The sequence below is a fragment of the Capra hircus genome, chromosome 3, assembly GCF_001704415.2.
Source record: "Capra hircus breed San Clemente chromosome 3, ASM170441v1, whole genome shotgun sequence".
NCBI classification, from domain to species: Eukaryota; Metazoa; Chordata; class Mammalia; order Artiodactyla; family Bovidae; genus Capra; species Capra hircus.
Window position 1 is genome coordinate 79,013,509 of NC_030810.1, and position 288,358 is coordinate 79,301,866.

The following is a 288,358-nucleotide window of genomic DNA, read 5'->3' on the forward strand; positions in this document are numbered from 1 at the left end:
GCAGTCTATGTGGTTGCAAAGTGTTGGATCTGAACAACAACAAATAGTTTAGGGATGTAACTTGGTACTGAACTACAGATTTATCAGCAGGTTTCTTGTAGCTCTGTTCTGAGAACATGTTTATATTCATCATATTGCTTTATATCTATAACTACGAGTGATGTTTTAAGATGGTTATTTTTATGAAAGTACTAGGAACGCATGACAAGGTACAAATTTATGTTCTTTTTATATTATTTTCAAGTCATGTTCAATAATAATAATTTATACTTGTAAAACTTATATGGCAATCAGTGAATTGAGCTTCAAAGAGGATATGTCTTCTGTCAGTTAGCTTGATATTTTGGAGACAAAGCAGACTGCAGACATGATTAAATTCTTCTAAACCTGATGAAGAGGGATATCACATAATTTTTAGGTGTGATTCAGAAAAAATCAGCCTGGTAAAGTCAGTTTGCAGAGGATTTCCTTCTGATTGGTTATGTGGTAAACACTTTCCTGTTCTTTGTTCAAGAGATTGCCATCAATGGAGTTCATCATTTATAGTTAATAACTAAAAGTTTGGTGAAGTTGGTTTTTCCTCCACAAGCTAATGTTTTCATTGTGTTTTTTCTGGTAGAAGTTCAATAATTCAACAGGGCACATGTTATTAAGCTCAGGACCTTTTCTGAAGAGTCACTGATTATGATAAACTATCAGCTAAGAGATTTATGCTGATCTTACTCAATTTTAGAAACAACTCATTCCATGATCTAGATTTTAGTGTGGATACAGCCCACTAAGCTGAATGATATGCAGTGCCTCTGAGCCTTTACAGAAATGATTGTTTGTAGCTATGAGAAGTCAGAGATTAAGGCTTTGTGTCGTCCTACAGTATCTAAGTTTTAATTACTGTTCCTTGTATATTGTGCTAGGTAGACCACTTTATAGTAGCTTTTCTCATGGTCCACTTATCATGTGATGATGGAGAGGAAAAATATGCTTTATCTATAAACTGACATTATTTTATATTGTCGTATAAGAACTCAGATTGTACATTAGTAAAGTACACAATCATACCTACCTTGTCAAGTTAGCAAGATGCCATTTTTAAAATTTTATTTATTTTTAATTGAAGGATAATTGCTTTACAGTATTATGTTGGTTTCTACCAAAAGGGTGCCATTTTTTATTCTTTTTTAAAGTGCACATATTTCTAGAAGGCTTGGCTTTTAGAAATTATGCAGTGTTGATGGTTTTTCGTATTTGTTCTAACTTGAAGGGATACTTTTAATTTTGCTGACAGTTGCATTCAGATTTAGCTTTTTCAGAAAAAAATTGATAATCCTGAGTGCTAAGGAGACCAGATAGGGTTTTTAAAAAACATATTTAAGTAGAATAAACCTAAGGAATTATCACATGTAAAATTTACCTTAGTAGAAAAGCAACTGGTTTCATTTGTTGATGAACATAAGTGCAATTTTATATTTATGCTTTTAAAATAATTCTTCTGTTTGAAAGATTTGTACTTTTGATGGTACTTTCAGATCTGAAGACTATTTTCTTGATAGTACTAAAAATCAATTTTATGAAAATAAGATTTCATCAGAGAAAATACTATGAATTATAAAGATGAAATATATAAATATGGTGATAGGAACCACAGATAGAGATTTTGAGTTCGTGATAAATCTTATCACAACCTTATCACTATATGAAATGTTACATATGGACACTTATTATTTTCTTTTTCTTTCTCTAACACACTGTCATTTTCTGAATGCATAGATATAAGTGCATGTGTAAGTAGCAAGTATTATGATTCAAGTACCACAAAAACAAATGTCACACAAACACAGTCAGACCATGATCATATTATTATTTAAATGACATAGAAGTTTGTTAATGATCTGGTTAATTCAGAAAAATGCCAGTTATACAGTTCACTTAGAATTAAAACTTTCTGAGCTTGGATTTCTTTACCGATTGAATAACAAGTATGATTTTAAAATAGTCAATGTTTCCCTCATAAATTTTATTTGTTGGACATTTAAAAAAAAAACAGTGATTAGAGTAAGTTCTTATTTATTTCAGGCACAAACTGATAATTTATTAAGAAAACACTTTTAAACTGTGTTTAATGCGAATCACACTTTTAAACCTATATTACCCCCATTGTAGTGACAGTAGTAAAATCTGTGCTTGCTCTAGCAGCACACACACTATAACTGGATATGGTGATGAACTCTGCCATAGGAAACAATAAAGTGCTTAACAAGCCGTACATCTCACAAAAAAGCTGTGAACATCCAGATTTTGAATTTACATGATATCATATTACATTATTTCTTTGAAAGTAATGGAGACCCAGATATCCACCAGAGGCCATCTACTAAAAATTCATTCATTCCTGAAATTGACTTTCTTCATACAAACTCTTGATGTACAAAATATTGGCTTAATATTTTTGTAGTGTGTGTACAATGACAAGTGAGTCCCCTAAATTTTCTAACTCTCAAAAGCAGAGGAGAACATATGTAAATGTTTCAAAGAGAAGACAGCATTGCAAAAGAACACAGAATGGTCATTAAATCATGCTAACATATTTTTTGTAGGTTAAAAAAAAGAAATTGTTAAATTTCAACAATTTCAAGATTGAGTTTTTCATCCTAAAATTTTGATGGTAGGATATTTGAGAATGATATTTTACTTGTGACATTTGAAATGAATTACTCTTGAGAATTATTTCTTTATACAATACCTTATCTGATTTATTATATCTTTACAAAGGAAATGATGATATTATGTATATGTGAAACTAAACATTTACAACAATTTAAGTTATATATTGTTTATTATAGAATATACTTTTTAAATCGTAAAACCAACCCACACTGGTTTCCATAAAACTGCCTTAAGTGTGTAGAAAGTACATCCAAACACAGTGACATGTTTCATATATATTGATTATGTTTTTGGTGTTATTAACATAAGATATTATTAAAGCTCTGTTTTTTTGATTACACCACTTCTGCACACAATGAATCAGGGCAACAAGGGGTTGTCTTCCCATCTTGTGTTCTGAATCGATTATTTAAACATTTAGACCACTTGGGCAACTCCCGTTTTCCCACAGTTTTCTTTTGTACAAATCTTGCCAACAGCTCTTCAGAATTTATAAGTCCAGATGACATTACAAAAATTTAATTTTAAGAGTTTTCATATGTGCTTCATGTACTTTTAGAATCCTTACATAAGGAGTTAATTATTGCCAGTTGTATGTAAAATTTAAGTTAAAACATTAATATACTTAATTATATAAGAACAAAATTTGAATGTGTAAGAAATGAGTAGAGTCAAGTCCAGTTGTGACCAAGCTGCATCTTTGCAAGCAACTATATGGGTTGCTTCCAGTGGCGTGAACAGAGTAGCTCATCTTTACTGAATCAGTTTTAGGATTCCATGTCAGTGATCCAATAAACTTGGGGTAAAACAAAGAATCTATGTAAGAGATCTGGCTTGATTTTCTTTTTAGGTTATAATGCTTATGTAAAGGAGTAGGTTGAGAAGATACTTCTTTCTTGACCACTCTTGAAAAGTGACCCATAATGATTACTGAGATTAAACTTCAGTGTATTTTATAAAAAGTATTACTTACTTTCACAGAAGTGAAGAGATACAATTGCACAATGGTGGTTACAATGGTAGAAATACGTATTGCCAATAAAGTGTTAGCAAGAGATTTAAAAATGAATGTACAGCACCGCATCAGAGAATCGTATAACAGCAAAATGATTAATATTATTTTCTCATATAAATAAGATCTTTAAATCTGTTTTAGAAATAAATGAGGGGAAAGTGTTTTTCCCCTAATTCCTACCAAAATATTTTCTGATGTGGAGCAAAACACAGTAAAAAATGACAGATTAAAAAAAAAAAAGACATTCATGCATTTAAGCCACCATTAATCTCTGACTCTAATATAAGGCAGATCATTAATCTTTTGTAAAAGTATGACTTTAGCCACTTAAGCTCTTTTAGTGCTTTTCATGACAAGGACATGATAGGCCTTGTAAATAAAGAAGTTAAGATGTGTTTCAAACAGGTTAATTTATACAAGTTCAGATGTTTTTTGAAACACCAACTTTATAATAAAAAATGCTTTGGAGAAATGATGAAAGTTATAATAAAGAGAAAACAGAAGGGGTCCTATAGAGTTGATCACAAATGACACTGTTTAGATTGATGACAACAAATTACATTTGCTTATGTGTCATCCTCAGTCTTAATGATGTGGAAAAGGGTGACATTGAATAGGACCTGGTGACCATTGTTCCAGGCATAAAGAGCTCTATCTCTTGCATTGTAGTCAAGCATGGATATGTGAAAGTATTGGTTATGAAAGGGAATGTCCATGTACTCATATGTGGAGGTTTTGGTGGAATAGGAATAATATACCTTGGCTCCAGTTAAGTGGGAATTGGTGACATACAGTGTCCCACAGATCATGAAGGATTCCCCTGCACTTCTCTTGGGATAGCCAGTGTTCCAGCTCTTCATCACCTCCAGTGTATCTTGGTTAAGTTGGCTGATGACAATATTGCCTGCATTCTGGTTAGTTGCATACACAGCCCACAGCCCGATTTCATCAGCCATTAAGTCGATGTCAGAGAACCCACCCCATGTGTAAGGGTAAACGTTGTGGAAACCAGCATATTCCAGGCTTCGTTGGGCAAGCACTCTCCCCATATCAAAGCTGTATTTGATGATGATGTTACTCTGATACTTGTTAAAGTAGAGTGAGCCATTGTAGACAACATGGTTAGTTCCTGCCCATTTGAAAGGGAGGTTGTATGTTCTTGATTCAGCCCCGCTGACAAAGTCAGCAATTGATTTGTACTCACGGACAATTTTATTGTTGGTATAACTGTCCATGTACCAAACCTGGAAAAAAGGGGGAAAATGGAATAATTAAATTATATATGTTTTTGAGAATTCCAAAATAAAGACACTAAGAATCAGGACATATTGTTATTGTCATTCTCAGGCTCTGGAACGTTGTCTTTCCACTTACCTGCTTTAGTGTGATAGTACTGCAGACTTTGACAAAAAACAGTGGCATGGCCTACATAGAAAGGAACAATGTACTGCCTTGAAATTGATTTGCTTTTTTTGTCCTTTCTTTTTTAGTTGTTTTAAAATTTTTTGATCATTTGATGCTTATCACTAAGTGAACCATACGTCAATGCAAAACACATCACTTTGTTCATTTACCAGATCAACTTGATTAGTGATAATTGCAAAAATCATCACATTTGGAAAATGTATTTGTTCCACTCCTTGCTCTGAAAAATATATGGTCTAATTTTGTACATTCAACTTATTTTCCCTTTATGGACACCACAGAACTTTCAAGTAATAATTGCTCATTGGATCAGCCTATAGGTACAACCACCTTTTAATGAAATAATTTTACTAATTAAGCTACTAAAGTTCATTGGATATAATTTGTTTGGATATAACTCTTGAGAATCCTAATGTATACTGAGTTCAGTGATAGAACATTAATAGAGCCACAGTATGTTTCTAACATATTGATTTTCATAATACGGATATTGCCAAATACCCTTAAATTTTCAGCAATGTTTTCTTTAAAATTACCCTTAGATTCTAGGAATATATGGCTTATTTAGTGAACTGGTTAACTCTTGAGATTTTTACTTATTCAGTGTTTTTTTTTTTTTTTTTTTCCACTAAGGAGCAAATTATAGAAGGAGTATATGGAGAATTTTGTCCACTTATAATTAGCCTTTTAAAAGCATAAAACAGGTTTAAAACCAATAAAAAGTAGGCTCACTATACTGATAAATTATAGGATAGAACATTTTACTAAAGTAAGTTTGACATATATCTGTAGATAAGTTAATATTATCAAACTGAAAATATTTGCAAACAGTAAGTATAGTACTTTTCAAGTAGCAATTGATGTCCTTGAAAACGAGTGAATAGTCCAGTAGACATAAAATTTAATAAAACATAATTCTAAGAGAAGGTATTTGAGGAAGCAACATACTCTGTTATTTTTCTCAGATGCTAAAGGATCTGTCATCCAAGCGCCAAATCGGGTTCCAGATGTCTTGACTGTAATTGGGCCTGTGATTTTCATCAGTTTGCCACAGGCTGAAAATAGAGTAATATAAACATGTTGGGTGAAAATGGCCAATGATTCCAACACACATATTTACACCAACAGCAAAGAAACGAATCCTAAAACAAAACAAAGAGAATTAATATCACTTATTCTAAATAAATGATCATTCATGTTGGGTGCTAGGATTTAACCATAATTTGAATCACAAGTAGTGGCTTTTCAGTGCTATAAATCCAAAGTGTGGAGTTTTAAAATGAGAAATTATTTCTATAATCTGGACAGAAATAAACGAAGAAAGTCATTTTACCAATTCAGCTGCTGTTTGTAAGTAGTCAGAAAAGTTAAAAACTATCCATGGACCTGTTTACCTGATCTTCAGCTCAGCTTCCCCTCACCTGACCCTCTCTCTTCATGCTTTTAGACTTTGGACTACCTTTATCAGCCAGAAAGAATTCTATAAGCTGACTTTCAGTTTCTACTGGTAAATGAGCAGCTCCTGTGAAAGTTGTTTTTATAGAATGTAATAATAACACTGTAATCACAGTCTGCCTGAATGAGGTAAAGTTTTGAAGGGTAAAATGCCTTTAGGTCTGGTAGAGCAGCCCTAAGCTTTAGTACAAGGGAAAAAAATCCCTCAAAAGTCAAGCCCTCAGACCCTGTCATCCCATGCCATGAAAGATACAGAGTATCAACTGATATAATAAATGATAAAAATTAATGACTTTGCTGAAAAATTATACTTTTTATCACTCTAGTTATAAATAAAATCTTAGGAAGAGCTTAGGCATCATAAGTGCTAAAGTCTAAATGAAAAAGGAACCCAGGCATTTTGTGAATTTTTTTTTTAACAGCAAAATTTAAAAGTAATTTATCATACACATTCTGAGTGTCTATCAATGTTGACTTTGGTCTAAACAAAGAAATATTTCCTATTATTTACACCACTTTTTCCTTTCTGTTCTTTTTTCCACTTAAAAAAATTGTTCTATATGGCCCATGCTGTTTATTCACCTCTACCTGTCTTTAGAATTGATAAAATTCTCCTTAGTACCTGTTGGTTCCTGTGTGTTTGGAAAGAAAAGAACATTTCCCCAAAGCAAATAAAGGGCAAAACTAATTGTAGCTTAGGGCTTATCTTGACTAATTTTTCTCTATGTATGTTAATCATAAGAATAATTTGTAATTGACAGAATAGTAAGGATGCAGCCAGAAAGATGATAAATGATAACATTATATTTTATTCTATTACTTCATTGATAACTACACAGTAAGTAATCTCCAGCTTTTTATAAAGTCTAAGCTGAAGATATTTCTTCTTTTTTTTTTTTTTGAGAAAACTAGATGTGATAGCATCGTTGTACATTTTATATGTGAGTTACTTTATAATTTCCCAAGACTGGATAAACTGAGCCAATCAGAAGTTGAGTGGCATTATTTATACTGAATAGCAAGATGGTTGGTTAAACCTATTAGCATGAACAGTATGTGAGTAAAACGTATCAGTTTGAACTAGAAAAAGGTAAATATATCCTGGGTTGTGCTTAGTCATGTCTGACTCTTTGCAACCCCATGGACTTTAGCCAGCCAGGGTCCTCTGTCCATGACATTTTCCAGTCAAGAATACTAGAGAGGGTTGTCATCTTCTACTCCAGGGGGTCTTCCTGACCAAGGGAATGGACTCAGGTCTCCTGCATTGCAGGTAGATTCTTTACCATGGCACCATGTGGGAAGCCCCAAAGGTATCCTGAAAGAGTACAAGTTGAATGTATTCTCTGAATGCACTCAATAACTGAAAGCTATGTAATCTTTAATGGTGGCTTACATAAATATTTGTAAATGCACAGATGATAAAAGTGCATGAAAATTTAAAGTATATGTACATTGAGATAGATAGAAAGACATCCCTTTTACTAAGAAAACACCACAAAGTAAAATATGTGGCTTCCTCCTTAGGTGTGAACAATAAATTATTTCTTTGAACAAAATAAAAATACCAAATGTAGGTGAAATATGAAAAGTAACTGACATAGATAATAGTGCTTTTATTGCCTTTATTTTGCAAGGTCTCATCAAAATGATGGTAAAGAAGTAAAAGTGGGGGCGGGGGTCAAAACAAAGAGAATGGTACAAAAGTGGTGAGAGGAGAAGAAATTTTTAACAAATTTCTAGAAGGCAGAAAGTGATGGAGAATGGTAATTAATTAAAGGTGTAGGATTAAATGAGATGCAATCATGTCTATGCAAAGAAGATAAGAGCTGAGGATGGAGCTGCTCTGCTTTGAAGAGAAGTAAGGGACTCCGCCTCTAAGAACACTGAAAATGGCAGTGCAGGAAGACCCTGAACTCGCCTTCTTCCATGGATACAGCAAATCCGCAACTACATGTGGAATAGTTCCAATGGAGGAGTATTCCCTTGGAAAGGGATCTGAAAGCTGAATGAACAGAGCCTCCGCAGCAAAGGGTAAGAGGACAGCATTGAGATGGGTAGAAGAGGCGGAGGTGGGCCTCTTGACAAGAGAAAAACAAAGCACCAGATTAAAAAGTTCATGGACCATAGGTGAAGAGGATCCACTTCCTGATCTTTCAGCATCTTCTGGAGATGTGTAAAGCAATTGGGATACTACCTGTGGACTGAGACACTGGTGGGAGCAATTTTGCAATCTCAGGCCACCTTGCTGAGGCCAGTACTGGTGGTTGCCATTTTGAAATTCTTCCTCTAACCTGTTAGTGCCAGTGGGTGCAGAGGAGGTGACTATTGCTGTTCATTCTAGCCATACACATACAATATTGAATTATAATTTAAAACATTAATATAGTTGCAAAAACTTAAAAATGGACATTAAAAAAGCAAAAGTCACATTTATATACTGCTTATTAAAAAATCATTCCCAGATTTTTATTTGCCTGCTTCCTTGCAGGTCTAAGAGGTAGCTGGAAATTGAAGATGCAAATAGTCTCCAGAATTGGAAGCTGTGAATCCTCTGCATTTTAATTTGATTTAAGGGCTGTAAACACTAGATTGAAATTATGTTCTCTAAACTTCTTGCCCTGTTTTACAATTAATAATGCAATCTCTCTCTCTACAGTTTTTTTTTATCTTAAAAAGGTAAAATCCATATTATGAATTTTAACATTCATCAGTCACTTCATATAGGTGTTAAGATAAGCTAGTAAGCAATAACATTGGTTAATACATTTGCAGGAGCTGTACTAAAAGGTACTGATCATGTGATTCCACTAGAATTGTTTTTTGTTTCAGAATAGTAAGTGATTATGACCTTGGAAGAATATGCAGCTATTGAATATCTATTCTCTATAGAAGGAATAATTAGATTAAAATGTCTTTAAAAATATCTTTCAAAGGTGAATAACATTATATGATCTTAAAAAGAACAAACAAAGAATCTCAGATGCCAGTTTAAATTAGTTCTGGAGATAGACCAATATAATATACCAAATATGAAATATAAATATAAAATAATGTTTACCCCCACAAACTTTATACCCAGAGGAAATGACCAAATGGTAACACAATCAGTAATAAATTATGATGATGTCAGACTGTTTTGATACTGAAAGCAAATAGAGATTTTGAAGTTACAAATTTTAATATAACATTTTAGATGGACAGACCATAAAGTGAAACCTCGAACTGGGGTTTTTAACCTGTCTTCTCAGCAAAATTGACCTGGTTGCTGTAGGTGGCCTCCAGTGCCTGGAGACTGAAATATAGCTTGGACAAAGCAAGAAGATGCCAAGCTCATATTTCCTTCAGCCATATGCATACTTTAGGTGTTAAGTTGTTTTCCGGGCTTAATGCTTTTTGGGACTAGGATACTCACTATGAATCTTATGAATCAGCATTTCTAGAAACTGATAACACTTCGGTGGTTTGGGGTATCTTGGCTTCTGAAGCATTTGGCTCTACCCCAGCGTTGTATCTATATGGCAAAGAGATACTGCTAAGCCTTATATTGTTTAGACCAGGAATTAAGAAAGAAATTACACCAGAGGTTAAAAGCTTCTAAACCTCAACTAAAAATGACTTTGCTTTCCCCTTGCAGCAGTAGGATTTTTCTCTGAAATATGATAGAGGGTGAAATAAAGAGTTATGATTGAAATGTGAAATAAGTTTTTTTAAACAACCATTTGCTGAGAATTTACTATGTACCAGGACTGTGCTAGATACTGAGGGTATAAGGTGAACAGGAAGACAAAATAGGTTCATAGGTTCTAGCTTCTCAAAATATGATTGTTTACATGCTATCCTTTCTGTTCCTCTTCTTTTCCTTTTTTGAATTCCACTGGCAAGGAAAGTTAAGTAGAATTTATCAGACCAAAACTATTTGGAGAAAAAAAGATGTAGCATTGAGTGCACTAAATATCTGTTGATGATAAATAAAATTTATAGAAATTCAGCCCTGGGTACTGAACTATATAATAATACTTCTTTCATTAACACAGGCTTCTTAGATACTAGAAATTTATCTCATTTTAAGCCACATTGACCTGTACTCTTCTTCAGAACATACCCATGAATATGGTCAAACATAGAAACAAGCAGATTCAACTAATCTCCCATGTTTTGTTCTCTGTAAAAAATGAAGGTGAGAGTCTTGAAAGGATAAGTTTAATGGAGTTATATTTCTTATTACGTCTAACAACACTTGATAAGGGTAGTGGTCTTATCTGTGTGAAAGTAACATATCTATTATCTAGTAAATCAATATAAATTTACAAACATTTGACTCTGGGAGATTTCAGTCAATAGGTTTATCAGTTAGATGAAAAGCATTTTCAAAATATGCCTGTGAAACTGTGTTAGCTCTGGTTTCAAATAAAAATGTTTCGTATCTAATCTGGCCAGGGAAGATCCTATGAACCCTTAAGAACTTTGTGTTTTGTGTACTTTGATTTTTCTCTGTATATCTTTCTGGTACCATTGTCTTTGTCTTTCTGGTACCATTTGGAATTTGAGCTCAGCCCACCACAAGTTTTAATCCCAAAGTGACAGCCTTTCAGTAAACCAGTTTTTGTAGTATTAATGTAAAAAGTACACTTGAAGTGAAGAATTTACTTTTGTTTTGTTGAACAAAGCTAGTGGAGGTGATAGAATTCCAGTTGAGCTATTCCAAATCCTAAAAGATAATGCTGTGAAAGTGTTGCACTCATATGCCAGCAAATCTGGAAAATTCAGCAGTGGCCACAGGACTGGAAAAGGTGTTTTCATCCCAGATTCAAAGAAAGGCAATCATAAAGAATGCTCAAACAACCATAAAATTGCACTCCTCTCACAGGCTAGCAAAGTAATGCTCAAAATTCTCCAAGCCAGGCTTCAACAGTATGTGAACCATGAACTTCCAGAATTTCAAGCTGGATTTAGAAAAAGCAGAGGAACCAGAGAGTTCCAGATGCCAAAGCCTTAAAGCTGTGGAAAATTCTTCAAGAGATGGGAATACCAGAGCTCCTTACTGCCTCCTGATAAATCTGTATGCAAGTCAAGAAGCAACAGTTAGAACTAGACATGAAACAACAGACTGGTTCCAAATTGGGAAAAGAATATGTCAAGTCTATATATTGTCACCCTGCTTATTTGACTTATATGGAGAGTACATCATGCGAAATGCTGGGCTGGATAAATCACAAGCTGGAATCAAGATTGCCTTGCGGGAGAAATATCAATAACCTCAGATATGCAGATGACACCATACTTATTGCAGAAAGTGAAGAAGAACTAAAGAGCCTCTTGAAAGTGAAAGAGGAGAGTGAAAAATTTGGCTTAAAACTCAACATTCGGAAAACTAAGATCATGGCATCTTGTCCCATTGCTCCATGGCAAATAGATGAGGAAACAGTGACAGACTTTATTTGGGGGGGCTCAAAAATTACCGCAGATGGTGACTGCATCCATGGAATTAAAAAACACTCCTTGAAAGAAAAATTAAGACCAACTTAGACAGCATATCAAAAGCAGAGACATTGCTTTGCCAACAAAGGTCAGTCTAGTCAAGGCTATGGTTTTTCCAGTAGTCATGTATGGATGTGAGAGTTGAACTATAAAGAAAGATGAGCATTTAAGAATTGATGCTTTTGAAATGTGGTATTGAGGAAGACTCTTGAAAGTCCCTTGGACTACAAGGGGATCCAACCAGTCCATCCTAAAGGAAATCAGTCCTAAATATTTATTGGAAGGACTGATGCTGAAGCTGAAACTCCAATACTTTGGCCACCTGATACGAAGAACTGACTCACTGGAAAACACCCTGATGCTGGGAAGGATTGAAGGCCGGAGGACAAGGGAATGACAGAGGATAAGATGGTTGGATGGCATCACCTTCACGATAGACATGAGTTTGAGTAAGCTCTGGGAACTGGTGATGGACAGGGAAGCCTGGCATGCTGTCATTCATGGGGTCACAAAGAGCTGGACCTGAATGAGCCACTGAACTGAGTTGAGAATGATGAGAAAGACAGTGATGAGAAAGACATAACCGCTCTGTTCTGGTGAAGCTTACATTTTGATGGGAAGAGTGAGAAAATAAATGAAAAATAAGCAACCTAGCCAATAGATCAGATAAGAATAAATTCAGTGTATATTTAAGTAGAGTAATTTGATAAAGAGGGACTGGGGAACTGCTTTAGATGGGTGGGTAGGGAATACCTTTCAAAGAAGGTGATGTTTAATTTGGGATCTAATTGACAAGGAGGAAGCTATGGATCCTTGAAGAGAGATATGTTTAGACTGTGAATCAACTAGAGGAAGGCAGGATTCTAAAGTAATTGGAAGCATGGTTTAAGAAATATGCCTGGATTTGAATCCTGATTTTATTACTCACTCCCTGGGGGTCTTGAACAGTTGGTAACTTCTCAGTGTCTGGTGGGTAACAGCAGTAACAATACCTAACTCAAACAGTTATTGGGAGAATTATATAAAAATATATGCCAAGTGTTTTGATTAGTGTTTGATATACAGTTAATTAATAAATATTAGCCATTATTATAGTTCAATAAATCTTAGCTATTATTATTGTCCATGCAAAGGAACTGAATTTGAATATGCTTGAGAGTTAAAAGGAAAACTGAATTAAAAATGAAAAAGGCCAGTGTATCTGGAGAAAACTTGAAAAGTAGATGGTGAGGTTGTAGTAGTGAATAGAATAAAGCTTTGCAAAATCACAGTACATATTTGAATTTTATTCTAGGTGTAATGGAAAGCTATCAGAGGATTTTAACAAAATGAGAAAGTGACAAAATGTGAGTTGTATTTAAAAAAGATCACTCTAGCTATATGTAGAAAATTAATTGTAGAGGAGATATAGGCAAACATTGAAAGTTATCACATTGGGCAGATGAGAGATAATGAAAGTGGTAATGAAGACTGGATGAAGCACAAGCTGGAACCAAGATTGTTGGGAGAAATATCAATAACTTCAGATATGCAGATGACACAACTCTTATGGCAGAAAGTGAAGAACTAAAGAGCCTCTTGATGAAAGTGAAAGAGGAGAGTGAAAAAGTTGGCTTAAAACTTAACACTCAGAAAACTAAGATCATGGCATCTGGTCCCATCACTTCATGGCAAATAGATGGGGAAACAGTGGAAACAGTGACAGACTTTGTTTTGGGGCTCTAAAATGACTGCAGATGGTGACTGCAGCCATGAAATCAAAAGATGCTTACTCCTTGGAAGAAAAGTTATGGCCAGCCTAGACACTTTATTAAAAAGCAGAAACATTACTTTGCCAACAAAGTAATGTCTAGTCAAAGCTGTTTTTTCCAGTAGTCATGTATGAATGTGAGAGTTGAAATATAAAGAAAGCTGAGCATGGAAGAATTGCTGCTGTTGAACTGTGGTGTTGGAGAAGACTCTCGAGAGTCCCTTGGACAGCAAGGAGATCCAACCAGTTCATCCTAAAGGAAATCAGTCCTGAATATTCATTGCAAGGACTGATGATGAAGCTGAAACTCCAATATTTGGGCCACCTGATGCGAGGAACTGACTTATTGGAAAAGACCCTAATTCTGGGAAAGCTTGAAGGCGGGAGGAGAAGGGATGACAGAGGACAAAATGGTTGGATGACATCACTGACTCAATGGACATGAGTTTCAATAAACTGTGGATGTTGGTGATGGACAGGGAGGCCTGGTGTGCTCTAATCCATCAGGTCACAAGGAGTCAGACATGACTGAGCAACTGAACTGAATGAAGATGGAGAAAAGTAGATATATTTGGGTTATAAATATTTTTTTCTTTCTTGGATAAAGTCAGTGGGACCAGGCTTTGGATTAGATGTTAGAGTATGAAGTAGAAAGAGAAAGAAAATCTTAAATTGAAAAATAATTGAGATATTGACTTGTTCAGATGTTCAGATTATAGGGTCATTTACTCAGATTAAATGCTCAGGAACGAATGGGTTTAGAAACAAAACTCAAGAATACTGTATGAATTATTTTACGTTGCTTCATGACTATTATCCTTACCAGTAGAGAGGCAGAGATGACAGTATACAAATCTAGATAGCGGACACCCTTCTGAGACAATGTTCAGAGTCTTCAGCACATTGATGTTAGTGGAAGCCAGAGCCTTGACGAGAGGGCACACACAAAGAAGAGGAAAGCATATAGAACAGAATTCTGGGACATCACAGTATTTATAGCACCCAGTAAAGGAGCTGAATAAGAAGCTATGAATGCAATAGGGAAAATAGTGTAGTATTAAGAAATCCTAAAGAAGAACATGTTTTAGGAAGGATGAATTACTGACCTCATGGGAATACAGAGATTGTTCAGAAATAATCAAAGAAATGATCATGGAATTTGGCAGCAAGAAGTCATTCATGATTAAAAGAATCAGGTGAAGAGAATGTTGAGATCAGAAGCTGAGTTAGAGTTGGTTTTGAAAAGACTAAACTAAAGCAGGAGCTATAAAAGATTATTTTAACTAAGAAGCAGAGAAAAGAGGGTGGAGAAATATGAGGTTGTGGGAAAATTTAGTTACTCTAACATCTTGTGCTGATGTTACTCTTGTTGCTTAATAAAGATTTGTTTGCCTTTATAAATAATCTAGTAGAGAGGGAGAAACTGATAATACAAATGGAAAAAATGAATTTCATAAGCAGATGATAGATGGTGATTGCAGCCATGAAATTAAAAGACGCTTACTCCTTGGAAGGAAAGTTATGACCAATCTAGACAGCATATTAAAAAGCAGAGACATTACTTTGCCAGCAAAGGTCCATCTAGTCAAGACTGTGGTTTTTCCAGTGGTCATGTATGGATGTGTGAATTGGACTATAAAGAAAGCTGAGTGCAGAAGAATTGATGCTTTTGAACTGTGGTGTTGGAGAAGACTCTTGAGAGTCCCTTGGATAGTATGGCGATTCAACCAGTTCATCCTAAGGGAGATCAGTCCTGGGTGTTCATTGGAAGGACTGATGTTGAAGCTGACATTCCAGTACTTTGGCCACCTGATGCGAAGAGCTGACTCATTTGAAAAGACCCTGATGCTGGGAAAGATTGCGAGCAGGAGGAGAAGGGGACGACAGGGGATAAGATAGCTGGGTGGCATTACCAACTCAATGGATATGGGTTTGGGTGGACTCTGGGAGTCGGTGATGGACAGGGAGGCCTGTCATGCTGCGGTTCGTGGGGTCGCAAAGAGTCGGACATGACTGAGCGACTAAACTGAACACTGAACTATCTTTTTATGGTTTTGTTTTTGTTTGTCTCTCTGTTTTTACTTCCACAGTTTCTCAGGAAATGTTCTTTGTGCAGTGTATTTCATCCAGGTTAGAATCGTGAGGTGAGTGATAGGAGATCGGTTTCTGAGTCATAATATTAAATCATCATATAATATTGGATTATGTACTTATTCTCTAGGATGGAGTTTTCTCATCTCTGAGATGTAAGTTCTGAAGCTTAACATTTTGTTACTCTAAGGGGACATGTAATGGATAGAAGCTTATTTTAGAAATAGTTATTAGATTCCTAAGCCAAAGTTCATCTTGTCAAGTGAAATTAATAACTTAGAATTATAGGAATGTATAAAAACTGGCCACTTTTTTAGTTATAATTTGTGGTAGTATTAAGTAAACACAGGTATTCTCATTCTGACTGAGCACAGAAGTTACAAAGTAAAATAAGAAAAAAAAAGTCATTTCTGTTTCTTGATTCCCTCAAACTGGCTTTTGCTCAAATAAACATTATTTTTCCTACTTTTCTCTCACTTCCTAAGAGAACAAAGGAAGCCAGACAGAAAGGATAATTTCCCCAAATGCCTGAAAGATAAATGTTCCTGCAAAAATGATTGGCATAGAAGGAAGTTACAAGTCTTGCTTCATTGATTCTCTCCTGCTGTGCTCTTCTGTTTGCTGTGGGACACACGAAAATATTAACATTTTATACTGTTCTACATATGCATGGTTGTATGTTCAGAAAATATACTGAATGGGCAGTTGAAAAGAGTAACCATTTTAATACTCTGAGGATTTTGAGACATTAATTTTTTTATGATCAGTTGCAATCTATATTTATCAGTAAGTAGTTCAGGAAAAGATATCATTTGGGATTCCACAGGAAGATCAGTTGTTTGGATCAATGAAGCGTAAAAACCATCTGTCTTTTTGTTTATTTCTTTAATATATAATTGTACTTTGTAATATCCTGGACTAGTAGCTCAGGCTTTGAATCCTAAGGCCATCACCATATAAATAAATGAAGTGGCAAATATGTTTATGACTGAATGTTATTTCTTTTTACTTAAGGCTGTTGGAGAACTCATGTAGGAAGAAGTAGATATGATTTGATCTTTGAAGTCTGTTTATTAAAGCTGCTTAGGTTTGTCTCCATCATATATTGGATAGTAAAATCTGTTTATATTTATATTATTTAACCTTTTATTTACATGTCTAATCTCACCAACTGTGCTGCTGAAGGAAAGTTGGGGGATAAGAATGGACATATAAATGCTATATTGCATGGCTTAGAATGAGTTTTCAGTGGGTGTCTGGTAAATGGGATCAAGAATAACATGTCTCTAAATACCTCCACTATCCAAAATTAACAGAATTTTACTCTTAAATTATTTTAAAAACTGCCTGAACTTTTTCTGAGCTAAAACTTATATTATGCATGCATCTTTAAGGAGAAACCGATTTAATATCCAAACTAAATGGAGTAGAATTGTATCCTGAAAACCAGTAATTTGGAAATTCACACTTGCCTCTGAAAAACACAGGTTTTATATTATTAAAAGGCTTATAATTTAGTTGCAATCTAGAAAAATGTAGGACATAGAAAAGAAAAATAATAAAAAATTTATGGTAGAACAAAATATATAAAGTACTCCCAAAATGTCCTAAAATCACTAGGACCTCAGGGTTCCAGAATAATGAATTATAAAGTTCATGGACACTAGAGAAGTAGCATTTTATATTGTAATTTTAAATTTTAGGAAGAATCAGTTCAGTTCAGTCACTCATTCAAGTCTGACTCTTTGCAACCCCATGGACTGCAGCATGCCAGGCTTCCCTATCCATCACCAATTCCCAGAGTTTACTCAAACTCATGTCCTTTGAGTCCTTGATGCCATCCAACAATCTCATCCTCTGCCGTCCCCATCTCCTCCCACCTTCAAATTTCCCAGCATCAGAGTCTCTTCCAGTGAGTCAGTTCTTTGCATCAGGTAGCCCAACTATTGGAGTTTCAGCTTCAGCATCTGTCCTTCCAATGAATATTCAGGACTGATTTCCTTTAGGATTGATGGTTGGATCTCCTTGCAGTCCAAAGGACTCTTAAAAGTCTTCTCCAAAACCACAGTTCAAAAGCATCATTTCTTCAGCACTCAGCTTTCTTTGTAGTCCAACTCTCACATCCATACATGACTACTGGAAAAACTGTAGCTTTGACTAGACAGACCTTTGTTGACAAAGTAATGTCTTTGTTTTTTAATATACTGTCTAGGTTGGTCAGCTTTTCTTCCAAGGAGGAAACGTCTTTTAATTTTATGGCTGCAGTTACCATCTGCAGTAATTTTGGAGCCCCCCACCACCACCAAAGTAAAATCTCTCACTGTTTCCATTGTTTCCCTGTCTATTTGCCATGAAGTGATGGGACCAGATGCCATGATCTTAGTTTCTGAATGTTGAGTTTTAAGCCAAGTTTTTCACTCTTCTCTTTCACTTAGGAAGAATAGGACTTAGGAAGTGCTATTCTTCACAGTGAAAAGTGCTATTCTTCACTTGGGAAGAATAGGACTCCTTAATAAATGTGAAAGTGAAATCACTCAGTCGTGTCTTACTCTTTGCGACCCCATGGGCTGTAGCCTATCAGGAACCTCCATCCATTGGATTTTCCAGGCAAGAGTACTGGAGTGGATCACCATTTCCTTCTCCAGGGAATCTTCCCAACCCAGGGCTCAAACCAGGATCTCCCACATTGTAGGCAGATGCTTTACTGTCTGAGCCACCAGAGAAGTTCTCAATTTAATTTGAGGAGGTATTCTTATAAATTTATTCCATTAAATCTCCAACTTAAATCTCAGGCACAGTTTGACTTTTCTGTTAATTCTTCCTTTCACTGAGGATTTTTACTATCTTTTGCTTTAAGTGGTAACTAGAGCCAAATACCAGGTATTCTGAATGAAATACTGCATTGCTCTTAAGAGAACAGGTTGAAAAAAAAACCAAGACTAAAAAAAAGGTTGTGTTTTTGTTGTCTTTTTTCCCCCCAAAATAGTATTTTATAGTTGACGTACACTGATTTATTTCTTGAAAGCAACATAAAGCTTTTTATTTTAAAAATAGTATTTGCTCTCAGAGCCTTTATAGACACTAATTTTTACCTATTATGTTTCAGATATTTTATCATACTGTATATAGATTCAACTGAAACAAGACACAGATGATTCCTGACTTCTCAGTGCAGGGATAACTCCATAAGGTAGTCGAGATTAAAGAAAAGCAAATGGGCATTTTGTGTAAAATATCTGAAGTGCCATGGGCAAGAGGGGTGGGGGCATGTGGGAGACTATGCTAAGGGAATTCATCCATGTTAAGGAGCAACCAGAGAAGTCTCCATAGAAAAGTTGGTATCTGGTCTAAAATTAAAAAGCAAGCTTCAAATTTAAATAAGTAAGATGGAGAGGAAATTCAGAGTCCAGGAGGTGAAGAAGCATGCAAGATTGAGAAATTGAAAAGATTAGAATGACTAATGCTTAGAGTGAGTACATGATGAGAATTGGAGAGAAAATGCAGAGTGAGACAGAATCCATGTCATTGAAACACACCATGAACAGCTATTTAGATTTAATTTTAAAGGAAAATCACTTAAACATGGTGTGATAGAATTAGATTTGCATTTCAAAAAGAGTATAAATATGTATTTGTGGTGGAGCAGGAATGACTTCAGGTAAGGGGAGTGCTTCGGAGGTCTTTGTAATATTCCATCTGAGTGGTGATGAATGGTGTTCTGGATTAGGGTGGTGGAAGTGTGGATGCAAAGAGGTGGTTTTGAGAAATCCGTGAGGGAGAGGTAAAGATGTGGTAATTGTGTGCAAGTGAAGTGAAGGGAAGAATAAAAAATGACTCTGACTTCATTCTACAGCAATTGGGTTCTATTTACTGGGTTAAATGTACTGTGATATCCTGAGCATTTCTCTGTTACTAAAGTGAAAGTGAAAGTTGCTCATTTGTGTCCAACTCTTTGCAACCCCATAGACTATACAGTCCATGGAATTCTCCAGGCCAGAATATGGGCTTGGGTAGCCTTTTCATTCTGCAGGGGATCTTCCCAACCCAGGGATCAAACCCAGGTCTCCTGCAATGCAGATTCTTTACCAGCTGAGCCACAAGGGAAGCCCATTGTGGCTCTTTTATTATGTACCCAACAAAAGATACCATGTGTGAGAAAGAAATCTCCATCTTTGAACACAGAAGGATTTGGGATTAGAGTTGCTGCCTCCAACATGTACTTTTGGCAAATTTAAGCTGAGTATCTGTTCCATAAATTGCTAGTAATAATACCCGACCCACAGTTCTTGCAGCAGTTATGACTAACATACATAAAAAAGCTGGCAGTGTGTCTGTCAAGCAGTAGGCTCTCAGCATTGCTGCAGTTGTCTGCCTATGTGTTTATTCCCCATGATAATGCAAGCTTCTTGGCAGTAGAAGGACACTGCCTGCTACTCACCTTTGTATCCCAAATACCTGGTTAAGTGCCAGTACACACTGAAGATTAATAAACATTTATTGAATGTACAAATAAGATTATTGTCACAAAGACAATTTGGTTTTTCTTTTACAACTAATTTGGTGTAAACATGATAAAGATTGTAACCGAAGTTGAATTTACTTACAATTTCAAGTTTCTAACGCTATTACTTCTATTAAACATCAAGGCTCAGAACTGTTCCTGTAATAGAAGGGTGTATCTTGTACTTCACTAGATGGAACCAAACCATTGCCCTAAAATAGAACTAACATAAGGAAGTGGGAGGGGAGTGTAAAGGGCTGGAAAGTCAGAAAGCCTGATTATAATCTACATTAGATTTCTATTGGTGATCTCAGGGGTTGTGCAAGAGCATTAACTGTGCTTTTCCAGTTAGATTCTCACAGGCATATAATTATAGTTTGCAGGCCTTGGAATGTGATATGATTTAATTAAGCACAGGGGACTTTATTGAGTCCCTCACAGGAGAATATTAAGTACTTAGGAAACAGCATTACTGGACCTTATTCAGGCCACTAGGGTGCATTGCTGTTGAAGCTTTTTTTTTTTTCTTCTAATTTTTATTTTCTCTAAAACTTTAATTCCCTAGAAGAAATAAGCTGAATGGTGCCCTAGTGGTCTCAGTGACTTATGATTCCTCCTCACGACCTCACTAAGTTAAACTTTGCAGGCAATGATACGTTTGTTTTTTAGTTTCTTAAAATTCATGTGACATACACTGATATTTTCCCTAAAAACAATCAACTGCAAAGGTGAGTGGAAATGTATTCCTCATAGTTTCAGTTTTATTTTCTTTCACCAGTCCATTTTTACACTCTATTAATTGCCTGTTGTGTGTTAAGGCTTTTGTGAAGAACAAAGATGTCACTGATGGATAAGCCTTCTTGCTCCTGTTACTATATTGCTGATATCATAATTATTCAGTATCCCACTCTACATCTGAGCACCATAGTAGCTGGATTTTAGACCTTTTTGGAACACCAAACTCCTGATATGTTTGTTTTTTCCCCTCTACATTTACTGTGAATGATCCTAATTTTATTTAACATCTATTTTCTGAGTCTGTATGTTTTAATATTTTGATATTCAGGCACTTCTTTATGAGATACTGCTGGGTAGGCAGCTTAAAGTTTTCACAGAGATAAGTTGGTCCAATCTGTACAAATTTTCAGGGATTACACAAAATAAGTAAAGTGTTACTCAAATTATAACTTAGTGTTACACAAAGTTTTATATATATATATATATTTGTATTTTCTGATGTAAATATATGTACCTAACCAAGTGCTTCCATTGAAATTGGAGTAATTCTTTTTCTAATGAAAACATATGAAGACTTTTTTAGGAACCAGTGTGACTCTCACAGTGTCAGGGCTGTCTCTCTCTACCTGGAAATGTTTTCTGTATTGTAATTAAGCCAATAGCAAACCTCTTTGCTCATAGAGTCTCAGTAAATGGTTTTGATGAATTGGCATAAACATGACGTGATGGTGAAAAGTACCCAAATGTCCTAAACCATTCTTGGGACAAAAGGGAACGCATGTAAGAATTAAAGATTTTAAAATTTAAAAAAAATAAAAAATTAAAAAATAAAAAATAAAAAATAAAAAATAAAAAATAAAATAAAGTGAGACTAGAAAAAAAAAAATAAATGAGTTAGAATCATTGGTTGTGGCATTGGCCTCTTTGTTAAGTGAATGGGGATCTGAGGGCTACCGATAATCTAAACTGAAGTACTTGTGATGTGAGAACTATTTTCAGTATTTTGTAAGGTCATATCAATTAATCAAAGAGCATTCATCTTATTAAATAAAAAAGTAAATACTAATGTTACTGCTATTTGATATCTATATTTGCTGGGCTGGATGAAGCACAAGCTGGAATCAAGATTGCTGGGGGAAATATCAATAACCTCAGATATGCAGATGACACCACTCTTATGGCAGAAAGTGAAGAAGAACTAAAGAGCCTCTTGATGAAAGTGAAAGAGGAGAGAGAAAAAGTTGGCTTAAAGCTCAACATTCAGAAAACAAAGATCATGGCATTCAGTCCCATCACTTCATGGCAAATAGATGGGGAAACAGTGGAAACAGTGTCAGACTTCATTTTTTGGGGCTCCAAAATGACTGCAGATGGTGACTGCAGCCATGAAATTAAAAGATGCTTCTTCCTTGGAAGAAAAGTTATGACCAACCTGGACAGCATATTGAAAAGCAGAGACATTACTTTGCCAACAAAGGTCCATCTAGTCAAGGCTATGGTTTTTCCAGTAGTCATGTATGGATGTGAGAGTTGGACTGCAAAGAAAGCTGAGTGCTGAAGAATTGATGCTTTTGGACTGTGGTGTTGGAGAAGACTCTTGAGAGTCCCTTGGACTGCAAGGAGATCCAATCATTCCATCCTAAAGGAAATCAGTCCTGAATATTCATTGGAAGGACTGATGCTGAAGCTCAAACTCCAATACTTTGGCCACCTGATGTGAAGAGCTGACTCATTTGAAAAGACCTTCATGCTGGGAAAAAACTGAAGGCAGGGGGAGGAGGGGATGACAGAGGATGAGATGGTTGGATGGCATTACTGACTCAATGGACATGAGTTTGAGTAAACTCAGGGAGTGGATGATGGACAGAGAGGCCTGGCATGCTGCAGTCCTTGGGGTCGCAGAGTTGGATACGACTGAGTGACTGAACTGAACTGATAATATATTGGTTGCTAGATTGTATAGTTTTGATTAGGTAAAATAAAAATAGAATAGCATGTTTTCATGTTTTTTTACTTGTTTTTCATTACCTAGATACAGTTTTGGTTCAACAAACTTTTTGTTGTAGTTACCAAAAACATGTTAACTAATTAATACAATTTATTTGACACATTCTTTTAAACTTGTGGTCCATGGTGGAAAATTAGTTAAAATGAATCTTTGACATATATTGCTGATCACAGTCCTGAGGCCTAAGGACACCATAGAGACATTATCCATGTTTCAGTAAGGAGAAATATGTTGAATTTGTGTCTGCATAGATTAACCCTTTTTGTCCCAAATATAATTTTTAATATTGGGGGTGATTCTGTGTCAGAAGTTATATGTGGATTAGAAAAAACAAACAGGGTTGAGAAAGAGCTGAGAGGAGTGTAGAATTACCTAACTGTAGCAGAAATTTTTTCCAGCTCAGTAAACTCAGAGTATATGTCAGAAGTAAGTAAGTAAGTGTTAGTCACTCAGTCATGCCAGACTCTTTGTGACCCCATGGGATGCAGCCCACCAGGCTCCTCTGTCCATGAGATTTTCCAGGCAAGGATACTGGAGTGGGTTGCCATTTCCTTCTCCAGGGATCTTCCCAACCCAGGGATCGAACCCAGGTCTCCTGCACTACAAGCAGGTTCTTTATCGAGTGAGCTACAAGGGAAGCCGTATATGTCAGAAGTAAAGTTCACTTCTAAAGTATAGCAAATCCCAAGAGTTTGCTGTGTTAATCCTTCAAAAACATAACTTGGCACACTCCAAGGTGATGACTAGGTGTAGAGTGTTTCTGTTGCTTGTCTTTTTTTTTTTTTTTTGCAGAATCCATTTGTGCTAAGTAGGTGCCTGGACTTAGCATACAAAACCAGTGGCTTGGGTTTATTGTAAAATGGTAGGAATGACAGAGTGAATTGAAATACAAGGTCTTTAATGGTTCACCAACAACAAATGGACCTCTTCCACATCAAACTGAAGCCCTACATAGACCAGTCCTATGTACCGTCATTTACAGAAAATCTTTACCCAGATGTTTTATGGGCTAAATAAATATGCATTTGGATACTTCTTTGAACCACTAAAGTAACTTAGATATTGAGAGCCCTCAAAGAATTCTTCATTTGGGATTTTTTTCTTGTTTGGTGCAGACATTGTTTAGCAAGCTATGAAATCAATCTGTACATAGAACTAAAAGTATTTCTTGATTAAAAAAAGATTAAAATATAACAGCAGAATTTATGTCAGTAATGTTTACCTATTTTCCATTAGCAGTAAACCCCACAGTTTGAATTATAAAAGCAAACCATATAAAGGAGTTTTTAAGTGTTGTATTAAATGACTTTTCCCGTGCTTAGTCTTAGTCAGTCCTGTCCATCTTGACACAAATATGTGGCTGAAGGAGATAATTTTTTTTGTAAGTAAAAGAGATTGTTCTGTTAGTTTTTGAAATACCTAATATTTACTCTGTTGAAAGTTTAGAAATAGTTATATGACTGCTTATAGAATTAATTTATTCAGCAAATTTTACTAATTTAATATGGTTTTTAGGCATTGAGAGATACAGTATTTAGAGTGAATTTCATAAACACTGTACTTATTCTTGTGGAACAAGACTCTAACAAAAGAGTTCTTCAGTTACACACAAAATGATAATGAAACATGGCAAGTCCAATCATTGATGAGACATCGAGATTTGAGAGCACCTAGCAGGGATGCAGAGGGTGCAGGGAGAGGGCTGTGAAGATTCTGGTGAGGCATAACATTTAAATTGAGACCTGCAATATGAATAAGACTTTGGCACATGTGGCAAGTGAAAGTGTATTTACTGATAAAGAAAAGATAAAGAGAGTGTTTCAGGAAAAGGGACAAACCAAGCCCCAATAATGGTCCTATGGTTAGAGTGTAGACCACAGGTGAAACTGGGACATAGTGTGTAAGAGGAGAAAAGACAGGACCTAAAATGAGGATACGGGCTTCCCAGGTGGTACTAGTGGTAAAGAACTCACTTGCCGGTGCAAGAGGTGTAAGAATCATGGGTTCAATCCATAGGTCAGGAAGATTCCCTGGAGAAGGAAATGGCAGCCCACTCCAGTATTCTTGCCTGGGAAATCCCATGGACAGAGGAGCCTGGCGGGCTGCAGTCCATGGGGTCACAAAGAGTTGGACACGACTGAGATGACTTAGCAGCAGCAGGAGCAATGAGGATGTAGGGAGGACCACACATGAAGGCCATCTTAAGCCTCATGCCCTAGGAGTGACTGTATCCTAAAGCATAAGGGATGCATAGGAGATTTTAAATAGAGGAAAATAATTTCAGATGTATATTTAAAAAAATCTGTTTGGCAATAATGTGGACAGTGGGTGGAAAAGAATAAGTAGTGGAATCTACTCGAGTCGTGACCTTAGGTGAAAAAGTATGGCCCTTGCATGATGAGAAATAAGGAACTGAGGGTTACTGCACATGTGTTTACCCTTAGGGGTTTATGTTACTGCCTTCTGATTAATTTTGTTGGAGTCTCTTGGAAATCCCGAGGTGATTGCTGTAGGGCATCCCATGTGGTTATTCCCCGCTTTATTTTGAGACTGTGATTACTGAATGCAACATTTTGCAGTTCAGCTGTTTTTATCATTTGGATTGCATCTGTAAAATAAGTAGTCTTTAAAATGTTCTTGTAAGTCATCCAAATTTTAAGTATTTACATTGATTCTCTGAATGTTTCTTTACTAGAAATTCATTTTTTCAAATTCTTCAGTCCTCTTTCCAGCTTATTTCATATTCTAGAAAAGTTTTTCTTTTCCTTGAGAGAACACTTTCTATGGTTACTGAGCACCCCCCTTCCAAATCCTATCATGTCACATCAACAACTAAAATATTATTTCTAAATGGACTTACAACCCCTCCCTATTCAATTCATGGACCATTATTTATTTCATATAAGTTACAAACTAGCCTCCTGATGACTTCAATTGAGTAACTAGCTTAAGCATGCCACAGAAAAGTTTGTAAACTCAGACCAGGTTGAACCACACATTTTAGTAGTTAAGAATCCGAGTCCATGACACAAGTCGAATGCTTGGCCCCTTGTAGAGCAGTGAATATGCATTTGAGTAGGTGCCTCCTTTTTATCTCTTGAGTGGATCAGAGCATCTGATAGCCGCTCTGCATGGTAGAGGAATGGTCATCGTTTCCTTTAGCATTGCTATTTCACATTTCTTCTCAGGGCCATATCCTTTTCCCCAGTCTCTGTCTTCCTCCACTACCAGAAATGGCTTCCCTCTTCCCTTGGCCAAGCAGTGATTGATCATCACCTATCCTCTGTCTGAAATAAAACTTATTTTCATAGTGTAGCCAATAGAATTGCTGTGTCTGTCAGATCTCTTTATTTCAAGTGATCAAACAGTCACAGGGTGCTCTGGAAGTCAGGCAGCCGTTAATCAGAAAGACCAGGAATGCTTAAGCCTTTAAGGAACACTTGCTTTACACTTAGAAAGCAGGCACTATTTTCCCTAAAATTAGGAGTTCATGACTATTTGCAAAATGCAAGAGAGCAGTTTTCATTGAAACTACTTAAAAACACAAGCTGGACAAATGGAATTGCTCTACTCACTTAGCTTCTTCATGCAGTCACGAAGTCTGGTTTCCAAGCTGAGCACCCTTTGATGTAGCTCCTCATAGTCATAGGCACCGATCTCCTCCTGAATTCCCGTGAGGACAGCAGACAGATTCCGGATTTCCTCCTTGAATTGGGTGATTAACTTGGCATCTGTTTTGTACTGTTCTAGCACAGGAATCAAAGGCAGGAGCTCGTCCATCTTTTCTTTCAGCTCCTGTGAAAAGCAGCCAGTTGTTTCTGAGAATCACTTAACCAGATCAAGCAGCTACATTCTTCTTCATGATGCTACAAGAAGATTATTAAAAAAGATTCACAATGCCTTATTGATTTTTTATTGAAATTGGGTATTTCAGCAGCATGTAAGTGGCCACATGATCATTAGTAGTAAATCCACTTATCTCATGATTCAGTACAAGAACATCTCTTTAAATGGTTACATGATTTTCTATGCAACAAACTGATCCTTATCATAATGACAGAACTTCCTATGGTAGCAGTTAGTGGTTTATGTAAAATATTGCTTTCTGGTGACTTTTTATAAAGTGAACAATGCATTATTTAGTCAGGAAATATCAGTAAGGCCCATCTTCTAAATATGATTATAAATAGATCAAGTATGCTGTTTAGCCAAGTCTATTTAGCCATTAACTAATTATCAATAATAGAAGGGTATTTATAGAAAGTTTTGGATCCTGGAAGAGCTTTACACTAACAGAAGTTTTCCAATTCTGGGCTTGTTCCACTCTTCCCTTCTACTCCTCCCTCTTTTTAATATCCTTCTTAGCACAGCATCATTAGGAATGTAAGTTTATCAAGTATAAAAGATCATGCAAAGCATTGCAAAGCTCAAAGAAATGTATGTTGCTGTTTGCTGTTTTGAATTATTTCTTATACTCTGATTCATTTGCCTTAGCACAGGTAATTTAGAGCTCTTTATGTAGGGCAGAGTTGCTTACCAGTGTAGTGAATTAACTCTTTCAAGGACTAAGGTGGTCATGATTTATGTAATAAATGAGCATAGAGGTTTTTGAAATGGAAACACTGATTTTTGTCTAGAGAACAAGAAGTATACTTTGCCAGAGCAGTTTTCCCTCACTCTTATTTTAGGAATGAGCAAGGCCTCCAGTTTCACTTTCAGTTTCTGGACGTGTCACCATCTTTTCCTTTCCTTTAAGTTGATGGTGGTACCCAGTGGAAATATTCCATGAGTTTGATCCAGTTGTGAATTTATTACAAATTTTCTCATTTGTGGAAGAGCTGTTACTGCTATGATCATTTGAGAATAATCCATAGGTGTTGTCAGAAACCATGCTGTATGCTAACTAATTTAAGGAGCTGAAAATTGCATTTTACAATTACGTTTAGAAGATGATATTACTGTCAATGTGTTAAAATAACAAGAGCTCCCATTGCCACCCTGATTTATGGACTTGTGTATCTTGGGGGAAATTTCCATGTGTTCTGCAAGATTGGAATTCTCAGCATTTACCTGTATGTCCATGTTGAGTGGGAGGGGGCAGAGAGTCTTAATGATGAGAAACATTGATAAATATCACACTCAAAAGGCAGAGTTGCAGAGCTTTGCTCATTTTAGTGTCTCATTTTGAAATAAACTTCTTAGTTTGAGCATTTTGTGCTATCCCTAAAGGAAGACACAATTGCTTCATTAGAATTTTAATGAGAAGAGTTCTGATAGTACCATTTGCTGCACATTATAACAACTGTTACAGTGATGAGTTTTACATTCTACTTATGGGTATATTGAAAAGAGAGCAATTCAGATGACATTTTTGGTGGCATTTTATTTCCCCTAAGCTGAAATCTATATATAGATATGGGTAAAAGTGTTGGTCACTCGCCCATGTCTGACTCTTATGACCCCTTGGACTGTAGCCTGTCAGTCTTCTTGTCCATGGAATTCTCCAGGCAAGAATACTGGGGTGGGTTGCTATTCCCTTCTCCAGGGGATCTTTCTGACCCAGGGATCAAATCTATGTCTCCTGCATTACAGGCAGATTTTTACCATCTGAGTTACCAGTTTATATGTATATGAACTTTGGAATCTTTTCAAAAATTTATAATTCAATTATTGGCAGTCAGTTCTAACTCAGAGCAATTGTCAGAGAGCAATAGAAAGTCTAACTAATGTATATATCAAATACTTAAAATATTAAAGTAGAGGAACACAGATCTGTGTGCTTAATAATCCTTTCTAGAATTTCACATTCTACTACATTGCTCTTGTAGCAAAGAGTATAGCTAGACTATCTTACCCTACCAAGATCTCTTCATAGAAGAATGACAGTCTCAACTATGATGTCTGAGACAAGTTTTTTTTTGTTTTTAATCATAAAGGATATGGAAGATACAACCTACTTAAATTTTTTGGCAAATTGAAGATGGTGTACTAGAGGAGGATTTTCTTCCAATGTAAACATATTAAATGGTAAACTTACTTTTGGAATGTGCCGTTTCTTCTCAAATATGGCGGCTCAGCGGCTAGAGCAAAATCTGACTCATGGTAGGACTTGGTGAATAAACACATTCAACAAGTATATATTGAGCATTAATTATTATTATTATATTTAATTCAGAGAACTATGGTTTACATGGAGAGGCAATGTAGCATTGGTTTAAAGAGGTTTAACTTGGGAGTTGGACTTTGTAGTTCTGATACATATTAGATACACGATCCTAAATGAGTTGCATAATTTCTTTGTACATGAGTTTCTTCATCTGGATGATGGGAATAAACATAGTGTCTACCTTACAGGATTGTTGTGAGGACTAAAGTAGTTAATATATAATATATTTATAGTTATTGAAACTATATGTTGAATACATGTAGTTCTTCAGAAAAAATGATGCTATTATCATTATTGCTACATGGATTTTGACACACAAGTTTGGTATATACATGGATTACATGGATTAGGAAAATCAAAATCATTATGTCCTATGATGCTGCCTGAAAATTAAGTTTTCTTATTGGCAGCTTGTTTGCGGCTAGACACGCTTATAGAATAGGCAGTTTTCTCTCTTTTATTTTTTCTCTCAGCCTTGTATCTTTTTGTTTCTTTGTCTCCTCTCTTCTCCCAAAAGTTCCCATAGATGCACATACGTCATCATGTGTCACCGACTCTGCCAGCCCTGGTCCCACAAGCAGTTCTTTGGCATGAGTTCTATATCTAACTTTGAATGATTTTCACTTTGAGCCAGAAACTCCGAGCTCCTCTCCTTCCATCCCTCTTCCTTTCTGGGAATGCTCCCTAGGCACTGTAAGTGCTGGCTTGTCATTCCCTACTTAGTTGATGGCTACAGCATCAGGCTCACTGTATGCTGTATACCCTAATCTTGAATACTGAAAACTGACATAGAAAATCTTTTGGTTTTCTTGATCTCCTGTGTGATTTAATATTTCCTGGGGAAGAACGTGAGCACTAGTCCAAAACCATTTTCTTGATTATTGGTAAATCTTTCCCTGAAAAGATTTTTGATAACCCTTCCCATGAAGGTGTCTAAACAAAATTAATAACTCCTCCCTTTGTGCTGTTAAGTAATGTTTATGCCTCTTTTTACTGTCAGTTTGACCAGTTTGTTAGGTTTCTTTCACAGAAGAGAGTTTATGCATTATATACCCAGCAGAGGGCCCAACACTGTTTTATACACACTATGTGCTCAATAAATATGGGTTAAAATTAATTTTTCATGCATTGGAGAGGGAAATGGCACCCCACCCCACTCCAGTGTTCTTGCCTGGAGAATCCCAGGGACAGGGGAGCCTGGTAGGCTGCCATCTACGGGGTTGCACAGAGTCAGACATGACTGGAGTGACAGCAGCAGCAGAATTAATTTATTTACTTATCAACCTTATATTCTTCTGTATTTACCATTTCTCCATAAATTCTCTATCCTTCTAAGGTTGCTTATTCTCTCATTCACAGTAATCTTTCGATTTATTTTTATCTTCTAGGCCTTGCTCTTGGAGAAGGAAATGGTAACCCACTCCAGTGTTCTTACCTGGAGAATCCCAGGGACGGGGAAGCCTAGTGGGCTGCCGTCTATGGGGTCACACAGAGTTGGACATGACTGAAGCGACGCAGCAGCAGCAGCAGCAGCAGCAGGCCTTTCTCTAATTTCTTATAATTTCTTAACCTTCTGGCTTTGCTTGCTTCTCTCTTTAACCTCAAGATTCATCACATTAGCCCCTTCTCTCATCAGTACCCTGAAGTTTCTTACCCTCTTGTCCTTATTTTGTATATTTCTGATAAAACTTTGAAACTGGCTCTCTATTCAGGCTCCTGAGCAGCAATGAAGGAAATGACAAAACAATGATAATTTCTGCCTTATGAAACTGTGTCATGCAGAGACCCTATTTTGTGTCCCTATCTCCCTGCCAATCACAATTATGTGTGAAAAGCACTACTGATGTTTGGCCAAGAACTTGAATTTAGGCCCATTCCCTCAGCCTTAGCAGTGAATCTTACTTCCTAATTGGCAGGAAAAGCATAGGCTATTATGTCTGTAAAGTCTTAGTATGTTTTATAAACTATGTCCTGTGCCTTTGTCTGGCAGATTGTGACTTCTTCATAGAAGATCAAATGGCATTATCATGGTCAGATTTTATTTCAATCTATGACAGTGTCATAAGTGTCCACATAGTGTGCTCAAAAGCACCATTTCTCCATTTTCAGTGTTTCTAGATAGTCAACAAATGGCTTAAAAATGGAAAAAAAAACCCTTTATTTACATCAAATAGTGAAACCAACCCTCTTTTATGTGCTGTTAATAATGGTGGTATTATTGCTTCTTTAATAATTTATATTCCCTATATTTCTCTTCATTTTAGCAAAGCATAAAATCATCAGGAAGTCTTTGACAAATTTAGTTATTAATTTTCCTAGATTTCCCATTGGCATGCACATTGAAATGCCTTTAAATCTATCCACAGTCTCCACCTAGCTCAACGAGGGTGAGGCTGTTTTCATAGCAAGTTTTCTATGCATTCCAACCAGCTAATGGTCAGTTTCAGTGGAGAGATGATTGACGTTCCATTGAGTCTTGAACCTTACGTATATGGGCCAATGCACAGTTATTTCTAGCTGAGTGTCATGGTGGCTGTCCATTGTACTCAGTGTCTTATTTGCATTAATAAGACAGCTGAAGTCACACCTACTTGAAAATGCTTGGTCATTAGTGTCTTCCGGTCATCTTCAATCTGCCGAAACTTGGCCTTCAGCCCTTTCATTTGCGTTTCCATTTTTAGGACGTATTGGAAATCTCTTTGAGTTCTCAAGTTTAAGACTTCAATAGATTGGGACATATTCTGAACCTGTTAAACAAGAACACTGGCTGTACATTATTGTCTATACTACTGAGGTATATGCAAAAAAAAAATCAGTTTTTTCCACTAATAAAACTGGCAGTGCCAAATCCATAATTACATTCCCACAGGACATACTTTCAGAAGGGCAATTCTTCATAAGAAACATTCCAATAATGTAGCAAAAGAAAATTACAGCTAGGCAGGAAATAATAAAACGAACATTCTAGCATTAGAAATGACTAAATATAAATAAGAATTTGATATATCATAATAATAAATTAAAATAATAGAATATTCATTTCCAGAGCTTAGTAAGCTTATGATGGCTCAATCTGTTAAACGTTAAGATAAGTTGTTTCTATCAGTACTAACTCTGACATCCTCAAAGTCTGGGATGCTGAGCAATTTTGGGGGAAGTGAAGTGTCCAACAGATCTAGAATGCAAGTATTCCAGTATAGTTACTTCAGGCTGCATGTGATGTACTCCCAGGGGTGAGGCTGAATTGAGCAAGATGAATGGTTGTAGGGCTGGGACGCCTCCTAACTTGGAGAGGGTACTGTTGAAGAGACCTGGAAATCCCTTTGCTGTTCACCTGTAACTGTCACAACATTATAAATTCACTATTCTCCAATACAAAATGAAAAATTTTAAATGATGTGCATCAAGGTATGGAAGGATTAGAATACATATTAGGTGGTTGATATTACTTTCCTGGTGGGTGGTGAGATGTGGGTAAGAAGGGAAGTAACAAAATATTGCAGAAAGATGTCCCTGGTAATTATTATGTATAAATCCATCTGCATAGAATTATATTTTTGCTTACATAAATGAATACATGAAAGCATGGTCAAAAATGGTGGGATTTCAGGTGAGTTTTGCTTCATTTGGGCTTCCCTGGTAGCTCATCTGCTTAAGAATCTGTCTGCAATTCGGGAGACGCTGGGTTCAATCCCTGGCTTGGGAAGATCCTTTGGAGAAGGGAACAGCTACCCACTCCAGTATTCTGGCCTGGAGAATTCCATGGACTGTGTAGTTCATGCAGTCACAGAGTCAGACACACCTGAGCGACTTTCACTTGCTTCATTTAATATATTTTTATCTGTTATTCTATATGCTTTAAAATAAACATGTATTATTTATGTAACATGTAAAAACTTATTTTCATTGTAAAACTTGTGAGTTACAAATAAGAAAGGGATGATTTGTTCAGAGACAAATTTCTGTCATCAGGTAAAGTCACAGAGCTTAGTGGACCAGCTAGCTTTAAAGAGCCCATTGTCAATATATCCCTCAGATCTAGAATATTCAGAAAAGACAGTGAATTATTCTGCCTTGGCTTGCCTCAGTTCCTCCACTATTTTTCCCCCAGAGGTCTTATTTTTCTGTTTCTCTTTCTGCTGTCTTAATGGATAGTCCTGTTCTTTACAAAACTTGTCTTTCAGGACATACTACAATCTCACTTATATTAACCTAATTGTGTAATGTGTGTGAATCGGAAGCACAAAAATGGCTGTCCTTCTGTAAATTCCTTGAGGTTAGATGCTGTGCCTTATTCATACCTCTTACTCCCAAGACCTTACACAGAACCAGGTATGGAATAATTGCTCAATGAATATCTTTTGGGTAAAATTATCTTATTTTTATCTATTGGGTAAAATTACCACAGACTTGTCTAACTCCATGAAACTATGAGCCATGCCATGTAGGACCACCCAAGACAGGTGGGTCATGGTGGAGAGTTCTGACAAAATGTGGTGCACTAGACAAGGGAACGGCAAACCTCTTCAGTATTCTTGCCTTGAGAACACCATCAACAGTTTGAAAATGCAAAAAAGATAGGACACTGAAAGATGAAATCCATAGGTCATTAGGAGCCCAATATGCTACTGGAGATCAGAGGAGAAACAACTCCAGAGAATGAAGAGATGGAGCCAAAGCAAAAATAGCACCCAGTTGTGGATGTGACTGGTGATGGAAGTAAGATCTGATGCTGTAAAGAGCAATATTGCATAGGAACATGGAATGTTAGGTCCATGAATCAGGACAAATTTGAAGTGGTCAAACAGGAGATGGCAAGAGTGAACATTGACATTTTAGGAATCAGAGAACTAAAATGGACTGGAATGTGTGAATTAACTCAGATGACCATTATGTCTACTACTATAAGCAAGAATCCCTTAGAAGAAATGGAGTAGCCATCATAGTCAACAAAAGAGTCTGAAATGCAGTACTTGGATGCAATCTCAAAAATGACAGAATGATCTCTGTTCATTTCCAAGGCAAACCATTCAGTATCACAGTAATCCAAGTCTATGCCCCAACCAGTAATGCTGAAGAAGCTGAGGTTGAATGGTTCTATGAAGACCTACAAGACCTACTAGAACTAACACCCAAAAAAGATGTCCTTTTCATTATAGGGGCCTGGAATGCAAAAGTAGGAAGTCAAGAAACACCTGGAGTAACAGGCAAATTTGGCCTTGGAGTACACAATGAAGCAGGGCAAAGGCTAATAGAGCTTTGCCAAGAGAGAGCACTGGTCATAGCAAACACCCTCTTCCAACAACACAAGAGAAGACTCTACACATGGACATCACCAGATGGTCAACACCGAAATCAGATTGATTATATTCTTTACAGCTTTTCAGTCAGCAAAAACAACACAGGGAGCTGACTGTGGCTCACATCATGAACTCCTTATTGCCAAATTCAGACTTACATTGGAGAAAGTAGGGAAAACCACTAGACTATTTAGGTATGACCTAAATCAAATCCCTAATAATTATACAGTGGAAGTGAGAAATAGATTTAGGGGACTAGAACTGATAGAGTGCCTGATGAACTATGGACAGAGGTTTGTGACATTGTACAGGAGACAGGGAGCAAGACCATCCCAGGAAAAAGAAATGCAAAAAAGCAAAATGGCTGTCTGAGGAGGCCTTGCAAATAGCTGTGAAAGAGAAGTAAAAAGCAAAGGATAAAAGGAATGATATACCCATCTGAATGCAGAGTTCCAAAGAATAGCAAGGAGAGATAAGAAAGCCTTCCTCAGTGATCAGTGCAAAGAAATAGAGGAAAACAATTGAATGGAGAAGACTAGAGATCTCTTCAAGAAAATTAGAGATACCAAAGGAACATTTCATGCTAAGATGGCCTCAATAAAGGACAAAAATGGTGTGGAACTAAGAGAAGCAGGAGATATTAAGAAGAAGTGGCAAGAATACGCAGAAGAGCTGTACAAAACAGATCTTCACGACCCAGATAATCATGATGATGTGATCACTCACCTATAGCCAGACATCCTGGAATGTGAAGTTAACTGGGTCTTAGAAGCATCACTACAAACAAAGGTAGTAAAGGTGATGGAATTCCATTTGAGCTCTTTCAAATCCTAAAAGATGATGCTGTGAAAGTGCTGCATTCAATATGCCAGCAAATATGGAAAACTCAGCAGTGGCCACAGAACTGGAAAAAGTCAGTTTTCATCCCAATCCCAAAGGCAATGCCAATGAATGCTCAAACTACTGCACAATTGCACTCATCTCACATGCTAATAAAGTAATGCTCAAAATTCTCAAAGCCAGGCTTCAGCAATACGTGAACCATGAACTTCCAGATGTTCAAGCTGGTTTTAAAAAGGCAGAGGAACCAGAGATCAAATTGCCAACATCCACTTAATCATCAAAAAAGCAAGAGAGTTCCAAAAAAAAAAACATCTATGTCTGCTTTGTTGACTATGCCAAAGCCTTTGACTATGTGGCTCACCACAAACTGTGGAAAATTCTGAAAGAGATGGGAATACCAGACCACCTGATTTTCCTTTTGAAAACCCATATGCAGGTCAGGAAGCAATGGTTAGAACTGGATATGGAACAACAGACTGGTTCCAAATAGGAAAAGGAGTATGTCAAGGATGTATATTGTCACCCTGCTTATTTAACTTATATACAGAGTACATCATGAGAAACTCTGGGCTTGAAGAAGCACAAGCTGGAATCAAGATTGCCGGGAGAAATATTAATAATCTCAGATATGCAGACGACACCACCCTTATGGCAGAAAGTGAAGGAACTTAAAAGCCTCTTGATAAAAGTGAAAGAGGAGAGTGAAAAAGTTGGCTTAAAGCTCAACATTCAGAAAACAAAGATCATGGCATCTGGTCCCATCATTTCATGACAAATAGATGGAGAAACAGTGGAAATAGTGGCAGACTTTATTTTTGGGGGGCTCCAAAATGACTGCAGATGGTGGTTGCAGCCATGAAATTAAAAGATGCTTCCTCCTTGGAAGAAAAGTTATGGCCAACCTAGACAGCATATTAAAAAGCAGAGTCATTACTTTGCCAACAAAGGTCCATCTAGTCAAGGCTATGGCTTTTCCAGTAGTCATGTATGGATGTGAGTTGGACTGTGAAGAAGGCTGAGCACTGAATAATTGATGCTTTTGAACTGTGGTGTTGGAGAAGACTCTTGAGAGTCCCTTGGACTGCAAGGAGATCCAACCAGTCCATTCTGAAGGAGATCAGCCCTGGGATTTCTTTGGAGGGAATGATGCTAAGGCTGAAACTCCAGTACTTTGGCCACATCATGCAAAGAGTTGACTCATTGGAAAAGACTCTGATGCTGGGAGGGATTGGGGGCAGGAGGAGAAGGGGACGACAGAGGATGAGATGGCTGGATGGTTCCACTGACTCGATGGATGTGAGTCTGAGTAGACTCGGAGATGGTGATGGACAGGGAGGCCTGGCATGCTGCGATTCATGGGGTCACAAAGAGTCGGACATGACTGAATGACTGAACTGAACTGAACTGGACTGCAAGGAGATCTAGCCAGTCTATCCTAAAGGAGATCAGTCCTGGGTGTTCATTGGAAGGACTAATGTTGAAGCTGAAACTCTAATACTTTGGCCACCTCATGTGAAGAGGTGACTCATTTGAAATGTCCCTGATGCTGGAAAAGATTGAAGGTGGGATGAGAAGGAGACTTAGACCATGTGTTGGTTGGATGGCATCACTGACTCAATGAGACGAGTTTGAGTAAACTCTGGGTGTTGGTGATGGAGAGGGAATCCTGGCATGCTGCTGTCCATGGTGTCACAAAGTTGGACACGACTGAGCAACTGAACTGAACTGAAAATTGTCTTTGGCTTTCAGTAGCAGTAAAAGGTAACAAGTTAATATTTTAAGAAAAGTGTCTTTCTCCTGTCAGTGGTTAGGCTATAGTATTACATGGCTCTGAAATATTTCTTAATTTACTATCATTCCTACAATCAGAAAGCTTTGTTTAAAAAAATCTTTGATTCAGCACAAGGCAACATTACTGAGGCAACATTGAAAGCCTGGTGACTGCATCTTAGATAAATGCAGTGCTTTCAAAATAATTTTCATCTCTCTTATGGTTAAGCATGAAAGAAGAAAAGCCATTTCTGTTACAGAAACACGCTACACATTTAAATGCGGTATTTGTCTATGAAGACAGTCATCATTAGCATGGCCAATATTCTCCTAAGATTTCTGTGTACTTTGGCAGAGTCCATAGAGTTAAGGAAGATCCCCTGGAGAAGGGCATGGCAACCCACTCCAGTATTCCTTTCTGGAGAATCCCTGTGGACAGAGAAGTCTGGTGGGCTATAGACCATGGGGCGGGAAAGAGTTGGACCTGACTGAGTAAGCACGCACAGCACATAGAGTTATAAATTGATAGCCAAGTAAGATATTCTGGATAGTTAAAACACCCTCTCTTTTATTTTGCCTCTAAGTTACCCTATGAAGTTAATTTTCAACTTTATTTGTGTTATGGGAAAATGTACTGAGGGAATTTTTGCTGAGGCTTAATTGTGACCTTCAATATTGAATAATCATGTATAATTATAAGAGCTATCTTTGGGGTGTGACAAGAGATGGAATAGTCTAGTTGGGAAGGATGGTTCTGGGCTGCCTTTTGCTTTTCCTGATGGCTGTACCTCAGACTGTTTACTTTCCCACTGGTCATGGAGACCCACTGAGAATCAGTTTCTTGCTGAGACTCGAGACTGGACCCCCAGCATTACACTTGTGGAAAGGAGACTTCCTCCTCTGTTAGTCTGCTTATCACTGACGTACTGCCATTCAGATGCCTACTCATGTCTCTCTCCACAGTGTGGCAAGCTTATTGTCCCCTTTCATTCATAGATTTTTTTAAATTCTTTTTTTATCCTCTTAATTAGGATAAATGAAATGTCTGAGTCCTTTCTAAACTTAAACACAAATTAACTTAGATTTTCACCCCTATTTATAATTAGCGTCCAACTCTTTGCAGACCCCATGTAGCTGGCCAGGCTCCTCTGTACATGGAATTCTCCAGGCAAGAATACTAGAATGGGTTGCCATTTCCTTCTCCAGGGGATTTTCCTGATCCAGGAATCAAAGCTGGGTCTTCTGCTTTGCAGGCAGATTCTTTACTGTCTGAGCCACCAGAGAGGCCATGATTAGTGCAGAGCTACTTAAAAAATTAATAATAAAGCCCTACAGTTCAATATGCTTGGATAGTGTTGGGGTTAACACAGCTAAACAGGGATTTCACCACTGTAGGTCTCCATGGAACCTTTAGTATTGAACTCTGTGATGGAAATCTTCAAGAGTGATGTATCATGTACTGTTGTTTAAAATTATTTTATTGGAAGGATGTCACCAGCGTCCTGTTCCAAAAATCACATTTTAGGCAATATTGACCTAGACAATGGAAGTATGTACAGAGAAGCTAAATAGCTGACAGACAAACTCTTTTTAGGTAAAAGATTTTAGCTGGGACACACTAAGGCCTGATGTATTGTAAAACCAATTGTAATTTTTCTAATATTTAGAAGTATAAATGTACTTGTTTAAAATATTTTACAGAGCTTGTATTAAATAATTGTGGGTACCACCGGTGGCATTTTGAATGACACTGGCGTGGTGTTAGAAAATGCAAAGTTGATCTGGTATGGATTTACAGTCTACTGATTGACCGACAATGATAAGGTTTTTAGCCTCAAAAAGCACCATTTTCCTTTTATGTAAACTTAGAAGGACATCTGTCTGCTATGAAATTGGAATGGAGCAGATACAAATATAATAGATGGGAACTATTGTTATTAATATTATTCTTATTATGAGTGTTCCCTTATATGATTAAATCAATCCTTTGGTTAATAGTGAAATGGGCTGCTTAATGGTCATGCTTCTATTTGCTGTCTGGTACCTTGGATATTTGTAAACCTATGAAGTCAGCAGGAGCTTCCCTGGTGGCTCAGATAGTAAAGAATTTGCCTGCAATGCGGGAGACCCAGTTTTGATCCCTGGGATGGGAAGATCCCCTGGAGAAAGAAATGGCAACACTCTAGTATTCTTGCCTCGAGAATCCCACGGACAGAGGAACCTGGCAGGCTATAGTCCTTGGGATCGCAAAGTGTCACAGAGAACTGATTGAGCCTCTGACCCTTTCACGTTTTCAGAGAAGTCAGCAAGGGACTGGCTCAGTCTAAACAGAGAATGCTGATTTCAGATACGCTTTCTTTGGGTCAATGCAGCAAACCAGTGCTATTTATATTCTTCAGATCACTGTGTATAGTGCATACAATTTACTATTCTTCTGTTGCCATAAAAATACCAAATGGTGAATTTGATAAACCTAGCTTGGGGTGACCTTGATACTGTTAATGAATTTTGTCTTTTGTCATTTAGGTATTGGTGAATTTTTTAAAATGTCATTTTCTACAATTTCTTTAAAAGTAAACAAATTGCCTATTGAATGGTGTGGTCATATACATTTCAGTGATTGCTTTCAATCAGTTACCTTTAGTTGTACTCGTCTTGCCTCATTCGTCCTTCACAAATTTTAGGTTTTCTCATAGCTCTGGAATACATTTCACTCTGGACACGTAGAGAGTATTATCTACTTCCTGACTTTCCCAGTTTATTTGAATTTTTCAACTTATTTTTTGATGAAATGTCTATTTTTAGATGCGTGTATGCAATAATATACTTAAAATAGTAATACAAATAAGACAATCATGTCTAAGAAAAATTTTCTCAACAAACATGTAGAAAGAAGATATTTTTTGTGTGTAGAAAAGAGGATTGGAGTAGAAAGTAATCTGAGAAGAAATACAAACTAATAGAAAAGCAAAATTGGATTTAAAATATTAAATCTTTTTACCAGCGTAATTAATTTCCTTAGTAACCAAACAATACTAAACTATATGTTTCAAATTTTTTCAGATATATAAAGAAAATCTAGATTGGAAAATAATACACAAGAATAACCATATGTCATGATTTCTAACAGTTGATAGCTGGAGTCATTAACTTGAATGACAATTAAATTTGCTCTTGTCTGGGAGAAAGATTTTAAAGGAACAGGGAAGACTGGATCTTGTTTAAAAAGAGTCTTAAGAAAAGAGACCAAATAGATGATGATAACTCCGAGGATAAGGGCATCAGAAAGACTAATCTCTGTATGAAAATGAAAAAAACTTAAAATCTTAGGGCATCAAAACACTTTCAAATAGTGTACACTGAGGAAAGTTATTTTATTTATGTGGCAGTGGAAGAGAGTTACTGCAGCTTAAATTCCATAAAATAGGAATGTCTGTATTAACAGATTCAGTGCTTTCATTTTTCTAGTTTCTCTATTTTCTGTTAAATCTTCCTATTTTGTGCCGTAATTGTGTAGATGATCATGGAAATGATATTACACAGAGTGAATTGTTGAGCATGATATCCTCTGAAAACACATACTACCTAATTTATCTTATTATCCCCGAGGGTATTTAAAATTCAAATATGTTGTCATCCTTCCATGAGTCTGGCCACTCCAGCTGTCCAACTATATTCAGGGACTGACACTGTGAAAGTCTGAATGAGAAAAATTGAAAGAACCATTCATTGTTTTTTTTTTTTGTCCCTAAACTAAACATAAATAACCTTTCATGAGATGACTTTTATCTGTGAAAGAGAATAAATCAAGGGCATTCTGCATTTGATTGTTATGGATCCAGCTTAAGTAAATTATATGGAGAGAATGCTCTTGAATGAAATTGAAGAACTTAATGTTCAAAGGAATGACTTAAAGGATGATGATAAATACTTAGAATTATTCATTATCTGTCCAGATAGCTTGCATATTGTATGCCATTATTTTTACTTCCTTGCAAGGTTGCTAATGAGATCCAAAAGTATGAGCTCAAAGAGTTTAGTGTGATCTTGAGAGTTGAGGCTAAATTTCTGACATAGAAATAAGGCTTCGTACTATTATTTTTCTTAAGGGGAGATCAAATGGATGTTTAGAAATATGGTGGAAATTATATTAGAGCAAGATTGCAAACAGTAAAAGTCATAAATAGAACAGTAGAGCAGGAATCTTGGGGTACTGCTTTCAAGGGGGGAAAAATTGGAAGACTCCTCCTTACGCTAACCTGCTTTCCCATATTTCCTTTATAAATAATGGTAGATTTCAGTAAGAATATTCACAGGGGACAGAGGACACCTACCTTTTCCAGCAGCTGGCGAAGCTGTCTGCTTTTGGCATCCCGGGAACACAGGTTTTGTTCTGGAGCAACCACTGTGCAAATGCATCGTCCATCAGGATCCTGTGCTGAGCTATATACCTGCCACCCTTCTTTGGGACTAATCTGAGTCTGAGGAAACCAACAGCAAACATACAAAACACACAGAGAGTTAAAGAGAGCATGAGTTTGTAAAATCTTAAGCAAAGTATCTTTTTATTTTTAGTTTTTCTCTAAGTAGTTTTCTCTTAAATAGTTTTTCTCTAAAGTTAAAAACGAGATTGAACAATTCAAGTAGGCAGCACATGTTCATTCACTTACAACTTCCTTTTCAATGGACAGAAGGAGACTCTACCTTTTTCTTTTGGTTCCATATTATTGATTTTGATTGTGTATCATTGATTATTTATCCTACACCACTCCCTAATGATTTCTGTCATATTTGGACATTTTGATGCAACTTTAGAAGTATCTGCTAAATACTTAGTCACATATCACCAGTCTTTCTGCATAAGATCTGTTAGTTTGTCTTTTTCAACACAAATGGTAATTGGTAGTATATATATATATTTTCTGATTACTGTTCAAGTGTTCTGAAGCAAAATTCTCTCCCAGAGAGCTTCCTATGTATTGAAGGGTCAATTATTAATAAAGCTAGAAAGGTATCACATGAAAATATAGGGTAAAAGTAATTAGACCAACATTGTTTCACAAAGGATATAGAGTTTCAGAGGAGTTAAAGACAGTATTTTGGCAGAGGCCAAATTACTCTGGCAATATTGATCTTCCCAGATCACTTTTATGCACTTATTACCTGCCTCCCTAGAAGCTTATCTCAAAATGATGTTTCTGTTCTACTGCAGTCTGCCTCCTATTTATGTTTCTAGTTTACCCCCTGTATCTTCCTATAAGAAACTTCTTTCCATCCAATTGGTCTTGGTGTGTCCTGAAAGCATGCTCACCTAGATTCACACCTTTGTATATTACTCATTTTGTTCTCCTATTTGAAATACCTCCCTAATAAACCTTCAGTTATTCAGCCCTTATGGTTTCCCCTTGGGTTTCCCTGGTGGCTCAGCTGGTAAAGAATCCGCCTGCAATGCAGGAGACCTGGGTTCGATCCCTAGTTTGGGAAGATCCTCTGGAGAAGGAATGGCTGCACGCACTAGTATTCTTGCCTGGAAAATTCTATGGACTGTCTAGTCCATGGGGTGGCAAAGAGTCGGACATGACTGAGCAACTTTCAGTTTCACTTTATGGTTTCCCTGGTGGCTTAGTGGTAAAGAATCCACCTGCAGTGCAAGAGACGTGGGAGACATGGGTTCAGTCCCTCGATCAGGAATATCCTCTGGAGGAGGAAATAGCAATCCACTCCAGTATTCTTGCCAGGAAAATCCCATGGACAGAGGACCCTGGCAGGCTATAGTTCTTGGGGTCTCAAAGAGTTGGACATAACTAAGCAGCTGAGACTGAGACATGGTTTCAGCCTCTTCTGAAGGATTGTCTGAACTATTCACTAGGCAGTTAATATGCATTGTCTAGTAGTAGTATCTATCTTTCTTATGTCTTGTTTAAATAATTAGTCTATATCCAACTATGGGATATATTGGCTATTTCCTGTCTGCTATATTAATTACATTCTATTAAGTACAAAAATAAGTAACTCATTTTTGCCTAGTTATTTTTCAGAAGAGCTGTGCTTTGAGCATAGATTCAGCATTATACAATCAGAAATTGTAGTTGCCTTGAGGCAGTGCTCAAAGAGGCACTCTTTCATTCCTCCAATTGCTGAGGGTATCAGTGGCTTGACCCTCAACTGAGTTCTCTTTGGGGTTTGCTGAGGCTGAGGAATGCTGCCTGCTCAAGGTTAGACCCTATTCCAAGGGACAGCTCATATGCATTGACTTGTTAATGGAAGGATACAATCAAGGATGCCAAGAATCAGGAATAATAGTTATTCCCATTTCACAGAAGAGAAAGTTAGTTAACCTGCCTAAAAAAGTGCAGCTTATATGTCATAGAGTTTTGTATGAAGCAAGAGTGGTACTGTTCAATAGACTGAGAGCCACATGGATAATTTTAAATTTTCTAGTGGGCAGGGTTAAAAAAATAAAAGGGTATAAGTGAAATTAATTTAATAATATATTTTATTTAACCTGATATATATAAGTATTATCGTTTCAACATGTATAATCAATATAAAAATTATTCATGAGATATTTTACATTGTTTTTCCTCCTTTTTTGTACACTGCTTGAAACTGAACGTGCGTTTTACTCTCATGGCATACCTCAATTTGGCCTAGCCACATTCCAGTAGCCACAGTGGCTCCCTTATTAGACTGTATAGACATATTGTCTTGCTGTTAATTCCCATGTTATGGCCATATTAATATGATGCTGAGCATCTAGATAATTATTCTTAAAGGTCAATCATATGGATACTGAAAAAACTACATAACAAATGTTACATAGACAGACTATCCACTTTGCATCTGAGTTTCTTTTTCCTGTGAAAATACTAGATAAATTGGTGGGGCTCTTTCTAGCTAAGCTCTGACTAACTTCTGCAACTGGGATTTGAAATTCTCCAGCTTTTCTTTGCCTTCTCCTCTATGTTTTCCAGGCAATCCACATAAAAGGAGGTATTTCTTAAATGATCAGGAGAAAAGAGAGATGCATTTTGTCTATAAAAGAAGGTATTTACAGACTCAGGCTGAAGGGACTAGAATAAGGGAGGATGAAAGAAGGACTGAGGTGGGGTTAGAAACAAGGAGGTACATGGTGACCAGCAGAGAGCTATTTTGCATAATGCTTGGTGTAATTGCGCTGGTGTGTTTGCCTAAATGTATACTGAAGCATTTTACTTGGTAGGAAGCAGATTCTTACACGAACTCAGCCAGGCTGAACTCTCTACACAGAGCTGCTGTGGAATCTACTGTCTTGGAATTTGCAGAACAGATATACTCTCCCATTCTCTCCCAGGCCACAGCTCATCACATACCATCAACCAACACACAGATTTTTTTTTTTTTTTCCCCAAGAGGTTTAGAGATAATCACTACAGAGTGCTTAAAGTCATTCCAACACCAATCATGCAGAGGCTATAAATTTTAAACTTATGAAACTCAGATGTCATAGTCCTTGTCCTTGGTCTGTAATAGAAAGCAACTGATACCAAACCTACCTTTTAATCTCCTTTTTCAGATAATTCATAGAAGTATCCTGTGCTGCCATTTATTTCTGGGGTGTTGGATTCATTACCACTTCTTTTTTTTTTTTTTTTCCATTCCCCTTACTCCTTCTTTCTAGCATTTATGCTTGACTACTGATTAAGATAGAAAAAATGTACTTAGAATTATATATGACTAGAATAGATAGGATCTTAAAGATAATCTTTTTTTAATTAAAGAAGAAAAATGCAAAGAGGTTTTCTACAGAATGGGGATAGGTAAAGCTTAGCAGAGTACTTTTAATGATATAATTAAAGGTTTAAGCTGAGTGACTGTATGGAACAAATATATCTTGACATAGGTCCTATAGTTTCAATTAAGCTGCTCTTGACATTGGACACAAATCTCAAATGTGTCAGAAAACTAAGGCTTCTCACTAGAATGTGTTTAGCTTTTGTATAAAGGAGAAGGGGCCACACAATTATAATACTAAAATATCTTTAACAGCAGTGCAAATACTGATTATTAAACCTGGCAGCATTAATATTGATGTTTGCTTGCCAGGTATTTGGCTAACTAGTGAGGGCTTATCACATCTGGGCAAGGTGTCAGTTGCTCTCTGGAATGAGGGAAGCAGAAAAGGTGAGTAGAATTTGATGTTCATTTATCATCCTTCCTGAAGTGTCAGCTTAATAAGAATAGACTCTGGTCTTGTTTGTACGTTCAATTGTCTTCTTCTAAGTATTATTGAAAGAATCCTGGCCTTATCTATACAGATTTAGTTTGAATGATCTCAACTTTGGCAGCTTACCTCTTTGGCAAGAAAAGGTAACTCAAAAGAGAAAAAAGCTAGTATAAAAGATGAGGGCTTGACAGTTGTGTGGGTTTGATAGAGATTTCTGTGTCAGGTTTAGCGATGAATGAAGGAAGTTTTGTGAGTAGCTCTAGTGTTCTCATTTGTGGCACCCATATTGGCATTGAAAAGAGGGTAAAAATAAAACCAACTAAGACCTCAGGTAGAAAGTTACATTTAGATGGGTTTTAGATACCAATGAGAAAAGACCTGCTCGCATTTTAACTTAAAAAAAAAAAATGATTCCTCAAGTGTCAACATGAAACTCATGTAATAGTAATAGCAAACATTTATGGAGCTCCTAGTCTTCAGTTGGCAGTTCACATGCATTACTGCCTTTGAATATCACAGTAACTCTATGGACCAAATGGTATCATTCTGCCCATTTTATAGGTGGGGAAACTGTGAATTTGAGACAGTAAGAAACTTGCTCAAGGTCATGATGGTGGTAAACAGCAGAGCTTGGATTTGCATGCTTGCACAGTCTGGTATCAGAGTTTGAAAGTTTAACCACCACACTGCACCACCAGTTGCCTGAAATTCCCTTTCTTGTATGGTGAAGATGATCCTGATAGCATTTTCTGAACTCCCAATGAGCTGACTGCTTGGACCTCGAGGGTGCAGAGGTTTATTACTACCCAAAGCATTGCTATGCACAGTGATTACTGAGGCAGTTCTCTTTGAACCTTTTGTGTTAATTAGAAGAACTAAATGAACTATTTAGCAGTTTTTAATATTACAAAACTCATGAAATATTTAAGAATGCTCTAAAGAGGAGAATTAAAATGATAATTTTAACAATTGGATTTCAAGTTGGGGTTTTTTGTTTATAATTTAGTTACAAACCTATGCTTTATAAATATAAAGCTATTACTGCATGAGAAGCTCTCAGAACTTCAAGGGCTTTGTAACAGAAAAGAAAGTAAAAATATTGTATATTTCAGCATATTTTTCTTTTTATAAGATCCCTTCTCTTGTACTTGTTTCACTTCTTTTGAACCACTTATCCTTAGGAATAGGCATCATCTTATATATGAGGAAACTGAAATTCAAAGAACTTAAGCAATTTTTTTTCCAAGTCACCCATTAAGTAAGTGGCATATATGGGACTTATACCAGTTTTTCTCCAGTTTCCAGCCCAGAGCTATTTATGTTTATGCCCTGCAGATAAGTGCCTTTGTCCATTCACCAATAGCTGAAAAAGCTGTCTGTAGAGGATATGTACCCAGGCAGGTGGAGGGTATTATCCAAATTGTGGAAACAGGCAGCAATTGGAACTCTACAGGAGTGGTTAGCAGTAGTCTTGACAGGACACAAGTGTAGGGTCAGGTGAAGGCACAGAATTCTGATCCTTTGAAGAGGATAGAATCAACTAGTTGCACATTGCTAGGTCTTATGTTTTATGCTGAGTGCCTGGCCATTTCTTTAAAGTACAGATGGAGGCAAAATGAATAAGGGCTTTAGCTACTAAAAGTGGTGTACAGGCAGGGGAAAATAAAGTAGGAAAAAATCTGTTTACTAAAACCTGTTTGATTTACAGTAGGAGATACCTGATGCATTAGAGGAGATACCTGATGAAAACTTCTTATAAATTTTCTGTCTGGGATACCTTTGGTTTCGGATAATGAAATGTGGTTTAGCATGCTAATGGCTTTAGTTGTGGGGAGCAAAGCAATGTGAGGACAGAAATTACAGAGATGCTGACAGACCATGCTAAAAGAAGCTGTGTTATGGAGGATGTGTTAATAAAGATGTCACTGCATTGCAGTTCTCTTCCCATTTCTTATGAGACTAGTCGGAACTGAAATAAGAAATGTATGTTCTTCACTGAAGACAACCTTAGAGCTCTAGAAAAAACAATCATAAATACAGAACAAACAGTTAAAAGACTGAAGGCATCATCAAAGTTAGGTTGGTTGGTCATTTCTGCTCCTATTCTGGAAATCACAATGACAGAGTTGGGAAAGACTTAGAAGTCGTACCTGGAACTGTCTTTCCACTCAGTGGCACTTCTGTGTATTCTGGTTGTGTTTCCACTTAAATTCTACATGATAGGAATTTGTTTTTCATAGGCAGCCGATTTCATTGGTGGAAACCTGAAGGACTGGATCTCTTTGTAATTTTCCTCTTTGGCCCTACTTCTTTAAGTACTTAAACAGGAATAAATCTACTCTCTTACCCACTTCATAATACTACTCTACAAAGGCAATTATCACGTTCTCTGTGTCTTTCAAGATTTACCATTCTGTTCTCTCATCCATCTCCTTAATGTGTTTAGTTGGTCTTTCACAAAATGGACATTGCCTAAGGATTTGGGGGAGTAAAATAGTGATACAAAACAGAGAAGTCAGATATTTTCGTCCAGAACTGAAAATAAAATTGGTGAGTTAAGAAAGTTGGAAAGCTTTGAGAGTTTGCGTTAGGTAGTCTACTCATTTTCCAGAACTTAAAAGTGACTGACTCACTGAAGTAGTTATTTGTGAGGAGAAGCTATTTGAAGATATAGCAAAACAAATCACTTATGCCCAAGGTCCCCTCGAGGCCTCTTCCTACCACAGCAGTGGGGCTGACTGAGAACAGCTGGTGTGAGCCGAATGTCCTGCGCTTATCTAATTGCTCTTTACCAGGTTCTTCCTGGTGTGGAATCCACAGCATGGGGGATTTCTCAGAAGCTCAGCCTCAGGGGGAAGTTACTCTGCATCAGAGAGATGTGCCAGAGGGAGCCTGAGCTTTTTCAGAGCCAAGGCTTTGCCTTTGCAGACAACAGCTCCTCCAAAGGCTGGAACAATTAGAAGGAAAAGAAAACAGGGTCAAAGAGAAGGATAAAGGCATGTTTCAAGATTCTAAGAGAAATAGAGAGCTTTTTCCCCTAATAAGGAGCTGTGTTTAACTTACTAACAAAAATATCTTGGAAATTTAAAAACCTGTTTAAGCTTTTGAGCAAGCAAATGTATACTACCTTTTTCAGAGGTACATGCCATAAGAAGGCTTAATTGCCTTTAATGATTAAAAGTCTTTGTATCTTATTTTTGTTTATTAAGGTCTTTTGAAACTACCATTTTAAAGAAAGACCATATCCATATTTGTGTAAATCTGCATTTTTTGCCATCTGTGCATCCCACAGACTCTCATAAAACAAATTTTAAGACCTACACTATTTATTTGAGCTGGTATCATCAACTCAATGGATAAGAGTTTGAGCAAACTCCAGGTAATAGAGAAGGACAAGGAAGCCAGGTGTGCTGGGATCATGGGGTCACACAGAACTGGACATGACTGAGTAACTGAACATCATTTATTTATTTATTCATTCATTCATTTTGGGGGATGTTTCAGGCTTATACCATTTGTACCACCTAAAGTGAATATAGATAGAGTTTGAGAAGGGCTGGACATCATAGCTCTGCTTGCTAGAAAGGGAATTGTCTACTGGGTAGAGAGAATCTCATGTGGCACCAGGGTCCAGGAGGAATAGGGTGAGCAAAGGTGTGTGAGATGACTTCCCTGGCCAGGACTGTAGTCAGGTGGCTTGCTTCCACCCTTGGCTCTGTCATTAACCAGAGATGGGAACTCTTTTTAGTTATGTACACATTTAGACTGCAAGTCAGTCTTCCCACTTGCAGAATAAGGAGGTTGGATTAGATCAGTCATATTTCCAGCTAAGCTCCTGAGAGTTTTAAGGTTCCCGTGGAGGTATTTTGATCAGGGAAGGGGGTTGATTATGTGGGGAGGGAACAGATGGTAGAGGCCCAGTAAGGCCTCCCCTCCCCATCATTTATTTTTTGACCCATAACCTGTTTTATGTATTAGATTTCTACTTCAAGATTCATTCAACAAATATTTATTCCGCATGTATTACATAAGCTTCAATTAAAAAAAAAAAAAAAAAGAGGCACCGCTGCCAAAAGTAGTGCAAAAATAACTGGCCTGGATAGTTTCTAAGATCTTTTCCAGTGTTAACATTTAATGATCTTAATCTAGGAAATGTATATTCATTCGTTTTTCACCATAGGAATCCTAAGATATGAGCAATTATCTTATGTAGTTAAGATGGAGAAAGTACTTCTGTAAAGTTTGACATTTCTGTGAAACCTGCACATAGAAACATACACACTCATTGGCATACACTTTTGCAGCCCGATTTCTCCATTCTAGTGAATACTATGGGGAAGGCAATGGCACCCCACTCCAGTACTCTTGCCTGGCAAATCCCATGGACGGAGGACCCTGGTAGGCTACAGTCCCTGGGGTTGCTAGAAGTCGGACACAACTGAGGGACTTCACTTTCACTTTTCACTTTTATGCATTGGAGGAGGAAATGGCAACCCACTCCAGTGTTCTTGCCTGGAGAATCCCAGGGACAGGGGAGCCTGGTGGGCTGCTGTCTCTGGAGTCGCACAGAGTCGGACACGACTGAAGTAAGTGACTTAGCAGCAGCGGCAGCAGTGAATACCATAGTGTAAACTTCTCTGAATTCTAGTTTGTTTTTTGTCACTCAAAGCAACATTCAGTTGTGTCAGAACATTTGTAGGCCGTACCAATATTTTATATTTTTCAACCAAGATTGCTAATCAGAAAGTAAAGGAATGAATTTACTTTAAACTCAAAAAAGAGTAAGAAATCCTAAAAGAATCATTTATGATTTTGGAAAGTTGATTCTCCTCCATCAACAACAAATAGAAGATAACCAAACCAATATCTATAGATGCAAAAGATATATATATCAGAACCAAGGTACCATGTTTGAAATATAATTTATTCATGAATTGCTTAAATGGTTCATTTCCTGAAAGAGTTAATTCAAAAACTAAGTAGTTAGAAATCACCAGGTACTTGAACATTTAAGATACTTGGTTCGGTAAATACTAAATAGTTTACATTTCTTTGTTTTGTCATTGCTGATTGTTGCCACATCAATAAGCTTGTGTTATATGCTTTCTTCATACCTACGAATAATCCCTTTTACATCCTTCCTGCCACACACATCATACAGGGAAGGAGGGCATTCTCAATCATGGAAACACTGAGGTGGCAGCAGTGACTGGAGGGAGGTTAAAATGTGAAAGCAGGTCACAATGTGCCTCACATGTGCTCTCTGGTGCCCTGAGCACTGGGTGTAGCTGGCAAGTTATGCAATTAGTTAGCATCTAGTCTACTCAGTTAATTATACATTGATTGATGGAGTAATTAGTAGTAGTAACTGAAAACAGGTCTTGAAGGCGAATTGTTTTTTTTTTTTAAGTATCTAACTTCTGTTGGAGCAGTCCAATGATAAAACCAGATTTAAAAAAAGTAAAGGACTCCAGGACTCCAAATACTAATGCTTTCTGTAATTTTTATTTGCTAACACAGAAATTGTTTTTCTAGGATATTCCTTCTATTTTAATTTGTAACCCTCTATTTGACAAAATAATTTTTATTTGAAACATTTTAGGGTATTGCTAACTAAATCATGTTTCATAAACTATGAGAAAAGACATTTGTTATAATGTGGGAAGGGTTAAAAAATATTAATGAGAAAAAACTATAGGAGTACAGGAGCTAAACTTGTGACAGGAGCAATCTTTATGAAACAATACAGGGAGATGATTTTATCAAGTAAGTTTTCTGTTGTTCATGATTGTTAGCTCAAAAAAAAAAAGGTGTTTTTGGTCAGGCTTTAAATTGTTGAGCTTTTTTAAATTATTATTCATTTATATTTAATAGAGATTGGTTTCTCCGACTGAATACATTTCAAACAGTCACAGGAATTGAATTCTGAAGAAGAGCCTGCTGTAGTAAAACTGGATTAGCTAGAATATACTCTGTAGCATACTCTGTAGGACAAATTATGAGGATTTTACATATGTTAAAAGAAGTGAAATCATAAGAAACAAAACATACTTTAAGAAGAAAGAATCCTTTAAAACCTCAGAATAATATAAACTAAAGCTTTTCATTAAGAATTTAATGAATCTAGTATTTCCTGTCACAGTTAATTTCTCAGGCAGTTCATTTATTCTTTGATGTAACTTTAAAGTGTTCATAAAAGAATAGCCATGAATATAGTTACCACATAAATACTGTATCGTTGAAGTAGACCTATGAATAGAGAAGCAAAATCTCAGCCTTTGCAGTTTATTAAAAAAAAAAAAAAAAAAGCCCACTGTTTTAATGCACTTACTTCCCAAGACAGCCAAACCCACCGGAGTAACTTACTAAGGTATCTGGCGTTGATAGCCTCGTGGTGTTCAGTCCTACCAAGGATGGGAGAGTTTGGGACATCCAGTTTGAGATCATTGCCATGGTACTAAGCACAGCGCCAAGCTTCAGCAGTGAAAGGCTCATTGCTGTGGAGCTAATGAGTTTTCATAGTGACTGATTAAGATCCTGGTGCTGGGCTGGCAGCGGGAGGCGTGACTGCAGCAGCCACATCCACGGCATGAAAAGAGATCAACTTCCCCAGCTCTAATCACGCGGGAAAGCTCACAGAACCTCTTTCCCCCACCCTTTCGGGAAGTGCCCTGTTCTTCCTTTTCCTCCTTTACTGCATACTTTGCTGGATCATCAGACAAAATATTCTTGATGGGGCTTGGTTGGTAATTTTTAGATCATAGGGATAAACGGAGGAGGAAACTTGAGCTTTTCCTGCTCCACTGTAGTCAGTTACCACGAAGAGTTCCCTCACTGCCTCTGGGATTTCTGTTGGGATAATCAGCTGTTCCTTATTCTTCATAAAAACAACAACAACAAAAAACCCCTGTTAATTGAGGTCTGTCACAGCACACGTTTCAGACTTCAAACTTATTGTCTACAGATTTCTCTGAGCATGGAAAAAATGGTTTTAGACAAAACATGAAAATAAAATCTGCAAAGAATATCCAAGATCATTAGATACTGTGTAAGAAATTGTTATTTTTTTAATATAGCCTAAAATTAGCACTGATGCTTCTTAAAAAAATTGTCAGAGGTTAATAGCTACTGCCTATGGAGGACATTGCCCTAGGCATATTACATGTGAATAGACAGAAAAGGCAGCCTTGGAAAAAAGCTTCCGATAATGAAATTTCATAGGTTCCTAGTTTTGCTTTCATGAATGAATGCTTAGCAGCTTCACAGGCACACAGCAAACTCAGTTAAATCTATTTTCACCTTGTGCAGAATGGCAGACTAATACTGGAAGTCTATATCATGAAAGAACATTAAAAAAGCACAGGACTTGGCTGCAGAGAATCTTAGGGTCTAATTCCTTGTTCTCTTTAGTTAGTTGAGTGACTGACCAGTAAATTAAAACTCCTTAGCTTCACTTTGTTTTCCTTCAATGTGTAGAGGTTGGATTCTCTGCTCTCCAAGGCCTCTTCTAGCTTTAAAATCCAATGATCTGTTTATTAGAGTTATGTTGGTAAATGTGTGTACTGAATTTGGGCTTATGGGTAATTTTAATATATTCTTTTTACAAATACTACAAAATTGCCCACATCCAAATCTCAGGTCCCAGATGGTATAAATCAGAGGCCCCTGTCTTATATAATATATGTGATTTAAAACAAAAATGCAGAGAGAAGACATGAAGAGAAATATGGCTAAACGAAAATTAAATGAAAAGGAATCTTATAAAAAAGAAAAAAATATGTTTTGATTCCTTAGGAGAATTCTGGAATTATTTATATCTTGAAAAACATATATATTTTCTTCAACAGTTTGGCAGAAGAAATAAAGAAAATATCTTTAATAAAATTGAAATATATATATATATTTATAGAGGTGTGTGCTTTTATCCTTAAAAACAGCTTTAAACTGGGGTGAGTACTGAGACTCCTCAAATCTTTCTTACATATATTACCTTGAAATCCAGGCTACTTTTTTCCCTCAGAATATATCCAGATGATTTCAGCTGGCCCTTATTGTTTAACCACAGTGCCCATAAAACCAAATACTTTTTAGTTTTGTCTTTTTCAAAAATTGCATCATATGGTAAATTTAATGTAAAAGCACAATAGTTTATATATTAAACATAATATTAAATAACAGAGCATTCATGCAAAAGACCATGAAATTTTACATTATTATTACAATATGGCAGTAACAAAACATAAAGTAGATTCACAAATCTAATTCTTCGAAAAATTAGCTGGTAATAAAAAGAGAAGAGTGTCTTTTCAAGAGCTTAATTTACAAAATTGAAAACTAATATACATGCAATTACTGGATAATTTAAGATGCAACATGTCAGATGATAATTATACTTATTAATGAAATATCAGTCAACAAAATAATAGCATCCTTAGAAGACTAATAGCATGAATGTCAGGGTAAATTGGTACTCTTATTTGCAAATTAAAGAGAAATGAAGAAAAATACAATATAATTGGAAGCCTCCTTATAATTTCTCAGAAATGCAAATACTTGCACTGAAGAACTAAAAGAAAACAATAGTGAAACTTTATGATTTGATAATGTTTATAAACAACATAATGTGTTTTCAGAAAAACAGATTTAAAAGGCATGCACTGAAAGAAAAAAAGCTTAAATTATGATAATTCTTAGTTATGGAAAATAAAAATACTATGATTTCTTAAGGTTAAACAGTGCATTTCTCTCATAATCTATTAAATTGATTATAATTTCCATTTTATATGCTGAGTTCTTGTTTGTAGATGGGGGGAGCTGATTTTTCTATATAGATGTAGCAGCCTGTGTTCAGGACTAGAAACCCAGTGGTTACAGAAGTTCTGTTAATACAAGCATGGTGTGAATGTTGATGGGGGAAGTAGCAAGAAATGAGACTGGAAATACTGCTGCTGCTGCTAAGTTGCTTCAGTCGTGTCCGACTGTGCTACCCCATAGACGGTAGCCCACCAGGCTCCCCCGTCCCTGGGGTTCTCCAGGCAAGAACACTGGAGTGGGTTGCCATTTCCTTCTCCAATGCATGAAAGTGAGAAGTGAAAGTGAAGTCGCTCAGTCATGTCTGACTCTTAGCGACCTCATGGACTGCAGCCTACCAGGCTCCTCTGCCCATGGGATTTTCCAGGCAAGAGTACTGGAGTGGGGTGCCATTGCCTTCTCCACTGGAAATACTAGCAATTACCAACTCCCAGGGCTTCAGGGTCAACCAAAGATGTTTGGACATTATCTTGGATGTAATTTAGCAGTCTCAAGTAGGGCTGTGAAGTCATTAGTTTTGTGTCTGAGTCTCTTACATTGGCATTTTTATGATTTGGGATAGGCAGATGGGCTTGTAGAAACAACAAAGCATATCAGAGATAAGAGCATCACTTTAAGGACATATTCTCATAATTTGGGCAGGAAGTGATGTCCTAGAATACTGTCAGTGGAGTTCAAAAGGATGGATTTCATAAAGAATTGGGGTGAAATTAATAGCACTTAGTGATTAAATAGATGTGAGAAGTCTAGGAAAGGAAGTTGCTTGCAGGAATTTCCAGGTTTGGGAATATTGGTGGTGAATGTTGCTCATCAAGGTAGTAATACGAGTAGAAGTATGACTTTAGGGAGACAGTAGATTTTATTGTTACACACTGAATATTAGTTGCTTGTGGTAGAGAGAGTTCCTGGATGGTGAGGTACCCACATACCGCAACTCTTCAGAAAAGAGTTACATTTCATTAGACCATGCAAACTTAATGACCTAGTAATATAATAATGTGTCCTACTTAGATAACAAAAATGGTTAATTTTGAAATAACTTTTGGACTCAGAGGGAGAGGGAGAGGGTGGGATGATTTGGGAGAATGACATTCTAACATGTATACTATCATGTAAGAATTGAATCGCCAGTCTATGTCTGATGCAGGATACAGCATGCTTGGAGCTGGTGCATGGGGATGACCCAGAGAGATGTTGTGGGGAGGGAGGTGGGAGGGGGGCTCATGTTTGGGAACGCATGTAAGAATTAAAGATTTTAAAATTTAAAAAAAATAAATAAATAAAACATTTTAAATCTTAAAAAAAAAAAGAAATATAGTGTTAAAACTACTAACAATTTTATTTAGACTTTAATTCAGACAATCTCTAGATTTAATTACATATACATAATTTCCTATATACTTTTCTTTAAAAATAGCAAAGTAAACCGTACGTTCCTGATCCTGTTTTCTCGTCATTTATTTCCCCTATTACTCACTATCTATCCCTTTGCAGCATATTTTCTTGAGAGTTGTCTGTATTCACTATTTTCAATTTATCTTTCCCTAGTGAACAAAAACTTTGACTAATGGCAAGTGTTTGTTCATACTTCTCTGCTCCACTTGATACTACTTTTATCAAGGCTGTGGATAATACCGCATTGCCAGATCCAGCAGTCAGTTCTTAGTTCTCAACTTTCTTGACCTATGAACAGCATTCGTCAGACTGTTACTTTCTCCATCTTGAAATATTTTTTTATTATTAGATTTTAATTGCCGTATAATGTTGTTAGTTTCTGCTATACAACAAATCAGCTGTAAGTGTACGTACATCCCTCCGTTGAGCCTCCCTCCCACCCTCTCACCGCATCCCACCACTTGAAGGGCGCCACATTCACCTAGTCTTCCTTCTACTTTCTGACAGCTCTTTCTCAGTCACTTTTGTTGATGCTTCTTCATCTATATGCTAATGACTCCCAAATTCATTTCTTCCTCACAAACCTCTCCTATCAATTCAGACCTGTATATCCAATTATCTGCTTGACATCTCCACTTGGATGGTTAATAGACATCTTAAATTGAACATGTTAAAAAAAAATGATCTTCTGATATGCCTTCCTGCTCTCTAGTGAACAAAACAAAAGAAATAAACCAAACAATTATATACATGCGATCATTCCTAAATTCTTATTTATTTCAGTTCCATAGTTGAAAAGTTAGATTTCAACCTTAACTTTTAATTTTATTTTTCACGTCTAATCAGTTTCATCAGCAAATCTTTTCATCTCTACTTTCAAAATGTACCCAACATTCACCATTTCACATCATACCCACTGCTACCAGGCTGCTCCAAGTCATCATCACCTTTTCATCTCGTTTGTTACAAGAGACACAAGTTATTGACCTTGTACCACTTCAGTCCTTTTGTAATCCCCTAATCAAAGTGATCCTGTTAAGTTATAAGTCAGATTATGTTATTCTTCTGTTTAAGTTATTTACTAGATTCCTATTTCACCCGGGTTAAAACAAAAATGTTTAGCATGATCCGTAAGGGTCTGCATAATCTGCTTTCTCTTACTTCTCTAATCTTATTTCTTATAACCCTTCCCTTCATTCTCTTCCATGGAGTCACTCTCATTCTTCAGGGATGCAAGGTAATTTTCTACCTCAGGACTTTTGGAATTGCTCTTTGGCGGAATTCCAGTTTCTCAAATGTCTTCTCACTTCCTTTCTGTTTTAATTCAAAGATCACTTTCTTATAAGATCTTTGCTGACTATGCTGTCTCAAATTGCTACACTTTTCATCTAATCATTTCATGTTATCCTTTGCTGATTTGCACTTTTTTTTCCCATAGAATTTACCACAGGTTAAGATCCTATATAATTATTCATCTTGTTTTTTACTTGGTTTCTCCCCTAGAAATAAAGCTTCAGGAAAGCAGGAATGTTGCCTATTTTGTTCACTGGGGTATTCTCTATGCCTAGGAGAGTGCCTAGTATATGGCAGTACATGCCTAGTAAATGTGTGCACAAATTAATATACTACTGTTTTGTCCTTGAACTTCCCTCATGTTAGAAGGAGACCCTTTCAAATGCAAAAATTGAAATAGAGCACCTCTCTATTTTTTGCAAAATAAGCCAGAGTAATATTATTGCATTTTGCATGTGTGTGTTTGTCTGTGGAGAAGGCAATGGCACCCCACTCCAGTACTCTTGCCTGGAAAATCCCATGGACGGAAGAGCCTGGTAGGCTGCAGTCCATGGGGTCGCTAAGAGGTGGACACAACTGAGACTTCACTTCCACTTTTCACTTTCATGCATCGGAGAAGGAAATGGCAACCCACTCCAGTGTTTTTGCCTGGAGAACCCCAGGGACGGGGCAGCCTGGTGGGCTGCCATCTCTGGGGTCGCACAGAGTCGGACACGACTGAAGCGACTTAGCAGCAGCAGCAGCAGCAGCAGCAGTGTTTGTCTGTACATAATGAATGTATACCTGAGCATAAAGATAGTTTATACTTAAAAGTTAAGAATGCTTTTTCCTTCCAAAATTGAGATTTAGAATGCAAGCACTTCTGGTGTAAGCTAAGAAGTACTGTCTCAAACTCATATTCTGACTTCTGATAAACCTCAAGTCACTGGAACCATAAATAAATATGAATGCAGTCTTCTTTTCCTTTTGCCTTTGGCTAATGAAGTTTGTCTCTGATAACATAGGGGGAGATGGAAGAGACTATAGGCTATGGAAAGGATAGGTTTAAATAAAATGAATTGGAGAAGATGGAGATCTGAGTGTCCATTCACTTGACTTCCTTTCCTTTGTCCCTTGGCAATCAATTAGGGACCACTTGTGGCTCCAGGAATTCAGTACTTTGCCATTCTTGCCTTGAGGTTTCAGTGTTGTCTTAAAAGTGTTCACTGAGAAAGAATGAATTGAGTGAAAAACATTAGCAAAGTTCTCTAAAGGAGGGATTTCTGTCTTCTCATCTTTGCCTTCATCTGTGAAGCTGACTGATGCTGTATAAGCCCGGGGGATCCTCTGTTGGCAGCTGTTGTTGCTACTTCAAAGGAGAAAAAAATGGATGTGTGGGGGAGGAATATATTCAGGGCAAACATGGTTTTTTTCCTCTGACTTTCTACTCAAAATTGAAGAAGTGAGAAAATATAAATCCAGGATTGAGCTAGAGGGAAGGATGATGCAAAGTGGTGCAAAGAGAGCCCCTCAGACTATAAGGTAAAATACTTAAATTTTGCATCATCTTCCTCATTGCCTTGCTCCAGGTTCTTCTACTGGGAAATTAAGAAATTAAACTGAATTTCCTATATAGTCCATTCCATGATATAGTGCCATATTTAAGACCTCAGGTTTGATCTTTGCAGTCACACAGGCCCTTCCTTATTTTCTGCTTTGATGCTACTAGACTAGATGGCTAGCTGTATGACTGCCCAGACCCTGTGTATAAATTGGGGATAACAAGAGAATCTGATTCCTTAGGAATTTGTGGGGATGAAATAATCACCTACATATATAACCCTTATCACAAGACCTGGAAAACAAGGGGTTCGCAATCAGTATTTGTCATCATTATTCTAGTGCAAAAGGTGTTTATCTTTTCACCACATTTATAGAAGAAAGATTAGAGACATAAATTGTTAGCAACGAGGAAGTGAAGATCACCAAACTTTGTATAAATTACCCATAAAAAGGTTTAGATTTAAGAGTTTTAAAAGTGAAAAATATTCTTGATTCTAATATGATTGATTCAAAGGGAATGACTGCTCACAATATCCTAGAAAGGATTTAAAACATATACATCCCATAGGCTAGCTTTGAGGAGCTTCTTATTTAAGCCTGTCTGCCTGGCACTGTTCTTAGAACTTCATTTGTATGAATTCATTTAACTCTCACACAACCTCTATGAGGTTGGTATTGTTACTATAACCAGTTTGTAGATGAGGAACTGAGATACTGAAAGGTTAAGTAAGCTAGCTGAGGTCACACAGCTAATTAAGGGCAAGTGTAGTATTTGAACCCCAGCTGTCATGTTCTAAGTATGCTCTTAAGTGTTATGCACACACACATGCATATACAATAACAGTATTAAAGCAACTACTTATTTCAAACTTTATCTTTTTTAAATAATTGGGATTATTTGGGGAAAGCATTGCAGTGAAGTCACTGCATGATCTCAGTAAATGAATACTTAAAGCTGAACATAAAAATGAAAAGTAACATGTCTTCACTTATTGAGTTCATCTTTGAATGTGACAGAGCAAGGCTGTCATCAGGGAGACACTGACTCTCAGGTAAGTGTTCACTCCCTGCTTCATTTTCTTTAGAATCTATTTTCAGATTTTTCTATTTTCAGCTTATGAGGGCAAACTGAAGTGTCAGATTATTGCCAAAAACTTTTTTGGAAGAAATTGTTTAGGAAGAGAAATCCCAAAAGAGGTTGGAAAATTGCCTGGTAATCAGAAAGAAGACTATTCCAGTGGTAACATGAAAGAATAAAATAGAAGCTTGAGATGTGCAATTTTCTAAAAGCTTGTTGTATGTTGTTTCTTAAAGCATGTCTCCCTCTTGACATTTGAAACATTTAGTTGGAACTAAAATTCTGGTAGTAGTAAATAACACTGAACCTCAGAGTATAAGAGAAGATTACATTTGTAGACTGCTTTTTAGCAAATTCACAGAAACAGCAGGAGCTCTTGGAGAGTTAGTTTATACGTAGCAGCATCAGCTACTTATTTGTCAGCATTGTCCCCTCCTCAGTATGTGTAGTCAAGGTTGTTCTGTAATTTTTCAAGAAAGATCCAGCAGACAAACATAGTTAAACGTAAATGTCTAAAGATCTGAACTTGAAACATCAGGCAAGCTTTGTCACTGAAAGTGCAGGAGTTATGAAGTTCTATGAAAGGCGGTCAGAAAAACAGTTAAGGCCAGGTCATTAAAATAACCATCACATAAATGGTGCTGCACAAACTCATCACCTCATTCCCTTGTCCTTTTTTGTTTCAACACATTTAAGAACTACTGGCCTTATAAAAAACAGTTTTAGGAGGACATAAGTAGTTAGACTTAGAAATAGCTCCCTTTGTGAATACTCATCTAAAAGGGGTCCAGTGACATATGTATGAACTTGATAATGGATAAGAAAAGGAAAACAGTGTTGATAGAAGTTGTCTCTTGTTATTGAAATCAAATACTTTTTCCTGCTTCTTAATATTTTTTTTGTTCTCACTGTATTTCCCAGATTATTTATGTATTATTTTTTGGTAATAAATTATTGATAATGAATTTCTGATAATAAATTGTTGTTAGAAAAACAAGCAGAAGTATGTCATTATCTTGTCATTGACTTTTAAAGACACTGATCTACTAAACATTTATTAGGTATTCAATATTTTCCTTGGTCCAGAAAGAGTACTATACTGAAAAATGCAAGATTAATTGGGTACAGCTTCATCTTTTGGGTAATTTATCAATCTGGGAATTTAACAGTATAAACAAATATGTACACATGAGCTGCTGCTGCTGCTGCTAAGTCGTTTCAGTCATGTCCGACTCTGTGCGTCCCCAAAGACGGCACCCCATCAGGCTCCACCGTCCCTGGGATTCTCCAGCCAAGAACACTGGAGTGGGTTGCCATTTCCTTCTCCAATGCATGAAAGTGAAAAGTGAAAGTGAAGTTACTCAGTCGTGTCTGACTCTTGGCGACCCCATGGACTGCAGCCTACCAGGCTCCTCTGTCCATGGGATTTTCCAGGCAAGGGTACTAAATAGTTCTAATCTTATAGATGTATTGGAGGGGTAAAAGAAAAGGAGATGGTACCTTATAGTGAAATGGTCAGGAAAAATATAGTGCTTGAAGGGAGAGAAAAAAGGGAGAAGGGAAAGCAGGGAAAGGGGAGGGGGAAAGAACACATTGCAAAGATGATCTACTTTCAATAATAGCAATATTTCAACACTCTTCATGCTATACTGTGTCTTCACTCCTTTTAGCAGACCCTTGACAAGAAGCCTCTACACTAGAATTAAATTTTCAGCCATACACTTTATGACTCAGATTATGTATAAATATTAGAATTCAAACTACTGCTAATTGACATATGCAGGTAATTTTAAATACAATTTTTTTGGTAATTCAATGTCCTTCAAGAGCTTTGATATTTCTATTGCATCACCTCTTTCTCAGAGAAAACACTGTTTTCACAATAATGTTCACTTTTTCTAGTCTCTTTTTTCACTCGGCAGCCCTATATTGTTATGGTTTAGGTAAATATAATGGGTTTATTAATTGGAAGAGAAGTAAAAATGTAAAGTACTAGCACAAATGGTACATATTAACAAAGGAAGGGCTGAAGAATTTAATTCTCTACTTTTAGAAGCATAAAACAAAATTCCTGTGACTTAAATTTTATTTTGGGGTCCATAGTAAATGACACTGTCCACTTCTTGGAATGAAAATTTAAGAGAATTAAGAGCTAAACTTTTAAAACTAGTTCAAGCACTATATTTTTTCTGACCATTTCAAACCTGGGTTTGATCCCTGAGTTGGGAAGATTCCCTGGAGGAAGACATGGTAATCCACTCCAGTATTCTTGCCTGGAGAATCCCCATGAACAGTGGAGCCTAGCGGGCCATGTCCATGGAGTTGCAGAGTCAGACATGACTGAGCAACTAAGCACAGTAAAGTCTATTTAACTATATCTAGAAAGTTGATACATTGTGTTTCAGCAGTTATGAAAACTGAAATGTGTTCATTTGGTTATATTCTCATCCATCCAGGGAAGAAATAATCAGGGGATATGTGGAGTTCTGGGTACTGCCTGAAGTTACCAGTGTTAGAGTCTCATTGAAGGCTCCAGGTATCCCCTAAACCCCAGGAACATACTGGGCCCACAGAAGGTTCAAGCTAAAGGAAAAACTTGAAAAGTTGCTGATTGGCAGCTGAACAAAAATGAAACTACCCACATGATGAGGGTTGGGAGATGGGGATACCTGGATTCTAATCCTAGTTCTTCATTTAAATTTAGCAGTCTGGCATACCTGAGTTACCTTTTCAGCTCCAACATTCTCTGACTCTGTGTACATAGTGTTAAAAGCATAGGTTTTGAAGTCATATAGACCTGGGTTGGAATCCCAGTTCTGTCACTTCCTATGTGATCCTGAGTACTTTCGGAGACCCATTCAACTGATCTTTAAATTAAGGACTTTAATAACTACTGATAGAACTCATCTGATAAGGAACATCCAGGCCATGTATATAGTCCAACAGAGTTAGGCTTATTAACTTTTCACATCAAGAGAGGTGGCACACCAGGGTAACCATGGAGCATCTCACCAAGTAAAGAAAGGAACAGGGTTTAAAATAGGACTTGAGGGAAGGATAGCGTTTACATAGCATTTAAATAGAGCAGAATTTTGATAATGCTAAAAAAAAGCAAGGCTCTGATGTAAAGCACTGAACATGACTGAGTTGAGAATGGACTCTGGATTCTGTTTCCTTGGAAACTACAAAGTTAGGATGAATGCTAAACATGGTGTCCAAAAAAACCTTATCTAAGTTTTGTACCTGGGTTGGAAATTGAGGCTGCTTCTCAGTGTCAGAGTTGCTCAGATCCCCTAGGCAAGAGTGGACTGTTCCATTTTTACTGATCTGATTTCAAACAGCTAAGTTTCTCGTAGTCTGTGGTTTCAGCAATCCAAATATCCTGACACTACCTCCTCCAGGGAAGTAACAAAAGCTGTTTATAGAGGTTGACTCATGAGTCTGTACTGGAGTGGGTTGCCATGCCCTTCTCCAGGGGATCTTTCCAACCCAGGGATTGGACCAAGGTCTCTTAAGTCTCCTGTATTGGCAGGCAGGTTCTTTATCACTAGTCTACCTGGGGAACCCTACTAATAAAATTAGACAATGCATATGAAGTGCTAGGCACAGCTCCTGTCCTCTAAGCAATTATTATAGTTAGTAGTAGTAGTAGGATTGTTTAGCTCTCCTTTCACACATAACCTTCCCATAATAAAATTGGCTGTTGATTTTAAAGTGCCCAGTCTTTCATCACTAGAAAACAACTTTGGAAACCTAATCAGTCCATAAAGGGATGGAGTCCATTGTGACCTTATGAGCCCAATGCCTTGTATAGATGTCTGGATGCAGTACCATCACTCATTACCCTTGAAAATATAGATTTCCTGCCCAGGCTTGATCAGAAATACTCCTCAAGGGGCTTGGAATGGAACATATATTTGTACTTTTCAAAAATTCCTGGTGTTGATGTCCAGCCAAAATTTCAGAAACTTTCATATAAGCAAATGAACCCAGGGAAGCATCATCACTGTATGTACATTATCCCCAAATGGTTAAAAGTAAAGATTTAGAACGTCAAAGAGTATGGCTTAAAGGTCATCTAGTCCAGATTTCACTCAGTACGGAAATGCACTTTGCAACATCCCTGAAACTAGCATTTTTCATCCAAGATACTCTCAGTGTTGGTAAAATCAATCTTACACAACTAGCTACTTTAATATTAGATATGTCCTACTATGAGTAAGACCTTGTTGTCACTCATATTCTGTTGACCATTTTGGTTCTGCCTTTTGTTCTACCAACTGAGAGGTCTACTTCTTTCTGTTATGATATGGCCCTTTAAAATAACAAACTCCCTCACCTTGCCTTTTTTCAAGTAGAATATGCCCAGACTTGTTGGCTCTTCCTCTTATGATATGTCTGCAAGGCTTTTACCTTCCTGTTATTCTTATCTGGTTGGTTAATGTTACTGTGTTCAAAACAGAATGGAACTCTCTGAAACACGCCACATCTGTCTGATCATCCTAGGTCAGAGAAGAATAAAAAGGCTTATTCATACATGTTTTTCTTTTGCAGGATTAATGAAATTTATTGTAATTTAAATATATTATCCTTCCCTTAATGAGTTTTTATTATAACTGACTTAAAACATTTTCCACTCTAACAACTGATGTTTATTAAAGTCAAATCCAGTTTGAGAGAACATGGAAATTTTGCACCTATGATAATCTATATCTCAGTGGTGAATCAAGTTAAAATTTTCTCATCAGTCCACAAGATGATTTAAGAAACATTGCATTTTTAAAATGCTTTAAGCAATCACTATGCTCAGATTTCCCAAATAGCTGATCTGCAGAGAATTTCAGAGACTTTACATTCTGGATCTCCAGGCATCTTGCTGATTGAAAAGTGGGTTGCAACTCAGTGGAGAAAACAGCTTAGAGGCCACCAGTGCTTTTTATGTTTTATGGCTTTGAACTTCAAAATTCAATACTCTTCCCCTTTTCCTTACCTTATTTAGCAAACTCAAATGTATTGGATTAGCTGATATACAGTTGGTTAATTCAGGGAAGATGTTAATATAAAGTGTATTTAGATTGGTCCATATGTATTTTTTTTCCAAATTATTAACATCTTGCACCAAAAGTAACAGAAGCAAAGTACAGTAGCACAGCTGAACACAGCAAGCTGAAGTTACGTGGTTCTTCATACATTGTCCAATGCCATTTTTCCTCCCTTGAGGGGGACATGCACTTTGTCCTTTAGCTGAGTACTCCCAGATTGTGCCTTTTGTGCTTTATAGCTCAGTTGACTCAATAGGTCCTTAGCTCCCTTTCCATCGGTTGTCTTCAAATTTTCTTGAAAGTTAAAATCCTATATTTACTGAAATATTTCTTTACTGATTAGAAACTATATATTTTTAACCATTTAGTATGCTAGCCCAGTTATTGTTTTGTTAGTTCTCTAATCAGATTATATAGTTGTGAGTGGTCTGACATAACCCATTATCTTGTAACCCTTCTCGTTTTTAATGCAGGATTTTGGAAATGTGATATTTTTCTTCAGGTGTTTATTTTGCATTTTATTTGCAGAGTTAGGACTTTCCTAGCTAGAATTGGTTAAGGGATAGTGTGGTTTGAGGGGTTTTGTGGGGCTGGGATCCTCTAACCCTCAGCCAGCTCAGTACCTGTGCTTCTTCTAATGCAAGTGTTTGGGGTCACCCTCAACATCAGTGCCAATATGCCTCACTAAATGTGAACATCTAATGGCTGAATAGATGACACTTTTCTCTGTCAGGAATTGTCAGCCACCTCAGTACCACCACATGAAGAGGGTGGCCCATAAAAATAGATGCTCAGGATTCCTACATTTTTGCCCCCTGTTTATACAGCCACTATCCCATTCCATTTGGCATTATCCAATATTATTTTGCTTTATCTTTATTCCTTTGCTTTAATTTCTTGCCTGAGACCCCAGAGTTGATAAGTATCTCTTTCCCCTCCACACGTGGAATTCACTTTCGCTTTCCTCAGGGGTCTGTAGCACACAAACTTTATTTCTGTGTGGTTTCTTATTTATTCTGTCTTTTCTATTACATTTCTAAGCACAGTAGATCCTTCTCAACCAGGCAGATTTTTCAGTAGTGACTCTGGTTGGAAGAGCCTTGGCCAATCCTTAACAGGAAGTGATTTAGAAAGACTCTGTCATGGTGGCACCCCACTCCAGTACTCTTGCCTGGCAAATCCCATGGACGGAGGAGCCTGGTAGGCTGCAGTCCATGGGGTCGCTAGGAGTCAGACACGACTGAGCAACTTCACTTTCACTTTTCACTTTCATGCATTGGAGAAGGAAATGGCAACCCACTCCAGTGTTCTTGCCTGGAGAATCCCAGGGATGGGGGAGCCTGGTGGGCTGCTGTCTCTGGGGTCGCACAGAGTCAGACACGACTGAAGCGACTTGGCAGTAGCAGTCATGGGAGTACATAATGACATTTTCGATCCTAAGGGCTTACTTTAAAAGACACTATTACTTTCCAATAAGGCTGTGCCTTTTCAATCTTTATATCTACAAAAGCAATCTGTTTATTAGCACAAGACCAGAGTGGAATTCAATTTATGCTGCAGACCTCTATGCCTTTCATTCTTATTTTATAATGCTTTTTAATGTTATTTTATATTCTGGGAGATTGTTCAAGTATATTGACAATTTTATACATGGGGAAGGATATTAGTGTAGATGGTAAAGGCACATTAATTTTTCCAGGTCAGTGGCAGATCATTCAGGAATATTTTGCGCCATATAACAACATCCTACTCTAAAATCATTAGTCTTTATCCTCACGTATCTAATAACCCCACAAAGTCACACCCTGGACAAATCCTGGGAGACACTGGCTGTGGTGCCCTCAGTCTAGGACTGGTAATGTTCATATGGACTCAGATGGTGAGCTCAAGGACTACTAGGTCAAAGCATGAAACTCTTAAACATTTAACTACATCAGATGTTCCTTTAAGAAAAGAAAAAGAAAGGTTTTTATTAAGGTCCCTAAGAATTCACACAACATGTTTTGTTGGTTGAATGTTTATATACTTGGTCAGAATCTTTCTCAAAGAGAAAGATAATCCAGTGATTTATCATTATATGTAACAAAGCTGCTTGCATTTATAAATACACCGAAAGACGAAAACAGCCATTATGTTTAACCAACTGAAAAAAATTTATCAGTATGTAGAGCACTAATGACCATTCATTTGTATATTTAAACATAGCCAGATGAAATAACTTGTCTCTGATTCCCATAAAATTGTTTTACCGGCCAAGTATATTTAAGGAAACACCATTTATGTTTGGTAAATATAAACTAATAAACTACAATTATTTCTACTTTAAAAATGTCATTGCTGTTTTGGAAGTAGAAGCTCAGTATTTTTTCTCAGTCAATAGAATCATTGATTCTGATTAAAATGTATTTTTGTGCTTGATTTAAATTGAATAAAGCTTCTTTAACTATATCTATATTATTTCTTTTACCAAAATTAAATGCTTTCAATATCATTCCTTAAATATTGTAATTTCATGTTCAATCTATAGATCATAAAAGTTAAAAATACATAATGCCACCTCTGAGTTTAAGTGATTAGTGCCTTAATTTAAATGCTTAGCTTTAAAATATCATAAGTAATTTGTTAAATGTCATAGTATATTAGGAATGCAATCTCTGTTTTAAAGTACAGTTAGTGTAAATTTTAAAAATAGCTATAAAAGAATATGGGAAATTGAAGAGCATTTAATGGTACTTAATGTAAGCTCAGTAAATTATCCAAATAAGCATTCATCTCCATATTAATGTTTTTATATATGCATTCTGCATAAAACTTTGTAAGTTAGGTAATCATTGAACTGCAACAGGTAATGATCATTTACTCAATATTTGAAGTAGTTTTTTTTTAACAAATCATAAGTGTTCAAAGTAGAAATAGATGTTTTTCTGGAAGTCTCTTGCCTTTTCGATGATCCAGCGGATGTTGGCAATTTGATCTCTGGTTCTTCTGCCTTTTCTAAAAACAGCTTGAACATCTGGAAGTTCATGGTTCACGTATTGCTGAAGCCTGGCTTGGAGAATTTTGAGCATTACTTTACTAGCGTGTGAGATGAGTGCAATTGGGCGGTAGTTTGAGCATTCTTTGGCATTACCTTTCTTTGGGATTGGAATGAAAACTGACCGTTTCCAGTCCTGTGGCCACTGCTGAGGTTTCCAAATTTGCTGGCATATTGAGTGCAGCACTTTCACAGCATCATCTTTCAGGATTTGAAATAGCTCAACTGGAATTCTATCATCTCCACTAGCATTGTTCGTAGCGATGCTTTCTAAGGCCCATGTGACTTCACATTCCAGGATGTCTGGCTTCAGGTGAGTGATCACACCGTCGTGATTATCTTGGTCATGAAGATCTTTTTTGTACAGTTCTTCTGTGTATTCTTGCCACCTCTTCTTAATATCTTCTGCTTCTTTTAGGTCCATACCATTTCTGTCCTTTATCAAGCCCATCTTTGCATGAAATGTTCCCTTGGTATCTCTAATTTTCTTGAAGAGGTCTCTAGTCTTTCCCATTCTGTTGTTTTCCTCTATTTCTTTGCATTGATCGCTGAAGAAGGCTTTCTTATCTCTTCTTGCTATTCTTTGGAACTCTGCATTCAGATGCTTATATCTTTCCTTTCTCCTTTGCTTTTAACTTCTTTTTTTCACAGCTGTTTGTAAGGCCTCCTCAGATAGCCATTTTGCTTTTTTGCATTTCTTTCACATGGGTATGGTCTTGATCCCTCTCTCCTGTACAATGTCAGAAATCTCAGTCCATAGTTCATCAGGGACTCTATATATCAGATCTAGTCCCTTAAATCTATTTCTCACTTCCACTGTATAATCATAAGGGATTTGATTTAGGTCATACCTGAGTGGTCTAGTGGTTTTCCCTACTTTCTTCAATTTAAGTCTGAATTTGGCCATAAGGAGTTCATGATCTGACTATGCCAAAGCCTTTGACTGTGTGGATCACTATAAACTGTGGAAAATTCTGAAAGAGATGGGAATACCAGACCACCTAACCTGCCTCTTGAGAAACCTATATGCAGGTCAGGAAGCAACAGTTAGAACTGGACATGGAACAATAGACTGGTTTCAAATAGGAAAAGGAGTATGTCAAGGCTGTATATTGTCACCCTGCTTATTTAACTTCTATGCAGAGTACATCATGAGAAACGCTGGGTTGGAAGAAGCACAAGCTGGAATCAAGATTGCCAGGAGAAATATCAATAACCTCAGATATGCAGATGACACCACCCTTATGGCAGAAAGTGAAGAGGAACTAAAAAGCCTCTTGATGAAAGTGAAAGTGGAGAGTGAAAAAGTTGGCTTAAAGCTCAACATTCAGAAAATGAAGATCATGGCATCTGGTCCCATCACTTCATGGGAAATAGATGGGGAAACAGTGGAAATAGTGTCTGACTTTATTTTTGGGGCCTCAAAGTCACTGCAGATGATGACAGTAGCCATGAAATTAAAAGACGCTTACTCCTTGGAAGAAAAGTTATGACCAACCTAGATAGCATATTGAAAGGCAGAGACGTTACTTTGCCAACAAAGGTCCATCTAGTCAAAGCTATGGTTTTTCCAGTGGTCATGTGTGGAATGTGAAGAAGGCTGAAAGCCAAAGAGTTGATGCTTTTGAACTGTGGTGTTGGAGAAGACTTTGAGAGTCCCTTGGACTGCAAGGAGATCCAACCAGTCCATACTAGAGGAGATCAGCCCTAGGATTTCTTTGGAAGAAATGATGCTAAAGCTGAAACTCCAGTACTTTGGCCACCTCATGGGAAGAGTTGACACATTGGAAAAGACTTTGATGCTGGGAGGGAATGGGGGCAGGAGGAGAAGGGGACAGCTGAGGATGAGATGGCTGGATGGCATCGCTGACTCGATGAACGTGAGTCTGAGTGAACTCCGGGAGTTGGTGATGGACAGGGAGGCCTGGCGTGCCGTGCTTCGTGGGGTCACAAAGAGTCAGACTCGACTGAGTGACTGAACTGAACTGAAGTATTCAAAGTAATTTTTTTAAATAAACAATAAGTGTTGCACAGTACTGGAATATGATTTCACTAATTTTAGGTTTTATTTGTGTCAACGATTTAAAATATTTATTTGTTTTGACTGTGTGTTGTGCCTGAGAGAAACCAAGTAAAAATATTACATTTTGATGATGTTAGAGGGCAGTGCCATTCTCTAAAATTCAAGCACTTGGCTCTTTGCCTACACAGTGGTGGCTTACTGGTCTGCCTTTTGTGTAGTCTTGGGACAGAAGTGTGACAGTGCTTCCAAAGCAGCACTTTCATTTATAAGCCCCTAAAACTGGCGCTAGTGGTAAGTGCCTGCCTGCCAATGCAGGGAATGTAAGAGATGTGGGTTTGATCCCTGGGTTGGGAAGATCCCCTGGGGAAGAGCATGGCAACTTTCTCCAGTATTCTTGCCTGGTGAATCCCATGGACAGAGGACGCTGGAGGGCTACAGTCCTTAGGGTTGCAAAGAGTCTGGCACGACTGAAGCAATTTATCTTGCACACACGCACTACCAGTTGTATTACCAGTACTTTACAACAGGCTTTTGTGGTTACTTTGTATTGTTAAACCTATTTTGATCATGAACAACTGAAAATCCAGAGAGTTTAAAAACATTTGTCATGCAGCAAGGTGGCAGACAAAAAAAAATGGAAGCGTCTGATTCTTCAAATCTGGAGATTATAGTTACTGGTAACTTTAGTCTCTGTGATCCTCTACAACTAGGACACTTTTGCTGTCATGACTTGAGCACTAATCTAAAAATGATAGACTGCCATAGCTCTGTATATAGCAATGTTCTTAATATCCAGGAAAAGTGCTACCACAGGATTGTTACACCTTGGTGGTTACACAGTGTTTATCAAGAGGATGTGGACTACAGTGTTAATCCTCTACCTGATTGTTTCATGTTAGGCAGTATTCTGCTCCTTGAAGAAGAATGAGGTTCATAATTATTTATCCCACCATGTCAAAATAACTCAGTGATAAAGAGCTTGTTCCCTAGATTTAGCCAGAACTGGCTATGAATTCTGGTTCTGCTACCTTAACAACTCTGTAAGGAAGTTATTACTTATAGATACTTCAGTTACCTTATCTTGATATTAGGAATAAATACTACTACTTAACTGATGAAGTTATTGTGAGGACTACCATGGAATAATTGACCATCTAAATTGCTTAGTATAGTGTCTAAACTGTATTTATATTAGAAATATTAGCTGTTGCCTATATTGACTCCCAAGAAATACCATGTAGGCAGTAAATAATTGTGAATTTTACTTGTCAATTTAAAAAATCAATTTCCTTATCTTCCCCTCTTTGTACTTGGACATTTAAAAGATCTCTGAGATGTCATGAGCTTCAGAGATGTTGCTCACTGTTTTAAAAACCCTCTATAATTCATCAGTAACATTGTGCTAACTTTTGCCCCTAACAATCTTCCCTGACACACGGTTTCAGCTACAGTGCACAACAGTGACCTCATTGTCCCTCAATGATATCACTGAGACTAGTAAATGTGAAATTATCCATACTTGAATTGGCTGCAGATAACACAGTTGCCTCATCATGCAAGCATGGGATTTGCAGTTTTTCCATAGAGTGTATGTAGTCCCTGCGCGGCTTTCCAACTGCTTATTCCACTTTGTCCTCATAAGTCACAGTATAAGACATCCCAATAACTAAGTTTCTGGTTCCTCTGTGCCCTTAGATACTATTTCTTTCTTCTAGAATTTTAAAGGGTTTCTTATCCATAAAAATTTAACTCAAAATCTGTTTTCTCTCTGAAGGTTTTCTCAGCTCCTGCCCTTCAGCTAACTTAGGGGAGATCAGACAGGTGTTTTCTTACAGTGGTTTCCAGTGGAGGCAGAGGTAGAGTCAGAATTACAGGGATTTTAAAAAATATTTGTATGTTAGGGACTCTCCCGAGTGTTGTGGCAATGAGCAATGAAATGTGTGATATAAATTTTTTCCCCATGTATTTCTAAAGCATCTACTGCTTCTTTCTGTCACCCCATAGAGAGGCACTGAGTCTTGATTCTGTGGCTCTTATACTACCTTAGTTAAGGTGTCAGTCAGTCAGTTCAGTCGCTCAGTCATGTCCAACTCTTTGTGACCCGTGGAATGCATCACGCCAGGCTTCCCTCGCGTAAGTGTAATACTTCTGTGAATCCCCTCATGACTAACAATTTCATTAATTAGAATTATTTATGTGCTCATACTGCTTGGTGAAATCAATTTAAAGAAATTGGTTTATGAAACAAAGTAATTAAATCTAGTAGTAATGAAGGAAAGTGAAATGACTCTGTATACAACAGAATTTTTAAATAGTTCATCTCCTTTATACTGGAAGTGAAAGTACTGAGATGTCAGTTGGTCAGCAATCTGGAAAAGTACTTAAAATACCTATTTATTAAGGGTATCTTAATCTGTGTGATCGGAGAAGGCAATGGCACCCCACTCCAGTACTCTTGCCTGGAAAATCCCGTGGATGGAGGAGCCTGGTGGGCTGCTGTCTATGGGGTCACACAGAGTCGGACACGACTGAAGTGACTTAGCAGCAGCAGCAGCAGCAGCAGCAGCAGCAATCTGTGTGATATTGTAATGGTGGATACATGTCATTATACATTTGTCAAAACCCATAGAATGTACAATACAAATAGTGATTTATAATGTACACTGTGAGTGAAAGTTGCTTAGTTGTGTTCGACGCTTTGCGACCCCATGGACTATACAGTCCATGGAATTCTCTGGGCCAGAATACTGGAGTGGGTAGTCTTTCCCTTCTCCAGGGGATCTTCCCAACCCAGGGATCGAACCCAGGTCTCCCGCACTGCAGGCAGATTCTTTACCAATTGAGCCACAAGGGAAGCTCAATGTACACTGTGGACATTAGTTAATAGCAATGTGTTAATATTAGTTTGTAAGTTCTAAGAAATGCACCATATTGTATTAGTTTGAGCTACCGTAATAAAATACTGGATGTCTTGGTGTCAGAGACTTATCTTCTCACAGCTCTGGAGGCTGTAAGTCAGAGATCAGGGTACCAGCACAGCAAGTCCTGGCGAGATCTCTCCTGACTTGCAGATGACTGCCTTTACATTGAGTCCTAACATGGCAGTGAAAGTTCTGATCTCTTGAGTGCACGAATGCCATCATGAGAGGCCCACCCCTCATGATTTCATCTAAACCTGCTTATCTCTCAAAGGCTGAATTTCCAAATACCATCACATTGAAGTTTAGGGATTCGATATGAAATTCAAGCAGCGTACAGTACAGTTCATTGCATGCATTAATGCAAAATATTAATAATAAAGGAAATTGTGCAGATGTGTGCACCAGGAAGTTGTATTTGGTAGGCTGTACTTTCTACTCAATTTTTCTGTAAACCTAAAACTATTCTAAAAATGAATTTTATTAATCTAAAAGTTTGAAGTACATATTCTGGGACACAGGATGATTTCAATGAACAAATGTAAATTGCATACAGGAAGTGGCAAATATACTGAATATTGACCTTCCCAGATGGAGCTAGTGGTAAAAAACCCACATACCAATCAATGCAGGAGGCCTAAGAGATGTAAGTTCAATCCCTAGGTAGGGAAGATCCCCTGGAGGAGGGCATGGCAACCCACTCCAGTATGTCCTGGAGAATCCCATGGACAGAGGAGCCTGTTAGGTGCAGTCCATGGTGTCACAAAGAGTTGGACACAACTGAAGCGACTTAGCGCATACTGAATGTTATAAAACAGTATTATTTCAGATACGCTGTTTTTCTGTCATTGGACCATTTGTCCCATTTTGAAGTTATAACAAGACCCCAAAAAATGTGTTTATGGAAGAGAACTGGAAAATATCAATTCTTATATGCAACTTCCATAATCTTGCAAAAATGGCCTTGCCAATTTTGAAATATCTACAAGGAAAGGTTTCAGTGGCATGATTTAAGTGAGTGTCACAAAGTAGACTTTAGTTGAATAACAAAGCGATTTAACTTTGCTTGAAATTCATGTCAATGTATGGCAAAAACCACTACAATGTTGTAAAGTAATTAGCCTCCAATTAAAATAAATAAATTAATATTAAAAAAAACAATTTGCACAAAAATGAGGAAACAATTTACATAAATGACTGGTTTGCTCATGCTAAAGAGAATTTTTCAGAATTCTCTGGTGGATTCAGTGTTGCTCTCCTAATTTATTCACTGTACTTCAGATTAAAGGATTTCAGAAGTAACACAAGGAGGTTGTAAATATTTAAAAGATGGTGGCTTAGATCAGCAGTTCCTAAGGTTCTTGGTTTAAAATTTATTTCCCCCTTACACTTAAAGTGAAGATTGGGATTATTCATAAATATTCATTTCATGGATATCTTTACACGACTCTCTTCCTACTGCGGAAGCCACCTGCTCCGAGCAGCCTTAGAGTGCAAACCGTATCAGAGAGAATTGGCATATGCCAGAAGGCAGTGGTGCCAAGTGTTGGATGCCTTCTCAAGCTCCTTCCTCCAGACAGCAATTCCAAAGACACCTGGACAGTGAGTGCTGAGAGACATGATGGCTGCTGGGTAATTTCATAATATATGCTCTAAAATGCTATTACAAACTTACATATTTTAAAGTATTTCTGTATCCTCTGGGATGCAGCATGGCTAAAAGATAACTGTTAGTTTCAGAAATTTGGGGTAGTCAGTTAAATAGTTCTGGCTCTATAGTTTTATTTGTATATGTTTTAAGATAAAAATGAGTTTAAGGTTGTCCATAGTAAGAAATAACTTAATGTGAATATTCTACCATGTTTGACTCTTTGTGACACTATGGACTATAGTCCACCAGGCTCCTCTGTCCATGGGATTCTTCAGGCAAGAATACTGGAGTGGGCTGCCATTTCCTCTCCCATGAGATCTTCCCAACCCAGGGATTGAACTTTTGTCTCTTATATCTGTTGCATTGCCAGGCATATTCTTTACCACTAGCACCACCTGGGAAGCACCAAAAGTGAGAACGAATTTAATGTGAATATTCCAAATTGAGTAGTCATTCATCTAGTTTATTAAGCTTTTCTATATTTCAGTTTTTCCATTTTTTGTTCATAATAACCATTCTACCTTAATTCTATATGTCAAAAATTTTTACAGGACTGCATGGTTTGTCTAAGGGTTTCAGCATGAAAAAGTGAAACAGTAAAAGTGTTAGTCACTCAGTCTTGTCTGACTCTTTCTGACCCCATTAACTATAGCCCACAAGGTTCTTCTATCCATGGAATTCTCCAGGCAAGGATCCTGGACTGGGTAGCTGTTCTTTGTCTAGGGATTTCAGAATAGGCTGTAGCAAATCATTGCATCACATAATTGATGTTAAATTGCCTTGTCAGAGGGAGTATCCTTTAGTGGGATGAACATGGGATGAAGTCACCATATTTGGATTTCATATCTAGTTCTGTCACCCTTTTATGTGTGACAAAAAACTGTTTTTCAAACTGTTCACATGATATCTGAAACCTAATCATTGGTAAATGGATCTTTCATTGAGCTAATTTAAAGAGTGAGTGAGCTTGCATGTGATGGTTCTTTATGAACAATAAATTAGCATGCAAAGATTAGTTATTAAATATGCAGATAAGTACAATATTCGACAAGCAATCAGTAGCATGAGCCATGATTATTTTTCATTTGTTGATAATTTGAAGCAGTGTAGAGTTGAACCAAAACCTTAAAATTTCAACCCTCCTGTTTGTTTAAGATAACCCATAAGAATGGCCCCATCAGAACTCTGTAGGGAAAAATGAAATCCTTCTCTTTTCATCTATTTCCCACCTAAATCCTGACAGACTTCCTGACTCTAATTAGGTTGTCTTGACCTCTACTTTGTAAGATGGAGATCAGTAGATCAGAATATTGAACATGTATGCTGCTCTGGTTAAAGATGTTTAGATTTCACTGATGCCATTGTTACATTTTAAAAACCAGTTTTGCAAAGAACTGTATTTCCAAAATGGCATTGATAAATAAAGAGGATCATCAGATGTTATCTTTGTATATTTTAATGTTTATGAGAAAGTGTTTAATAATCATTCTGAAATGTGATAAGGAAGAAAAAATAATAAATAGGTGAAACTTTTTCTGGGCTTGTAGATTTCAGTGCTACCTTTAAAAGGAAACTATTTTTAACTAAATTCCCCCCAAAGTTGTTGTATGCATGAATAATCTTACTAAAACATGATCTTAGTTTAAGTATTTAAATTAGTTGGTTACATGGCTTTTAATGAAAAGAATGAATTAGACTTTTAATGAAATATATCTTTTTTCAGATTTTATTTATACAACACAATTTTCATTAAAGCTTAGTTGTGACAGACAAGAGTCTTTTCCAACACCACAGTTCAAAAGCATGAATTCTTCTGTGCTCAGCTTTCTTTATAGTCCAACTCTCACATCCGTACATGACTACTGGAGAAACCAGAGCTTTGACTAGACAGACCTTTGTTGGCAAAGTAATGTCTCTGCTTTTTAATATGCCATCTAGATTGGTCATAACTTTTGTTCCAAGGAGCAAGTGTCTTTTAATTTCATGGCTGCAGTCACCATCTGTAGTGATTTTGGAGCCCCCCAAAATAAAGTCTGTCACTGTTTCCATTGTTTTGCCATCTATTTGCCATGAAGTGATGGGACCAGATGCCATGGTCTTAGTTTTCTGAATGTTGAATTTTAAGCCAAATTTTTCAGTCTCCTGTTTCACTGTCATCATGAGGCTCTTTAGTTCTTCACTTTCTGCCATTAAGTGTGGTGTCATCTGCCACCATAAGGGTGGTTTATGCCTTAGAATGAGACGAAGTGTAATATTACCTAGGAAGAGAGGCCTTGGAAACATTTTTAATCAAACGATGATATGGAGGATCAAATTGTTGGTTCAATGGTCATATGCTTCACTTCAGGGTATTGACTGACATGCAGTGCTGGCATAGCATGCCTGAGCACACCTCTGCCTAGACTGTTCTACTGTGGATCTTCTCAATGTCAGAGGAACAGATACAGTTACCATGGAGAGCCCACAAAGCACGCAGGTATTCATGGATGTTGGTCAGCCCATTAAAACATCACACTAGAAAGAACTGTCTGCCAAAAGCTGATACAACTTGTATCAACTACAATAAGGGCTAACGATGCCATTTGTAGCACTGAGGCTCTAACACTGAGTTGATATTGGTGGTTTTAGGTAGCAGCAGGGGGAGAAATAATGGAGGCAAGATTCTAGTATTAACCTGGGCTCATGCCAGAAGCCATGGCCTGTGAACTACCAGCATAGTAGCTATGCATCTTCTGGGTAAATCTTTTGAGTAATAGCAACAGAATTCTAGGAAACAAGCTTATGATGGTAGCAAAAAAGTCTTACTATAGAGTTTTGGAAAACAAAAGCAGCCAGAATCCCTGAAAACTGATTCAGAATTAGCCTGTATACATATTTGTTTCTGCTTTAATCACATTTGTTGATGCATTGACCAGCAATGATTGTAAAAATTGAGGGATGTTACCAAGGGAGAAAAATGTGAAAGCGTGATTTGGAATGAGCTAAATTACCTTCTTAGCCTTTTGGTTCTAACAAAATTAGAAGAGAGCTATAAAACTTCGTTGGAAGATTTCGTGGGATCCTGATGGACTGTGGTACCATTCTTTTTTGAAGGATTAATGAAAACACATTTCTGTCTAAAATACAAAAGATAGGACTTTATGTTTGTCTATTAATCATTATATTTTCTTTTCAATATCAGTTTTTATGGTATTATTTATATGTGTTGCTAACTATACAACAGAGTTTGAATGGTGACGTTCTGAATTTGTTCCTATTTCTTCCTATTTTTGATAGTATCTGTATTTTACAAAATGAAAAACTATTCCCTAAAAAGATAACCTTCTTTCAACTCAACATTTCAGCTATTTTGCTGTATCTTAAATTATTTGTTGCTGTGCTCTGTGTCATTTCATCTTCTCTTTGTAAAAGTTTTCATTTTATTTTTGTTAGATATTTTATTTATCTTTCTTGGACTTAATGAGCTGTTTTGCCTTTTGATGTAATACATTCGGTCTGATTCCAAAGTCTTTTTCTCCTATCTTTTTATCATGGCTGGAATATTACCAATTCACATAGTAAAAGGGGTTTATATAGAAACCTAGGTTTAGCTATGGATTGATTAAATTTCATTGTGATAAATGCAATTCTGAATAGCGAATAGCCACATATCTTGTATTCCATGTTCAGAAAATCTTAATTTATAGAAAGCTGATACAAAGCCCATTTTGTTAATACATTTTCTAAAGTTCTCAAATATTCACAGCATCAGCAGTAGCATAAATTTGTAAGAGGCAAAACTGCTTAAATATCAAGTTTCTTCTAAATTACATTCACATTTAAAGGAAAAATAGTCCATAGTAGATGGAAAAAACTCCATTTTAGGAGATATCCTCCATATCCTATAATCTGGAATTACAAAAAGAGCAGTTGATACAAGAAACTGCAGACCTTTTACCAACAGAAATCCCATCTCTTTTTCTGTACTCTTGCCTAAATATTTAACATTATATTTAGCTTTCTGATGAAATCATGTAGAAATTATTAACCATTTCTTCACTGATTACAATTTTAGTCGAGAGTCCCAAGAAAATTCATTCCACATAATATAATTTCTTTAGCTTTATATACAGTACCTAGAAATTTAGTCATATGAAATATTTATATATAAACATACTTGATTTTAAGATATTATTGTGTACAAGATTCAGCATTAAGATTAATAATGTTTTTGAAGAAAACTGTATTGAACAACTATTGATTGTAAAATAATCTAATTTTCAGAAATGCTATATCCAAAAATTATATATATGTAAGACTCAGCAAAAGTAGCACAATATTATTTATACTGTTAATATTTGTGAACATATATGTTTTTTTAAAAATAGAGGAACTCTATCAGTTCTGATATTGCTATATAATCATATATTTGATTTCCATATATATATATGTATGTATATATATATATATATAGGTTTCAGTTCAGTTCAGTCACTCAGTCATGTCCAACTCTTTGCAACCCCATGAATCGCAGCATGCCAGGCCTCCCTGTCCATCACCAACTCCCAGAATTCACTCAAACTCACGTCCATCGAGTCAGTGATGCGATCCAGCCATCTCATCCTCTGTCATCCCCTTTTCCTCCTGCCCCTAATCCCTCCCAGCATCAGAGTCTTCCAATGAGTCAGCTCTTCGCATGAGGTGGCCAAAGTACAGGAGTTTCAGCTTTAGCATCAGGGTAACCCTAAAAAATATGCAATCCTTCAATGAAATCGCTTTCTTGTCTACGTCAGGGCTGTCTTCCAGTGCTGCAGCCCTGGCGCCTATAAAAATCTATTGATCTGGTACCAGAAGAGCTCTTGGAACCTGGAAAACTGCTTTAGTTGCAGGGAGAACACTGATGTCAGTCTGAAGTGGAGGAGAGGGTAAATATGAGGGTTTGGCTATGACCTTGACACCTGATGCATCTTTCTGCAGAATACTGCTTTCTGGACAGCAATCTAGACTTTCTGGACAGTGCTAGGTGACATTGACCAATTATAGTTAGTTGTAGCAAACTAATGAAGGTCTGATTAATCTCAACAAAGAAGGGGTGGCTGTCAAGAATGGTGAAGTCCAGGAAAATAGTAGAGATTTTATGAAGTCCAGCCTTCCATGAAGAAGTCCAGTCACCCCCCTACAGCAGCACCAGTAAGGATCATCCATACTGAAGATCAGCTGCCTTTTGGTGAAAGTCTAAATAGTACTAATTGTGGTGACCCAAGGACAAAAGAGCAGGTAAAACCAAGGAGGGTCTTGGAATGCAGGAACAGAAAAATCAGACCCTTATCATCCTTCCCTCTCCCATGATATAACTATTAATGGATTTCAGGTGCTCCTGAGCAGCATAACCTGTCTCCCCTCCTACCCTGTAAGAAGAAGGTATTTGCCTTACTCTTCCCCCACCCAGGATACATGCCTCATCCAATCAGCATATGACCCAGAAGACCCTTATCCTACTCCTTGTACCCTGGATATAAAAGTGGACTAAGGATCCCTGTTCAAATGTTGGTTCTCCCTTGAGCTGGCCTGCCACTCTAACAGCGTCTTCCACTCGAATAAACTTTATTTCCCTCTCATTCTGTCTCATATCTGGGAATTCTTTTCCAACTTGCACACAGACCAAGACACTAATGTCTGGTCTTGCCCGTTTGGGTAAATAGTTCACAAATCAAGAAAACAAATTGAATACTGACTGTTTATTAACATTTACAGCACCATCAGTGATCTAGAAGAATCTGTGTGTTTTCCTTGGCTTCTTCTTAAATCTTTTGATTTCTAGATTTATCTGTGGACTTTTTGGAGCCCTAAACCTCTCTCAGTATCTTCTGAGACCATTTTTTCTTGGTCTTCCTGGAATTTCCCTCTTTACTTATCTATCTGTCTTTTCATATTTCTCTGCCTATATGTCATTAATGTTCTTTAGTATTTTTTAAAAATAATTTGAAGAAGCACATCATCAGTTTCCCTTAATATGTATATAGACACCAGAGACAAAGGAAAAGGATGAGCCCTTGTCTAAGTTAATTTCATGTAAAAGGTATTATAAAAACTTCAATTGAATTTCTGAATGTTCAGTAAGGCCTGAAGCTAAATGTAGGATGTGAACAAGAGGGTGTGTGTACAAAATGGGAAGTTATTTAACCCTGATTTCATATAAATATGGGAAGATTTTGTGTTTATTTTTCTCCCTGAGATTTTGGATGGAACACAAAAGAGAGATAATAGAAGAGAAAAGATGAAATGTGTGAGAAAGAAAGGAAAGGAAAGCCCAAATACTTTTAAAATTAAGAATAAATAATACTCAGTTTTAAGTTGATGGTTTTATGGTATTGAATCACAGATTTTGGCTAAAAGATAATGTACAGAAACTTGAAATTGTTGGGGGGGGTGGGACTGATGATGGGTCTGTAGAAGGGGTATGATTTTTTTGCACCCATCAAAGAAATTGTTGGTGCTTTACATCTGGTTCAGTACCAAGGCAAAAACCAAAACAAACAAACAAACAAACAAACAGACTGGGGAATGAAGTAGGACCAAGGGCTTGGAATGAGTTTTAGAAGAGTTTTATGGATCTTATAGTAGAGGAAGATCCTGGCAGATAGTTGCAGTAGTGAATTTGTAGAAGTGTACTTTTTACCCTCAATGAACACACATCCTGATATTAACGTCTGTGTATTCCCCTGCCAAATTGAATCCGAGTCATTTTCATGCAGTAAATAAAATAGTTTGCAAGTGCTGTGGAGAAGCCAGCTGAGATGACTTCAGCCATCTAACTGCAGCTGCATGAGAGACCCTAATTAAAAGTGACACAGATGAAGTCCATCAACCCACAGAGCTATGACAGACCATAATAAATTGTGCCAAATATTTTGGACACTAAATTTATTAGACAGGAAATTTGGGGATAATATTTTGCACAGCAGTAGATAATTGTAGCTCACTCCTTTACCAGTTTGCTTATGAGATCATATTTTCTCTTTGTTGATTATTTCTAATTCATTCAGCTGACATTTATTAAATGTCATATACTATAACAGGCTCTTGATATTTTAAGTAAATAAAATACCAGTGGATTACTCAAAGAGGAAAATTTTAGGTGGATATCAGTTTTGAAAGAATAGCATGCCTTATTAAGAATTCCATATAAAGGAACATAGCATGAATAAAATGCTATTTACTACTGGATGGATATATTAAAATAAAAACAATAGAAATAAAATATGAGCACAAAAATATTGATGATCTGCTGACCACTGTTACTCATAGGAAGCACAGTTTTTTATATGAAACAGTTTCTTATAGCATATTCTCACTTTAAATGGATTTTTTTTTTTTTTTTACTTAGGTTACAAGTTGATTCAGTGCTTTCACGGTGTGATATGTAACAAAGGCCAGTATTTATATGCAATAGATCATCTACATTAATGCCAATTTAAGTTTGTAAAGCCAAGCATGGTCCTTAGCTATCGAAGAAAATAGATGTTAATAGCAAAATTTCTGATGAGTATATGCAAAACTATCTACATTTTATATTCATTGCTAGTGTTTACAATTTCAGGTTTGGCATGGACATTATTTACTATGAAAATAATGATATGTAGTGATATTTTACTATATTAGAATCATATGAAGTTGGCATTTTATAAAAATATAAATGTTGGCATAGGCAATTTTACATGATTTAATCTAATCCTTATTTCTCACAAAATCTCAAAGTTGCCTTTACATGCACTGTGGATGTTAAAGTTAAGGCACATTTAAATTTTTTCTAACGAGGGGCTAATTTAATCATATAAAGCTCACAGTCCTTATTATTTTAAGCTTTATATATTCTGTGTTCCTGCTGGATAAAAATGAGATGCTATCCTGAATGAGACATTAATATTTTTGATAACACATAATTCAGAAATTTATTTTATTCCCACCTAATGGGTGTGCCAAACAAGAGATGTACAATGGGTCTGACCTCAATCCTATACCAGAATGTCTGGAGAAGACTAGGGAAAAGATACGTTTTTGTATTTTCCCCAACTATTCTGACTGCAAACTGGTAAATATGAGACCCATAACAGACAACTGGTCAAATTTATTGTTCTATCAAAGATTTCATACACAGAGGCTAATAAAACCACTGAACAACAGGTTTGAAGTTGAAAGTTGTACATTTATCTGACATTCACCCTTTCCCTGATAATTTTTGTTTCCTTTATCTTTGTAAAGATAAAGGTCACTTTTTACTCTAGCAATTTGAAAAATTTTACTTGGAAAATTTGATTTACAGTATGTTCACATATCTTATATTTTTCCCTCCCCACCCTCCCCTCACTTCTTTTCATTTTAATGTCAAAGACTATTGAAAGAGGCCCGATAATTTTCCTCACTCATATTTTAAAAGCAGTGACAATTACATTGCATGCAAAATGCTGCAACAATTTGACTGATGTCCAAACCATTTTAAACACCCATGAGCTGCTCTGAGAATTATCATGTCCTCAGTGAAAAGAAACTACAGAACCTGATAAAAGCCTGTAGAAAAAGGAATGTGTTTAGAGGCAAATATTTGTCCTCTCTATTCAACCCAGGAAATATATAAGCATCTGAATGCAGAGCTCCAAAGAAAAGCAAGAAGAGATAAGAAAGCCTTCCTCCTCAGCAATCAATGCAAAGAAACAGAGGAAAACAACAGAATGGGAAAGACTAGAGATTTCTTCAAGAAAATAAGAGATACCAAGGGACTATTTAATGCAAAGATGGGCTCGATAAAAGACAGAAATGGTATGGACATAACAGAAGCAGAAGATATTAAGAAGAGGTGGCAAAAATACACAGAAGAACTGTACAAAAAAGATCTTCATGACCAAGATAATCACAATGACGTGTTCACTCTCCTAGAGCCAGACATCCTGGAATGTGAAGTCAACTGGGCCTTAGAAAGCATCATTACTAACAAAGCTAGTGGAGGTGATAGAATTTCAGTTGAGCTATTTCAAATCCTGAAAGTGCTGTGAAAGTGCTACACTCAATATGCCAGCAAATTTGGAAAACTCAGCAGTGGCCACAGGACTGGAAAAGTCAGTTCTCATTCCAATTCCAAAGAAAGGCAATGCCAAAGAATGCTCAAACTACCGCCCAGATGCACTCATCTCACATGCTAGAAAACTAATGCTCAAAATTCTCCAAGCCAGGATTCAGCAATATGTGAACCGTGAACTTCCAGATGTTCAAGCTGTTTTTAGAAAAGGCAGAGGAACAAGAGATCAAATTGCCAACATCTGCTGGATCATGGAAAAAGCAAGAGAGTTCCAGAAAAACATCTATTTCTGCTTTATTGACTATGCCAAAGCCTTTGACTGTTGATCACAATAAACTTGGGAAAGTTCTGAAAGAGATAGGAATACCAGACTACCTGACTTGCCTCTTGAGAAACCTATATGCAGGTCAGGAAGCAACAGTTAGAACTGGACATGGAACAACAGACTGGTTCCAAATAGGAAAAGGAGTATGTCAAGGCTGTATATTGTCACCCTGCTTATTTAACTTCTATGCAGAGTACATCATGAGAAACGCTGGGCTGGAAGAAGCACAAGCTGGAATTAAGATTGCAGGGGGAAATATCAGTCACCTCAGATATGCTGATGACACCACCCTTAAGGCAGAAAGTAAAGAGGAACTGAAAAACCTAATGATAAAAGTGAAAGAGGGGAGTGAAAATTTGGCTTAAAGCTCAGCATTCAGAAAACGAAGATCATGACATCTGGTCCCATCACTTCTTGAGAAATAGATGGGGAAACGGTGGAAACAGTGTCAGACTTTTATTTTTGGGGGTTCCAAAATCACTGCAGATGGTGATTGCAGCTATGAAATTAAAAGACACTTACTCCTTGGAAGGAAAGTTGTGACCAACCTAAATAGCATATTGAAAAGCAGAGACATTACTTTGCCAACAAAGGTCTGTCGAGTCAAGGCTATGATTTTTCCTGTGGTCATGTATGGATGTGAGAGCTGGACTGTGAAGAAAGCTGAGCGCCAAAGAATTGATGCTTTTGAACTGTGGTATTGGAGAAGAGTCTTGAGAGTCCCTTGGACTGCAAGGAGATCCAACCAGTCCATTCTAAAGGAGATCAGCCCTGGGTGTTCTTTGAAAGGAATGATGTTAAAGCTGAAACTCCAGTACTTTGACCACCTCATGCGAAGAGTTGACTCATTGGAAAAGACTCTGATGCTGGGAGGGATTGGGGGCAGGAGGAGAAAGGGACGACAGAGGATGAGATGGTTGGATGGCATCACCGACCGATGGACGTGAGTTTGAGTGAATTCTGGGTGATGGTGATGGACAGGGAGGCCTGGCGTCCTGCATTCATGGGGTCAGAAAGAGTTGGATATGACTGAGTGACTGAACTGAACTGAACTGATTCAACCCAGGATTATTGAACAGATTGAAGGTATTCATATTCATAATTTGCTATCATTTTCAACTCAATATTTTTAGTGAAGTATAACAGTGATATGACTTTTTTCAAATAGGTTGAATGCTAACTTGTGTGTGGGTGCATATGCTCATTCATTCTGCTAATGAACCTCAGTTCCTAAATGCCTGACCTCTCATATAGTGAAAGGGTCTTTACAGATCTTTGGTCACTGAAGAAGCTGTCAATCTGACAAGAATAAGCACGACCAAAAATATCTCTTCATCTTTTTTCAACACAGAGTTTTAAATTTGGTTTTCAGAGTCACTTACTAGGCAATATATCATGGATAATCAGAAATATAAGCTCAGTGCTCTACTAATGGAGGTGTCAGAAGGGAGATGATTATTTCCAATTATTATTTGATATTTCTAACGCAATCTCTTTTGAAGTATTTGCAATATATATTGGGACCTATAAAATGGTAAACAGATAAGTTATCTGGTTTGTTAAATCAGTGCTTATATTCAGTCCAGATACTTTAAACCCTAAAAACAATGTTTCAGATAGATTGACTTTTTTACCTTGTATGCTGTGTAAACTCAAAGAGAATGGCAATTTCTCAGGATGTGCCACTCTGCTGCTTTCCATCTTTAAGAAAATGCAGTTTATAGTATAATAATGATTATTTTAATATTCACTTTTGTGTCATATTTGAATTATCTTTAAAAAATTCATTTTAAACTTGTTTCATAGTTCAGTGAATGTAACAATAATACAACTTATAACTGTTATTCAACAATTTAAACTACTTGTTACATAACAGTAAAACTTCAGGAATATTTAAGAGGTGTCATATGTATTAAAAGGACACCTGTCATCTTAAGCTTGTTATTAGCACACTTAGAAATGTTTCCCCAGTGGCACTGGAAATAAATATGGTGTAGAAGCACCTGAATGATTTCTTTTATTTGGCACTCTTAAGATATAGAGGACAGGATCCCAGTATTGAGCTATTTACCTTTCACAGGGAGAATAAATATGAGTACCAATAGACATAAGTACTCTGCTTACTCTCAGGTCAGCAGGGGGTGGAGTGATTAAATAAAATGAATGGGCACTGGGTTTTAACATGTTTATCTGTAAGTCTTTTTCTGTGAGTCATTATGTGCTTGTAGAGCTGCTAATTTTTTTTCTAACCTCAGTTCAGTTCAGTTCATTTCAATCGCTCTGTCGTGTCTGACTCTTTGAGACCCCATAAATCACAGCACACCAGCCTCCCTATCCATCACCAACTCCTGGAGTTCACGCAAACTAACGTCCATTGAGTCAGTGATGCCATCCAGCCATCTCATCCTCTGTCATCCCCTTTTCCTCCTGCCCCTAATCCCTCCCAGCATCAGAGTCTTTTCCAGTGAGTCAACACTTCGTATGAGGTGGTCAAAATACTGGAGTTTCAGCTTTAGCATCATTCCTTGCAAAGAACACCCAGGACTGATCACCTTTAGAATGGACTGGTTGGATCTCCTTGCAGTCCAAGGGACTCTCAAGAGTTTTCTCCAATACCACAGTTTAAAAGCATCAATTCTTTGGCGCTCAGCTTTCTTCACAGTCCAACTGTCACATCCATACATGACCACTTGTAAAACCATAGCCTTGACTCGACAGACATTTGTTGGCAAAGTAATGTTTCTGCTTTTCAATATGCTGTCTAGGTTGGTCATAACTTTCCTTCCAAGGAGTAAGCGTCTTTTAATTTCATGGCTGCAATCACCATCTGCAGTGATTTTGGAACCCCCGAAAATAAAGTCTGACGCTGTTTCCACTGTTTCCCCATCTATTTCCCATGAAGTGATGGGAACAGATGCCATGATCTTCGTTTTCTGAATGTTGAGCTTTAAGCCAACTTTTTCACTCTCCTCTTTCACTTTCATCAAGAGGCTTTTCAGTTCCTCTTTACTTTCTGCCTTAAGGGTGGTGTCATCTGCATATCTGAGGTTATTGATATTTCTCCCGGCAATCTTAATTCCAGCTTGTGCTTCTTCCAGTCCAGCGTTTCTCATGATGTACTCTGCATAGAAGTTAAATAAGCAGGGTGACAATATACAGCCGTGACGTACTCCTTTTCCTATTTGGAACCAGTCTGTTCCATGTCCCGTTCTAACTGTTGCTTCCTGACCTGCATATAGGTTCCTCAAGAGGCAGGTCAGGTGGTCTGGTATTCCCATCTCTTTTAGAATTTTCCACAGTTTATTGTGATCCACACAGTCAAAGGCTTTGGCATAGTCAATAAAGCAGAAATAGATGTTTTTCTGGAACTCTCTTGCTTTTTCCATGATCTAGCGGATGTTGGCAATTTGATCTCTGGTTCCTCTGCCTTTTCTAAAAACAGCTTGAACATCTGGAAGTTCACAGTTCACATATTGCTGAATCCTGGCTTGGAGAATTTTGAGCATTACTTTTCTAGCATGTGAGATGAGTGCAATTGGGCATTAGTTTGAGCATTCTTTGGCATTTCCTTTCTTTGGGATAGGAATGAAATCTGACCTTTTCCAGTCCTGTGGCCACTGCTGAGTTTTCCAAATGTGCTGGCATATTGAGTGCAGCACTTTCACAGCATCATCTTTCAGGATTTGAAATAGCTCAACTGGAATTCCATCACCTCTACTAGCTTTGTTCGTGGTGTTGCTTTCTAAGGCCTAGTTGACTTCACATTCCAGGATGTCTGGCTCTAAGTGAGTGATCACACCATTGTGATTATCTGGGTCATAAAGATTTTTTTTGTACAGTATTTTTGTGTTTCTTGCCACCTCTTCCTAATATCTTGTGCTTCTGTTATGTCCATACCATTTCTGTCTTTTATCGAGCCCATCTTTGCATGAAATTTTACCTTGGTCTCTAATTTTCTTGGTATCTCTAATATCCCTTTTACTCTTATATAACTAAAAGGAAAAAAAGTAAAATTAAAAATAATACAATTTAGCTCAATAGCATTAATGTTATTAATATAACTGCTTTTTTGACTTTAAACTGACCAGACGAAGCTTAATGCATAGATATATTGGCATCTTTTAAGTTTCATTTGCTATTGATTTATCTGTTAATTTTGAGAATGTTTTATTGTCTCTGAATCACTCTCCAGGTCATTGTAATTATTTTGTACACTTATTGTGACAGTTGCTATTTACAAACTGCTCTAGATGATATGTTCCCAAAAGAGCAGCTGCACTTAGTGCACTCAAAGTTTGTACATAGTACTTACTGCATTTCTGTTGGCCTTTTTATTTGGGTTTATTATGCTTATGCCATGCTATGCTCAGTAGCTAATTTGTGTCCAAATCACTGTGACCCCATGAAGCCTGCAAGGCTTCTCTCTCCCTGGGATTCTCCAGGCAAGAATACTGGAGAGAGTTGCCTTTCCTTCCTCCAGGGGATCTTCCTGACCCAGGGATCAAGGCTATATCTCTTACACCTCCTGCTTTGGCAGATGGATTCTTCACTGCTGAGCCACCTGGGAACCCCCAGCATGTTTATGCACTCTGTACCTATACAAGGTCTCCATTCTCTGATCACATTTTTCTACTTGAACTATTGAAAAGCATGTTTTATATCATTCCTTGACTTTGACAGTCCCTGAGAACAAATGCAGTAAAAGTAAAAAGAAAAGAACAACAAAAAGTAAATGCAAGCAATAAAATCCTGAATCAAAACTACAATGAAAGATGATCACAGAATGATCTAGAATATGATCGAATTTAACTCTGAATTTTCAGCTTATCTTTGAAAGCGAAAACACAAAATTAAAGTCTATCATAGAACTTTCCAGAGTATATTGAGGAGCTTAGCAATTCCTTAGACTCCAACGTAGAAAACTTTCCCTGGAGGATTTCTCAGACTTTTTTGACTGCAGATGGATGTGTGTGTGTCTGTATCACATTGTGCCCCAATTATCTGTAGAAAAATAATCTCTGATAGAAAAAATATTGAAAGAAACAAAATGGTAGCAATGCATGAATTTGCACGTTGAAAATGGACAAAACCATCTATTGTCCTAAAACATATATCACCATAAAATATAAAAAAATAGATACCAATACAAGATAGCAATTATCATGGCCTTGTAACAAAATGTTTTTTGCAAAATTTATTAGAATTCCAATAATTTATATTAAAATATATACACAGTGAACTTTGTAAAATGATTATTATATGGAGAACATTAAATTATGATGTAAAGTAGACTCTGCTCCCTAAGCAAAGTAAAGGCCCTTCTGGCCTTTGGTCTGTGAAGGCCCAACCTTTACTATAGCCCTCGAGCGAGCATAAAAATGAAACTAATGTATAATGATGGATAATGTATGAAACTGAAGGGTGTGTTTTTAAAAATCAGTTTGAGCCATAGGAATACATGTGGGTAGTGCAATATAGATTAGGAAACACTTGACTAAAAGTTTAAGTAAAGAATTGGAAATAGAAATAAATTTACCAAATTTTAAACAGGTAAAAATAGATTGTTCCACATTAAAACATAAAAATTGACCTATAGTCAATTAGTTCTGGAATGTAAAGTTAAGAAATAAGCAAATATAATCAAGCAACACATCTGATGTAAGGTGGAAAATCATTTCTAAAGTAAATACATCTTTTAAGATTATGATAAGGATTTTTGATTTATAAGATCATTAAAGAAACAAATTATCTCCTGTTTCTGTGGTAAATTTTTGTAATTCCTTTTGAGACAATCCTGTTAACAGTATATTTTAATTAAGTATCTGTTTAGCTTGAAAAAAGTCATTTTATAGCTGAAAGTGAAAAAAATAGTTGCTTTTGTTTTTTGCTTCTAGACATTGATTTGTTAGTTTTTAGTTAGGATTTATTTTTTCAAATAAATGAGTTATTATTCCTTAATATTCATCCACATTAGAGATATCTTCAGCTTACTAAAGAAAAGTTTTAGAGGGGTTGTTCCATATTTTCCAATTTGGAAGGATGATTTTAAATATTTATAATTTCTGAGCAAATGTATAGGAGATAATAACATTTAGAATATCTTATTTCCTTCTTTATGAAAGATTTTAATGTTGAGTCACATTGCATTGCTTTTTTGCTATGGTTTTCCTTGGAGAAGAACACATTTATTTTGCAAGTAGGATTTTCCCCCTTAAATTTATGGTTTAAAAATAAAGGACCCTTATTCCAAAAGAAAAATGTTTCTTAACTATGAAATACATTTTCAGACTATACCAGGATATAGGAGGAAACAACAGAAAAGTATAGTTGCTTGGCATTTTCAAATTACATCATAATATTAAGATGACACTTTAATGAAAGAATTTGATGGATTACGGATATTTCAGTTGGGAAAAATGAATGGCAATTCTGTGTGCTTTGACATTTGCACATGCTAGACAAACGCAAATCTGTTTTACAGTTTCTTGAGCGACTGAGCACATAAACACAGCATCAAGGGCTATAAACAAACAAACAATAACACACTTAAAAGTGAATGGTTTTAAAATGTTTAATGATAATTCAGCCTCTGAGTTCCAACCTAAGTTAGGAATTGTTAAGAATTCTTTAGATATATATAAATTTTCAAGTGGAGTTATATGACCTGGGTCAAATATACTTCAGAGTGCAGGATAAATTGGAACATTCAATTTACCTTTCAGGAGATTAAAAAAAGATTTTTTTAAAGGATCTCTTGTTGGAGGCTAATTATAATAGCTACATTTTTGCCTACTATTGGTCAAATACATTATTGAATTTAAACTTCATACAAACTTTTTGAAGCAGATTATATAATCTCCTTTTCACAGATTGGGAAACTAAGGAAGTTTAATGAGGTTAAATTGCTCGCTCAAGGGCATATTACTAGTTAAGTGGCAGATCTAGGATTTGATTTTTGACTGATTCTAAATACATGCAGTAACAGCAGCTTTACTTGTGAAGTGATTAGAAGTTTTGCAATTATAGTAGGTGATTAAATGTAATTTTAAATGATATTCAAATCTGACTTCTAGGTGTTTAAATGATTTTATTTAATACTATGTAATTTGGGGAACTAACTGATATCAGTCAGTATGCATTTCCCATAAAAGAAAAAAAAAACAGAATTGGATGATGAAAGTAGAAAATCCTCAACATTTAATTCATTCAATCAGCATTTATATGGGTATACAAAGGGGAAAGGTTTTTATATTTGGTATCCATTGCTGTGTAACAAAGTACACCAAAACAGTTGCTTTTAGAAAACAAACATTCAGTTTAGTTCAGTTCATTTCAGTCGCTCAGCTGTGTCCGGCTCTTTGTGACCCCATGAATCGCAGCACACCAGGCCTCCCTGTCCATCACCATCTCCCGGAGCTCACTCAGACTCACGTCCATCGAGTCCATGATGCCATCCAACCATTTCATCCTCTGTCTTTCCCTTCTCCTCCTGACCCCAATCCCTCCCAGCATCAAAGTCTTTTCCAATGAGTCAACTCTTCACATGAGGTGGCCAAAGTACTGGAGCTTCAGCTTTAGCATCATTCCTTCCAAAGAAATCCCAGGGCTGATCTCTTTCAGAATGGACTGGTTGGATCTCCTTGCAGTCCAAGGGAGTCTCAAGAGTCTTCTCCAACACCACAGTTCAAAAGCATCAATTCTTCGGCATTCAGCCTTCTTCACAGTCCAACTCTCACATCCATACATGACCACAGGAAATACCATAGCCTTGACTAGACGGACCTTAGTCGGCAAAGTAATGTCTCTGCTTTTGAATATACTATCTAGGTTGGTCATAACTTTTCTTCCAAGGAGTAAGCGTCTTTTAATTTCATGGCTGCAGTCACCATCTGCAGTGATTTTGGAGCCCCCAAAAATAAAGTCTGACACTGTTTCTACTGTTTCCCTATCTATTTCCCATGAAGTGATGGGACCAGATGCCATGATCTTCATTTTCTGAATGTTGAGCTTTAAGCATTGAGTATCTCAAAATGTATGTGTGTCAGGAATCAGTACAGCTCAGCTGAGTGCCTCAGCCTCAAATCCTTCATGAGGCCACAATCATGGCTGGAGCTGTGATCACTTCTGAAGACTCAAATGAGGGAAGATCGGCTTCTGAGCTCAGTCGTGGGTGTTGGCAGAGTTTAGCTCCTCACAGGTTATTCAGCTGGTGGTGTCATTTCCTTCCTGGCTATTGGCTTGAGACTGCCTTGGTTCCTTGCTGTATAAGTTTATTCCTAGGGCAGCTCACAACATGATAGAAGAAGAGGAGAGAGCAGTGAAGGATGGAGAAAGAATAGGTGAAAAAAAGAGGCTGAGGAGCAAGACCCCAACCCCTTGGCAGAGAAGGGAATAGAGGGTCGACTTAAAATTTTTCTTCAAGAAGCAGGTACATAATTTTTTAAACATTCCTAAGCAGAAGAATTATACTTTCAATATGAAGTTACAAAGATACTTATCTCATATGGCTCAGAGGTTAAACCGTCTGCCTGTAATGCGGGAGACCTGGGTTTGATCCCTGGGTCAGGAAGATCCCCTGGAGAAGGAAATGACAACCCACTCGAGTATTCTTGCCTGGAGAATCCCATGGACGGAGTAGACTACACAGTCCACGGGGTCACAAAGAGTCGGACACGACTGAGCGACTTAACTAACTAAGCAGAAGAAGTCAGAATAACAAGTTAGAAAAGAGATAAGTATCTTTGTAACTTCATATTGAAAGTATAATTCTATTACTTTTGTGAATTTTGTTCATTAGAAAAGAGTCACTAAATGGAACCATAGTCAACTAGATAGGATTCCATAAGAGCATGAATACCAGACAGGAATCTTTGGGGTCAGTGTGGAAGCTCCCTGCCAAAGCAATCAATATTCGTTAATTTCTGGTTGACAGTGACATATTAATTTAGGGTCTTATCAATTACCAAAGCTTTTATCTCATGAGTTTAATCTTTAGGAACTCACCAAAGGAAATAATTCTTATCCAAGGATAATTTTAAATTGCAAAAATACATGTAAACAATTTGAATTCTCAGTAAAAATGGATTGAATACATACATTAATATATGTCCAATATGTAAATAAATAAACTTGGAAATGTATATATATTTCAATTAATACTTAATATGTACATTTTTATGAATTAAACTGCATTTCAATCTGTGTTTTAAAATTAGCTTTTTATTTTTTATTTATTTTACTTTCTTTTTTTATTTTTTATTATTTTTTTAAAATTTTAAAATCTTTAATTCTTACATGCCTTCCCAAACATGAACCCCCCTCCCACCTCCCTCCCCATAACATCTCTCTGGGTCATCCGCATGCACCAGCCCCAAGCATGCTGTATCCTGCGTCAGACATAGACTGGCGATTCAATTCTTACATGATAGTATACATGTTAGAATGCCATTCTCCCAAATCATCCCACCCTCTCCCTCTCCCTCTGAGTCCAAAAGTCCACTATACACATCTGTGTCTTTTTTGCTATCTTGCATACAGGGTCGTCATTGCCATATTTCTAAATTCCATATATATGTGTTAGTATACTGTATTGGTGTTTTTCTTTCTGGCTTACTTCACTCTGTATAATCGGCTCCAGTTTCATCCATCTCATCAGAACTGATTCAAATGAATTCTTTTTAACGGCTGAGTAATACTCCATTGTGTATATGTACCACAGCTTTCTTATCCATTCATCTGCTGATGGACATCTAGGTTGTTTCCATGTCCTGGCTATTATAAACAGTGCTGCGATGAACATTGGGGTACATGTGTCTCTTTCAATTCTGGTTTCCTCGGTGTGTATGCCCACCAGTGGGATTGCTGGGTCATAAAGTAGTTCTATTTGCAATTTTTTAAGGAATCTCCACACTGTTCTCCAAAGTGGCTGTACTAGTTTGCATTCCCACCAACAGTGTAGGAGGGTTCCCTTTTCTCCACATCCTCTCCAGCATTTATTGCTTGCAGATTTTTGGATCACAGCCATTCTGCTGGTGTGAAGTGCTACCTCATTGTGGTTTTGATTTGCATTTCTCTAATAATGAGTGATGTTGAGCATCTTTTCATGTGTTTGTTAGCCATCTGTATGTCTTCTTTGGAGAAATGTCTATTTAGTTCTTTGGCCCATTTTTTGATTGGGTCGTTTATTTTTCTGGAATTGAGCTGCATAAGTTGCTTGTATATTTTTGAGATTAGTTGTTTGTCAGTTGTTTCATTTGCTATTATTTTCTCCCATTCAGAAGGCTGTCTTTTCACCTTGCTTATATTTTCCTTTGTTGTGCAGAAGCTTTTAATTTTAATTAGGTCCCACTTGTTTATTTTTGCTTTTATTTCCAGAATTCTGGGAGGTGGATCATAGAGGATCCTGCTGTGATTTATGTCAGAGAGTGTTTTGCCTATGTTCTCCTCTAGGAGTTTTATAGTTTCTGGTCTTACATTTAGATCTTTAATCCATTTTGAGTTTATTTTTGTGTGGGGTGTTAGAAAGTGATCTAGTTTCATTCTTTTACAAGTGGTTGACCAGTTTTCCCAGCACCACTTGTTAAAGAGATTGTCTTTACTCCATTGTATATTCTTGCCTCCTTTGTCAGATATAAGGTGTCCATATGTGTGTGGATTTATCTCTGGGCTTTCTATTTTGTTCCATTGATCTATATGTCTGTCTTTGTGCCAGTACCATACTGTTTTGATGACTGTGGCTTTGTAGTAGAGCCTGAAGTCAGGCAAGTTGATTCCTCCAGTTCCATTCTTCTTTCTCAAGATTGCTTTGGCTATTTGAGTTTTTTTTTGTATTTCCATACAAATCTTGAAATTATTTGTTCTAGTTCTGTGAAAAATACCACTGGTAGCTTGATAGGGATTGCATTGAATTTGTAAATTGCTTTGGGTAGTGTACTCATTTTCACTATATTGATTCTTCCGATCCATGAACATGGTATATTTCTCCATCTATTAGTGTCCTCTTTGATTTCTTTCATCAGTGTTTTATAGTTTTCTATACATAGGTCTTTAGTTTCTTTAGGTAGATATATTCCTAAGTATTTTATTCTTTTCGTTGCAATGGTGAATGGAATTGTTTCCTTAATTTCTTTTTCTACTTTCTCATTATTCGTGTATAGGAATGCAAGGTATTTCTGTGTGTTGATTTTATATCCTGCAACTTTACTATATTCATTGATTAGCTCTAGTAATTTTCTGGTGGAGTCCTTAGGGTTTTCCATGTAGAGGATCATGTCATCAGCAAACAGTGAGAGTTTTACTTCTTCTTTTCCAATTTGGATTCCTTTTATTTCTTTTTCTGCTCTGATTGCTGTGGCCAAAACTTCCGAAACTATGTTGAATAGTAGCGGTGAAAGTGGGCACACTTGTCTTGTTCCTGACTTTAGGGGAAATGCTTTCAATTTTTCACCATTGAGGATAATGTTTGCTGTGGGTTTGTCATATATAGCTTTTATTATGTTGAGGTATGTTCCTTCTATTCCTGCTTTCTGGAGAGTTTTTTTCATAAATGGATGTTGAATTTTGTCAAAGGCCTTCTCTGCATCTATTGAGATAATCATATGGCTTTTATTTTTCAATTTGTTAATGTGGTGAATTACATTGATTGATTTGCGGATGTTGAAGAATCCTTGCATCCCTGGGATAAAGCCCACTTGGTCATGGTGTATGATCTTTTTAATGTGTTGTTGGATTCTGATTGCTAGAATTTTGTTGAGGATTTTTGCATCTATGTTCATCAGTGATATTGGCCTATAGTTTTCTTTCTTTGTGACATCATTGTCAGATTTTGGTATTAGGGTGATGGTGGCCTCATAGAATGAGTTTGGAAGTTTACCTTCCTCTGCAATTTTCTGGAAGAGTTTGAGGAGGATAGGTGTTAGCTCTTCTCGAAATTTTTGGTAGAATTCAGCTGTGAAGCTGTCTGGACCTGGGCTTTTGTTTGCTGGAAGATTTCTGATTACAGTTTCAATTTCCGTGCTTGTGATGGGTCTGTTAAGATTTTCTATTTCTTCCTGGTTCAGTTTTGGAAAATTGTACTTTTCTAGGAATTTGTCCATTTCTTCCACGTTGTCCATTTTATTCGCATATAACTGCTGATAGTAGTCTCTTATGATCCTTTGTATTTCTGTGTTGTCTGTTGTGATCTCTCCATTTTCATTTCTAATTTTATTGATTTGATTTTTCTCTCTCTGCTTCTTGATGAGTCTGGCTAATGGTTTGTCAATTTTATTTATCCTTTCAAAGAACCAGCTTTTGGCTTTGTTGATTTTTGCTATGGTCTCTTTTGTTTCTTTAAAATTAGCTTTTTAGAGAGGACTTCTCTAACACATAATGGCCCTAGAATCTTAAGTTGGATTATAGAAGTTGAATCATTACAAGACATTTTAAAATCCTCATTTGAAATAGAATATTCCATTACTGTGTTTTTACTTTTTCCTGTTGCTTATAGTAGCCTGACATTACCTATGAATTTTCTTATGTTTTTGATGTTTCCTTCACTCAAATGTAAGTTTCAAGGTGATAAGAAGTTTGTCTTTTTTTTTTTTTTTCATTCCTGAGTACCTATTATCTAGACAAATACATGGACACAGACTTAAGAAATAGTCACTGAAAAAATGAATATAATGGATATTCAAATTGCTGGGCTTCCTTGGTGGCTCAGTGGTAAAGAATCCTCCTGCCAATGCAGAAGATTCAGGAGACATGGGTTCAATCCCTGGGTTGGGAAGTTCTTCTGGAGAAGGAAATGGCAACCTGCTTCAGTATTCTTGCCTGAAAAATCCCATGGACAGAGGAGCCTGACAGGCTGCAGTCCTTGGGGTCACAAAGAGTCAAATATGACTGACAGTATATATATATATATATATATATACACACACACACACACACATACGCATACACATACACATACACACACAGATTGTTACGTAGCATAGAAGAAAGGGTACCTTGCCAGACTATGAGCCCATTTTATCACAGTTTCCCCAGAAGAAATAATGCTTGAGCTAAAACATACTGGAGTTAGAGTAAAGGAAGGTGAAAGACCTAAATTGATAGTGATACATGTCTGTGCATATATTTGATCTTACCCAGAAACTCATGATCTGGGTTATATGGAGAAGGCATTCAGTGGGTTGCAGTTTGGTTGTGAAGATAGATGATGAAGCAACCAAACTGAATATTAAAGAAAGTATTTGGCATAGGAAATCAAGGGGTCACAGCTAGATACTGAAGGAAGTGAAACCAGGAAAGAAGTTTATAACATGCAACAGAATAGAAATGTACTTGATTGAGAAGCTTAATGTGACCAGAGACACGTAGAATAAATTTGAATATTGGAGTTTATGATTGAGATATGGAACATATTTTTGATGACAAAATCAGAGTGGGTCATGCAAATAAGTAGCTGTAGTGGTTTAGGTTTGAAGGTTAATGGAATCTGTTTTGAGGACATTTAAAATTTCTAGATTTAGTGAAAATTTCAAAATTCCTCTCAAAGTAGATGCTTATACTTAAACAAATCATTAACCATCTTATGCTCCACATAGCCCCACATCTGAGGTCAGGGGCGGTGGCAGGGAGGAGCTACTCCAGGTCCGAGGAGTGGTGGCTGCGTGGGTGCAGGAGGGCCTAGAGGAGCTATTCCACATTCAAGGTCAGGAAAAGTGGCGGTGAGGAGATACCCTTCGTCCAAGGTAAGGAGCAGCAGCGGCGCTTTGCTGGAGCAGCCGTGAAGAGATACCCCGTGTCCAAGGTAAGAGAAACCCATTAAGACGGTAGGTGTTGCAAGAGGGCATCAGAGGGCAGACACACTGAAACCATAATCATAGAAAACTAGTCAATCTAATCACACTAGGACCACAGCCTTGTCTAACTCAATGAAACTAAGTCATGCCTATGGGGCCACCTAAGACGGGCGGGTCATGGTGGAGAGGTCTGACAGAATGTGGTCCACTGGAGAAGGGAATGGCAAACCACTTCAGTATTCTTGCCTTGAGAACCCCATGAACAATATGAAAAGGCAAAATTATAGGATACTGAAAGAGGAACTCCCCAGGTCATTAGGTGCCCAATATGCTACTGGAGATCAGTGGAGAAATAACTCCAGAAGGAATGAAGGGATAAAGCCAAAGCAAAAACAATATCCAGCTGTGGATTTGACTGGTGATAGAAGCAAGGTCCGATGCTGTAAAGAGCAATATTGCATAGGAACCTGAAATGTCAGGTCCATGAATCAAGGCAAATTGGAAGTGGTCAAACAAGAGATGGCAAGAGTGAACATGGACATTCTAGGAATCAGTGAACTATAATGGACTGAAATGGGTAGATTTAACTCAGATGACCATTATATCTACTACTGCGGGCAGAAATCCTTTAGAAGAAATTGAGTAGCCATCATGGTCAACAAAAGAGTCTGAAATGCAGTACTTGGATGCAGTCTCAAAAACAACAGAATGATCTCTGTTTGTTTCCAAGGCAAACCATTCAATATCACAGTAATCCAAGTCTATGTCCCAACCAGTAATGCTGAAGAAGCTGAAGTTGAACGGTTTTATGAAGACTTATAAGACCTTTTAGAACTAACACCCAAAAAAGATGTCCTTTTCATTATAGGGGACTGAAATGCAAAAGTAGGAAGTCAAGAAACACTTGGAGTAACAGGCAAATTTGGCCTTGGAATACGGAAGCAGGGCAAAGACTAATAGAGTTTTGCCAAGAAAATGCAAGGTTATAGCAAACACCTTCTTCCAACAACACAAGAGAAAACTCTACACATGGCCATCACCAGATGGTCAACACTGAAATCAGATTGATTATATTCTTTGCAGCCAAAGATGGAGAAGCTCTATACAGTCAACAAAAACAAGATTGGGAGCTGACTGTGGCTCAGATCATGAACACCTTATTGTCAAATTCAGACTTGAATTGAAGAAAGTAGGGAAAACCACTAGACCATTCATGTATGACCTAAATCAAATCCCTTATGATTATACAGTGGAAGTGAGAAATAGATTTAAGGGCCTAGATCTGATAGACAGAGTGCCTGATGAACTATGGACGGAGGTTCATGACATTGTACAGGAGACAGGGATCAAGACCATCCCCATGGAAAAGAAATGCAAAAAAGCAAAATGGCTGGCTGGGGAGGCCTTACCAATAGCTGTGAAAAGAAGAGAGGTGAAAAGCAAAGGAGAAGAGGAAAGATATAAGCATCTGAATGGGAGAGAGCAGGGAAGGTGGTTCAGGATGGGGAACATGTGTATATCTGTGGTGGATTCATGTTGACGTATGGCAAAACCAATACAATATTGTAAAGTAAAATAAATAAATAAATATAACATTTAAAAAAAATTAGCAAGAAGTGATAAGAAAGCCTTTCTCCTCAGCGATCAGTGCAAAGAAACAGAGGAAAATAACAAAATGGGAAAGACTAGAGATCTCTTCAAGAATATTAGAGATACCAAGGGAACATTTCATGCAAAGCTGAGCTCAGTAAAGGACAGAAATGGTATGGACATAACAGAAGCAGAAGATATTAAGAAGAGGTGGCAAGAATACACAGAACTGTACAAGAAAGATCTCCACAACCAAGATAATCACGATGGTGTGATCACTCACCTAGAGCCAGACATCCTGGAATGTGAAGTCAACTAGGCCTTAGAAAGCATCACTACGAACAAAGCTAGTGGAGGTGATGGAATTCCAGTTTAGCTATTTCAAATCCTGAAAGCTGATGCTGTGAAAGTGCTGCACTCAATATGCCAGCACATTTGGAAAACTCAGCAGTGGCCACAGGACTGGAAAAGGTCAGTTTTCATCCCAATTCCAAAGAAAGGCAATGCCAAAGAATGCTCAAACTAATGCCCAATGGCACTCATCTCACATGCTAGTAAAGTAATGCTCAAAATTCTCCAAGCCAGGCTTCAGCAATACATGAACTGTGAACTTCCAGATTTTCAAGCTGGTTTTTGAAAAGTCAGAAGAACCAGAGATCAAATAGCCAACATCCACTGGATCATCGAAAAAGCAAAAGAGTTCCAGAAAGCGTCTATTTCTGCTTTATTGACTATGCCAAAGCCTTTGACTGTGTGGATCACAATAAACTGTGGAAAATTCTGAAAGAGGTAGTAATACCAGACCACCTGACCTGCCTCTTGAGAAACCTATATGCAGGTCAGGAAGCAACAGTTAGAACTGGACATGGAACAACAGACTGGTTTCAAATAGGAAAAGGAGTACGTTAAGGCTGTATATTGTCTCCCTGCTTATTTAACTTATATGCGGAGTACATCAGGAGAAATGCTGGGCTGAAAGAAGCACAAGCTGGAATCAAGATTGCCAGAAGAAATATCAATAACCTTTGATATGCAAATGACACCACCCTATGGCAGAAAGTGAAGAGGGGCTAAAAAGCCTCTTGATGAAAGTGAAAGAGGAGAGTGAAAAAGTTGGCTTAAAGCTCAACATTCAGAAAGTGAAGATCATGGCATCTGGTCTCATCACTTCATGGCAAATAGATGGGGAAACAGTGGAAACAGTGTCAGACTTTATTTCTAGGGGCTCCAAAATCACTGCAGATGGTGATTGCAGCCATTAAATTAGAAGACACTCCTTGGAAGAAAAGTTATGACCAACCTAGATAGCATATTGAAAAGCAGAGACATTACTTTGCCGACTAAGGTCTGTCTAGTCAATGCTATAGTTTTTCCAGTGGTCATGAATGAATGTGAGAATTGGACTGTGAAGAAAGCTTAGTGCTGAAGAATTGATCCTTTAGAACTGTGGTGTTGGAGAAGACTCTTGAGAGTCCCTTGGACTGCAAGGAGATCCAACCAGTCCATTCTGAAGGAGATCAACCCTGAGATTTCTTTGGAAGGAATGATGCTAATGCTGAAACTCTAGTACTTTGGCCACCTCATGTGAAGAGCTGACTCATTGGAAAAGACTCTGATGCTAGGAGGGATTGAGGGCACGAGGAGAAGGGGACGGCAGAGGATGAGATGGCTGGATGGCATCAGAGACTCGATGGACGTGAGTCTGAGTGAACTCCGGAGTTGGTGATGGACAGGGAGCCCTGGTGTTCTGCGATTCATGGGGTCGCAAAGAGTCAGAGATGACTGAGTGACTGAACTGAACTGAACTGACCTGACTGAACCATGTTTAAAAAATATTTCAAAAATGTAATAGATGTTCATGAGATTTTTGTATACTCTATGTCCTTCTAAATATCTTTTACCATATTCCTGTATATGTCTATTTCAATGATTCAGTTTGATACTATTTTTCATAGTCTATTTATGTCATGAGAGATACAAATATGATAAACTATGATAAAATCTCTTCTTTTAATAAACTGCTGAAAACTAATTCTACTTAAGGCAGTCAAACAACCTTAAAAGAGGTTTGCATTATTTTGAATATGCAAAATAAACCGTTGTCACATCAAAAATTATATCAATCATACAGAATGATGAAGAATTGCAGGATGAAACAAACCCTGAAATTAAGCAATGGAGATAAATGTGAGAGATATTTGGGAAGAAAAATATAGATGTGTAATGCCCTCAGGATGTCGGGTATAGAGACATAGAGCTGGAAATGTTAAGATAGGTAGAGAAGCAGGCTACAGGAATAGGAGTTTGGATTTAAATGTGTCTCTGATGGTCTGGAAAGAAGAGGTGAAAAATGGTGGTACTATGATCTAGAAGCCAAAGGAAGAGAAGGAGGGTATGATATATAATTAGGAAGTCAGTAGTAGTTTGCAGAGAATAATTTCAATATTTAGTAGACCTGCTGAATAGTACAGACCCACACTTAATCGTGATCACAAGGGATAAATTTGGGGAGTAAATAGATTCTGAGAAAGTGGAAGCATCAAGATGTGCTCTGTTTCCATAATTTTGGCAGCATAGTGAGGAGACAGATGGTGTAGAAACTTGAAATCGTTGCATCACAAAGAGGAAATGAAGAAACTGAACATATTTGCCACTCAGAGAAGAAGGAACTGCATAATATGGAGAAAATGCGTGAAGATGGAAATGAAACTAAAAGGAACTAGGGAATTGAGACGAGACATAGGTCAAGAGTGCAGGTAAAAAGAGAAATTGTTGCACTAAAGGAGGTTACAGTCACCAGCCATACAAAAAGAGAAGCAGAAATATTAGAATTAATTTATGTGTTAAGGAAACTCCCTTTGGTTCATCCTAATTGCAGCAATCAATGAGAAAACCTTAATATTTATTTTGGGGTTGCTGTTGCTAGGAACTATTGCTTAATACTTTATGTGTACTAACTCATTTAATCTTTCTAACAGCTCTATGGAGTATGTACTGTAAATACTCTCATTTTAAATATAGAAAACAATCTTTAGAGAATATAACTTGTTCAAGGCTCTTATAAAGAGTTATCTATATGTGCACAGTCACTCAGTCTTGTCTGTTTGTGAACCCATGGACTGTAGCCTTCCAGGCTCCTCTGTCCATGGAATTTTCCAGGCAAATATGCTAGAGTGGGTTGCCATTTCCTGCTTCAGGGGATCTTCCCAATCCAGGGATTGAACCCAGGTCTCCTACATCTCCTGCATTGGCAGGCAGATTATCACTGTGCCACCTGAGAAGCCCACTGAGAATTAGGTCAGTGAATCAAATCCCTAACCACCTTGCTAGGTAGGTAGGTTGAGAATTTAAGGATACAAGAGATTTCCTAGCAGCCATGATGATGATGATACACTCAGACAGGCTCTAATGTATTGTATTGTTAGGCTGATTTTGTGACTTTTACCAGAAGAATTCAGCAATGTGAGGAGAGAGAAGATTTGTGGAGAATTTCAGGAATTTCAAGGAAAATATCTTAGAAGAACAGGGGAGAAGATAATTCTAAGATGAATGATGACATGTATTTGAAATGGCTGAGATCAGAGTCCAATCTGAGCAGGAAAGAAAGAGAAGCCTTAAGGAAATTAGCTAGTTGGAAACACAAGGAATAATCAAGAGTATGGACTTCACAAGAGGAACAAAGACAGAGTTAATTGGTATTAGAGGATGAAACACTCTGTTAAGAGAGCGATTTCATTCTTTCAAAAATATTTAAGTGCCAAATAGATGCCACTGTGATGAGCTCTTGAATGTACAAAGGTTAAATAGATATCATTCTGCTTGAAAAATAGGCTTAATAGGGATGAAATAGATTGGAAGTGGGGGTTTCAGTAGTTATGGAGCTGAAGAACGTGAGGCCAGGGATAGGCAGAGATTACAGTCAGTGCATCATGTTAACTGTTGAGTTGATGAGGCTGATAATACTGACTTCCCGAAGGTTAAACAAAATACAGTTTTCTTTTACTATTTTATGCTTTATGATTAGTGATGCTTAAGAACTTCTTGCTTACAGTTCCTGTTAAAATCTATGAATTCTCCCATTTCTTATCAAAGAAAAACAATTCTTGAAACTATTTTGCATATTTATACTTTTGCATATTTTGAAATATGCCTTTGCTAAGAGAATTTAGTATTTGAAAAACTCTGTGAGACAAAATATAATAGCATTATAAAATGGATAAATGGTTTTTCCATAGTAGGAATTCTTATGTGTCCAATAAATTATTTCTAGTTATAATTTTTAATGATTCTCCGATTATAGTAAATGATTCTGATTATAGTAAATTCTCTGATTATATGATTGTGTTTTATTTACCCATGTGCTATAGACATAGCTAAATTTAACTATATTTTTCTGTATTTAAGTTCATCATTATTCATAGGGCTTTGGATACACAAACAAGACATATCCTTTATTTCAATAGAATCATTTTTTTTGAACCTTTCTTTTTCTATAACAACTTTCATTCACTAGAGAATATGGAGTGGTTTTCCTATTGATTCAGTCATCATTACAGTTTGTGAAATTATAACTCTTTTTGTTGTGAAGTGTGCCATCACACACCTGAAAAGTATTTAGGATCATCAAAAAATAAATGGAAGAAATTAAAGGATTTATTGTTGAGTAATTGAAGATGGGAAACGATGTAGTCAGAGTAGATTGGAACACAACATCAAAACTTATCAGGTCAAGCAGGGGGAAAAATTCTTGACTCATTTTAGGGGCCAATCTGAAGCTATTTGTAACATTTAGTAGGATAAAAGAATATAGGGACATTCCAGTCTTCATTTCTAAAGATGTGGCTGCTGACTACAAATCCTAGCCTATCAGGAGGTCCACACTTCTCTAGAAAGAGGAGATGAGAATGAATTTTCAATTTCTAATTTTTAAGTAACTTGGAATATATTGTTCATCCTTTCATATGTGGAGGAAAGCTAAATCTGCTTTAGTACTTGAATAAATTGTTGTTACATGCAAAATTGTATTACACTAAGCTGTGAACAGAATTGCTAAAAGGTAGTGGCCAGCAATGCCATTCAGTGGTGACAAATGACAATTTTTCAAAGAAATTTCCTTTTTGGAAAATTGAAACTTCATGGCAAACAGGTCAAGGCAGTAACTTTCTCCTTATTCCTGAAAATAACTTACTGTCATAGAAATCAGCCATCTAGGAAAAATAAAGCTGCTGCTATCAATTTTTCTCCCTCCTGTTTAACTCTGCACTGCACAATCTCACCAACCACTACTACTACCAGCATCAAGCCAATGTCTGGAACAACTCACTGTCAGTGTGTGGACAAGACACTCTTGTAGTTTTTAGACAAAAAATAATGTAAAAAATGGCGAGGTCCGAGGAGGTATTTGTTAACAATTCTTGTGCTATGATAAGATAAAAGGAATCTTTCTAGTGATTTCCAAAAGAAAGTTTTGATACCAGTTTGTGGCAACAAGGGATTTGATGAGTGTTCATGCCTCACATCATATGCTTTGCATATTTGAGAGTTTTTATTTTTCACTAGTAAACCTTCATTCAGCTACTATTCCTCTCTATGCATGTTCTTCCACTCACGGTGCAAGGCTCCTTCCATATTCAAACATTCAACATTCAAATGCAACCAAGGAGCAAAACCTCCCCCAGTTTTTAAAAGTTGAGAGTAAGCTGAAGGTAGCCAAACGTTCACTGGTTCACTGGATCATGATGGACTGCAAATGATTCCAGCTAATCTTCCTGGAATATCAAAATCTCATTAAAAGCAGCCATTAAATAAGAATATCACTTGAAACATTATGCAATGATGGACTCAGGCCAAATGTAACCAGATTGGGTGTAAGAAATTGTTAACACCTGCAGGTGTTACATTGCTAAAAGAGTTATTTTATTTTAGATCTATTAACTTCTTGGGGGAAGACTACAATTTGCTCTGTAAGGGTTCCCTTGCAGATCTGAGAAAGTGGTAAATTTCTCAGTGGGGAGTGATCATCAAGCTAATAGCCTGTTTCTAGGGAGTAAATAAAACCTCTGGAGATGTGACTGACTATATCACAAGGAGAAGGCACTATGAAAACGGTGATCACTGGCTTTGAGAATTGTAATTGGCTTTTATTGCTTAAAATCACAGCTGCAGTCAGTGTTTTGAAGATAGTTACTGGTAGCAGTCAGTATATGTTAGAATACTCAACAATTGGCTAAAGTTTATCTTTAAGATTTAATGAATAATTCAGAACCAAAAATAATCTGCCGCTTACTTGGAGCAGAAGAACATAGTTCTCAGCATTACAACCAAGGTATGATCTATTCTTATTATATTAACTTTTTATGGGCTTCTTTTCCTTTTCATCCTCTGTCATCCCCTTCTCCTCCTGCCTTCAATCTTTCCTAGCATCAAGGTCTTTCCCAATGAGTTAGTTCTTCACAGCAGGTGGCCTAAGTATTGGAGTTTCAGCTGCAGCATCAGTCCTTCCGATGAATATTCAGGACTGATTTCCTTTAGGATGGACTGGTTGGAGTTCCTTGCAGTCTAAGGTACTCTCAAGAGTTTTCTGTAACACCACAGTTCAAAAGCATCAATTCATGGGCACTCAGCTTTCTTTATGGTCCAACTCTCACGTCCATAAATGACTACTGGAAAAACCATAGCTTTGATTAGACAGATCTTTGTTGGCAAAGTAATGTCTCTGCTTTTTAATATGCCATCTAGGTTGGTCATAGCTTTTCTTCCAAGGAGTAAGCGTCTTTTAATTTCATGGCTGCAATCACCATCTGTAGTGATTTTGGAGCCCAAGAAAATAAAGTCTGTCACTGTTTCCGTCTCTTTGCTATGAAGCGATGGGACCAGATGCCATAACTTTGTTTTTTGAACGTTGAGCTTTAAACCAACTTTTCACTCTCCTCCTTCACTTTCATCAAGAGGCTCTTTAGTTCTTTTTTGCTTTCTGCCATAACGGTGGTGTCATCTGTGTATCTGAGGTTATTGATATTTTTCCCGGCAATCTTGATTCCAGCTTGTGCTTCATCCAGCAAGGCATTTCGCATGATGTACCCTGCATATAAGTTAAATAAACTGGGTGACAGTATACAGCCCTGACATACTCCTTTCCCACTTTGCAACCAGTCTCCTGTTCCATGTCCAGGAACAAATGTGGTATTTTGAATATTCTTTGGCATTGCCATTCTTTGGGATTGGAATGAAAACTGACCTTTTCCAGTCCTGTGGTCAGTGTTGAGTTTTCCCAATTTGCTGGCATATTGTGTGTAGCTCTTTCACAGCATTATCTTTTAGGATTTTTTCCATGTCTAACTGTTGCTTTTTGATCTGTATCCAGATTTCTCAGGAGGCAGGTCAGGTGATCTGGTATTCCCACCTCTTTAAGAATTTTCCACAGTTTGTTGTGATCCATACTGTCAAAGGCTTTGGCATAGTCAGTAAAGCAGAAATAGATGTTTTTTTGGACTCTTGCTTTTTCTATGATCCAATGGATGTTGACAATATGATCTCTGGTTGCTCTGCCTTTTCTACATCCAGCTCAGACATCTGTAAGTTCACAGTTTCTGCACTGTTGAAGCCTGGCTTGGAGAATTTTGAGCATTACTTTGCTAGTGTGTGAGATGAGTACAATTGTGTGGTATTTTGAATATTCTTTGGCATTGCCATTCTTTGGGATTGGAATGAAAACTGACCTTTTCCAGTCCTGTGGCCAATGTTGAGTTTTCCCAATTTGCTGGCATATTGTGTGTAGCTCTTTCACAGCATTATATTTTAGGATTTGAAATAGCTCGGCTGGAATTCCATCACCTCCACTTGCTTTGTTCGTAGTGATACTTTCTAAGACCCACTTGGCTTCTCATTCCAGGATGTCTGGCTCTAGGTAAGTAATCACACTTTCATGATTATCTGGGTCATTAAGATCTGTTTTGGATAGTTCTTCTGAGTATTCTTGCCACTTCTTATCTCTGCTTCTGAACTGGTTAAATCAGTTGTAATCAATAAGAACCAAGGGAAAACTCATACTTCCATATCTCTTTCACTTTCTAAGTAGAGTGGGAATAGGGCTGGATTTAGAACAACTTCTCCTTGAGGAATGGTAACCTACTCCACTATTCTTGCCTGGAGAATTCCATGGAGAGAGGAGCCATGGGGTCCCAAAAAGCAGGACAGGACTGACTGTCACTTTCACTTTCTCTTTGAGGAGTCAAGGGAAGAATAACTCTCCTCTCCCCAGTAAATTGGAGGTGTTTCCTTGACTGCTAAATTTACTCTGTAGAAAACAGGGTCTGGGCTCTCTTAGAGAAATGACTTTTATAACCACAGTTCCTCTTAAAGTTTTGTGTTTAGTATCTTATTTCTTATATAACTGCTAAATGAATTGAAACAAACATACATACATAAATGACACAGATCTGATTTTAACGAAAAACCTATCAGTCATGAGAAAATTCAGATATCTGAATATAAACGATAGGTTTCAGTATTTCCAAATTCACATTGCTTAATAAGTCTTCTCATATTTTATACCTCATATGTCTTATATTACCAAGTAGCTCATCTTAGTGATAAGCTATTTTAGTGTATATAATCTATTTTAGTGTAATCTCATTATACATGTATGAAAACTGAGGTCCAGAGAGGTTAAATAATTTTCCATAATGAAAAAATAATATTAAATGGAAAGTTTGGTCTAGGATGTAGAATTCTTTGATTCTAGCCTAATAATCTTCCTATGCTTATTAGTGATTCCTGCAATATTTTAACAGAAAACAATAAAACTATGGAAGAACGTCACATTTTCCAGGTCTTAAAAAACTAAAGCAAGAATGAATCTCTTATCTTAAGCAGTGGCAGCTTGTAGATGGAGATTAGATAGTACTCTTGATAAAAGCTAAGCTTTTGACAGAAGAAATGGAAATCTACTCCAATTATTTGAAAATCTGACAGTTAGACTCACTCACTTGACTTCCAATGATATTACCAACATCCGTGACCAGATTTTAAATATGATATATTTATACATATGAAATATATGTATATATTTCATGGATTTAGAATATATATATGAAAACATATATACACACATGCAGACATACACGTATGTATAAACATGTTTTTAAACTAAACCAGTAGAAGTCTTTGAATGAAATATTTATTAATTTTTAGATTCAAATATCATATTTTTTATACTTTAAGCTCTTCATTTTGAAATGAAAGTGTTCAGTTTTTAATCATTTTCTTTGACAAGCAAAAAAGGATTAAATTTGAGCTAAAAGATATACATGACTATATAACATGTGAATTTGAACTAGGTTTCCATTATAACAGCAAGAATTTTTAGTACTTTTAAAAAGTAATTTGCCATGGGATCCAGATAAAATCACAAACTGATTGAGATGTTTAGACAATCACTTAAATACTGTGAAAGGGGAAATGTCTATAAGGAATTTTATTTTTTCTCTCTGCAAATAATATAGTTAAAATACTTCTGCTCACAAACACATGTACCAATCACACATTAATTATTAGAACTATTTCTATATCTCCTAGATGAAAAATCATTGTGATAACAAATGCCATTCTCTGATTGGATGGTATTAAATGCAAATAGAGAAATTCTGGTTTCAGAATTTGCCTTACTCCTCTTGACTGCTTGACCTTACATGTGCAGACTATAGAAGGAAGTAACTCAAGTCACTCTGACTTTGATAGTAGTTCCTATAGTTTTAACAAGTGGAATTTCAGAAGTGACCCAGTCCACCTGTAGTAAGAGCAAAGGCCAGGTGGTGATGGTAGGGGGAGCATTCTCCAGATGGGTCCAAATAACACATTTTATTTATTTATTTATTTATTTATTTTTAACTTTTTATTTTTACTTTATTTTACTTTATAATACTGTATTGGTTTTGCCATACATTGACATGAATCCACCACGGGTGTACATGCGATCATTTAAAAGTTTTTGTTACATTACAGATCCTTTATATTACTACAGTGTTTGTCAAAGCCTTTTTGGGACTAGTAGTATTGTCTGCCCTAAGGCAAACTTTAATGAAAGGTGACAGAAGTCCCAGTTAAATCTGGGACATTTTGTGGTTTGCTATTTTAAATTCAGAAGTTTATTGTTCTAAAAAGAAGAGGATCCTTGGGATATTTGGAAAGTTCCATTTTCTTAGGAAACACTGAGAAACTGTATCAAGCAATTATAATTTTTGTCCTTGCTAATGAAATTTTCTACATTCCTGTAAAACCGGCACTTGCACATTATTGCTTTTTCTATATGCAGTCCCAGAATATATTAATTGTGAAACCTTAGATGGAGATATTTGCAGCCATGAAATTAAAAGATACTTGCTCCTTGGAAGAAAAGCTATTCCCAACCTAGAAAGCATATTAAAAAGCAGAGACTTTGGCGAAAAGGTCTGTCTAGTCTAAGCTATGGTTTTTCTAGTAGTCACATATGGATTTGAGAGTTGGCCCATAAAGAAAGCTGAGTGCTAAAGAATTGATGCTTTTGAACTGTGGTATTGGAGAAGACTCTAGAGAGTCCCTTGGACTTCAAGGAGATCAAACCAGTCCATCCTAAAGGAAATCAGTCCTGAGTATTCATTGGAAAGACTGATGCTGAAGCTGAAACTCCAATACTTTGGCCACCTGCTGTGAAGGACTAACTCACTGGAAAAGACACTGATGCTGGAAAAGATTGAGGACAGGAGAAGGGGACAACAGAGGATGAGATGGTTAGATGGCATCATCGACTCGATGGACATGAGTTTGAGCAAGCTCTGGGAGTTGGTGATGGACAGGTAAGCCTGGCATGCTGCAGTCCATGGCATCTCAAAGAGTCAGACTTGACTGAGTGACTGAGCTCAGATGGAGATATAATATTTAATATTTACAAATTGGTCTACTTAGAATTTGCTTTCCCCACCAAATATGGAGATATGATTCAAAATTAAACACTGCATCCACTTGTTTTTACATTGCCTTCTACATGTTAAAATGGATTTGTCTGTATAATTTAATTATTGTGCATGCCTATGAGAGAAAATATTTAATCCTTATTTTACAGATGCAAAAAAAAAATTCTTTTGACCAGGACTCAGTAGGCAAAATCCAACCCTTGTTCAGTGCCCCTCGTAGTCTTGATTGTACTGTGTATTAGTACTAGAAAAAACAGCTGTAGCTAAAACAGTCAGGGCAGATATTATGAAATGCTGTCCAGTCTAACTCAGGAAATAGTGGGAGACAGTAATGATACATGCTCAGTGTTCTTGAATAGTTTCTACCTTTTGTTGGAAGAAGTTATAGACAGAAAACTATCCAGCCTAGATAGTTCTCAGTGGGGTGATACTGCACACACGAATGTGTTTTAGGTATCTGTAGGGGAGTTTTCTTCACTTCCTGCCAAAGGGTGGTGTCATCTATATGTCTGAGGTTATTGATATTTCTCCCGGCAATCTTGATTCTAGCTTGTGTTTCTTCTAGTCCAGCGTTTCTCATGATGTACTCTGCATATAAGTTGAATAAGCAGGGTGACAATATATAGCCTTGATGCACTCCTTTTCCTATTTGGAACCAGTCTGTTGTTCCATGTCCAGTTCTAACTGTTGCTTCCTGACCTGCATATAGATTTCTCAAGAGGCAGGTCAGGTGGTCTGGTATTCCCATCTCTCTCAGAATTTTCCACAGTTTCTTGTGATCCACACAGTCAAAGGCTTTGGCATAGTCAATAAAGCAGAAATAGATGTTTTTCTGGAACTCTCTTGCTTTTTCGATGATCCAGCGGATGTTGGCTATTTGATCTCTGGTTCCTCTGCCTTTTCTAAAACCAGCTTGAACATCAGGAAGTTCACAGTTCACGTATTGCTGAAGCCTGGCTTGGAGAATTTTGAGCATTACTTTACTAGCATATGAGATGAGTGCAATTGTGCGGTAGTTTGAGCATTCTTTGGCATTTCCTTTCTTTGGGATTGAAATGAAAACTGACCTTTTCCAGTCCTGTGGCCACTGCTGAGGTTTCCAAATTTGCTGGCATATTGAGTGCAGCACTTTCACAGCATCATCTTTTAGGATTTGAAATAGCTAGGAACTAAAAAGCCTCTTGATAAAAGTGAAAGAGGAGAGTGAAAAAGTTGGCTTAAAGCTCAATGTTCAGAAAGTGAAGATCATGGCATCCAGTCCCATCACTTCATGGGAAATAGATGGGGAAACAGTGGAAACAGTGTCAGACTTTATTTCTAGGGTCTCCAAAATCACTGCAGATCATGACTGCAGCCATGAAATTAAAAGACACTTACTCCTTGGAAGAAAAGTTATGACCAACCTAGATAGCATATTCAAAAGCAGAGACATTACTTTGCTGACTAAGATCTGTCTAGTCAAGGCTATGGTTTTTCCAGTAGTCATGTATGGATGTGAGAGTTGGACTGTGAAGAAGGCTGAGCGCAGAAGAATGGATGCTTTTGAACTGTGGTGTTGGAGAAGACTCTTGAGAGTCCCTTGGACTGCAAGGAGATCCAACCAGTCCATTCTGAAAGAGATCAGCCCTGGGATTTCTTTGGAAGGAATGATGCTAAAGCTGAAACTCCAGTACTTTGGCCACCTCATGTGAAGAGTTGACTCATTGGAAAAGACTCTGATGCTGGGAGGGATTGGGGTCAGGAAGAGAAGGGGACGACCAAGGATGAGATGGCTGGATGGCATCATGGACTCGATGGGCGTGAATCTGAGTGAACTCCAGGAGTTGGTGATGAACAGGGAGGCCTGGCGTGCTGTGATTCATGGGGTCGCAAAGAGTCGGACATGACTTAGTGACTGAACTGAATTGAACTGAGGAGAGTTTTCGGTTGACACAACAAGGCATGACAGAACAGCAGCCCAAAATGGAAGAGATTGCAGTGAGTTGAATGAATATCCACAGCAGATATGTTCACACCCTAAACCCCAGAAACTGTTAATACTGCCTTATTTGGAAAAAGGATATTTGCAGATATAATTAAAGATCTTAGATGCGATCATCCTGGATTATCCAGTTGGATCCTAAATCCAATGACAAGTGTCCTAATAAGAGACATGTAAAAGGAAACGTAGAAGAGGAGGCAATGTGACTACAGAAGCAGAGATCTGAACGATGTAGCAAGAAGTCAAGCACTGCCTGGAGCCACTAGAAGCAGGAAGAGTCAAGAAATTGTTTCCTCTAGAGGTTTCAGAGGGTTATTGATACCTTGATTTCAGACTTTTGGCTTCTAGAACTGTGAGAGAATATATTTTTGTTATTTTGATCCACCAAGTTTGTGGTAATTTGTTGCAACAGCCACTGGAAAATAATATAGGAATGTATCAGGCAATTTTTGTGTTTTATTTCTGCCCTGCCTACTTTTTTCTTTAGCTATTGCTGTGAATTTTCTGCCTCCATTCAGCTATCTTTTTCTGTATCACTTACTTCACTTAATATGGTTGTCTTTTAAGTACATCCATTTTGCTGCCAATGGCATTATTTCTTTCTAATAGCTGAGCAATATTCAATTGTGTGTGTGTGTGTGTGTGTACCAAATCTTCTTGACCCATTTCTCTGTTGATGGACATTTAGGTTTCTTCCATGTCCTGGCTATTGTAAATAGTGCTGCTATGAACATTGGGGTGCATTTATCTTTTCAAAGAAGAGTTTTCTTCATTTCTGGATATATGCCCACTAGTGAGATTACTGGATCATATAGTAACTGTTTTTAGTTTTTTAATAAATTGTTATACTATTCTCCATAATGGCTGCATCAAGTGATGAGTTTTAAATTCAAGTATTGGTACATTATTTTGTGTGTAGGGTGATAGGTCCTTTTTCTAACAGAATTGCTTTGGGGCTTTAAAAGATTTGTAATAAAAATGATACATATGTATATATTAGCTTGGAAAATATTGAGATGGCTGGATAACATCACTGACTTGATGGACGCGAGTCTGAGTGAACTTAGGGAGTTGGTGATGGACAGGGAGGCTTGGCGTGCTGCGATTCATGGGGTCGCAAAGAGTTGGACATGACTGAGAGACTGAACTGAAATGAACTGAAGTTAGATGTATGTCTTTAAAGACATACCTGATGTCAAGGTAAAATACAGAATCATCCAATGAGATTCTATGCACCATGAGAGAATAGTGTTTTTTGGAGGAAAACCATGTCCATGTCTTGTTGTATAACATTTTTTTTTTAACTTATCCTTTTTCCCAAAGAGGCTTCCACTCTATGGTTTATTGAGTACTTATAATGTAAAAATACATTTTGAATGAACTGGCAACATAATAAATTTCAGAATTTTGTCCTTAAAAATTTTATCAACAGCATAAATTACAAAACATATATACATGAACTAAACTTAAAATCTTAAGGTCAACTCTGTCACTTTCTTGCCTTTCTTCTGTGGTTGGTTAGCATTTTCCATGTCTTTTTATTTATTTTCTTGCCAGTGTTTTCTGAGACTGTACAGTCCTGAGGGTTTGGGACCATATTTAAATAATTCTCTTTGTACATACCCTAAAATAGCACAATGCAAAATTAGTACTTTAGAATTCTTTTTGATGAGGAAGCAAAGTTGTGTCTAAATCTCTGATAGAAATCACTGCTATTTGCAAATTATATAACTGATATATTTAAAGCTTCTGATACGGAACAATTTGTCAAAACAAAGATTCACTGATGCATTGGGGAAATTTAGAATTCTAGTGAGCAATTTTCTTTCAGGCACAATCCAAAAAGTATGTTCACACTATCGAATTATTGACTTTATGGTGCTAAAATATTTGAAAGGAAACCAGCACAATGACATAACAACTCAGAATGGTAATATTTTATGAGTTTTGTTATAGTTCATGCATAGCTGCCCTGTGGGTAGAGGCATTATAAGTCTAGTCAGTGATTTACTCAGGAACTCAGTGGATATTCTTTGAACAAAAGAGAAGCAGATATCTGGCAGGCCAAAGGCATAATCTCCTGCAACCTAAAGTTATGCCTATATATAAAGTTACAGTATATAAAGCTATGTATACAGTATATGCAGTATGGAGAAGGAAATGGCAACCCACTCCAGTACCCTTGCCGGGAAAGTCCCCTGGACAGAGAAGCCTGATAGGCTACAGTCCATGGGGTCGCAAAGAGTCAGACACGACTGAGTGATTTCTATATAAAGTTATGTCTGATAAATAGCAATAGAGTATGTTATAGGAGGAAAGGGTAGAAATATATTAAGATGAGATTTTTAATTTAAATGGAGAGAAAGATTCAAAAGAACCAATACCAGAGGACCAGTACTCAAATTTCGAAGTATGAGTTGAGACCTTGTGGCAAATTCGGGCTCTGTGGTAAGACAGATAAATGACTGGAATTATGTGGATGTATTACTAGCCATTGGTAGGGAAAAAAAATTTAAGGACTTTCTTGATGTGTCTACCTACTTAATTGTAATACAACGGAAGGAAAATAATTGAAATTAACATGCTCTGTGGTTTTACACTTGTTACCCAATTTTAACCTCACAGTAGTCCTCTGAGGTTGTCAAGTGGGCACCAAATACTAATTGAGCACTTACTGTAAAAAGACAGTGAGTGATGAGATATAGGCACAGTTACTGTTTTGAGGATCTAATGTAAAAAAAGAAAGGAAGACTATAAGTGCCCGATTTCTTAAGAAATCCAGACTAAATCAGATTAAGAAGCCAACTCAAAAGCAGCAGTCTGTGAATTGCGGAGGGAAGATTTTGAGTCTAGAGGTTTATTTGAGTCTTCACACTACCCGAAATTGTGTGATTTCAAGTTACTTCCTTGAACTCTCTCCCATATTTTGAGTTTCTAATCCTACTTAACCAGATAATTTCAAAAGATGTTTTATTTAAAAGTTCTGGTTGTATTGTTATTTTCATATTGAGTGTATATTATTAATATTAAAAAGATCACAAGTAATGAAGCTTGGAGATGAGGCATAACAGCTTCTCAGCCAGAAGAGAAAGGGGTTTTATCGAACACCTCTTGGTTCTGCTTGATATTCTCTTGACCCACATATTTATTCCAGTTATTGCTCTGGCAATGGACTGTGCACATATAACTTGACAGCATGCTTTCCAGGCTGCATCACATGACTTTTATGGTTTTCCCACCTTCATGCTTCTATATTCCTATAGGATGCCTATGGGAACCCACTGTGTCATTTGGATTTACATATATGCAAATCTGGAAGTGCATGTTTAATACTGCAAATCCTAACTAATGGGAAACCTAAGCCAGAAGATAAATACTCCTCCCTCCATCCCTTGTGTAAGCAGATTGAGGAGCATTCAACATGGCTACACAGAGGCTCTTCAGCGTGTTTGAGCCCTAGATAACGTTCATTTATTCTTTACAGCACCCCTATAAAGTAAACTTTATAATTTATCTTTACATCAAAGATGAACAAGTTGAAGTTTATAGATGTAAAACAAAATGCCCAAAGTCAGAGATTCTTAATGGAATATTTAGTGTTTCATTTCACACGTATCAGATTTCATGGTCTGTGCTCTTATTTACTGAAGCAGTGCAGTAGAGATGAATCTGTTGGCTAAAAGAATTTAGGGCAGAAGTTGAGAAAGCCATGGGAATGATTACTGTAAGAAAGAAATGACTGTATAATTGAGGTACATCAAAACTTGTGTCTTTTGATGTGGTGTAATTTAAAGAAAAGCCAGATGCTATCTTCTACTCACAGTCTCTTACCTGCTACCCTCCCTAATAATCCAAATTTCCTTCATTAAATATTTATTATATTATCAAGATCTGCTAAAATGCCAGGACCTTTTAGAAAGTCATTGTAGATTAAACTCTCAAAGGGGTTAGTTGTAAGCTGAGAACAATAGCCTTGAGAGAGTGCAATCCAGTCCTAGCATACCAAAACCACAGGGAAGGAACTGGAACTAAAAGTAAAGGAGCCACGAAGTAAAATTCTGCTTTCATTTATTTTCTTTAGGGTTTCTTCTATCACTGACTATGGAAAGGTTTGAAATTTCAAAGCAAAGTTTCCACTGGAAGTGCTACTGTCTCCCTCTTAACACATTATAATGCCAACCTAAAGATTAATTACTGGGAAGACCTTCTGATTTGAAAGTCTTGAAAGTGTTTCAGGAGCAATGCAATTTATAAAGCAGTACTCCAAGTTTAGCTTTCTAACTTTAGTAAGGATATAAAGAAAGAATTTTAAATCTAGTTTAGTCATAATTGCACCATCCTCCCTCTCATGAAAGACTACATGTTATGTAACTGTAGATATTGATTTTCCACCTCAGACACTTTAATTGAAAGGTTAAGAGGAAGCTGAGTTAGCAAAGTTTGAGGTTACTAATTCTGCGTTAAATAATTTGGGACTTAAACTCCCTTGACAAGAAACCAAGAATTTTAAAGAACAATTTCACTTTTTTGGAAAAGGAGTATTACTATTGCCAATCAGAAGAAGATATTTAAATCCTGGCCTGAAATAAAACACATGAACTTTATATAATCCTAGCTCATGAATGGGATGTTTGGCACTATTTACTTTTGCTATTTATAATAGAGGCTATAAAAACCTAACTGCCACTTTCCAGCTAACATTGGTTTTCATTGATAACTGACACAGACATTTGGAGTGCTCAGGTGAAGATGATGTCAGTACCATCATCTAGGAACTATTGGCATCCAGAGGTTATAAGTTCAGTCTTCAGTCGTAAAAATCTTACAAAAAAGAGAGATCAATACCCATTACTTAACTGTCAAAGAAACTGATGCCCCAAGACCATTAAGTAGCAATAGAAAGCACTGCCTCTGTCACCATTAAAACTGGAGATCATCTGAAAATCTAGCAGCTGAATAAAATGATTCAAATGCTTCAGAAGAAATGAATTAGATGAATAAATATTAAAAAAAGAATTAGAAAAATCAAAGCATTAATATATCTAGACATTGCTCACAGGACTCACTGTGAACATATATCCAGATACATTCCTTGTGTATTGAGTTAATTAATACTAGAGGCAAAAAACTGAAAATCAAACATATAAAACTAAATATTTACAGTGATTCCTTCCTAAAGAATTTTAATTATTTTGTCAATATTTTTCAAGTAAAAAGCTGTACAGTACCAATATTATTTCTTTTCAGAAAAAAATTGAGATTTATATAATTAAATAAATTGCTTATTACATATCATAGTGAATTAACATTTAGTAGCTCTTAGTTACCCTTCCTGTGTGCCCCACTGATGCATCATCGTGAAGTCATTCTTGATGCTTTTGTCTGAATTGGGTTTTCACCACTTGCTCCCACCACAGGAAGCCATACCCACCCAACTTCTTACAATTTAGTGAACTAATGTTAGTCACTCAGTCGTGTCTGACTCTTTGCAACCTCATGGATTGTAGCCTGCAAGGATCCTCTGTCCATGGAATTCTTTAGGCAAGAATGCTGGTTTGGGTTGCCATTCTCTTCTCCAGGGGGTCTTCCCAACCCAGGGATGGAACCCAGGTCTCCCACATTGCAGGCAGATTTTTGAAATTGTCTATTTAAATGTCAGACTCCTCCAAATATACTGGGTGAATAATTGAGAATAACCACTATTTTGTAATCCATTTGGTAACAACACTGCTATCTCAGTATTGCTTGTTGGATGGCAGTGTCTGACTTCCAAAAATAATTATTAAACTGGACTGAGTCACAGGTTCAGGATTTAACCTGGTCAATTCTCCATCTCTGACTACCCAGTTTTAAGAATACTGTTTTGATAGAACTGAGTTAGCTCATTACTTTGGAGTGATATTTCAGCCACCTGTACCATGGTAGGTATCACTTCTAATAATGATGTGATGCCAGAAATCACTCATGGGTGAGAATAGGCTGAAGCAGGGATCAAGTGACAGGATTTAATGCTGACAGCATGTAACAACTGAAGGGTGAAAGCCTATGCAGTGTTTCCCTGGTGGCTCCGTGGTAAAGAATCCACTTGCCAAGTAGGAGACGCAGATTCGATCCCTGGAACTGGAAGATCCCCTGGAGGAGGAAATGACAACCCATTCCAGTATTCCTGCCTGGGAAATCCCATGGACAGAGGAGCCTGGTGGGCTGCAGTCCCCGGGGTAGCAAAAGAGTCAGACAGGATTTAGTGACTAAACTGCAGCAACAACAATGGAAGCTTATGTGGTTCCTTTCAGCCTTTAATCTGTTGTTGTGGACAACAAAAAAGCAAGAGCATTGACGTTTATACACATACGCTCGAAGAGTCTAGATGTAAAAACTCATTTGACCATAAGAGATTTGAGAGGGGCGGAGCCAGCCGGAAACCTTAAAGGACCAGAGCTGCTGCTGCTGCTGCTGCTAAGTCGCTTCAGTCGTGTCCGACTCCGTGCGACCCCATAGACAGCAGATCACCAGGCTCCCCCGTCCCTGGGATTCTCCAGGTAAGAACACTGGAGTGGGTTGCCATTTCCTTCTCCAATGCATGCAAGTGAAAAGTGAAAGTGAAATCGCTCAGTCTTGTCCGACTCTTAGCGACCCCATGGACTGCGGCCCACCAGGCTCCTCCGTTCATGGGATTTTCCAAGTAAGAGTGCTGGAGTGGGGTGCCATTGCTACAGGTTTCCTTAAGTCCCGCGAGTGCTGCTCAGCCCTCTCTCAGGCTGTCGGTCAGAACATAGACTATGGTTGCAGGTGCTGCGGAGGCCCAGGTGTGTGGAAGGACGGTGTCTAGAAACCCAGTGCTGTTTTACCTGGAGGCATGACTGGCTGGCTGACTCTAAATTTGGCCCAGAGAGAGCTATAGTTCTGAAAATGGAGTGGATGAGCTAGGCCGTGCTGACGGTAGACGCAGTTAATGCCAGGAACTTAGTGGAAATCACTGCCCTCTTCAGATGGCCGGAGGTACAACACCTTTTAAAGCATGTACTCCTGAGCCTGATGTCAAGGCACAGAGCACATTGTGCTAGAGGTGAGGGTTTTGTAAAATGTGCATGTAGAGAGAGCCACGGGGAAACACCTGGTCATACGTAACTTCCTTCCAGCCCTGCATCTTCCCTAAACTTTTTGCAGTTTCCTAACTCTAGCATGCTGCCTGTAGACCCTGGGCATCCCTTTGTGAGCAGAGTACAATTAGGACTTTGGGAAAGTAGGTCGAGATGTGATATATTCAGGCCTATCACCACCCATACCCCAGCCTCTGCTTGGTTATGCCACTATTTCCAGATCCTTGTTTCAGAGCTTCCAGCCTAAGAAATGATATTGCCAGCATCATTCCCACCCACCCCATCCCCATGAAGCAATAGTTTGAAACAGCAAGCATTTTTCTTATCCATCAGAGAAGATGAAACAACTTGAGGCCCATGCATCAGGTCTCAGCATCCTGTTGCATAAGTATTCTCTGGATCGTGAGAATAATCATGATACTGAAGTTCAAGAGAAGAATATGCACTTAAATCTCTGCATTTTTTTCTCCTGTGCCTTGATGGATAGTGGTTTGATTATTTTGATGCAAACATGAGTTCATGGTGCCATCTACTAAATAAATGATTTATTTTTTGTTGTTGTTCAATGGCATAGGATCTTTATTCACTCAAAACTAAGCAAATTTATAAAAGACTGACCATGTCTTGATGTGAGAGGTGGATAAATGGCTGATAGCTGGTGGATTTATTTTTGTTTTTATTTTCTCAGTTTCTACCATTTTGATAGTATTGATACTAACTCTTTTGACTTTAAGATCAGAGTTGGGCCCTCAAGCACAGGGGGACAGAAATGCAGAGCCTCAACTTTGGGTTTCTCTTGCATCATTTGGTCTCAAACTTTGTGTGTAAAAATCACTTTGAGAACTTGCTAAAATACAATTTCTTAGACCCCTTCTGCACTGATCTGATTCAGTACACTGGCCCATCAATTTGCATTTCTAACAAGCTCTCAGGTAATGCCAGCACTTCTCTGAAGCCATTATTTTTAAGCTGGTTGTTTGTCCCATGAGTAGCAAGGAGTGTGCCTATGCATTTTCTTGGAGTAGAACTTCCCACTTCACACATGGGCAGGCATTCCAACAAACAAGCAAGCAGAAGTGATCAGCATTTACTGTTATTTATATGAAGGAACCAGGGACTTGGGCTGGTTGTGCATTGGAAAGTATCCTTCTAGTTTGCTGTTCCCTACCCTAAACCCTCCTCAATGAGGTGTCCTGCATAGGCTGGACTGTTTTTCTGTTACGCATTACAAGGCTATGACCAATCTGTGCAAAACAGTCCCAAACCCTTGTTGTTTCCACCTTCAGGAAGCAGAATTCTTGAAGGAAAGTTACCAAGACTTCTGTGGCTTCAGACATGAAGTTGGAGTTGATTTAACTCATGCAGTTTCTTTACCCTTATCATCAATGGATTCTAGCCATTTGCAAGGATTTTATAAGCACATATACATCCATCTTTGATTATAAGTCATAATTGAATGTTATTCTACTTGGCTGTATATTGTCACCCTGCTTATTTAACTTATATGCAGAATACATCATGAGAAATGCTGGGCTGGAGGAAGCATAAGCTGGAATCAAGATTGTCAGGAGAAATATCAAGAACCTCAGATATGCAGATAACTCCACCCTTATGGCAGACAGTGAAGAACTAAATAGCCTCTTGATGAAAGTGAAAGAGGAGAGTGAAAGAGTTGGCTTAAAGCTCAACATTCAGAAAACGAAGATCATGGCATCTGGTCCCATCACTCCATGGGAAATAGACGGGGAAACAGTGGAAACAGTGGCTGACTTAATTTTTTTGGGCTCTAAAATTACTACAGATGGTGATTGCAGCCATGAAATTAAAAGATACATACTCCTTGGAAGGAAAGTTATGACCAACCTAGACAGCGTATTAAAAAGCAGAGACATTACTTTGCCAAGAAAGGTCTGTCTAGTGAAGGCTATGGTTTTTCCAGTAGTCATGCATGGATGTGAGAGTTGGACTATAAAGAAAGCTGAGCATGGAAGCATTGATGCTTTTGAACTGTGGTATTGAAGAAGACTCTTGAGAGTCCCTTAGACTGCAAGAAGATCCAACTTTGGCCACCTGATGTGAAGAGCTAACTCATTTGAAAATACCTCAATGCTGGGAAAGATTGTGGGCAGGAGGAGAAGGGGACGACAGAGGATGAAATGGTTGGATGGCATCACTGACTCAATGGACATGGTTTTGGGTAGACTCTGGGAGTTGGTGATGGACAGGGATGTCTGGCATGCTGCAGTTCATGATGTCGCAAAGAGTCAGACATGACTGAGGGACTGAACTGAACTGAACTACTTTGCTTTGCTTCCCTGATGGCTCAGCAGGTAAAGAATCTGCTTGCAATGTGGGGGACCTGGGTTGGATCCCTGGGTCAGGAAGATCCCCTCAGGAAGGGAATGGTAACCCACTCCAGTATTCTTGCCTGGACAATTCTATGGCTACAGTTCACAGGATCATAAACAGTTGGACATGACTGAGCGACTAACACATTTTCACATTTCATTTTCTCTTTGCTTTACGTGTTTGTTAAATGTTTTTTGCATTTCTCTCATTTTTTGAATAAAATATTTTTATTGAAGGATAGTTTATTTACAATGTTTTATTTGTTTCAGGTATATAGCAAAGTCATTCATATATATATATAATTTTCAGATTCTTTTCCCTTATAGGTTACAGTTTCCTCTACTACACAATAGGTCCTTGTTGGTTATCTCTTTTATATATAATAGAGTATATCTGTTAATTCCAAACTCCTAATTATCCCTCCCCCACTTTCCCCTTTGGTAACAAAAGTTTATTTTCTATGTCTGTGAGTCTTTTTGTTTTGTATATAAGTTCATCTGTATTACTTTTTTTTGGATTTCATATATAACCTATATCACATGATATTTATTTTTCTCTGTGTGACTCACTTAACTTTGTATGGTAATCTCTAGGTCCATCCATGCTGCTGCAAATGGCATCATTTCATTGTTTTTATGACTGAGTAATATTCTATCATCTGTATATACCTCATCTTCTTTATCCAGTCATATGTTTTACACGTTTAGGTTGCTCTCGTGTATTCACTTTTGTAAATAGTACTGCATTGAACACTGTGGTGCATGTATCTTTTTGAATTATGGTTTTCTCCAGATAAATGCCCAGGAGTGGGATTGTAGGATCATATGGTAGCTCTACTTTTAATATTCTAAAGAACCTTCATGATGTTCACCATAGTAGGTACCAGTTTACATTCCCAACAACACTGTAGGAGGATTCCCTTTTCTCCACACTCCTCCAGCATTTATTATTTGTAGACTTCTTGATGATGGCCATTCTGATTGATAAAAACTACTCTCTTTGTAGTTTTGATTTGCTTTCCTCCAAAAATTAGCAATGTTAAGCATTTTTTTAATGTACTTCTTTGCCATCTGTATGTCTTCTTTAGATAAAAGTCTATTTAGATCTTCTGCCCATTTTTTGATTGTGTTGTTTGTTTGCTTGTTTTGATATTGAGTTGTATAAACTGTTTATATATTTTGGAGATTAATCCCTTGTTGGTCACATCATTTGCAAATATTTTCTCCTATTCTGTAGATTGTCTATTCATTTTATTTTTCTTTATCCATTCTTATCATTACTTCTTTCAGCTCTGAAGATAAGGATTTTTACCATTGTCTAATCTTTTGTAACAGCTAATGGTCCATTATAACCAACATTGTCTACCCATTTGCTTCTCAAATGTTTCTCATGACAAAATTTTTATTGCATGTACTTAAATCAGTTACTGTTTTATGTGTGACTTTTCCTTGTCCCCATCTTCTACATTTAATCTTAGGAGTTCCTGCTTTTTGACCTTTTGTAGAAATTTGATGAATATTCCTAGAGGATTTTCCTGGTGATATTTTTATAAAACCATTGGACGTTTTTGACTGTTCAACATTTGGGGGAAGAGGGTTATACTTAAAACTTATTCAATTTTTCCAAAAGTTGTCCAAAACTAAGATGGTAGGTGTTGCAAGAGGGCATCAGAGGGCAGACACACTGAAACCATACTCACAGAAAGCTAGTCAATCTAATCACACAAGGACCACAGCCTTGTCTAACTCAGTGAAATCAAGCCATGCCTGCGGGGCGACCCAAGACTGGTGGGCCATGGTGGAGAGGTCTGACAGAATGTGGTCCACTGGAGAAGGGAATGGCAAGCCACTTCAGTATTCTTGCCTTGAGAACAGTATGAAAAGGCAAAATGATAGGATACCAAAAGAGGAACTCCCCAGGTCATTAGGTGCCCAATATGCTACTGGAGATCAGTGGAGAAATAACTCCAGAAAGAATGAAGGGATGGAGCCAAAGCAAAAACATTACCCAGTTGTGGATGTGACTGGTGATAGAAGCAAGATCTGATGCTGTAAAGAGCAATATTGCATAGGAACCTGGAATGTCAGGTCCATGAATCAAGGCAAATTGGAAGTGGTCAAACAAGAGATGGTAAGGGTGAACGTCAACATTCTAGGAATCAGCGAACTAAAATGGACTGGAATGGATGAATTTAATTCAGATGACCATTATATCTACTACTGCGGGCAAGAATCCCTCAGAAGAAATGGAGTAGCCATCATGGTCAACAAAAGAGTCTGAAATACAGTACTTGGATGCAATCTCAAAAATGACAGAATGATCTCTGTTCGTCTACAAGGCAAACAATTCACTATCACAGTAATCCAAGTCTATGTCCCAACCAGTAACGCTGAAGAAGCTGAAGTTGAACGGTTTTATGAAGACCTACAAGACCTTTTAGAACTAAAAAGATGTCCTTTTCATTATAGGGGACTGCTGGAATGCTTAAGTAGAAAGTCAAGAAACACCTGGAGTAACAGGCAAATTTGGCCTTAGAATGTGGAATGAAGCAGAGCAAAGACTAATAGAGTTTTGCCAAGAAAATGCACTGGTCATAGCAAACACCCTCTTCCAACAACACAAGAGAAGACTCTACACATGGGCTTCACCAGATGGTCAACACTGAAATCAGATTGATTATATTCTTTGCAGCCAAAGGAGAAGCTCTATACAGTCAACAAAAACAAGGCCAGGAGCTGACTGTGGCTCAGATCATGAACCCCTTATTACCAAATTCAGACTTAAATTGAAGAAAGTAGGGAAAACTGCTAGACCATTCAGGTATGACCTAAATCAAATCCCCTATGATTATACAGTGGAAGTGAGAAATAGATTTAAGGGCCTAGATCTGATAGATAGAGTGCCTGATGAACTATGGAATGAGGTTCGTGACATTGTACAGGACAGGGATCAAGACCATCCCCATGGAAAAGAAATGCAGAAAAGCAAAATGGCTGTCTGGGGAGGCCTTACAAATAGCTGTGAAAAGAACAGAGGTGAAAAGCAAAGGAGAAAAGGAAAGATATAAGCATCTGAGTGCAGAGTTCCAAAGAATAGCAAGAAGATATAAGAAAGCCTTCTTCAGTGATCAATGCAAAGAAATAGAGGAAAACAACAGAATGGGAAAGACTAGAGATCTCTTTAAGAGCATTAGAGATACCAAGGGAACATTTCATGCAAAGGTGGGCTCGATAAAGGACAGAAATGGTATGGACATAACAGAAGCAGAAGATATTAAGAAGAGGTGGCAAGAATACACAGAAGGACTGTACAAAAAAGATCTTCACAGCCCAGATAATCATGATGATGTGATCACTCATCTAGAGCCAGACATCTTGGAATGTGAAGTCAAGTGGGCCTTAGAAAGCATCACTATGAACAAAGCTACTGGAGGTAATGGAATTCCAGTTGAGCTATTTCAAATCCTGAAAGATGATGCTGTGAAAGTGCTGCACTCAATATGCCAGCAAATTTGGAAACCTCAGCGGTGGCCACAGGACTGGAAAAGGACAGTTTTCACTCCAATTCCAAAGAAAGGCAATGCCAAAGAATGCTCAAACTACCACACAATTGCACTGATCTCACACACTAGTAAAGTAATGCTCAAAATTCTCCAAGCCAGGCTTAAGCAATAGGTGAACCGTGAACTCCCTCATGTTCAAGCTGGTTTTAGAAAAGGCAGAGGAACCAGAGATCAAATTGTTAACATCTGCTGGATCATCGAAAAAGCAAGAGAGTTCCAGAAAAACATGTATTTCTGCTTTATTGACTATGCCAAAGCCTTTGACTGTGTGGATCACAATAAACTGTGGAAAATTCTGAGAGAGATGGGAATACCAGACCACCTAACCTGCCTCTTGAGAAATCTGTATGCAGGTCAGGAAGCAACAGTTAGAACTGGACATGGAACAACAGACTGGGACATGGAACAACAGACTGGTTCCAAATAGGAAAAGGAGTACATCAAGGCTATATATTGTCACCCTGCTTATTGAACTTCTATGCAGAGTACATCATGAGAAACGCTGGGCTGGAAGGAGCACAAGCTGGAATCAAGATTGCAGGTAGAAATATCAATAACCTCAGATATGCAGATGACACCACCCTTCTGGCAGAAAGTGAAGAGGAGCTAAAAAGCCTCTTGATGAAAGTGAAAGAGGAGAGTGAAAAAGTTGGCTTAAAGCTCAACATTCAGAAAACGAAGATCATGGCATCTGGTCCCATCACTCCATGGGAAATAGATGGGGAAACAGTAGAAACAATGTCAGACTTTATTTTTTGGGGCTCCAAAATCACTGCGAATGGTGATTTTGCAGCCATGAAATTAAAAGACACCTACTCCTTGGAAGAAAAGTTATGACCAACCTAGATAGTATATTCAAAAGCAGAGACATTACTTTGCCGACTAAGGTCCGTCTAGTCAAAGCTATGGTTTTTCCTGTGGTCCTGTATGGATGTGAATGTTGGACTGTGAAGAAGGCTGAATGCTGAAGAATTGATGCTTTTGAACTGTGGTGTTGGAGAAGACTCTTGAGAGTCCCTTGGACTGCATGGAGATCCAACCTGTCCATTCTGAGGGAGATCAACCCTGGGATTTCTTTGGAGGAAATGATGCTAAAGCTGAAACTCCAGTACTTTTACCACCTCATGCGAAGAGTTGACTCATTGGAAAAGACTCTGATGCTGGGAAGGATTGGGGGCAGGAGGAGAAGGGGGCGACCGAGGATGAGATGGCTGGATGGCATCGCTGACTCGATGGACGTGAGTCTGAGTGAACTCCGGGAGATGGTGATGGACAGGGAGGCCTGGCGTGCTGCGATTCATGGGGTCGCCAAGAGTCGGACATGACTCAGTGACTGAACTGAACTGAAGTTACTATATGATCCTTTACTCTAACATTATATTCATTAACATGATGGAGTCCTAACTGTCCGTATGTCAGAATGTGAGTGTATTTGGAAATAGAATCTTTAAAGTAGTTAAGGTAAAATAGGGCCTTTTGGGCAGGCCCTTATCTAGTATAACTTTTATAGGAAGGAATATGAACACAGGTATGTGCATGCTCAGAGGCAAGGTGATGTGAGGACATAGCAAGAAGGCAGCTATCTGCAAGGAAAGAGTGAGGCCTCACTAGAAACCAGACTATTGACACCTTGATCTTGGCCTTCTAGCCTCCAGAAGTTTGAGAAAATAAATACATTTTGTTTAAACCACCCAGTTTGTTATTTTGTTAGAGTAGCCCTGGCAAACAATTACAACATTTGATACTGGTAAAAAGAAGAGAGACTGGAAAATTGCTTTTTGGTTAGTAATTTAAGTGTTTAACAGTTTGGCTAATTCATGTATTCAACGAAGACACTACTTTTTAATCTTGATTTTTTTTTTACACATTTGGCATATTAAAGTCAGAAGATGTTAACATTTTAGAATTCCACAAATTATACACATAGAAACATTACATAAAATAAATTATTTATACATGGTACACTGTATGCATTCTGTGTACACAGGACAGATACAAAATTACAAAGTTGCATAAAAGAAAGTTTAATTTTTATGTGGCAAGAAATTAAAGCAAATTCAATACTTTATGTATTGAATACAATTGGACCAGTATGCTATCACAGTACAGGAAATACTTGAATTTTGTGTGTTTGTGTGTGTGCGTGTCCTTCATTAACTAGCTGGCATTGTTACTTTTTAAATGCTGTATTTTTGAGTTTGCTTTGAATATTTTTTACATTGTAATTCTCTTAATATCTGAACTGTCAAAAAAAAAGTCATCTTTAAATCAAGCAAAAGTCACAATAAAGTAGGTTCTGTTATTTTAAAGTAAATGATGAGGTATGCCATTGAAACAGTGAAGCAATTTATCTTAAAGTTTAGACTTGATTCTTTAAAGATAATAATAATCATTTGATAGAGTTAAAAATAAAATAACCTCCTCTCTTAGAAATAACTCAAAGCCCATCATAGAAAAGAAGTTGGCAAATATTAAAAACAGAGAAACTTACAAGTATTAAAATAATAGTCATTTTTGCAAGGTGGAATGTTTTACTTCCTATAGCTGGAAGCACAGAGAACTGAGGATATTCCAGCTTTGGCATCCTTTCAGAAGTCTATTTCTATATACTTGCCAATTCACTGGAAACTTTCTATCCTGAAAATAGATCATTGTAATGTCCTCAGTAAGATGACCCATTGTTGTGAGTTAATGCCAGATTTATCTGTGCTATTAAATTATTATGAGTATTAGCACAGCTATTAATAACACCACTTTTCAAAGAGCTTCCATTTGTATTGCCTCATTTGATTCTTTCAGCAACTCTGAGAGGTAAAAGGACTGGTTATTATCATCCTAATTGTTATGTGTGTGAAATTGAGAGATGAAGGCTGAATTAATTGATATAAGCAGTTACACAACTTGAAACTGATTTACAGATCAAAAATATTTATAATTAAAAAATATTTTAAACATTTATTATAAGTCATCACTTTCACCTCCTGATAATACTTACTAAGCTTTGTATGTTTACTTTGTATCATATGCTCTGACATACTTTATCTTTAAAAGTTCAAACAAACTTTGAAAGATAGATATGTTGCCATCCTCCTCTACCAAGTGAGGATGCAGAGATTGGAGAGGTGTGACATAATGGATTTTAAATTTAGGTTTGTCTGACTTCCAAGTTCAGTCTCTACTGTCTTAGATATTACTTCATTTAATTCTCACTCTATCCCTCTGAGGTTAGTATAGTGTTCTTCCTGTTTTATAACTCGAAATGATCTCAGAGAAGCAGTATCACAAGGAAAGATTAGTTGAGCAATTGAAGTTTGTATTGATGGTGATTACTTTTCAGTTCCTAAGTGCCTAGTTGCTCAATCGTGTCCGACTTTGCAACCCTTTGGACTATAGCCCGCCAAGCTCCTCTGTCCATGGGATTTTTCAGGCAAGGATGCTGGAGTGAGTTGCTATTTCCTCCTCCTCATGAAGGGTTGCAAAGAGTGGGTTGCTATTTCCTCTTCCTCCTCCTCAAAAAGATCCCAGGGATCAAACTGGTGTCTCCTATATCTCCTGCATTGCAGGCAGATTCTTTACCTGCTGAACCAAAGGGAGCTCACCCTTGCCAAATTACTAGCTCAGTCATGTCCAACTCCTTGTGACCCCATGGACTGCAGCCTGCCAGGCTCCTCTGTCCATGGAATTCTCCAGGATAGAAAGGTAGCCATTCCCTTCTCCAGGGGATCTGCCTGACCCAGGGATTTAACCTGAGTCTCTGCATTGCAAGCAGATTTTTTACCATCTGAGCCACTAAAGAATCCCATCAGTTCCTAAGCACTATTATTATTTTCACATTTTGTATTACTCTTATAAGTACTCAAGGCACCAAATTGGCTGGAATCTGTATTGACTGTTAGATATGACTGAATCTTGTTCTAAAAGATAAATTATTGAAGAGTTTTTAATGATTGAGATATGGATAATTGATTTATTATAAAACACCTACTATGAGCTATATAGTAAGCTGTATACTGAGTATATATAGCTATATACTGAATATATACTGAGTATACCCATAGAGAGTGTGCAATAACTATAGCAAAAAAAAAATGTGAACAAAATAAACATGTAAACTAGATTTTATAATATCAGGAGTATCACAGAGTTATAAAAAAAGATGAAGTGAAAACTTCAATACATTTTAGGTTTAGGCATATGATCAGTATATCCTAAACTGTATTACTTATCTCTATCCTCTCCTGTCACAAAAGCAATGCAGAATTGCTCAAGTGACCATCCCCATCTCAGTAAATGGCCGCTCTACTTCTGTAGGTGTTTGAGCCAGAAGCATTGTAATCAGTCTTGTTTGCCTTATACTTCACCTCCAATCCATCAGCAAATTCTGCTGACTCTGCCTTAACCATGGCTCCAGAATATGAGCACTTCTTACAACATTTATTAGCACCATTTTCCTCTCACTTAGATTAATTCCATGGTTTTCTCACTGGTCTCCCTTGTACATTTGCTTCCCTAAAGTGCAATTTCAGCCAACAGACAAAGAAATCATTTAAAATGTAAGTCGAATAATTTAATTAATCTGCACACATCTTACAAAGAAGTTCTACTCATTCTGAATAAAATGTAAAGTCATTACAGTGACTTACAAGCTGGTTAACTCTCTGACTCACTGTTACCAACCTGAGCTCAATTCCTACAACTCTTGCTTATGCTACTTGAGTCTCACAGACCTTCCTGATGTGCTAACTCAACGGTTTTCACATTCTCCTCTTCTGGAATGGTTTTTCTTTACATATCTTAATGGCTTGCTTCCTACAGTTTCTAAGGCCCCTTTTAAAATGTCAGTCTCAATATAAGATCTTTCGTGTTTTAGGGCTGAGTAATATCCATCTTATAATATTACATCTTCTTAGTTCAGTCACTGTTGGTGGGTGCTTGGGGAGACTATATCCTGGCAGCTGTAAATAGTGTGCTGTGAACATGGAGGTGCATGTATCTTTTCAAATTACTGTGTTTTTTTTTTTTCCCCCAGATATATAACAAGGGGTGGAACTGATGAATCTTATGGTAGTTCTATATTTAGCTTTTCAAAAAACCTCCATAGACTATATAAAATAGGTAAGCAACAAAGATATGCTGTATAGCACAGGAAATTATACCTTGTATCTTTTAATAACCTATAATGGATTATAATCTGAAAAAATTACTGAATCATAATAGTGGTCACCTAAAATTCCTCTGAGCCACCAGGGAAGCCTGCCTAAAATTAAAACAACATTGTAAATCAGCTATACTTGAATAATAAAATAACTTTCCTGTCTATTCTATTTAAAATGGTAATATTCATCCATTAATCTAGTATTTTCTGTTCTCCTGTGCTTCAATTTTCTTCAGTTTCAACAATTAACACAATGCGGTATTATACATCTATTATACTTACTTATTTTTCCTATTGTCTCCTTTCTAGATAAATCCTATGAGGCCAGAAATATTTGTCTGTTTAATATTTCCAGTTTTAAGAATAGACTGGTTCAGTGAAGCATTCAGTGAATATTTGCTAAATGGATTAATATATTTAGTCTGAAACTTAACGTGAAGTCAAAACTGATTACTACTCTTACACTTCAAAAATCTGATGAAAGCAAGCATGCAGATGGTTTGTTCTTTTTCTGCTTATGTTTAGCATCTTATTGCAAAGGAATGTACAGTCCAGTTATTGGTAGGTAGTCAGTGACTTGTATATATTTTTCTAGTTAGGTCCACTTGCCAGCTGACAGGGTTAACTGTATTTCTGCTCCTTTCAGGTCTGTTTCATCAGCCAATCTTAGAGATGCCAGTGGTGCTTTAGTAAACAACAGGAGCCCTTTACCAGTTCTTCTTTACTAGCTGTTGCTTACAGTGGCAAGGTGAGTACTGTTTTTGGTTTATATGTTTTATTTGTGTATTTAGTATCTTAGACATCAAAAAACCATCACAGTATTTTTTTTCTCAAAAGTCTTTTTTTTCTTTCTGTTTCCATTACTTCTACTTTTATCTGTACAGTAGTCTATTAATCAAGTTCATACAATCCACCTTCCTCTATCGACCCTCACTGAGTATTCTCCATATGCACTAATAGAAATACCTTTACTGTTTTTCTTGTTCTTAGCATAACACTTAGATGCTTAGACACATAGATGTATTTTAGAGATGCTCAGTGTTGAATAAAATGTATAATATCATAATTAATAAGGAAACATAATAGTAAAGTGTTTAATAACCTCAAATTAGATATATGTTCTAATATTTTATTCCATCAACTTCTTTTAAGGCTGGTAGGCCTAATGATTGCTTGCAATGAGTCTAAATGAGCCAGATGCTTGATTCTGACATATAATCTAAGTTTCAGATGAAAAGGAAATGTATTTGGAAGAATATAGGCTGCTGCAAGTGTCTTTTTTCCCTTCCAATGTAATATTTTCCCTGAGTTGGAGAAAGGGGAACCACAGTAAGGAAATGTTGTTAAAACTGGTATCTCTGAGAAGAGGCTCAAACTTGGCCCTTTGTTGGGAGGAGTGATGCTAGAATCTCCAGAGAAGCTTGGAGCACAGGGCACTTGGGCCCGTTTCCATTTGGGACCAATGAGTCAACAAACCTTAGAGCTCTACCATCTACCACAGTGGAGTAAATCCTTCATAAGGAATGATGATAAAAAACAATTTTGTTGATCATGATAAATGAATTAAACCCATTGTCTAAGTGTATCTCTGCAACAAGTCTGTATGAACTAATGAGAAAACTGACATTCAGGGAACTTAAGAAACCTGCCTAAATTTGTACTGCAAGAGAGGCCATGTTCTCCACAGTCAGACTGCCCGATGTGAATCCAGGCTCCACTTCCTACCAGTTGTGTTCCTGGAGAAAGTTACTTAATGCCTTCATGCCTCATTTGCTGTTTTGTATTTTTATTAGGATTAAATGAGTTAATACATGTAAAGTGCTTGGGTCTTAGTAAGTGCTTAATAAATGTTGGCCCTTAATTTATTTTGTAGCAGAGGTAGCAGTCAAACTGGAATTCATGTGACTTGATAACGTGATTGTTATTGAATGATAACAATCTCCCTGATATTAGCTAAGTGGGAATGGCTGAGGTCCAAGATGACAGGTCAGGCTTTTCCTTCTTAAGGATATCCCTCTGTTTGACTTAAACTCTTCATCTTTTCTTTGGGTAGTCCTGGAGCTACATAGAACTAATTATTCTCATGGAATGTCTGTTAGAGATCTCTTGTATTTGTATTCTATAAAGTAAGAGATGTAAGTTCAGTTCAGTCGCTCAGTCGTGTCCAACTCTTTGCGACCCCATGAATCGCAGCACGCCAGGCTTCCCTGTCCATCACCATCTCCCGGAGTTCACTCAGACTCACGTCCATTGAGTCGGTGATGCCATCCAGCCATCTCATCCTCAGTTGTCCCCTTCTCCTCCTGCCCTCAATCCCTCCCAGCATCAGAGTCTTTTCCAATGAGTCAACTCTTCGCATGAGGTGGCAAAAGTACTGAAGTTTCAGCTTTAGCATCATTCCTTCCAAAGAAATCCCAGGGCTGATCTCTTTCAGAATAGACTGGTTGGATCTCCTTGCAGTCCAAGGGACTCTCAAGAGTCTTCTCCAACAGCACAGTTCAAAAGCATCAATTCTTTGGCACTCAGCCTTCTTCACAGTCCAACTCTCACATCCATACATGACCACAGGAAAAACTATAGCCTTGACTAGATGGACCTTAGTCGGCAAAGTAATGTCTCTGCTTTTGAATATACTATCTAGGTTGGTCATGACTTTTCTTCGAAGGAGTAAGCGTCTTTTAATTTCATGGCTGTAGTCACCATCTGCAGTGATTTTGGAGCCCCCAAAAATAAAGTCTGACACTGTTTCCCCTGTTTCCCCATCTATTTCCCATGGAGTGATGGGACCGGATGCCATGATCTTCGTTTTCTGAATGTTGAGCTTTAAGCCAACTTTTTCGCTCGCCTCTTTCACTTTCATCAAGAGGCTTTTTAGCTCCTCTTCACTTTCTGCCAGAAGGGTTGTGTCATCTGCATATCTGAGGTTATTGATATTTCTACCGGCAATCTTGATTCCAGCTTGTGTTTGTTCCAGTCCAACGTTTCTCATGATGTACTCCTCATAGAAGTTAAATAAGCAGGGTGACAATATACAGCCTTGATGTACTCCTTTTCCTTTTTGGAACCAGTCTGTGGTTCCATGTTCAGTTCTAACTGTTGCTTCCTGACCTGCATATAGGTTTCTCAAGAGGCAGGTTAGGTGTTCTGGTATTCCCATCTCTTTCAGAATTTTCCACAGTTTATTGTGATCCACACAGTCAAAGGCTTTGGCATAGTCAATAAAGCAGAAATAGATGTTTTTTCTGGAACTCTCTTGCTTTTTCGATGATCCAGCGGATGTTGGCAATTTGATCTCTGGTTCTTCTGCCTTTTCTAAAACCAGCTTGAACATCAGGGAGTTCACGGTTCACGTATTGCTGAAGCCTGGCTTCAGAGAATTTTGATCATTACTTTACTAGCATGTGAGATGAGTGCAATTGTGCGGTAGTTTGAGCATTCTTTGGCATTGCCTTTCTTTGGGATTGGAATGAAAACTGCCCTTTTCCAATCCTGTGGCCACTGCTGAGTTTTCTAAATTTGCTGGCATATTGAGTGCAGCACTTTCACAGCATCATCTTTCAGGATTTGAAACAGCTCAACTGGAATTCCATCACCTCCACTAGCTTTGTTCGTAGTGATGCTTTCTAAGGCCCACTTGACTTCACATTCCAAGATGTCTGGCTCTAGATTAGTGATCACATCATCATGATTATCTGGGCTGTGAAGATCTTTTTTGTACAGTTCTTCTGTGTATTCTTGCCACCTCTTCCTAATATCTTCTGCTTCTGTTAGTAAGAGATACTAAAATTCCTATAGTGAAATCCCCATTCCATCCTAAAAATGGGTTGTCTCCTGTATCATTTTTCTCTCAGATATATCACATGTGCCTATGTATATGTAAATAATTCTTTTAAATCAAGACCTATGAAATTGTAAAGAGTAATTTGTGAAGTGAAATGAAAGTATACCTAGTATATTTAGAGCTTATGATTTGAGAGGCACTGTTCCAAGCAGCTGACATTCAGTAACTCATTTATTACTCACAGAAACCCTGTAAAGTAGCCACTGTCATTTCTCCCAACTTTGCAGGTGATGAAACTGCATCTCTGAAAGTAACTGGCCTAAACTAGTAAGTTATAAAGCTTGAATATTATCCAATCTGCCTACAGGGACCTATGGCTTAACCATGAGTCACTATGCATTTTGTCCAGGCATTTTCTGGATGCCAGGTCATCTGATGCATCAGACAGTGCCCTTTATTTCTTAGACATATTACTGTAGAATGACTGATTTAACCTGATTGCCCCAATGAATGCTAATTTTAAAATTTACACAGGATGTAGTCTTTCCCATGTGACTATTTTTTTTTTTTCATTTGAATGTTTGCTCCTGAATATAATATAAGGAGATTTTGTAGAATTTATAAATATTTTAGAATTATCCTGTGGCCATGTCCTTTTAAATCTGTGTATTTATAATCTCAATCCAATTACTTATTTTTAAGTTGTTGCACTAAATTCTACAGGGGGGATTTCAAAACTCTTTAACATTTCTGAATTCTGAACAACCTGGAAATAGGAATGTCTGAAATATGTTCTCAGCCTTATCCTGTGAGTGAGGTAATTCAAGTGTGGGTAAAATCTTATTAAAGTTTATGTAATTAGCAAAACTTGTGGGGGGAAAGTCTTATTTAAATCTAATAAATGAAATTTATGTATTTGTAAATTATTCATGAAAAGTATAGATAAGTTGAGTCAATTATCAGAAGGACCTAAGACTCTAAATTTTTAATGTAATTATCTGGATCTTCTCTACTTATAATGGCTTGACAGTAAATATTTGGCAAATATATTTAAGCACATGCTTTATGATAGTAACTCTGACCCAGGTGTCAAGAATGCAGAGAACTTAGGTGAGTTAGTAGTCAGTTCAGTTCAGTTATTCAGTCGTGTCCAACTCTTTGTGACCCCATGAATTGAAGCACGCCAGGCCTCCCTGTCCATCACCAACTCATGGAACTTACTCACTCATGTCCATTGAGTTAGTGATGCCATCCAACCATCTCGTCATCTGTCGTCTCCTTCTCCTTCTGCCCTCTATCTTTCCCAGCATTAGGGTCTTTTCAAATGAGTCAGTTCTTCACATCAGGTGACCAAAGTATTGGAGTTTCAACTTCAGCATCAGTCCTTCCAGTGAATATTTAGAACTGATTTCCTGTAGGATGGACTGGTTGGATCTCCTTGCAGTCCAAGGGACTCTCAAGAGACTTCTCCAACACCATAGTTCAAAAGCATCAATTCTTTGGTGCTCAATTTTCTATTCAGTCCAACTCTCATGTCCATAATGATTACTGGAAAAACCATAGCTTTGACTAGATGGACCTTTGTTGGCAAGTAATGTTTCTGCTTTTTAATATACTGTCTAGGTTGGTCATAACTTCTCTTCCAAGGAGCAAGCATCTTTTAATTTCATGGCTGCAGTCACCATTTGCAGTGATTTTAGAGCCACCGCCCCCCCAAATAAAATCTTTCACTGTTTCCACTGTTTTCATCTATTTGCCATGAAGTGATGGGACCAGATGCCATGATCTTAGTTTTCTGAATGTTGAGTTTTAAGTCAACTTTTTCACTCTCCTTTTCACTTTCATCAAGTTAGTAGTCAAGGAAGTTGCAAAGTCTAGGTTTGCACCTGGATGCCTGTTTTTAAAGTGGTGAAGATTCTGTATTCTTGCTCTTAATAAATTGCTGAATATTTAAAGCCTTAGGTGAGCTTACTTAAGCTGGTGCATAAAAAAAAAAAAAAATAGAAATTTCTAGCTGTAGGCCTAAGCCAATCAAGCGATATAGTGTTTAGCCACATTTAGCTATTTGGTCATAAACCTTTTGTCTATAACAATGGAGATAGTACTAAAATAAGGATGTTATCTAATCTATAGCTAACAAGGTAGTCTCTATCACTGACAAAGTCACATTTGTAGTATCTAGTCTTAAATCTCTTTTACAATAAACTAGTTTTCCAAATCATTTCTCTTCAGCCTGTCACTATATTCATGTAAGCCTTTGCTCAATCCATGATACAGGTGGCCTGGAATAGCAGATAGAGCTATGTACTAAGACAAGAGTCTCCAGAAAAAGTCTCAGTTCTGAAGTTAAATCACTTTGTGATTTTTGACTAGTCATAAACTAAGACTAATGACTCTGATTTCAAGGTGGACATCAGATTTAAATGAGGTGAAACAGATGAAGCACCAAGTTGAGTAACTGGCACATTGGAGGTATTAGTCTTCTCCCTGCATTTCTTCACTTATTTTAATAGGAGAATTATTTGCAGCCTTTTCTGATGTCATAAGAATCTGTAAGTCTGTACAGCGGGTTTTACAACTAGCTGTTTACATTTTACATATGGTAGATAATTGTCTCTCAGTTTGGTAGGACATAAAAAATAAAAACAGCACAGTTTTCCAACTTCAGTTTAAAAGAAAGTTTATTGTTTTATTGCATTTTTAAAAGGAAATTCTTTAATTCTAGCATTGTCTTCTGAAAAATGTATACAGTAATAACAAAAGAATTGGAAAAATAATGCAATCACTTTGCCTATTGATAAGTGAAGGCCACAACATTTATTGGAATTGAAAAGCATTTGAGAGCCACTCTTAGCTTGAAATCATCTTAAAATTGTTTAGCCTTATTTAGAAGGAAGGGTAGCTTTCATTCTTTACATATAACCACTTTCATTTTTTATAAAAATAGGTAAAAGGACTGAAAATGACAGTCTTCTATAACACTGTGCTGTAAAGACCTAGAGAAGAATTGTGAGAAAAGAAGTAAAAGCTGCCTGAAATGGTTCGATAGAAAGAGGCAACTTTTTTCTAAAATGGCCTTTGACTTGTCTTTCAACTTCAAATTTTTTTTTTTTTTAAATGAAACAGAACCAGCTTCCTATTAACCTAGAAAGGTTTTTTTTTTTTTTTTTTTAAATCCTTCTTTGAAAAATAATCCATTCAAACATTTCTTGGCAATATGGAGGAAGATTTATCAGATCTCTAGAAAATTTCTTTAAGAAGCACATTGGCTGATAAAGTCAGTCCATCTTTTTAAGATTTGGGGCCTAATGAGCATATGGTAAGAGGATAATCAAGTTAAGGCTGGCAGCTCTGTGGAAAATTTCCTTTTATGACTCTGTAAGGACTTTTTGGCTTCTTTGATGCCTAAATCTTATTCCCAAATCCCTTTTTTTTTTTTAATTCAAGTTAATTCAGAGTCTGCAACCTTTATTAAAAGGAAACATATTGAGTAACTACCATGACTTTGCCATTTTCTAAATATTAAAGATTATAATATAATGCAATTTTTGAAAAATAATTTTGTTTAAGAATGTAAATTTCTTCAGGAACTAGAAAATGATGTCATTAAAAAATAGTAATAGGCCGTCAAAAAGTTAGTGAGATGTGAAGGAAAATGTATAAACTCCAAAAGAGAAGGCCCTATTTCTGTGTTGTTCACTATTGTGTTTCACATTGTCCACCTCACAGAAACCACTTAGTAAATATTTCTTGAGTGAATGAAAAAAATTAAAGGAAGCTGCCACTACCAATTTCAAGGTTGTCCTCAGAGACCATGTGGAATCTTTCTCTGATGGGAACACTTCTATTGTTAGTTTAGAATAACATGTCTTTAGTCATTGCCGTGGGAAATAAACATATCCAAAACATCTACAGGTGCAAGCTTTGGGAAATATAAACATTCAGTGGTGAAAAACACAAACAAAAAGCATGTTCATTATGTTTGCTAGAATGACTCTTTCTGCAGGATTATAGAGGTTCATTGTGCATGATTCAACACACATTGAATTTGGGAAGATCTGCCAAAGAATTGATGCTTTTGAACTGTGGTGTTGGAGAAGACTCTTGAGAGTCCCTTGGACTGCAAGAAGATCCAACCAGTCCATTCTGAAGGAGATCAGTCCTGGGTGTTCTTTGGAAGGAATGATGCTAAAGCTGAAACTCCAGTACTTTGGCCACCTCATGAGAAGAGTTGACTCATTGGAAAAGACTCTGATGCCAGGAGGGATTGGGGGCAGGAGGAGAAGGGGATGACAGAGGATAAGATGGCTGGATGGCATCACTGACTTGATGGACGCGAGTCTGAGTGAACTCCGGGAGTTGGTGATGGACAGGGAGGCCTGGCATGCTGCAATTCATGGGGTCTCAAAGAGTTGGACACAACTGAGCGACTGAAATGAACTGAACTGAACTGACAGAAGACCCTGACTCCTCCCCATCTACTTGTGTCTTTGTTCTCTGGGAGGACGTTTACTTGGAAATTTAGCCAGCAACATTTGCACAGGGTATGTGTTTCCTTTTACTTAAATTCATAAATTATTTTCCACTTTCTAATGGAGAAAACTTTATAAAAATCTGTGTTCCATAATTTCACCATCGTTCTGATGTTTTCTTTTGGCACCAAAATTCAAAAAGTGTGATGAAGGGTAACTGTTTGTATATTTACACCTACAGAGGCAGCAGAAAATACCATGTTCCAAAGGCCTATTTTATGTTTGTCATCATATTCATTTTCTAATTTGTTCCTTCTAAAGAAACCCCTAAATGTGAACATTATCACATCCATTTTTAGATGGTAAAGCTAAGGCTCAGAAATATTTTCTCATACAACATCTGGCTGGAAATTTCTGACCTGAGACTCGAATTCTGGTAGATCTGAATTGAAGGATGATGTCTTGTGTTGTTTTGATATGATGTATTGTTCTTATGTCTTCACTGAATCTTGCATACCCTGAAACATTCGGATGGAATTTAGAGTACTCTCCTGAAATGCCAGGACTTGGATTGTTCTCAAGCTGTCACATGCTTTCTAGCTATGATATATGGGCCTGAACTTATTAGTGATGGATTCCTAGTGGCAGCAACTGTGTAAGTAAAACTTTGTGACTAAGCAGATAGTCCATCATCCTGGCACTGTAAAACATCATAAATGCTCTCAGTGTAGTCATCTTTTTGTTTCTTTGTTTTGTTTGGATGATCAAAATTTCAGGAAGCATTAGAGTAATACCACACATGCTAAGTCTCTTCAGTTGTGTCCAGCTCTGTTCAACCCTATAGACTGTGACCTGCCAGACTTTTCTGTCCATGAGATTCTTTATGCAAGAATACTAGAATGGGTTGCTGTGCCCTCCTCCAGGGGATCTTCCTGACCCAAGGATTGAACCCGTGTCTCTTATGTCTCCTGCTTTTGCAGGTGGGTTCCCTGGTGGCTCAGATGGTAGAGCGCTGCCTGCAATGCAGGAGACCTGGGTTCGATCCCTGGGTTGGGAAGATCTCCTGGAGAAGGAAATGGCAACCCACTCCAGTACTCTTGCCTGGAAAATCCCACGGATGGAGGAGCCTGGTAGGCTACTGTCCATGGCGTCGCTGGACACGACTGAGCGACGTCACTTTCACTTTCACTTTCTTTACCATTAGCGCCCCCTGGGAAGCCCAGAGTAATGCCAATGCCTACCAAATATAGAGGCATCCTGGGAAACCCACCTCCTTCAGTCCACTAAGGTTTCTTGAATCCTGATTGTTTAATGCCGAAAGTACTGGTTGAACTGCAGTCTTGTTCATTTGAATGCAGGAAACTAAGTGCTCTGGGCTCTTACTCTTATTTTTGGTATCTCCATTCTGGCGGTCCTTCATCTGGTCCTCAGGCTCCAGGAGTTTGGCACATTGCCAACAGTCAGCTCCTGAGACAGCCTAATGAAAGTTAATAGATCTCCAATCCAGGTAATTTACATGAATTAAAAATGACTTAGGAAACCATTTAAGGCTCTATAAAATCATATTTAAAATACTACGTGTAGAGTTCATAATAGTACCATTCAGCTTTGCTACTTCACACAAAAATATAAAGTTTATTTGAAGTTCATCTGAAATATACATATATTATGGGAAGTTGGAGATAATACAATGTTTACATGTGTTCTGAAAAATAGATAACCTCAATAATGCTTTTTTGCTTAGTTTCTTCCAGATATTATGACTGTATTTCAAGATTGCTGATAAATTAAAAGTCCATACAGAAAAGACTTTCAGCAGAGGATAAACTTATGAGAAATTATTTTGTAGTTCCTATTAATTCTGCAAAAATTATGAGATTAAAAATAGAATATATAGACTATGGAGAAAAAAAAGTGGTATTTTGTTCAGAAACCACATAAAATTCTATGATAGATGTAAGAGAATAAGAGGAATTTGAATTTGTTGTAAAAGAGGCATAATAATACTACTGTTGAAAAATCATTTAATCCTTTCCAGTGCCACAGATAGAGCCACAACCAAACTAACCCAGAGGAATTGCTGGAATCTCTTTAGAAAGCTAAATTTCTCAATTTCACAAATATTTATTGAACTAGGCAATATGGATTCAAATACAAAGATCAGTAGTGTGCTCTTTTGTCCTTAGAAATTAAATTTGGTTAATGGATAGAGTGAGTGCTGGCACGTCACAATGCAAGGAAGAATATAATAGAGGCCAGAGGCAAAGCATAAAATGCTTTGTGAGCTTTCTGAAGGGAAACTACGTCATGTTGAAGTCTTCATGGCAGAGTGAGGAGATAAACAACTGAGGTTTAAACTGTGGCTTTTCCACCTTCTTGTTCTGGATTCTATGCTAATTGTTTAAAATTTTGGAGCGTTAGCTTTATTTTCTGTAAAATGGTAGTGATTGAATATACTTAAGTGTTTTACACAAGATTTTTCTCATTTCATATACACATACGCACTGAGAGTTCACTGTTCACCTGATTGTATAACTGTATGGAGTAGAGTGTGGGTGGGGATCAGAAGTGCGGTAGGTGCTCTGATAAAAAGTACTTGTAGATTATACCAAAACTTTAAAGAAAAGTGTGGTCAATTCCATAAAAGGAAAATCTAGAATCTCTTTAAAGAGAAAGATGCCATAATCCTTACTACACAGATGAGATAACGAAGGTTTAGGACATTGAATAATTGTCCCAAGAGTATAAAATTAGTAAATAGCTAAACTTAGATCCAGAGATTCTGCATTTTCACGTAAAGCAACCAATTCTGTTTGATTTTGTTAAGTAGTTAGAATAAAGAAAAGGAGTCCAGAATGGCGGTGGCTAAAAAGATAAGGAAGAGAAAAGCCTACGAAAATAGAACAAAGGAAGGTCGAAGACCAGAGTGAGGACCCCAGGTAAAACAGACAACACTTCTGGCTGGCCCTACATAGGACAGGCCAAGGGAAAATAAATAAATAAATAAATAAATAAAAACAAAAAAACATATGAAAAGAGGAGCCAAAGCTACCTCTCCCTCTCTCTCTCTCCCACGTGCTGGGGCGCTCTTCTCTTCGTGTCTTTGGATCGACATGCCCTCAAACCTCGAAGATGGATTTTCCTGCTATCTTCTAAATAAAATAGAGCTGTAACACTGAACTGTAACACTGATTTGTCTAAGAGCTCTAACACGGTCTGTCTAAGACCTGAGAACTGTGACACGCCGAGGGGGCTTTAATGTCAGTCACTCCAAATCTTTGTTGTGACAAGACAAAAACCGAGGAGCATACACTCGCCTGACAATTTGAAAGGGATTTTCTGCACAATGAGACCTACAGGAGTCATGTCAGTGGGAATTTGTTTTTTGCTATACCTCAGAGGATTTTAGACATATTGATATTTTGTTTTATAATTACTTTTCAAATTAATGGTATATCTTACTCAAAAAGTTGCCACGCAAAACAGCATTTTAAATGGAATATGGAAGTATTTAAGAGGTCTTTCAGCTTTGGGTTACTTTCAAGAAGTTTTTGTATCTAAACCAGCACAGATTGGATCAACTATATCTGTATTTCAAGAATAAGCTCTTCATGACCTCCACCAAACTCACATTTTTACTCCATGCTAATGCACTGAGCTCATAAAGATACATAAAAAAAAAGTGTTGTTTTTTTTTTTTTTTTCCCCCTCTCTATTGTGTAGGACCTTCATGTAAATCAGCTCTCACAATGGGGCGTTATCTACTCTCCTGCACCTTCCTCTGTCTCTTTCCTTTTTCATTGCTCTTACACATTTTTTAAAAGTATCCTTCAGTGAATCCCTCTGTCCTCCTTTCCCTAAACCCACATCCATTGTCAGTATAATAATGTTTCTCATCTTAGTGCACTAGCTATCACAAGGGCATTTCTGGTGGCTCAGCCAGTAAAGAATCTGCCTGCAATGCAGGAGACCCAGGTTCAATCCCTGGGTTGGGAAGATCCCTGAAGAAGGGAATGGCAATCCACACAGTATTCACAAATATATTACATGATAAAATCAAATTTAGAGTTTACAGAGAAAATGAGATAAAGGTGCCATAGCCATGTTGTGTGGATGACTAGATTATAATAAGAAATGGTGAAAGACTGGAGGATGTTCATATTCATGAGAATCCATGTTTTTTTCAAATATCTTAAAAATTTTATTTAACTTATTTAAACTTAAAACAATTCACTACCAGCCTGTTCTCTATATCTATGAGCTTGTTTTGTTTTAGATTCCACATATAAGATTATATGGTGTTTGACTGTGTCTAACTGATTGACTTAGCATAATGCCTTTGAGGTCCTTGAGATGGCCATATGTTTTTTATCTTTCATTTTATTAATGTAGTGTATCACATTGACTGATTTGAGAATGTTTTGCCATCCTTGTGCCAGGCGAGTGTATGCTCCTCGGCTTTTGACTTGTCACAACAAAGACTTGGAGTGACGGACATTAAAGTCCCCTCAGCGTGTCACAGCTCTCGAGTCTTGGACAGACCATGTTATATCTCTCAGGTTTCGAATGGACCGTGTTATAGCTCTTAGACAAATCAGTGTTACAGCTCTATTTTATTTAGAAGATAGCAGGAAAATCCATCTTAGTGGCGTGAGGGCATGTCGATCCAAAGATGTGAGAGAAGAGCGCCCCAGCGCATGAAGCGGGGCGTGGGGGGGTTGGAGAGCCCTTTGGCTCCTCTTTTTATATGTTTTTTCCTTCCTCGTGGGCCTGCCCTATGCAAATTGGGCTTAGTCGGCAGTGCTGTTCTACCTGAAGTCTTCACTCTGGTCCTTGGACCTTCCTTGGAAGGTCCTAGACCTTCCTCTGTTCTATTTTCGCAGGCTTTTCCTTTCCTTGTCTTTTAGCCATCACCATTTTGCACTGCTTTTCCCTATTCTGACTACCTCACACATGCATCCCTGAAATAAATCCCACTGAACATGGTGTATGATCCTTTTAATGTATTGTTGAATTCACTTTGCAGATATTTTGTTGAAGATTTTTGCATTTATGTTTATGTGTTGTGCTTAGTCTCTCAGCCATGTCTGATGCTTTGTGACCCCATGCACTGTAGCCCTCCAGGCTCCTCTGTCCATGGGGATTCTCCAGGCAAGAATACTGGGGTGGGTTGCCATGCCCTCCTCCAGGGGACATTCCCAACCCATGGATTAAATCCAGGTCTCCCACATTGCAGGTAGATTATTTACTGGCTGAACCACCAGGGAAGCCCAATTTATGTTTATAAAGCATATTAATCTATACTTTTCTTTTCTTGTAATCTCCTTGTCTGGTTTTGGTATCAGGATAATACTGGTATTGTAAAATGTATGAAAGGGTTTCCTCCTCTCCAACTTTTGAAAAAGTTTGAAAGGACTGATATTAGTTCTTTAAATGTTTAGTAGAATACCCCAGTGAAAACTTCTGATCTGGATTTTTTCTATTAGAAAGTTATTGATTACTATTTCAATGTTCTTATTAGTCATCAATCTCTTTATATTTCCTATTTCATCATGATGCAGTTGTGGCAGGTTGAATGTTTCTAGGAATATATTCATATCTTCTAGGTTGTTTATTTTGTTGGTATATAATGGTTATTGATAGTCTCCTTTGTGGTATCAATTGCAGTAACTCCTCAGTATTCTATTGATTTGAGTCTTCTCTTTTTTTCTTTGTGAGTCTAGCTAAAGGTTTGTAAATATTATTTATATTTCAAAGAAGCAGGTCTAATTTTATTGATTCTTTCTCTTGTCTTTTTAGCCTCTGTTTTGTTTATTTTCCCTCTAATTTTTATTTCCTTTCTTCTAATTTGGGCTTCATTTATTCATTTGTTTTTCTTTTTATGTTTCTTGAGGTATAAAGTTGTTTATCTGAGTCTTTTATTGCTTCCTAAGTAGGCATTTATTGCTATGAAATTCTCTCCTTAGAACTGTTTTTGCTTCATTCCATAAACTTTGGTATATTATATTTCCATTTTGCAGTCTTAAATTTTTTTTAATTTCTTTTTTGATTTCTTATTTGACCCACTGATTGTTCTGTAACATGTTTAATATCATCATATTTATGAATTTTTCAGTTTTGTTAATGTAATTAATTTCTAGGGTCATATTGTTGTGGTCAGAAAAGACGCTTGATATGTTTTCCGTTCGGTGAAAATAATCAAGACTTGCTTTGTGGCCTCACATGTAATCCAGTTTGGAAGCTGTTCTATGTGTATTTGAAAAGAATGTGAATACTGCTGCTTTTTAGATGGAATAGTCTGTAAATATCTATCCATCTGACCTACTATGTCATTTAAGGCTAATGTTTTCTTACTGGTGTTCTGTCTAGATAATCTATCCATTGAAGTAAGTGGGGTATTAAAGTCCCCTACAATTTTTATATTTCTATCTCTCTCTTTTGGTATGTTAATATATGCATTATATATTTAGGTACACCTGTATTAGATGCAGGCTTCCTGGGTTGTTCAGTGGTAGAGAATTCACCTACAATGCAGGAGCTGCAGGAGATGTGGGTTTGATCCCTGGGTCGGGAAGATCTCCTGGAGGAGGACAGGAAAACCCACTCCAATATTCTTGGCTGCAGAATCCCATGGATGGAGGAGCCTGGCAGGCTATAGTCCATAGAATCACAAAGAGTCGGACATGACTGAATCAACTTAGCACGGCATGGCATGCCAGATGCATAAATAATTACAAATGTTATATCCTCTTGTTGGATGGACACCTTATCATTACGTAATGTCCTTCTTTTCTCTTAGTATAGTTCTTGATTTGTAGTCTATTTTTCTGATGTAAGTTTAGCTTCTCCAGCTTTCTTTTGGTTTCCCATTACATGGTATACCTTTTTCATCCCTTGACTTTCAGTCTGTGTCCTTACCTCTAAAGCTTTTCTTTTGTAGGCAGTATACATATGGGTCATTTTTAAAATCCATTCAGCCACCCTATTTCTTTTGGGTGGTTAGTTTATATTTAAAGTAAATGTTAATAAGTTTATGTTTATTGTCATTATGACAATTATCTTCTAGCTATTCTTGTACTTCTCTGTTTCTTTTTCTCTTTCTTTGTGTTTTGATGATTTTTCCTTATTGGTGTGTTTATATTCCTTTCTTTATATCATTTGTGTGTTTATTACAGATTTTAGTTTTTTGTTACCATGAGGCTCATTTTGTCTGACTCTGTGTTGCTTTCTTTATATTCAGTAGATGAGACAACTACCTCTTCCAGTGTTGAAAGAGGGGTTTTATGTAAGAGATGAACTTTCTTGTTCAGCCCTGCCCCAGCTCTTGGTTATCTCTTAAACCTCTGTGTTTATTCACACAGGCTATTATATTTTTAAAAGCTTCCAGTAGTTGAGAATATGCTGATACCTATCGTGTCACAAAGGAGATGACTTCATCTCCCAGATTCAGGTTGAGTGGAAGCTAGACCCTCCGGCAGCAGTTTTTTAAAAGTCAAACAATAACAGCCCTCAGGGGCCTCAAACATGAGCCCTGCTGGCCAACAGAGCCAGGCGATCTAGAGATGTCCCCTGATAAGCAGTTGCAAAAACTGGGATTCCAGATGAGTATATAAGCTCCATTCTGGAAGATACTGGAGAGCTGGAGCAAGAGAGAAGAAGTGTGCCAAAATGGCATCCCCAGGCTACATTCCTTGAGCATAGCTGTGTAGGCTGCTAAATCAAACCTGAGTAGGTGTTTTGACTTGTGCTCCTGGTATAGCTTTTGGGGAGCTCATTAGTTGCTTCTCCTAATGATGACTGGTAATCCACTAGGTTATGTGAGTTCGGCCTGTTTCAGGAAAACAGATAAAAGAAATTTTCTGTAACAATGTGGGCAGCAGGTAAACATTAAAAATACTTAAGGCTATTTATCCTTGCTAAAAAGCAACAGGGAAGCCTGTCTCCTGGGGACAAGTTCATTTTCTTGTTTTCACATGGTCAATTAAGGGCAACCTACAGTAATGGAACAGTTGTTTTTCAAAGGGCATGATGTACTTAGAGATCTCATGGCAAAATCTCTGCACTCTTATAAAAAGTGATATTTGTTCATGCTGTAAAGATTTCAAGAAGAAAACAAAACTGATTTAAAATTTTATTTTGTGGAAATCTATTATTCTCTACATTGACTATAGGTACAGTAGTTATCAAACCTTCCTGTGCTTTAGAACCTCCTAGAATGGTATTTAAACAAGATTGATGGACCCGCCTTGCATTCTGATTTAGTAAGGCGATTGTGAGAATCAAGAGTATGCATTTAAAAATAGGATTTGGTATCATAAAACTCAAATTTGACATCTAGCTTTGCTACCTATTTGTTGCATGTCCCTGGGCAAAACTTTCAATCTCACTGAGTTTCAGTTTACCTGTAAAGTTGGAAAAATATTCACACTTAATTTTACAGTATTGCTGAACAAATCAAAGAATAATATAATAATAGCAGCTAACATCCAGTAAGTTAATAAGTGCTTACTGTGCTCCAGTCAACTTGTGGGGACTTTAAATGTTTCTTCTTTATCTTTGTCACAATCCTCTGAGGCCAGCACTATTATTATCCCCATTGTATAGATGAAAAAACAAACATCTGATGGTTACTTAATTCTTCTGAAGTCATACAACTAGTGTATGGCAAGCTAGATTCCATACCCAAGTAGTCAGGCTTCTGATTGAGGGTTTGTGTAGTGTATTATAATCTCTTGGTGGTGGTTTGGTCTCTAATTCATGTCCAAATCTTGCGAGTCCATTCCCAACCCAGGAATCGAACCCAGGTCTCCTACATTGCATGCAGATTCTTGACTGACTGAGCTATGAGGGAAGCCCCATTATAATCCCTTAGTGAGGCAATAGATGTGACTATTGTGAACTCTACTTTAATATAAATATAATAACTGTGATATATAGTTTGCAAATATGGTGACTGCTTGTACCATATTTGTAAACTAAATATCTATGCATGTGGATGTCTTGATTAGTTTTAATCCTAAGTGTTTGAATATATTTTTCTGGTTACTCTGGTTACCTGACAAATTACCACAGAATTTAATGGCTTAAAATAATCATGCTATGCATTATCTTGCATGAGTGTTACAGGTCAGGCATTGTGATAGATTACTGGGAGGATGTATTGTTTCTGTTCCTTAATGTCTGGTTTTATCAGCTGGAAGACTCAAGATTAGGAGATGGAATTATCTGGAGGCTCTTTAACTTATGCATAGTGTAAAAGAAACTCGCTTCAATTTGGTGTGGCAATAATTTAGAAATAATATAACCTAATGTGCCCAGGAAATTTTTCCAAATATGTTTCTATATGTAATTTATATTGATAAAGTTCTAATAATATTATACATGTATTTCTAATTTTCCTATAAGACAAACAGTATCATGTATTATAATAATCTGTTTATTAAAGCATAACCTAAAAATATCCTTTATGCTTTCTCATGTTTCTGGGTCTTTGCTTATGTTATTTACATTACTTTTCCCCAGTGTAATTCCTGCCTATCTACCAAAATGTTTCAAGTATCACCGTGTCTTTGGACACTTTCCCTGAGACTCACCATCCCACCTGCAAAGTTAGGAACGTTTTCTCTGTATGCTCACCTTCACATAAAAATGTACAAAAATGTCCACCAAACTCACTTCAGTGGATGCTTATGAAAGTCCTCAAGTCTTCCAGCTGTATGAAAATATTATATCCCTTAATTATTAATAAAATGACTTAGTTTCACTACTCAGAGAGCAGCAATTCTAGTAGCTCTTTGAACATAATGCAGGTTATCTGGTATGAGTGGTACTGACTCCAGTTTTCCAACACTGCTCAAATCTGAAGCTCTTTATATTTTGTCTCCATAATCACATTCTCCCCTCTGTGCCATATTGATTCAAACATGGAACATATTCCTATCTCTTTCAATTACCCTAAGCAACACTAAAACAAAGCCATGCTGATTAGCGGCAGGAGTGAAAGTTATATACTATGTACCCTGCAAAAATCACAAATCAAGAAATGAAACTGAATATTAGACAACTGACTCTTACTGTCTAAATTATCATCTATCATATCTGCTCCTGGGGGAATTTCTTATTTTCCATGTTCTTCTTTTAGTTTCAGCTCACTCTTACCTTCCTGGATCTTGTTCTCTAGAACATCACTCCTCATACTTCTAGCTTCTCAAGCCTCTGTTTCATGCTACTCAGATTCAGGTAACAATTCTCAAATATCTGTCATCCTTCCATACGGAGAAGTGTCTCTCTTTCTTTTACTTTTATTCCACGCCCATTCATGCCCTATTCTAGGAAGGTGGGAGAGTTGTGTGATTGTTGCATGCAGGTTTCCTTTGTTTAAGAAAGCTATGAAAGAGATTTTTAAACAGAATTTGATATATAACAGATATTTGGATATAAAAAATGAGAGAAGAGATGGATTGGTAATGGATGAATAGATGTTTTACTATTTTGTATTATATGTATAATTTCAATGCCTGCTTATTATTATAATCAATAATCTTGCTGTTTTTACTCACCCAAGCCCTATAGTGGTAATTTGGTTTGTTTTATGTTGTGACAATAATATTAGTAATAGGTAATATTAATTGTATACCTATTATATGCAGACAGTTTAAATGAACTTATGTAGTGCATGCTGAGTCCCTTCAGTCATGTCCTACTCTTTGCGACTCCATGGACTGTAGCCCACCAGGCCCCTCTGTCCATGGTATTCTCTAGGCAAGAATACTGGAGTGCATTGCCATGCCCTCCTCCAGGGCATCCTCCTGACCCAGGGATCAAACTCACGTCTCTTATGTCTCCTGCATTGGCAAGTGAATTCTTTACTACTAGCACCACCTGAGAACTTATGTAGTACTCACAGCAAAACTGTGATATAGACATTATTATTATCCTAATTTATACATAAGAAATGTGAAGCACAATGTAGTTAAGATCTTACCCTTTTCTACCTAGCTAGTAAGTAACTGATGATTTGAACTTAGTAAACTTCATACTGAAACTCTGTGTTTGTAATTTCATAAATTTATTTTCACATACCTCTTTCCCACATCTGTTTTCATTTGGTTATCTTTGCTCTATTTCCTGGAGAAGGCAATGGCAACCCACTCCAGTACTCTTGCCTGGAAAATCCCATGGACGGAAGAGCCTGGTAGGCTGCAGTCCATGGGGTTGCTAAGAGTTCGGCACTACTGAGCAACTTCACTTTCACTTTTCACTTTCATGCATTGGAGAAGGAAATGGCAACCCACTCCAGTATTCTTGCCTGGAGAATCCCAGGGACAGGGGAGCCTAGTGGGCTGCCATCTATGGGGTTGCACAGAGTCGGACACGAATGAAGCGACTTAGCAGCAGTAGCAGCAGCAGCTCTATTTCCTGGTGGCTTGTCTGTTTTGTATCTCGGCTTCCCCCATAGCTCAGTTGATAAAGAATCCTCCTGCAGTGCAGGAGACCCCGGTTCAATTCCTGTGTCGGGAAGATGCACTGGAGAAGGGATAGGGTACCCACTCCAGTATTCTTGGGCTTCCCTTGTGGCTTAGCTGGTAAAGAATCTGCCTGCAGTGTGGCAGACCTGGGTTTGATCCCTGGGTTGGAAAGAGCTGCTGGAGAAGGGAAAGGTTACTCACTCCAGTATTCTGGCCTGGAGAATTCCATGGACTGCATAGTCCATGGTGTCACAAAGAGTCAAACATGACTGAGAGATTTTACTTCACTTTCACTTGTTATGTACCTCAGCCTTTACCTGGCCACTAGATGATGACTTGACTATTGCTAGATCATCAGCACAAACTTTCCTTGGGTTATGCACATAACAGCACATGCTGCTTCTGCAAAAGAGTGGTGACAACTTTGACCCACTTGTGTTAAAGGTTTTGCTCCCTACAATGTATTAGTAAAGTGAAAGTGTTAATCACTCAATCATGTCCAATTCTTTGCAACCCCATGGTCTGTGACCTGCCAGACTTCTGTGTTCATGGAATTCTCCAGGCAAGAATACTGGTGTGGATAGCCATTCACTTTTCCAGGTAATCTTCGCAAACCAGGGATCAAACCTGGGTCTCCTGTATTCAGATAGCAGATTCTTTACCTTCTGAGCCACCAGGGAATGGGCTTACATTCTCAGGTTCTTACAGCTCCATCTCTCAAGGTATTTATAACAAGTTTGGCCAAAGCTGAAAAGAATTCTGATATCTCTGTCAAGTATTCATCCAAATCGTTCTTCCATGCTAAGAATCAGTGTATTTGCCAGGATAAATCCCAGATGCTTTGCTTCTTTGGTAAATTGCCCGGAGTCCTTGCTGAGAAACTGGGACTAGAGAGAGAGCTGTTTCTTTCTGTCCTTGTTTTAGTATTACTTTTGTAAATTATAATACCGAGGTAGGATTATTTTGCAAAATCTATGCCATAATTGAAAAAGAAAAAGACCCTAAAAGTTTCTTTAGAAAGTAAGCCAATCACAGCTGGCACAGATGCCATCCAGTACTATGGCCAGGTAAAAATTTCCAACTCATATACTAATACTAAGTCTCTTAAACTTCTTTTTCCAAGAAACTAATTCACTTGATTTTTTTACTTGCTTGTTTATATACTTCTTTGGAAACTAAAATTGGGAACATAAATTATATAGAGAAGTAAATTATTAAAGGCAATTTATAATACAAACATTTTGAAAGTAGTGTCTTGCATTAATTTGTTCATCCAGCAAATGGGTCCATTGCTCATTAGTGGTCAGATATGTTGTGCCTATGGAGATGGTTATACATGGTCCAGGCCCTGCAGAAAGCACAACTGTAGATCTAAATCATACTCTTTTTTAGCACTTTTTTTTTTGTTTTTACAAACTTGCATGCATGTTCATGAAGGCAGATTTATAATAAAAGGAAAATTCTCATCAGTGAAAAGTTAAAATTATAGGGACATATTAAAAACTTTAAAAATGTGTATGACATTTCAGAAGCTAAAATCTACCAAGAGTTAAAAAAACACCTACATATAAAAAAACACCCAAAATATAAGTAACATTTGCTAAAACTGAAGTACCTTACTGTTTCAAAGTAGAGCATTTGTATCAGCCTGAGTAATCTTTCCAGGCTGTTAGAAAGAACTAAGGAGAAGACAAGAGTTATACTCCTTTAGCACTCTAGTGTTCTTGCCTGGAGAATCCCAGGGATGGGGTAGCCTGGTGGGCTGTAGTCTATGGGGTCGCACAGAGTCGGACACGACTGAAGCAACTTAGCAGCAGCAGCAGCAGCATCAAAAGGATACCGATAAAGTGTTTATATAATGCATGCATGTTTGCTCCCTCACTGGTGTCCATCTCTTTGTGGTCCCAGGTTGTAGCCTGACAGGCTCCTCTGTCCATGGGACTCTGCAGGCAAGAATACTGGAGTGCCTGATCGCAGGATCAGACTCCAGACTCTTGCATCTTTTGCATTAGCAAGCAGGTTCTTTCCCAGTTGAGCCACCGGGGAAGCCCAAAAGTGTTTATATAAAACATTTTCTAATTGACTGCATTCATTTTTATCTTATTATTTATTATTCACAGTAGCCATTTCAAGAAAGTGTTTTCATCCCAATTTTTTTTTAAGCCTGAAAATCAAAGTTAGGAATGATGAAATCACACCCTAGGCCACAAGGATTTTGAACCTAAGTATTTAGATTACAGTCACAACTGCCCAGATGTGAGTACTGACTTATACTCAGGTGTTATTCAGTCATTCAGTGCTGTCCAACATTTTGTGACCCCATGGACTGCAGCACGCCAGGCTTCCCTGTCCTTCACCATTTCTTGGAGCTTGCTCAAACTCATGTCCACTGAGTGGGTGATGACATCCAATCATCTCATCCTCTGTTGTCCCCTTCTCCTCTTGCCTTCAATTTTTCCCAGCATCAGGGTGTTTTCTAATGAGTCGGTTCTTTGCATTAGGTGGCCAAAGTTTTGGAGCTTCAGCTTCAGATCAGTCCTTCCAATGAATATTCAGGGTAGATTTCCTTTAGGATTGACTGGCTTGATTTCCTTGCAGTCCAAGGGACTCTCAAGAGTCTTCAACACCTCAGTTCAAAAACATCAATACTTCGGCACTCAGCTTTCTTTATGGTCTGACTCTCATATCCATACATGACTACTGGAAAAAACGTAGCTTTGACTAGACATACCTTTGCTATCAGAGTAATCATCTATGCCTTTTAATATGCTGTCTGGATTGGTAATACCTTTTCTTCCAAACAGCAAGCATCTTTTAATTTCATGGCTGCAGTCACCATCTGCAGTGGCTTTGGAGCCCCCCAGAATAAACTATGTCACTATTTCCTCATCTATTTGCCATGAATTGATGGCACTGGATGCTGTGATCTTCATTTTTTGAATGTTGAGTTTTAAGCCAGCTTTTTCACTCTCCTCTTTCATGTTCATCAAGAGGCTCTTTAGTTAATCTTTGCTTTCTGCCATAAGGGTGGTGTCATCGGGATATCTGAGCTTATTGTTATTTCTACCAGGAATCTTGATTCCAGCTTGTGCTTCATTCAGCCTGGCATTATGCATGATGTACTCTGCACAGAAGTTAAATAAGCAGGGTGACGATATACAGCCTTGACATACTCCTGTCCCAATTTGGAACAGGTCATTGTTCCATGTCTGGTTCTAACTGTCACTTCTTGACCTGCATGCAGGTTCCTCAGGAGGCAGGTAAGATGGTCTGATATTCCCATCTCTTTAAGAATTCTACAGTTTGTTGTGATCCATACAGTCAAAAGCTTTGGCATAATCAGTGAAGCAGAAATAGATGTTTTTTCTGGAATTCTTTTGCTTTTTCTATGATCCAATGAATGTTGGCAATTTGATCTCTGGTTCCTCTGCCTTTTATAAATCCAGCTTGAATATATTGAAGCTCTTGCTTCATGTACTGTTCAAGCCTGACTTGCAAAATTTTGAGCATTACTTTGCTAGCATGTGAATGAGTACAGTTGGGCGGTAGCTTGAATATTCTTGGCATTGCCTTTCTTTGGGATTGGAATGAAAACTGACCTTTTCCAGTCTTGTGGCCACTGCTGAATTTTTCAAATTTCCTGACATATTGAGTGCAGCATTTTCACAGCATCATCTTATAGGATCTGAGTGTGTCTTAATAATTTTAGTTTAATACAATATTCAGGAAAGAATAAAGAAAGTGGTAGTTTTCTTTCCAGGAAACTACACAGACACACATGTATACACATTTAGAATATTCTTTCAGAAACACTCTGAGACATAGTTAGGTATACCCTATGTATTGAAAGACTCCAGGAATAGAAAGTCAGGTCAAGGATTAGTGGTATGTTGTTTCACGGTACTGTTTTGGTTTAATAAGTGAAGAGCTTTTGTAAAAATAATAATAATAATAATAAGTAAAACAAGAAAAACAAAGATAGCTAGAATGATTTAAAGCCTTCTTTACCCATGCTCCCAATCCACATCACTGATACTCAAGAACTGAGGTTTTTTTTTTTTTTTGCAGTTGAAGTCGTATCCCAAGTTCCAGGGCAATGATACTATTTCCTCCCAATGTATTTATATACTAGCACTGGAGCAAATGGTTCTCTGTAGTTGCTCTTTCCTTCTATATATCACAATGATGCATCTTTCATCTTTCTCTGTTCCTATAGCAGTAATCGACATTATCACTATATGGAACATTCACAGTTCATTGTCTTATGGATCTTCTATAATTTTCCCAATTACTAGTAGACAGTTGCCTGTCATAATTGGTAGCCACGGGGTGAGCTGTTCTTTGATGCATGTGGTACACTATGAGGACTCTGAAATTATTTTCCTCCACAGTTAATGAATAAATTACTGGAGAGGCGTCTTTGAATAATAGCATTGCATTAGAAGAAGCCACACTTCTGCCCTTGCTTTGTTCTTAGGAAAAAAAGGGGAGGGGGCGGAATTAAGAATAATCTTTAAGCTTTTAGCAATTAGACCATAATTTCCTCTTTGTTTAATAACAGTGGCTGATGAAAGCAACTCTTTAGAACTTGGACACTTACAGCACCTTAGGATGGGAATTATCTATGGATGTCTGAGCTCAGAAATATACAGGATTGGCAAACCCTCTGCTTTTTTGTCCCAAGTATCTTAACAGGACACTGGAACATTATGATGGTCTTTTGAATGTGTCAACTCAACTGTGCTACAATCTTAAGTTATGCAATCAGATAGAAATCTAAATGTTGGCTGTGAAAGTATATGTAACTATAGCTCATAATCACTTGACTTTAAATAAGGGAGGTATCCCAGATAATCTGGGTGGGTTTGAATCAATCAGCTGAAATGACCTTAAAAATAGAGTTGAGGCTTACCTGAGAGAAGAAATTCCACCTGTGGATAGTTTCTTAAGCCTGTGCTGTGAGTTTCAGCTTACTCTTCTTGATAGCATGTCTGATAGATGTTGGGATTACCTAGCCACCCCATGATTGTGTGTAGATAATTTGTAGCAATAAAAACTCATACTCACCTCCTATTGGTTCTGCTTCTCTGGTTGAACACACTAAGACACATACAAATATCACCTGCTATAGAGCAGTAACCTCAGTTATCTATTTAATTTCTCAGAAAATATACAAATTTAATAGAAGGAGTGACATGATGTTTCCCTTTGATAGAAGGGAAACATGATGATTACCTTGTAGTTTTTGAAATATTAAAGAGATCTAGATCTCTAGAGAACTACTATTGTAGATACACCGTTTTCTATTATTCTCATTTAATTTATAAGTATATTATTTATCAGTCTTAGCTGTAATATTTTCTTAGAAAGTACATAGATATAGGTATCTGTATATTTATATATCTTCTATTGCATATCTATGTATGTATACCTAATACCCTTCAACATGTATTTGCATGGGGATAGCCACAGAAGAATCAGTGATGCTGTGTATTGGTGTATTAAATAATGGCTTCCCAGGTGGAGCTACTGGTAAAGAATCTGCCTACTAATGCAGTAGACAAGAGATGTGGGTTTGATCCCTAGGTCAGGAAGATCTCCTGAAGTAGAAAATGGCAAGCCACTCCAATATTCTTACCTGGAAAAGTCCGTGTACAGAAAAGCCTGGTGGGCTACTGTCCAGGGGTTTACAAAGAGTCAGACATGACTGAGCGTGCGCGCGCATGCGCGTGCGCACACACACACACACACACACACACACACCTGGTTAAATTAATAAAACTGAAAAAATAAAATTTATTTGCACCATATTACTACCCTAAGCTTAAAATTACATTAAAAAATTTGCCTTTTGCAGCAATGACTAAAAATTTATGGTAAAGTAATCCCAACAGAAAATGTCGTTGAAAGTTATGTTCCTACTATTCTTAGTAATAAAAGAGTGGCTAGATATCTGATGTCAATGTCTTTTAGGAATCTATGTCTATTTCTGTATTTTATAATTGCACATAAATTATATATAATTTCTATCAATACCTAGAAAAATAAGTTCTGGGAATGAAATGTTAATATTAACTTGTCATAGATAAGACCATACACATAGAAATTTACGTGTAAAAGTTATAAATCTGTAAGAATTGTTTATAATTATATTGTATTAATAATATAAAACATATAGTAATTGAAAGGAGCAGAGGATGGAGATTGGTTAGAAGAAATAAAGGAGAGTATCAGAGACATACTTAGATAGTACTTGCTCAAGCACTACTTAAAGAAAGAGGCTGGCCCATTGAGAAAATAATTTCTAACCAAGAGATGAATGACTCTAACTGTCCTATTTTGGTTTCATATGTTCATCTGTCTATCTTCCTCCAGTCCTTATTCTGAGATATGCTAGCATACCGTTAGTAGTATCTGGGATATATGCTGTTGGTCATGTATTAAAATACATTATAATTAATTATTAACTATGTTCCAGTTATTATGCAAAACATATATATGCATTAGGCAATTTAAAGTTTACTCTACCATAAGAGTGATTATCTTAAAAATATGATTTACATATTATATAAAACATGATTATCTTTATTTTATAATTAAAAATAAGAGATTCAAAGAAGCAAAGTTACTTAAGCTCACATAGCTGATAGATTACCTGGTATTATACCTTTATGTGAATCTAGTGCTCATAATGAAAACATACAGAAACACATAATAATGCAAGTCTGGTTGTGATATAGGATCTAACAGATTTATAAAAGTAGTCCATAAGAGCATGAAAGGGAATTTCAGTTTCTAACTTGCAGTCAAATAGAACAGATTTGCTCTCTCTTATGATATATTTTTAAGCTTGAAAAAATATAAAACAATGATTATAACAACATTGGAACCAGGTAAAAAAGAATAATTTCAGAGAGATAGGAAAGAAACAGAATGAAGAGTAAAATAATCTCAGTTTATTGCTGTCGGGATTTCCAGATTATAGAGAAAGGGAATCTCAGAAGGAGTCCAGTACACTCCTTGAGCTGAGTAGAGGAAACTGAGAATCTGGGACTAGAACTTGCTAAATTGAGTTCTGTAGAAGAGAGATTTACACAGACAGAAAAATGTATAGATTTGCAAAGGTGCACCTCAAGTATTGGGCACACGAAAAATTTTGTTCAGGATTTTCCATAATATCTTTCTTATGTTTTCTGTAACATCTTTCCATATGGTGTTATGGAAAATCCTGGACGAAAGTTTCGGCCAACCAATTATTTGGCAGATATTGATCAGCACTGCATCAGTGTGTGTGAGGAAATATCAGAGGCCTGAGAAGGTGCTTAGTATCATTAATCATTGAGAAAGGTAAGTCAAAACCACAATGAGATATCACTACATACCTAGTATCAATAGAATGTCTAAAATTATAAATATTGACCATGTCAAATATTGGCAAAGATGTGAAAGAACTGGAATACTCATACATGTCTGGTAAAAACCTAAAATGGCAAAACCACTTTGAAGAAAAAACAAATATACATATACTATACCATCTAGTCATTCTACTACTAGGTATTATATGCAAGAGAAATGAAAACATATGTCCAATACAGAGATTTGTATATGAATATTCAAAACAGATTTGAAATAGTCAATAACTGGAAACCCAAATTTTCATCAAGAGGTAAAAGGATAAATTATAGTATGTCCTTACAATGGTGTACTACTTAGCAATAAGAAGGAATTAACCGCTGATATACATAAGAGTGTGAATAAATCTAAAAATAATGCTGAATTTTAAAAAAGCCAGACAAAAGGGTACATGTGATATGATTCTATTTATGTACAATTCTAGAAAATACAAAGTAATCTATAGTTACAAGAAGTATGTCAGTGGTTTACTGGGGGACAGGTCTGGAAAGGATAGAATGAAGGATTTACACAGGGGCCTGAGGAAATTTTGCAAGGTGATAGATGTATTTATCTTGACTGTAGTGATCAGTTTATATGTGAATATACATGTCAAAATTGGTACAACTTATAAAATTGTACATTTAAAATATGTATTATTATTATATGCTAATTTTGTCCCAATAAAGTATTTTTAAAATCAAAAACACTAAACACAATAGTAACAAAGTAAAGAAAAACATAATAGCATAAAGGAAGATTACAATTATAATGAAATGAATTAAAATGGAATACACTTTCTGTTGATGGTCTTGAGTCAAAGACAAGGCAGGAGCCTGGAGCTGTGAAAAAATCTTCCAAAAATTTAGTATTATAGGAGTGATACTTCTGATCGTCTCATTCTTTCATAAAATGCCTCTGGGTATCCTCGGTACTATTATCCAGTTTCAATTTGGTACCTTACTCAACACCATTTTTAAATCTTGGAGGAAAAATCAGTGCATCAGTATCAGCAAGAATATAATTTGATTTTATATTTATCAAATGCCTGTCATTTGAAAAGCAATGAATTAATTCCCCCTGCATCTGTGAAGATGACTGTAACACAAATAATACTATTGAGTTGGGCAAAATTTTAACTGTTTAACATGTATCAAGTTATTTGATTCTCACAAAACTCTTTTGAGATAAGCTCTACTAACAACACCATTGAAATTTTACAGATGAGGAAACTGAGGGGCAGAAAAGATATGGTACCTTGTACAAAGTCTCAAAACCGATAAGGCTGGGAATTGAACTTAGGCATTCAACATCCATATTCATTGTTCTTAATTACCAAGTTGTTGTTTTCTGCTGCATACAAGTTAATTAATTTGGTATTGATATTTTGACAAAGGTTTGCAAATTGTACAGAAGCGGGGGGGTCATCAAAGCCATCCCCAAGAAAAAGAAAGGCAAAATTGTTGTCTGAAGAGGCCTTACAAATAGCTGAGAAAAGAACAGAAGTGAAAGGCAAAGGGAAAAAGGAAAGATATACCATCTGAATGCAGAGTTCCAGAGAATAGCAAGGAGAGATAAGAAAGCCTTTTCATGCAAAATGGGCATAATAAAGGGCAGAAATGGTGTGGACCTAAGAGAAGCAGAAGATAGAAAAAAGAGGTGGCAAGAATACACAGAACTACACAAAAAAAAGGTCTTAATAAGCCAGATAATTACGGTGGTGTGATCACTCACCTAGAGCCAGACATCCTGGAGTATGACGTCAGGTGGGCCTTAGGAAGTGTCACTATGAACAAAGCTAGTAGAGGTCGTGGAATTCCAGCTGAGCTATTTCAAAACCTAAAAGATGATGCTCTTAAAATGTTGCATTCATTATGTCAGCAAATTTGGAAAACTCAGCAATGATCACAGGACTGAAAAAGATCAGTTTTCTTTCCAGTCGCAAAGGAGGAAAATGACAAAGATTGTTCAGACTATCACACAGTTGCATTCATTTCACATGCTGGCAAAGTAATGCTCAAAATTCTCCAAGCTAGGCTTCATCAGTATGTGAACTGGGAAATTTCAAATGTTCCAGCTGGATTTAGAAAAGTCAAAGGAACCAGAGATCAAATTGCCAACATCCGTCAGATCATAGAAAAAGCAAGAGAACTCCAGAAAAACATCTGCTTCATTGACTATGCTAAAAAGCCTTTGACTATGTGGATCACAACAAACTGTGGAAAATTCTTAAAGAAAAGGAAATAACAGACCACCTTTACTGCCTCCTGAGAAGCCTGTATGCCGGTCAAGAAGCAACAGTTAGAACCAGACATGGAAAAAAGGACTGGTTCCAAATTGGGAAAGTATGTCAAGATTGTATATTGTTACCCTGCTTATTTAATTTCTATGCAGAGTACATTATGCAAAATGCCAGGCTGGATGGAGCACAAGCTGGAATCAAGATTACGGGAGAAATATCAACAATCTCTGATATGCAGATGACACCAACCTTATGGCAGAAAGTGGAGAGGAATTAAAGAGCCTCTTGATGAAAATGAAAGAGGAGAGTGAAAAAGTTGGCTTAAAACTCAGCATTCAAAAAATGAAGCTCATGGCATGTCGTACCATCACTTCATGACAAATAGATGGGGAAACAATGGAAACAGTGACAGACTTTATTTTGGGGAGCTCCAAAATCACTGCAGATGATGACTGCAGCCATGAAATTAAAAGATGCTTGCTCCTTGGAAGAAACAGTGACAACCCTAGACAGACAGCATATTAAAAAGCAGAGACATTACTTTGCCTACAAAGGCCCATCTAGTCAAAGCTATGGTTTTTTTCAGTAGTCATGTATGGATGTGAGAGCTGGACAATAAAGAAGTCTGAGCACTAGAGTATTGATGCCTTTGAAACGTGGTGTTGGGAATGTCTCTTCAGAGTCCCTTGGATAGCTAGGAGATTAAACCAGTCAATCCTGAAGGAAATCAACCCTGAGTATTCATGGAAGGACTGATACTGAAACTCCAATACTTTGGCCACCTGACGCAAAGAGCAAATGCATTGCAAAAGACCTTGATGCTGGGAGATATTGAGGGCAGGAGAAGAAGAGTACAACAGAGGATGAGATGATTGGTTGGCATCATCCAATCAGTGGATATGAGTTTGAGCAGATCTGGGAGATGGTGAAGGACAGAGAAGCCAGGTGTGCTGCTATCCATGGGGTCACAAAGAGTCGGACATGACTAAGTGAACAACAGCAACAAAGAATTTTGAGCAGCCGATGTTTCCTGAAAAAATGAAAGGTAGAGAAAGAAGCAAAAAAATAAAAATAAAAATGGGATGAGAGGATGTTTTTCCTTCTTGAAATGAATATGTGTTACAGAGAGGGAATTTGCTGAATGTGATGAATATAAGGGAGGTAGGAAGATACAGGGTTTGGTGTTTTTTTTTGTTGTTGTTGTTGTTTGTTTGTTTGTTTGTTTTTAATGAAAATCCTGAGATAAAGGGACATACACAACAAAAGTAGTTTACCAAGGTGTTAAGCAAGTCAGTAACATTGGGGCTTCATTTGGTGTCATATCTTTAAATAAACAGTCAAACCAGTAAAGAAGTAAGTAAATAATAAATTTTTTTTTCTTTTGAAATTACATGATTGAACATATTTTTAGAGCAGCTATCATTTGAAAGGAAAAGTTACAAAGATTATAAGTGGCAATAAAGAGTAAATTAATTATATATTCTAAGTTATGACATAGACTCTACTTTTAAAATATTTCCAAAATCAGAACCTTTCTCATATTTTGACTGCCAGGCCTCTAGACAATTTTATATTAACATTGATTTCTGTTTGTTTTTTTTGTTGATACGCTTTTATCTCCCATTATACTCTATTCTCTACAAAGTAGAAAGAGCAGTCTTTTTTAGAATGAAAGCTTAGATCCAGTCACTTTGTTAAAAGCCTTTGATGACTGCATTTTTACTGAAGATTTGATCTAAAATATGCTTACTATGTTTAAAAGTCTCTGGGATCTCATTCCAGTGACTTTTCTAATATCATTTCTGATTACCCCACAATCCTGTTCAAGCATACTTGTCTTTTTGGTGTATCTTGAATATACCAACAGGATTCACCATTAAACTCCTTGATCTTTTTTTTATCTTAGAACATGTACTCTCTTACTTGCTTCACATATCTGCTAAAATGTCATTTTAACATAAAGGCCTAGCCTAACCTTGATGTATAAAGATCACAAACCACCTGAACCCTTTACCATTTATCTCCACCTGGATGGATTTTTCACCTGACCAATCCTTATTGCTAGCAATATTATTTAATTGTAATTATTTTTAATTGACAACTTCTGTCTACTAGAGTTTCTTCGAAGAACAAGGACTTTGTCTGGTTTGTTCATTGCTATATCCCTTAGAACAGGGCTAAGCTCAGAAAAGAAATTCAATAAATATTTATTGGTTCAGCAAATAAAAGAATTCCAGATAATGCCACTTACTGCAGCTCAGGAATGTTACGTAAAAGCTCTATATTCTGGCTTATTAATTTGCCCAGCAAGAAAATCAGTGTGATCTGCAGGGTCTGTTTTAGATTAAATGACAGTATATACCATACGGGTACTTTAACATATAGCCAAGTTTAATAAATGGATTATAATATTATGACAGTTTAAACAGAAACTATTTGGAAATGTAGCTTTTTAGTACGTTAATTTTTCTATTCTGAATTGTTTGAGAGCCAATTTCATCAGATAAAAATCAATAACCACCACCACAAATGTGTATTTTGGCAGATCAAATGAGACGAGTGAATACATTTTGAATTCATAATTGTAAATGCTTTGTAAGAATGTACAACTTATTTTTAACTGAAGTTTATTTTCTATGCAATATTATATGCAAGGAAACTAAGGCATTAATCTACATTTTTGGGGAAATATCATTTTAAATTTAATACAATGATCTCTTTCCTATCTCAGTATTCCAGGTGTATGCAGCTTAGAACTCATATAAGCTAGAGAGTGACTTAATAAATCATTCATGATTAGTTGGAACTAATCATCAGGATGATCAGAAGTTGGCAAGTGTTCCTGCAATGAAAGGGAATGATCTACTGTTCATAAGTGCCTCAGAATTCTGGAGGCTCTTAGCTGGTGCTGCTTTTCTTTTCCCAACACTTAGTCATTCTCTGCAGCCATTAATCTTGAATAAGCCAAAAGAAGGAAAGGTCAGCCAGATTCAAGACTTCTAAGGTGCCATTTCCTTAGCAAACATGCTCTCTTCTTGATAGATTTTGAAATATTCTACATCTATAAATGGTTCATTCAGAATGATAAATTATGAGATCTTCCAGTCTTTATAATAAGAGCATGTTTTGAGTTTGGGTCAGCAAAACCATTCAATTCAGCTTTCTTTGTCCCGCATGGTAAAAAAGATTTAAGGGGACAGTAGTATTCCATTTTTCTATTCTTGTATATAGATGGTATATTGAGAGATATTAATTAGAATAATTGTTTCTTTACAGCTAGAATGCATAGATATTTAAATGTCTTCAAATCACAAAAATATTTTAAATACCAAACATTTAGCTAGTTAATAGCTGTCTATCTTATTTTTTGTTTTTAAATACCTTTCTCCCTGGTTCTCTTCATCGTAAAGCATTACTTAAACAGTACCAGGGCCGCATGGTTTACCATTATAAACAACTGATTGAAACACCTGTCTAGTTTTTAGGACTTAGCTCAACTAAGATTGCCTCTCTGATTCCTTTCTTGCTCTTTTACTGGACTAACTTGATTACATATGGGTATCTTTTGGCTAATTTTTGGAATATTTGAATTATTTCATTTTCATGATTTAGTTACCTAGTACTTAATACAGTTCTTTATTATGTTTCAATACTTTATTTTGAAGTAACATGCTTTTTTGTGAGTAGATGACAAATATAGTAAAATGTAGCTATATATATCAAGTCAATGACACTCAGGAAGATCATTATTTATAGAATACTTGAGTTACTTCATTTTTCTTGATTTAGTTACCTAATACTTAATACAGTTCTTATTATGGATCAATAATTTATTTTAATGTAACATAGGGGGGCAGTCCTAAGATGGTGGAGTAATAGGATGGGGAGACCAGTTTCTCCCCCACAGATTCATCGAAAGGTGATTTGAATGCTGAGCAAATACCACAAAACAACTTCTGAACCCTAGCAGAGGACCCCTGGCACCCAGAAAGGCAGCCCATTGTCTTCGGGAGGAGGTAGGACAAAATATAAAAGATAAAAAGAGAGACAAAAGAGTTAGGGATGGAGACCCATCCTGGGGAGGGAGTCATGAAAGAGAAGTTTCCAAACACCAGGAAACCCTCTCACCAGTGGGTCTGTGGGGAGTTTTGGAATCTCAGAGGGCAAAATAACTAGGAGGGAAAAATAAATAAATAAAACCCACAGATTATGCCCCTAACTGCAACTGCCACCAGAGAAGTAGCCCAGATGCTCACATTCACCACCAGCAAGTGAGGGCTGAACAGGAAGGAGCAGGCTGCATGCTTAGGGTAAGGACCGGGCCTGAATGCCCTGAGGACAATCTGAGGGAGCTAACATGAGATAGCAACTCAAACTGTGGGATAGCCAGAGAGAGGAAAAAAAAAAGAAAAAAAGAGGAAAGAGAGAGAGATAGAGCTTTCCCGTGAAAATCTTTAACCTAAGACACTATCGGCCTGCTCACAGAAACAACGGACTGAGTGAATACCAGAGGAGAGCTAGCCAACTATGGACAGGCCCATCCCCCGCCAGAGGCAAGGAGGCAGGCTGACGACAGCCAGAGCCGGAAGGCAAGGGGAAAACTCGGTCCCAAAGATGGATCCTCTACCAAACTGTGAGCAGGCTTCCAAGGAAGAATCTGAAACTGAACTGACCCCACACTGCCCTCAACAGCTCCTGATAAATTACTAGATATATTTTGATATTATCATTTTTTAATTTTCTTTTTTTATTTTTAAGTTCTTTATTACTCTTTTAATTTTCATTTTTAAAACCTACTATTACCTTCCAAGAAAAGACGTTATTTTTAAAACAAATTTCATATTTTTTAATAACTTTGGCAATTTTGCTTTTTTAATAGTCTATTTTTGAGAGTCTAACATCTACTCTAGATTTTTAATCTTTGCTTTTTCATATTTGTTATCAGTTCTGTACTTTTACGAATCCAAACTTCCGTACCCATTTTTACTTAGGAGTGTGATTACTGGCTTTATTGCTCTCTCCCCTTTTGACTCTCCTTTTTCTCCTCCAGGTCACCACTATTTCCTCCCTCTCCCTTGTCTTTTCTACTTAACTCTGTGAATCTCTTTGGGTGTTCTGAGCTTGGAGAATGCTCAGGGAGCTGATCACAAGTTAGATTGGTCTCTCTCTTTTTGACCCCTCCCCCTCTCCTCCTGGTCACCTCTATCTCCTTCTTCCCTCTTGTCTTCTCTATGGAACTCCATGAACCTCTCTGAGTGTTCCAGACTGTGGAGAGCAAATAGGGAATTGAATACTGGCTAGATTGCTCTCTCCCCTTTTGATTCCCCCTCAGAAGAGGGGGAATCCTGGTCACCTCTATCTCCCTCCTCCCGCTACTCTTCTCCATGTAACTCTGTGAACCCCTCTGGGTATCACTCACTGTTGAGAATCTTTTCACCGTTAACCTAAATGTTTTATCTTTGGTGCTGTATGGATGGAGAACTCTTGAGGCTACTGTAAGAATAAGACTGAAAGCTAGAGGCAGGAGCCTTAAATCCAAAACTTGATAACACCAGAAAACTCCTGATTCCAGAGGACATTAATTGACAAGAGCTATTCAAAAACCCTCCATACCTACATGGAAACCAGGCTCCACCCCAAGAGCTAACAAGTTTCAGAGCAAGACATACCAAGCTAATTCTGCAACAACACAAGAACATAACCCTGAGCACAAAAATACAGATGACCAAAAGTCAAACCAAACCCATAGATATCTCAAAACTCACTATTGGACACTTCATTGCACACCAGAGAGAAGAGATCCAGCTCCACCCACCAAAACACCGAAGCAAGCTTCCCTAACCAGAAAACATTGACAAGCCACTCATCCAACCCCACCCACAGGGAGGAACCTCCACAATAAAGAAGAACCACAAACTTCCAGCATACATAAAGGCCACCCCAAACACAGCAACCTAAACAAGATGAAAAGGGAGAGAAATACTCAGCAGGTAAAGGAACATGATAAAAGCCCATCAAACCAGACAAAAGAGGAGGAGATAGGGAGTCTACCTAAAAAAGAATTCAGAATAATGGTAGTAAAAGTGATCCAAAATCTTGAGAACAAAATGGAGTTACAGATAAATAGCCTGAAGACAAGGACTGAGAAGATGCAAGTACCTAGAAGAAATTAAAAAGTTAACCAATAATTAATAATGCAATAACTGAGATCAAAAGCACTCTGGAGGGACCCAACAGTAGGATAACTGAGACAAAATATAGGGTAAGTGAGGTGGAACATAGAATGGTGGAAATAAATGAAGCAGAGAGGAAAAAAGAAAAAAGAATTAAATAAGGACAACCTCAGAGACCTCTGGGACAATGTTAAATGCCCCAACATTCGAATCATAGGAGTCCAGAAGAAGACAAAAAGAAGGCCATGAGAAAATACTTGAGGAAATAATAGTTGAAAACTTCCCTAAAATGGGGAAGGATATAGCCACCCAAGTCCAAGAAACGCAGAGAGTCCCAAACAGGATAATCCCAAGGCAAAACATACCAACACACATATTAATCAAATTAATGATGATCAAACACAAAGAACAAATATTAAAAGCAGCAAGGGAAAAACAATAACTCACAAGTGGATCCCCATAAGGATAACAGCTGATCTTTCAACAGAAGCTCTTCAGGCCAGAAGGGAATGGCAGGACATACTTAAAGTGATGAAAGAGAAAAACCTACAACCCAGATTACTGTACCCAGCAAGTATCTCATTCAAATATGAAGGAGAAATCAAAAGTTTTACAGACAAGAAAAAGCTGGGAGAATTCAGCACAATTAAGTCAGCTCTTCAACAAGTGGTAAATGATCTTCTCTAGATGGGAAACACAGAATAAGTTTATAAACTTGAACCTAAAACAACAAAGTAAATGACAATGGGATCATACTTATCAATAATTACCTTAAATGTAAATAGGTTGAATGCCCCAACCAAAAGACAAAGACTGGCTGAATGGATGCAAAAACAAGACCCCTACATATGCTGTTTACAAGAGACCCACTTCAAACCTGTATGTAGGGACACATACAGACTGAAAGTGAAAGGCTAGAAAAAGATATTTCATGCAAATGAAGACCAAAAGAAAGTAAGAGTAGCAATACTCATATCAGATAAAATAGACTTTGAAATAAAGGCCATGAAAAGAGACAAAGAAGGACACTACATAATGATCAAAGGATCAATCCAAGAAGAAGACATAACAATTATAAATATATATGCACCCAACCTGGGAGCACTGCAATATGTAAGGCAAATGCTAACAAGTATGAAAGGGGAAATTAACAGTAACACAATAATAGTGGAAGATTTTAATACCCAACTCACACCTATGGGTATATCAACTAAACAGAAAATTAGCAAGGAAACACACATTTAAATGATATAATGGACCAGTTAGACCTAATGATATCTATAGGACATTTCACCCCAAAACAATGAATTTCACCTTTTTCCTCAAGTGCACACTGAACCTTCTCCAGGATAGATCACATCCTGGGCCATAAATCTAGCCTTGGTAAATTCAAAAAAATTGATATCATCTCAATCATCTTTTCTAATTACAATGTGGTAAGATTAGATATCAACTACAGGAAAAGAAATTAAAATACAAACATATGGAGGCTAAACAACACAGTTTTGAATAACTAACAAATCACAGATGAAATAAAAAAAGAAATCAAAATATGCATAAAATGAATGAAAATGAAAACACAACAACCCAAAACCTATGGGATTCAGTAAATGCAATGCTAAGGGGAGGGTTCTCAGCAGTACAAGCATACCTCAGGAAACAGGAGAGAAATCAAATAAATAACCTAACTCTATACCTAAAGCAACTAGAAAAAGAAGAAATTAAGCACCCTAGGATTAGTAGAAGGTAAGGAATTATAAAACTTACGGCAGAAATAAATGCAAAAGAAACATAGGAGACCATAGCCAAAATCAACAAAGCTAAAAGCTGGTTCTTTGAGACAATAAATAAAATAGAAAAACCATTAGCCAGACTCATCAAGAAAAAAAGGGAGAAGAATCAAATCAACAAAATTAGAAATGAAAATGGAGAAATCACAACAGACAACACAGAAATACAAAGGATCATAAGAGACTACTATCAGCAACTATATGCCAATAAAATGGACAACTTGGAAGAAATGAACAAATTCTTAGAAAACTATAACTTTCTAAAACTGAACCAGGAAAAGATAGAAAATCTTAACAGACCAATCACAAGCACAGAAATTGAAACTGTAATCAGAAATCTCCCAACAAACAAAAGCCCAGGACCAGATGGCTTCACAGCTGCATTCTACCAAAAATTTAGAGAAGAGCTAACACCTATCCTACTCAAACTCTTCCATAAAATTCCAAAGGAAGATAAACTTCCAAACGTGATGAGGCCACCATCACCTTAATACCAAAACCAGGAAAAGATGCCACAATAAAAGAAAACTACAGGCCAAAATCACAGATGAACATAGATGCAAAAATCCTTAACAAAATTCTATCAAACAGAATCCAACAACATATTGAAAAGATCATACATCATGACCAAGTGGGCTTTATCCCAGGGATGCAAGGGTTCTTCAATATTCACAAAGCAATCAATGTGATACCATGTTAACAAACTGAAAGATAAAAAGCATATGATTATCTCAATAGATGCAGAGAAAGCCTTTGACAAAATTCAACATCCATTTATGATAAAAACCCTCCAGAAAGCAGGCATAGAAGGAACACATCTCAACATAATAAAAGCCATATATGATAAAGCCATAGCAAACATTATCCTCAATGGTGAAAGATGAAAGCATTTTAGGGCATTTCCCTTTAAGTCAGGAACAGGACAAGGATGCCCACTCTCACCACTACTATTGAACATAGTTTTAGAAGTTTTAGGCACAGCAGTCAGAGAAGAAAAAGAAATAAAAGAAATCCAGATTGGAAAATAAGTAAAACTCTCACTGTTTGCAGATGACATGATCCTCTACATAGAAAACCCTAAAGACTCCACCAGAAAATTAATAGAGCTAATCAATGAATATAGTAAAGTTGCAGAATATAAAATTAACACGCAGAAATCCCTTGCATTCCTATACATTAACAATGAGAAAACAGAAAGAGAAATTAAGGAAACAATTCCATTCACCATTGCAACAAAAAGAATAAAATACTTACGAATTAATCTACCTAAAGAAACAAACGATCTATATATGCTGCTGCTGCTGCTAAGTCACTTCAGTCATGTCCGACTCTGTGTGACCCCATAGACCCAGCCTGTCCCTGGGATTCTCCAGGCAAGAATACTGGAGTGGGTTGCCATTACCTTCTCCAATGCATGAAAGTGAAAAGTGAAAGTGAAGTTGCTTAGTCGTGCCCTATTCTTAGCAACCCCATGGACTGTGGGCCACCAGGCTCCTCCATCCATGGGATTTTCCAGGCAAGAGTAGTAAAGTAGGTTGACATTGCCTTCTCCAAGATCTATATATAGAAAACTATAAAACACTGATGAAAGAAATAAAAGATGACACAAATAGATGGAGAAATATACCATGTTCATGGATCAGAAGGATCAATATAGTGAAAATGAGTGTACTACCCAAAGCAATCTATAGATTCAATGCAATCTCTATCAAACTACCAACAGTATTTTTCACAGAACTAGAACAAATACTTTCACAATTTGTATGGAAATACAAAAAACCTCGAATAGCCAAAGCAATCATGAGAAAGAAGAATGGAACTAGAGGAATCAACCTGCCTGACTTCAGGCTATACTACAAAGCAACTGTCATCAAGACAGTATGGTACTGGCACAAGGACAGAAACATAGATCAATGGAACAAAATAGGAAGCCCAGAGATAAATCCACACACCTATGGACAACTTATTTTTGACAAAGGAGGTAAGAATATACAATGGAGAAAAGACAGTCTCTTTAACAAGTGATGCTGGGAAAATTAGTCAACCATTTATAAAATAATGAAATGAGAACACTTTCTAACACCATACACAAACGTAAACTCAAAATGGATTAAAGATTTAAATGTAAGACCAGAAACTCTAGAACTCCTAGCAGAAAACATAGGCAAAACACTCTCTGAAGTAAATCACAGCAGGATCCTCTATGACCCACCTCCCAGAGTAATGGAAATAAAAGCAAAAATAAACGGGACCTAATTAAACTTAAAAGATTTTGCACAACTAAGGAAACTATAAGCAAGGTAAAAAGACAGCCTTCAGAATGGGAGAAAATAATAGCAAATGAAGCAACAGACAAACAACTAATCTCAAAAATATACAAGCAACTCCTGCAGCTCACTTCCAGAAAAATAAGCCAACCAATAAAAAAATGGGCCAAAGAACTAAACAAATATTTCTCCAAAGAAGACATACAGATGGCTAAGAAACACATGAAAAGATGTTCAACATCACTCATTATCAGAGAAATGCAAACCAAAACCACAATGAAGTACCATCTCGTGCCAGTCAGAATGGCTGGTATCAAAAATCTACAAACTATAAATGCTGGAAAGGGTGCAAGGAAAAAGGTCGTACATATATACAATGGAATATTTCTCAGCTATTGTAGAGAATGCATTTGAATCAGTTCTAATGAGGTGGATGAAACTGGAGCCGATTATACAGAGTTAAGTAAGCCAGAAAGAAAAACACCAATACAGTATACTAATGCATATGTATGGAATTTAGAAAGATGGTGATGATGACCCTATATGTGAGACAGCAAAGGAGACACAGATGTAAAGAGCAGAATTTTGGGCTCTGTGGGAGAGGGCAAGGGTAGGATGATTTGAGAGAATAGCATTGAAACATGTATATCATCATATCTGAAATAGATCATCAGTCCAGGTTCAATGCATGAGACAGGGTGCTCAGGGCTGGTGCACTGGGATGACCCTGAGGGATGGATTGGGAAGGGAGATGGGAGGGAGGGTCAGGATGGGGAGCACATGTACACCCATGGCTGATTCATGTGAATGTGTGGCAAAAACTACCACAATATTGTAAAGCAATGAGCCTCCAATTAATATAAATTTTTTTAAATAAAGGAACATACATTTTTGTGAGTATATGATAAATATAGTGACTATCACATTCACTGCTTATTAAAAAAAAAAAGCTGTTATTGAACATCTCCATGAAATGAAATAAGAAAAAGGGTATAGGAGAGCTACTGAATCACAAATATATGCAGCACAAAACACCCTTTCTCTTAAAATTACACTTTAAAAAAATAATGAAAACACTGTCATGTGAAATATATATAGGATGAGATGATCTATGGACTTGATAGCATTTGTCCCATTGTTCATTCATGCGTTTATCTAGGTGAGGATCTTTGAACTGCCAAGAACAAGATCTTCCCAGGCTATGTTTTGAAAAAGTGCTACAACTGAAATCTGTAAGGACTCTGGGCTTCACAGGAGACTGGCTGCTCACAATCTGTTTTATAGTCTACTTGCTGCTCACAAACTGTTTTATAGTCTACAGTTACACAGTTCAGGATTATAGCCACTAATCAGCGGTGGCTATTCAGCACTTGAAACATGTCTAGTCTAAATTGAAAGGTTATGTTTAGTTGAAATGCACAGTCTAAATTAAGAGCTGCTTTAAGTCTAGAATGCATACTGGGTTTCCATGACTTAGTATTTAAGAAAATATAAAATTTCTCAATAATTTTTAAAATTAATGGTATGTTAAAATGACAGCATTTTAGGCACATTGGGTAAAATAAAATATATTAATACAATTAACTTCACCTATTTTAACTTTTTAATGTGACTTATAGAAAATATCAAATAAGATACATGACTTACACTTGAATATTTCTGCTGGATAGCAATACCCTAGAACAGGAATTGGCAAACAACAGCTTGTTGGCCAAATTTGGAGCATCACCTTTTGTTGGTAAATATTTATTGGAACACGCCCATATTCATTTGGTTACATATTTATTCATGTCTGCATTCTTGCTACAGTGGCAGAATTGATTATTTGCCACAGTTGCAGAATGTAATGCATGCAATGCTTAAAATATTTACTGTCTGTTCCTGTCCAGAAAAAAAAAAAAAAAAAAGCACATCCCTGTTCTAGAAGACAGCTTGTGATATCTCTGCTTCTCTTTGTATGTCCCTTCTGCCTCTTCCTGCTGTGAATTAGTCAAACCTCTTTGTAACCTCTAGCCTAAATTCTGGAAGACAAATAGATTTGCCCCATTTCAATTGATTCTATTTGGTTGGAGCATTTTTGGCCAGGCCATTTCATCCAACCTACAGATCAGATATTCATTTCCAACCAATATGTGGCTAACCCTGGGCAAAAACTCAACCTAATATTTTTACCCTTCTCAGACATCTGTGAGTGGGCAAAGAGGATGCTGTGCCCAGCAGGCATTTTGACCTGTGTCCAACAGATTTAGCCCTATTTTAGTCCCTGGGTAAGAGACATAAGTAAGAGTATGACAAATATAGATACAGATAGTAGGAAATAACCAGGTCAGATTCTAGGTCCTGGGGAGCCTTAAGAAAGCAGGGAAAATCGTTCAGGGTTTTGGCTTCTTCCTGAGTTGATCTTCATGAATTACAGTATTATTCTCTTTAAAATGAAGTTTATTCCTAGGATACATTCATATTTAAGTATAACTGTTAAAATATATATTCTAACATAAAATTTAAATGACCTTTGGATTGTTTAAGATTATTTTAATGATATCACTATTTTTTTATGATTAAGAACTGACCAGATCTCCTACCCATTTGAATAGAAATGTAGCCAAAAGGCAAATTGCTTTTCTATCTTATATGACAGAATTAAATAAACTTGTCTACTTTCATTGTAAAAAAAAAAAAACAACTTCAAACTTTTGAAGTAATTTACACAGTAGGACTGTGTGATTTCTTCTACCTATGGCTTTTATTTTAGAAACAATATAAGTAAAAGTACAAAATTTGATAGTATAAATGGGTATATATGACTTGTGAAATCAAAGTGAATTTCATCCTGGTTTTGGAGACATGAAATGATTTTCCTTGCTTGTAAAGAACATGCACACTAAAATGTTTATTCCTTTAATGATTTTATAGCTTTCCTAAGATGAGTTCTTACATTGTCAGTAATGACTTTTACCTAAAACAACACCTCTATAAGTATTTCAAACAAGATGTGTCCTAATATAAATGTAAACTAAATATAAGGTAAATAACAATGTTTCTGAAGTTTAGATAGTAATAACAATTGACTCCTTCTCAGTGAGGAAGCCCACCTTCTTTTATTCCACCCTAAAGAAGAAAGAATGGTATACAGATTAGTGGAAATTTAAAACATTTTATTGGGTGCTATGCTGATAAGTGATACATTCAGATGATGTCAGATAGCTAAGTATGACTGTTTTTAAGGTCATTCCTTTATAGGAGTTGCTGTCTCCCACATTTTTTCCTGTTTTGGATCAGAATACACTGTGTTGTGGGAATGCGTGACCTTACCACATACCACACTCAGTTTGATAGCTGGAGTTGGGGGAGAGATAAGGAAGACTGAACTAACCATATAGCCTGCTTCATTATGAGGCTGTTTCAGTTGGACCAAATAATATGTAAAATAAATTCTTTATTTGGTTCATTTTGGCATGCTAAAATTCTAAGAATCTAAGATTGAAATCTTAGCTTATAAGAAGAATGTTAAAGTCTTTTGCTGCTGGTGTCCCTATATCTCCCCTGGGGATTCAAAGGGAAAATGTAGTCATTGGATCAAGGCAGAATTCACAGGTCCATAGGTCTGCTGAGTATCATCATGATGCCACCTTAGCTGTTTAGGAATTAGGAAATGGAGATTAACCCAGTTTGTAAAAAACCCATCTCTCATCCAAAACACTATCACTCTGGGTTATTTCTTACCAAGTTATAACACTATTCTCTTATTCCATATACAAGTAAGAGTCTGTTGAATTGTTACGCTTACTTGACTTCTTTTTTTTTTTTTTTAATTTAACCTGCCTAAACTTATGGAAACACAAGTTTTTTTTTAACAAATTAATGATTACCATTTTTGATAACTTGTCTTCAGCACTACTTTACTTCTGTGTACACTTTTTACTAATATTACTTATTCCCTGCTTCTTAAAATTTTTTCACCCTTGGTTTCTAAGACTTCTGATATTGTTCCTAGATGTCTAATGTACTGATGTGTGGCAAACCTACATCTTCAGTCCTGAACTCTTTGTATACTTAACATCCAATTGCTTCTTGAATATACCTAAGGAAGCGTAAAATGAAGTCGCTCAGTCGTGTCCAACTCTTTGCAACCCAACGGACTGTAGCCCACCAGGCTCCTCCATCCATGGGATTCTCCAGGCAAGAGTACTGGAGTGGGTTGCCATTTCCTCCTACAGGGGATCTTCCTGACCCAGGGATCAAACCCAGGTCTCCTGCATTGCAGGCAGACACTTTAACCTCTGAGCCACCAGAGAAGCCCTGAATATACCTGAGTTTCCTCAAATACTACTGAACTTTCACAATTTCTCATTACCACCACCTGCAAAGTATCTTCCTGTTCTTGTATTCTATATATCAGTTAAGAGTATCACCAGCCACCATCAAGCTATAAATCATAGTTATTAAACTTTTATATGTCTCATACCAGTCACCAAATTTGATTTATTTTACTTTATGTTTCTTTCTTATATCTGCTGACTCTCAATTCAACCCAATCCCACTTTCACATAAAACTTTTTCAGGATTTTTCTTGGAATTTTCTGTTTTCATTTTTCATTGTTTTCTCATTCCATCTAAATTTCACAGTAATATGTAATGCTACTAATCAAAAATCTTTTTAAACTCCTTTTTTAACTCTTTGATTGTTAGATGAAATTAAAACTCTCTAATGTACCATATAAAGCTATATAATTTGATTTTGACTTACATAATTAATCCATTTCATCTCTTATCACTCCAATTCATAGAACCATTTGTCTTTAGTTCCAGCTGTACCACACTTTTCAATGTGTCCTCACATAGCAGCAGCTTTAAAACTCCATGCCTTTTCCATGTTATTCTCCTACTGATAATATTTCACCCTTGCCTTCCATTATTGGGAAATATCTTTTGCCTGTCAGTATTCAAATATTCTTTTTCTTTCTCTTTGAACCCCTGCCAGAGCTTTATCTTCTTTAGCTAGTGGACCTATTCAACATTAATGATAAATTTAGCTTTGGAAATTTTGAGTCTGCAGGTGGTAGTTTGTTTAATTCTTTATCTAACCTAGAACGACTGATATTAACAAAGGCTCTAACATTTTGAATGGGTATTTGTAATTCTTCAAATATCTGTTTTGGTCTTTTAGTAGAAAAGAGCATCTAATTGCACGTGGACAGATTTCTTCAAACACAGTGAATATATGTTACAGGAATTGGAAGGAAAAAAGGAGGCATAGTTTGTATCTTTTTAGTTTTTGACTATCTTAAGCCATTGCCTATACATAAATTTTTCATATTGTATTACAGCAAATGCTTTATATTTCTCTCTTCTCCTGCAAGACAGATTATCCATCCTGGGACTTCTGGCTAATAAAGGAAAAAGTTCAAGCTGCAGGTTACAAAATTCAATAATATCAATGAAGACTCATTAAAGGAAAAACTGAGGAATGCTGAAATCTCACTCTTTCTTCTCCTCTCATACAACCTCTCCTGATATGAGGCACAGAGGATTCCCTCTCTCCTTCTATGCAATAGTCCATCCCACATTTGGAATTAAGTGTTCATTAATAGGCCAAATAAAGCCAATTGCACAGCTATCCTTCTAAAGATATTCTTCGAGAGGGTCTGTCATGAGGGATGCACTTTTGGAGGCTGGTCTTATATCTTTATAATTTAACCCTAATTAGTGAGGATTCTGTGATTAACATCTTATCATTTTTTTAAAACATGTTTTTAATCAACAAAACCTATAACTATATTCATGTGTTACTTTTTAATTATTGTCTTTAGCTAAACTCTCCTAACCCCACTTGTGGTGCTGGTGTTTAGATTAGGGGTGGGGTTGCAGAAATGGCAAAAACTGGAATGGCTCAAAGATATTTAGCAGGCAAAATCAAGAGGAATGAAGATGAAGGTGATAAGGGAAAAAGTGTCAAAAGTGACTTCTAGGTTTCTGGCTCACACAATTGGGTGGATGGTAACACTCATTGGGGCAGAAAATATTAAGCCAAGTTCAGGTTAGGGACTGGAAATCCATGAATTTATTTTTGGACATGTTAAATTTGAGATCTTTCTGACACATCTGCTAAGTTGCTTCAGTTGTGTCCGACTCTGTGTGACCCCACAGACGGCAGCCCACCAGGCTCCTCCATCCCTGGGATTCTCCAGGTAAGAACACTGGAGTGGGTTGCCATTTCCTTTTCCAATGCATGAAAGTGAAAAGTGAAAGTGAAGTCTCTCAGTCATGTCTGACTCTTAGCAACCCCGTGGACTGCAGCCTACCAGGCTCCTCCATCCATGGGATTTTCCAGGCAAGAATACTGGAGTGGGGTGCCATTGCCTTCTCTGACACATATACAAGGAAACATCAAATGGCTATTGTAAGTGTTGGCTTAGAGCTCAGAGTATGGTCAGTAAATATAAGTAATTAATTAGCTAGCTAGCTAGCTAGTTAGTTATAAATAGTATGGCATTTGAATTAATTTATTGAGTTCACAAGCTATTCAGAGAGACAGCATATATTAATATATACAAAATATAAAAGTAGTTATATAGCCAAACCATAAGTGTTATGAGAGGAATAAACCAAACATAATAAGACCATATAAAAGGAAGCAAGTGATTCTGTTGAGTGATGAGTCTGGAGTATAAAGATGAGAAAATGTAACAGAAATTGTGAAATTTTAGCTGCATCTTAACAGAACATTGAACAGTGTCATTCTTAACTGAGTAAACAGTACATTCTCAGAGGCATTAGGCTCATGGCAAGTTTGAGGACCAATAAACAGTCCTTTGGGGAGGGATATAATCAGGAGACAGACACTTTTCCTGCATCTTTAATTGCTGCAAAGAGGAATCTTTGAAAGTGCTGCTCATCAACTTTTCCCTTTCCAATAATCTTATATTTGTAATTCAACCAATTTTCATTTTAACAAAATTAGGTAATAAACTTCTAGACTCAATTATTTCATTTTTGCCTGCACTTATGTAAATAGTCTGTGCTTTTAGGCAGTATCTGATATAAAATGCTCATGTAGTGCTTTGGGAGGCTTGTTATCCTGGTGCTTGATTTCCAGTAGGAGAATGATGTATTCCTGATAATATAAAAGCTATTGGTGTGTTTTTGAAGGACAGTTCCAGAAATAATTATTCCCAGAAAAAACAAGGTAATTTTACAGCCGTTGTGTCTGAGTTGAACATTCTACCAGTGTAGCAAGTAAAGCCTTTTACTTGGTGTTTTGACTGCTGAAAATGAGACAAGTTTGAAGAACACTTAGACTGAATGCTCATGTAATGTATTCTGTCAGAGTGCCAGAAACAATGAAGCTCAGAAGGCAAATAGATTAAGAAAACACCAAAGGAACGGTTTGAGAGCCTACACAGGAACCTCTGAACACAAATTAAAATCATTTTACTTTCACAGTAAACTACTCAGAGGAATTCATAGATTAAAATTTTTTTAATCTAACTCAATCTTTGTTAAAACATCACATAAAAATCTAATTGTTACTAATTTTATTGCCAAATATGGCTGAAATAATTAAATGTATGATTAGTTATTATGTCAAAGAATGGTTACAGAGGTTACTTGATATTCAGTTAATGCTGAAGCTACATGTACTTTCTCTTTCTGCCTCTGAAATTTAAGGAAATTTTAAAGACTAGATATTACATAAGTAAGATCAGTCTGTAAAGAGGCTGAATAATTAGGAAGTGAAAGGATACTATTGTGGGTTCTTAAAAGGCTGCTGCTGCTGCTAAGTCGCTTCAGTCGTTTCCGACTCTGTGCGACCCTAGGGACTGCAGCTTACCAGGCTCCCCCGTCCCTGGGATTCTCCAGGCAAGAGTACTGGAGTGGGTTGCCATTTCCTTTTCCAAGGCATGAAAGTGAAAAGTGAAAGTGAAGTCGCTCAGTCATGCCCGACTCTTAGTGACCCCATGGACTGCAGCCTACCAGGCTCCTCCATCCATGGGATTTTCCAGGCAAGAGTACTGGAGCGGGTTGCCATTGCCTTCTCTGTCTTAAAAGGCTAGACACTATTAAAACTGACAAATCACCAGTTTCAAGCATCATATATCAAAGAATGGTAAGGAAGTGAGAATGGAAATTAGAGAAACTTCAGACAACACTTTGTTCTTAAGTGCATTTAATTCAGGAAATGTACCAGGGGAGGAAAAAAAAATGTGGTAATATAACGCTTGCATTTAACTTACAACCAGATAAAAATGTAAATGTGCACCAGAAAGAACTGCAGTAACTATTAGATTAAGCAATGATTTATTCAGCTAAGTAAATGAATGTTAGAGGTGCTGTTGCATTCAGGAGATGGCATTGGTGGGTGAATGGTGTAGATGACCTGTTCTTTCTCTAATTTTTATACCTGCAATAGCCAACTCAATTCTCTTAAAAAACTGAGACTTTTAAAAGTAACTTGGGAAAAACAAACTCTATACTTTATTTAATACTGATAATTAGAAATGCATGTTTATTGTATTTGCTATTTTTATTGCCTTGGAATTTTTAAAATCGAATTCCATATTTTAAAATATTTGCAATTTTAGTATGGTGATATGCTCTTTGGTTTATGTAGCTTATTGTAATTCATTGATTTTTCATAATGGTTTTTCACTACACTGTAGAAGTGGTAGGCATGACTGACATAATTAATCCCCTCAGAAAAAATAGTCTCAGATAGGTCTAAGGGTTTTCCTATCTCAGACAATTTATTAGTAAAAGTCAAGATTATTCAGTAATTCAGAGTATTTTTTACAAGACTGCATTATAGATTTGGGGATCAGAGGAGTGTCAAGATTGAAAGCATTTTAAGTTTTCTTCAGGACGTGTAAGCTTTTTTGTCATCAGCATTTTAGAATGTAGCTACATTTGCTCTCTCTGAGCAGGCAATGAAGACTGGATTTGGAAAAGACATAGAATAAATTTCCTGGTTAAACTATGTGAGCATGAGAATGGAATCTTGAGGAACATTATTTTTTACTTAAATAGAACATGTATGCATAGTCTTTGAACTGACTTGAGAATGTAATTTGGGGTAGGATGGTTATAGAACTTTCTACCAATAATACAGCTCTAGGATTTGCTCTGGACCTCCTAAGATCTGCATCTATCTGAGGCTATAGTCTATACATAGACATAGTTTATAACCCTTTTCTTTTCAGGAATACTACAGAAATAAATTTTCTTTACTGTTGAATATGCCAGAAGTTAGAATTATAAAGGTGAACCAGCCAGGTCTCAGATAGATAGCAAAACAATGTATTTCTACATGCCCAATGCACTCTTCTTTTCCTCCCTTTGCCCTTCCCCACCCCTACCTTTTACTTTTTAAGGGTTTGTTGAATTTAGAGACCTCATGGTGGAAAAGGACTGGTGTACTGCTCACCATGGATTATAATAACAATGAACATACTTTAAAAAGTACTTCTGCATTCTAAGCACTGTGCTATACTTGTAAAACATTCACAGCAACTCTATGCAATTGGTATGTAAACATCATTTCTTAAGGTAGAAAATTAGGCTTAGTGAGGCTAACTGATTTATTTAGAATTCAGTGTTTGAATCACGATTGGTCTCCATTCTGTTGTAGTACAGAAATTAGACATTTTAAAAGGTTTCACAGTAAGATAGAAAGATGGATCAACCTTGGATGAGGCCAGATGGTGACTGAGTCAAGACCTTAATGGGTGGCATTAATCTCTAATAGTTTCTAGGTATTCAGAGTCTGATCTTCAGTTTTTTAACCTCATAAACTCAATTTTGTTAGTGCTTGGACTTGATTGAGCAGTTGCTTGCTGATACATATTATCCAAATTGACATAAGATTGACATATGTAATAGAAATGCAGACATAATCTCCCATGTGCAGTATGACAGATACGTTTGGTATTTGCATTTGAGTGACCAGTAATGATCAGAAGTTGCTTCAAGCAAAGGACGTCAGAATAAGATGACATAGTCATATAATTCAGATAACACCAGTGCCATACACCCTTAATTCTCTCTACAGAAGGTAACATGTACACATTTCTGTTGTAAAGTGATACCTGAATTCTTGAAAAACTCTGTATCCTGAAGAATTCTATACTAAAAATTATAGGATTATGGGAAAAATGGGATTGGGACAGATCATCCCAAACCTATGTAATTGTGTATCTAGAACATTAACACAAACAACTGATCCCTTGAGAGATTACTTGAATAACTTGGGGAGGTGGCTCATGGTAACTTCAGTTTGTACCATGAGAGGCTATAAATATGCAAGAGCAATTGAGTGTAAATGCTGACTTTTTGGAAGCATAACTCAGAGTTACTGTGGCTGCTGCTACAGTAAGTATGACCCACCACAAGTCTAGAGCAAGAGTGGTGGTACATCTTACTGGGGAAGGTGACCTGAGTACACAGGCTCATTATCATTCTACTCTCATAATTGCAGCTCCACATGCCTAGGGAAAAAAAAGCATTTGTAAAACATCCCATTTCTTTTATGTTAACATAATCCCTGTATTTGGCAATCTTATAGGAATGAGACTCTTTCACTGGTCTAACATTTCATCTACTTACAAACCACATATGATAATTCTGAACTTTTGAGTGTTTAGAGAAAGCATACTATATTTAAATGAATCTTTAGCTTAAAAATAAATTGGGAAGAAAATTCTGATTCTAAATATTGGAATACTATTAATAGGATAAGATTTATTTTGATAATATATCTAGAATGGTCAGTGGCCCTAGGAGACATTCAGTTTGTCATCAGAAATGCTCATCTACAGAACTGATGAAGGAGGATGTTGGGGGCAATGAAAATTTCTCTGAAGTGTATTTTGACAATATTAATGACTTGCAAATTTCTCAAGCAGTTAATGGTTGTTTTGTGACGAATCTTATAAAGAAGCTAATTTGTTGGATGTAATTTTACAGCTAATTTGTATATAGATAAATTTAAGTTGACTAAACCTTATAATGTAAGTCTTTTGTAAATTATAGTAACATACTTAAAATGGATACTGTATTTTGTAATCTATTTAATTTTGCCTTCAATAACTTGATTCCTTGACCCTCTTACGTACCACACATCAAGCCTTCTTTGTTAGTCAAAAAGAGCAGAGTCATAAGTAATGTTTAACATTAGAAAATCTTTTTAGTCAAAAAGTAAGTTTAAAATATTTTAAAATATTTGAGTCAGATAAATATGATAAAGTTAGAGATAGGAGAAAACACCTACAGAAGTACTTTTCCTAATGATGCTTGGTTCCTACCAGACTAATGGACTGTGTAATAAAATGTCATTAATATTGTTGTTGTGATTTGTAATACTGCAGTGTTTCACAAAACAGTAGATAAAGATATCTTGCAGACATAGAGGCGAGAACATGCTTTAGTGTTAGGGGAAGCACACTGATTAAAACCGCCCACCCTGGCCAGGCACCACAGTAACCATTTATTTGCATGAGTTGTTATATGACAGGAGATCCTGATAAGGAATACGGAACTAATAAGCCACCCCAACCAGAAGAGTTTGGGAAAGGTTGAAAGGAGATACCGTGTGTCTGTCAACTTCCCAGAATCCCTCTCTCTGACTCTTGCCAGGAAAATCCCATGGACGGAGGAGCCTGTTAGGCTGCAGTCCATGGGGTCGCTAAGAGTCGGACACGACCAAGTGACTACACTTTCACTTTTCACTTTCATGCATTGGAGAAGGAAATGGCAACCCACTCCAGTGTTCTTGCCTGGACAATCCCAGGAATGGGTGGGCCTAGTCGGCTGCCGTCTATGGGGTCGCACAGAGTTGGACACGACTGAAGTGACTTAGCAGCAGCAGCAGCATCCATCTTGGCTGAGCGATGCATGCGCCACCAGGAAAGACCCTGAATTAGAATGAGTGGCCAAAGACCACCGGGAAATTAATCCCATCACCATAAAACCCGAGACTGTGAGCCATGCGGCAGAGCTGTTCTCCTGTGCTCCCTTACCCTACTGCTCTCCACCCAGGTGTCCTTTGCCAATAAAATCTCTTGCTTTGTCAGCACATGTGTCTCCTCAGACAATTCATTTCCGAGTGTTAGACAAGAGCCCAGTTTTGGTTCCAAGAAGGGGTCCCCCTTCCTGCCACATTAGCAAAAATCAAAATCCTATCATGGGTTGGAAGCTAAATAACCAATATAATTTTATGACTGAAATAATTTACAAAGTGATCGAGGAAACTGAGTATAAGACTCTTTGGGAGAGGGAGAGGGTGGGATGATTTGGGAGAATGGCATTGAAACATGTATACTATCATGTAAGAAACGAATCACCAGTCTATGTCTGATGCAGGATATAGGATGCTTGGGGCTGGTGCATGGTGATGACCCAGAGAGATGTTATGGGGAGGGAGGTGGGAGGGGGGTTCATGTTTGGGAATGCATGTACACCCGTGGTGGATTCATGTCAATGTATGGCAAAACCAATACGGTATTGTAAAGTAAAATAAAGTAAAAATAAAAATTAAAAAAAAAAGTTACACAAGAGTTAGGCTTTAGAGCTAATACATTAAAAAATTCTAAGGTAAGAAACTATCTAGCAATATACTCATTGAGGAGTGTGAGAAGTTCTGTGATAAGCTCAGGATTCAACTGCTGAGCTTCCTTTAACTTTTTGTTGGCTTTTTTCCTAACACTCATAATAAGCTAACTCACTTTTATGTAATAATACTCCTGTCAATTTTTTCATTTATTGTCCAGATTATAAATTTGCTGACTTTTTTTTTTAGCATCTTGTATGAAATAGACACAGAAGTATTTTCTGAAGATAAATAAAAAAGCTTACTGTTAGTCACTTCTTATCGTTATCAGCATATTCTTATTTTTGAGCGGTCAGTGTTGGAAGGGGAAGGGGTGATGGTTAGAGCTATAGGGATTGCAAAGTTTGCAGAGATTCACAATTCAGTGCCATAAACATATATGGAATTTTGATTAGATAGTATACAACTGCCCTTCCACATTTTTTGAACTGGTATACCTAGCAAAGCACTTTCCTTCTAGTAGGGACTTTGACAAATGATTAATGTAAGTGATGATTGTAAAGTCAGCTGTGTTGTTTTCTTTCCCTTTTTTAACAAAAAAATACAGAAATATCTAATAAAATTGTTAAAATTTCCATAATGATTTTTGGAGAATAAAATGTGCTTCATTTTATTACTGGTTTGTTGTGCTAAATGACATGCAAATCATCAAAATGCCATTTCTTTTTGACTTTTTATTGACCCTCAATCCTTTTTTCAGTAAGAGGGAACTTCTCTGTCCCAGGGAGTAAGTTTCAGCAGGTCCTAGAGTTTTTACATTTTGACAAAAATAACAGACAACTCTAAAGTTACTTCAATAGCAAACAATCTGATTCAGAAATTAGTGTGAAATTTGTAATGATGAAAGAACAAAAGTTTCTCTATGTTAAGTATTTTTCCCTGCTCCTTCTTCAACTGGGTTTAGAGTGGAAGCCTATAGATAGCTCTTAGTAGCTCTTTTTTATCCTTCCAATTTGTTTGTCTCCATCCTTCTGAAATGGTTAACTCTCTACCAAAGTTGACATTTAAGGGTGGTGCATAAAGGGGCAGCAGTGGTAGGGAATAAACCAGTTCTTTTTAGCTAGGTGTCTTTGTGCTCCTTGGGCTGCTAGTTAAATTTGATATTACTGTGTGGAGACGCAATTGATTAAAGATGACTGTCTCATTGTATGACTTGGGATTTTTACAAGTTCTCTGATGGGATGTTTTTCTTGAAATTCAGCTGATATTAGTAGACGCACCGCATGCAGAGTAGAGCTCCTTTTGTAAGTAAGTTTCTTTTCATTCACTTTGTCAGTTTTTCATGTCCTTTTTATATCCTTGGCATTGATGAGAGGACCAAGAGATGCGAAGAGATTTTATTTCATCCCTCTGGTAAATTCCTCATATAGGGTTGGAGGTATACCCTGTCTTTTTTTTTTTTTTTTTTTTTTTACCAGTTTCTCTCTTGAAATTGGGGAAAGGGAGAGATTCATTCTAGTAGTTTTTAACACAGCAAATATTGCAATTATTAAATGTGTTGTAAATACTGGTTTACTTTTTTTTTTATTCTACCAAGGATGACCATGTCCTAGAAGGCACAGGTTCTTTTTTCTCATGGTTATATTGCCAGGCTAGTATAGTGCCTGAGATGTATGATTCTTCAAAAATTATAATAAAAACAAAGCTTTTGCCCATATTTCATGGCTTTCATTTTCATAGATGTCTGATCAGTGATTATTTTTTATTATAAGTTCAGCTAACACGAGCTTGGTTTTATAGAAGGGATTCCTGGGTTTGTCTTGAAGCAGACTGTAAGTGGTGGTGGTAGTAAATTTACGTAGAATTTGGGAAGATCATGGTGTACATTTCAGGCCAAGAGATCAGCAAGGGCCAAAATATGGGACAGAACACGTTGGCGACCCTTGAATATTACTGGAGTGTTTGGCAGAAGGAGGAAAGCAAGGGGTGAGATCAGATAATGCTGTGTGGGTTTTGTGTGCCATATTGAAGAATAAGCATCTTATCTTTAGGATAATGGGGGGATTTTGAAGAAATTGAAAGTGAAAAACATGTTAATTGAGAGTAAGATATGTTTTCATCAATTTATAAATGAATAACTTGAAAATTCATTTATTGAATATACATTATATTTTGAAACAGTCACTATCAAAGATTTGTGTTCCTCTTGGTTACATATGTACAGGTTTCAGTAGACCTTCACCATTATCCAGGAGCTACAGTTTTCAGACTTTCAGGTTTAGAAAAAAAAATGAATTTCTTGCTTAAGATGAGGAAGTGTTTGTTATTTTCACTTCATAATTATGAAGAGGAGGACCAGGGAATTTTACTTTTGAATCCTTGAAAGCTGAGCTTTTCCACAAGCACTGATTTAATTCAAGTAAAAGGAAACAAACTTCAATACAGAAACATTAAAATGCCAGTGTGCAGGAGAAATGCATTTTTACTTTATACAAGTTGGTAGACACCAATGGGAGAAAATATAAACTGAGTAAGATGAAAGGCAAAACCGCAAGAAGAATGGGGTTTTGCCACATCCCCCTGTCATTTACATGAGGGGTGTGTACTGTAATGTGAGTAAAGTATCAGGAAGCATGTCTGAGACATCAGATTAGACAGTACAAGAAACTCAAATCTATTTTCTGGCTCAAAGAGGGGCGATCATTCAAAACCTGTTTAAATTGTGATGAGGTTTAAAAGCTAAGGAAATTGCACAGGCAGCAACTCTTTTACGGGGAGAATAACATTTGCTTCAAGGTCATTAAAGGACCTCAGGAAAATACAAGTAGTAATTGGAATTTCCATAGTACTCAGGAAACAGAGCGTTTGTCATTTGTGGCAAAAAGTATCTCCAAATCTCCTGAATGAGTGCACAATAGGATATATATGCCAGGATAATGGGAATTTCTACTTTCCAGAAAAGGATCAAGAGAAGAATAAAGATAGTAGAATTAAAATGTGAGTTGCTAAAGAGGGCAAAGATTTTGAAGCAAGGAAAAAGCAGTGATATTTCTGAAGAATTAGCTATTAAATTGTGCACATTTATTATAGCCAGACTTGGCATTACAACTGCTGGTTAAAGCATGCCAGAGGTTTCAACATAAAACTCCTATTAGAAGTGGTTATTGTGTAAAATTAGCTATCCAGATCTTTATTCATCCCATACCATCTGGCAGACACATACAAGCCAGATGTCCCATATCTTTATACAGTTTTGAGTCACTGGGTTTACACCCAAAACTATAAATACAGCATTCTGGGAAAAAGCTAAGATGCAGTTCATGTTTTCAATTTACTCTACTCTATCATTAATTCCAATAACCACGATATACGTACTCATAGTACCCACTCCACTATAACCCAAATCTTCATATTACTGAAGAAGAACCTATATTCAATTTGCATCTCCCTGGTCCACTCTGTATTCCTCCTGGAGTATGTTTGGGAGAAGAGTAGTAAGTAGTTGGCTTCTGACTGGATTTGACCAGTAGGAGGTGGTGGCAAGACATCAGCAGGCAGAAGGAAAGTGAAGTTGATAGACTTATTCCTCTGACTCCTGGTTTATTTGGGGTGAGCTTCTCCCACAGGTGTGTTTCTGTCCAGTTAAGGTGGTTGCTAACTCCCTTCTCCCTTTAGCTTTGGGGTAGTAGTTGCTCCCTTCTGCTGCTATCTTCAAAGCGCTGCTCCATCTCTCATCAGTTTTCCTTAATCTTGTTATTCTTTGGTAAATAAATCAATCTTTCATTAAAGTTCTTCATTTGAATGTGCCATCTGTTTTCTCCCAGGAATTTGATCGATAGGTATCCCCTTTCTAAAAGGTGAAAGGCTTATTAGCTTGTGAGGAAATATTTTTCATGTGGTGTACTGATCAGAAAACCAAATAGTGCAAGAAATAGATAGTAAGTCCTGAATTTCGACCTTACACTTAACAAAGCTCTGGAATTTTTTGCTGAGATGTTAGGCTAGTGGTCTCATGTGTGTGCTCAGCCATGTCCAACTCTTTGCAGCCCCACGAACTGTAGCCCACCAGGTCCCTCTGCCCAGGGAATTTTCCAGGCAAGAATACTGGAGTGGGGTGCCATTTCCTACTCCAGGGGATCTTCCAAACCTAGGGATTGAACTCACATCTCTTGCATCTCCTGCATTGGCAGTTAGATTCTTTACCACTGCACTACCTGGGAAGTCCTGGTATTCTCATATTTTCAGTTAATATTCAGATATGAAGGCTTAATTTTGGAATGAATTTTTGATATTTGAGAAATTTATGTATATTTCAAATACTTTTCTTGTTTTATTGTTACACTCATTTGTTGGTCAGTCTCTAAGTCATGTCTGACTCTTTATGGCCCCATGGATGGCAGCAAGCCAGGCTTCCTTGTCCTTCAGTATCTCCTGGAGTTTGCTCAAACTCATGTCCATTGAGTCAGTGATGCCATCCAACTATCTCATCCTCTGTTGTCCCCTTCTCCTCCTACCTTCAATCTTTCCAAGAATCAGGGTCTTTTCCAATGGATCTAAAATCACATATTGCAATATATTAAAACAATCATCAATCAATTAAAAATTAATAAATATAATTTTTTTTAAAAAAAGTATAGATTGCCTTCTCAGTCTAAACTGTGTTTTTCCATCCTGATAAATCCTAAGAAATGGGGATGATAGCTATGAGTCTAACTCTTTTCCTTTTAGAGGAGTTTGAATGGGTGCTATGTGGTGGTCATTTTCAAAGTATTCTTCTCCTTTAGTTCCCAGAATCTTCTTTCATTCTTTTCCCATTTACTCCATGTTCTTTTCAATAAAGGTTAGTCGCCTGTTGCTTTTGGATTAAGCATGTCAAAAGAGTGCTTAATTTCTCCTATAATGTTTCTAGTTTCAGGAAGCCAATTAGCCAGCTGGTTTATTTTGTTCTTTTGATAGTAGTTCCATGATGCCTTAATTTCAACAAGATGGCAAAGGAAACAAAACAAGTAGCTTGGCATCCTATCCAGTTATTATGAGCCTGTATATTGTAAAGGAGGAAATACAACTTTCTGTGATTCTCCAAAAAAGGGAACCATTGTGCATTACTGATGGGGAAGAGAATAAAAAACATAAAAACAATAAAAACAATAAAAAACAATGACATAATGTCATTTGCAGCAACATGGATGGATCTTGAGATTGTCATACTGAGTGAAGTAAGTCAGGCAAACACAAATATTGGGTTGGCCAAAACCCAATATTTGTTTGGGTTTTTCCCAAAGATATTATGGAAAAACCAGAACAAACTTTTGTCCAACCCAGTGTCATACAATGTCACCTATATGTGGAATCTGAACTTATTCATAAAAACAGAAATAGAGTCACAGATGTACAGAAAAAAAAAAGAACTTATGGTTACCAGGGTATAAGTAGGAGCAAGAGATAAATTAGGAAATTGAAATGAACATAAACACACTACTATATATAAAATAGGACAGTGGCATATATAATGAGGTACTTTAATAAACGTTTATGGAATGGTCGGGTCAAAATATATATACTTTTTTTTTTTTTAAATTTGAATGATCCATTTCCTTCCTGTCTTATTCAGACTTCAAAATTATGCAGCCAGTTCTAAAATCTTACATGGGCTTTTCTCATTCTACGTCCTGCAATTCATAATGTAGTCCTTGAGGATGATTTTTTTGAATTTGCCTTCATATTGATTTTACCCCTTTGGATTGTTTTTGTCTCTGTGCCATTAATAGAATACGCCTGGATAGAAGTCAGGGAAGGGGGCTGTGTCAACTCAAAATGATGGTGAAAATAAGTGAGTCAGAGCTATAAGAAAGTACTGGGACTAGGGTAAAAGACATGTCATTTCTAGATGGAGAACTAAATAGAAATAGGAGGTTCTTAGATTTTATGATGCTTGAGTTCCCTTGGGGTCCCCTCATGGACCCTTCAGACTGCAAGTTCTCGTTTTGTTATAACAGATTCTTTATTTTCCTTTCTTTTCTTCTAGCAGAATAAAAAAAAATCAGCTAATTAAGCATCATGCAAGAAGAATAGTTTAAACTGAAGCATGGATAGGAATTTGCTAGGTAGAATAACTTGGAGAGAAGGATATTCCCATCAGAAGGAATACCTTATGCATGTAAGTATAAGTTGGCATAATATAAAATCACATATTGCATTTTAAAGCACATTACTTCTGGGCAAAATATGTGAGGGAGCTGAGTGATGGGAGATCAACAGTGCATAGCCAGATTGTGAAGGCCTTTGAATGCATATAAATGTGTTTATAAAATGTTTTGAAGAGTTTTGAGTCGGATTCTGAAATAATTATCTTTTCAGCCATTATTCAAAAGATTACACTGAGAGCAATGTTGATGTACTGAGAAAATAGAGAATGGGAAACAAGTAGGCATCCATTGTTCCAGACCAGGTGAGAGAAAATGAGGTCCTGAGTAATTGCAATCACAGAAGAATTGGGGTAGAAGGGCAGAGTAAATCAGACTAGCGGTGCAAATGGGATTCCATGGTGCCTCAGTGGTAAAAAGATGTGCCTGCCAAACAGGAGACTTGTGATCTGATCCCTGGATTGGGAAGATCCCCTGGAGATGGAAATGGCAATCCACCCCAGTATTCTTACCTGGGAAATTCCATGGACAGAGGAGCCTGGTAGCTACAGTCCAGGGAATCACAGAGTTGGACATGGCTGAGGAACTGAGCAGGAATATGAGAGGTGCAGATATGACAGGGATTGATGATCACTTGCACATGGAATTAGAAAGAGGTGGGATCTGGGATAACCCCGGCATTAGGATTTAGGATGAAACAGGCTTTTTTTTTTTTCTTATTCTTTTCCCCAGCTAGTTACTGACAAAAGTGAAGAGACAATTTATAAATAAAGCAGTTGCAAAGACCTCAGAATGCCTGAACTCAATTTTCCAGTCTTTTGTTCTCTGCTATCAGTAAAAGTATTTTCTTATTCTTAATTAGAGAATAGCCATACCTCCCACGATAGTGTGATCACTCGCCTAGAGCCAGATATCCTGGAATGTGAAGTTAAGTGGGCCTTAGGGAGCATCACACGAACAAAGCTAGCGGAGGGGATGGAATTCCAGCTGAGCTAAGTTAAATCCTAAAAGATGATGCTGTGAAAGTGCTGCACTCAATATGCCAGCAAATTTGGAAAACTCAGCAGTGACCACAGGACTGGAAAAGGTCAGTTTTCATTCCAAACCCAAAGAAAGGCAATGCCAAAGAATGTTCAAACTACTGCACAATTGCACTCATTTCACATGTTAGCAAAGTAATGCTCAATATTCTTCAAGCTAGGCTTCAACAGTACATGAACCAAGAACTTCCAGATGTACAAGCTGAATTTAGGAAAGACAGTGGAACCAGAGACCAAATTGCCAACATCCGTTGGATCATAGAAAAAGCAAGAGAATTCCAGAAAAACATCTGCTTCATTGACTACACTAAAGCCTTCATGTAGATCACAACAAACTGTGGAAAATGCTTTAATAGATGGGAATACCAGACCACCTTACCTGCCTCCTGAGAAACCTGTATGCAGGTCAAGAAGCAACAGTTAGAACCAGACATGGAACAGTGGACTGGTTCCAAATCAGGAAAGGAGTACGTCAAGGCTGTTTATTGTCACCTTACTTATTTAACTTATGTGCAGAGTGCATCATGTAAATTTCCAGGCTGGATGAAGCACAAGCTGGAATCAAGATTGCTGGGAGAAATATAAATAACTTCAGATACACAGATGTCACCAAACTTATGGCAGAAAGCGAAGAGGAACTTAAGAGCTTCTTGATGAATATCAAGAAGATATTTCAGCTTTTGATGAAAGATTGGCTTAAAACTCAACATTCAAAAAGCAAAGATCATAGCATCCAGTCCCATCACTTCATGGCAAGTAGTTGGAGAGACAATGGAAACAGGGACAGACTTTATTTTCTTGGACTTCAGAATCATCCTGGGCAGTGACTGCAGCCATGGAATTGAAAGACAGTTGCTCCTTGAAGGAAAAGCAATGACAAACTTAGCGTATTAAAAAGCAGAAATATTACTTTTCCTTCAAAGATCCATAGAGTCAAAGCTGTGGTTTTTCCAGTAGTAATGTATGGATGTGAGAGCTGAACATTTAAAAAAAAAAAGGATGAGTGCCGAACAATTGATGCCTTTGAACTGTGGTGCTGGAGAAGACTCTTGACAGTCCCTTGGACTGCAAGGAGATCAAACCAGTCAATCCTAAAGGAAATCAGTCCTGACTGTTCATTGGAAGGACTGATGCTGAAGCTGAAGCTCCAATACTTTGGCTACCTAATGTGAAGAGCTGACCCATTTGAAAAGACCCTGATGCTGGGAAAGATTGAGGGCAGGAGACAATGATAGAGGAATAAGATGGTTGGATGGCATAACCGGCTCAACAGACATGAGTTTGAGCAAACTCCAGGAGATAGTGGTGGACAAGGAAGCCTGGTGTGCTGCAGTCCATGGGTCACAAAGAGCTGGACACAACTGAGTGACTGAAGAACAGCAACACACATTCCAAAAGACCAGACTGCATTCTTAATAGTTCACAAAGACACACACATTCCAGTGTGGAGTTTAGAAAACGTTTTTGAGGTAAAGCAAAACTTCTGCATTCACTTTAAATGCTTAATAAGTTGAACTGAGTAAGTAATTTAAGTGTTTTTTTTTCAATATTAAATTTATATATGAGGTTCAGTCAGTGCAGCCTTTAGTGTAACCTGGAGATAGCCAAAGTTAAAGAACTAGACTGAAAACTGACATTAAATCTCAATTTGGTCAAATCATTTTTTTATTTATTCTTTTTCACTTATTATAAAGCAAGATGTTAGGAATATGAAAAGTATTCCAAAGAGGAAATAAAGGGATATCTTTCTTCTATGTAGTTTAATGCCAGTGGCTTGATAATCTATTTTGGTTTTGCTTTAAGTATCAGAGTTCGTGTGTAGGTACATGTATGTATATATGAGTTTGTGTGTATATATTCCTAAATTTTATTTTAAGATAATTTTTAAAAAGTAAACTTCTGAATTTGTGGTTTAGTATTTATTTCAGTTGGACTTGTCTCTCTTTGCAGATCTATAATAGTAAGGCATAATTACTATTTTTTAAAGTTATTGTTCAGTATTTTCAGGTCCCCAACATTTAATTTTATTGCTCTCTTTTGTCTTTGAGAAGTTAATGGTGATATGGCACCTACTGTTTCTTAGCCAGATAAAATATTTTTGTCTCATTAGAAGACAGTCCTGTGATATTTTCAAGAGGATATTAAAAATATCAGTTTATATTGGAAATTGTGCCTTTATGATAATACCGTAGGCTCTGCTATTCTTCATGCATTTCAGTGGCAAAAATTAATGTGTTGTCTTGACTTTAAAAGTTCACTCCTTTGCTGCTTGATGATATTTTCCAGTGGATTATCTCTGATGGTTGAAATGTTTATTATCTTTCATTGGCTAATTCTTGAGATTAGACTTTAGGACGTTGGTCTGGAAAACGTTTTATTTTCATCTGTGTTCTTTTAAAATTTTTATTAAACGTTGCTTTGCAATGTTGTATTAATTTCTACTATACAACAGAGTAAATCAACTATATATATATATGCATATATCCCTTCTTTTTTGAATTTCCTTCCTATTTAGGTCATGAAAGAGCATGAGTAGAGTTCCCTTTGCTATACAGTAGGTTCTCATCCCCTATCCATTTTATGTGTAGTACTAATGGTGTATAAAAAATGATCAAACTACCACACAATTGCACTCACTTCCCATGCTAGTAAGGTTATTCTCAAAATCCTTCAAGCTAGGTTTCAACAGTACTTAAATCGAGAACTTCCAGATGTTCAGATACCAAGGGAACATTTCATCCAAAGATGGGCTTGATAAAGGACAGAAATTGTATGGACCTGACAGAAGCAGAAGCTATTAAGAAGAGGTGGCAAGGATACACAGAAGAACTGTACAAAGAAGATCTTCACGACCAAGATAATCACAATGGTGTGATCACTCACCTAGAGCCAGACATCCTGGAATGTAAAGTCAAGTGGGCCTTAGAAAGCATCACTACGAACAAAGCTAGAGGAGATGATGAAATTCCAGTGGAGCTATTTCAAATCCTGAAAGATGATGCTGTGAAAGTGCTGCACTCAATATGCCAGCAAATATGGAAAACTCAGCAGAGGCCACAGGACTGGAAAAGGTCAGTTTTCATTCCAATCCCAAAGAAAGGCAATGCCAAAGATTGCTTAAACTACTGCACAATTGCACTCATCTCACACGCTAGTAAAGAAATGATCAAAATTCTCCAAACCAGGCTTCAGCAATATGTGAACTGTGAACTTCCAGATGTTCAAGCTGGATTTAGAAAAGGCAGAGTAACCAGAGATTAAACTGCCAACATTCACTGGATCATGGAGGAAACAAGGGGATTCCAGAAAAGCATCTTCCTCTCTTTTGTTTCATTGATTATACTAAAGCCTTTGCCTGTGTGGATCACAACAAACTGTGGAAAGCTCTTAAAGAGATGGGAATACTAGACCATCTTTTCTTGTCTCCTGAGAAACCTCAATGGCAGGTCAAGAAGCTAGATCCAGGCATGGAACAACTGACTGGTTCATTTGAGAAAGGAGTCAAGACTACATATTTTCACCCTGTTAACTTATATACAGAGCGCATCATGAAAAATGCTGGGCTGAATGAGTTACAAGCTGGAATCAAGATTGCTAGAAGAAATATCAACACCTCAGATATGCAGATGATGCCACTCTAATGCATAGTGGAACTAAAGAGTCTCTTGATAAGAGTGAAAGAAGAGAATGAAAAAAGCTGCTTAAAATTCAATATTAAAAAAAAATTATAGAATCTAGTCCCATCACTTCTCTTCAATCCCTTCTCATAGTTTCTCTTCTTGGGTTCTAAAATCTCTGTGGTTGGTGACTGCAGTCATGGAATTAGAAGACTCTTGCTTCTTGGAAGGAAAGCTATGAGAAACCTAGGCAGTGTATTAAAAAGCAAAACTATCACTTTGCTGACAAAGGTCCTTATAGTCAAAGCTATGGGGACTTCCCTGGTGGTCAAGATGCTAAGACAACACCTTCCAATGCAGGGGTGTGGGTTCAATCCCTGGTAGGGGAGCTAAGATCCCACATGACTTGAGGCCAGAAAAAAAAAAAAAAAAAAAAAAGCTATGGTCTCTCTGGTAGTCATGTACAGATGTGAGAGTTGGACCATAAAGAAGGCAGAATGTCAAAGAATTGATGCTTTTGAACTGTGGTGCTGGAGAAGACTCTTGAGAGTCCCTTGGACAACAAGGAGATCAAACCAGCCAATCCTAAAGGAAATCAACCCTGAATACTAATTAGAAGGACTGATGCTAAAGCTGAAGCACCAGTACTTTGTCTACCTGATGCTAAGATCCAACTCATTGGAAAAAAACCTTGATCCTGGGAGATATTGAGGGCAGGAGGAGAAGAGGGCAACAGAGGATGAGGTTGAATGGTGTCACCAATTCAGTGGACATGAACTTGGACAAACTTCAGGAGATATTGGTAAACAGTGTTTGCTACAGTCCATTGGGTGGCAAAGAGTCGGAAAGGATTTAGCAACTGAACAACAACAATAGTGTATATATGTGTTTCCCAGTCTCCTAATTCATCCTACCCTCCATTTCACCCTTAGTATTCATACGTTTGTTCTCTACATCTGTGTATCTGGGGTTTCCCTGGTGGCTCAGATGGTAAAGAATCTGCCTGCAATGCAGCAGACCCATGTTCCATCCCTGGGTCATGAAGATCCTCTGGAGAAAGGAATGGCAACCCACTATATTATTCTTTCCTGGAAAATTCCATGGACAGAGTCAGCCTGGAGGGCTACAGTCCATGGGGTCACCAAGAGTCATATATGACTGAGTGACTAACACCTACTTCTGTGTCTCTATTTCTACTCTGTAAAAAAGATCACCAATATCAATATTTTCAGATTCCACATAAATGCATTAATATATTTATTTTTATCTTTCTGACTTACTTCACTGAGACTATTTCTAGGTTTCTACAAATGGCCCAATAGAATTTTGGAAAGAATTCTTCATTTGTGGCTGAGTAGTATTTATTGATTGCCAAGAGAAATATCAATAACCTCAGATACGCAGATGACACCAACTTTATGTCAGAAAGCAAGGAGGAACTAATGAGCCTCTTGATGAAAGTGAAAGAGGAGAGTGAAATAGCTGGCTTAAAACTCAACATTCATAAAATAAAGATCATGGCATCTGGACCCATCACTTCACAGCAAATAGATGGGAAACAATGGAAACAGTGATAGACTTTATTTTCTTGCACTCCAAAATCACTGCAGATGGTGACTGCAGCCGTGAAATTAAAAGACACTTGCTCCTTGGAAGAAAAGCTATGACCAACCTAGACAACATATAAACAGCAGAGACATTACTTTACCAACAAAGGTCCATCTAGTCCAAAGCTGTGGTTTTTCCAGTAGTCATGCATGGATGTGAGAGCTGGACTATAAAAAAAGCTGAGCACTGAAGAATTGATGCTTTTGAACTGTAGTTTTGGAGAAGACTCTTGAGAGTCCCTTGGATTGCAAGGAGATCCAACCAGTCAATCCTAAAGGAAAATCAGTCCTGAATATTCGTTGGAAGGACTGAGGCTGAAGCTGAAATACTTTGGCCATCTCATGCAGAGAACTGACTCATTAGAAAAGACTCTGATGCTGGGAATGGTTGAAAGTAGGAGGACAGGCAGACAACAGAGGATAATATGGTTGGATGGCATCACCAACGCAATGAACATGAGTTTGAGTAGGTTCCAGGAGTTGGTGATGGACAGGGAAGCCTGGTATGCTGCAGTCCATGGGGTCAAAAAGAGTCAGACAACTGAGCGACTGAACTGAACTGAATATCTGTTGAAAACCTATTAGAGATGACTGAGTGCAGCCCCTTGGAATTCAATTCAAGTCACCTGGTCCAGAGTGTTAAGTGAGGCTGCTTTATTTCTTAGTCAACGTGACTCAGAGCTAGAGCTTCAGTGCTCTGGAGCATAAGCCAGTACTTTTGTCAGGTTAGGGCCTTAGTATAAAAGCTCTACAATTGTTAGAAAGAGGGAGGTCCACATCCTGTTTTATGTACTTAATGATCTCCTCAGCTGATTGCTAGGCTTGGTGAGAAGCCAGATGGATCAGACTAAACTATGTGTCCCAGAAAAAGTGAGTCTACATATCTGTCAGTCTCAGTTATTTCAACAGCCACTTGTAGAGAAACTACTGCGTGCCTCCTCTGGGGCATTTGTAAAAACGAGGAAGATTAAATTTCTGGTTTGAACTGTTCATGAGGGAATCTGACACAAATACAAATGATTCCAAAAGAATAGGCTGTCTAAATGTTATTGCAAAGATTAAAAACAGTGTTAAAGTCCCATGGAAGAAAGAGCTAATTCTCTGTGCAGTGAGACCATGAAGGATCAGTCGGTTTTAAGAGTTAAAGAGTAGAAATATTAGTCTTCTAAGGAAAATAAATATCATAAAGCAAAGGAATAGAGACTTCAAAAGGCACAGATGTTTTTGAAGTAGTAGATTTTTGAAACAACTTTGTCAGAGAGTGTCCAGGGACTAGAAAGAGGGATGAGGTGACAGTGTAAAGAATTTTACATGAAATACTATGTTCCCCTTTACCCCGAGGAAAATTTGAGGTTAATGAAGGTTTTGATAAGAAAAACAGATGAAAAATCTACTTGATTTGATTTAATATTTTTCCAGGGTTTTTGAAATCATATAGCTTAAACTATCCACTTTTACAAAACATCTCTACAGCCCCAGTTTTTTTTTTTTTTCACTTGCTAAATCCTTTTCTACCTAGGATTTAAGACCCTGTTTATGTTGCATGTATCTGATGTTTTTCTTGACCCTCTGGGCATCAGCCCTTCTTATTTCTATAACTTGTAAAGGTTCTATACCACTAACAAAAATTTTAGTACCTGGAACATGTTTAGCAACTTAATAGTTGCTCAGAAAGTATGTATCAAAATTAGCAGTTATTGCTGAGTATTTTCACTCACTGCAGGGTCAGTGTTTCATACGGCTTCCCAAGGACTAGCAGCTTACTATATTACTCATTAATAGTTTATAGAATAAATCAGAGCATGAACACATGACTTAATAAGTGGATAAATGGGTCTTCTAAGGTTTTGAGTATTTCCGTAGAGAGCACATTGTTTAAAATCAGTCTGCTCATAACTAGTTACTTTAAGGAGCTGTAACTAGGTTATAAATATTTTAGTATCAGCTCCTAGCTCTTTAATTTCAGAATTACTGAGGTTTAGGCACCTCAGTAGCACCAGCGGCACCGACACTTTCTTTAGTTTTGGATACTGCAACAGTGGTTCTCCTTTCAGAATTTTACGTTTATGCCACTGTGGAGATGTTTTAAATTTCCTTTTATCCAGATGATAAAGACCTATAATAACCTGTCAACTTATTATTGTACTTCTGTTGGGTTTTTGATACAACGTACAGGGTTAGTCCATGCTACATAACTTTACCATGTCCTCATGTTTACGCCCTGAACTAGTCTCTTAATAATTTGTTGATGCTACATTATCTTGATATTTATTTATCTACTTTTTGACTATGTCTGTGTTCACAACCAGATTGTAAGTCCCATTAAAAAGGAACTGTCCTAACATGGTCTTAAAGTGTGTTCTCTGAAATAAGATTTAGAATAAACGGGAAAGGAGAAAAAGCTGTTGTACTTCAGGTTCCCTTTCACAAAGGAGGGGACTCAATAATAGGACATGTTTTTGTTGTTGTTCATGTGGTTGATGCCACTGGTGATGACATGAGAAAAGCTCTGACTCAATCTCCCTTACCACAGAACTTGCCTAATTAATTGATTTTGACTTTTCTTCAACCAGTGGGAAGCCAGTATGAGGTTATCAGCATATGTTCCATGGAGGGATGTGCTTTACAGATGAAAGCAAAGCATGTAATTTTTCTTGTGCAACAGAAAGCATATTATTTAGGTTATCTGAATTAACTCCATATCCAGGTTTCTTCCAGGTAAATAGTTGTTATTTGGGGGCAGTGGCTTGGATACTGTTGGATAACATTTAGATTAACATTTAAAGTGTATGGCAACTTACCTACATAGTCCCTGTCTGAAAAGTAATTATTAAGACTAAATCACATACATACTTGTAGTTTATAACATGATTTTGAGTTTATTATCTATGCACTGATGCTTTTACCTGTAAGGAAACACAAGCAGTAGTATCCTTTGGACATTAAATGATTAGTGGTAGAAACATTTTTGAAAGATTTTCTGTTTTTGTAATATGTCACTTTTTCCCCTTGAGGTAGACAAATTCACAAAATATCTGAAATAATCTGCTTTGTTTCCTAAGGGGAGCATTTTTCTGATGGCATTCTGACTTACAGCCAGGCTTTTTTTTTGGCCAAGATATCAATGTTTGAGGACTGAAATAGTCTCATTTCAGCCAGCAGAAATGTCATTTGGAAATACAAGTGACCATTACCACCCAAAATATAAAGTACTTGTTAATGCTTGCAACATTAGAAATATTAATGACACAATGATTTCATAAGAGATTGCTATTCCCATAGAGATGTAACTTAATAAAAAGAGAGAGCAAAAGTAAGAGGAAGGCAGCAGAATGTTATTTCATAGAAGGTACAGTATTCAGGAAAAAAAAATACTCAGTAGAACACAAGGAACAGTGCCATATACATATACAGAGAGTTGAAAAAGAAGGGAAAAATAATATTTAAACATGACACAGAGAACTGAGAAAAAGAAAGAAGGAAAGCACAGGAGGAATGAGAAGCAGGTTTTAAGGATTTGCTACAAGTTACCAAATAGATTCAAGGGATTAGATCTGATAGACTGAGTGCCTGAAGAACTATGGATGGAGGTTTGTGACATTGTACGGAGGCAGTGATCAAAACCATATCCAAGAAAAAGAAATGCAAAAAGGCAAAACAGTTGTCTGAGAAGGCTTTACAAACAGGAAAGAAGAGGAGCTAAAGGCAAAGGAGAAAAAGAAAGATATACCCATTTGAATGCAGAGTTCCAAAGAATAGCAAGGAGAAGTAAGAAAGACTTCTTCAGTGATCAATGCAAAGAAATAGCAGAAAACAATAAAATGGGAAAGACTAGAGATCTCTTCAAGAAACTTAGAGATTTAAAGATCTAAATGTAAGACCAGAAACTATAAAACTCCTAGAGGAGAACCTAGGCAAAACACTCTCCGACATACATCACAGCAGGAGCCTCTATGATCCACCTCCCAGAATACCGGAAATAAAAGTAAAAATAAACAAATGGGATCTAATTAAAATTAAAAGCTTCTGCACAACAAAGGAAACTATAAGCAAGGTGAAAATACAGCCTTCGGAATGGGAGAAAATAATAGCAAATGAAGCAACTGACAAACAACTAATCTCAAAAATATACAAGCAACTTATGCAGCTCAATTCTAGAAAAATAAATGACCCAATCAAAAAATGGGCCAAAGAACTAAACAGATATTTCTCCAAAGAAGACATACAGATGGCTAACAAACACATGAAAACATGCTCAACATCACTCATTATTAGAGAAATGCAAATCAAGACCAAAGTGAGGTACCATTTCACACCAGTCAGAATGGCTGTGATCCAAAAGTCCACAAGCAATAAATGCTGGAGAGGGTGTGGAGGAAAGGGAACCCTCTTACACTGTTGGTGGGAATGCAAACTCTACAGCCACTATGGAGAATGGTGTAGAGATTCCTTAAAAAACTGGAAATAGAACTGCCTTATGACCCAGCAATCCCGCTTCTGGGCATACACACTGAGGAAACCAGAATTGAAAGAGACACATGTACCCCAATGTTCATCACAGCACTGTTTATAATAGCCAGGACATGGAAGCAATCTAGATGTCCATCAGCAGACAAATGAATAAGAAAGCTGTGGTACATATACACAATGGAGTATTACTCAGCCATTAAAAAGAATACATTTGGATCAGTTCTAATGAGGTGGATGAAATTGGAGCCAATTATACAGAGTGAAGTAAGCCAGAAAGAAAAACACTAATACAGTATACTAACACATATATATGGAATTTAGAAAGATGGTAATGATAACCCTATATGCGAGACAGCAAAAGAGACACAGATGTAAAGAACAGACTTTTGGACTCTGTGGGAGAGGGAGAGGGTGGGATGATTTGGGAGAATGACATTGAAACATATATACTATCATGTAAGAAACGAATCGCTAGTCTAGGTTCAATACAGGATACAGGATGCTTGGGGCTGGTGCACTGGGATGACCCAGAGAGATGATATGGGGAGGGTGGTAGGAGGGGAGTTCAGGGTTGGGAACTCATGTACACCTGTGATGGATTCATGTCAATGTATGGCAAAACCAATACAGTATTGCAAAGTAAAAAGTAAAATTTAAATAAAAAATAAAAAAAAAGAAAATCAGATACTAAGGGAAAATTTCATGCAAAGATGAGCACAATAAAGGACAGAAATTGTATGTATGGACCTAACAGAAGCAGAAGATATTAAGAAGAGGTGGCAAGAATACACAGAAGAACTGTACAAAAAAGATCTTTATGACCCAGATAATCACAATGGTGTGATCACTCACCTGGAGCAAGACATCCTGGAATGTGAAGTCAAGTGGGCCTTAGGAAGCATCACTACGAACAAAGCTAATGGAGGTGATGGCATTCCAGTTGAGCTATTTCAAATCCTGGAAGATGATGCTGTGAAAGTGCTGCACTCAATATGCCAGCAAATCAGGAAAACTCAGCAGTGGTCACAGGACTGGAAAAGGTCTGTTTTCATTTCAATCCCAAAGAAAGGGAATGTCAAAAAATGTCCATACTACTGCATAATTGCACTCATCTCACATGCTAGCAAAGTTATGCTCAACATTCTCCAAGCCATGCTTCAACAGTACAGGAAGTGTGAACTTCCAGATGTCTGAGCTGGATTTAGAAAAGGCAGAGGAACCAGAGATCAAATTGCCAACATCTGCTAGATCGTCGAAAAAGCAAGAGAATTCTGGAAAAACATCTACTCTGCTTTACTGACTACACCAAAGCCCTTGACTGTGTGGAAAACTGTGGGAAATTCTTTAAGAGATGGGAATCTCAGACCACCTGACCTGCCTCCTGAGAAATCTGTATGCAGGTCAAGAAGCAACAGTTAGAAATGGACATGGAACAACAGACTGGTTCCAAAGTGGGAAAGGAGTATGTCAAGGCTGTATACTGTCACCCTGCTTATTTAACTTCTATCCAGATTACATCATGCGAAATGCCAAGCTGGATGAAGCACAAGCTGGGATCAAAATTGCCCAAAGAAATATTAACCGCAGATAAGCAGATGACACCAACCTTATGGCAGAAAGTGAAGAACTAAAGAGCCTCTTGGTGAAAGTAAAAGAGGAGAGTGAAAAAGTTGGCTTAAAACTTAACATTCAGAAAACTAAGATCATGGCATCAGGTCCCATCACTTCATGGCAAATAGATGGAGAAATAATGGAAACAGTGACAGAGTTTATTTTGGGGGGCTTCAAAATGACTACAGATGGTGACTGCAGCCATGAAATTAAAAGACGCTTGCTCCTTGGAAGAAAAGCTATGACCAACCTAAACAGCATATTAAAAAGCAGAGACATTACTTTACCAACAAATGTCCATCTAGTCAAAGCTATGGTTTTCCCAGTAGTCATGTATGGATGTGAGAGTTGGACTATAAAGAAAATGAGTGAAGTCGCTCAGTCATGTCCGACTGTTTGCGTCTCCATGGACTGTAGCCCACGAGGCTCCTCCATCCATGGAATTTTCCAGACAAGAGTACTGGAGTTGGTTGTCATTTCTTTCTCCAGGGCATCTTCCTGACCCAGGGATTGAAACTGGGTCACCTGCAATGCAGGCAGATGCTCAGATGCTTTGCTGTAGTCTGAGCCACCAGGGAAGCCCTGAAAGAAATCAGAGCGCCAAAGAACAGATGCTTTTGAACTGTGGTGTTCGAGAAGACTCTTGAGAGTCCCTTGGACTGCGAGGAGATACAACCAGTCCATCCTAAAGGAAATCAGTCCTGACTATTCATTGGGAGGACTGATGCTGAAGCTGAAACTCCAATACTTTAGCCACCTGATGTGAAGAACCAACTCATTGGAAAAACCCTGATGCTGGGAAATATTGAAGGCAGGAGGAGAAGGGGATGACAGAGGATGAGATATTTGGATGGCATCACCAACACAATGGAAATGAGTTTGAGTAGGCTCCAGGAATTGGTGATAGATAGGAAAGTTAGCTTGCTGAAGTCCATGGGGTCACAAAGAGTCGGACACGACTGAGTGACTGAACTGACTGATTGACAAGTTAACAAAAGCATAGTCACACTTGGTAGTCTGGTGGACATTAGTAAATTCCAGTGGTGTATTTTAAGTTATTTGTAAAATTAATAAGGATAGGATAGAAAAGAATATAGATTAAGAGATATCCCCCAAAATACTAGGACACAATACTGTCAATTTGTATTTAGCAGATTGTGTTTATTTAGCTTTTTTCATTAGCCTTTTAAAATAAATTTACCTAGTATATAATTAGATAAATTCAAATTACCCTTTTTATGGTTAAATTCCACTTAAGGAACTCTGACCCGCTATTATTTGTGGGAGAATTTTATGTATCCAGTTGGATTGTAGTGACCATCTGGTTACTGGATGGATGCCCAGGACTGGACAGATTATTGCTGATTTCTAGCTATGCCCACACCTTTTTCACTTGGAAAAAGCACAATTGTTAAATGTTTACATAATTGGTAACCAAAAAGAGACATTATGCTCACACAACAGTACTAATATCAATGATAGAGTTAGTTATCAGGTTGTAATAAATATTAATGTCTTTGTTGTCCCTGTCTTACTATGAGTTCCAAGATACTGTCAGAAATTGTATCTTATGTACTTACCACAACAGTCCTATGATAAATGTTTTATTTTACTCTGAATTTATATATACACATACATACATAAATATAAACAAACATACTGAGGCTTTTAGAAGTAAAGAAAATTCATCAGAGTTCCATACCTAATAAGTAGCAACCCTTGATAAATTCCAGTTCTATATCATGAGTTTTTAATAACTATGCCCTTTCCCTAAACTAAAAAATATATATATTTTTTGAAGGCTTTACCATATGCTAGACTCTAAGAAACAACTTTTTCATCTTTCTCTTTACTGAGAATCTCAAAATTATTTATATATTCATTAATATATTTACTTCACATGATTAAAAAATATACATCAGTAGGAATAATGTAGTGAGGTAGAGCATATTGCAGTATACATTCCTACCTCAGGGACAACCTGGTATACATACCAGTATAATCAAACAACTTTGTCTAAATTATTTGCTCTCAAAAATGCCTTTAGGTTTTATAAATTGGGTAATAGTAAACTAGGAATTTTCTGAATGTTGAGCTTTAAGCCAACGTTTTCACTCTCCACTTTCACTTTCATCAAGAGACTTTTTAGTTCCTCTTCACTTTCTGCCATAAAGGTGGTGTCATCTGCATATCTGAGGTTATTGATATTTCTCCCGGAAATCTTGATTCCAGCTTGTGCTTCTTCCAGCCCAGCATTTCTCCTGATGTACTCTGCCTATAAGTTAAGTGAGCAGGGTGACAATATACAGCCTTGACGTACTCCTTTTCCTATTTGGAACCAGTCTGTTGTTCCATGTCCAGCTCTAACTGTTGCTTCCTGACCTGCATACAGGTTTCTTAAGAGGCAGGTCAGGTGGTCTGGTATTCCCGTCTCTTTCAGAATTTTCCACAGTTTATAGTGATCCACACAGTCAAAGACTTTGGCATAGTCAATAAAGCAGAAATAGATGTTTTTCTGGAACTCTCTTGCTTTTTCGATGATCCAGTGGATGCTGCCAATTTGATCTCTGGTTCCTCTGCCTTTTCTAAAACCAGCTTGAAGATCTGGAAGTTCACGGTTCATGTATTGCTGAAGCCTGGCTTGGACAAGTTTTGAGCATTACTTTACTAGCATGTGACATGAGTGCAGTTGGGCGGTAGTTTGAGCATTCTTTGGCATTGCCTTTCTTTGGATTTGGAATGAAAACTGCCCTTTTCCAGTCCTGTGGCCACTGCTGAGTTTTCTAAATTTGCTGGCATATTGAGTGTAGCACTTTCACAGCATCATCTTTCAATTCAGTTCAGTTCAGTTCAGTTCAGTCGCTCAGTCATGTCCAACTCTTTGGACCCCATGAATCACAGCATGCCAGGCCTCCCTGTCCATCACCAACTCCCGGAGTTCACTCAGACTCGCGTCCATCAAGTCAGTGATGCCATCCAGCCATCTCATCCTCTGTCGTCCTCTTCTTCTCCTGCCCGCAATCCCTCCCAGCATCAAAGTCTTTTCCAATGAGTCAACTCTTCGCATGAGGTGGCCAAAGTACCGGAGTTTCAGCTTTAGCATCATTCCTTCCAAAGAAATCCCAGGGCTGGTCTTCTTCAGAATGGACTGGTTGGGTCTCCTTGCAGTCCAAGGGACTTTCAGGAGTCTTTTCCAACACCACAGTTCAAAAGCATCAATTCTTCGGCGCTCAGCCCTCTTCACAGTCCAACTCTCACATCCATACATGACTACAGGAAAAACCATAGCCTTGACTAGACGGACCTTATTCAGCAACATAATGTCTCTGCTTTTGAATATACTATCTAGGTTGGTCATAACTTTTCTTCCAAGGAGTAAGCGTCTTTTAATTTCATGGCTGCAGTCACCATCTGCAGTGATTTTGGAGCCCCTAAAAATAAAGTCTGACACTGTTTCCACTGTTTCTCCATCTATTTCCCATGGAGTGATGGGACCGGATGCCATGATCTTCGTTTTCTGAATTTTGAGCTTTAAGCCAACTTTTTGACTCTCCTCTTTTAATTTCATCAAGAGGCTTTTTAGTTCCTCTTCACTTTCTGCCATACGGGTGGTGTCATTTGCATATCCGAGGTTATTGATATTTCTTCCTGCATATCTCAACTGGAATGCATTTGCCTCCACTAGCTTTGTTCATAGTGATGCTTTCTAAGGCCCGCTTGACTTCACATTCCAGGATGTCTGGCTCTAGGTGAGTGATCACACCATTGTGATTATCTGGGTCGTAAAGATTTTTTTGTACAGTTCTTCTCTGTATTCTTGCCACCTCTTCTTAATATCTTCTGCTTCTATTAGGTCCAGACCATTTCTACCTTTATTGACCCCATCTTTGCATGAAATATTCCCTTGGTAGCTCTAATTTTCTTGAAGAGATGCATTGCAGGCAGGCGCTTTACCCTCTGAGCCACCAGGGAAGACACAAGAGATCTCTAGTCTTCCCCATTCTGTTGTTTTCTTCTATTTCTTTGTATTGATCTCTGAGGAAGGCTTTCTTATCTCTCCTTGCTATTCTTTGGAACTCTGCATTCAGATGCTTATATCTTTCCTTTTCTCTTTTGCTTTTCACTTCTCTTCTTTTCACAGCTCTTTGTAAGGCCTCCCCAGACAGCCATTTTGCTTTTTTGCATTTCTTTTTCCATGGGGATGGTCTTGATACCTGTCTCCTATACAATGTCATGAATTTCAGCCCATTATTCATCAGGCACTCTATCTGTCAGATCTAGGCCCTTAAATCTATTTCTCACTTCCACTGTATAATCATAAAGGATTTGATTTAGGTCATACATGAATGGTTTAGTGGTTTTCCCTACTTTCTTCAATTTAAATCTGAATTTGGCAATAAGGAGTTCATGATCTGAGCCACAGTCAGCTCCTGGTCTTGTTTTTGTTGACTGTATAGAGCTTCTCCATCTTTGGCTCCAAAGAATATAATCAATCTGATTTCGGTGTTGACCATCTGGTGATGTCCATGTGTAGAGCCTTCTCCTGTGTTTTTGGAAGAGGGTGTTTGCATTCAGAAAATGAAGATCATGGCATCTGGTCCCATCACTTCATGGGAAATAGATGGGGAAACAGTGGAAACAGTGTCAGACTTTATTTTTTGGGCTCCAAAATCACTGCAGATGGTGATTGCAGCCATGAAATTAAAAGATGCTTACTCCTTGGAAGAAAAGTTATGACCAACCTAGATAGCATATTGAAAAGCAGAGACATTACTTTGCCAACAAAGGTCCATCTAGTCAAGGCTATGGTTTTTCCAGTAGTCATGAATGGATATGAGAGTTGGACTGTGAAGAAAGCTGAGCACGAAAGAACTGATGCTTTTGAACTGTGGTGTTGGAGAAGACTCTTGAGAGTCCAAGGGAGATCTAGCCAGTCCATTCTGAAGATCAGCCCTGGGATTTCTTTGGAAGGAATGATGATAAAGCTGAAACACCAGTACTTTGGCCACCTCATGCGAAGAGCTGACTCATTGGAAAAGAGTCTGATGCTGGGAGGGATTGGGGGCAGGAGGAGAAGGGGACGACAGAGGATGAGATGGCTGGATGGCATCATGACTCAATGGATGTGAGTCTGAGTGAACTCAGGGAGTTGGTGATGGACAGGGAGGCCTGGCGTGCTGTGATTCATGGGGTCGCAAAGAGTCGGACACGACTGAACTGAACTGAAACTAGGAATTTTACGCTCTGTAACCTGACTGGTAGTTATATAAACTATGTGTATTAACTTTGGTGCTAAGGGTAGAATTAGCATCCTTTATTAAAATTAAGGGGTCAAAAAGGATTTATAGTTAATGTTTGTTTGAGGCTTTCAATCAAACCTTTTTCTTAATCTTTACATTTTGACTATAACATTTGGATAGAGTTCTCTGATGATTCAGTAAGAAACTTATTCTATTTTGGCATCTTTATGTTTTTGGTTAAATAACTGGTACTTTATTTTCATCTTTAATTAATCTTTGAGTTCTTTGATATATTTTTCTAAAGAGCTGTATTACAATCAACTGAAATTTATATTCATTTGTTTTTCCTTTAGCATTTATTGTGATTTGGGATGAATAACAAGTGGGGTATGAATAGAAAAAAGAGATAGAAAATTGGGGGAAAAATACCAACTGAAATCAAAGCATCTGGAGGATATGAACTGAATACGTGCTTAGCAAAGATTTGTTGAATTAAAATACATTTCAGAATTGAAAGGGACTTTAGGGGTCATTTGTTAATCCAATTCTATTGTATTTTATCAAAAGATTTTAAATATTAATGCTAACAGTCAGTGTTCACAAGATCAGAGACAGTCTGTAAGCAAGTAAAGATAAAACATAAAATTAGTTCCTTTTACCTCTCTTTTGTCAACTGTTGTGGCAAATCAGTGGTTATTTTTTAAAATAATGGTAGTCTTGATTTGTTCCTATAGACATAGCCTTTTCTGCTTTGAAGAATGTTGCTTTCTTTTCTCCTTGGGTCATCTGAACATAAACAATTACATACCACTATTTCAAAAGGTGATCTCAACTCTATGATGATGTGGACAAAGACAGGTGGAGAGATTTTGAAAGAAATATGTATTTTCTGTTTTCAGACGTATACTGGAAATAAAATTGAATAAGAGAAACTGAATAAGTAATGTCAGCTAACAAATTTAGCACATTTAGTGAAGAAGTAGGATATATAGCACAAGCAATGTTTTTTTTAACATTGATTACTGAAGAAATAAGCTGCTATTTATTTAGCACCTTCTAAACGCCAAGCCATGGACTTGGTCCTCCCAAAGTTTATCTTATTTAACTTTCATCTAGTCCCACAAGGGGAGTGTTATTTTCCCCACTGTATCACTGAAAACAATGTATGATTTAGAGAGAAGTAACATGCTTCAAGCAGGACAAGTAATTTATTATAATTTCAATAAATAAACATTTTTTGCACTATTTTCCTATCATTTGGACCATGTAATAATTGTGACAGGTAAAAAATGACATTTTCTTTGCATAAAAGGATAAAAGAAGAGAAACAAGGATGGAAGGAAACATGCTTTAAAAAACTGTTAACAGAATTTTCACAAGAAATTTAAATTACTCTTGTTTATTCAATTGATAGGATAATTTAAAAGTCATTTCACCTGCTTTTGTAATGAGTTCTAAAGATTAGAACTAGAGTTAGACAAGAGTTCAAATACAATTTGTAGGACTAACTTAATTTGTTATGTGATTTGGAAATAAGCTATATTTATAAATATTTTATAATTCTTGCTGTTTACTTTCGTAATTGGTATAATTAGTTTGGATTGTTGAGGTTTTATTCTAGTAGTTATCAGATAAAATTTCCTCTTTCACACACAAACACACTTGTACACATACACAGGCACATGCTTTAATATTCCATTTTCCATTTCTCAGCATCGTTACATTACTTTATACATTCTTTTGACTAATATAATGTCACACAATAGCAAGGAAAATGAAAAGAACATCCCATCGATTCTTTTTTTTTCTTTGCTTTAGTCACATAAAACTAAACTAAACATTTCTCTTCTTTTATGTTTGTTTGATAATTAGAAAGACATCATATAACTGATGAAGAGCCATATATGAGCCTTGTCTCCATAAGCATATGCTAAAGCAGCAGTAGACTGCTAAATATAACAAACAACAAATTTCTTTCCGTTAATATAGTACACTGAAGTAAGATTTTATTTTGGTTACAGGATTTATGGAAGAAACAAGGTGAACCCAGATTTCCTATGTGTTTGAAGCTGAAACAATATAACCTTTTGGGCATAGGAATATTGCTGTTTAAAACTGGTAACTCTCATCTCAATCAGTATATGCCTTTCTTGTATTGTTTTAAAAATGTTCCAAGGTAGCGTTCAGGATAGAGTTTTGACCCATTATAGTTAAAATGTATAGCTCTGCTTGCTGTTAGCTCTGCCATTCTTTCCTGGTTATACCATATCTACTTCTAAGACTCAGTGGGTGAATCTTCCCTCGAATATGATGTGACGTCTAAGATAAATCTAACCCAGAGTAAACTGGGAGGGAGTGATACATCTTTCTACTTTCTACTATAATCTTTGTCGAATGCCCTCCAACTAGTTTATGGCTCTGTACGTTTTCCGTATCTGGAGATATTTGAACTTGCTCAATCTTTTCATAAAGTCAGTGAAAAAAATAACTAGTTCCTGGGGAAAACTCAGACTTTCTGTCTTTCAATGTACATGAAAGGTTCATTATTGATTTAATGCAGACAGCAACATGTGAGAAACTCACAGTCAATCAACTGTGACATTCCCTCATGTCTGCTCACTTCCCTGAAAATTTCTTTCACCTTTTTACTTTTATTGAAATCTCAGGTTTTCCTCTGAGTACACAGCTGCTTCTAAAGTAAGCTCAAACCCTTTGCCGCACTCCTCTATTACTAAATCTGGCAGTGGAAAAATGCTCTTTGCTCCTAATTGCAGTCTTCAGGATATTCTTTTTATCTCTCTATCAATAATTCACTCTCACTTTCAGCTGATGGCTACGTTTTCTGTCTCACTGAGAAGATAAAAGGAATGACAAGAGAGCTTCCACATACTTGCACTTCCTTATCTAATCTGCCAACCTTTGTACATATATATTTTCCTTTCCACTTCTTCCCATAGAATTATCTGTGTTCCTATATAAAACCAACCTCTCATAGATTATTCCAATCAGCATTATATAATGGTGCTATTTTTCTAATTTTAGACATCAAGAAAAAACAAACATATCTGATGCTGTATCTTCCTCTAGGTATACACAATTTCTCTTCTCTACATAGCACAACTCCTAGAAGTCATTTATCTCTATCTCAAATTGCTCTTCTTCCATACTTTATTGAATCCATTAAAGTGGGAATGTTGCCACCATCCGTCTACTGAAACCACTTATCAGTGTCATCAATGATTTCTATTTCTAAAGACTATAAATAATTTTCAATTTTCATGTTACTTAGCTCATATGAAGCATATGATAATTTATAATTTAATAAATCTTTCTCCTTAAGACATTTTCATCACATTGTTTTCAGGACGGTATCTTCTAGTTTTCTCCCTATCTTGTGGACCACTCAGTTTATATTACTGGTTGTCTCTCAGCTTTTAAACTCTAAATATTTGAGGCATAGTGGTCTGGCTACTTCTCTTGGTGATCTCCTCCAGTTTCATGGGCTTAAATATTGTATAGGTATGAATGATTCCCGAAATGATACATTCAGTCCAGACATCTCCACTGGACTCCAGATATCAACTCACAACACTCAAACAATCTATTTGGATGTCTAATAGATATTTACAACTTATGTCCAAAGTCAAACTCCTAATCTCCTCTCCCAGTGGTTTTGTTTGTTTGTTTGTTTTTAGTTTATTTGTTTGTTTGCATCTCAGGGGACACATTTCTTTCCGGCAGCTTAAGTCAAAGACCTTTTATAACCAATTTCCAGTGCATTCTCAAATTCTAACCACCATCAACATTAACTTAATTTTTATATCATATGGTCTCTCTACTTTTTCCCTTAACACTAGAAATAAACTCTTCACAGAGCAGCCAAAGTGATCATTTTAAGAGAAATACATTTCACTCCCATCTTTGCTCAAAATCCACTAGACTTTTCCTATCCCACTAGGAATCTGTGAAACCGCTTCCAGGGATCTACATAAGCAGGCCTCATTGTCTGTTAGTCTTCCACTTGCTTAGTTCCCTTGTTTGCTTGTTTCCTTGCTTTTTCCCAAAATTTAATGAACACAATTTTCTCTGCCTGGAATTATCTTATTGCAGATGTTTGTATTTTATTATCTCACCTTCTTTATTTTTTTGCTCAAGTATCATGTGTACTATGGAACCTGTTCTGTTTGTTGCTACCCCATAATGTACCATTGCTTATCACTGTACTTTGTTTTGTTTCTCTTCTGCATAATGTATTACTTTGAAACATATATTTACTTATTATTTTTTATTATACTAATTTTGTGAGGGCAGAGCTTTTGTCTTCTTGGTCACTGCTATATCTTTAGATTTCAGATAGTTCTTGGTACATGGCAAACATTCTACAAATATGGTAAAAGTCTTCCAAAAATCCCTAGTGATGCACATATCATGTAATTAGTGATTAACCCCAAACTTCTATAGCAGGATTACCTTAGTTATTTTGTTACAACATGGCAACCCATTTATGTGGTTTGAACTTTGGGGCTTCGATTTTAACATTATGTTGGGATTTTCTTGTATTTTATTAAGAGGAAACTATCCTGAAAAGAGATTTGTGACCAAGGGATTTACATTAATTTTAATAATTGAGTAATAATATATTCATGCATGATGATGGTGATACCATCTATGGTTCAAAGAATCTTCAGTGTGACTTTCATGCGAGCTCAATCAGCATGATAAGATCAAGGCAGGGACAGATAATCAAAATAAAATTGTAGAAATCTTGGGGTTAAGATAGGTGTTGGGATTTCAGTATCACTCTTTTGATAATTGAAATAGGTAGATGGTTACAAAACTAGCTAGATAACTAGACATGAGATTAGATAGATTGATATGATACAGAGAAAATTAGATATATAGTTATATAGATTTTTAAAAATTTTACTACTGTGATGACTAATTTTAGGTGTCAACTTGACTAGGCCATGGGGTGTACCTGTATTTTATTAAACATTACTTTGGGTCTGCCTCTGAGGGTGTTTGTGGATGAGACTAAGAATCAAGTTGGTAGACTGAGTAAAGCAGATTGCTTTTCCAGATGTAGACGGGCCTTGTCCAATCAGTTGAGGTCTTAAATAGAGCAACAACAACAAAAAATGTATGAGAGAAAATTCCTTCTCCCTAAGTGCCTTTGGGTTGGGACATTAACTTTTTTTCCTCCCTTTGGAATCAAACTTAGTTCAGTCACTCAGTGCTATCCGACTCTGTGACCCCACGGACTGTAGCACGTCAGGCATCCCTGTCCATCACCAACTCCCAGAGCTTGCACAAACTCATGTCCATCGAGTAAGTGATGCCATCCAACCATCTCATCCTCTGTTGTCCCCTTCTCCTCCTGCCTTCAATCTTTCCGAGCATCAGGATATTTTCCAATGAGTCAGTTCTTTGCATCAGGTAGCCAAAGTATTGCAGTTTCAGCTTCAGCATCAGTCCTTCCAATGAATATCCATGACTGGTTTCCTTTGGGATTGACTGATTTGGTCTCCTTGCAGTCCAAGGGATGTTTAAGAGTCTTCTCCAACACCATACTTCAAAAACATCAGTTCTTTAGCACTCAGCTTTCTTTATGGTCCAACTCACATATCCATATATGATTACTGGAAAAACAATAACTTAGACTATATGTACATTTGTCAGCAAAGTAATGTCTCTGATTTTTAATATGCTATCTAGATTTGTCATAATTTTTCTTCCAAGGAGGAATCACCTTTTATTTCATGGCTGCAGTCACCATTTGCAGTGATTTTGGAACCCATGAAAAATGAAGTCTGTCACTGTTTCCATTGTTTCCCTGTCCATCTGCCATGAAGTGATGAGACCAGATGTCATGATTTTAGTTATTTGAATGTTGAGTTTTTAAGCCAGCTTTTTCACTCTCCTCTTCCATCCTCATCAAGAGGCTCTTTAGTTCCTCTTCACTTTCTGCCATAACGGTGGGGTCATCTGCGTATCTGAGGTTATTAATATTTCTCCTGGTAATCTTGATCCCAGCTTATGCTTCATCCAGCCCAGCGTTTCTCATGATGTATTCTGCATAGAAGTTAAATAAGCAGGGTGCCAATATAGAGCCTTGATATACTCCTTTCCCAGTTTGGAACCAGTCCATTGTTCCATGTCTGGTTCTAACTGTTGCTTCCTGACCTGCATACAGATTTCTCAGGAGGCAGGTCAGGTGATCTGTGATTTCCATCTCTTGAAGAATTTTCCATAGTTTGTTGTAATCCACATGGTCAAAGGCTTTGGCATAGTCAATAAAGCAGAAGTAGATGTTTTTTTGGAACTCTCTTGCTTTTTCAATGATCTAGTAGATGTTGGCAATTTGATCTCTAGTTCCTCTGCCTTTTCTAAATTCAGCTCAGACATCTGGATATTCATAGTTCCTGTACTGTCGAAGCCTGGCTTGGAGAATTTTGAGCATAATTTTGCTAGTGTGTGAGATGAGTGCAATTATGTGGTAGTTTGAACAATTCTTTGGCAATGCCTTTCTTTGGGTTTGGAATGAAAACTGACTTTTTCCTGTTCTGTGGCCACTGCTGAGTTTTCCTGATTTGCTGGCATATTGAGTGCGGCACTTTCACAGCATAATCTTTTAGGGTTAGAAATAGCTCAGCTGGAATTCCATCACCTCCACTAGCTTTGTAGTGATGCTTCCTAAGGCCCACTTGACTTTGTATTCCAGGATGTCTGGCTCTAGGTGAGTAATCACACCATCGTGGTTATCTTGGTCATGAAGATTTTTTGGATAGTTCTTCTGTGTAGTCTTGCCACCTCTTCTTAATATCTGCTGCTTCTGTTACATTCATACTGTTTCTGTCCTTTATTGTGCTCATCTTTGCATGAAATTTTCCCTTGGTATCTCTAATTTTCTTGAAGAGATTTCTAGTCTTTCCCATTCTATTGTTTTTGTATTTCTTTGTATCGATCACTTAGGAAAGCGTTCTTATCTCTCCTTGCTATTTTTGGGAACTCTGTATTCACATGGGTATATCTTTCCTATTCTTATCTTTCACTTCTCTTGTCTCAGCTATTTGTAAGGCCTCCTTGGACAACCGTTTTGCCTGTTTGCAATTTTTTCTCTTGGAGATGGTTTTGATCATACACTCCTGTACAATGTTATGAACCTCCATCCATATTTCTTCAGGCCCTCTATCCATCAGATCTAATCCCTTGTCTCTGTTTGTCATTTCTACTATATGATCGTAAGGGATTACAGTTGTCAGGTATAGAGCTAAATGGACTGTTTGTGAATTTTGAAGCTTAATTCCTTGTCGGTTGCTTCCTTTACACATATTTTCTCCCATTCTGTGGGTTGTCTTTCTGTTTTGTTTATGGTTTTCTTTGCTTTGCAAAGGAATGTTTTGGTTACATGATCCCATCAGAAAATTCAGGGTAATCTTCTCATCTGAAGACTCTTTATTTAGTCAAATATGCAAATTCCCTTTGATTATGTAAGGTAACATATTCACAAGATCTGTGGATTGGGATATGAACATCATTGGGAGGACCTTATTCTGTCTACTACAGTTCAGGTTTCTTTCTTTTTTTTTTTTTTTTACTATATTTAGCGACATAAAGAACCATAGCTCATTATTGGAAAATAACATTGTAAGTCATAACTCAATAAAAATTTCTGTTATTTTCAATTAAAAATAATACAATTACATGGATACTATACTACTACCAAATAGACTAAGCTATTTGTCTAAAACATATAGACATAAGCTAGCTAACCATCTATCAGTTATGCTAGAGGCAATTTTTGCCATTATGAAGAATTAAAATAGATGGCCTTTATATTTCCTATAAATCTAGGAGTCTATTTCATTTTAAATGTTGTTTGATAAAGACAGTAGAAACATAGTGATTCACTCCTTTATTTTTCATTAAATCTTCAAAAGTTAATGAAAAGGAATGATACAAAATTAATGTTAAATATTTTGTAATGCTTGGGATATGCCATGAGCTTATGTGCTTTTACATTTTGTGTGTGTGTGTGTGTCACCGTATGTCCCCAACTGGATTGTTATAGTTTTCTCAGTGATATAACTGATTTTTAAGAGTTAAGTAGAAGAAATATAGATTATATTCTTAATTTTCATAACCTGACTGTCTGTAAGCAGAAGGAAGGAGGATGAATGGGTGATGATATACATTTAGAAGAAATAAATATTCCCCATTTTAGGATGACCTACCAATAGTCAAGGTATGGTTTTTCCAGTGGTCATGTATGGATGTGAGAGTTGGACTGTGAAGAAAGCTGAGTGCTGAAGAATTGATGCTTTTGAACTGTGGTGTTGGAGAAGACTCTTGAGAGTCCCTTGGACTGCAAGGAGATCCAACCAGTCCCTTCTAAAGGAGATCAGTCCTGGGTGTTCTTTGGAAGGAATGATGCTGAAGCTGAAACTCCAGTACTGGCCACCTCATGCGAAGAGTTGACTCATTGGAAAAGACTCTGATTCTGGGAGGGATTGAGGGCAGGAGAAGAAGGGGACGACAGAGGATGAGATGGCTGGATGGGATCACTGACTCGATGGGTGTCAGTTTGAGTGAATTCTGGAAGTTGGTAATGGACAGGGAGGTCTGGAGTGCTGCAATTCATGGGGTCGCAGAGAGTCAGATACAACTGAGCGACTGAACTAACTAACCAACCAATACAAAAGAGCATTTGGATCAACATCCTTATTTTTTAAATGAGGAAATAGATATCAAAAAGGTTTAGTCAATTTCCTAAAGCCATATGGCTGGATAGTTGCAGTGTTGATGTGAGGCATCAGACATTCTAACTCCTAATTTACTGCTCTGTTCATACCAGTATGAACTTCATAATATCCTAATTATTATATAATTTGTTCTGAATTTTATATGGTTCCTCTGTTCCTTTATCTTCATTTTATATGTTAAATTAATACTAATTATATTGAATCCTTTGAGAAGTATATTTTCCAAAAGAAATAACTATGTAAAAATGGACAAAATGGAGTATGTTTCTATTGTATGTCTGTCTGCAGTGTTTAGATGTGAGTAAAAGAAAATGAACTTAAGAATGCTTTCATGCTTTTTTCTTCCTTCTGTTTCTTCTTACCTGGAGATAAATATTAAAGATTAATTGAATGAAGTTAGAGACCCTATTCTGAACAGTAATGGGAGGGAACAAAGTCTCAGATTAATGAATGCATTCATCTGTAGGGGTGTGTGTGTGTGGTGTCAGTAGGGGGCAATAAATTTCACTCAAAATGCTTAAATAAGCATTGACAAATTTACATGTCTATAAAAGCTGCATCCCTGATATGTGGATACATACTTACCTCCCCTCAAGTCTTTATCTTTTCACTATATTTGAATGTGTTCAACTCCATATTCCATGTAAATTCATTTATAATGTTATCATTTTTTAATCTCCCTTTTAATTTTAGGACAAATATTTTGATACGAAGTGTTTTCTCACTTTGACTGATAGGGAAGTCCTGCTGCTTTGGCACCAATGGTGGTGCTGCTAATAATTATTGACTCCTTCAATCCACTTGATTCCTTACTCTCAAGTACCTTATGTCCTGGTTTGAGTCATTGTATAACTACCTTTTGGCATGAGCTTTATAGTTCTCCGTACATTTTATCTTACTTATTCCTAGAGACTTTTAAGGTATGTGGAAATCAAACTAGGGTCATTTTATTCCCTGACTTTGTCTAGGACTCTGATTACTGTAGAGAGAAGAATATAGAGAGCAAAATATAAATAATAAACTAAGCATAGTAAAAAGTCTTTATTGTGTCTTGAGCTTGATTATGTTTTAGTTTGTTCAGTACTACAAAATATGCACTAAGGTGTGGTCATGGTGCCACAAAACTCATGTAGATGTGAACTTTCCCAGAAGTGACAGCATCTTTTGTAAAGCAACATTTCACCAGTGACATTTTGGTGCCAGTGAATCAACATTTCCAATACTGATCTCTATTTGAAGAAATCCTGCCTTTTGTAACTAGTAATGCTATTTAAGTCATTACAGGATAATATTTCTTAATCATCTTCAATTTAGTTGGGAAAATGAAAAGGATTGTCTATTCAATTTAAGTCCTCCTTAATGGGGTGATTTAGATAGCTGTTTATTTGGGTGGTTGAAACAATTTTATTACTGATACTTCTTTTCAGATCATTTTAACCTGTAAATTTAAGTATAAAAAGTTGCATTTTTGACTATATTTAATTCAGATAAATCTAACTCTACCTCTATTTGTTTTTAATTATTAAACTTTATTTTCTTTGGTAGTGGTGTGCACATATAGGCATGTAGTACAAATGTGAAGCCAATATTACTTCTCTTTCTATGGAATATTTCAAGAGTATATAGTAAGATAATAGTTTCAATGGAATATTTTAGAACCTTAAAAAATAACTCAGCCCCTAAAAGAGCAGGAGAAATATAGATAATATACTAATTTATCTAGTAACGTAAGACATTACATAAAATAAATGTAGTCAAAACAATAAAATGTTTAGACTTGTAAACTTATGTAATTATGATAGACTGTTATACATACACTAGGAATAAGAGGATTTGATAACAGGCATCATGAAACGTGCAAGTAGTTCACAAGAATATTGAGTTTGCAGCATCCCAGAAAGTTCTGAGAAGTAAAAAAGTAGAACTAAGGATAAAAAGCCTCTTGATGAAAGTGAAAGAGGAGAGTGAAAATGTTGGCTTAAAGCTCAACATTCAGAAAACGAAGATCATGGCATCTGGTCCCATCACTTCATGGGAAATAGATGGGGAAACAGTGGAAACAGTGTCAGACTTTATTTTTCTTAGCTCCAAAATCACTGCAGATGGTGATTGCAGCCATGAAATTAAAAGATACTTACTCCTTGGAATGAAAGTTATGACTAACCTAGTAGCATATTCAAAATCAGAGACATTACTTTGCCAACAAGGGTCCGTCTAGTCAAGGCTATAGTTTTTCCAGTAGTCATGTATGGATGTGAGAGTTGGACTGTGAAGAAAGCTGAGTGCCAAAGAATTGATGCTTTTGAACTATGGTGTTGGAAAAGACTCTTGAGAGTCCCTTGAACTGCAAGGAGATCCAATCAGTCCATTCTAAAGGAAATCAGTCCTGGGTGTTCTTTGAAAGGAATGATGCTAAAGCTGAAACTCCAGTACTTTGGCCACCTCATGTGAAGAGTTGAGTCATTGGAAAAGACCCTGATGCTGGGAGGGATTTGGGGCAGGAGGAGAAGGGGACGACAGAGGATGAGATGGCTGGATGGGATCACTGACTCGATGGATGTGAGTCTGAGTGAACTCCGGGAGATGGACAGGGAGGCCTGGCGTGCTGCAATTCATAGGGTCACAAAGAGTTGGACACGTCTGAGAGACTGAACTGAACTGAACTGAAGGATAGGGAGACAGGACAGGAAATTCATCAAAAATTTAAAAAGATATAATCTTGCAGCATTCTTCAATATAAATAACCTGGTATTAGTTCCAAGCCCTTAAAATACAAGGTTCTTAAAATTAATCTTACTTCCCTAACCCAAATATATTGTCTAATGAGCACATGGACAAAGAACACAGAGTTGAGTCATTTAACCTAAGACTTTAAGGTTTTTGCTTCATTTCTTCATTTGTTCACTCAGCAAATGTTGACAAATTCCATATCTGAATAGGCACTGTGCTAGTTGATAGATAGGAAAGGATAAGATGATGACCACAAATGACACAGAGCCTGTCCTCAGCTACATTATAATTTAGTAGGGAAGACACATGGTAAGTACCCAGGTCTTTGTTTGTTTGTTTGTTTGTTGTTTTAAAGAAAGTGGTAAGTATAATATGTGTGATTGGAGAGAGTGTTTTACAAATCTAGGAGGAGAAATCCAATTTATTCTGTGTTCACTGAACACCTATTCTGTGTCAAACACAGTGCCAGCGGCTGTAGATGCGAAGATAAATAAAACATGATTCTTTTCTTATAAGAGTTCTTAGTTTATCAGGATTACCTCCTCCTGGGGTACAGAGTGTCAGGAAAGGATTTCTGGAAGAAGTGACATTTTAAGTTGCATCTTAAAGTGTAGGTAAATTTTTGACATGGGGCAGAAGGATAGAGCTTGCCAGGGAGAGGCGAAAGCAAGAACATAACAGCATCTGTGATCCCTTTTTCTGGTGTTATTTTTATTCTTCCAAAAGCTTGGTATGAGGATGACAGAAGGCATAACTTTGTGATATATGCGTTACAACACCTTGTTTTTAAAGCACAAAAGATAAATATTTTTAGAAAACTATATTCTTTTGAAAACATTTTTGAGTATTTTTATTAATATTAGGACCATGTATATTATCGGCACTGTTGATCAAACTGATCTTACTTTATTTCTGTATCTTGGAACCCCACGTTTCTCCAGAATGGCTTGCAGTCTAAGTAACATGCGTTTTAAATCTCACTGCAGTATGGTTTGCAGGTGTTTTTTAAATACTATATTTCTTAAATATTGGTTGGTCATGGATAGGGTTTATCTAGATATTATATAATTGCTCTCATCTATTTTTACCCTTCATATGAAATAATCAATTCTTGAATTACTTAGGTGGACTCTGATTTGTATGTGCAAATCAGGAGAAAAGTTATTGTGTCTAATTAAGGGTCAAGTCTTTATAAGGAGTTTATAGTAAAGTCTCTATTGAGAAAAGCAAGGGAACCAGTATAAACAGAGGAAATGAAAAAATCCAAGAGAAAAGAGAATTATGTTTATAGAAGTGGTCATTTCTCCATTACTGCTATGGTCTGAATGTTTCTCTCTCCCTAAATTCATGAGATTATACCCTAATGCCCAAGGTGATGATATAAGGAAACGGGGCCTTTGGGAGGTGATTAGGTCAGGAGAGTGCAGCCCTCAGGTCTCTCAAAATCTGTGATTTTACAAGCTAGACTCTACAAAATTCTGCTAATTTTTAATGAATTTAAATATTATTAAATAGAATAACTTAGTCTATTTGGACTACTATAACAAAATAACCCAGACTGGGCATCTTGTAAACAGATACTTACTTCTCACAATTCTGAAGGCTGGAAGTTCAAGATCAATGTTACAGCTGATCAGTTGAGTTCCTTCTTCCAGGTTCCAGACTTCTTACATTCTCACAAGGTTGAAAGAGTGAACTATCTCCCTGTGGCCTCTTGTATAATAACTCTAATCTCATTCATGAGGACTCCATGTTAATGATCTCATCACCTCCCAAATGCCCCATATTTTTATATCATCACCTTGGGATTAGGTTTCAACATATGACTTGTGGGAAGGGGAGGGGGCACAGACATACAGACCATAGCATGGAGCCATTCTAGAATATAACAAAGTAGTTTCAAGAAGACATAGATTTTTTTGTCTAGTAATGAGGACAGGGAGGCCTGGCGTGCTGCAATTCATGGGGTCGCAAAGAGTCAGACATGACTGAGCATGAACTGAACTGAACTGAATGCAAAAAATGCCATTGATAATTTGATAGGATATTGCATTGAATACGCAGATTGTTTTGGGGCAGTGTAGTCATTTTTATAATATTGATTCTTTAAATCCAAGAACATGATATATCTTTTCATCTGCTTATGTCACCTTCAATTTCTTTCATCAGGGTCTTATAGTTTTCATAGTACAGGTCTTTTGCCTCCTTGTGTGTGTTAGTTGCCCAGTCGTGTCCGACTCTTTGTGACCCCATGGACTGGAGCCCACCAGGCTCCTTTGTCCATGGGATTCTCCAGGCAAGAATACTGGAGTGGGTTGCCATTTCCTTAGGTAGGTTTATTCCTTGGTAGTTTATTCTTTTTGATATGACAGTGAATAGGATTGTTTCCTTGTTAGTATATAGAAATGAAAGAGGTATCTTTTTATCAAGTTTGTATCCTGCAGCTTTACCGAATTCATTTATGAGCTCTAATAGCATTCTCTGTGTATAGTGTCATCTTTGTATGAAGACACAGTTCAGTTAGGTCACTCAATCGTGTCCTACTCTTTGCGACCCCATGAATTGCAGCACGCCAGGCCTCCCTGTCCATCACCAACTCCCGGAGTCCACTCAAACCCAAATCCATTGAGTCGGTAATACCATCCAATCATCTCATCCTCTGTCGTCCCCTTCTCCTCTTCTCAATCTTTCCCAGCATCAGGGTCTTTTCAAATGAGTCAGCTCTTCACATCAGGTGGCCAAAGTATTAGAGTTTCAGCTTCAAAATCAGTCCTACCAATGAACACCCAGGACTGATCTCCTTTAGGATGGACTAATTGGATCTCCTTACAGTCCAAGAGACTCTCAAGAGTCTTCTGCAACACCACAGTTCAAAAGCATAAATTCTTTGGCACTCAGCTTTCTTTATAGTCCAACTCTCACATCCATACTTGACCACTGGAAAAACCATAGCCTTGACTAGTCAGACTTTTGTTGACAAAGTAATGTCTCTGCCTTTTAATATGCTGTCTATGCTGGTGATATCTTTCCTTCCAAGGAGTAAACGTCTTTTAATTTCATGGCTGCAATCACCATCTGCAGTGATTTTGGACCCCAGAAAACACAAAAAACCTCAAATAGCCAAAGGAACCTTGAGAAAGACAAATGGAACAGGAGGAATCAGGCTCCCTGATTTCAGACTATACTGTAAAGCTACAGTAAAAAAAAAAATAATAATAATAATATGATACTGGCACAAACACAGACTTACAAATCAATGTAACAGGATGGAAAGCCCAAACATGAACTCATATACCTATGATCAATTAATCTATAACAAAGGAGACAGGATATACAATGGAGACAAGACAGTCTCTTCAATAAATAGCACTGGGAAAAACTAGAGAGCTATGTGTAAATACACAAAATTAGAACATTCTCTGACACTATACACAAATGTTAAACTCAAAATGGATTAAAGACCTAAATGTAAGACCAGATACTATAAAACTCTTAGAGGGAAAACATAGGAAGAATGCACTTTTTCATAAATCACAGAATATATCTTTTTGGATTCACCCCTTAGGTAATGGAAATAAAAATAAATAGAGTCTTATTAAACTTAAGAACTTTTCCACAGCAAAGGAAACCATAAGTGAAACAAAAGACAAGCTACAGAATAGGAGAAAATATTGGCAAATGAAGTGACCAACAAGGGCTTAAGCTCCAAAATATACAAACAACTCATGCAGGTCAATATCATAAAAACAAACAACCCAATCCAAAAATAGGCAGAAGATCTAAATAGACATATATTTTTTTTTCCCAAAGAAGACATACAGAGATGGCCAAGAAGCACATGTAAAGGTGCTCAACATTCTTAATATTAGAGAAATGCAAATTAGAAATACAGTGGAGTATCACTTCACAGAGGTCAGAATGGTCATCATCAAAATGTCTACAAACATTAAATGCTGGAATGGGTATGGAGAAAAGGGAACCCTCCTATTCTGTTGGTGGCAATGTAAATTGGTATAGCCAGTATGTAGTATGGTGGTCCCTTAAAAAAAAAAAAAAAAAACAGAGCCAGCATATGATTCAGCTATCCTACTCCTGGGCATATATCCAGAGAAAGCTATAATTTGAGAAGAAACATGCACTCCAAAGTTCATTGCAGCATTATTTATAAAATACAAGACATGGAAGTAACCTAAAATGTCCATCAAAGAGGAATGTATAAAAATGTGATACGTATATACAATGGAATGTTACTCAGCCATTAAGAAGACTGAAATATTGCCATTTGATACAATATAGATGGACCTAGGGACTGTGATATACTGAGTGAAATTAGAAAAAGACAAATATCATGATATCAGCTCCATGTGAAATCTAAAAGAAATGCTACAAATGAGCTTATATACAGAACACATACACAACACTGTAAATCAGTGTAAAGTGAAGTTGCTCAGTCGTGTTCGACTCTTTGCAACCCCATGGACTGTAGCCTCCAGGTTCCTCTGTCCATGGGATTTTCCAGGCAATAGTACTGGAGTGGATTGCCATTTCCTTCTCCAGGGAATCTTCCCAACCCAGGGATTGAACCCAGGTCAATCTTGTAGACAGACGCTTTACCATCTGAGCCACCAGCAAAGTCAACTATACTCCTATATAGATTAAAATAACATGTCAGCTTCTCATTTTTACAGGTGAGAGCACTGAGATCAAAGCTTCACAGTTATATATGTGTGTATATTTATTATACTATATATATGTAATTGAAATAGGAAATGGCAACCCACTTCAGTATTATTGCCTGGAAAATTACATAAGCAGAGGAACCTGGTGAGTTACAGTCCATGGGGTCACGAAGGGTAGAACACAACTTAGCGACTGAGCATGAGCACATATGTAATAAACACACACATATATACATATTAGCGGCAAAGTTGGGATGAAAAATGAGGGTCTTGTCTGGAATCCTGACCCTTTTGCTTCTCACTCTGGTGCTGCTTTCCATCCCCCAGAGAATGGGGCATCACAATACTCATTTTCTAAAGAGAACTGTTAGAGAATTACAAAGAATAAGAATTTTCAAAGGAAAATATAGGAGAGCAGTACCATTTTAACCTTGTCAAGTTCCTGAAAGCATAAGAAAGAATATTTACATTTCAAAATAAATGTTTAATTGTGTTAAGAAGGATGTTATAGAATGGGAGTATGGAAGTCATTTACTTTTTCAAAACATAGATGGACTGTATTGAACTTTTCACTTTTTTACCATATCAGGGTTTATTGGTGTGTAATTACAGGTCCCTGCCAGATTCTATCAATTAGTATTTTCTGTTCTAGTATGAGTTGATCCTGTTGTATAGAGGATGTGTCTGGCAAAAAGGAGTTACAGAAGATATATTTTTAAGTCATCTTTAAAAGGTGACTTTTAAAGCAAATTGATACTGATCTCTATTTCTCTTGCTGTTTTTGCTGTTATTATTTTCATTTAAAAGCTACAAAAACATGAACTTAAACTAGATTTATGTACTAAAGCCACCCCTAGCCAATTTAGGTCTTTGATAATTCTGTTTAGCAATGCCAAAATGCAAAGGCACATAACATCTTCTGTTATGAAGATATAACAGTATAATTATTGAAATTCTCTTACTTCCTATCATGTTTATATGGCTTAATACAACTGTCTTATTTCAAGCAAGAGTTCTAATGGGCCAAGTTGTTTTAGAGAGAAAAAACAGTTTGGTGTTGAAGATTATTGCTGAATCATTGTTTCATTTTATGTCTGTGGTGTCAGCAAGTACCATGGTAATAAGTTCTTTAAAATATTTCTAGGTAAGGATATAGTGAATGCTTTCTCAATCTAAGCATACTAGGGCATTTTGCAATATATTTATCACACAAGTATGACTGCTTTAAAGTATTAACAGTCACGGCAATGTGTGGCTATTCCTATGTCACCTCTTTTTAACTGTTCCCCAAGTGTGTGAACCTGGTATAAATGTTCTGTTTGAAATCTGCACAGTCATGTTTATATCTCCTTTCTTTATAATTCAGCATTGCAGAGCAGAGAAATTCATGGTACTGTTTCAAGGAATTACTGTTTTGTTATAATGTTCAAATAATGGTCTGCTAAAGATTTTCTTGTAAAATAAAAAGAGGTCCACTCTTCTACTATCAAGGTCATTACTAAACTCTGTGCCTTCAGTTTAAAAGCACAGAGATGCCATCTAGCAGCCGCCCTCAGGAATTTCCTACACAGAAATAGTCCTTTCTCTGCAATAATTGAATTCTTACAAGCTTTAGGTTTTTCTTTATTTATTGAATGAATGATGATTTGGCACACTGCCTGTAGTTCAGATACTCCATTACAAGCGAAATTATTTGATTGCTTTTAAAATAAGCAAAGTGATACACCCATGAGTTTTTCTAAATGGAATTGGAAAGTTGTTAATAAGATTTTAATTAAGAAAACATAATTCTCATGATTTTTTTGGAGAGGAAAATCAATAATCTCTCTATGTAAAATACAAATAATTGATTAGTATTGAATTGCCTTCCTTTGCTGAAAGAAAATACTAATCTTACCGATTTCCTGGTATATCAAATGAGAGAAAAGAAAGTAAATGCATGCTAAAAGTAAGTTCATCCTATGATAATAAATTCTTTTTTCTTTATTTAAATATAAAATTGACTTTCAAGTAATTTATCTTACCATAAGATGGCGATATCTAAGCACTTTATAAAGTCAAATATGATCTATAAGTTTCAATCTCAGGAAGAATATTATAAACATAAATATAATATAGTCTTCTATGAAGTAGAATTGGTACTATTGTTAAAAGGCCTTTTATTCCAGATAAATTAATATATAATAAGCATGCTCTAAAATTTAGTTCTCCAATATTTGAAATATGTAATAATCTTCTACCTAAAAAATGTCTATTCTGTTTTAATAGCTCTCCTATTTTGCCAGTTTGTATGTATCCATGCATGATTTATATATAGTATAAATGTAAAACGTAATAATAGAGAAGAATACTTAAATGGATTTATTTAAAAATATGATTTTGAAATATATCAGCCCTTACAAGTTAATATATTAAAAAATTAGTTATTTAGAATTTTTGTATGTTTAAGTTTCATCTCTTAATTATTACTTATTTGTCCATAAACTGGTCTTATGTGCTATTGTATTATTAGAATTTAATTTTGATTTTACCAAACAATTTGCATTATGGATGCTTATTTTATTATCTAAAATATATAGTTAGTAAAAAAAATAACATTTGATATAATTTCTATTTCATAGCCTAATTGATCATCATTCTGAGAATTCAGTGGTACCATCTGTGATTTTGGAGAGGAGAGATGATATAGTTTGGTGATTCTTAAAAGTTTGATAAAACATAACATGTTCACTTTTTTAAAGCAAAATGTCTCTACTGTCCAAAGACTTTACAACATTAAAATCACTTGCTATGAGCATTTTAATATTCTCTATATTGTCATATATGGTATAGAACAAATACCCATCTGGTGTTCTTTGCACACTGTATTGCAATATCTAGAAGCTGAAAAGGACGTTTGAAAAGTTAATGTATGACTTTTCTTTCCTAGATTTCTCAGCTCTGTTGTATCAAACAGCCAGAATTAAGTCTGAAGGAAAGTTTTCTGTTGTTGAATACATGGAAATAAATATCAATACTAGAAGATCATGTTGATTAAAAATGGATCATTTACTTGGAGGATTTATCTCAATATTTATCAGAAGCCCTTCTTTATATATTTTTAATTTGGGGAAGAATGGGAAAGGGAAATGAAGATATTTATGCATTAAAGATATCATAAAAGTCAAATGAACATGCAGTTGTTAGTAAAACTCTGCATTATAAAATCATTTTAAAGAATTAAAAAAGTTTAAGTCCAGTGATATTTTTATGTAATAACTCAGTGATTAGCTTTGCTTTTTAAAAATGTATTACCAAGAATATTCCAAATGAACTATATAATAGAATGTATTCAGAGCTGTAATGAACATAATGCATTGAGAGTGGCAAAGTATACCATAAATCCAGAGAAAAAAATGAAAAAAAAAAAAAAAAAAAGAACGCAAAATCAGCACTTTGTACCTGGATGTAAAATGCTTTAAAGCTATATCTTGGTGTATGAAATATTCCATTAAGATCATTAAGACAATATACTGCATGAAAATTTCACAGTGTTAATATCAGTATAACCATAACTTTAAAAGAAAATTATTTTATTCTAATCAGGTCTTTAAATATGAAAAGTGTCCAGAAATAGTTGTAAGTATGTATGACACGATTCTAAATTTTCACTATGTACTGATTTAGGCCTAGAAATATCCAGTCAACCACAATATTAGGCTATGCTTAGTTCTATTCAATTGTGAAAAGAAACAATTTCTCTGCACTATATGGCTATTTTAAAATAACTTTACTATATTCAAAAATATAACTTTGTAACGTCACATCATTTTTCATATTGTGTCAAATTATTCTTAACCAGTTAAATAAAATAGTTTTGGAAACTGTATTTCCTTACTCTTTTTACTAGATGCCTTGTATCTTATTCCAGATAATTACAATTTTATTAGAATGCTGATGCTCTCAAATTATCTCACTTTATCCTCAACACTTTTCTTATATACTACTGAAAATATTTCTCCATATTTTCTGACTTTTTATCAAAAGAGGTTAGCGTTCACTTTAATTTCCAGTACTGGATAATTTGCAGAGTTCAACAGCTCTGAGAGGGCACATCCTTCCTATTCCACTCCTTAGTTTCAAAGGTTTCTTACTTCCTGTTTCTTAACACTGGTAATCAGAACTTCCTCAGTGCTCTGTAATTTTCTTAATGAAAAGAAAGAAACAAACACAAGCCCCTTTGCCCAGTGCCTCTCAGCCATGGCAGAGAGTAGAGCTCTGCTGCTCTGCCGTGCGTGTTACCAGCAGCATCCCAAATGTTTTGGACACAAACTGCAGCACGTCTGCTACGGGAGTATTATTGACCAGAATCAGCTGGAAAACGCTTCTCTCCTTTCAACAAAGAAACGGTTCACATCTCCTAAACATGATTACAAACTGCATTATTTTAACTGCTAACTCTTTTGCATTACCCGTCCGACTTCAGAAGAGAACGTTAAGCCCTTGTATATCAAATAAGCTAAATTCTCCGGAGAGCCGCATTGCCCGCTGCCAATACACGTTACATTCGCCCCTGGTCCCTCCCCCACCTCTCCAGGACTCTACCTTGAGGAGCTATTCTTTGGGTAGTTCACCTTGTTATCTTCCGAGCAGTGGGATACGCCAGGCATCACAGGATTGCTAGAAAAGCTGTCTTTAATGTTTCTTTTCCTATTTTTTTTTGCATAATTAAATGCATTTTTGGCCGGTCTGTTACATATTGCACATTTATTTCAAACAAGAGTTAAAATATTGCCCGTACCTTGGAAGGATCTAATCCAGCAAGCAAAGACAGCAGCAGGAGATTGAGTAGGTTGGACGTCGCCTGCATTCTGATCTGCGTTTTTGCCCCCTCTTTACTCTTTTATGTAGCCACTCCACTCTCACTGCAGAGACCTTTCCTTCGTCTGTTGCACTTTCTGCCTGCCAGTCAGAGCAGAGTGGAGAAAGAGGCAGTGGCAGGAGCGGTAGCAGTAGCAACAGCAGCGACAGCAGTAGCGGCAGCAGCGGCAGCCGCCCTGGGGGGCGATCATTCCGCAGGCATTCTCAGAGCTGGGAGTCCGGGAGTTCTAGGGGTGGGTTGAGCTGCAGTGGGCGCTGACCGAGGTGCTGAAGCGCCTTCAAGCCTCACGCCCCAATTTACCCTCTCTCCCGCGGCTATCTAGCCAGCCCACCTCAAAAGTTTTGACCCAAGAAAAAGATAAAGGGAGCAACTGCTGAGAGAGGTGTGGAGACCTGGACAACGGATATGACATCACTACAGCTCCTGGGGGCTTGGGGAGATATTTTGCGAGGAATTTGTTAACCAAACAAGAATTGACTCTCCTATTCCAGTTCAGCATTTGCTGGCATCTTCATCTGCAGAGTAGTCAGCTAGATAAAGGATTATGAAACAAGTAGTGCCTGAAATTGTCTCCTGTCATTTACAGAGGACCTGATACCATATTTAGTCCTTTAAAGAAAGTTTGCAATGCAGACTATTAATGTGTATTTTCTTCTCAAAGCACACAGTCTGTAGCTATTATATATGCATATATAATATATTTGGTTAGGAATTCATGTGTTTTTAATCTATTTAGGGCTTTTGATCGTCTGAAAATGCTATCATACATAAATGAAGAGGCTTTTCTTTTTAAACTTGTAAATGAGATATTCTACTGGTGACCCTATACACCTGAAATTTCAGCCCCTCATACACAGTCATTCCCAGAAAAATATCCTTGTCAATCTGATTGTGTTTATGCCTGAGGTAGAATTCAGTGATGGATGGACAGTGGGATGGGAAAAGCATTATTTCTAAGCTTCCAAATACTTGTTTTCTAGAGCTCAAGAAAACAGGCAGACTAGCTGCCTCATAGGAGCAGAGAGAGAATAAATGACAAACTAAATCTCTCATATACCCTGAGACATTTAACTGTACTCAAAAAGCTTTGTTTTTGTAGCTGGAAAAAGTAAATGTTTTCCATAGGATAAAGAGATGGGGAAGAGTTGACAACCACTCTCTCATACAACTTTGCCTTTAATATGACTTAAGTTATGTTTTCTGTTGATTTTTCTAGAAGTTGTATTTCTTAAGAATTACAGTATATGAACTGGAAATATGAGCATTTATTCTACATTAAAGAGTGGATAAATTGTTTGAGACATCAGACACATACTGTGTATAAAATCTCTAAAAACTTTTACTGAAGACTTCTTTAATTAAGGAAATCTTTATTAGGATTCAAATACTTTTCAAAGTTATAATCCCTAAGGATTTGCATCATATTATACCTGTTTTTATCCTGATATTGTGAATATGTGTGCATGTGTGTATGATACCTTAAGGCTTTTTTTTTTCCTATGGAAAGTAATAAGAAATAAATTTGAAAATTTATTTTGAAGAGATGTATTAAAAAAAGAGATTGCAGAATAACAGAAAGGAAGTGGAATTATTTTAGGGTTTTTAGTTTAATAATAACCCTGACAATCAACCACAGATTGAAATTTCCATTATTTCCTAGCCTAAACAGAAAATTGAACTTTTCTATGGAGGTAATAGATAAAAATTCAGAGTTATGTCTGACACTCTTTGGAATAATTTTCTAGAGCATGTTTAAGGCTGTTTTTCTCTTTTTGCATTTGTTTCTTTATCCATCTATCAAAGGTAAATCAGTATAGAGTATTTTTCAGTGATCCATACAATAAAAATTGTTGGAAATTTTATTCTGCACCCATTTTCAAACCTCTCAAATCATTGCACAATTTAAAAACGACCTTTTAGAGGTACAGTAGCTTGGTGGTTATGATAGTGCATTTTTATTACCTGTAGTTAATACAACATGATTGTTTGATTGTTGTTACACATGCTTTTCTCTCTTCTCAAAATATCTTCTGAAGATTTTTTCAATCTCCACCTCTCAGTAGTCAGTGCAGCATGGTTATTTTGAGTACAGGAAGCTGTATTTAACAGGCACACAAAATATGAAAACCATCATGTCAATTTTTATCACCTCAAGATCAACTGCTATTCTTTTAATGACATCAGTGTTTTTTTCTGGGAATAAAAATTATTCTGATCTCATATATGTTTCACAATATTAATGACTGTACAAGAACTCCTACATAAGCACATTTTTTCCTTTCAACTCTATTTCCCTTTATTCCATGGTACTGAAATTTCATTTGTAACAAGCAGTTAAGAAGACAAATTCCATGCAAACGTGATACAAGATGGTAATATTTTAATATCTGAAGTAAACAATGGATGATAATTGTATTACAGATGAAAACAGATGATTTTAGCATATATAAAACATACTTTCTATAAGAGAAGCTTATCCTTGTGTAGAGAACACTCAAGCTCATTAATAAACCAAAAATTATTGAACATGCCACTGGAAAGCAAAAGCTGTAGCTAAACATAAGCAATAGTCTACTACTACCTCTGTCTTTAAAAAATAAATAAAACTATACATTTTTCTAAAACATAACTCTATTGTTTTTGTTAGTCATTTGTTTGGTAGTAAAGCTTTCTTATAGTTCCATAAGTCAGTTTGACAATATTGTAGGCCACATCATATGTACATAGCAATTCATACAGCATTCCTCCTTTTTAGAAAGTCCATGAAACTCCTTATATATTGTGTCCTACATGAGAAAATATTTGATATTTATGTATCTAATTGAAGTTGATCTTCTATATTTACAATGGGTATAAAATTGCTTTGAAATTTATAAAGTGCTTTAAAAATTTTTAGCCAGTATTATCTACAGGGCTTCCCTAGTGGCTCACATAGTAAAGAATCCACCTGCAATGCAGAAGACCTGGTTTTGATCCCTGGTTCAGGAAGATCTCCTGGAGAAGGGAATGTCTACCCACTCCAGTATTCTTGCGTGGGGAATTCCATGGACAGAGAAGCCTGATGGGCTACAGTCCATAAGGTCACAAAGAGTTAGACATGGCTGAACAACTAACACTTTCACTTTCGCCTACGAAGTCACACCTAAAAATAAGTTTATATTGTTCATGTACACATGCAGAATAAAGAATAAAACTTTTTAAAAATGTATGTCCGTGTTACATATGTAAGTTCTTAATAATATGGATTATATTGTTAGCTATTTTATGTTGGTCTTTTGATAAGAGACTTGTATGATATGCTTCTTTCATATATGTTTATACTGTTTCAAGCATTCCAGAGATGTTTCATTATGCTAAGAAATGATGTTCCCTACTTTGATTTTTATCTGTCATTTAATACTGATGACATAGTTATTTTAGAAAAACACTTTCAAAAAGGGTTATCCTACAGTAATCTTGTAGTTATATAAACCCTTGAGAAATGTTTCACCTTTCTTTATATAAATGAAAACGGTCTTTGATTCATTTCCTAAGGTCCTTGACCTAGCAGAGTATTGTCACATTTTTATGTTTTGCTCTCTTCTTTTTTATTCTCTTGAGGTACCTTTCCTTTGCTTGCTTTTAAGTCTTTCCCATCTAGATCCCCTACCCTTCCTAACTAGTCTATCAAAATAGTACCTTAATTATTCTCCATTTATTATTTACTATATTAATATTTACTGTCTGTCCCTTTTATTGTCCCTTCTTCCACAAGGAAGTGTTCTGCTTTGAGTCTGTCACCTAGAGTAGTTCCTGGGGCCTGGTAGCCAGTTAATCATTAATGGGTTAGTGAATTAGTGAATTTCCAGTCCTAATTCCTCCATGCATATTTATATAGCCAAGATTTGCTGGATGTCTCTAACTTTACTTACAGGAACTTCAAACTCAGTGAGTCAAACTTATATTTTCCCTCAATCATATTAATTTTTAGCACATTTTTCTTTCCATTTCAGAGCAAGAAGAATGGAAGTCACACTTGATTCCTCCCTCATCTTTATCCCTGCATTCAATCCATCAAAAATGCTGTTAAATTTTCTCCATAATATCTCTGAAGTCCTTCCTACTTCTCCATGTATACTTAGGTCAAGGTCTTATTTTATATGCTCTGAATTATTACAGTGATTTCTTTCCCTCACTTTACCATAAGTATTCCTTTCTCTTTTACTTTTTTTTTTTTTTTAATCCATACAGTAGAGGTTAAAGGGTTACTTCCCCTCTCTCCAAGCAGCTCTGCACATTAAGAATCAAGTCTCCTCCAGTCACTCTGTGACCTTAGTTTATCTTCTATCTGTGTGGCAGAGGAAAAGATTGGGTCAAGTCTTTCTCTTTTAAGGCACATCATTTCTTATCTCATCTCACTAGGCAGAAGTTAGCCACATGGACATAGTTCTCTGATGAAATCTGGATTTTGAGTCTTTCTTCTGGGAAGCCATGAATTGAAGACTGGGCATTCTGGTATTAGTTCTGTAGGTTGGAAATCCAGATTTGGTGTTAGGTAAGGGTCTGCTTCCTGGTCGTTATACAGATGAGCATCTTCTTGTGTCTGCCAAATGATCCCTATTGCAAGGATTCAACTCTGTCACAGGCATTGTCTGTCTTCTACTTCAATCTGCAATTTATTATCCCCATATGGTTGATTTAAAGACTAACTTGGCCATGCTGTTTCTCAGATTAAAGGCCTTCAACATCTCCCTATCTTCCATACAATCAAATGTGAGCTCCTTAAAATGACTAATCCAGGTCCCTGCATAATATGGCATTTTGCCTCTTCTCCAGTCTTTTCTAACCATTGTCTCCCAATAATTGAGTAAAATTTAATTTTTGTAGTTCCCTTAACATTCTTCCTCTTAAAGAGGACATAGAAGACCATTAAACATCTTTAATGGCATTTCTTTTGCCTAAACCATTCTTACAGAGGTGTTAGTATCTGGATTTCCCAACCCCAAATAAGGATAGGGGCAGGGTAGTAACTTGGTGATAAAACCTGGAATTCCAATTTGTGTTACCTTAGCCCCATGAGGCTATTAGAAGGTCTGCTAAGTTTCTCAGTCTCCATGTAGACTCTTCTGAAGATGGCAGATGCTTTGAATGAAAATGTAGTCATTTTCATCAAGAGAGAGGAGAGAGGAGTGATGAGTCATCTCACAGCTAGTCTTGGCAAGATATTCAAAATGGCTCACTCACATGGTTGCAGTTTTCCTGGCTGGGAGTCGATTGCTCAGGTGGGGTTGTTGACTAGATCACCTCCATATCTCCACTTTATGTGGCTTGCATTTCATACTGCATGGTAGCTAGGTTCTGAGAGAGCATCCCAAGAACAAGTATTCTTGAAGACCTGAGCATGAACTACAAAGATTCTTATGACTCAGAAGCTGCACAGTCACATTTGTAACATCATTTTCTTAAGCAACTAACTAAAGCCAACCCAAATTCAAGGGATGGTAACTAGTCTCCATCTCCCAATGTAAATCATAATATGTGCATGTAGGGAGTAAAGAAGCTGAGAGAAGCTGTACTTGAAAATATATTTATAAAGGGATTATTTTGCACACTCATTCAAAATTCTCATGGTGCCCCTACCAATCACGAATCTGTCTGAGGTAGGATTTTGAGAATGGAATTTGATTAGGTTATTCCAGTAGGAAGGAATTGAACACCAGTATTACAGAGGACTTCTGTTTCTAGTAATGTGTGACTAGATAATTTGAACCACCTCTTTCACTGAGAAGGACTGGGAGAGCAAGGGAAATATAAATATAGCTACTTGAAGGCATTGGAGGATTATGATGACAATGACAGTGTTGAGACCATGATCTGGGAGAGTAAAAAAAGAAAAAAGCCTAGCATTTAAGACTAAGCATTTTCATTAAGAGCATCTGCCACCTTCAGAAGAGTCAGCATGGAGACTGAAAAACTTAGCAGACCTTCTGACAGCCTCATGGGGCTAAGGTAACACAAATTGGAATTCCAGGTTCTATCACCAAGTTACTACCCTGCCCCATCCTTATTTTGGGTTGAGAAATCGAGGTACTAACACCTCTATAAGTAAAGGGGAACCTCAAATAAAACAATCTTCATGAAGACCTTTATGCATAGCTTCTAACCATCCTATCTCTGACACTATATGAAGATGATACAGGATTACTTATAACAGTAGACACCTGACAAATATAATCCTATTTAGGTTCTCATCTAAACCTAAATATTTGTTTTTGTCTGCGCTTAATGATTTCCCAGACTGTGCCTGCTTTGTTAGTGGATAATTATAGGATAATTGAAATTTTTATACTTGGCATACACAGAGGTATCTGTAATAAAAAAAATCATAAAGCAAATATATTGTGCTTTTTTTGGAGAAAGTGGGAAAATATTTGTTGTTTTTTTAATCAAGTTGAATTTGAGTTAATGAAAGGATCAAAAAAACTACAATATAATTCAAAATGTAATAATTGTGGAAAAAACTCATACTCTGTAGATACTTTAGAGAATGTGTCATTTGTATAGAAAAAACCTTTTGTATAAATGTTAATAATAGGGAAATCAGAAAAACTGCCTAGATGTTTCTTAATAGAAAAGGAAGAAATTAATTATTATCAATTTCTGAAATAAATTAAATGATTTAAATACATCAGCATAATAAGAGGATGAAAATAGAGTTGAAAGTAAAGGTCAAGTATGATTTATATGGGTAACATATGCAATATAATATTGTCATTGTTTATAAACACCAATAAATATGAAAAATATAATGTATTTTGGAAAATAACAAGCTATATTTGCTATTGTAGGTACCCCTGAGAACAGAGGAAACAATAAAGATATCAACACGATTAGTAATGTTTGATTTCTTTTACATATGTTATACATATATACAAACCATAAACAACAATAATACATTAACATATTATTGTATATTCTTTGTATTTTCAAAATTAATGTGTGAAGACAGAATTAAATTTGTATGTATTAAGTAAACGTGTCTGTGTGTGAAAGTCACTGAGTTGTGTCTGATTCTTTGTGACCCCATGGACTATAGAGTCCATGGAATTCTCCAGGCCAGAATACTGGAGTTAGGTAGCTGTTCCTTTCTCCAGGGGATCTTCCCAACCCAGGAATCGAACTGGAGTCTCTCTCATTGTGGGTGGATTCTTTACCAGCTGAGCTACCAGGGAAGCCCTAAGTAAAGGTAAGCATCAGGAATCTCAAGGCATGATCTAATTAAATAATAATCTTGTAAAATTTTGTAACCACTGATGGGAAAAGTGTATAAGAATCATTTAACTTTCACATAGGTAGAATCTCCAAACATCATACATGTCAATTTTCCATTTAGAAATAATTTTTCAAGTGTTAGATCATCCAAAATTGACAAAGCATACTACTGTGCTAATAACATGATAAGCCATCATATGCACACATATACCTTAGGGAAAGAGCATCCTAAATTCTTTTTTGTATTCTGAAGACCTGTTTTCATGTTGCAGTGTGAAGGGGATGCTTCTGCTTTTCATCTCAGCCCTGAGCTTAGGAAATGTCTCTTTTGTCCAGAACCAGTTGACTTCTTTAGGCAAAGGACTATTTGGAATAGCAGGAAAGGGAAAAGGCTAGAGATCTAGTAAACTGAAGTGGCAGAAAATATGAATGATACCTTTTATTAATATGTATTGCTAAATAGTTATTTTCCCAATCTTGTTTTTGTTTCTTTGGTGAGCTCCTTGAATTTGGCTGTGTCATTTCACTATAATGGACCTTTGCATCTAATTAAGGTTTCATCCTGCAATGGTACTTATTGAAAAAAAAAGAAAAACTCGATGTTAAGAGGGAATATTCAAAGTATGTAGCAGATGTATCCTGCACACCTGTTGAACACTTAGTTCCTGGTGGATATCCTGAGGGTTGGAAGGAAGGACAGAGATCCAAGTGAAGGTACTGAGGCAGTATATATATAGAGAGTGTCTGTAGGAAAATCCAGATATCTTTCACAGTATATACAATTATTACTTTTGGCTTTGTAACTAGTATTTACATTATTAAATACTAAAAATACTAATTACTTTACCCCCATTATTATGGTTTATATACTGTATACTACCAGTCAGTTTGCCATTGACTAACTGTTAGGACTTCGGCCACCTCATGTGAAGAGTTGACTCATTGGAAAAGACTTTGATGCTGGGAGGGACTGGGGGCAGGAGGAGAAGGGGACGACAGAGGATGAAATGGCTGGATGGCATCACTGACTCAATGGACGTGAGTCTGAGTGAACTCCGGGAGGTGGTGATGGACAGGGAGGCCTGCCATGCTGCGATTCATGGGGTCACAAAGAGTCGGACACGACTGAGCGACTGAACTGAACTGAACTGAACTGAACTGTTACAAAAGTATAGTAAAACTCAGCCATATTGCAACAAAGACTTCAAAATTTCAATTTCAAAGATACAAGTTTGCATCACTCCATGTTTAGAAAGTAGCAAGTATAGCCTGTTGTAGTGATGTGGTGCAAAGGACCAGGTACATTATATTCAAATTCGCATTTTATGTCAGTGTTTCAGTCCCTGATGGGCTTGCCTCTGTACTTGCTGCACATTACCAAAATGGATATTGATTAGTCCTATTCACTCCCATCTCCTTGCATTTCCATGAGGAAGGGCTTTGCCTGAGAACCATGTCTGTTCCTTCTGCCTCTCTTTATTCTTATCTCTGTGGGAGGAAAGGTGAAGTATGATTACTGAATTTGGGGGATGTCATTGGTCATGATCATTTAAACACTTTCCTCTCCTTTTCTTTGAAATATGCCTCACATATGAACTTAAGCAGCAAAAAGATCAATCAAGAAGGAGCAGTATGTAGTCTATACATGTGCCTATGGTTTTGTCGCTGTCATGTCCGACTCTTGCAACCCCATGGACTGTAGCCTGCTAGGCTCCTCTGCCCACGGGATTTCCCAGGCAAGAATACTGGAGTGGGTTGCCATTTCCTTCTTCACATATGCCTACAGAGTGTGCCAATATAATTATAGGTTTTTGCAGTAATGGGACCATATAATAGTGTTTACTTAGTTTAATGGAAACACACACACACACACACAAAACGTTTAGCCCTGACTCCAATGAGAAGACAATCTTCTCACCACATGGCCACATCTTTGGTAGAACTAAGGAAGCAGTGAGAGCCACGAGGAGATGCACAGATATTCAATTAGATAAGGGCAACTTTCCTACATGATAGTCAACCAGTCATGTTGTTGTATTGTGTTACTTGTCCTGTCATATCCAACTCTTTGCAACCCCATGGACTATAGCCTGCTACCCACTCTGTCCATGGAATTCTCCAGGCTAGAATACTGGAGTAGGTTGCAATTTCCTTCTCCAATGTATCTTCACAACCCAGGGATTGAACTTGGGTCTCCCACATTGCAGTCAGATTCTTTACTGTCTGACCCACCAGGGAAGCCCAGGGATATGCTTAAAAGGATATGTTAGAGAAAGTCCAGGATTCAAAATTCTCTTAAAATTCAAATAGAATAAATACAGAAGAGACTGGCTATGACATGAGGGTATCTTACAGAACATTCTCGCATGAGATTAAAACTTTGGAGAACAACAAGGTGATCTGTAGAACCTGTGGAGAAAAGAGAGAAAATCAATAAGAATCAACTGTTTTTAAGCACTTCCATGGTGTCAGTCACCATGTTAAATCCTTAGAAGAATCATTTCACATCATCCTTACAAAACTTGTTCTGTTCTACTTTCCATTTTACAGGTAAGGGATCTGAGGCACAGTTTCTGGCTTAACTAAGATCACACATTTTGTAAGTGAAGGAATTAACGTTGAAGTCAAGTAATCTAATTCCATAAACTATACATTTCCACCTTCATTAGACTGTCTTTGATTCACATTGCACTAAATTAATGACAGACCTATTTTTACATATTTCTTGAAATTTAGTTCTCAGTTCACTATCATCAGAGTTATTTAAGACATTTATTTAAATGGTGGGTTCCTCAGTTCCACTCAAGTCCTTCTGACTTGGTATATTTAGGTTTTAACAAATTGCCTACTCATTGATCATCCATCCTAATCACTGAACAACATTTAAGTGAATTCTGATTAAAGATTCCAATATCGGAGAAGGCAATGGCAACCCACTCCATTACTCTTTCCTGGCAAATCCCATGGATGGAGGAGCCTGGTAGGCTGCAGTCCATGGGGCCACTAGGAGTTGGACACGACTGGGCGACTTCACTATCACTTTTCACTTTCATGCATTGGAGAAGGAAATGGCAACCCACTCCAGTGTTCTTGCCTGGAGAATCCCAGGGACGGGGGAGCCTGGTAGGCTGAAGCAACTTAGCAGCAATAGCAGCAGCATAGCTAATGAATATACTATAATAATCCTAATGCATATTATTAATATTTTAGGGAATTATTTGTTAAGTAAAAACAGAATAGTGCTATCACGAAATTGAATTCAAGCAACTTTATATAATTTTAGATTTTACAAGCCCCTTGTGTGCAGGCACATAGACACAAAATTCTTTTGAAATCTTTAAAATCATTCTACTATAAATTATCCAAGGGGACACAGATTGAGAGCTAAAATATTTCTTACTCCTACTAAAAGATTTCTTCTTTTTCTTTTTGATCCTGCAGGGGAAGAAAATAATTACATGTGCAGTTTAATAGGTTGTCTTTTTACACGAAAGCCATATATGAAAGTCATCTATATTTTAGAAACAGAATCCCATATCATGCCTAATGTTTTATAACAAGTGCTTAGGTGACAAATAGGTCAGAAGTTCCACTTGGAAAATAGCAATGGAACAGGAGATACTAGGCGTTTCTGTTTCTAGTAACTGATACTCTCTTTTGTTTCTTTTCTTGCAGCTGCTATTTTTGCTTGTAAAAGTTCTATCATCCAGAACAGCCTCAGGAGAGGAAAAGAGGTGAGATGTCTTGAGAGGGAAATCATAACAACCAATCAACTAGTAGATTAAGTGAAAGAAGGAAGGAAAAAATTTGCTGCACTACCACAGTAGGGAGCTACCAACCATATTTTAGTGCCCATTCATATGCAAAGGAAGTAAATGGGGACAAAAATGCAGAAAACACCTCCAGTAACTCCATCTCTTCAGAGAGCTACCTAACCAACGGCCTAAGAAAGATACGGTGTTCACTGACATGTGCAATCATCAAGGGTTATTTACACTAAATGATATAAATAAGTTACACCATCAGACTTTGGAACTTTGTAATGAATTGTATCAAGTTTCAGAGTAGGCAGTTCTCACTCTGTTGGGTTGCATATAAAGGTAAAAATGACATAAAAGCTAAATCTTTGCAAAGCAATCACAATAATCAGTAAGGGAATATACTATGATTTTACGTCTTCTAAATATTTCTATCAAAACATTAAAACTTTCTTATTGATGGCTGTAAATGTATAAGGAAACAAAAATATAGCAAAACTAGTACATATTTAGTGCACTGTAATTTTTAAATGAGACTTAAAAGGATTTTATGTTCATAAAATATTATCAAGAGTACTTTGAACAGTATTTTTTTCTTCTCCTGGTATAACACGATAAGGATATCTTTTCTATGCCTTGGAGGATTGTCATCCTCCATTTTAAGTTTGAAACCACCTCCAAAGTTTTAGGAAACTTTGCACATTCAGTGTCCTGAAATATCTCTGAGTTGCATTCATTTGAAGTTTTTTTTATATTGTCACTTCCTCTCAAAGTCTTTCCTTACTTTACAATTGTTTTCTTTCATTAGGCCCTCTCAGTTCACCTTCACTAAGTTTCCCTCATTGCTTTTGTAGAATTTCTTGAACTCTGATGATGTCAGCAATCCTAGTCAGATATCTGTTTCTTGTCACTCCATTTACTTTGAATCTCAGTTTCACTTCCAGCATTATCATTTTTCATTTCTTTGCTGTACTTTCACCTTTACTGGCCAATTCCCTCTTTTGATTATTCATTTTGTGAAATGTCTTGTGAGTTTATCTCTGGGAAAAAGGAGGCAGCACAGCCACACTTTTACTGTGAACTGAATACCTTCAGCAGAGTGACCAGTCATTGATAGACTTTGAAAAAGTGATGTGATTGATCATCTATAATCATGAAGTGCATCTATTATTTCATAGTGATTTGTGGCCCCAAGAGCAAGCATTGAATTTTACTTTATGTAATTACTCAAGCTATTACAACAGGGTAAATGAAATTTGAACCTTACTTTTGGGTGACTCTTTTTTTTTTTAACTAAACCATGATTGTTGGCATTTGTGCACACAGAGCTATACAAACATAGGACCATCTGTACTATGCATGTTCCTTGAGAATGGAACTTCACAAATATATAATTCCTTTAGAAATGTTTATATAAATGTTTAAAATTTATAGTGAAAGAGGAAAAATGACAATGTTAAAGAAGTGTTCAATTCAGTTCAGTTGCTCAGTCCTGTCTGACTCTCTGCAACCCCATGGACTGCAGTATGGCAGGTTTCCCTGTCCATCACCAACACCCAGAGCTTACTCAAACTCATGTTCATTGAGACAGTGACACCATCCAACCAGCTCATCCTGTGTCGTACTCTTCTCCTCCCAACTTCAATCTTTCCCAACATCAGGGTCTTTTTCAATGAATCAGTCCTTTGCATCAGGTGGCCAAAGTTTTGGAGTTTCAGCTTCAGCATCAGTGCTTCCAATGAATATTTAGGACTGATTTCCTTTAGGATGGACTGGTTGGATCTCCTTGCAGTCCAATGGACTCTCAAGAGTCTTCTTCAACACCACAGTTCAAAAGCATCAATTCTTCAGTGCTCAGCTTTCTTTATGGTCCAACTCTCACATTCATACATGACTACTAGAAAAACCATAGCTTTAACTAGACAGACATTTGTTGGCACAGTAAAAAGGATCATTAAAAACCGAGATAAAAGCTATGTTAGAAGAAAAAAAAAATGTTATCATAATATTGTGTAAATTTAAATCATATATATATAGATATTCGGGTCTTCATAAACACTTCATTTTTTAAAAAAGTTCAAGTCATCTCCTGAAACTATATTAGAATTTTCCACAATGTTGAAAAACATGTGGCATGCATTCTCAGTAGAGGTGGTATTGTCACCAAGGGTGAAAATCTTGGCTTTGAGGGAAGGGAAAAAAAGTTTAGATATTACATATATTTTGGCCCTCCAAAACTCTCAACCTTACATGACAAAATCTCACTCCTTGATATTTTACTAAACTCAATGAGAATTTAAATTAAGTTGAAATTTTCTCCTGGGAAGCAAAATTGAAAAGGTTGAGAAAAATTGATCTATAGTCAACCTTAGAATCTATCGGATTTGTGGGAATGGAGGTGGAGGAAGGGTAAAGTAAGTTTTAAAATGCCTAAACCAGACTACGGAGGGCTTCCCTGGTAGCTCAGATGGTAAAGAATCCTGCAATGCAGGAGACCTAGGTTCAATCCCTGGGTTGGGAAGATCCATGGAGAAGGGATTGGCAACCCACTCCAGTATTCTTGCCTGGAGAATCTCTATGGACAGAGGAGCCTCACAGGCTGCAGTTCATGGGGTCGCACAGAGTCAGACAGGACTGAGAGACTAAACACTTTCACTTTTCAGACTAAGGAAAAATAAGTCAAGAAGGCATTCTTGGTCATCTATTGAGGTCCATTCCATATAATCTAGATGGTTATTACTTTTTTTTTGAACCCTAAGTGTTTATGTCATTAATTAATAGAAAAATTAATAGAGAATCCTTGATTAATATGATATGAAGTATACCTTTAGACTTTACCAAACATTGGAAATTAATTAAATCAGCAAATCAGATCAAATATATAAATCCTATTCTGTATAAAGCCTTATGTTGTGAATGATGCAAAGTCCCAATATTTAAGAACTTGAGACTTACATTGAGTAATGTTTGAAAAGTTAAATTGTATATGAAGATAAATAGATCCCTGTATTACTCAAGATAAATTACTAAATAAATTCTTGGTGCATAAAGGCTCTGAGTTCAGGAGAATTCAAAAATTTTAAATTAATTTTGAAGAGACTTGACTTGGGTTTTAAAATATGTATATTATATGGATAAGAATTTTAAAATGGCACAGAAAAAATATTAAAGCAAGCTGACTTTTAAAGGATGTATTTACTTCTCTAAAAAATCACATTGAGTATTTTTTTTAAATAACTATTTTAGGAGTACAGGTTACTAAGCAATATTTCTATAAATATTTCTATAAATGTTCCAAGTCATGGCTCTCATAAAATGTAAAATAAATATATGTCAAATATTTTATTTAACTCATTAATTAATAAAGGACACAGAAAAATGTTGTAACTGGTTTTATCAGGAATCCACAGAGTAGACACTTTTATAGGCAATTAGATACCCTGAAATGAATTTTCTTTATAGAGGCAAGCTGGTTTTTTTCTACAATGTTTATAGAAAATCTACTGAACCTCCAGAAGAGAGAGATTTTTGCATCTCTTTGGACAATAATTATTTGCATAGCTCTCCATTTTTCTACAAATTAATTTCTGTCTCTCTAGGGCTGTAAAATAGCCTAATCAAACAATGAAAACAAAGATAATCTGGAAGGCTGACTAGAAATCTTTCCTAAGATTTCTTTACAAGGCAATGGGGAAATTGCCTTTTAAGTTTTCAAAACTTATTCTAAACACAAAGTGATGTACAAACTGATTGGTAAAACTTTTCAACTTAGATGCTCAAATGTGTTTTAGGATGAATACTACCTGATATGCCCTATGAGAGCAGGACCTAACAAATCCTAGGGAGTATACTTCTAGCTACTTACTGTGTGAATTTAAGTTATGGAATCTGAGATACCAAGACCTAAGAATAATTAAACAACAATCAGTACCTTCAAAACATTTTTAGCTTTTAAAGTACACAATAATTTTGTTAAGTGAACTCATTCTGCTCCTCTGAGAGTACATAGTTGTACAAAACTACTATGTATTTTTCTGTAAGCAAAACTATTTGGATGATACATCAGTATATTGTGCAATAATATGCCTGTTGCAGGCAGCAATTACCAAAATAAGGTAAAGTGGACTTTGTCAAAATTTAAACTGTTTGTCCTTCAAAGAAACTATTAGGATGGTCGAAAGACAAACCATAGAATGAGAAAAAAAAAAAAAAAATCTTTGCAAATCACAAAGATGATAGGAGATTAATACCCATAATAAAAACTTAACAAACTGTGGAAAATTCTTCAAGAGATGGGAATACTAGACCACTTTACCTGCCTCCTGAGAAGTCTGTATGCAAGTCAAGAAACAACAGTTAGAACTGGACATGGAAGAACAGACTGGTTCCAAATCGGGAAAGGAGTACGTCAAGGCTGTATATCCTCACCCTGCTTATTTAACTTATATGCAGAATACATCATCCAAAATGCTGGACTGGATGAAGCACAAGATGAATCAAGATAGCCAAGAGAAAAATCAATAACCTCAGATACGCAGATGACACCACCCAAAGATGAACTAAAGAGCTTCTTGAAAGTGAAAGAGGAGAGTGAAAAAGCTGGCTTAAAACTCAACATTCAAAAAACTAAGATCATGGCATCTTGTCCCATCACCTCATGGCAAATAGATGGGGAAACAATGGAAATAGTGGCAGACTGTTTTCTTGGACTACAAAATCATTACAGGTGGTGACTGCAACCTTTTGCTCCTTGGAAGAAAAGCTATGGCCAACCTAGACAGCCTATTAAAAAGCAGAGACATTACCTCTCTCACAAAGGTCTGTCTATTCATTACTTACCTGACAAAGGTCCATCTAATTAAAGCTGTAGTTTATCTAGTAGTCATGTATGAATGTGAGAATTGGACTATAAAGAAAGCTGAGTGCCAAAGAGCTGATGCTTTTGAACTATGGTGTTGGAGAAGACTCTTGAGACTCCCCTGGACAGTAAGGAGATCAAACCAGGCAATCCTAAAGTAAATCAGTCCTGAATATTCATTGGAAGTGTTAGAGGAAGCAAACTGATTGAAACCTCCTATCCTGGCCAGGCACCATAGTAACCATTTGCATGAGTTGTTTCACGACAGGAGGTCCTGATAAGGAACAGGGAACTAATAAGCCTCCACCAACTGGAAGAGTTCAGGAAAGGTCAAAAGGAGACACCACATGTCTGACCACCTCCCAGAATCCTCTCTGGCATCCATCTTGGCTGAACAAAGTGTTCACCACCAGGAAGGAGGCTGAGTCAGAATGATTGGCTAAAGACAACCTGGAAACTAACCCCATCACCATAAAACCCAAGACTGCGAGCCACACGGCAGAGATGTTCTCCTGTGTTCCCTTCCCCTACTGCTCTCTGCCCGGGCACCCTTTCACAATAAAATCTCTTGCTTTGTCAGCACATGTGTCTCCTCGCATAATTCATTTCTGAGTGTTAGACAAGAGCCCAGTTTCAGGCCCTGGAAGGGGTCCCTCTTCCTGCAATAGAAGGACTGATGCTGAAGCTGAAACTCCAAAACTTTGGCCACTTGATGCGAAGAACAGACTCATTGGAAATGACCCTGATGCTGGAAAAGATTGAAGGCAGGAGGAGAAGGGGACGACACAGGATGAGATGGTGGGATGGCATCACTGCCTCGATGGACATAAGTTTGAGCAAACTCTGGGAGTCGGTGGTGGACAGGGAAGCCTGGCATGCTTAAGTCCATGGGGTTACAAAGAGTCGGACACTACTGAGTGGCTGAACTGAACAACTTAGTATGAGCAATAAAAACCAATCTGAGCAAAAATGGGCACAGAACCTACATAATCATTTCTCCAAAGAAATGATGCTTAATATCACTAATTACTATTGAAATGAAAACCAACTATTAATACTATGAAATATCACTTTACACATATTAAGATGATTTGTCAAAAAGATAGAAAATTACAAATATGTGAGGATGTGGTAAATTGGAATCCCATTCATTGCTGCTGGGGATGCAAAATGATGCAGTTACTGTGGAAAACAGAATGACAGTTTATTAAATCTGTCACTCGAGTGTATGTTCCTCGATTCTTTGTCTCCTCACAACAAAGATTTGGAGTGATGGACATTAACGCCCCCTCGGCGAGTCTTTATAGCTCTCAGGTCTCGAATGGACCGTGTTATAGCTCTTAGACAAATCAGTGTTATAGCTCAGTGTTACAGCTCTATTTTATTTAGAAGATAGCAGGAAAATCCAACTTTGAGGCGTGAGGGCAGGTCGATCTAAAGACATGAGGAGAAGAGTGCCCCAGCGCATGGGAGAGAGAGAGAGCTGGCTCTGGCTCCTCTATTTATAAGTTTATCTCTCCCTGGGCCTGTCCTATGTAAATTGGGCCAGCCAAGAGTGTTGTTTGTTTTACCTGAGGTCTTCACTCCGGTCCTCAGACCTTCTTTTGTTTCATTTTCTCTGGTTTTTCCCTTCCTTTTCTGTAGCCACTGCCATTTTGGACTCTTTTCCCTGTTCTACCTACCTAACAAATCTTAAAGAATTACCATATGATCCAGCAACTCCAATTATAGGTATGTACCTCTAAGAATTGAGATCAAGGACTCAAGCAGACATTTGATGTTTATAGCACAGCAATGTTTATAACAGTCTTGTTTATGATAGCCAAAAGAGGAAAACAACCCAAATGTTTTTTTTTTTTTTTTTAAGAAGACAAAATGTGCTGAAGTTTTGTGTAGATCCTGAAGCTTGCCATAGGCATGTCATAAAACTTTCTTGATTCTTTATGGTTCGTAGAGCTTAATGTTTGTCCCTTAGTAGTTAGTCAAATATGACAAAATGTGACTGGTAAATGCTTAGGCTAATGGGTCAGTGTCATGGGTCCATTCTTTAATTAACTTTAACTTTTTGCAAGTCTATGAATTGAGGTTCAGCATTACGATTGAGCATTTAAGAAGAACATATGTATCTTTCCAAAATGCAAATCTCACCCTTCTGAAAATTCTTTGGTGTCTCTCCATTGACTTCAGACAAAAATATAAATCTTTTAGGATGGTACACAAGGCTTTTAGCATTTTTCAGACAACCTGGCTCTCTGTAATCAACTATCCTAATTGTTAAGTGAAAATAATCAAGTTATATTAATTTAACTTTTTCAAAATACGATGGACTCTCTCACAACTTTTCTCTTATACAAAGAGTCCCTTTTGCCCTGAATATCTATCCCCTCATCTCTTATTTGTTTTCCCATCTCAATATAGTCTTTAGCATACTCCTCTCCCCTGCTCCAGGCTAAATCTAGCCCTTCTCTTGATTTCCATTATATCCTAAGCTTGATTCTGCCATTAGCATTTATCACATTAATTCTAATCATGCATATCTCTCTCTCTTTTCCTCAGTAGACACTGAGAACTTTCAGAGTCAGAAATGTGTCTTTTGCTTCTCTTTCCACAGCTTTCAACATAGTACGCAAAATAGACACTAAATGAAAGATGAATGATGAAATGATTTTGCATTTACACCTCACAACAACCCTGTAGGGTAGGTAGATTTTCCTTTTTTACTTTTGAGGAAACAGATTCAAAAAGAATTAGTGGATACTGTCTGTTACCTAAGGTGACATAGCTAATGCATTGCAGAATCACAGCTCAGCACACACCCTCTGACTTCAAATAATACCACCATGCAGGTAATTCCTTCAAATATATGCCCAAGAAAAACAGATTTGCATTAATTCCTTATTGCCCAATTTTTGCCTTTTGAAGATCACTTGCTACAGGTTAAAAAAAAAAAAAAAAAAACGAAACAAACACTGTTTGTATTTGGTGGGTAAAAGCTATGCTTGAGAAAAATACGTCATTTATCCCTTATAAATAGCACCAGAAAATCTACCATATCTCCAGCAGAGACATGCTTGCACTTTTATAGTAATGAGTCTTTGTGCTAATGTACCTGTATCTTCAAAAGTATTAATTTAAATATTAGCTTCTATTTGACTGATTGTTCAAAGAAAACAACAGGAGAAAACTATTTTTTTCTTTGATATATTATTGAGCCTCTTGACTAAGAAAGGCTGGGCACAGGTTAGTCTGTGATGGGGGATTTTATAATATTTTGCATAATAGAATAAATTAAATCTTTAAACAAATTTTAGTTTTGCTTATTTATTCACTTCTTCAATTAATCTTTCTATTTATGGTACAACTCATACTAAATATCATAAAAATGGCTAATATGCAACCTGGTAGCTGTGTTAAAAGTCTTTGCTATAGGGATGAGAAAAATGTTTCAATTTTCATTTCTTCAGATATTTAGTAAAGCTAGAATTAAAAAAAAAACACACAGTCTATAAACTGTCTTACAAAATACATTTTTATTCCTTTGAAGACTGTTTTGAACTTTTAATTTTGTTTCTGTTATGTTAAAAAGTTCCAGGAAGCATTATGTATTCATATTTCTCAAATTAAATAAACAGTACAATGTCATTACCTTAAAGTGTCTCAGCCATGATTACATTGAAAATGCATGCTTTTGCTCTGTAAAATTACAAAGGAATAATAGAGAACTACCAATTCCTATTATAGTTTCATTTAATTTGTAGCATAAAATCAAATTCAGTAAAAGCGTATTTTCAGTTTTTAATTAAATTATAATGTCTGTGTTCAGTAAATAACCCCACACAATTATTTTAGATAATAGCAGATAGTGAATATGTAGAAGCTAAAAACATTATCTTTAGGAAACTACAACTGTATTGAAAGTAAAACAGTATATATTTGTCAAATGATTTGTAGACATAAGTATTAGGCATCCACAAGTGATAAACCTGTATTATTAATGTGAATAGGGCTTTGCAGAGTGAGAAAACTGAATAAGTAGAAAGATTGAGGGAGGGCCATCCATCATGCTAGTGTGGTAATGAAAAAACAAACCAGACATTTTAAAGTTATTTTAAGGTGCAAAATAAACCTGTTGATCACAAAAAAAAAATTGTTTCAGCAGAGAGATATGTGTATTTGGGGAGAAGTAGTCTAGAAGAGTGGAATTTTAGGTCTGAAACATAAGATACAATCAAAGTATAGAAGATCATGAATAGTACACTAAGAAATCTGAAACTTATAGGTAACCATATGTCAGTATGAGGGCAGGAAGGTAAGGAGACTATAGAAGATGAGGTGGTTGGAAGATATGGTCGACTCAATGGACATGATTTTGAGCACATTCCAGTGAAGAGGAGAGTTAAAATTTTACATAACCTCCTGCTCCTTCTGCTTCTGTAAGTCCGCTTGCTCTTGCAAAGTCTGGATCACATAAGTCACGTAGTCTCAGAAAGTGGGGACTCATAATACTAGGGACTGGAGCTTATCTCACTCACCCTTGTCCTGCTCTTTGTAATTGCCCAGCCCCTGTAAACCCACTTAATCATGCCTGTCCATGTATAAAACTCTGTAACCCCTTTGTGTGGGGCTTAGAGCTTGGAGTGTTCACTCCTCTGGGCCCGCCAGTATAATAAACCAGAGTTCTCCAATTCTCTGAGTGTGGTGCTTGGTTTCTCGAGGTCTGGTTTCTGCAACACCAGGAGATGGTGAAGGACAGGAAAGCCTGGTGTGCTGCTGTCCATAGGATTACAAAATATAGGACACAACTTAGCGACTGAACAACAACAACATATGCCACTAAGCATTTTAGAACTGTTGTAGCTCTCTGATAGTTTCTTAAAAAAACTAAGAATAGATATGATTCAACAACACTACTCCTGGGCCAGAGAAAACCATACTTCAAAAGTATATACACATTCCTCCCAGTGGCTCAGTGGGTTGAGAATCCTCCTGCAATGCAGGAGATGAAACAGACATGGGCTCAATCCCTGGGTCAAAAAGATCCCCTGGAGGAGGAAAATGGCAACCCACTCCAATATTCTTGCCTGAAAAGTCCCATAGACAGAGGAGCCTAGTAGGCTATGTTCCAAAGTGTCACAAAGACCACGACTGAGAGACTGCATGCACGCAATGTTCATTGCAGCACTGTTTACAATAGCCAAGATATGGATGTCTATTGATGGATGAATGAATAAAGATGTGGTACATATACACAATGGAATATTATTTAGTCATTAAAAATGAAATAATGCCATTTTCAGTAACATGTATGGACTTGTAGATTATCATACTAAGTGAAGTAAGTCAGACAGAGAAAGACAAATATGATATCACTTAGATGTGAAATCTAAAAAATTATACAAATGAACTCATGTACAAAACAGAAACAACTCAAAGACTTGGAAATGATGGTTACCAAAGGGAGAAGGTAGCAGAGAGGAATAAACTAGCAGGTTGAGATTAATGTATACATCCTACTGTTTATGACTTCCCAGGTGACAGAGTGGTAAGAAATTCGCCTGCCAGTGTAGGAGATGCAAGAGCCATGGGTTTGATCCCTGGGTCAGGAAGATCCCTTGGAGTAGAAAAATGGGAGCACACACCATTATTCTTGCCTGGAAAGTTCCATGAACAGAGGAGCCTGGCAGACTAAAGTCCATGGGGTCACAAAGAGTCAAACACCACTGAGCACCACTAGAGAACTCTAGTCAATACTCTGTAATAACCTGTATCAGAAAAAATATGAAAAAAGAGGTATGTGTGTTTATAACTGAATCACTTTGCTGTACACCTGAAACTAACACAACATTGTAAGTCAACTATACTCCAATATAAAATAAAAAAATTAAAAAGAATATTTTCTATGTGCCAAGTTCTCTTATAAGAACTGTACAAATAATATTTATTTAATCTTTAACATCTTCATACAAATTAAATATTCATTTTCTGTAATTTTATGCACTGTGTATTATAAAGAATCTGAAGCATCAGGAGGTTAAATAGCTTATCCAAGGTCACTTAGCTCATAAATAGCAAAGCCAATATTTGAACCAGGCTGTGGTCATCTCAAATTGTTCCTTTTAACAAAAATTCTATATTGCTATGATTAGAGAAATTAGCCCAAAATATGTAAAGCATAAAGACAACTCATTCAGCAATATTTTACAAAACAGAGAAAAGAATATGTACATGTGGAAAAAAATAAATGACCTACCAATAGTGACTTGGCCAGTTACTGCTGGATTTACCATAGAGGTAAATTCTTTACTCCAAATTCAATGTCAGTCAGTCCTCCTACAGATGATACTTTATATATTCCAATATCAATATCTGTCTTTCATTACTTATAATAAGGGAATGGGTTGATTTATAATTTTATTGAGGTTGAATTGATTTGCAATATTATTTTTAGGTGTTTATACTTAGTCACTCTGTTATGTCCTACTCTTTGTGACCTCATGGACTGTAGGCCACCAGGCTCCTCTATCCATGGGATTCTTCAGGCAAGAATACTGAAGTGAGTTGCCATTCCCTTCTCCAAGGAATCTTCCTGAACTAGGGATCGAACCTGGGTCTCCTGCATTGCAGACAGATTCTTTTTCATCTGAGCCACCAGTGAAGCCCCTGTTTCAGGTGTGCAACATAGTAATTCAGTTTTCTTAGATTATACTCCATTTAAAGTTATTTTAAAATATTGGTTATATTCCTTGTTCTGTACAGTAAACCTTGTAGCTTATTTTATACATAGTTGCTTGTCCCTTTAGTCTACTATCCCTCCTTTTCCCTCCCTGTTCCCCTTTCTCCCTACTGGTAACAACTAATCTGTTCTCTATATTGGTGAGTCTCTTTGTCTTGCTATATTCATGTGTTTGTTTTATTTTTTAGATTCCACATATAAGTAATGACATGCAGTATATTTTTTCTCTTTCTGATTTATTTCACAAAGCATGATATCGTCAAGGTTCATTGTGTTATTGCAAATGGCAAAATTTCATTCTTTTTATGGTGAAGTGATAAATCTATTGTATGTATAGTTCACATATTTGAAAATAAAAATAAGATCTAAGTCATGTTTTGAGTTCTGCCAGTGTTTGACCTAAGTCATATTAGCCAAAACACTGAAAATAAAAATAAATTTTCCAGAATGTAATGAAAGAGGCAAAAGTAGACCATAGAAAAAGAACAGATTAGGGACATATTATATCAAAAAGTCTTGTTTTCATATATCTCAGGAATAATAAAATTATACTGACTGGACTTTCAGAATTGCCATTTTTCATATTTTATTAAACAAACACCTTCTTTAAAATCAGAGTACATAAATGTTTTCATATGAATATTTTGTAGAATATTAAATTATAAAAAAATATTTTCCTATCTTATAATGGTTATTTACTTTAGGTTGTCCTATTTTTTTAGTAAAATAAGCCATTATCTTCAACCCATTTATGTTAAATGCCTGTGAATATAGTATGATATATGATCAAATGGACTTTGCAGATATAATTATGGAACTAAGAAGCTGACTTTACAATATAAAGATTATCTTGGATCACTATGTGGTCCTTTAAAAATGAAAGAAGAAGCAGAGGAGTCAGAGAAAGATGTGATGATGAATAGAAGATAAGAGAGATGAGGTAAGAGGAAGACTCAACCCACTGTTGCTGGCTTTTAAGATTATGGGGGCCGTAAGTCAAGGACTTGGTATTTAGAAGCTGAGAATGACCCAGTGTACATCCTTCAAAGAAACAGGCACCTCTGTCCTCCAGCTGCATGGAACTAAATTCTGCCAACAGTCTGCATACATTTGAAAGTAGATGCTTCACCAGAACCACCAACCAGGAAAGCTTAGCCCTGCTTCCACCTTGATTTGAGGCTAGTAAGACACTTTGGGGGCTTCCTAGATGGTGTAGTGGTAAAGAATCCATCTGCCAATGTAGGAGATACAAGAGACATAGGTTCGGTCCCCGTGTTGGGAAGATCCCCTAGAAAAGGAAATGGCAACCCATTCCAGTATTCTTACCTGGAAAATTCCATGGGCCTAGGAGCCTGGTGGACACAGTCCATGGGATCCCTAAGAGTCGGACATGACTGAGTGACAGGTACAAGACACTTTTGAACTTCCAGTCTAAAAAACTGGGAGATAATAAATTCATGTTTTATAAATTGTAAATGTGTGGTAATTTGTAAATGTGTCAGTAGAAAACTAGAGCTATTCCCCTCTTCATTGCAAGCATTTATTTGTACTTCTCCAGTTACATTCAGGAGAGTTTATATGGAATAACCTTACATTTTCTGGAACTGTATCATAAAATGTAGAGATTATAGAGATTATAAGAAAGCATTAAATATAATTTACTTACATAGTTATTATTATTATTTGGTTGTGATAAGAGAAAAGAAATATTGAGGACACCTGGTAGACCCAGAAAGTTGCAAAAGATTGGGAGGATCGAATGAGTGTAAAAGTACTGTGCTACAGTCATCAAGACAGTATGGGACTGGCACAAAGACAGAAATATAGATCAATGGAACAAAATAGAAAGCCCAGAGATAAATCCACACACCTATGGACACTTTATCTTCGACAAAGGAGGGAAGAATATACAATGGATTAAAGACAATCTCTTTAACAAGTGATGCTGGGAAAACTGGTCAACCACTTGTAAAAGAATGAAACTAGAACACTTTCTAACATCATACACAAAAATAAACTCAAAATGGATTAAAGATCTAAATGTAAGACCAGAAACTATAAAACTCCTAGAGGAGAACCTAGGCAAAACACTCTCCGACATACATCACAGCAGGATCCTCTATGATCCACCTCCCAGAATATTGGAAATAAAAGCAAAAATAACAAATGGGATCTAATTAAAATTAAAAGCTTCTGCACAACAAAGGAAACTATAAGCAAGGTGAAAAGACAGCCTCCAGAATGGGAGAAAATAATAGCAAATGAAGCAACAGGCAAACAACTAATCTCAAAAATATACAAGTAACTCCTGCAGCTCAATTCCAGAAAAATAAACGACCCAATCAAAAAATGGGCCAAAGAACTAAATAGACATTTCTCCAAAGAAGACATATGGATGGCTAACAAACACATGAAAAGATGCTCACCATCACTCATTATCAGAGAAATGCAAATCAAAACCGCAGTGAGGTACCATTTCACACCAGTCAGAATGGCTGTAATCCAAAAGTCTACAAGCAATAAATGCTGGAGAGGGTGTGGAGGAAAGGGAACCCTCTTACACTGTTGGTGGGAATGCAAACTAGTACAGCCACTATGGAGAACGGTGTAGAGATTCCTTAAAAAACTGGAAATAGAACTGCCTTATGACCCAGCAATCCCGCTTCTGGGCATACACACTGAGGAAACCAGAAGTGAAAGAGACACATGTACCCCAATGTTCATCACAGCACTGTTTATAATAGCCAGGACATGGGAGCAACCCAGATGTTCATCAGCAGATGAATGGATAAGAAAGCTGTGGTACATATACACAATGGAGTATTACTCAGCCATTAAAAAGAATACATTTGAATCAGTTCTAATGAGGTGGATGAAACTGGAGCCGATTATACAAAGTGAAGTAAGCCAGAAAGAAAAACACCAATACAGTATACTAACACATATATATGGAATGTAGAAAGATGGTAATTATAACCCTGTATGCGAGACAGCTAAATAGACACAGATGTATAGAACAGTCTTTTGGACTATGTGGGAGAGAGAGAGGGTGGGATGATTTGGGAGAATGGCATTGAAACATGTATAATATCATACAAGAAACAAATCACCAGTCTAGGTTCGATGCAGGATACAGGATGCTTGGGGCTGGTGCACTGGGATGACCCAGAGGGATGGTATGGGGAGGGAGGTGGGAGGGGGGTTCAGGATTGGGAACACATGTAAACCTGTGGTAGATTCATATTGATGTATGGCAAAACCAATACAGTATTGTAAAGTAAAATGAAGTAAAAAAAAAAAAATAATAAAGGGAATTGCAACATTTGTGTCAAAAATTAGTTGGAAATGTTTAATCAAAGTACTCAATGAATGGAGCACTAAAATAAAACTTTAGCTTTTTAGCAAAATGCAATGATTGGAGACAAAGCTTGCAAATAGGAAACCATGAAAATGAAAAAGAGGAATTGGAAAATTCTAGAATGTGCTTTGGGAAATCTTAACTTGAGGGGAGAATCTTTGGACGGAACTTCTGTCTTTAAATGTATACATTTATATTCAATACCAGGAGGAATAACATTAAGAAAGGCCTACAATCCAAGTCTGACAGAACATTCAAGAGTCATAAATGGAGATCTATTAGTTGTTGCCTTTTTATCTTATAATGACACTTACTAAGGAAAAGTAATCTGAAAGGAGGCAGAAAGGCAATGTGTAAAAGTACTTTGGCTGAAATGTTATATATTTTGATATGAAATAAATTAGAAATGAGAATCTCCTTCATCTAGCAAAATTTCGTTTGTGCTTACCAGACACCTCAGCACCTGTAAAGAATATTTTCTCAATTAAAAATATCATGGTCTGCTTGTGGTTTCTGCAAGGGCAGGGGGTGTGGGAGGGATGGATTGGGAGTTTGGGACTAGCAGATGCAAACTATTATATACAGAATGGATAAGCAACAAGGTCCAACTGTGCAGCACAGGGAACTATATTCAATGTCCTGTGATAAAACATGATGGAAAAGGATATAAAAAAGAATATATATATGTGTATATATATGTATATGTTTAACTGAATTACTTTGCTATAACACAACATTGTAAATCAACTATACTTCAATAAAATAAATTTTAAAAAAAGTGCTGTGCTAACTTTGGAGTGCTAGAGAACTACCAAGAAATTAGAAAATCTTCATACTATACAATCTAGGGTCTTCCATTAGCATGAGCAAACATTTATCAAACAACATATCATATTACATATATAACATTTATAAAGTTTGCAGATTGGTTTTCAGTGTGTTTAATTTGATCCTCACAATAATCCAAGCAAGTAGGTGTTCTCTTTAAGGGACTAACCATTGTACTGATGACAAAATTAAGATAGAGAGTTCAAGTAACTTATTGTAATACAGGTATAAAAATGAATCTGTAACTCAACCTGAGTTAAGAGCTTCATTTTGAATTTAAGTTTTATATCTCAAACAAAAATTCATTTCTTATATCTCAAAATACACATTTTAATAAGTACCATGGCATTGTGCCGTTCTGTTGACACCACTCTTAAGGAGACTTTGTCTGGGAGTTCAGTGGATTATATACAAGATTGCTATTTTAATTTAAACTTAAAATTCAAAAGGAAAAATATTTGTATCATTGGTCACATAATTGCCAAGGACATAAATTATTTGATTAGACTTAGATATGCATAACCTGGGTAACAAAGGCCTCAGTTTTATATAAGAAGATGCCTTAAAAATCTGTTTAAAAATAATTTGGAAAATAAAGAGAACAATATCTTTAACATCATTTCTACTCTAATGTGTATATTAATACTTCTTTTCAGGGCATGGTGCCCATCCACATCGTGCTTCAATATAACTTACCTAACTATGAGTTTTACTGAGAGTTCAGATGCAGAGCAACTCAATCAAAATGTTGGTACTTCACTGAAAATAAATATAGAACGTCATCTCTTTGTCAGCTGGAAGCCATTCTGGTCATTTACAAATCTTAAGCTACTAGGTGTTTATGCAAACTTGGTTTATGTATTTTCTCACTCTCCTTCAGTTGGTAAAGATTAAGGTTTTCTCACATGCTGTGTTTAGTTAGACAGATACTCTTCTTAAAATATCAAGAAATAAATTATTTGAATCATTGATTTAAGAAACCAAAACTGATTTTAGTGTCGTCTTATGGTAAGTTACACAGTAGAAAGCAGTAGCTAAAAACAGCTGCTTTATACAGCCAATTTTGCAAACAGCTAATTATTCAAAACATTCTGCCTATTTATATTTGGCATTTTTAATATACATATTTACAATGGAAAATAAATATAGAAATTGAGTTCAAAAAGGCAGACTGAATATACATGTTTGTTGCTTCTCTTGCTAGTGATTCTCTTAAATATATAGGGTATGGATTTTTTAAGAATATTGTATACAGAGGAGTAGAGATATCAAGAAAATTAGATTTCAATGAAATTGTGCAAGAAAAGAGATAAAATAGTGTTAATGATAGAAAATATGGGAGAGAAAACTGCAACCTTTCAAGAGAGGGAACCAGAAACATTCTTGTGTTGACTGAGTTCCTCAGCCTGTTGAAATTCCAGCAGTGGGTGAATACAAAGGGATTAATTAAAGACCTGTATAGAGGATAGCCTACTTCCTATTCCTCTCACATATCCCTGGCCCTCGGAGCAAAGGAACCTGATGATTACCCTCAGGAAAAAGATAAACAGAAAAGAAGGTTCTCCGAAACATTCCGAAAGCATCTTGGGAAAAAGAGAGAAGTTAATGTGAGTGTTGTCCAAGCAATTAACGCCCTCTCACTTTAGCTCTTCACACCCCCACTGCTCTCCCACACTCAGGAACACAGCCAGCCACACCATTTCACTCTAGGGGCTGTTACACACACTACCCCCATTTCCCCATTTCCTGACTATTTTTCAAAATGATTTTTTACTTTAATGGAATATTTTATGTGTAAAAAGTAATAAATATAATAGAGATAAATAACATACGACAAATAATAACTTAAGCTAACAACTTGCAATTACATAGACCATGACTGTATGCTTTTTCTCACATCCTATTCCTTTTTACCCTAAGAGTAATAACAATTCTGAATTTTGGCTTGTTATATATTGTTGCAATCGTTTTGGTACCCTAATAGGAAAACCAAGGTATCAGGGATTCTTCTTAACTTTATGTCATTGACATCATACTGCAAATTTCTTTTGTTACCACCCTTTTCACCCATACATTTTATGTTTTTGAGATTCATCCATACTGCTGCATGGTTCTATAATTATTTCTTTAATATGCTATAGAATTCCATTGCATGAATATGCTGTCAAGTTGTCACATATCACAGACATTTGTATCATTTGAGGTTTTTACTGAAATACTGCTAGTGAATGATTTTGTATGTGTCTCTTGGTGTATTTGTGCAAGTACAAGCTAAATGAAATTACTGGCTCTTGTGAAATGAGTACTGTCAACTCTAACACATAGTGTCAAAAATATGATGATGAATGCTTCATTCATTCATTCAAGTGTTAAATAATATTTATGAAGCATAAATTATGTGCTAGGCACTATTCTAGGACCTAGGAATAAATCAGTGATAAAAACAAAAGAATTCTTGCTCTTATTGGAACTTATATTCTATTGACCAATAGTACAATATAAATATTTCTATTATTATGGAATTTTCTGTGTTTTTACTTTTTGCCAATATGATTCTATATTGTTCTATATTGTGTGTTTTTAAAATAATTTTAAATAGTTTTAAAAAGAGCTTAATTTAGGAATAAGTAACATGCATTAAACTACATATTTTTAAGGATGCATGCTAAGTTCTATAAGTTCTATATTGTTCTATAAGTAATTCTATAAATTCTATGTTACTTCTATAAGTAATTCTATAAGTTCTATATTGTTCTATAAGTAATTCTATAAGTTCTATGTTACTTCTATAAGTAATTCTATAAGTTCTATATTGTGTGTTTTTAAAATAATTTTAAATGGTTTTTAAAATAGTTTTATTTAGGAATAAGTAACATGCATTAAACTACATATTTTTAAGGATGCATGCTAAGTTACTTCAATCATGTCCTACTCTTTGTGACCCTATGGACTGTAGCCCTCTAGGCTCCTCTGTCCATGGGATTCTCCAGGCAAGAATACTGGAGTGGGTTGCCGTGCCCTCCTCCATGGGATCTTCCCAACTTAGGGATTGAATCCACATCTCTCATGTCTCCTTTATTGGCAGGCAGGTTCTTTACCACTAGTGCCACCTGGAAAACCCATATTTTTAAGGGTACGATTTGATATTTTGACATAAATATGTATTCATGACACCATTACCATGTACACAATAATGAACATATTCATCATCCCCTCACCAAATTTTTCTCATGAACCTTGCTGCTGCTGCTGCTGCTAAGTCACTTCAGTCGTGTCCGACTCTATGCGACCACATAGACGGCAGCCCAGCAGGCTCCACTGTCCCTAGGATTCTCCAGACAAGAACACTGGAGTGGGTTGCCATTTCCTTCTCCAATGCATGAAAGTGAAAAGTCAAAGTGAAGCCGCTCAGTAGTGTCCAACCCTCAGCGACCCCATGGACTGCAGCATACCAGGCTCTTCGTCCATGGGATTTTCCAGGCAAGAGTACTGGAGTGGGGTGCCATTGCTTTGGTAATCCCCAAAAAGCCATCTCTTATTTCCCTTAATTTCACATGCAACTGTTGATAAGCTTCACTAAACTTTCTTGTAAATATCCTGATATCTTATGTAAGTGGAATCATAGAACATGTACTCTGTTCTCTTTGCATACTTGGCTTGATTATTTGAAAATGTGCACATGCCGTAATATGCTTCAATAGCTTATTCCTTTATATTGCTGAATAATGTGCCATTGTATGAATATAACTTTTTGTTTATCCTTTCATTTGTTAATGGACATTTGAGTTACCAGGTTTTGTCTATTACCAGGAAAGCATCTATTAACATTTGTGCATGGATCTTTAAATTGACATATGCTTTTATTTCTCTTAGTAAATACATAAGATGCCTGGATAATGTGGTATGTTTATGGTTTAATTTTTAAAAAACTGTGAAACTGCTTTCCAAAATGATTGCTCCATTTTCTATTTCTTTCTGTACTGTATGAAATTTCCAGTTCTTCCACATTGTCAGAAACAGTCAGTGTGGTCAGATGTTAAAAATTTTACACATTTTACTAAGTAAGTAGTTCTGTCTCATTACAGTTTTATTTTTAAATTGTGTTTCTCTCATGACTAATAAGATCAAGGGGCTTTTCATAAACTTGTTATTGTTGTTGAGTCACTCAGTTGTGTTTGACTCTGCAACCCCATTGACTGTAGCCCATCAGGCTCCTCTGTCCATGAAATTCTCCAGGCAAGAATGCTAGAGTAGGTTGCCATTTCCTTCTCTAGGGAATCTTCCTGATCCAGGGATGGAACTGGTGTATCCTGCCTTGGCAGGTGGATTCTTTATTGCTGAGCCACCAGGGAAGTTTGCAATTATAAATATTCTTTGGTGTAGTGTCCAGACCTTTCTCCAAATCTTTAATTGAGGTGGCTATTATTTTGTTATTGAGTTTTGAGTATTCTTTGTGTATTATAGGTACATTTTAAAGTCACATAGAAGTTTTAAAACATTTTTTTCTGCTTACTAGCTTATTCAGAAGCTAATAACAGAGCATATATTTTAGTTTCAATAATATTTAATTTGTAGTTTTGTTAAGAACCATGCTTTGCATATTGTCTTTAAGAAATTTTTGACATATTTTCTCCTATTTTTTCTTTCAGAGGCTTTATCGTTTTATACTTAAGTTTAAAGCATTTTGAGTTTATTTTTCAGTATGATATGTGGTGTGAATCACAGATCTTACCTTTCTCTCTCTATACGTGTGTGTATGTATGTATATGTGTGTAGATAAGCATTTATTCCAGCATCATTTATTTAAAAGACTTTATTCTTTTTTCACTGAAATACCTTTGTCAAAAATCAATTATCTGTGTAGGTATGGGTCTATTTCTAGTCCTTCTTTTCTATTCTGTTGGTATTTCTTTGTTCATATACCATGCCCTCTGGATTACTGAAGCTTTAAAATAAGTTTTGAAAACAGATAGTCGTTCTACTTTGTGTTTTTCAAATATTTTTGTCAATTTTATGTCCTTTGTATTTCCCTATGAATTTTAGAACTGTCTTGTAATTATTTTTACAAAGCAGACTGCTGTGAATTTGATTAACATGCATTGTACATATAGATACATTTGGGGATAAATGAAATCTTAATATTATTGAATTAGATTCATGAGTGATATACAGCTTTATATTTACTTATGTCTTTAAATCTCTCATCAAAATTTTATAAGTACCATTGTATAGTTTTTTTCATGTCACTTTCCATATATATTTCTCAGTATTTCATATTTTGATGGGTATGTAAATGTTTTTGCTAATATTCACTGTACTAGTATTATTCAGTACTAGTACATAGATATATGATGGATGTTTCCTTATTGGCATTTCATCCAGCAACCTTGTTATATGTAGTTACTGGTTCTGGTAGTTCTTTTTTTGAAGATTGCATTGGATTTTTATACCTAGACAAAATTGTCCTTTGGGAACAAAGGCAGTTTTGATTCTTCCTTTCCAGTTTGGATGCCTTTTTTCTTTTTCTTACCTGATTGTGCTGGCAAGTTGTACAATGTTGCATAAAAGGAAAGAGAATAGGCATTACTTACTTCCTTTTGATCTTAGGATGAAAGAATTCAGTCTTTCACTGTTAGGTATGATTTTTAGCTCTAGGATTTTCCTAGATGCCCTTATAAGACTGAGGAAATTTTCTTCTGTTCTCACTTTTTAAAAATCAGGATTGGAAGTTGAATTCTGTAGAATACCTTCTCTTTGTCTATCGAAATGATTAAAAGGGTTTTATTTTAGTTTATTTAGAGAAAGAATTACATTTATTAATTTTCAAATGTTGAACCGATCTTATATACCTGAGATAAACTCCAGTTAGGATATGTTTATTATTTAATTCCATCTGTTAAAATTACATTTATAACTTTTGCATCAGTGTTCATGAGGTTTATTATATTACTCTGTAATTTTCTTTTAATGTATTTGGTTTTGATTACTGACCTCAAAGAATGAATTGGGAAATATTCCCTCCTGTTCAGTTTTCTGGAAGCATATGTGTAGATTTGGTATAGTTTCTTTCTTAAAAATTTGGCAGAATTTATCAGTGTAATCCACTGAGCCTAGTGTTTTCCTTATGTAAAGGTTTTTGACCATAAGTTCAATTTATTTAATAGCCACAGGGCTTTCCATATTATCAGTTTCATCCTGAGTTACTGTGATGGAGATAATTTTATAATATACAACCCAAGATTCCCACACTAATACCTGTGACTATTAATATAATGAGATATCAAGACCATAATTATGCCATGCACGTGTGTGCATGCTCAGTCGCTTTAGTCATGTCCAACTCTTTGTGACACCATGGACTGTTGCCCATCAGGCTTCTCTGTCGATGGGATTCTCCAGGCAAGAATATCGGAGTGGGATGTCATTTCCTACTCCAGGGGATCTTCCCGACCCAGGGATATAATCCGTGTATCCTGCATCTCCTGCATTGCAGACAGATTCTTTTAGCCACTGAGATACCTGAGAAGCCCAAATTATGCCATGCTACATGGCAAAAGATTTTGCAATTGTAAAGTCACTTAATCAAAGTTACTGAATACTTTGAGTTAACTGAAAGAGGACATGGATCTACACTAAAGACATCATCATTTTAAAGGCAGAGTGTTTTCTCCAACTGGGAGTAGACGGGGAAATCAGAGAGATTAAAGCATAAAGAGGATTCAAACTGTGTTGCTGGATCACAGATGCCAGCAGGGGAATGACCAGGATTGAGAAAAGAGCCTCAAGGAGCTAAGAGCTGTCCCTGACTGCAGCCAGAAAAGAATGGAGAACCTCATTCTTAAACCTATAAGAAATATATTGTGCTAACAGCAGGAATGAACTTCAAAGTACACTCTTCCCCGGAACTTCCTTGTGAGAGCTCTACCTGGCAGCCCACTCCAGTATTCTTGCCTGGAGAATCCTCCATAGACAGAAGAGCCTGGTGGGCTACAATCTCTAGGATCACTAAGGGTCAGACACAACTGATGACTAAAACTCACTCACTCAAGTGAATACCTTGAATTTGGCCTTTTGAGTACCTAATCAGAGGACCAACTAAGTCTGTTTAGATTTCTGACACATAGAACCATAGGCTAATAAATGGTAAGCTAAATTTGTGGTAATTTGTATTCCAACAATAGAAAACAGAGTGCTTTGGAAGTTTGTGTCTTTTCAAGAAATTTGTTGCTAAATGTAGTAGCATAAACTTCATAATACTCTCAGATTATCATTTTATATGTATAGAGATAGTAGTTTTTCAATCCCAATACTGTAATTTTGTCTCCTCTCATTTTTCTTGGTCTGGTTAGAGGTGGCAGACAGCCCATTGATCTACAACTCCTGGAATACACACCTTTGGGTTATTTTCTCCCATTGAATGTGGGCTGGGCTTAATGACTTCTGTTAATAATGAACAGAGTGTAGCAAATGTGATGAGGCATCATGTCTAAGATTAGGTTACAAAATTATTCTGGCTTCTGTCCTGGCTCTCTCTTTCTTCCCACTTCTTTGTTTCTCTCTCTCTCTTTCTCTTCTTTTCTACCACCTTTTCGCCTGCTCACTCTCTTTGTCAAGTTTCATTTTGGGAGAAACAAGATGCTATATTTGGATAGTTCTATGGTGGGAGGTCATCATGGCAAGAAACTGATGTCTTTGACCTACAGCCAGTGAGGATGTGAGGCTTGTCAACAGCAACATGAGAAACTTAAAAGCACATTTTGCACACTGTTCAAACCCTGAGAAGACTGCAGCATTAGCCGATACCTAAACTGTAGCTTGGTGAGAAACCCTGAGCTAGAGGACCATTGTTAAACTATGCCTGGATTCCTGACCCACAAAAACTAGGAGATAAAAATGTTTCTTGTTTCAAGACATTACGTTGTGGAGAAATCCATATACATATATATATCTCCACATGTATATATATATATATATATATAGCTCCACATGTGTGTGTGTATATATATATATACACATGTATATATATATATAACTAATACAGATTTTTGTACTGGGTGTGGTGTGATGCTTTATCAAATATCTACATGTGTAGGATAGCTTAGGAAGCTGGTAGTGTGTAAAGGTTGGGAAGGATTTTTAGCACAGTGTTAGACAAGTCCTAAACTGTTTTTTACTAAACAACTTAGTAAAAATATGGAGGTTGAGAGCCTTTTCAGTAAGCACTTAAAAGGAAATGAGAAACATATTCTTAGAAATTGGAGGTAGGGACATATTTATTATGGAATGGCAGAAGCTTTAAACAGTATCTACTTAATGAGTATGAATAGTAGAAAATGTGAGTAATGAGTTGGATGATACCACTAAGGATATTTGTAAGCAAAGAATTGAGGGTGGATGTTGATGTCCATAAGATCACCCAGGCTTGATGATTCACTAAAAGGGCTCACACAACTCAGAAAAAGTTTTTATACTCATAGTTGCAATTTATTACAGCTAAAGGATTCAGATTAAAATCAGAAAGAAAAGCAAGTATCCAGGAGAAACCATTCGCTACCTTCCATGTGTTCCCTTTCCCAGTGGTGTGGCACCTTAGAGCTTAAGAATAACATTTCAGGAGGTATATCTACCCTTGAATCTGATTTATATGGCTAGAGTTTGAGTGAAAGTCTCTCAGTCGTGTCCGACTCTTTGCAACTCCATGGACTATACAGTCCATGGAATTCTCTAGGCCAGAATACTGGAGTGGGTAGCCTTTCCCTTCTGCAGGGTATCTTCCCAACCCAGGGATCAAACCCAGGTCTCCTGTATTGCAGGCAGATTCTTTACCAGCTGAGCCACAGGGAGTGGGTAGCATGTCCATTCTCCAGTAGATCTTCCCAACCCAGGAATCAAACAGGGGTCTCCTGCATTGTAAGTGGATTCTTTACCAACTGAGCTATCAGGGAAGAGCCCAAACTGATGACTTTGAACTGATGCTATTATAGGATGAGATTTGGGGATTTATGGAAAGTGAATGTATTTTGTTTGAGGAAAGGATTAAATCATTAAAGGGAAGGAAAGCACTGTCTTAGACAGTCTATGAAATGGGCCCTGATGATCTTGGTGATGTTCACAACCTTGTGTGATCCCCTTCTCACTCCTACAGGCTGGGTCTAGAAACTTGCTTCTAATTAATAGAAAATGGTACAAGTGATGGGGTATTGCTATAGAAACCAAGTTCCAAATATACTCTGGCTTTTTTCTTGCTCTTTTACTTTAATGTCCTCTCTTTCTGTCTCAGAACCTTGGTGGGAGAAACAAGACTGTGATAAATATAATTCAGAAGTGCTAGCTGCTAAGTTAGTATAAACTAGGGCTGCTGCTTCTGCTACTAAGTTGCTTCAGTCGTGTCTGACTCTGTGCGACCCCATAGACGGCAGCCTACCAGGCTCCCCTGTCCCTGGGATTCTCCAGGCAAGAATACTGGAGTGGGTTGCCATTTCTTTCTCCAATGCTTGAAAGTGAAAAGTGAAAGTGAAGCCGCTCAGTCTTTTCCGACTCCTAGCGACCCCATGACTGCAGCCTACCAGGCTCCTCCCTCCATGGGATTTTCCAGGCAAGACTACTGAATTGAGTTGCTGTTGCCTTCTCCGAAACTAGGGCTACCAATTCCATAATACAGAGTTTCTCAAACTCAACACTATTGACATTTGAGGCCAGTTAATTCTTTATAATTTGGAGTTTTTCCATGTATTGTAGGATATTTAGCAGCATCTCTGGTCTTTAACTCCTAAATGCAAGTAGTAACTTTCCAATAGTGGCAATCAAATATGGCTTTAGATTATGCCACAATTCCCCTGGAGGAAAAAATACTCTTGGTTGAAAGCCAGATGTTCTGTCAGGTGAGTGGAGTTATCTAATACATTAGGATTTGTAATTTACTTAAAGAGACTGCAGGCCTATGAAAGTGAGTGCATCTCATGACATTGGGCAGGCTTTAGCAATATCAGGATAACTTCTAGGATCTTATGACTTCCACAATTTCAAATTTTTAGGAGTAGTATATTTTGTTTTCTCTGTGTAGGTTTTAGGGTAGAATTGAGAATCATTATATAATTGAATCCTGTTACTATCATATAAAGTGAGCAAGTGTTGAAATAAAAAGAATATTACCTACCTCATATAATATATACTATTGCTTCCCCTCTATGAAACCACCTTTTTACAACTCAGCATTCTGAAAATTAAGCACTATTATAAACCTTTTTGCTCATGCCTATTAAATTTGCCATTGATGCTAAAATTACAATGATTACTTATTGATGGTGTCTAGCATAATTGCAGTGAACAGTTTTGTCTTGGGCAAATTAAGCTGGAAATCCTACTTACAGTTTAAGTTAAGACTCACAAATGACACTAGAAATAGATATGAAATGACAAAGACCAAGAAAGAAGAAACCCGTTTACAAACAGAAGAGCAAAGGACATGTTGTGATATAGACTTAGTCAAAGGAACACGTCATTCTGTACTTGAATTCATCCTCCATTAATACTGATTAGTTTTGAAATGTAGTCTTTGAATAGTGGCAAGCAGAATATTTTATGACTAGCCATATAGACATTTATTTTTAATCAAGAGAATGAGAGAGCTATTGAACTAATTAAAGGCATCTGAGGGTGTTAAATTGTGTCTCTGTGATTTCTCTTGGAAGTATACTAGCATTTAATGACAAACTAATTTATATAATCTATAGCTTGAACTTGTGATTGAGCAACAAAGTTGACATTTTCCTCTTGACACAGAGATGCTTATTTATAAGTAGAGATTCTCTACAAAAATTTTCAGATAATTTAAAATTTAATCTTATATGATAATTAAATATTACTTTTTTGTCAGTGAAAAAAACAGTGAATGTAGAAAAGTGTACAAAAGCTAATGATCATATCAAGATAGAAAAAATCATCAGTTCAGTTCAGTCGCTCAGTCATGTCCAACTGTTTGCGACCCCATGAATCACAGCATGCCAGGCCTCCCTGTCCATCACGAACTCCCGGAGTTCACTCAGACTCAACGTCCATCGAGTCAGTGATGCCATCCAGCCATCTCATCCTCTGTCATTCCCTTCTCCTGCCCCCAATCCCTGCCATCATCAGAGTCTTTTCCACTTAGTCAGCCCTTCACATGAGGTGGCCAAACTGCATGTGAAGAGTTTCAGCTTTAGCATCATTCCCTCCAAAGAAATCCTAGGGCTGATCTCCTTCAGAATGGACTGGTTGGATCTCCTTACAGTCCAAGGGACTCTCAAGAGTCTTCTCCAACACCACAGTTCAAAAGCAGCAATTCTTCGGTGCTCAGCTTTCTTCATAATCCAACTCTCACATCCATACATGACCACTGGAAAAACCATAACTTTGACTAGATGGACATTTGTTGGCAAAGAAATGTCTCTGCTTTTCAATATGCTATCTAGGTTGGTCATAACTTAAGATGTTCTTTTCATTATAAGGGACTGGAATGCAAAAGAAGGAAGTCAAGAAGCACCTGGAGTAACAGGCAAATTTGGCCTTGGAATACAGAATGAAGCAGGGTAAATATTAATAGAGTTTTGCCAAGAAAACGCATTGGTCATAGCAAACACCCACTTCCAACAACACAAGAGAAGACTCTGCATATGGACATCACCAGATGGTCAACACCGAAATCAGATTGATTATATTCTTTGCAGCCAAAGATGGAGAAGTTCTATACAGTGAACAAAAACAAGACCAGGAGCTGACTGTGGCTCAGATCATGAGCTTCTTATTGCCAAATTCAGACTTAAATTGAAGAAAGTAGGGAAAACCACTAGACCATTCAGGTATGACCTAAATCAAATCCCTTATGATTATACAGTGGAAGTGATAAATAGGTTTATGGGACTAGATCTGATAGACAGAGTGCCTGATGAGCTATGGACAGAGGTTCAAGACATTGTACAGGAGACAGGGATCAAGACCATCCCCATGGAAAAGAAATGCAAAAAAGCAAAATGGCTGTCTGAGGAGGCCTTACAAATAGCTGGGACAAGAAGAGAAGTGAAAGGCAAAGGAGAAAAGGAAAGATATGAGCATCTGAGTGCAGAGTTCCAAAGAAGAGCAAGAAGAGATAAGAAAGCCTTCCTCAGCGATCAATGCAAAGAAACAGAGGAAAACAACAGAATGGGAAAGACTAGAGATCTCTTTAAGAAAATTAGAGATAACAAGGGAATATTTCATGCAAAGATGGGCTCGATAAAGGACAGAAATGGTCTGGACCTAACAGAAGCAGAAGATATTAAGAAGAGGTGGCAAGAATACACAGAAGAACTGTACAAAAGAGATCTTCACAACCCAGATAATCATGATGGTGTGATCACTCACCTAGAGCCAGACATCCTGGAATGTGAAGTCAAGTGGGCCTTAGAAAACATTGCTATGAACAAAGATAGTGGAGGTGATGGCATTCCAGTTGGGTTATTTCAAATCCTGAAAGATGATGCTGTGAAAGTGCTGCACTCAATATGCCAGCAAATTTGGAAAACTCAGCAGTGGCCACAGGACTGGAAAAGGTCAGTTTTCATTCCAATCCCAAAGAAAAACAATGCCAAAGAATGCTCAAACTACCACACAAAATTGCACCCATCTCACATGCTAGTAAAGTAATGCTCAAAATTCTCCAAGCCAGGCTTCAGCGAACCGTGAACCATGAACCATGAACTTCCAGATGTTCAAGCTGGTTTTAGAAAAGGCAGAGGAACCAGAAATCAAATTGCCAACATCTGCTGGATCATCGAAAAAGCAAGAGAATTTCAGAAAAACATCTATTTCTGCCTTATTGACTATGCCAAAGCCTTTGACTGTGTGCATCACAATAAACTGTGGAAAATTCTGAAAGAGATGGGAATACCAGACTACCTCACCTTCCTCTTGAGAAACCTATATGCAGGTCAGGAAGCAACAGTTAGAACTGGACATGGAACAACCGACTGGTTCTGAATAGGAAAAGGAGTACGTCAAGGCTGTATATTGTCACCCTGCTTATTTAACTTATATGCAGAGTACATCATGAGAAACGCTGGGCTGGAAGAATCACAAGCTGGAATCAAGATTGCTGGGAGAAATATCAATAACCTCAGATATGCAGATGACACCACCCTTATGGTAGAAAGTGAAGAGGAACTAAAAAGCCTCTTGATGAAAGTGAAAGTGGAGAGTGAAAAAGTTGGCTTAAAGCTCAACATTCAGAAAACAAAGATCATGGCATCTGGTCCCATCACTTCATATTAAATAGATGGGGAAACAGTGGAAACAGTGTCAGACTTTATTTTTTGGGCTCCAAAATCACTGCAGATGGTGACTGCCGCCATGAAATTAAAGGACGCTTGCTCATTGGAAGAAAAGTTATGACCAACCTAGAAAAAACCTTATATGTCATTTAAAAATTACTTCCTTTATTATTTGAGTACAATTTACAATACTTGCCTGTAAGTAGTTTTTCACATCACACACATTTAGGTATTGTAATTTCATACAAGTCATAGTAAGAGCTAATGTTTATGACAGATTTCTGAGTGAGAAATCCTCACTATAGTCACTTTATATGCAATATTTCATTCATTGCTCACAATGACCCAATGAGGTAAATCATATGATCGTCCTCACTTTTTGGGTTTCCCTGATGGCTCAAAGAGTAAAGAATCTGCCTGCAATGGAAGAGAAATATGTTCAGTCCCTGGGTTGGGAAGATCTCGTGGAGGAGGGAATGGCTATCCATCCAGTATTCCTTCCTGTAGACCCCCATGGACAGAGGAGCCTGGCAGGTCCATGGGGTTGCAAAAGAGTTGGATGCAACTAAGCAGCTAACACATTCACTTTCATCATTTCACAGATAAGGAACCAGAGATATAGAGAAGTTAAGTAACTCACCCACACAACATTATCAAGCTAACTAGTAGTTAATTGAGATTAGGTTTCCACTCCAGAGCCAAAGTGTGGAGGTGCCATGTACATTATATCATGTTACCTGTATGGAAACAACTTCTAAAATCTTTTAAAAATATTTTTTCATGTTTTTGGTAAATGTATTACTGGAAACCAGTCCATCCTAAAAGAAATCAGTCCTGAATATACATTGGAAGGATGTGAGTTTGGGTAAGCTCAATGGATGTGAGTTTGGGTAAGCTCTGGGAGCTGGTGATGTACAGGGAAGCCTGGCATGCTGCAGTCCATGGAGTAGCAAAGAGCTGGACACAACTGAGAGACTGAACTGAACTGATTACTAGAAATGTACAACTGACCTCATAGTAACTCTTTTATTGACTATTTAGTCTATTTTTAATTTGCCAATAGTACAAATAATATTTCAATAAAATATTGGGCAGAAACTTTTTTAGCATTTCTTATGGTATTTTAGAATAAACGACTATGGTACATTTAATATGTCAAAGATATAAACATGTTCAAAGTTTTAAAAAACATACTGCTTTGCAAACACATATTTTATTGATTTAGGCTCCCACCAGCAAAATGAGTGACTACCTATTTTTAGCAATTGTAGCACTTTAGTGTGATTTGAAAAGAACTAGAGACTCAATATGCCAGCAAATTTGCAAACTCAGCAGTGGCCACAGGACTGAAAAAGGTCAGTTTTCACTCCAATCCCAAAGAAGGGCAATGCCAAAGAATGCTCAAACTACTGCACAGTTGCACTAATCTCACACGCTAGTAAAGTAATGCTCAAAATTCTCCAAGCCAGGATTCAGCAATAAATGAACTGTGGACTTTCAGATGTTCAAGCTGGTTTTAGAAAAGGCAGAGGAATCAGAAATCAAATTGCCAACATTTGCTGGATCATGGAAAAAGCAAGAGAGTTCCAGAAAAACATCTATTTCTGCTTTATTGACTATGCCAAACATTTGACTGTGTGGATCACAATAAACTGAGGAAAATTCTGAAAGAGATGGGAATACCAGACCACCTGGCCTGCCTCTTGAGAAACCTGTATGCAGATCTGGAATCAACAGTTTGAACTGGACATGGAACAACAGACTGGTTCCAAATAAGAAAAGGAGTATGTCAAGGCTGTATATTGTCACCCTGCTTATTTAACTTCTATGCAGAGTACATCATGAGAAACCCTGGGCTGGAAGAATCGCAAGCTGGAATCAAGATTGCCAGGAGAAATATCAATAACCTCAGATATGCAGATGACACCACCCTTATGGCAGAAAGTGAAGAAGAACTAAAGAGTCTCTTGATGAAAGTGAAAGAAGACAGCGAAAAAGTTGGTAAAGCTCAACATTCAGAAAACTAAGATCATGGCATTTGGTCCCATCACTTCATGGGAAATAGATAGGGAAACAGTGGAAACAGTGGCTGAGTTTATTTTTCTGCGCTCCAAAATCACTGAAGATGGTGATTGCAGCCATGAAATTAAAAGCCACTTACTCCTTGGAAGGAAAGTTATGACCAACCTAGATAGCATATTAAAAAGCACAGACATTACTTTGTCAAGAAAGGTCTGTCTAGTCAAGGCTATTGTTTTTGCAGTAGTCATGTATGGATGTGAGACTTGGATATAAAGAAAGCTGAGCACCAAAGAATTGATTCTTTAAACTGTGGTGTTAGAGAAGACTCTTGCGAGTCTCTTGGACTGCAAGGAGATCCAACCAGTCCATTCTGAAGGAGATCAGTCCTGGGTATTCACTGGAAGGACTGATGCTGAAGCTGAAACTCCAATAGTTTGACCACCTGATGCGAAGAGGTGACTCATTTGAAAAGACCCTGGTGCTGGGAAAGTTTGAAGGCAGAAGAAGGGAATTACAGAGGATGAGATGGTTGGATGGCATCACCAACTCAATGGACATGGGTTTGTGTGGACTCCGAGAGTTGGTGATGGACAGGGAGGTCTGGTGTGCTGTGGTTCATGGAGTCACAAAGAGTAGGACATGACTGAGCAACTGAGCTGAACTGAGAGATCTTTCTGTTTCTGCTTTGTGGTGAGAGGACATTGTTTTTCTTTTTATTTTTCTTGTTTCATCAACTTTAAATTGCCTACAAAAAGCTTAGAAAAGAAAGGAAGTATAAACACTCACTTAGGAGTACTTTCCATTTAGGGGAGTCACAAGTAAATGAAAAATAATTTAATAAACTATGATTTTCAGAAAATAAACATTCATGTTAATTTTATTGATCCCACAACTTTCATTACTGTTTGATATATAGTGTGCAATTAGCAAGGACAATTAGCAATTAGTGATGAAGAGTCATGTTGCTTTATTATGTTGTTCTTGACACACACAGCTTTGTGGAAATGGTGACAAAATGTGCAGAAAGTAGTACTATTGAAATGATTATGAGACAATCACAATGGGTAACTTTTGTGTTTCTTTGGAGGCTAAAAATTGCTTGTCTCTAATAAACCAGGTTTGATATTCTGCAGCTCCCAGACTGTTAGGTTCTGAAGACCAAATGGTTGGTTGCATCCCCTTAATGCATGGGAAACCTGTGGTTGTATTAAGAATGTTTACATTTCCCTAATTCATAATTAAATTTTTAATGTGCTTACTTATTTGTTCTCCTGTTCATCTTCAAGATAATTTCTGCTGAAAATTACCATCTTTTACTAAGAATATATGAAATTTAAATTTTCTGACAATCTCTCCTGGTAGTTCTTTTTTAGTCTGTCAGTTCACCGTTGTGTACACTTGTTCAAATAGGTAATATCTATCTTTTAGAACTTTTTAAAGTTACTTAAATTGTATCCTAAATGTGGCTATTTCTACCTGCCAAAACAATAATGTGTTTTGAACTACCTACACTGGTAAGTTTTGACTATTAGTACTGGTATGTACATTAGTTTATCTGGGGTCAGACTGTATTAATTCAGGAAATGCAGAATGTGATTTTTTTTAGCATATAAGCATTCAGAAAATTTAATGGGTATTAATATTCAACAAAATACCTTTCTATTCTTGAAAAGTAATATATTTGAGAACTATGTTTAAGATACCAGGTACCATAAGGTGTACAGGAGGCTTTAGTCCTTAAGAGTTGTATTTATTTTAAACAATACAGTCATTATATTTAGAAATAACATTGTTTAGAGTAATTTAATTAAACTAACTAGTTAATATTCCATAAATTTATTGAATTCAAGGTAATCAGTGGACAGGACAGTATTTATAGCACTCCATTTCCTACACAGATTTAAAGGAATACCTCCTGGGGTGTGTTTAAGAGAATAACTGCTAGCTTATTATGTATTTGCCTGAAAATCAAATACAATATACTATGTGGAGACATAAAAATATAAAAAATTCTCTCAAAATTTATTTGTGCCTTATAAACTTAATTCATTATTATAACATAGGACTCTTGGGAAAATGTCCTGATCAGGAATCTTTGTGGAGCTATTGATTTCACTTTTTCTCTGCCCATGAAGAGTTATATTTCTGATGAAGGGAAAATTGAATAAGCAATGCACACCAATACACTACTCTATCTAGAAAAAAATGCAAGCTACTTAGAATTATTTGGAATTTAGGTTAAATAACATGTCAGTGTAATATTTCTGGAAGATTAACTATAAAGTGACTTTTTATTACTATCTACATATTTTATATGTTTATATAGCATATATATAACAATAAAATATTATATATTTATATAATGTATTTATATTTGTATTATATCAAAATTATTAGGCATATCAGAAGGAGAAATGAAGAAAAATATCATTTATAATTGTTTCAAATAGAATAACATGGAAGAAAACACAAATAAATTGAAAGATCTTTCTTGCTTATAGATTTTATAGAACCCCCCAAATCCCTCAAATTGTCAAAACAATCTTGAAAAAGAACAAAACTGAAGCTGTCATGCTCCTTGATTTCAAACTAATTACAAAGTTACAGTGATTAAAACTATATGGTATAGGCATTAAAAATGGACACATAGTGGAATAGAATAGAGCCCAGAAATAAACTCAAACATATATGTTCAATTATATGTGACAGAAGAAACAGTAATAAACAATTGAGAAATGACAGTCTGTTCAATAAATGGTGTTCGGGAAAATTGGAGAGCCACATGCAAGAGAATAAAACTGACCACTGTCTTGCATGATGCGTGACAATAACTAAAATGGGCTAAAGAATGTAACACACAAAACCATGAAAATTAGGGAAGAAAACAAAGGCAATCTCTTTGACATAGATCTTGCTGATGATTTCTTGAATCTGACATTAAAGCAAAAGTATCAAATAAATAAGTGGAACTACCTCATACTAAAAATCTTTTGAACAGCAAAAGAAATAATCAACAAAATGAAAAGACAGCCTACTGAATGGGAGAAAATGTTTTCAAACCATGTAACTGTTAAGGGGCTAATATCCAAATATATAAAGAACTCATACAAATCAATGGCAAAATAGAAAAAGAAAGACAATCTGAAGATTGAATAGACAGAAGATCTAAACTGAATAGGCAGAAGATCTAAACAGACATTTTCAAAAGATATCAAAGTTTGCCAACAGGCACATGAGAAGATACTCAACATCATTAATCATCAGGGAAATGCAAATCAAAACCACAATGAGATATTACTTCAAACATGTCAGAGGGGCTATTACCAAAAAGACAGGAAATAACAAGTGTTGATGCAGATATGGTGAAAAGGAATTTCTTTTGGTTTTTGCACTGTTGGCGGGAAGGTAAATTGGTGCAGCCAGTGTGGAAAACATTATGGAAGTCTCTCAAAAATTAAAAATAGAACTACTATATAAACCAAAAATTCCATTTCTGTGTGTTTGTCCAAAGAAAATGAAAATACTCAAAAAAATATATGCACCCTCATGTTTGATACAGCATTATTTATAATGGGTAAGATATGGAAACAACCTAAGTGTCTGTTGATGGAAGAGTAGATAAAAAGTTGTAGTATTTATACAATGGAATATTATTTAGCCATAAAAATAGTGAAATTTTGCCATTTGTGACAACATGGATGGACTTTGAGAACATTATGCTAAGTGAAGCGAGTTAGATAAGTAGGATGGAAAAAGAATTATCTTATGATTCCTACATGTGGAGTCTAAAAGAAAAATAGAAAAAAAAATCAAGTTTAAAGATACAGAGAATGAACTGAAGGTTATCAGAGATGCAGGTGGAGGAGTGAGAAAAAAATGAGTGAGGGGATGAAAAGGTAAAAAAGAAAGCATAGCATTAAAAAGCAAAACAGTAATACAAATTTTGTAAACCTCAAACAACCAAACAGATATTAGTAAATCCATTCACAAAAAGTCCTTAATTTTATGTCTTTCTAACAAGTTTAATTAGCTGGATTCCTAACCCATAATAAATTACTAGTTAAAAAAAAATTAGGTTTAAATCTTACATTTTTATTTTATAGTAGCACCTTTGAATATATGGTCACCTGTCTTATTGCTGTAATCTACTTTGATATTGAAGCATATTTAAGTATGGTGGTGGTGGTGTATCTCACTATGTATAGTGAGTAGAGTTTGTAGTATTCCAATGCCATTTCTAGATGTTCTTTAATCACTAGATTTATTTATATGTTTTGATGTTTGAGGTTTTGAGAGATAAATAGAGTTGTGGTTGGAATTTGACAGTGTATAAGGCTGTAATCTAGAGAATTTAACCAGAAACAAAAATACTAATAAATTATAAACTGGAATAGAAAGAGTACACTCAGCACCTTTTTTGGATTTGCTTTTGTTCACCATTCATTTTGGCAGACTCATAAGTGATACTCTATTCAGTTCAGTTCAGTTTCGTCGCTCAGTCGTGTCCAACTCTTTGCAACCCCATGAATCGCAGTATGCCAGGCCTCCCTGTCCATCACCAACTCCCTGAGTTCACTCAGACTCATGTCCATCGAGTCGGTGATGCCATCCATCCATCTCATCCTCAGTCGTCCCCTTCTCCTCCTGCCCCCAATCCCTCCCAGCATCAGACTTTTCCAATGGGTCAACTCTTCGCATGAGGTGGCCAAAGTACTGGAGTTTCAGCTTTAGCATCATTCCTTCCAAAGAAATCCCAGGGCTGATCTCCTTCAGAACGGACTGGTTGGATCTCCTTGCAGTCCACGGGACTCTCAAGAGGCTTCTCCAGCACCACAGTTCAAAAGCATCAATTCTTCAGTGCTCAGCTTTCTTCACAGTCCAATTCTCACATCCATACATGACCACAGGAAAAACCATAGCCTTGACTAGACGGACATTTCTTGGCAAAGTAATGTCTCTGCTTTTCAATATGCTACCTAGGTTGGTCATAACTTTTCTTCCAAGGAGTAAGCATCTTTTAATTTCATGGCTGCAATAACCATCTGCAGTGATTTTGGAACCCCCAAAAATAAAGTCTGACACTGTTTCCACTGTTTCCCCATCTATTTCCCATGAAGTGATGGGACCAGATGCCATGATCTTCGTTCTCTGAATGTTGAAATTTAAGCCAATGTTTCACTCTCCACTTTCACTTTCATCAAGAGTCAAAACCTCAAAAACCATATACTCAAATTTAATTTGTAATGACAGTCAGTTGAAAAATTAAACTTTTCCCAAGTTTAATTTCTTACCTCCAGAAAATCAGCACCTCTCCTATTTCCCTTTTGGATACTAATGAAATAGGGCACAGAAGGTATTTTGTGAACTGGTAAACTTTAACATCTATCTGGTTATTTTCTTTTTTGAGTCACTACCAAACATGTGTCTCTCTAGCTTCTCCTGTATACTGTAGTTTGTTTCACGTGGTTTTATATTTGTTTCTGCAACAGGAATTTAAAGAGAGGAACTCCGCTTAATGAAGGGTAAGATCATGCCAAATCAATCATTCAGACATTCCACTAGTCATTGCATCATCAATTATTTAATTTAGAATATTCATATCATAAATAATTATTAGCATAATTTTCTGTAAAACAACTGTGATAAGAAATAGCAGACAGTTAAAATATTTATGAATATGTTCCATATGGTCTAGAATGAGAAGAAACACATGAACAAAATGAGAGAAATGGAGGCAAATGGAAACTCTAAAGATGAACAACTAAAATACCTTAAATTAAAAATACACTGGATAGGGACTAAAGCATATTAGACATAGCAGAAAAAAGATTGATGCATTTGAAGACATAGCAATAGAAACTATTCAGAATCAAACACATAGCCTAAAAAAGGCTGAAAAAAACCTGGCCATAAGTAAATCATGGGGAAATGTGAATTGAAAAGCAGAGAAAACCACTGTGATAAGCATTGGGCTCTTCCTAAATGCCAGGTCCTGTGATCAGCATTTCGCATACATTTCATTTACCACTAGGAGGTGGGTACTGCATTTGTCCCTGTTTTTATGTGAGGAAAACAAGAAATGATAACAATGAATTTAGGCAAATTTTAATTATAAAACAAGTTTTATTCTATAAAACTCTAAAATTTTCCAAGATGTTTATTTTCATGTTATAAATTCAAGCATCTTAAGTCTGCTGCTGCTGCTGCTGCTAAGTTGCTTCAATCGTGTCTGAATCTGTGTGACCCCATAGACGGCAGCCCACCAGGCTCCGCCATCCCTGGGATTCTCCAGGCAAGAACACTGGAGTGGGTTGCCATTTCCTTCTCCAATGCATGAAAGTGAAAAGTGAAGTCTCTCAGTCAAGTCTACTGAAGCTCAAAATAGAACTGGATGATAAGCTGGATGATTATTATTAATTATAGACATTAAGAGTTTTATTTAACCTCATATAATTAGTTGAACCAAGAATAGAAATAAAATTTCTTACCTCTTTCTTATTTGTTGTTCCATTTCTATGAATCCTTCTATGGTCTCCCCAGGTCAAACAGAAAGAGAAAGTTTTGGATAAGGTAAAGCTTTAAAGATAAAGTTGGAAAAACTAGATTTTAAAACACCAACCAGAATTCCACAAGTAGGAGAAGGTTTATAAGGCAGAGAGAACACTTGAGGAAAGACCCAAGCAATGAAGCCCTCCAGATGTGTGTAAGAAGCAACAGATAATATATGTTGACTGAAGCAAAGATTTCACAGAAGGACTTATTACAAGAAGGCCAGAAAAATATGTTCAAACTAAATCACTGAAAACTTCAGATGCCACAGGGTTTAATATAGAAGCATGTATGTGCTGTGTGCTTAATCCCTCAGTCATGTGTGATTCTTTGCAACCTCATAGACTGTACCCCGACCCTGACCCTGCAGGCTCCTCTGTCCGTGGGGTACTCCAGCCAAGAATATTGAAGTGGTTGCCATTTCCTCCTCCAGGCGATCTTCCCAACCGAGGGATCGAACCCACATGTCTTGTGTCACGTGCATTTCAGGTGGAATCTTCACCACCTATGTGGGTTTGGGAATCCCATATAGAAGCAGAGACATTTAAATCTCAGCTATCTGAAGTCTGGCACTTAGCCTATGAGGTCATCTCCACCCTTAATATCACCCCAACAATTACCCTTAACACAGAGAGATAACTGAGTTTAGTTAGGAAGATTTTTATGTATGGCTGGTAGATCTGATGATCGAATAAAAGGAAATGCACTTTCTCTTTCAGAGTGTAAAAAGCCCGACTATTATACCTGTAAACCAGAAAGAGGGAAACGTGACCCAGGAAGGATAGACAAGCATGAAAGAGGAACTGAGATGTGAGGCCATTCATAACATCAACGGAAGCTGCATTAGCATCAGCGTTGATTAGAAGCTACTGGAGGCCACCAGCAGAAGATTTTCTTGCAGCAGAGAAGAGACAGTGTTGTGAAGAGACAGACATAGAAGAGATGTGGTAAATAATAGTCACCTATTGTTCATTCATTTTAAAATTCTCCATTGAACTATTAAGTTTGAAATATAGAAGTGGTATGGAATGTCAGCTTTTCTGTTTCATGAAAACATGACAGGTAATGGTCTCTTCTCTGGTTTCTATCCAAACGCCAAAAGAGGAAAGTCATATTTAGGAAAGAATTTTTAGATCTATGAAATTTAATACTCTTGAAAAAGTGAAAGTGTCGATTGCTCAGTCGTGTGTGACTCTTTGCGACCCCGACCCCGATCCCATGGACTGTAGCCTGCCAAAGTCCTCTGTTCATGGAATTCTCCAAGCAAGAATACTGGAGTGGGTAGCCATTCCCTTCTCCAGGGGATCTTCCCGAGCCAGAGATTGAACCTGGGTCTCTCAAATTGCAGTCAGATTCTTTACTATCTGAGCCACTAGGGAAGCCCCTTTAAAATCTTAGACATATGCAATTTTATCTCTGGTTCTTACACCAGTATGACCACTGACAGGCTACATTACCAACCACATTAACTTGGCTCCAAAGCAAAATTTCTTTCATTATAACTGTAATTTTATGCTATTGATATTCTTTTCTGTAGCAACAGCTGTTGAGTGGACCGCTATCATTTTGTCCTTTTGTTTTCCTCAAGAAAATGTCCACTGCTGCTCAGTATTGAAGCAAGAATATTTAACAATATTAGCCAGTTTTCTTTACCTTTTCTTCTTACTTAGTTCTCGACAAAGAAGTGATAATGGATTAATAAACTGGCAAAATGTACCAGTTTTTTTGTTATGCCTTATTCTTATGGACAGGGATTAAAGGGGATTCCTCTTTTGTAGTTTTTTCCTCTTTTCTCCTTCAAAGGAGCTTGTATGTCTTCTTTCCTTGGGTTGTCAAACTCAACCAACCAGTTTGTGCTCCTGCAGATAATGACTATAGTTGTCTAGCTGCTATACCTTTCTCTCTGGGTAAGAAAATCACACCAAAACAGTATCAGAAAGATTATTCAAGATACCAGATTCCATCTGTAGGCTATCATGCTCTTTAAGCTTCCATTTTCAGTTCAGTTCAGTTCAGTCACTCAATTGTGTCAACTCTTTGTGACCTCATGAATCACAGCATGCCAGGCCTCCCTGTCCATCACCATCTCCCGGAGTTCACACAAACTCATGTCCATTGAGTCGGTGATGCCATCCAGCCATCTCATCCTCTGTCGTCCCCTTCTCCTCCTGCCCCCAATCCTTCCCAGCATCAGAGTCTTTTTCCAATGAGTCAGCTCTTCGCATGAGGTGGCCAAAGTATTGGAATTTCAGCTTTAGCATCATTCCTTCTAAAGAATACCCAGGACTGATCTCTTTTAGAATGCACTGGTTGGATCTCCTTGCAGATCAAGGGACTCTCAAGAGTCCTCTCCAACACTGCAGTTCAAAAGCATCAATTCTTTGGCACTCAGCTTTCTTCACAGTCCAACTCTCACATCCATATATGACTACTGGAAAAACCATAGCCTTGACTAGATGGACTTTTGTTGGCAAAGTAATGTCTCTGTTTTTTAATATGCTATCTAGGATGGTCATAACTTTCCTTCCAAGGAGTAAGCATCTTTTAATTTCATGGCTACAATCACCATCTGCAGTGATTTTGGAGCCCCGCAAAATAAAGTCTGACACTGTTTCCACTGTTTCCCCATCTATTTCCCATAGCTGTGAAAAGAAGAGAAGCAAAAAGCAAAAGAGAAAAGGAAAGATATAAGCATCTGAATGCAGAGTTCCAAAGAAGAGCAAGAAGAGATAAGAAAGCCTTCCTCAGTGATCAATGCAAAGAAATTGAGGAAAACAACAGAATGGGAAAAGACTAGAGATCTCTTCAAGAAAATTAGAGATACCAAGGGAACATTTCATGCAAAGATGGGCTCGATAAAGGACAGAAATGGTGTGGACCTAACAGAAGCAGAAGATATTAAGAAGAGGTGGCAAGAATACACAGAAGAACTGTACCAAAAAGATCTTCATGACCAAAATAATCATGATGGTGTGATCACTCACCTAGAGCCAGACATCCTGGAATGTGAAGTCAAGCGGGCCTTAGAAAGCATCATTGCGAACAAAGCTAGTGGAGGTGATAGAATTCCAGTTTAGCTATTTCAAATCCTGAAAGCTGATGCTGTGAAGGTGCTGCACTCAATATGCCAGCAAATTTGGAAAACTGAGCAGTGGCCACAGGACTGGAAAAGGTCAGTTTTCATTCCAATCTCAAAGAAAGGCAATGCCAAAGAATGCTCAAACTTCCATTTTAGTTGTATTCAATTCACTACTGTAGACTTGTTGCAAAAGTGTGTGGGGGAATTTATCATGTCATTCAATTAGAATCTCCTATATAAAGCTCTCCTTGAAACTCGTTTAGAATTCTACCTGAAGATAGTGAATGTTTTCATGAGCAAATGGTAGCTGCTTCATTCTCTTTTATACACAAAACATTATAACAAATTGTGTTTCTCTTCTTGCTTCCAAAAAGGATACATTCAAACTTGAAACTGACCACAGCAGCTATGTTGATACATGTTTTAGTAATGCTGTAGTCCCCAGCTTTCCATGGCTTTATTTTTAGACATTATTTTGTCATTTCATTGTTTATATTATTGATGTTAGTAATCTCAAATCCTTTGTTTGGAGAGGCAGAGTGGATACAAATGTGGCTACAATTCAAGTTATATGAAGTGAGAACCCACTCAGTGCTTTTCATTGTCTGGCTGCTGCTGCTGCTGCTGCTGCTAAGTTGCTTCAGTAGTGTCCGACTCTGTGCGACCCCACAGACGGCAGCCCACCAGGCTCCCCCGTCATTGTCCTAGCCACTGGCAAATCAAAATACAGAAGTGTTGACACTGATATTAGAGAACTCATATTTAAATTAAAAATATAGATAGGCCTGAGGAATGAATAATTATAAGGCATTATTATAGAGTTATGTACAAAGTTGTTTGGGAGAAAGTGAAAATACCTTATAACTTAGATTGGGAGAGTTTTCTTAGGAATAAAGATTTTATTTGACGAATAGTAGTTTTATAGCTACAGAACACTGATAAATACATCTTTTCTTAAAGAAAAACCTGTAGAGATAGAGAGATAGATTTATTTGTTGAAAGTATATGATGTTATAAGGAAAATGGGTATAGTTGTAAGGCTACACTGTTTGATGGTGTAAGATTGTACACCATCTTTGTGTACATTGTAAACTGCAGCCCACAGAGCCTAAAAGATTCGTTATTTAATATTTACAGGATAAGTCTGTGATACTCTGGTATAGGGTATAGTTTGGTAGGGGTCCAACAGGGGTAGAAAGTGAAGCCAGAGATCTTTCTGAAAAAGTCTCATACGCTAAGTTTGAACTTTAGCCTAAGAGAATGGTATGTAATGTGCTGGCTTTGTGTCACTTTGGCTAGAGTGAAATCCATAGCCCAGAATTCCCTTCTCTAAGTATTTCCAGTTAGGGTAGGCCATAAAATAGGCCCTAACAGGGAATTTTGTGCTAGATATGAAGGTGAGAAGTAAGGCAATAGGCATTTTCTAGTGGGCATGTATTGTCTCCAATCTGGTGGCTAATCCTGTTAGTCTTGTATCTGTTCAGCCTTCCCCTGAATTCTCCTTCAATTTCTGTGACTCTTGAGACAGGAGAATGATTATCTCTACTATGAAGAAACCTTTTATTTCTGAAGTTATGTTAAAAGTCAAAACCAAGGAATGAATATTACCTAGTGTCAGACATAAAATAAAATGTTTTCCTCGGATAATGAAATATATAGATGTTGGATCAAGGTTTCCTTAAGAAATTTTACCACAGATTCTCTAAATGGTATTACCACTTCTTCATAACAAAGTCAGGTATGTTTCAAATGATCTAAAATGATAAGTTCAGGCTCTTAAGAAGGAATTTGTTTTCTGCATATTGGTGTAAAAATCAGATGTTGTTTTTAAATGATGCTATAGAGTTAAAGAATATTGGAGAAAGTCATTTGAGGAGAGACAGCTTTGGCCTTTGATTCTCTACATAAACCTACCTAATACACACACACACGCACACACACACACACACACACACACAGACACACACACACACACACAAAACTGTGCTGTGAAATTTAGGAATTCATGCAAATATTCATCCTTTCAAGCAACATTGTGAAGAAAAATTTACCAAGAAAAAGTTTTTAAAAGAAATTTAAGAAAAGATTTAAGAAAATATTAAGAAAGATTTAAGAAAAGATTGATATCTTTCCATAAGAAATCAAGTTCCAGTTTCCATTATAGTTACTACACTTTTAACCACATGTACCATACCATTTCCAGCTGAACCATTACATAAACTCGACTGGAGTGTACAAGAATAACTAACTATAATGAAGATATTGAATCATAAGGTGAAAGCTATCTCATGTTATTTGGACTCATTTTAGGCAGGAAAGGAAACGTATAGTGGATTAACAATGCTTTCTCCTCCATGTCTCATGTGAGTCCATTATTAATGAAGAATTTTGTATTGCCAAGATTTTACTTTATATTTTACTTAATAGCTTAATTCATATCTAGTCACTGTATACTGAATCATTAGCTTCAGATTGGTTCCTGTCCTTATCATAGCTGGGAGTAGAATCTTCCCTGAAACCTTTTAGCATTTTATCTGCACCTCCTTAATGGCATGTGCTGATTTAATCCAGAGGTTTTAATAAGTTGTGTAATTACTTAAAACTCTCAGATATTTAAAGATGTTTCTGTTTTTTATATGTATATTTAAAGAGTACTTTGTTAATACATTATGCACATTTTGTTGAAGAAAAATAATTATTAAATACTTTTACTCTCATTATTATAAAATATTTTTATATTTGATAGCTTTATGTTGAGTGATAAATTCTTTATGTATAATATATAATAAATGCATATTAAATTCATAGACTTGAAAGTTTCCAAATTTTGCCCAATTACAGGAGCCTATATATTTAGTCCTATTTTAATATAATTAATATTTTCCTTTTTCACAATTATAGGTGAGTCTGAGTGATAATGTTATAAATTTAGACTCAGAATTCTACCAAAAATTAGAACTTTCAGCATGCATTGGAATTAAGTTTTTATCTTAACAAATACTTAACACCACAGAATTAATTTTAGTAGACGGAGACATTTGCTCAGTTTTAATGTCTCAGTGGAGTCAAATCTCTAAACCAATTACTAATAATTGAGATACAAATGTTCTACTTAAAATGCAGTAATCAAAGTGCTCTTTCAACTCCTCAAGGATTCAATTTTAGTGATGCTATTTCAAGACATTTGATATTAGTCATTATTTCTTTTCATATTTACAGTCTTTTCCTACCGGCCATTCACTCTGTGGAATTCTTAAAATAATTGAAAATTATAAACCCAGAGTAAAGGCATTTACCACTTTTCATTTCTATAGATTTTCAGTGTGGTGGAGCTAGACAGTTTTTTCTGTAATTCTTCATCCTTAGGGATACTGACCAAAGGTTAGAGTTCCTTGGGAGATTAGTGGGAGCACTATGCCTAGATGAATTTTGTGAATAAAGAGTATAGCCTTTAGACATTTTATTTTCCAAAAGTAGAATTACTTCTTTCCTACCCTCCTGCCAAACCAACAAATTAAGTAGCTGGTATTCCCAGAATACATCTCCTTTCCTTCAAGATGATTGCTCATTAAGGTGTTATTTTTCACTAAAGGATAGATAACATTTATTGGTTAAAGTATGAAGCATGAGGCATTTTCTTATGTTGATAGAAGAGTATGACTATGAGCATTAAGGACTTGACAACCACACAGCTTCTCTAGGATTCCAGTAGCCATGGAGATGCTCATTGTTTTGGATAATTTGAATTGTGAAGATGGTGATTTCATTCACAGTTCTTAGGGTTTCATGCTTCAATTTTTGTAACTTCAAAGTAATTGTAGTCTTCCTACTACAGCTAAGATTGAGGTCACTTAATCTATACTTTGAAATTCCATTTCTTACAAAATCCTGTGGTTTAACAGAAAATATATATATATATATATATATATGCAGTGCTCTAATTCAATGGTATATGACTCAGAATAGTCATTTCTGTCACATTTCCAGAAATGCTCTTTGAAAAGGAAGTGTGATATAAGACAGCAAAACATCTGACTTGGAGACCAGTAGACATATTTTCAAATATCAGTTCTTCAATTGGTTCCCTTGGATAATTACACTTAACTTCTCTTCAACCTGTTTCCTAAGCTACACGATGATGATAATATCAGCTGTGCAGGCAGTAAATTAAAAACAGTAAATGTAATACAACTTCTTTCCCATTTCAGTCCTTTGAATTGTTCAAGTCTGTGATCTTAGATCCCACATAAAATCTCTCAACAAATGATTCTGTGTCTACCTTCCAAATCTATTCATTATTGATAACTTCTTACTCTCTCCACCACTACAATTTTGGATCAAGAGCTTATCTTATCTCACTAAATTGCTGTGATAGCCTCAGTGTATTTTCATGCTTTAGCTCTTTCCCCTTATATAGTCTGCTCTCTAGACAGCTGGTAAGGCTATTACAATTTTAAAAAGTCGAGACATGACAATCTCCTCGCAAAATCCTCCAAAGGCTCTTCTGCCTCAGGGCCAAACTCTTTAAAACATACCTCAAAGCCCTAAAGAATCTCTTGATGAAGGTGAAAAAAGAGAGTGAGAAAGCTGGCTTGAAACTCAACCTTAAAAAAAAGCAACTGAAATCATGTCATCCAGTCCCATCACTTCATAGCAAATAGAAGGAGGCTCCAAAACCACTGCAGACAGTAACTGCAACCATGAAATTAAAAGACAATTGCTCCTTTGAAGGAAAGCTATGACAAACCTAGACAGCATATTAAATAGCAGAGACATCATTTTGCTGACAAAGGTCCATATAGTCAGAGCTATTGTTTTTCCAGTAGTCATGTATGGATATGAGAGTTGGATCATAAAGAAGGCTGAAAGTGAAAAGTGAAGGCACTTAGTTGTGTCCAACTCTTTGTGACCTCATGGACTGTAGCCTGCCAGGTTCCTCCGTCCATGGGATTTTCCAGGCAAGAATACTGGAGTGGGTTGCCATTTCCTTCTCCAGGGGCTCTTCCTGACCCAGGGATTGAACTCGGGTCTCCTGAACTACAGGCAGACTCTTTACCATCTGAGCCACCAGGGAAGCCCAAAGAAGGCTGAGTGCCAAACAATTGATGCTTTCAAATAAAGGTACTGGAGAAGACTCTTGAGAGTCCTTGGACTTCAAGAAGAGTAAACCAGTCAATCTTAAAGGAAATCAACCTTGAATATTCATTGAAAGGACTGATGCTGAAGCTGAAGCTCCAATACTTTGGCCACCTGGTGCAAAGAGCTGACTTATTGGAAAAGACCTTGATGCTGGGAAAGATTGAGGGCAGGAGGAGAAGGGGAGAATAGAGGTTGAGGTGAATCACTAATCAGATGTATGGCAATAAGAAACTTCCTGGGGTCAAGTGAAGTGTTGAAAAACCCTAGAATGTACACTGACTTTTCAATTCTTAGTATTCTCACCTTTGATGGACTGGGAAGAAGAAAAATAGAAAGTAAGGCATTATGTTACATTGTGACTATAACTGTGACCCCATAGACTGTAGCCCACCAGACTTCTCTGTCCATGAAATTTTTCAGGCAGGAATGCTGGAGTGGGTTGCCATTTCCTCCTCCAGAATATCTTCCTAACCCAGTGATCAAACCTGTTTCTCCTGCATTGGCTGGTGGATTATTTACTAGCACTACCTAGGAAGCCCATTATGTCATTCATTCATTGATGGACTGGGATGAAAGAAAAATAGAAAGTAAGGCATTATGTTACATTTTAAACTGTGATTCTTGGGATATATAGAGGCGATAAATATTAAATATTAATAGATTATGGAGATACTGGCATTGGGATCTTTGAAAACATAACATCATGGGCTAAATCTCATACGCATCAACGGAAATGTAGAAGGTTACTATGTAAGTTTAGTACACTTATGTAAGTTTAGTACTATGTAAGTTTAGTGCCTCTAGCCTCAAGAGAGAATCTGTTGAAAATCAAGTTAGGATCTATGTATAAGAAAGGCAAAATTGCAAAAGAGATAAATCCACAGCCTTGAAAGTGTCATTTTTTCTTCCTATTTCTTCTTCTTAGTTAAGACCTTGATTGGAAGAGTAAGATTTTGAGATCAGACAGTTTGATGAATGATTCTGTGGAACTCAGACCACTAAATTTCCCTCAACTTTCCATGTGTTGATAAAAGATCTCTGCTCATTCTCAGAAGAGAGAAATCTCCCCTTCCTAGAGATTTTTTTCTAAGACTTCAACTGAAGCAGACAGTATTAACCCTAGAAGAGGCAGCAATGCAAATTTGACTACTAGTCCAGATCTGGGTTTGTCTTCCTTTCCCACAATGCGTCCTCCATTCTGACCAACTGACAGTTTACCAAATGCCTACTCTTTTATGCATTTATCCTACACAACACTGCCTTCCAATCAGATACCAATTTTAAAACAACAACAAAAGCAAACTGTCAAGCAGTGGGTTTATGACCCTGGGATATATAGGTGTTAATAAGTATTTCATCAATTGCAAGTGGCTGGTTTAATATAACATGCAGCTTGTTTAAATAACATGGAATACTTAGCTAACATGCCTTAAAGGGATTCACATCTATTGAAGTTGGGAGCTGATATTCAGAATGTGGTAAATATGCTAAAACGGTCATTGATGATACATAATGTTTTGTCTCCAGTGCTAGAATATATCAGTCCAGGAACCAAGAGAGATGGAAGTACCCCAGTGATACACTTTCAGAATCTATACTTTCTGTCTTCACTTCTTTAGATTCTGTTACAGTAAACATCCTGATTCCTTGTGATGGATAGAGTGCTTCTGCTTAGGGAATGCTATTTGTTCCTAGAAAATTAAGATTATTTCCAATTTATTTTGGTCTTTTCCTTCCAGCAGACCAGCAAGTAAAGAAAAAAATAACTGAACTGTCAAAAGTAATTGACTCCAAATAAAATGAGAAGATAGCATTGCTCTTAAACAATGGAAGAGGAATATCCTGAAATATGATTTCTCATCAAAGTTTCTTGAGGCTTTTGGGGTTAGTTATAAATTTGAATATATATTACAGCAGCTGTAGGCTGACAAGGGCAATGAAATGAAGAGCTCATCCCTTTTGGGAATTTGGGTCTCAGAGCAGCCAAATGTAACTGAAGATGAGATAAATCTAGAATAATGCTGAAAGATATATTTAATCAGATTAAAAATGACCTATGGATCAGTGGTTACATTGTTGACTGTAGCTTATTTTTATAGCCTTCTTGCCTTAAGACTTTGCAAAGATTTTAGTAGACCATCAACTGTATAGTCACTCTGTGTTGGATTGGATTTCAGGGAAGAAACAAGTGGAACAGTGTAGTGCAAGAAGTGATCTGTATTATATAACTCTCATGTACAACTTCATATCTAACCGTCTTCATGTGTTCACTTCTAGCCACGGCTGTTGTGAATCCAGTCTATACATGCTCTGTTATTGTTCAATTGCTCGATCATGTCTGTTTGTGACCCTATTAGACTGCAGCACTCCAGGCTTCCCGGTTCATCACTGTCTCCTGAAGGTGGCTAGACTCATGTGCATTGAGTCAGTGATGCCATCCAACCATCTTGTCTTCTGTTGTCCTTTTCTCCTGCTGTTCTCTATCTTTCCCAGGATCAGGGCCTTTTCAAATGAGTAGGCTCTTCACATCAGGTGGCCAAAGTATTGGAGCTTCAGCTACAGCATCAGTCCTTCCAATGAATATTCAAGTTTTCCTTTAGGATTGATTGGTTTGATCTCCTTGCAGTCCAAGGGACTCTCAAAAGACTTCTCCAACACCATAGTTTGAAAGCATAGATTCTTCAGTGTTCAGCCTTCTTTCTGGTCCAACTTTAATATCCATACATGACTACTGGAAAAATCATAGCTTTGACTATACAGACCCTTTTTTGGTAAAGTAATGCCTCTGCTTTTTAATATGCTGCCTAGTTTTGTCATAGCTCTTCTTCCATACATATATACTCTGAGAGTATCTCAAATTGGTCCTTTGCTTTACTTAGTTTCTTGTTCTTTACTGATGTCATTCTCAGAGACCACAGGTAGTGGTGGCCACAGTGTGGATGCTACAAGAAATTTCTTGGTGTAAACGCACACATTTTGGTAGTGTGGGGAGTTAATACTGTGGGGAGTAAACTTATGGTCAACAGGCCATGGGAACTCTTGAAAAAATGTCTTCCTCATTGCTCATCCTCTTAACAGATTGTTTTGGATAAACTTCATAGAGCTTTTTAGGAGGACCCATGGGATGGAAGAACCCCTTCTAACAGTTGTGAACGCAATTACATATAGTGATATAGGTTTTCCCTTATTCTTGATTTGCATGCAGCGTTTCCTATGTTACTCACTTGCCTTTTATTTAAGTCTTGATTTCTGAGTTTGATTCATTGCAAATCATGTAACCCTTTAGAATGTAAGTTCCATATGGATAGTGATTTTTGTCCATTGTTCATTGCTCTGTCTCCAGTTCCTAATAGTGATAAACCTGCCAGAGTGCATGCCTTCATTAAACGCTTGTTAAACTGATGTATTAGACAGTGCTCCTCTTGGGCACTTCATTTCAGTACTGCCCAACTGTCTCCGTTTCTGTGTGCTTTAGAAATTTGCACATGTAACTGCCCTTGGCCTATTGAAGCTATTTGTACATGTGCACAAAAGAGCTGGAAGGTGTCTGGGATTTTACATTCTCTCTCCTACTTTCCACTGGGACTGAGTATAGGAAAATGAAAGTCCAACTCTCTTGCCCCAAGGAAGGACAAACCCTAAAGTGTAACTGATGTTCTAGAATTTTCTGTATAATCATCTATAGGTTGTGCCCAAAATGTTACTAGTGCTTATCTCCTCATTCTCTGTCATACTCCTACCACACACTATTGAAATCTTTTACAAGCAGTTCCTTAAAAATCAGGAAATCCCACTTGATACAATGAAAGAAAATGCCAGGAATATAACAGATGCTCAATAACAGACAATATGCTTTTGAATAGCAGTTATTATTTATCAACACTTATTTAAATAAAAGTACCATTATATCCTTCTTTTGAAAAAAATCAGGCTTCTTCTCCCTCTTATTATTGAGATCTAAACTTTGAGACTCAGAGCTGTCCAGTTCTGAAAATCAGTTTCTGTATTATTCTTTGTGACTGAGATTCTGTTTTAATAGCATGGGAGTTAGCAGGTGTGTTTAACATAAATATAATACTCTGTATTTTCCATGTATGAATGATCATACGAATTAATGGAAAGCTGCCAAAAATGGATAATTAAATCAGTTCAGTTCAGTTCAGTCTCTCAGTCGTGCCCAACTCTTTGCGACCCCATGAATCACAGCACGCCAGGCCTCCCTGTCCATCACCAACTCCTGGAGTTCACTCAGATTCACGTCCATTGAGTCAGCGATGCCATCCAGCCATCTCATCTCAGTCGTCCCTTTCTCCTCCTGCCCTCAATCCCTCCCAGCATCAGAGTCTTTTCTAACAAGTCAGCTCTTCGCATGAGGTGGCCAAAGCACTGGAGTTTCAGCTTTAGCATCATTCTTTCCAAAGATATCCCAGGGCTGATCTCCTTTAGAACGGACTGGTTGGATCTCCTTGCAGTCCAAGGGACTCTCAAGAGTCTTCTCCAACACTACAGTTCAAAAGCATCAATTCTTCAGCGCTCAGCCTTCTTCACAGTCCAACTCTCACATCCATAC

General features: G+C 36.9%; 1 protein-coding gene across 2 annotated transcripts; it reads right to left on the minus strand.

The window, feature by feature from the left end:
- On the minus strand, positions 1,842-227,343 carry OLFM3 (olfactomedin 3). Of its 2 annotated transcripts, none has more exons than XM_005678030.3 (6): positions 226,850-227,343; positions 41,539-41,685; positions 31,883-32,038; positions 26,701-26,920; positions 6,053-6,159; positions 1,842-4,923 (listed from the first exon to the last, which is right to left on the minus strand). In XM_005678030.3, the coding sequence occupies exons 1-6, from the start codon at positions 226,916-226,918 to the stop codon at positions 4,246-4,248; spliced, it is 1,377 nt and encodes a 458-aa protein (XP_005678087.2). In that variant the 5' UTR covers positions 226,919-227,343; the 3' UTR covers positions 1,842-4,245. The 2 variants fall into 2 exon arrangements, with proteins under 2 accessions (XP_005678087.2, XP_005678086.2); XM_005678029.3 differs by lacking the exon at positions 226,850-227,343 and adding an exon at positions 51,777-52,011.

Excerpts from the sequence above, each read along its gene's own strand:
- OLFM3 (XM_005678029.3), bottom strand. The coding sequence starts at position 51,905 with ATGAGCCTTTCACTGCTGAAGCTTGGCGCTGTGCTTAGTACCATGGCA. Across the intron at positions 41,686-51,776 it reads TATCAACGCCAGATACCTTA|ACTCAGATTAGTCCCAAAGA; the intron begins GTAAGTTACTCC and ends TGGTTTCCTCAG. Across the intron at positions 6,160-26,700 it reads TGACTGCATGAAGAAGCTAA|CCTGTGGCAAACTGATGAAA; the intron begins GTGAGTAGAGCA and ends CTCTATTTTCAG.